At 39.6% G+C, this 288,358-nt stretch overlaps 8 protein-coding genes and 3 long non-coding RNA genes across 30 annotated transcripts in view; 5 read left to right on the forward strand and 6 right to left on the reverse strand.

The window, feature by feature from the left end:
- Window positions 1-27,062: 27,062 nt before the first annotated feature.
- LOC111945459 (methyltransferase-like protein 21E) lies at window positions 27,063-45,056 on the reverse strand. The gene is made up of 5 exons (XM_086880739.1): window positions 44,805-45,056; window positions 42,964-43,048; window positions 33,933-34,090; window positions 31,345-31,462; window positions 27,063-30,460 (listed from the first exon to the last, which is right to left on the reverse strand). Exons 2-5 carry the CDS (start codon window positions 43,031-43,033, stop codon window positions 30,036-30,038), a joined length of 771 nt encoding a protein of 256 aa, XP_086736865.1. The 5' UTR covers window positions 43,034-43,048; window positions 44,805-45,056; the 3' UTR covers window positions 27,063-30,035.
- Window positions 45,057-46,619: 1,563 nt separating this feature from the next.
- Window positions 46,620-62,313, reverse strand: ERCC5 (ERCC excision repair 5, endonuclease). Of its 5 annotated transcripts, none has more exons than XM_086880743.1 (16): window positions 62,219-62,313; window positions 61,323-61,440; window positions 60,527-60,702; window positions 59,905-60,020; window positions 59,715-59,807; window positions 58,906-58,966; window positions 57,860-58,003; window positions 56,792-56,999; window positions 55,388-56,536; window positions 54,782-55,014; window positions 54,299-54,418; window positions 52,542-52,755; window positions 50,597-50,741; window positions 49,596-49,796; window positions 48,608-48,692; window positions 46,620-47,277 (listed from the first exon to the last, which is right to left on the reverse strand). In XM_086880743.1, the coding sequence occupies exons 2-16, from the start codon at window positions 61,408-61,410 to the stop codon at window positions 46,726-46,728; spliced, it is 3,585 nt and encodes a 1,194-aa protein (XP_086736869.1). In that variant the 5' UTR covers window positions 61,411-61,440; window positions 62,219-62,313; the 3' UTR covers window positions 46,620-46,725. The 5 variants fall into 5 exon arrangements, with proteins under 5 accessions (XP_086736869.1, XP_086736870.1, XP_086736868.1 ...); XM_086880744.1 differs by having other exon boundaries at window positions 62,174-62,254; XM_086880742.1 differs by lacking the exon at window positions 62,219-62,313 and adding an exon at window positions 62,012-62,164.
- A 781-nt stretch (window positions 62,314-63,094) lies between these two features.
- Window positions 63,095-77,430, reverse strand: BIVM (basic, immunoglobulin-like variable motif containing). The gene is made up of 11 exons (XM_086880747.1): window positions 77,334-77,430; window positions 75,674-76,274; window positions 74,660-74,786; window positions 73,656-73,751; window positions 73,470-73,574; window positions 71,607-71,701; window positions 70,307-70,439; window positions 68,187-68,258; window positions 67,255-67,338; window positions 65,563-65,659; window positions 63,095-64,588 (listed from the first exon to the last, which is right to left on the reverse strand). The coding sequence occupies exons 2-11, from the start codon at window positions 76,161-76,163 to the stop codon at window positions 64,298-64,300; spliced, it is 1,590 nt and encodes a 529-aa protein (XP_086736873.1). The 5' UTR covers window positions 76,164-76,274; window positions 77,334-77,430; the 3' UTR covers window positions 63,095-64,297.
- Window positions 77,431-77,450: 20 nt separating this feature from the next.
- On the forward strand, window positions 77,451-79,578 carry LOC111922107 (uncharacterized). The gene is made up of 2 exons (XR_002860386.2): window positions 77,451-77,615; window positions 77,985-79,578. It is a non-coding gene; the product is annotated as an uncharacterized LOC111922107 (long non-coding RNA).
- A 755-nt stretch (window positions 79,579-80,333) lies between these two features.
- Window positions 80,334-89,451, forward strand: POGLUT2 (protein O-glucosyltransferase 2). Its single transcript, XM_086880745.1, has 10 exons — window positions 80,334-80,632; window positions 82,056-82,261; window positions 82,676-82,881; window positions 83,627-83,704; window positions 85,729-85,901; window positions 86,855-87,092; window positions 87,669-87,878; window positions 88,239-88,328; window positions 88,863-88,967; window positions 89,188-89,451. The coding sequence occupies exons 1-10, from the start codon at window positions 80,349-80,351 to the stop codon at window positions 89,203-89,205; spliced, it is 1,608 nt and encodes a 535-aa protein (XP_086736871.1). The 5' UTR covers window positions 80,334-80,348; the 3' UTR covers window positions 89,206-89,451.
- A 520-nt stretch (window positions 89,452-89,971) lies between these two features.
- LOC147654088 (uncharacterized) lies at window positions 89,972-90,310 on the forward strand. Its single transcript, XR_015284425.1, has 2 exons — window positions 89,972-90,035; window positions 90,129-90,310. It is a non-coding gene; the product is annotated as an uncharacterized LOC147654088 (long non-coding RNA).
- Window positions 90,311-90,488: 178 nt separating this feature from the next.
- TEX30 (testis expressed 30) lies at window positions 90,489-95,945 on the reverse strand. Of its 3 annotated transcripts, none has more exons than XM_023948056.2 (5): window positions 95,895-95,945; window positions 94,762-94,992; window positions 93,276-93,327; window positions 91,987-92,195; window positions 90,489-90,850 (listed from the first exon to the last, which is right to left on the reverse strand). In XM_023948056.2, the coding sequence occupies exons 1-5, from the start codon at window positions 95,910-95,912 to the stop codon at window positions 90,677-90,679; spliced, it is 684 nt and encodes a 227-aa protein (XP_023803824.1). In that variant the 5' UTR covers window positions 95,913-95,945; the 3' UTR covers window positions 90,489-90,676. The 3 variants fall into 3 exon arrangements, with proteins under 3 accessions (XP_023803824.1, XP_023803837.2, XP_023803831.1); XM_023948069.2 differs by having other exon boundaries at window positions 95,877-95,931; XM_023948063.2 differs by lacking the exon at window positions 95,895-95,945 and adding an exon at window positions 95,423-95,603.
- Window positions 95,946-103,671: 7,726 nt separating this feature from the next.
- Window positions 103,672-112,207, reverse strand: LOC147654089 (uncharacterized). The gene is made up of 3 exons (XR_015284432.1): window positions 112,037-112,207; window positions 106,099-108,744; window positions 103,672-103,846 (listed from the first exon to the last, which is right to left on the reverse strand). It is a non-coding gene; the product is annotated as an uncharacterized LOC147654089 (long non-coding RNA).
- METTL21C (methyltransferase 21C, AARS1 lysine) lies at window positions 108,035-135,139 on the forward strand. 5 transcript variants are annotated; one of them, XM_086880752.1, is made up of 9 exons: window positions 112,230-112,472; window positions 114,472-114,549; window positions 115,027-115,206; window positions 119,249-119,392; window positions 126,447-126,523; window positions 130,251-130,402; window positions 131,677-131,819; window positions 133,350-133,467; window positions 134,014-135,139. In XM_086880752.1, exons 6-9 carry the CDS (start codon window positions 130,261-130,263, stop codon window positions 134,406-134,408), a joined length of 798 nt encoding a protein of 265 aa, XP_086736878.1. In that variant the 5' UTR covers window positions 112,230-112,472; window positions 114,472-114,549; window positions 115,027-115,206; window positions 119,249-119,392; window positions 126,447-126,523; window positions 130,251-130,260; the 3' UTR covers window positions 134,409-135,139. The 5 variants fall into 5 exon arrangements, with proteins under 5 accessions (XP_086736877.1, XP_086736878.1, XP_086736880.1 ...); XM_086880751.1 differs by lacking the exons at window positions 112,230-112,472; window positions 114,472-114,549; window positions 115,027-115,206 and adding an exon at window positions 108,035-108,699; XM_023948076.2 differs by lacking the exons at window positions 112,230-112,472; window positions 114,472-114,549; window positions 115,027-115,206; window positions 119,249-119,392 and adding an exon at window positions 126,333-126,346.
- Window positions 134,765-185,673, reverse strand: TPP2 (tripeptidyl peptidase 2). Of its 8 annotated transcripts, none has more exons than XR_015284426.1 (31): window positions 185,367-185,669; window positions 179,362-179,490; window positions 177,549-177,644; window positions 177,152-177,256; window positions 176,381-176,505; window positions 175,486-175,649; window positions 174,053-174,207; window positions 172,974-173,050; window positions 172,304-172,431; window positions 170,370-170,469; window positions 168,225-168,373; window positions 167,988-168,103; window positions 166,224-166,392; window positions 164,192-164,349; window positions 163,602-163,678; window positions 162,662-162,768; window positions 161,666-161,820; window positions 160,363-160,479; window positions 158,678-158,778; window positions 156,721-156,817; window positions 156,311-156,448; window positions 154,217-154,461; window positions 153,934-154,012; window positions 152,014-152,052; window positions 145,335-145,486; window positions 145,150-145,246; window positions 144,207-144,337; window positions 142,667-142,874; window positions 138,176-138,266; window positions 136,307-136,426; window positions 134,765-135,677 (listed from the first exon to the last, which is right to left on the reverse strand). XR_015284426.1 is itself a non-coding variant. In XM_086880748.1 (30 exons), exons 1-30 carry the CDS (start codon window positions 185,526-185,528, stop codon window positions 135,588-135,590), a joined length of 3,786 nt encoding a protein of 1,261 aa, XP_086736874.1. In that variant the 5' UTR covers window positions 185,529-185,673; the 3' UTR covers window positions 134,765-135,587. The 8 variants fall into 8 exon arrangements, 2 of the variants coding, with proteins under 2 accessions (XP_086736874.1, XP_086736875.1); XR_015284429.1 differs by having other exon boundaries at window positions 144,196-144,337; XR_015284427.1 differs by lacking the exon at window positions 152,014-152,052 and having other exon boundaries at window positions 185,367-185,673.
- Window positions 185,674-255,318: 69,645 nt separating this feature from the next.
- FGF14 (fibroblast growth factor 14) overlaps window positions 255,319-288,358 on the forward strand; it is a 374,566-nt gene continuing 341,526 nt past the window's right edge. Inside the window, exon 1 of one of the 3 annotated variants that reach the window (XM_086880759.1) lies at window positions 255,319-255,998. In XM_086880759.1, the coding sequence (XP_086736885.1) occupies window positions 255,791-255,998 (208 nt within the window). In that variant the 5' untranslated portion in view covers window positions 255,319-255,790. The remainder of the gene's footprint in view (window positions 255,999-288,358) is intronic. The other 2 variants (XM_086880757.1, XM_086880760.1) reach the window with 2 other exon arrangements.

Consider the following 288,358-nt stretch of genomic DNA (forward strand, 5'->3'; position numbering starts at 1 on the left):
CTCTGTTTTCATTGCAGAGATCTGTGTATTGTTACAAAAATTGTCCTTGTAGCAGAAGGGTCTAAACTCCCTGATTGTATATTGCCTCCTCTAATTGTATTCTTCTAGCTTGCCAGAAACCCACATTTCACTTGACTTGAGAAACTAAGAAGCCTCAGTAATCTTCAATCCCTTTTTTTTCCCTCTAAATACGTAGAAACGTATATCCAGCTCAGCAAAGCAGTAATCAGTATAGCATTTGGGTACCTGATAAACAGTAGGTAGGTAAACTAACTTCTCTTTTTCTCCTTCAGCAGCATAATGACAGCAAACGTGGTATATGGTTTTCATTGAAATGCTAAACCATCACATATTTCATGACCCTCAACTCTGCATAAAGTATGCTCTATAAAACAAGTTTTTGCTGATACACACGTCTAGAAGTGTCATGAAATGAAAATCTACATTGTATGCTCAGTTTTCTCTTCAAGGAAAATGACAAATTTGAATGCAGTAAGGGACAGCACTGGGATGGTGCAACATTTATCTATTTAAAGTAGACTCAGAACAGCAAAGCTACATGTATGCTAACCTCAGCAGAAAATACAGGACCAGAAGCAAATAACTTTTGGGACTAATGAAAAGCACCTAGAGCAATAAATGTTGCCTTAATATACATTCTCTGAAAAATGAGGATTCAGGATTCAGAGGGATTCACCCTTACCTGATGTTTCCAATGGCTACAAACTACATCTGAGTTAGTCATCCCAAGTGCCTGGTTAGAGGGTGTATTTTCAGGTATGGTTTGTCCATTCTACACTTAATTTCACATTTAGGATGGGAGGTGATGGTTTCTCCCTTGTTTAGACTGGAGATGAATGTTCCTCCCTGTGGCCTATAAAGGAAGTTGACCTGAGGAACCCCTCCAAAGATGTCTCTTCATTACACACACACACACCTGACCCCTTACTGATGCTGAATTTAGGTTACTCTGCACATTTGTCATTCTTACCTTCCCCCAGGCAGTATTCTTGAAACTATGGAAGGCACAGAGAGAACAGGAATTTGGGAAAGATATTTCATCTCGGTTCATTGGTGACAATTTGCCAGTGACACAGGTTGTCAGTGCAGTAAACAGTAGTTTCCAGGGTCACAAAAACAGCTTTACATATACTGCCCTCCAAGGACAGGGGAAGACCTGAAGCTCAGTGATGCCTCCCACATGTTCACACAAACTGAAGTGCAGAATAACTGTAGAAGTATCCTGCCTTCTTTGGTGTTGCCACAGCGCTAAAATCAGTGCTGAGTTTCATGTTAGTATGTAAATATTTATAAACAATTCATCAGAATTTTTGTTCCATATGAAATTTTCTTTACATGGCTTTTAGGTCACTTTTAAATACAGTGTCACATTTTGAGGGCTGTCTAATATTACAAACCCATTAGCAAACTGAGTGCTGCCTCTTCCACTGCGACTAGATGGAGAATTGATCTATTAGTGCACAATGCACAAAGCCAAATTTCATTTTAATTTTAATTAATTAATTTTAACTTCTAATTTGCCTTGTTCCTTAACATGTAGGAAAAAAACACTCTAGAAGTTCCTGCAAATTGATGAAGTTTATGCTCACCAACAAAATCAAAATTGCAAAGAACAAGGGACTGGTCAGTTTCTGGAATTAGTGCCAACACTCCAGAATGCTTCCAAGCTCTAAGAGTTGTTTTGTAGACATGAATTTCATGACTTACCTCCATCCTAGGTACTTGCTACTCCTGGTCCTGCTTACTGGTACTACTGGTAGTACTACTGCCCAGGTACTACTTGCTGCAGGTAACAACTGCAGAAAACCAGGGGAGGCAACAACTGCTTTACCTGGATCAGAGAGATGGAAAATAAGAGGCATTTTGCAAGGGCAGAAATTGCTCTGAGAAGACTCTGGGAATGGTCTGATGATCGTATAATGTCATTAAGTCTGGAGAATGACAGTGGAGGAGCTTTTGTCTGGGAGTTCTGTTTCCTTTGTGCAGAAGCTCTGCTATCTATTGCCCATAGAGCTTGTCTTTGTGGTGGATAGCATCAAAGCAAAGCCTTTGATAAGAAAGTATGGCTTGCTGGGATGAAATTTCCAACACATGAAGAAGTGAAACGGAGGAAACTGTTCCTCAGCAGTCATTCTCTTCCCTTTTACATGCTCCAAGTAGCCTTTTTTGCTATTCACCTTTTTTTTTTTCATGGTTTTACTTGGCTTTTTGTTTGGAGGCATTTTCTAATTTAATGAAGGGACTATGAACTGAAGCATCTGTCTGTATTTTGCTAGTGTTACTGTGTCTCAAGTCCCAAGAGGGAAGGGAGTGCCAAAAGTTAATTTATGCAAGTTCATTAGCCCAAGGTTTCTTCCCCTCTTGTGTGCACAAGACTGACCTTTCTCAGAAGCTGCCTTGACTTGTGCCTGGCCTGTTGTCACTACCTCCTTGATTTTCTAGTTTTTCATGCTGTGGGTATGTTTTTCACTGCATTTCTGGCACCAGCAGCAGACTCACACCCTGCATTAAATTCACAAGCAGCATCTTAGCATTCAGAAAGGTAAAGCATGAGCACCAGTTTGTCAGATAAAGTCGATAAATGCTTGTGATTCGGCAACAAAGGCCAGCCATGTAAACAGAATCCCAGTAGGCAATGCCTGCTGTAACACCCTTCATCCTGGGATCATGTCAGGCCAGGAAAAAGTTCAGCCTCCAGAACACTGCTGTCACAAATATGCTGCTTGCTGGAACACAAGAAGAATTTTCCTTTTCCTGGACACCATGGTAAAGGAGCAGTAGTTTGCACATGCCCATCAATCACTGTGCAATCAGGATATAAACAGACCACACATTGGCTAATAACACCAAAAACACTAGAAACTGCCTTTAAAACTTTTAAATAAAAATATGTTTGTATCATAGGTCACCATGAAACAGCTCCCAGGCAGAGTACACCAACACCTTGTAACTCCAGCTAAAGGAGATCTTCAGAGCCCAAGTTAGTGAGTTGGCACTAGCTCAAGGTTGCCTTGAAAGTTATCTTTTCAGTGCTGCTTTAACCCAACCACAGCCTTGAAAAAAAGGGGGTTAAAGTGTCAAAGGTGGCATTCTAGACCTGCTGCAAACAAATAACTTTTTTAACAGATGCTGAAAGTTTCCACAGTGAAATGGGGAGGACAAATAGAGAGGCAGAACAGCTTCCTTAAGAAAAGTAGAGTATTTTGAAAAAGGAGGAGACTGCATGGTAGCAGTGTTTTTCTCTTCACACTCCTCCCTCTCTCTAACACCAACTTCTTACTTATGCTTGTCAATTTATGTCTGAAATTATGCATCAAATATTGTATATCTTATTTCACTCCCCTCACTTTTAAGTACCCATCCCTCTCCTAGTTGCTGAATACATGTGTTAACAGTAACAAATAATTTTGTAAATGTCATTTTAATATAGACATTGAAATATCTGACTATTCTTTAGCTATAAAAACTCCCAAATAGCTTTTTCAACTTTCCAACAAATTTTACTGTCTATAATTTTGTATATAAAAGTCTGTACATCTGTTTTCCCTTTCAGGTTATGTATATGCATTAATAATAATAAAAACATTATAAAAATAATTCAAAAAGAGCAATTCACAAGTAATAGGTGTTTCTTAGTGATTAAATATCAACTACATCAAAATTAATAATAAGGAAATTGTTAAAATACAATAACATAGAGATGTGTACATCAAAGCTAGAAGCTGACAGACTAGAAATTATTGAATATCTAAAATTAAAATGCCAAAGCTGGATCTGCTAAATAATGAGAAACCGATTGACTCAATTACCTCAGAGGAAATGAGTTCAGCAGTATAGAAATAAGCAATCAGGTCGATGGGTATCAAATAAAATATTTAATAAATTTTTTTTGGAGAGAGACAGGAGTCTTTCAGATGAGGAATATATCATGGAACAATGCATGTGCAATGAGATGAACTCTTACACCTGTGATTTGTAAGATGAGTGAGCTAGAACCTCATTCAGAGTGACAACATTTGCCCTGTTTAATTAAATAATTAATTAATTCTGCATCAAAATCCTATCAGGTATCTTAAAACGGGTCACAGATAAACTAATTCATAGAGATCAGATTGATTCACTCCATGCCCAATTTATGACTGATAATTTCTGTAAATTATCTAATTTATTACAGCATGTAAATAAATTAAGCATCTCTTCTACAGCAATCCCAGATAATACTCAGAAAACCTTTAAAAGGAAATTTACTCGAGACCTGGAATGAACTGAATTTCCAAGATCTCTTACTAATTCTTTATTACTACATTCTAATGTCATTGCAACTGTTTTTTTTCTATTCCTTGCCAATGCATGCAGTGAAGATGAAGGGAGAGCTTTGGCCCTCCCTCCTTAGACATTTGTCTTGCAGCTCAATAGGATCAGCACTCAGGGAAGCAGTTCTTCCCCCTTTGACTTGTTTATTTCTTCTTTAGCTGATGGAGAAAATTAGGTGTTTAATAAAGCCTCAGAAGTCCTGGCTGCTTAGGCTGAGTTATCTCAGGTTTCCCCTGCCTTTTCTGTGATGAGTTGGAATGCTCTGCAGTGGCTGCTGCTCATTATGTCACACAGACACATTCACAGGGATGGAACTGTGCTGTGTGCCAATCCCTGTCAAAACAAGCCAGCAAAACAATGCCCCTGAAAAATGTGCTGTTATCCTGACATTTGCTCTCTAGAGAGGAAAAAAAAATAGGGGGAAAGGGAATGGAAACAAAAGGCTAATCTCACAAGCGTGCTGAAGGAGGCAGCACAGGTCGTGGGCAGCACCCTGACACAGTTACAGCATCCACCTTAGGGATGTGTGGGACCCACCTACGGGATGTCCCTGCTCCTGGAGTGTTTCATAACAACCGAGCTGGGGGCTGTTCCTTGATGGCATTGTAATCCCTCTCCTTGGTGCTGCTCTGTTTTCTGTAATATTCTGAAATACTCCAAGCAGAATGAAAATGACTCAGTAAGAGGGGAAACTTGAGCCCCAGTCCCCTTCCTAATCCACTTTGTTCTTGGCTTATATTTACAAAGCCAAGATAAGCGTCAGCAGAAGAGACTGAGGCAATGTTGTCAGAGGACATGTGTGTCCACCCCACATCCCTGGGAAAGACCAGAAGGATCTTGAGCTGGAGAAGAAGGTGAACCCTTGTCTGCAACAGCCTGAGCAAGGCAGAGGTGTAGCCCCAGGACAGGGAGGCCAGCCCTGCCTCCAGCAAGCTGGCAGCTGCTCTGAGGCAGAGAGTGAATAAAAACAATCCAGCAGCAAAGAGAAGCAGAGGTAAGTGGCATGGTGTACCACAGCCTGTCTACCAGCCAACCCACTGTTTTTAAGGACTAACAGGCTTCCAATCAGAATTTGAAAAATAAAGAGGATAAGACAATGAATTACTATCAGCAGGCAAACCACAGTGGTCTGAGGAAGAAGAGGCAGCACGTTTCTCCTTTTCTGGCAATGTGGTATCTGTCCCCTTTTTCTCTTGTCGGTATAAGAACTTCACCCTGAAGACAAATGCGGGAACAACCATTTCAAAAAAGATCAAAGTAAACTCCTCTGACTTTTCCTTACAGCATGCTGTCATTTTTATGTAACCCAGTCTTTCAGCAAAACTGAGACAAATATCATGAATTATTATCAGCAACCTTGGAACAGTAGGGGCTTTTTTGTAAATATGTTATTCAGAGAAAAACACTTTGCCTAGGTCTAATCAGAAACTAATTAGAATCAGCATATGCTTTTCTGCACAGTTACCGTGTCATCTGGAACATGAGATGTACAAACCCAGACCTAATCAAACTGAGATGCTTAACATTGGGAGCATTATCATCTGAAGAGTCTTCTGCAGTCAACAGAAAAAGAAATAGCAGCATGATTCAACTTACCTAGTATCTTGAACAATCTTGTAGAAATTATTATTGTTCCTCCTTGACTACAGAAAGGCTCTGAGAGTGTGATTTAGTTGCATGAGCGCTGGTAGACAACAGTATTTTGGATGGCACAGAGTATCCACCCAGCCTGCAGCTGCCCCTTTGGAAGAGCACAGTCTCTCCTAAGTCTCATGGTGTATCTGCCAGGCCCAGGCAGGTGTCTCAGGTGCCCTGGAGAATCCCGAATGGCAACTATGAGCTGCGCCATAGCTACCTCTGCATGCTTCAGGTAGGGCCTGAAGTCATCGGTGGTGAGCCTGGGCTGCTGGGACACTGCTGTAGGCTCGAGCCTGAAGGAGTACAGCTTGGCTAAGAGAGGGTCAAGGGGAAAGGGAGCTGCTGTGACACTGGTGCTACAAAGCTTACGTCTCAAACTCTGCCTGAACCCACTCCCAACTTATACAGAGTCATGAAGCCATCAGGCACATATAAGGGTAAATCCCATTTTTCTGCAACATTTTTTATTCTATGCCTAATGACATGATCACAGTTATAGAAACAGCACTTAAAGAGAAACAACCAAAACAAAAAACAGAATGGGCAAAACTCTAATCTTCGGCCACCACTAAATTCTCTGTCAAATTTTCTTGCCTGATGAACATCCCATTTGTCCTTTTGGTGTTTCCTTTTGGATAAAGCAAAATATTTTCCTGTATCTAAAAAAAAAAGACCAAAACTTCAGTTGTACTATTAATCATAGAAGTAAGACATTCATATGAAGCAATTCATTTTGTGGCAACACACTAGACTTTTAAAAGGAGATATGAGAGGTTTTCCATCTTAGGAGGATCGATGTTGTTGTGCAACCAAGAGAAATTTCAGTCCATTTTTCAAACCATCTGAAGTCCCATGTGTTGAAGAAAAATCATTCAGCACATATAGTTTCAATTCAACTAAAATTTATGATTCTATATGACTACAGTGATATTTGTAATACTGGCCACCAAAGACTGTCACTGATATTTTGCCAAGCAAAATGCAACAATCTTTCAGGCTAATTGCATATTTAATTCAAACAAATGTGCAAGATATTTCACCCTCTGCACAATTGAAAACTGTTCACCATATTTACAGTCAGTAGGTAATTATGTATAGTTGAATATATTTAACCATTAGGGAATTTCAGAGCATACAAAGGCACAGTCCTGTCCTGCTACATCACTATCCAGCTCAAGGATCCTAAGGCAGGTTCCTGAGCTGGAAATCTAGGTTGTCTGCACAGAGAAGCAGCATCTGAACTCTGCCTACACTGATTTTTATACCTATAGCAGATACCTCAACTCAGGTCCTGAAATAATCCCCACTTTGCATAATTCTGAGACTGATTGAGAGGTGGATAGAATGTTAATACTGAAATACTTGTAGACTAACAAAGGCTGACACAGAAGTAGGAAGATAGACTGCAAAGATTCCCATTAATTAGTTTAAAGTAAATATGTTAGTGTGTTAGTCCTCTGTGTTCAGAAATACTGAACCACTCACATATTGTATTTAAAACAACATCTTTATTCACAAGTGCTCCAGCATGTTCAACTTGTTGAGCAAGTGATGCAGGTAAGTGTGCTCTGATGACAAAGTGTGTGGAAGATGGTTTGTCCATCACATTGAAAAGCAGAAGGAAGATTTTTCGTGTGTGACATTGACCAGGCACAATCTTCAGAACTGTCCAAAGAACAACAGCTTTGTAGAGGTCTGGCCTTTTCAGCCTTCAGCTTGGGACAGGAAAAATAGCTACATGCAGAATTGTTCTTAAATAACAGAGATGTTGCTGGTTGAACTAAGCAAGAGTGCCAGCTCTGATAAGAACGAAGGACAGAGACACTCTTGAGAAGTTGCAGGAGCACCACTGTTGGAAGCCAAAGAAACGGACATGATGAAAACCCTTGAAGATGTCACAGTGTATACTGCGAAAAAAAAGAAAAGTTTTGCAGATATTCTTTGCATGGGCACCCACAAATCATCCAAACACATTGGACACAAGCCCAGATCCATGCCCCAGGACCTTGGCTGGCCTCCAAGAAGCACCATGGGCAACTGGATCAGATGAACTGCAGAAGCTAAGAGAAAGTATAAGAGAATGTGCATCTGCTTGGGATGAAGTTTTAGCCAACAAGAACACTGATGTTCTTCCCCTTGCAGCAGCCACATCTAAGTAAGATAAATCAAGTATTAAATATTAACCTGCTGAAATGTATATACTTAAAAACTGTACATTAACTTTTAGTCGTAGCATTTGTGGCCCATGTGCACAACCTGCCTGCACTTCAAAATCATCCCAGCAGAGACAGCCTGAGTAGATTTACCTTTGTCTTTGTAAATTATTATAAAATTTCTCTAAAACTTATTCTTCAGACAAACAAAAACTTAAGGGGGACAAAACAAGGTCAATCCAAAGCTAATAAGAGCCCAACAAAAAATCCTTTGAACAGACCTTGAAGCTGAATGATACACCAGAGCTATTTACTAGTGAGATAGGCAGTGCATGTGCTTGATGACAATAATAATGCTGTTATCAACATGGAAATGCTGGGTTTAAACTTAATCTCTTCCCTGATAAACTCACCTTTCACCAGCCCAAGGATTTATAGCAAAAAGCATTTCAGACACACAGGACCAAACAGTGCATCTGTTTGTCCCATTTCTGTAAGGATTTGAAGGCAGTGCATGTGAAATGGCAAATGCTTAGACTCCAGACACCAGAAGCTGAGGAGCAGAGCTGAAGGATCTGAGCAGTTCCCTGGGGAGCCATAGAGTGAGTAAAATGCCAGTGCAGCCAACTGTGCTGAGAGCTGGCCCAGGGCTCAGCAGCACTCCGTGCTCAGGGCAGCAGCTGAGGCAGCAGAAGTGGGGGTGGCAGTATCCACCCGGCTGCAGCAAGCCAGGGGAAACAAAAGTATTAAGCAGATACTTAGTGTTCACACAAGGTCTACAGTCTTGTAAGGATAGTAAAAGCTTTGTGCTAAAAAGTTCAAAAGGGGTCTTTCCACTTTTTTTCCAGCAGTGTATGAAAAGCCTTTTTGTTCTTCCCTAAAATGCACATTTATTTTGAAAATCAGATATAACAAAATGTATTTCTACTTCCAATTTTTATGGAGTTGCAAAAAATTGTTGTTAAATTATCACTAATTATTGTAATCAGTCATAGAAGTGACATTTCATTTTTGCTGACAAAAGACATGTTCAAAACAGCTGAAATCAGAAATGTGTTTCTTGTACATACACTTTTCAGTAGCTTATCCATCATTTCAGTTTTCCCCAACTTACTGAATTGAGAGAATTCCATGACCAAATCTGAGGATTATCATGGGGTGACAAAAATCTAAATAAAAGGTGAGCCACAGCTACAGCAAGAGAAATGGAGAGGTAAAGACAGCACTGCTTCCAACAAATGGAGAGTCATCGATTCATTGATTCATTGAGGAATCAGCCAACATCATGCAATTAAGCCATAAATGCCTGAATTTGTGCTTTGCACTGAAGTGCAGAGGTACACAGAGCTTTTTCCAGTGTCCAGGAAAAGAAATGGCAGTGCTTTTCTTCTACTCTTGACCAGTCTGTAATGAGGAGAAAAATTAGTACATAATGCTTTGAGAAGAAAATTCCTTTCCTGACAGTAAGAACAGAATGTACAAATTGTCATGTGGGTTTTGTTATTGGTTTGCCAGTAGTAACATTCAAGTTGCAACATGCAGCTTTGTAATACAGTAAAGTTTGTTTTGTATTGATTTTTTTTATTAAAAATTGCCTCCCAGGTTGCTTTGCTAAATATTGGACTAGTCTCAGTTAATCAATAAATACAGCTGCAGGAGAGGAGAGCTGTCAGATCTGTACGCAAGGAAAATGGTTTCCAGGTGGTTTGAGAACCAGGAATTGCCTCCTCCTTCAAATGTCCACTAACAAGCGATTAGGATACGCTCACTGGAATAAAAAGAGTTTGCTAAAGAAAACTTTGGTCTCTGTGGCATTTAACCTGGTCTGCTTCAACCCAGAATCTGTCACCATCCACATAGTTGAGGCAAGACAGTCCTAGAGCACCCAGGAGGAATTCAGAGCGCTCAGCTGAGGAGAGAAAGCCATAGACTTCCCATGTCAGCTGTCTGGGCCCATCAGTAACAGGGCAAGGGCACAAAAAGGGGCAAAAGAGGCTGTGCCCTCATTTTGTGTCACTACCCACCTTTTTGAGCCCTTGTCTAATATGCAGGATATTTTGCCTCCAGGCCAAAGGGTTTGGAGTTGTATCTTCCCAATTCTCCTGGTTAGACATGAAAAAAGTGACCATTGTCCCACATTAGTGCTTATGGAGAGAAATTCCCCCAAAGCAGAGATAACATGAGTAACGTCACATGTCTTTAAAAAGCCCCAAAAAGTATACAGTATAAATCCTTGCAAATATAAACAAAATCTAATGGATCTAATCTGGTCAGCAGATGTAATAAGCCTCATATAAAACAAAGAGATTATCACCGTTATTCTCAAATTCTTCATGATACAATACCTGCAGATAATAGGTGTAAAATTTTCATATGCCTTTTCAAACTGAGGCAGAATTCCTGCTACATCAAGGAATCCTTCTCCATCTGCCTGGGCTTCCTTTGGCCATGTTTTGCCGTGATCCTAGCTATGCCCAGGTTGACAGAATATTTCAGAAGAGACTTGGCCTCAAGATTTACTTTTTAAAAGGTACCATTTGCAGGCAAAATATCTGCAAAGGCAGCAAGGGGGGAAAAAATTGCTTAATGTCATGTCTTTCACAGAATAATATGTTTTCAAATAGATTAGAAAAGTATCAGCAACACCTTCATTCAAGCCCATTTATTTTTAGATTATAACCATCTATGTTTTTAGGTTATTTTTGAATTTTCCAGGGGTCAGTGCACAGTCACAATTTACTAGAGCATAGTTCAGTTTTATCTCATGTACAGAGTGCTAACAGGAGCCCATAATAAGCACTGCTCATTCTAGTTCCCCTTATAGTGACACTTCCCATAGCAGTGCCCTAAAACCAAATTGGCCAGCCCTATGTCATCAACAGAGCACTGTTTCTACACTGTAAATCAAATCAAGGAATTCTTTACCACAAAGCTTAACATTTGAAACTGTTTATAAGGGCTTCTCATTTTCCTCTTTTAATTAAAAATATTATACCCTGATGCGTGCATTCAGACTACTGAGGAGAGTTAAAGTAAGCATTTGCACAGTCACAAAAGCAAGACCTCGGAGTGTAAAGTCCTTGGATGCACTGCTGGTGTCCCTGCTAAGGTTAGCCTGCATTTTCTGATGCCAACCACAGCAGAATAAGAACTTAGAGTAGGAGTAAATGGCAAACACTGGAGGATGGATTAATAGCTCTGTGGCTCTTTGAAGTCTACATCCAGGAGAGAAAATGAAGTGCAGCTAAACGCCAAGTATCATAGAAGTCACCAAACATAATTCTTTCCCAGCTCTCTTCAAAAGTGAGTTTAGAAGTTGAAGTGGGGAATTAACTTCAGACTGGAGGTCTGTATTTAGACCTAGCAAGAAATCATTGAAAAGAAAGAATGGCAACCCTGAGACGCAAATGAAATGAACTGCCAAGCAGATTTTTCACAGTCATGATAATTATTTTTGAAATCTCACAGCTTGATTTTCTCCAAGTAGAAAGCAATTCTCCTCACTATTCTCTTTCATGACAACTTGGGCATCAGCTCCCACAAAACTGATTTTCACTTGGACTGGTATTGTTAATTATTATAATGAGATATGCAAGTATCTAAGACTCAAAAAAAAATCCAGATATGGTGCCTCATTGTCTATTTAATTAGAACACAAAAAGTGTAGAATTTATCCTTTTCAATGTTTTGCAGACAATTTTCACACATGTGGTAAGTCTGTTAGAAATTTCATGCATAGCTAGATTTAAAGCTTCCCTGATGTTTGTCAGATACAGCTGAAGTAGTGATTTTGTGTTGTAGCTATAATTAGGTGGCATATTGCCATGGTTTTCCCTTTTTCTCTCTTCTTTTTTTGCAACTCAGATGTCAAAGCAAATTATCGATCAGCTGTGAGATGTAAGGTCCGCTCTAGGGAAAAAAATTAAACCTAAATTTTCATTAGTTTTTCATTTAAATTTGCAAGTTCCTGAGGCGTATTCTCATGCAAACTGTGTTCCCCACTCAACACAGCTCCTGTTCTCTCATCCTAAGGCAGCCTGTCATTGAAATGTTCTCACCTGGGAAGTAATTGCATGTTTCAGTCGGGATCTTGGTGATTGTGTGTCCTCCTCACAAGAACTATCACCCATTTCTGCCTTTTGATTCTTCTCACAAGAGAAAAGGCAAGAACTGAAAGAAAGAAGGAGAAATCGTCTGCACAGTGTTTGAGAGATGGCCAGTGCTGCCTGGGTGTAAACAATGGGCACCCCATGAGGAGAGCAGACCATGAGATCAATCCCCACCACGCCAAGGAGCTTTTTGCAAAGCCTTGGGCAGCGAGGGGCACCTCGTGCTGCCAGATGTTCTCACAGCTGCTTCTCAGAGATCACATTGAGACATGGTTAGAGAAACTGACTCTCCTTTTCTCCACTTCTGCACAGTTTTTCTAAATCAAGGGCAGGAGGTAATGATAGGGGATTCAGAAATGTCCTTCTACCATTTCCAGCTGTGTCCATTCTCCAAGTACCCAGATGAGAGATGGGGTGGGCTTATCTGAACTTTCTCTGTCAGCAGCAAGGAACACAATCCATCTCATCCTCAGGCAAACATTTAAAGCAGAAGAAGCAAACCACATTTTGGAATTTCAAAGGTACTTGGGAAGTCTTCTGCCTAGCAGAAAATGTACAAAAAGATAATGTAAGCATCTGAAATTATGCAACATAAGTCCCACTCCAGAGTCCAGAGATAATGATCTAATCCTTCCCTGCACACACTGCACAAATGTTTTGGGAAATATACTTTCATTGGTGCCCTTCATAGTGACAGACACAAAGAGGAAGTGAAAAATAATTTGCCTTTGCTTTCATTTTAAATCCCTTTTCTGTGCTGTTTAAAGCTTTGATTCTTTCTTGCAGAAGCAGAATTCTCCCAGAAGGAGGAATTACACTGCCCATTCAACAGCAGAATTTTGCAATTCTCTTAATATCTAAGTATTAAAATCTAAATGCTTCTTAATAACAAAATTGTATTTCATACTATATATGAAATATACTGTTCATACTGTTCTTTTATTAAGGTTATTGTATTGATAATGTTAAATAATAATATCCTTAGTAATATATAAATCTCTGATTTCTAGCTTAGTTTTCAATTTCTTCAACAATTCTGTTTGCATCTCAATGGCTCAGATAATTATTGTTAATTTTAAAATTTCAGGAATCCTAAACCAAATCCCAACAATCTTGAGACTTGTCTGAAACCCAGAAATAGTTGCCTTTCTTTTCTGCTTTTGAGCTGATTGACTCAGGCTCGAACTCCTTCTAAGCTGCGCTGGGTCGAATTAATGCCTTTCTGCCTCCTTTCTTTGCAGTACCCACCCCTCGGGTGTGACTGCACTGACCAAGTATCATGCTTGTTTTGCAGGGTGAAGGGCAGTGGCAAATAAATTCCAAGAAAAAAAAATCCTTCCACAAAGTTATGTGATGTTTAAGCAGTTACAGTATGACAACACCACCTCCCTGAGCCGCAGCTTTTATTTCCTACTCCAAACACGAGCAGACTAATGATTTGCCTCCTCACCTCTTTCTTCATACCTCTGCGGCTTGTCAGTGAATCCTGTACTATTTCTAACATTAGTGCTGTCTAGCTTTCAGTCTCCTGCTGAACAGCATGTCAGTAGGTGGCAGCCCATGGCTCATTAAGGCGGTTCTGCGGTGCTAAATTCATAGCACAGTCTGGATTTACAACTTTTTCAGTGGACAATTTATTATTTTAATGCCTTTTTCCACCGTCTGTTATACTGGGAATGATGGAGACTAGCAGTAATGTGTCTAAATCCAAATTTTACTGCAAATTGCCCAATTTTATGTTCTCTAAACTGTGGCCCACAGTCAGACATTATTATTCACCATGTACAATGTGTAGTGAAAGATTGGCTGGATATGTATGATCATGCATTACTGCAGTAATTCCCAGAGGGAATTGAAAAGAGCAGTTCAAGACAGACCTCTCAACAATTTTTTAGCAAACATGAAAAGATCTCAGATTGTTTTTGAGAAGGAATGAAAAATAAAAGATGAAACGCCTTTGTGATCTTTTCATCCTAAGAGGGGACCTTTCAGAAGCACATCTGAAACTGTGCATGCAGCAACCAAAATTCCCAACAGCTGGAAACAAACCCCGTTAACTGCACACCCTCAGTGACTCAGGAAAACAACATCAAGAGCAATCAGAGAAAATGCCTCCACTGTCCATGAAAAGCAAGTAAAGAAGGGATGTGAGCTGCTACTGAAGCAATAGTACAGCAAAAGCATGTGAATGATGTGTCCACCTGTATCCTCTTTCTGAGCCTTTGTCACACCCGCTGTTATATGGTCAAATCTCGTCAAAGTGGGTTGGGAGGATGATTCACCCTCACTGGAGGATAGCTCAGACCTTACAAACTGTTCATTTGAGGGTGCTTCTTTAGATTATAATGTTAAAAATAGAAACGTGCAAGTTGCCTCGTAGGATGGCCACATCTCCAAGCTCCCAGCTGAAACAAGTTCCAGCAGAGCAAGGTACAAATGCAACAGAGCATTTTCTGGCTGGGAAAAAGACCCTCAGGACAGCTACTGAAGGCAGGGGAAAGGGGGAGAATAGGAAGGCTGGTAGTCTGCCCTAGCATGTCCTGGCACAAAAGGAGCCAGGCTTAGAGAGCAGGGGCAGTTTCTTCTTCCCTTGTCTTGTGTAGAGCTGCTGTGATAGACAGTGAGAGCAACATTTTCACCTCTGTGTGAGCGTGAAGCATGGAAACAGGTTCATTTTTACCATGGAGATGTCCTGGCAAATACCATTACCTTTGCTGGCAATGTTTTGAGCCTTGCAGCAGGCAGAAGAGAAGGCTCACCTGTTCTGATAAGCAGAGGATTTCATGCCTGTATAACTGATGTGCAACCTGAAGCTGAGCAGGGCTCTGACCACAGCCTGCATGACAGTGACACCTGCACAACCTGCCTGCACTTCAAAATCATCCCAGCAGAGACAATATATCCTCAGAAAGTTCAGAGGAATAAAAGGGAGACAACAAAACAGGTTACCAGGACTGAGCTTACTGAGGGGGAAGAAAAAGCGAGAGACCAAATTGTTCTTCCAAAGGCAACCTGCCATGAAGGAGCCCAGAAAGCACTTGGTAAAACTTGTAAAACTGTTGGCACTAATTGACACATCCAGTTATCACTAACACCCCCCTCTCTTATGTTTCATGACCTGCAATAGCACAGGCTTAGCACTGAACCAGACTCAGAAGAGTACACAAAGACTTGCTTTAATCTGCTCATCCCCAACATCTAGAAGTTGGGTAGATGATACTGTCACCATTTTGTTAGGATTGATATTGATATTGATATTGATGATACTGATAGAGCAGGAAGACCATGAGCAGGCTGAAGCCTCGCAGACCCCACAGGTTTTGATTGTTTTTCTCAGATATGCCACTGGGGTGGACATAGGTCAGCATGAGATGGTGGGTGCCACACAGCCTTAATGGAGACTGACCTGTGTTTTAGGCTCCTTTAGGAGATCTAGGAGGAGAAGGCACTTATCCCATGGCTGTCTGATATCCTTGTCAAACATGGTAACAGGTCAAACAACAGTTCTGGAAAAACAGGGAGAAACTGGTAAACAGACTGGAAACATTGGAGTGCCTGAGAAAAGGCAGACTTCACAGCACTCAGCAGGAAAACCATATTTGACTGACAAGAAAACAGTGGCAGGAGTGCAGAGGCTTGCCCAAAATCACTCAGGCAGTTACAGATAATTGACGAATTTGAGCTTCAAGTACATCGCCCTGTGTTTGGTCTTGCTTCTCCCAAAGATGTTGATGTGGTATTAAGGACAGACTGATGGATAATATCTTTCAGATGCCAGGTCTCCTGTTTAAAGCATGGCTGGTTTTTGTAGAGTTGTCAGCCACAGTTTTTAATCAGGAGCTAAAGAGCTGATTTTCCAAATTAGATTGCAGGTTAGGATCAAATGTTAACTTTTCTAAAAAAATTCCTTTTGAGTTCTCCTGCAGTGAAATTCTAGTTGCAAAGCCCTTAGAAACTACCTTCTATTCCTCTGAAACACTTCTTTAGGTCTGATATTCAAATTTAATGGTAGAAAAAGGATGTAAACACAAAACATTTTGAAAGCAACAGCGTTGGTTGGTGAGATATTACATATATAATTTCTGTTTTCACTTCAAAAGAGAAAGAAGGAAGTTTCTCAATAGTGAGCAGGAGCACCAGTGGCCACCTGCACTTGGGACTCTCCCTTCTGTGCATGCCTCCAGGTCCATCCACACATATTTCCCTCTCCTCCAGGGATAACTGCTGCACCTGGAGACTTCCCCTTCCCTTCTTCTACAGGAACAGACTCAGCTCACACTCTGTGTTCAGCCCTTTTCCCTGCCAGCCTTCATCAGGCCTTTTGAGCAAAACTGGTGCTACTGCTCTCTGCTTCTCTCAGATGTGACTCAAGCACAGACTCACACAGGGAATATTGTAGACCTCAAATAAAAGGCCTTTTCCCAGACTTGGCTTTCAAAGAAATAAGCCCAGAAGGCTAGTAAATCAGATGAAAATCCAAAGTCAGCATTCTGACTGTCTCAAATTTCTGCCAGCTGGAAGCAGCAGAGCGCATACCTTCACCCTCAAATGGTGTCCTTTGTACCAGCTTCTCCCTTCTGTCTACAATTCTGTGAGACACGTTTGTGACACAAGAGGTTTTAAGTAACACCTTGGTGCGTCAGAGGGGCTGTACCTCTCATGGTACCAATGCCTAACCACAAGACCAGCCATGAACCTTTTCCCCTATTTTCCCAGAGTCTCCACATGTCCTCACTGGCATTTTTACCTTATACACCTTTTGTGTATGTGATGACCATGCAAAGAACTGTCCTGGAATAGCATTTCTCTATCACCCTTCAAATTCTAGCTCAGAACTCAATGCTAATGATGTATTGAGTGCATTTTTGCACATAGTGAAGCCAAATATGTTGGTATTAACCTCCTAGAAGCTCCATAGAGGAGTGAGAGGTTCTGTGCAAGTCCATGAAGACACCAAACAACTCTAGCTGATAGTTCCAGCCTTACCTAGCAGCAATACTCCTAAAAGAGGGGTTAATGGGCAGTAGTGAAATGATTCATAATCATTTTGAGCATTTCTAACAGGAAATAAAGAGGCTTTTTGGACTTTCTGTCACCAGATAATAAGGCAACACCGTTCTGAAATGGAAACATCAGAGTCTTAAGCCCTTTCCAAATTTGTTGCCATTTTATTGAGATACAGACATAAAGCCTGCAGCTGCAGTGCTGCATGCTCCATCCCTACCCCACACACCTTGCAGAGCTGCTGTCCTCTGCACAATTGCAGACATGACATGCAGACTGCAGTGTAAATATATATGGAGACAGATGAATCATGGGGATTCCACTCCATGATTTGGTCATCTTTCATCTTAATCCACCACACACTTTTTCAGCAAGCCTATTAGCATCATCAGTGTCCAGACGTGCTTGAAGGTTATTTTCACTAAGTATCAGATGTCAATGCACATAATAAACAACCAACACTTAAGCATGCATGAATTCTCTATTAAATTGGCTTGTTACCACCTGAAAGAAAGAGATGTGAGTGAACACAGCTTCTCTTTTGCTGTACATTTGCGACCTTTTCTGCTGTTCAGTTGCCAGCTCCCTCGCTTACAATGAACCTCTTCCCAGGGAAACAGGCAGATTGCTCCAAGCCACATCTCTCATGTTCCTGATAGCACAGCTCATCTTACCACAGGGCATGACTGTCACCTAAAGGTGGGTTGAGAGGTGCCAACCCTTATTCACTCATATGCTTTCTTCTGCACAAATGAAGGGCAGAGAGGAGGAATCCCCTCAGAGCTAAAACATAAAAGGAAACTGAGTCTTGTGCCTTGCATAGGAGGAACTTAGGCTTCAGTGATTTTAGTAGATGTCAATCTACCAGAGCAGACCCTTAGTGTCTGTGTATTTTCTCTCACATTTATTGTTCATATTAACTGTTGATTGACTGTCTTTAGCTAGAGGCTTTTTTGGTCCAAGATCCATAACTTCCAATGACAGATCGCCAAGCTGCACCTATTAAAGTACAAGTGACAGGAGACAGTTCTGGCATGAGAACTTCACAAATTCTGAGTCTCTTTAAAAGTTTTTGCATTCTTCAACCATATTCTTATGCACCATTTGAAGTCAGGGACTGACTGAGCATATGTTAAAGCGCTCTGCTGCAGGAAACCATTTTGTGTATTGCTGCCAAATTTCATTCTTCCCGAGCTGGCTTTAAACTGGATGGCTCGACAGCTGATGGCAGGACTGCTGCAGCAGCACAGAGCTCTGGGTGGGATAAAAGCCATAAAGTCTAACCACCTTTTCACATAGATTTTGCAGCCTTTTCTGGTGTCACTGCTACACATGCAGCAGGTAACAAGTTTCAGTGAAGGCAGCTCAGTGCTCGTTAGAGTGCCAGTTACAGTGCTTGCATATGCATCAGTAACCAGGAGTAATGAGAGCTGGTTTTAGGTCCTGGTGCACCAGGGCCTGCTGTGGCTGAGTATGTCATCTGCCTGCTGGGAAGCAGATGTTGCACTTTTACTGTCTGGAGGGGCAAAGAAGGACAAAGGTGAAATTCTGAGAAACCAAAAAACCCCAGTTATTATGTTTCCTGTATCCTCAGGGTTTAGATCTCCTGAAGAGGTGGGCAGCAAAGGGATGAAGATACTTCAGATAACAGTCACATGAGGCTGGAAAAAAATTCATGGTATTAAAAATCCTTCCCTATGTAAAGATGAGAGAATGAGCATTAGCCTAGTGCCTTCTCTCTTACACTGAGCACTTGAAATCATCACAGCATGTAAAGAAGCACGTGGGAAGTGGACTCCTACACTATTTTCTCAAAATATATCCTAAACATGCACAATTTGGAAAAAAAAAAATAGTGAAAAATATGTCACATTTTTCAATGGGTTTAGTTTTTATTTTATATCCCACAGTTTTCACACTGTAAACACAGTAAAGAATGTCTCAGAACACTCAGTCTTTAAACCTTTCCGTGGTCATTTGTTAATTATTGTTTTTTAAGGGTTTGGATTTTTGTTTTGGTTTTTGGTGGGGGTGTTTTTGGCTTAGTTTTTTGTTGTGGGTTTGGGGTTTTTTTTCTGTAGAGCTACAGTGACCTCCAGTGGCCAAAGGAAGCCTTTCACGCTTCCAGACTTATTTTAGGAAAGGTAAAACTATCCCTGATTATTATCTATGTGTGACAGGTGGGTCTGGAAATGGAGACGGAAACTAGATCCCTGTACTTCTGGATCAAAGCTGAAGACTAACTATCATCTTTATCTTGAATTAAGTAACAGGAGAAAAGTTTAAAGTATTCATTATCTAAACATTTCTTTAGCTGGTATGCTTTTAATTAAACAGAGTTTGTTTATCTGTCTACAAATCCTTCCAGCAGCATCTCTGCATTTAGAGTTTAGTGGGATAAATTTCATGCTTTCTCATCAAACGTGAACCCAAGCAGTAAAAAAAAACCCATAAAATATTGTAAAGTATGGAAAAGCAAATTCCAAGTTACTGGAATGAACAGCAAAGTGAAAAGTGCAGAAACACATATACTAAGCATTAACTACTTTCTGGCACTATAGTTCAAAAAATTTATCAATTTCAGCTTCAGATATGTGCAAGAGCTTTGTTCAGTCCCATGCTGGACTGATGAACATTCATGGTGTAGCCCCTTCTATAGCCCATGGTCTGGTAAATCCTATTCTGTCAGTAGCCCCTGCCACAGAGGTCCAACCAGCACATTCAACCTCCTCAGACATGGCTTTAGGTGGGAGATATCATCTTGCCCACCACTCATTTTTGTGACATTCTTCATTATGGTTTCTAGGTTACTAAAGTACTCCCACAGTTTCTGGGGATATATACTGATACAGTCAGTAGCCTCACTGACTGTTGGTGGGCATAAATGAAAAAAGCCTGGGTTTAAGACAAGCTCAAATAATGGAAAAGCAACTCTTACTGGTCCTTTTCCAAGCGGTGCTATGGAATTTGTGCACCAGTCACCATTACCATTACCATTTTTCCTGAATTTTTTCACATCCCTTCATCTTAGCATCAGATTTCCAGGAAAACCTTCTAGGCCTTGATAGGACAAGTGTTAAAGTACCTACAGAAATTACATATTTAAGAGGCATAGGTATTCCTTCTTTTTGTGTCAAGAGATTCCCTACAGGTTAATTCACTATTCAGGTGACTCACAGCAACACATCTCACTGAGAGATGAGTGGGCTCTTGATTGAAAAAAGACTGAAGGACAGTGAAACAGAGGTGTCATCAAATTAAGATGTCCCAGTAATACCATAAAACTCCAAGCAGTAACTCATAATGCCCAAAAAGGAGGCAGGAAGGTCACTTAAACAGTAACAGAATCCACTTTGAATTATCATAGTACCTTGTCCCATCTTTGTCTCAAGATGGCAAAGTCTTCTACATCTTTCAGCTGTAGACAGATGCAACCAGGATCTTCCTGAACAGTCATGTTCTCCAGCTATTTAAAACCCACTTTACACACAATTCTATTAAAATATTATCACAATCTTTCTGTTCATCATTCAGCTCAGTTACAGCTGAGCTTTGGGAAAACACACGGGCAAGAGACATGCCCATTGCTCAGTGTGTTGGTCTCCTGCATGAACAGATCCCTGGGAGGGAAGGCTTAGCCCATGGTGGTGCTGTGGATCCCTATTGGCACAAAGTGGCCCTAAACATGCAAAAAGGGTGGCGTGATTCCCGTTCTAACTTCTCAGAGCATCAGCACATTTGTGTGGGGATTGCATTTCACAGGAGAGAACAGGCTGTTAGCTTATTGGAAAGGACTTTCTGGCTGAAGGAGGAGACACCTGCCACTGTCAACCTGGATTGCAAGAAGTGGCAGAAGGGTGGCGTGAACTCCAAGTGCTGAGACAAGATCAAGTGAGACTTGCACAACAAAAGAGGTACTACCTCGAGAAGAGAAGAGAAGAGAAGAGAAGAGAAGAGAAGAGAAGAGAAGAGAAGAGAAGAGAAGAGAAGAGAAGAGAAGAGAAGAGAAGAGAAGAGAAGAGAAGAGAAGAGAAGAGAAGAGAAGAGAAGAGAAGAGAAGAGAAGAGAAGAGAAGAGAAGAGAAGAGAAGAGAAGAGAAGAGAAGAGAAGAGAAGAGAAGAGAAGAGAAGAGAAGAGAAGAGAAGAGAAGAGAAGAGAAGAGAAGAGAAGAGAAGAGAAGAGAAGAGAAGAGAAGAGAAGAGAAGAGAAGAGAAGAGAAGAGAAGAGAAGAGAAGAGAAGAGAAGAGAAGAGAAGAGAAGAGAAGAGAAGAGAAGAGAAGAGAAGAGAAGAGAAGAGAAGAGAAGAGAAGAGAAGAGAAGAGAAGAGAAGAGAAGAGAAGAGAAGAGAAGAGAAGAGAAGAAGAGAAGAGAGGAGAGGAGAAGAGAAGAGAAGAGAAATAAGAGAAGCTTCACAGCTCTTTATCAGAAACATATTGAAGTGCTTGCTTTGACCCAGATTACCTGGGCAAGAATATGAATTTGAGTCTCTGTGGGAATTTCATGGTGTCTGTATCTTTTGTAATGGACACAACATCAAGGGATGATGATATATTTCATACAAATAAAAAATCCATACCTCCTGTGCACATCTAGTATCTGATCTATGGACCACAACAGACTGATCTCTCTTTCTCTAATATATAGGCTTATCTCTGCTGTCTTAGCTGGAGAAAAAATCCTCTTGGAAGAAAATACTAATTATCTAGTGAATTGGTTGAGTAAATTCTTCTAATGACTAAGAGAAATGGAACATGCAAAAATAAATAAAAAGTAGGTTTTTTTATTTTCATGCTTGTCTTTGACATTATCTTGGTGAAATATTAGGTGCTTGTCTGAGGCTGCAATGATATATCCAGACACTTCAGTATTATTTTTAATGCTCCTTAGACAATTAGTAGATGCAATGCCTCAAGAGGTCTGCTGAATCTTCAAATTCAAACTTGCCATCAGTGTCTCCATCTCTCCATTTATATTACACAGAATTTAAACACTGTGGTAATAATCTAGTTTCCTTAAATTATGTATCTCCTTCTCCCACTAAAAGACAAAGCAGGTGTCTCTTGATTCAGACTGGGAAGTAGTGGTGCGGGATTTAATGTATTTGTCTAATAGTTATTACACTTATTAAAGAAGATAAAGACTGAATTTCAAGGGGTTTTTTCTCATCATGGACCTAGATGGGAAGAATCTCTGCTTTGGTTCTGCATCTGGGAAGATAGGAGTTACAGGACACAGACACCAGAGATCCAAGGCTAAGCTTAGCACTACATGACAAATGACAAAGCTCTTTCATGTGGGAAGACACAGCAAGCAGTTTCTCAATAAGTCTCTAAACTGGATATACATTTTATATCAAACTTCTATGAGACAGAAAAAAAACTGATGAGGCCACACACATGAAAAAGAATCCCAGATCTATTATTTCCTCTTCCTTCTATACTCTGACATCCTTTTTTTTCCTCAGCCATCGCAACCTCTGGTAGTGTTGAGATTACAAGTGGGTATCCTTATGTACTAAATAAAAGACAGATTCCTCTTCATAGGCTGTGTAAGATAATTTGTCATATAAAACTTTTTCCTGAGTCTATTATTCAGTTACTTAAGCTTGCTATATGGACTATCTGCTACGAGGTTACTGAAAAATAGGCACTAGAGACTGCAAACAAGTATTGAATAAAGCTGAGCTATTTTACATAGCTCAGCAATAATTTCCATATGATTTCTTATCTCTGCAACCTTCTGCACAGCTTGTTTAATACATTTTTTTCCCACTGCATTTTTCTGATTGGAATTTTCTGGGACTCTACTGACTAGGTTCTTTTGCAATATTGAACAGTGAGTTTAACAGCACCCATCAGTTTCAACAAACACACTTTGACTGAAGTTATTTGGTTTTTGTGCTTCTAGGAAAACCAGATTTCAAAAGTTGAAGAGACTGGGTCCAGGGTTTCATCTGAGCCAAAGACTTTCAGGCACCTGTCTTGGAGCACTGGGTTCCTTCCATTCTGGGAGACAGAGAACTAACAGAGGTCCCCTGGCATTAGGTGTGAACAAAGATGGTTTCTACCATCAAGAAATCTGTGCACTTACCCAGAGCATTCAAAAAAACTAATAAACTAATAAAATAATAAAATAATAAAATAATAAACTGCATTTACCAGTTAATACAGTGCTGCTTGACTGTTGGCAGGAACGCAGCCAAAAGGTAATGACCCTTCTACTCTGCTGCCAAGGCTGAGCCCCTTGGAGTGCAACAGTCATTGCTGCACACAGGGGTGTAATAATCATGGGCATCCCACAAGCAACAGCATTTTCTGTTTAAATGAACTGCTTTCAAACTTAAAAGAATGTGAGTAGGGTCAATAACATGGAGGACAGATGGTCTATAGCTAATTTGATAATATATCAATAATCATCTGATAATATATAATCTGTGTAATCCAATAAAGTAATCATCTCATACTAGAAGTTAATAATCTCTAAAAATGAATTAATATCTCTAGAAAATTAATCTAATTATGGACCTTCTAGGACATAAGTATTCAGGATTTCAATGCATTTGGACTTTGTGCCTGGATAGCCCCTAAGACTGCAGGATCTCTTAAGTAATCCTTAAGTAATATGTAACATAAATCAGGTGATTTGGGATACATGCATCATAAAGTCATCCCAGGACACTGATTTACTTCCCTCTTGATTTCTTTTCTTCCTCAGAGGTAGTCATAGTCACACTGGTGTATTTTAGGGTCTTGTATTTCAGGTAAATGGCACAACTCATGTGCTGTGATCCACAGGTCTTTAAGAAGGACAAGAAAAGAGGACAAAAGCGGGAGTGGATTTGCACTCTATGAGAGGAGAATCAAATAGATCTCACCCTGCTGTCAATTAGACAATGGGTGGAGCCAAAAGCTTATGGGTCAGATCAGAGAGAAGCTCAACAGAAACATCTGCTATGGACCACTCCATACAGAAAAGGTGCTAGGCAAGCCTTCTTTAAACAGTCTGAGGAAGCAGCAGGATCGTGGTCCCAGGTTCTCACAAGGACTTTAATCCTCCCTGGTGTATCTTGGAAAGGTAACTTGCAAACGCTTCAAGTAACTCAAGAGGATTCTGGAGTGTTTTGACATCAAAAATCAATTTTTTTGAAGCAGGTGCTGGAGTGGCCAGATAGGGAAAATGCTCTGCTGGAAATTCTACTCATAATGGTCTCATAAATAACTAGAGCTTGTGTCTTCATTGACTGCAGCAACTCTGAAATGGGGGTTGTAGGGTCTGAGAAGAGAAGAAGAAGGTAAGTATTAGGAAAAACCACTTAGATTCTATGGCATTAACAAATATTCTAAAGAATTAGATTTCCAGAGAGAAGGCTTCGAGAAATCCGTAGATGAGATCTCATTGCAGGCTACCCTGAAGAGTAAAAGTATCAAGAGGTTAACTAATATTCAGGAGCAACTTTCTCAATGATGTTTGGTCTATCCTATCATGTGGAAAGCCAAGAAAAATCTGCAAGAAAATAGCATGTATGAAAAGGAATATATTCTGACTGAGCTAAAATGGAAAAAAGAAGAAATATCCAAAAAGTGGAAACATGGATAGGCTACCAGGGAGGAATAAGAGCCATTGCTCAAACAGGCAGAGCAGGAGTTAGGAAAGCCAGGGTTGGATAAGAAGGTATGGATGTGAACACATGAACAACAGAAGGAAGACAACTGAAAATGTGACTTTACTGCTGAGTGAAGTAGGGTATAAAAAAGGACATGACAAAGGCTGAGCTAATCCATTCTTGGTCTTTACTGGCAAGGCCAGCTCTCAATATTCCTGTATTTTCCTGTTTAGTGACAGAATTTGGTGAAAGCAGTAGGCATAGGGACAACCAAACTGGCATCCACTTAAACCCTCTGGGCACACTGAAATCTGTGAGACAAGGCAGTGTCTTGAGGATGCCAAGGAAGCTGGCTGATGATGTCACTCTAAGAGTGCTATCAACTCTGAAACATGACATAAACTGAAATTAAATGCTACCAAGAAACCAAACAGAGGAAGGGCAGAGCTGCTGTGCAGAGGGACTTTGGCAGATGGAAGGAATAGGCCAATAAAATCTACATAAGGTCCAGCAGAGTAACAGGAGGCAAAAGCACAGGCTTTAACTCATGCCGACTAGTGAGCTGACCACCTAGGGACTGCATCTGCAGAAGAGGAACTGGGTGTCCTGATGGAACAGGAACAAAGACAGTGCTGTAGGCTTGCAATTGATGCAAGTTAACTGCACTGACAAGAGTGTGGCCAAAGTGATCATCACCCTTCTACATGGCACAGTGGTGCCCTATCTGCAGGACTGTGTCAGCTTGTGGAGCCACTGGTAACAGGAATCTCAACAAACTAAAGAGAATGCAGAGGAGGACTAAAAGGGTAAAGGGGCTGGAGGAAGCAAAAGGCTGAGAGTACTAGGTTTCTTCAGCCTGAGTGGTGGATCCCATAGCTGTCTGCTGCTATGTAACAAGAGGGTTGTAGAGAATAAGCCACAGGTGTGCTGCAAAATGACAATGGACAGATGCGCAGTTGCAGCAAGAGAAATTCCAGTTGGATATGTGAGGTGGGGGGTAAGAAATTAACAAGCTGCTCAGGTGTATTGTGGAATATTCTTTCTTCAGGATTTTCATGTACAACTGAGAAACTGAGCAACCTGTTCAAGCTTTGAATATGTGAGCAGAAGGCAGGACTAGATAACCTTCAGAGGTGCTGTCCAACCTGAATGATTCTGAAATTCCAGACTATCCAATGCAGTCTATGTATTGTATGTTTGGATGGCTGAACTATGTAAAAGGAAAAATTGTTATTTTATTCTGGCCTGTTGATTGCTGAATCCTTATACTTTTAGGGTGTTTATAATTTATCTAGAGTGGCACAGAAGTATTTGTTCTTAAGCAATAATAAAATAAATTTACTTTTTTTTCTTAATGTAAACAAGTTCAAGCAAGGTGGAGCACAGGTAATGTTATTTTTACTGTGAAAGAACTTCGGTACTGGACTTTCCCCTGTGAGTGAGGTTTAAATCCCTTGACATTTAGCTCAGTTTCCTCTTTGCTTTACACCTGTCTAACAACATTTCCCTGAAGTCACAGAGTCATTATAAGAATGAACATGTCAATTTCTTAATTACACCCATGGAGCAATGGCATCTTGACAGCTTCTTTCTTTGTCACTGAACTTATCTTGAGAGCACCTCAAGGTTACCAGTGCGGTAGCAGCGGCTGAATAGGGGAAAGTCCTGCACCATTCAGGTCTCCAGATGGTCTTCAAATGGTGTTAGCTGAATTGGTGACTTTTAAATTCGTGACTTCAAAATCCATTTAGGTTTTGAGGTCTTTGGTTGTTCGGTAAATTTACTGTTTCTTCAGATGTGATGACATACTCAATGTGACACAATAAAGATCCATTCAGGAGGACACACGTGGTATTCTTTGGTCTTTTTTGCTCTCCTAGCACTGACTAGAGCTTGTATAATGGCCAATACAAGTTGTTCATCATTCAACTGCCATTTGGGCCAGGGGCAGCTATTTGGGTATTTTTAGCAGTTGTATTTCTTAGGCTGGGACTCCATTACTGCTTCTAAATGAAAATGAGGTCTGCACAGTAGATCTGTACTGTCATTTGAATATTTTCTTTCTAAATTTTCAGCAGCTACATCTTTTTCTTACAGCTGTTACAAGAGGTAAAAGCCCAAGTGAGTGGGTGTAATAATGCAAGAAAAACCAAATTGCTCAGAGCTGCAAAACTGAAATTCAGCAAGAGAGACAAAACCACAATATGACCATATGGAAACTACTATGTTTAAAATGTTTGTTTCTTTAATTCTAAGAGGAAAAAGGCAAAGATTTGTAGAAAACTTTGATGAAAATATAAAATAAGCAGCAAAGTAAGTCACTGTAATAGTAAACCTACATATACTTTATACAAAAAGAACCCTTCCTGAAAATGTTAGCACTTGAAAAACATATTGTTTAAGGAAAATTTAGCAAATACCATCAAGTTACTTAAATATACTGCTGCTCTTAGGTTGAAATACATAAAATCCAAGGAATGGATTGAACCTATACCATACATCCAAATTTATCTCTTAAATTAGTTTGATTATCATAATACCCTATAAGAGGCTGAAGAAGCCTACCAGCATAAGCAGATTCTCTCACATTCTTTAAAAGTGGAGCTCTTTCACCCACAAATATAACTGACCTTCTTGCCCCCTGCCTTTCAGAAACTACAGCTACAAATGCCATCTCTATTAGCAATATAATGCACTGAATGACAGTTTGATCCTTTATCTGAGTTATTAGAATAAAGAATAAGTGGTTATTAAAATTATGACTGACTTTAGGGGTCAGCAATACTTGACATTTATGTGAGACTTATTCTCAAAGAGCAGAAATAAACTCCGTGGGCAAATGCCAAATACAAGCTCACCCTCCACTGGTCATGGCTAATAACCTGCCCATCACACCAGAGGACAAAAGTGGCTGCACAATGGAGCAGCCAGTCACTAGAGATTTCCCAGGAAGCTTCACACAGCGGTGCTAGGCAGACTTGTGAGAAAGAGAGCTGATGTTACATTCCAGTACATATTAACAAGCTGTTGGGCCTGAAGTGCTGAATCCTGACTCCATTTGACAAACACTTCTCCTCTTGGAATTCAGCAGAAGCTCAGCAGGGGTCAGTCTGTGGCACAAACAGGAGGGCTAGACAGCAGGACAGATATTTAAAAGCAATCACACTTAACCACTTTGCTGTAGTCTTCCTCTTTAGCCTTCATCATTTTGGAGTTCACAAGGTCATTTCACTAATTATACAGCCAATCCATTTATCCATGAAACATTTGTAGACTGAGATGTCCTTCTGGATATAAGGATTACGGTTACAATTGCAGTAGATTTGATGATTGTGAGCAAGTAAGAGGAAAGCAGCAGAGAGAGGAAATCAAGCAATGGCATAGATCTCTGTTTGTTTCTTTATTCGCCTGAATTAAACTGTTTCTATTGCACAATGTGGAAAAAAAATATTTCCAAATATTTCCATTCTGCAGTCTGTTTTTCTACAGCTGTAATTATCTAAGGACATATGCAAAGTAACATTATGCATAAGAGTAATACTCTCTGTCAGCCAGTATCGAGTCTAATTTTCTAGCTATAGTGATTGATCCAGTAAAGGATTCTATCTACAAACTTTGTCACAGGAAATTTACCGGTGAGGACTAGATTTTCCTCTAATAACCTCCAACCCAAAATCCCACATGTGATTTCTCAGCAGGAGAGGTAAAAAAATAGACTTGACTATCTTGCTTTTCATTTTGCTTCTGGGCTAAGGCATGCTACTAATTGCTTTAGTTTTATCCTAGGGTCACCCTTTGTGTTTCACCAAGGATGCCCTAGAATATCCAGTTCACACTGAAAAAATTTGGCAGATCAGCCTCTCCTCTCTGCAACACTTCACCTCTAACACCAGGCACCAGTGTTCAGCTGGGACAAAAAAGTACATTCCACGTCACATTTACCACAGTTCTGCCCCAGACTTGTGTCAGAGTAAATAAGTAACATGCATCTGCCACAACCAAAGATAGAAATAATAATATGTTCAGGGAGTCAGCAGTAAGAAATAAAAAACTCCTTGAGAGAATACAGATAGGAGCTAAAAATTAAATACTGACAGTCCCCAGAGCCTCCACATTACTAGGGCAGTTGCCTGCTAGAGCAGAGACAACAAAGCTCTTCTCTAGCCTTGAAGGCCTCAAAATCAACTACAAACAGAATCAGAAAATATGGTGTGTGGAAAGAATTATTTTATTAATCTCCCCAAAAGAAAACTCTTGGATAGGACACTGAGAATTGGAGCATGCAGTACTGAGTGTCTAGGAGGAAAATATTTTGTTTGTACCAAAAACAAACAAATATCTAAGCCTATCCGTGCCTCAGCCACACCATGAAAGGCTGGTTTAGTTTTCTGCCTCCAGCCACCAGCAGTGCAAAGCTCCTCTCTTGATGGCCACTGTCCTTTTTCCACTGTTGTTCCCTCAGGTTCAGATAACTGTCTATTTTTGGAGGAGCAGACCTCCAGACCAAGAATTAAAAGTCTTTGTAAAGGGCAGCTGGTGATACATTGTATGCTTCTAATATGAGACCTTTGTTCAAGCAACAAAACATTTAACTCCCTCTTGCCTCATGTGCATGGCTGTGTGTTGAAGAAAACCTAAATATAAATAAAAAATTACAGCATAATTATTACATTAAGAGTAGCTAATATATTCTATCCCTTTATCTCAATAGTGTGTTTTCCAGGTTGTGAGGTTTTCTCAGCTCCTATTGAGAGTATTTAAAGGAAGGATTAACATGTTAGTGAGAATGAGGAAATATCAGATTTAACACCAAAACTTTTAAATACAAAGATTTATAGTCTAAAGTTTTAAATACTTGTTGGAATTTTAAAGATTCTGTTCAAAGCTGTAATTGAAAACTTTTGGAAATATTCATTATATGACCCATAACAATAATGGTAAGATTTGTAAAAGTTATTAGAGTTGTCAGCTTTCCACAATAAAAGTCAAGGCAATGTCACAGATGTAACTCTTCTGTGTAACACTACTGGCAAATTGAATTTAGGAATTTATAGGAATGCACTAGAATTTGATTATTTATTTTACCTATCTCTAGAAATGTCATTCAAGTGTCAGCAGCTACTAAAATGGAAATTATTAAAGAGAGAAAAAGCTGCAGAAGAGCTGAAAGTGTTACCTCCCTGTATCTCTCTTTCAGACCTTCAGTTTGGAAGGTCTGGCTTTCATCCTGCCTTTCCTCATTGCTTTATACAAGGCTATGTTCAAACTGGGAAAATTTGATACCATCTCTAAATCAAACAGTGTCTGAAATCTGTCCACAAATCGGTTCTCATTCTCCAACCTAAATTTCATGGCCCACAGAATAACAGTATCATTCTTGCACAAGTGATCAAAAGTTAGGAGGAGTTCATCCAGGAATGGATGGTGGTAAACTACATCAGCAGCCATAATGTAGTCAAAGTGACAGGAAGATCTAGGAAAGTTCTTTTCCAGATCAATTCCCCAAGACAACTCCTTAACACAAGGCTGGTGCTTGCACTTCTGCTTTGTATTTTGGAGAACGTTGTACTGAAGGTTTCCCAGTAGTTCTGGCAAATCTGTGGCAGTCACAAAGGCACCTGTGACACAGAGAAAACAAATATAATATTTGAATATACATCAAGACTTGAGTAAAAGCCTATTCACAAAAACCACTGCACAAGGAACTGATTTTATCAGGTAACTGTCACTGAGGGCAGTAAAAAATGTAGATGCTGCCAATAACTCTTACACATTGTGCTTAAAATAAATGTTTGCTCCCTCACAGTTCTACTCTACAGATTGCCACCTAAATGCAGCTGGTGGGGAGATATCAGATACTTCCTGTATCTTGATGTGGCTGACTAGGGATTGATGAATACCAATTACTGGATCCCAGAAGTCAGCATGAGATTTAAGCATTACCTCAGGTTCTTCCCTTCTCACACAAGAAGAAGCTTTTTCAGACTAACAAAAGCTAAAATTCTGTTAAAATGCAGAACACACTGACCTGGATTATTCTCGAAGATGAATAGGGTGCTATAAGAGAAAACACAACAATGTAGCAGAAAGATCAAGTTGCTGAAGGAAAATACTGAAACACAAATGGATAGAAGGTGACCTGGCATCCAAGAGCTGTTTGGTCAAAGGAAGGGGATGCACTGGTCATACCTACATCTGGCTCAATCTATTTGCCATTGACATCCTGCAAAACCACTAATTTCTTATTTTGATCCCCAGGTTAACACAGTTAATGACAACATGTCTACTGGGACTTCCTTTATTGTATCAATACACTCCCAGAAAAAAAAACAACAAAAAACAACAAAGCATGTTTCCAAACAAGCCTTTTAGAATTTACTGTTTCTTGCTCCTGGAAGCTTTCAAACAACACTCTCTTAGAAGAACCAAGCCACATCCTTCATCCTTCTCTGTTCATTGGAGAGGTGTTTCCAAGAGCATGAGAGAAATACCACATACTCACCCAGCAAACTGGCTACTATGGAGACCAAGCCAGTTCCAGCTCCAATTTCAATCACATTTTTGTCAACCAAATTGCATTGTTTAGAATTAGTTTCCAAAAAATAACACAGAACAAGAGCCTGTAGGGGAGGAAATCCATAAACATACTGAAAAAATTAATTAAATAAATCCCTTTACTAAATTTGAATTGTCTTTTAAAAGCATGCAAAAAAATTGTTGTGCATTCAAATGAGCAATAGTCGTTCAAGATCTATCCCTAGAGGACCACAGCTCACGTCTTTGGGCTCTATAGGTCACAAAATAAATGCTACAACATGCCTCCATATAGGTCTATGAATTATTACAGCCAGAAGGAGCAACTGCAATTTGATAATCTGTCACAACACATGACATGAGTTGTAAAATTCCAGTCATCAGTTCCTGCTTATAACTGAACTTACTTCTGGTTGAGATAAAATCTGTCCTTCACAAAAACATCTTGATATAAAACTGCTTGTGAGAGAAAATCCACCCTTAACAACCCTTGTTAAGTTCTTCCAATAGTCAATTATTTCTGACAATAATTAATTATTGTTAGGGTTCAAAAGGGACCAATAGATTTACCCCCTTTTCTTCTGGTTCAGATTATTTGCAGTTTCTATTTTCTTACCTTGTTAACCTTAAAAAACTTTAATGGTAAATATAGCCACAAAGAGCATCTACAACAGACTCCTTACACATAAACTGATTAAGAATCAGTTAATTTGAAAATTATTAGGAATCTTCTTCAGCTTTTCTGCCCTGTCTCACACTGACTAGTGAGTTTTAGTTCACGAAATAGAAATTGGTATTTTTATTTCTCTCATAAAGATAGTTTCCATATTTTCTTCCATATTTTTCTCAGACTTTAATAGCTGTATAGTCTGCATTGACAAATAGGATGATTGCCACATTCTCTCACAATACAGATGACCATTTGGAAAGGCAATTATTAGCAGCTTGCTCAGGGACAGCAAAACTAGTTTTACTTTTAACTAAGAATGAGAAGGAAAGGAACAGAAGCACTGTTGACCCAATGTTAACATGCTAGAAATTCAAACAAAGGTTTTGTTTTCTACCTCTTAATTCAGAGCATAGAAGAGAAGGAGAACTTACTTATATCACTTAATCAACAGCACTTTGATATAGAAATCAGCCTTTGAGAACCAGGAATAATTAAAGTCAGGTTCCTAAAGACTGGGTCTGATATTTGACATTATACTGACATTATTTTGACCTTATATTTGGATTTCCTCCTAGTTACATTAATTCCCATAATTCCTTCCCTCAGGGTTTTGCCATATTCTGTTGTAGAAACTGGCTGGCATAATCAAAGTTTCTGAGAAATTTTCAGAGAAATTTTGAAATCTGCATTCCTTCCCATGAAACATGCAGAAAATTTACTTTCCTTAAAGTTTCCACACTCTCAATAAATTTGGCTGACATTTTTCAGAAGATTTCAAGTACAGCTAGATGGAAGTGGAAGGAAGAACATTAAGAGACAGAGATTGAATGGTTGTCTTCCTTCCACAACAAAATTGGCCAAGCCCTTACAGATAAAAAAATATGTTTTTCAGAGAAGTCTATGATTTTGTGCAAGTAAATGGTAGTCAGCCAAACTCTCCATGAAGACATGCACTGAGGTCACTAAAACATATAGTACAGGTGACTGGTCCAGGGTTTCTAAAACCAGGAACATCATTTGGACTTCAAAACAAAAGAGTAGGACAATTAGCCCCAGCTGAACTATGTTCATACTTCTAAAAACCAGTATGATCCCAGGAGGCTGAGGCAGTTGGGAAAGAAATGGAGCATCCTGGGTCTCTCCTATAGGGACACAAATTTCATCATGCATCGTGGCACCTCCCTGGAGATTTCTTTCAGCCTTACTATTATTCAATTCTTCAATTAATTATTTCAAAACGGTAAGATTGCTACATTGTACAGATTCAAAATTTGAAGAAGACTCCTTATACCGTGAATGTGATGATGATTCTTATATCAAGAGCCAAAGACAATGGTTCTCTCCAACTAGATTTCTAGCTGTTTAAGAAACTGAAAGCTCCAGCTGAACATTTTCCCATGTCTATGTATCAACAAGGTGTATTTGTTCCTTACATGAGTAGGTTGAGTAGCTTCTGTGAGTGCTAACACCTTGTGAGCTCGTATCACAGTTGTTTTCGCAACCTGGATCTGCCTGCTACACAGCCATCTGTATTTATAAAATGTACAGAAACGCAATCATCATAAAACTGCCATATTTCTTTCAAAATATGCTTGTAATTGGCTAATAGGATTAAAAGCTACTGGCAAGCGAGGCGGGGACACAAGTCATACACCTTTCGTGACTGGGGCATGCACAAGGAATAACAAGTAAGCTTTGAGAAACATGAATCCACACAAAACCAGGTTAAATTCAGGTTTGGGACTTGCAGAACAGAGACAGAGAAGCACAGAATTATTTACTTGGGTTTATAGCATATAAAAAAGCATATTTATTATACAAAACAAATTTTTAAATGTTAGACAGCTCCAAAAATTAAAAACAACAATACTACAAAAATATTGTACCGATGGCCAGACGACTGCCCCGTAACAATCAGTGGCTTCTGTAATTCTTATCTCATGGCCAGCAAAGTGAAAGCCTTCCCAGGTCTTATAAGCTATAACATCAGGAAAAAAACGCCTCCCCATGATTTCTGCAACTATCTGTTCATCTTCTTTTTCCCCTGCAAGCAAAAGTATAAGAGGTCAAAGAGGCTGAGTGGACTGATAATGAAACTACGAATTCATATTGAAAAGCTGATTTGGAAGCAAGAATATAAACTACATCTGTGAATAAAACACTTTTCACCATTAATAGTTAGCATGGTACACTATTAGAATTCTCCTGAATTCTAATTGAAATTTTCAGTGTGTGACTAAATAACTTCTTTCGTGTTTCGCTGAAGCAGCCAAATTCATAAAAAGTAAAGAAGGGGAATGTTAGCATACATTGTTTTCAATTTCAGCAACCCAAAGGAAATCTTTAAACTTCTTTTTCCCTCCAAGAACAGCTGCCCTAGTGTAGACACTCACAGTCTTAAGCACCTGGATTTTTCATTGTTTTGCATGTCCTTTTACTGTTCACTTTCCCCATATTATGGTTCTTTTTGACACTAAACAAAAGGAACCAGAATATCATTTATAAGTCTGTCACAAAACTTGTGAAACAGATCCTAGCAACACAAATTATGACAGACAGGAGTGAAAGCACTTGTGTTGTCAGGAAAGCTTATCCACCCACCCCAACAGAGCCCTGTCAGAGGGATTCTTTCCAGTTGGCTTGATATCCTGAATGCCATCCCTGTTGCTAAGCAAAGAATATTTATGATAGCTAACAAAATCCGGGATAACTGTTCAACAGAAGAGTATTTATTCCTTTTTAGCGGAATACCAAGCTAGTTTCAGTTTTGCCACCATCACACAAAACTGCACCACAATGTCAGGAAAAAAATATGTAAGAGAAGCTGCCTAGAACATTTGCTTAGCAAAGTCTAGATTCATTCCAAATTTTTGCTGGAATTTTTCTTTCATTGCCAGCTGTGGTCTGTTGGCAAACCAGTGAAAGAAAAAGATGTTTACAAGGTACACCTTCTAGAAAGCATGCTAGAGATTTAGGTAACTCAGTTACTGCCTTGTCCAAAGCAGAGTTTCTGTATCAAGCCTGCAGCTCCCATCAAAATCAAAGATATTAATTTTGGGATCTGCTAGCTGTTGAAAATGAAACCATTTATGCTTCCGTCAACATAGAACACTTTGTTTTACTGAAGATTCTTCACATTGTCTTCCCCCTCTAATCATTGCAGTCACAGGACATAGCAACCCAAAGTGTTGTCATTTGTTTTGCCATATGCTTCAGTATTTTTATTGTGATAACTTATGAACAAAATCTCTTTTTCTTCCTTGTGATACAAGGCCCAAAGAACAAAAGCAGGGGTGAACAAAGAAAAAGATGATACCAAACAAAAATACATTAGGAAGCTGCTCAGGCTCATTAGCCAGGGCTTTAAGCTTGTAACTCAAATTTCAGCGTCACAGGAAACTAGAGAATAGCAGCAAACAAGGAAGAAAAACCAAAAATATTTGATTTTGATATGTTGACACTAAGACACAAAAACCCAACAAAAACTGATTAACCAACCACAGTACATGTAGAATTTATTGCAGGGAGGGAAGAACCCTAATCATGGGATACAGCAAAATTAAAAATAATACCATGCATATATTACTGGAAAAATAAAGTTTTCATATATTTTAGAAATGTAACTAAAATAAAATGCTCAACATTGAAATGATGGTATTTTAAGATATTGGAAAACAAGCAGTATGTGTCAGCCTCTTCAAGCCTCTAACATTAAGCTGGGAGAAAACACATGCATCACTGTGCCTGTAATCAGGGAGCTCTTGACAAACATGAGCTAAGTGCCAGGGAAATGCCGCTTCAGGGCAAAATTAATCTTTTTCTTATGAAAGAAGTAATAAAAAGCTGTCTTATTACACATATCATAAGTGTATTTAATAGATCATCCTGTTTCCAAGCATACGAGATGTAGCCTGCTTTTAATCTTCTCCAATTGCTTAGAGCAGTTTGATCTTGTTCTGTGATCATTACTAGCTGTGGAAGTAAAAGCTATTCTTTCTATTACCTTTCAATTACAACCATTTTTCTTGATCCTTCCTCCCTTGACATCTGTTTTGGATCCAATTTTGTTGAGAAGCTGGTAACTTACTAGGTCTTAACTTATAAAGCTCCTGCAAGAAGATCTATAAAACTTTAGCAGTATTACAGCTACTCCTCTAGCACTCAGTAAACACTTCCCACCTATTCCCTACAGGCTCAGCAAACTTTCTACTTCAGGTTTGCATAGCACCTACACTAATAGAGTTTTTAACCCACTGCTCTCTTCCTGAACACTACTTGTAGCCCTGAAAGCAGAATCCAGAACCTGCTGAACAATAACAGCACTTGAATTTTTTCCCATTTTATTCTTTTGGTAATCTTCCAGGTGGCTTATCTGGAAAAGCTTACATGTTTTAGTCTTTTTTCTATTTCCCTTTACTATTTCTATTTCCTACTACTGGGAAGAACCAAAAATAGCATCTGTTTCGTCAGAGTTATCATATGTTAGACAAGGGCCAAAGGAGAAACTTTATCAGCACCAGGATGCTTATGATCCTGACAGAGTGCTGACAAAATAAGGACTGCAGAGTTTTAGTCAGATTCACTTATTTCATACACATTTCCCTTTGAACAGCAAAAAACACTCCTCTGTTTGCTGCTTTTTATCTTTCACAACAACTCCTTGTGGGAATGCACAAAAGGAAATAAATTAATTTTTCTCTAACTGCCCTCAAAGTAGTGAGAATAGAAAAATAAAGAACTAGTGGGAAATCTTTTAAGTGACACAAAAATTGTTGTAAGAGTAAGTAAAATCCAAGTGGGATGAACTCTTTTAATACCTGAAAACTTTAAGAAAATTCTACTTTCATCAAGCTAGTTCCTTGATAACAGGTGTGAAAAGCTGAAACAGGGTTATTCTCCTGGAAGTGTTTACCTCTGTGTTAGTGAATATTCTCTTGTTCACAAGAAAAAAATCCTGAAATTATGAGTCAATGAATGGACTTTAATGACATTTTAAGACAAAAAGAGATGACTCATCAATAGAATAGGGTAGGATAAGAGAAGAGGAGGCTTGACTGACCTGTCTATCAGCTCTTGTAAGAATGGAAGTGCATAGTGGGCATTTCCAGCAATATACTGGAGCACAGGTACTGAACCATTAGAACTCAAGTCTGCCAGGATTGGCTCCTCCCTTCTTCACAGAGCCAGAAGAAGACAAACACACAGGTTCTGTTTGACCAGATAGGTTTGTCCTCACCCCTCTTCTGTGACGTGGAGAAGCATGGAAGTGGTATACACACAGATTTTTTTCAGCCTATTAATCTATTTGCATGAGCAAACACAGAAACCACCAGAGTCTCTAGTGCCAGAACCTTATTTACAGTAAGATGAGGCAGTTTGATCCTGTTGAGGTAACATACAGAATTTGAGATAATTTTTTTAATGAAACAGAGCAAACTCCTTTGTCTTGAACTTGTGTACAAAAAGTTACCATCTATAGACACCCCAAATTCTTTGAGAATACCTGTAAATTTCTTAACGCTTTTTGCCTAATAAATTAATTACTTACAGTGTTCTTTGGAATATTTTAGATAAAGCATTGTTTATTATAGAAGTCTACCATCTTTGGAGCATGTTCCATGAGCTCCCTTGTTGACATATACTCACTGAATCAACTATGTCAAATTAGCATAAACATCATTCTCAAAGGCAAAGCAACTGAAATGCAGACAAAGTTCTCCAAACAGATGTACAAATCATGTGGAAGACTGGAGTTGTGAAGTCAGTGGCAGGTTAGGTAGAGAAATGTGTGTCAAGCTGCAAAATCCTGTGTAGGGAATCAGAGGATTTTGCTGACACATTCACACGTCATGTTAAGCAATGTTAAACGTTAAAACGTTATATGAGAACAAAACCTAAAGAAAATTGTGTGAGTTCTGCTAAGAGAAAGGTGGAGAAGTCCTTCAAGTAGGGAAGGGAAGGTAGAAGGAAAATAACAGAAAATAGACCAGATCAGAATGGAACAAATTTCACAACAAACTGCAGCAACTTTTTCTATAAAAATGAAGGCAATCCTTATGTGCACAATTTTCCTTAGAGTGAGTAGAAATATTGCTTGTTTAGAAACAAGCTACATGATCAGATATTTATACCACTTGTCACATAAAATCATGCCTGGAAGCATACAGCTGCATCAGAAATGGTAAACTAAAAATTCAGTTGGGTGTCTTCCATCAACTAAAAGCAGATGTTAAATCCCTCACTGCAACCCTAGTGATACTGCCTACAATATTGAATTCTCCACTGAATGAAAAGGGAATAGAGACAGGCATTTCAAAACAACATTTAGAATGCAAAAAAAGCATCAAGGACAAGGGGACAAAATCAAAATCATATTTTAAAAAAATTACCACTATCTAGATACTATAGAACTAAACCTGTTCTAGTTTAGTCTGAACTAAAACATAGCTATAAAAATAGAAGGACTCTTTCACCACGAAAGCTGTGAAGAATATACTAGCACTCCATATCTCCATTTTCAGAATCATTCACAAAAAACACATAGAGCAACAAAACATATTCCAAGTACTTTGCTAGTAGCTTAGAAGAAGCATTCATTCAGAAAAAAAAAAAAAAAAAAAACCAGCCATTGATTCATAGGAGCAGCCTACAGGGAGGAAAAAAAACCAGTCTCTTTCAAATGTTGGCCTGACTCTGCTTTATCTCAGGAGGTCAAATGGTGTCACAGCCCAATGTCATAAGGAAATAAGATCCAGTCATCTTCTGCTTCTCTCCTGCTTTGATGGATTTTCTCCAACTGGCAAAAGGAATGAAATCTAAAACTTCAGCATGAACTTGACCTGACAAAGTTCAGCCCTACAGCAACATATTCTCCCATCTTCAGAAGCAGTATACTCTCACCTGGAGGGTTTAGATTTAAAGTTTACCATTTAGACTTGTCCTTACAAATATTTTAACACCATGCATCAACAGCTGTGAAGATGGCTGCTCTATGACTTCTCAACAATTGCCTCCTCAGAGGAGGACTACCAGTGCTGATATTGCTGAGTAACACTGGAGTGTTTCCAAGAGATTCCAAGAATTCATAATATCCAGGACTCTTCAGATCACCCCCACTCTGGACACACAGGAGTGGTGTCATCCAAACAAAGTATTTAAGTTGTATTTTATTTATATAATTTAGAAATAATATATAAAATATATATTGCTTATATTAAATATATATATTATAGCTATCTATATATCCCAAAGTCAGGGGGATACCTGAAAACTGGTCAGTAAGGGAACAAACCTACAACCAGTTCTGTGACTGCAAGAGATGACTGGAGAAGAGTTACACTACTCCAGTGACAGAAATCATCCCAAGGTATCCCAATAAACCCCTACGTGTATTTCCAATGGCTCACACCAAGTTTATCCTAAACTACATACAGGTCACAATAATAGGGGGACTCCAGAGTCTCAGAATTTTTACTGAGCTACTGACATGTCAGGATCAGAGCCCTAGTCCTACAAGCACTACAGATGGCTCCGTGGAAACATACACTACCCTGAATCACAACATAGTCCCTAAATTTCAGGTAGCATCACTTTAGTACCTTTATTTCAATTCCACTTATTTCTTATTTATTTCTTATTTATTTCTTCTTATTTTATTCCATTTCAGCCTAAGGACCCTCACAAGAAGGTGTTAGGGTGAAAGCTAATCCTGTTCTTGACTTCACAAAGTCAAATGTAACCTACACCTTTCTAAGAATATAAAGCAAAGTACCATTCCAGCATGTCTAAACTGCACAGTTCATTTTTCCTTACTTCATCCCTACCTACCAAAAGAGATATCATCATGTAAGGCATTCCACTACATTCATCACAATCTCAGTCTGCTGAAGTGATGGCAATGAAGGTGTGTGCAATATTGATTAATCTGAGATATCATGTCAGGGTAACAAAATGCTTGAAACTTTATACTTTGATATGCAGAAATACAAAACTGCCTCCCACAGGCAGTGTCTTCTCAGCCAAGAGACAAGATGCACTTAACCCAGAGCATGAGGACACAAGAACAGGAGAAGGGTTTGCTCACAGTATCCAGTCTATGTATTTACCCAGGCTTGAGAGGTGTGTTTCCAGCTTCAAATTTACACCACTGATATCCCAGCCCTACAAGTCAAAGGTCATCTAAAAACCATTAAATGGATGAAAAAGAAGTACTGTAGTCATTTTATCTCATGAACACATAACGAATTCAAGTTTGCCAAGTACCTCATCATGTCTGTCTGTCATTGAAAATATCTCCAAGTCTAGGCTCAGAAGCTACTTAATTTCTAATAATAACTACATTATTTCCCTTTGACTACAAAGCAGGCTCTGTTCTTAAATTAGATGGTCTATTATACATTATAAAAAGCAGCTAACTTCCTGACAGATAGGAAGACACCCCAAAAAAATGCTGTCAGTATTCACCTACCAATAATTCTAAAATATTCCTTTGCATAAGGGACCTGAAAGTAAGCTAACAGCACCAACCCATGAAGTCATACCACTTTTCTCATGGGACAATTGAGATATATTATTTATTGTCAAAATGCAGCTACTGCAAAGGCTAAAGAAGTGAAAATAGGAAAGTTGGACACATGACTGAGAGGGAAGAATGAGTTACAGACTTCCCTAAAAAGGTAATGTATGCTTTGATTATGTGAGTGTTGCCTCCAACTTCTGTTCTATCCATACACAAGAAGTTTTCACTTGAGTTTAGCAATGTCTTAAGCAAAGACAGTGTCTACTAATTGAGGGGAAAGAGAACAGAGAAGTGTTAAATTAAGGTGGGCCATCAGGAAACCAGGATTGCAGGAATGATGCTAGAAGGATAACAAGCAAGGAAAAATCCAACTGCAAATTGGGCACTCAGTTGTGAAGAGGCAGAGTTGGGGCACATACTCAGGTCCCAGAATGTTTTCCACATTTTACAGCAAAGTCTTTGGAGTCAGTGAAAAAGTCTGTGTGGAAGAAAATGGGAGAGATAAGAAGTATCTTTAAAAGTAACCCAGGAAATATGAATGAGATGCTGCATCACTACCTCTTCCCAGTTGAATTATCTTAAATTGTAAGTTACAGGGTTAGGATGCTTTTCTCTTTGCTCAATTCCAAGTATGCCCCATTTAAGGCACCGCTCTGGACTTCACCAAGATGCTTGAAATGATGGCAGGAATTGCCATCAATTAGGACATCTGTTAGGCAAGGCAAGTAGGAGTGTGTGACTTCTAAAATGTCAGGAGTTACGAGAAGGTTACTAGGTCAGCATTTTCTCAGATATTTATGGATTAAAAACTGAGCTGTGGCCAAGTGAAATGAGACGTTGGACTGTCAAGGACAAGTGCACCTTGCAAACTTGTTCTTCTCCTTTTGTCTCAGAGATAAAAGTATTCTGGTGTGAATTTACATAATGCAGCTAGGGTAAAGTAATTTAGTATCCCAAGAAATTAAGACAGGAGTGGTAGCATCTGGTCTCAGAAACATTTAGCCAAGGAGAGTTAAAGCTAATATGAGAAGTTATGCAAAAAAAAAAGATAGAGAGACATCTAACAATGCAGGTGTGGAGAACTGATTGTTTAAAGCCACAAAAGAAATTATCAGACTGGGTGAGGACTGAGCTGTACAAAAATAAGGAGTTTTAAACTGGAGAATGTATGACAAGTAAATTAATAAGCAAAAGGGAAGGCACCAAACATAAAGAGCTCTGACTGTGAGAATGGTGCAACACTGGAAGAGGTTGCCCAGAGAAACTCCATCCCTAGGAGTGTTCAAGGCCAGGCTGGATAAGGCTTTGAGCAACCTGGTCTAGTGGAAAGTGTCCCTGCCCATGACAGGGGGTTTAGAACTAGATTGTTTTTAAGGTCCTTTCTAGCCCAAACCATTTTGTGAGTCTATGATTCTATGACTGAAACTTGCAAAGAAACCAAACTAGAATAAGAACCCTGGGAGACAGATACTGAGACTGGGTGAAATAATGGTGAAATTATGAAATAGAAATGGAGAAAGCAGTAAAGGATGAGAACAAGGAAGGCACAGTCTCTGAGTAATTGAGCAAGCAAATCTCCATGCATCAGGTTCAGCATCCTTCCACCTCCAGACCCTGGCAAAGAATTTGAAATGGCAAAGTGTGTAAAGATATCCAATTTTCCATTCATGTCTCCTCATTCTCTTAGACTAATGTTTATAGACATGGAAGAGAACTACCTGTGACTACACAGACCACAACTCAACTGAGAGTTTAAATAAAAATATTATGAAAATAATTAAGATAATTTTTTAAATCTCCTCCTTTTCCTCTCAGCTGTAGAATATAACTAGACCCCATCATAAAACATATGCACTTGTCCTAATACCTTGCCTACTCCTGGTGACCACTAAGAAGAGGATTATTTACAAAGCTTTAGAATCCTCAAAGATGTACAGCCATGAAAGTACTTAACAAGGAAACACTGCCAACAGCCGCTGAAGGTGTTTGAAAGTACGGTCTGAGGCTGTCTAGACAGAAATCAAACTTGTAATGACCAATTCTCCTCCTGTCTCAACTGACAGCCTGTAAACAAACCTCTCTGAAGAGCTTTATCATGGTCACAGCTTCATTCCTTGGAACCAGACACAGTCAAGTAACTGGAGGACAGATGCCAGGCACCAGCAGGAAACTGCCATGACAAGAGTATGCAGGTATAACTCACTAGAAATACCAGGTGCATTGCTAGCATACTACAACAGTGATCTCTGCTGCATTTTCCTTACAAATGCCATAAATATCGTTCTTCAGAAAAAAATTAATTAGAAGATAGTTCACTGGCAGCCAGACATTTTGTTCCTTATATTTTATAATATTTTTAAGTGTAACAAGGAAACAGAGTGAAATAAAAAACATTTTACCTTTTTGTCTTTCAAATTCTCTGACCCATTGATTTTGTAGATGATTATGCTGTGATGATGTCAAATCCATACTATGCCACAAACCCTAGGACAGAGAAACACAAGTCTGTCTCAATAAAATGACTACTTCTTTCACACATAAGCTTCATTTTAAAAAAAAAATTACATGTGTTACACTACAATTTACTTCTATTGATAATAAAGACATGAAGATATGTAAGTATCTATATTAAATGCATAAAAGTATAAGACACAGCAAACTAATTCAACTGTTATATTCTCACAGAGGAAAAAGAACAGATTAAAAAATTAAAAAAAAACAAGAAATCAAACAAAAGCTTTGATTAATGTTTAGAACTATTTTATGGAATTTTAAAGTTAGAATCAATTAAAATCAGATTTGGTAGTCTTATAAAGGATTGAGAGGAAAGGTAGAAACAAAGCCCTGAAAGAGAAGAAAAATTGCACAAATATGATCTAATCTTCTTTGAATTAATTGGCTTGGAAGGGAAGGAAACAATCTAATAATAAAAGCTGCACATGAGAATAAGGGAGCAGAATCTTCTAATAACATACTGCACAGAAAGCATACGTGCCTACATGAACACACAAAGAACATGCTGGACAAAAAAGTAGTAAGAAAAGTTGGACAAAGGACAATAAAATTTTCAGCTGTCTGTAGAAAAACAGGCAGACAACCAATAGTCCCCAGATCTTAATAATTTACAATCAGAAAGAACACTGAGTTCACAGGAAAAACAAAACTAAAAAAAAAAAATCAACAAAAAAAATTTAATAAACAAACAAACAAAAAAGCACCACACAGTGCTTTGGTTATTTTGGTTATTTTTGATACTTTGATATGATTTTTAACTCTCCACTCTTATGTGGAAATTTGGCTGATTTTTGCCACGATGGTTACAGGCAGTGAACCGTTGATTATCTACAGAATGTCTAAACACTTGCAATAGGGATGCAATTAAATCATGCAAAGACTATAAGAGTATCTCCCCACAGTAGGAACAAACAATAAAAAGAAAGAAAAAAAGAAAGGGCAATCAAAATAAAAATATATTCTGAATATTCTGAATATCAAATCCTCCTCACAGTGCAATGTCTTTGGCAGGTTTTTCCCTCAAGACTTCTGGATAAAGAAGACAGTAGGGAACAGGCCTCTCCTGATTGAGAGGATGCACCTTACTCTCTTGACTTCACACTACAAAAGGCACACAGGTTTAATGTTTGATTTTACTACTACAATACCAGCAGCCATTATCCTTTTTGAAGGAGAAAATAACTTAGGGGCTTTCTACATGTCACCATAGCACAAAGAACAAAAATATTGCCATTATATTTATGTCTATACATGAACTTAGCAATAGCAACATCATTAGAGAGGCAACAGAAAAGAGACTCAGTGGGAATCAAAGTCTTCATACAACTCTTCAGAATAACAAGTAGCATAAGAAACTACAGGGATATTAAGCAGAAAATGTTACACACATTCACCAGCTTGTTGTCTACATCAGAAGTATTAAAAATGACACATTTTCTTCCCATTAGAAGACAAAATAAAAGGTAAAATCACCCTACAGGACAAAGCCTTTGTATTTTGTGGTCCTCTACATTTTTTATGTCATTCTAAAAATATCCTGAGGTGCACTGGACTACACAGCAACTTAAAATAGTCCAACAGGGGCATTCAGGAGTGCTACCAGCCGCTAAACAGAGCAGAACAGCTCAGTCACACTGTTTAAAGCGAATGATACAAACTAATTTAGCACAAAAGACAGAGACAAGTGAAACACGAGTGGCATCCACCGCGCTTCGGTCAATGTTACCTGAATCTCTCACAGCTCTCCAGAGATGGTGCTCCAGCAGCCAAGTCCCTGTCCTGCCGGTGGCTTCCCCCGCAGACAAACGCGTGTCCCGCAGCCCGTGGCACACATTGCCAACATCCCCACACCGGCAGCGATCACAAATCCCGACAGCGACCACAAATCCCGACAGCGATCACAAATCCCGACAGCTGCAGCCCGAGCACAAAGAGGGCACCACACAGCCCTTACGTAAGGGAGCAATTTTGTAACAGCAGGAGGCAGCCCCTCCAGGGAGCTCCAACCACAAAGTAACCAACTTGGGGGTACTGTTTACAAAATAAATACTGGCAGGGTATCAGCAACTCCTCCCTGGGACTAAAAAGTAACCCAAGGGCACAGTCATTCTTCAGAGCCAAAAGGGACTTCCAAGAGAAAAGTTTACCACGGGTGCTTTTGCAGCTGAGGTATAGGAATGCAGAACTGCATCAAGGTATGCAACCCCCAAAATCCTGACCCCCACGACACAGCTGTCACCCTGCATAAATCTAAACATACCCAAGATGTCCATTCACTCCACCGATTGCAAACACTGTCACAGGACCAAATACAGGTATCTAAGACATCTCTTTTTTGGGCTGTAATCAATTCAGGAGAGGAGCCATCTCTCACTTCAGAAAAATCAGACTTCAGGTTTCTAGGTGTTATCAAAAAATAATAAATTATTGTACCAAAATGCTAAACAAGCCCTATGGAGAAATGAGAGTCTCTGTACCATAGTTAGCAGAAGAAATTAAGGGGAGCTCTTCTACACTTACAAACAACTCACCAGGACCTGACACACACTTTTAATGTAAAATTCAGCAATGCTAATGAGTGATTTATAAAGTAGTGTCTGGACAGACTGTGAATTTGCTTAAAATGTTACAATCTTTCAGAAAAGTAGTATCAAAAGGGATGACTTTTGCACAGTATAACTATACATGAAGCATTAGATGCCTTGCAATTGTAAGGGCCAAATCCCACCCAGTTCACCTCAGCCCCTCACCCATTTAGGGGAGGATAATGTCTCATCCAAAACTTTCAAATAATGAAACAATGAGAAATGCAGTAGAAATATCAAACTAGGGAAAAAAAAAAAAAACACAAGAAGGACAAAAATGTAAGGTAAGAACACAAGACAGAATTCTGTGCTTTTCCTCAATACACAGGAGCTGGAAATAAATTCTACATTCAGAGAAGAGAGGTGTGCCAAAAGTCCAAACTTCACATAGCCCTACACAAATTAATCCAGTGTGAGTGCTGCAACCAGTAGATACCTCTGAACATCACCTTTGCAAACAAATACTGCATTTGGACACAGCCATGTAACTCCAAATCTAGAAATATGTCTTTTACATTCAGAACATAAACAATTATTATACATCAGATTATAGAGGGACTTACTGTACTGCATGTTTTTTCCTTGAGATATTTTGAGGGTTTGGATCACCTCTCTCCAACAAACAATATTATTTTGGGCAGAAAACTTCCAAGACAGGCTTAGGGAAGGGAAGAAAAGCAAAAAAATTGAACCTATTTTATTTCTCCCAATACATAGAAACAACCCAAGCAATTTTCAGAATTTCATTTAAATCTGAAGTTAAGGAAGCAACTAATTGCAGGTGATTTTAACAATCCTATCAACTCAGTTAGAATGCAAATAAATGGACAACATGTTTTTGCTCAGTTTTAAAATCTGAAGGTTGGACACCTCTTACTCTGAGTGTGCTAAAATGAGTGTTTTGTTTAGAATCACTTCTATTTAAGTTCTGGACAGAAAATGCATGACAAAATGCATTACAAATAGGGATAATTTATTATATTTTAAAAATAATTCATTAGAATATTTACAAAGCTTAAGTCAGAAAAATCCCAGTCTCTTTTTAATTTTTTTTTTTTTAATTTAAGACATTTTCTTTCTCATTCCTCTCTTGCTCCGTGATTTCTTTTTTCTGCCTTCAAACACAGGTTTGGCAGTCACCATGACTACATTTCCCAGGTCTTCATCCTCACCACTTGAGCTACTGCACCCTTTTTTCTCTTTATGGTCTGCTGTCTCTGTTGCAGACATGTTTTTCCTCCTTTTGCTCTTGCCTAAACCTCTGCCTTTGGATTCCTCCACTGAGGAGTCACTAGAAGTTTCTGAAAGATGCAAATTTCCAACAAAACCACCTCCATATAAAAATTCTTTTCTGGAATCTGAATGTTTTCTTCTCTTTCCACTCTGTCCTTTTGTTGCTGCAGCTTGATTTGCACCACCTGTGGTACCTTCCCCTGTCTTTTTCCCAGGCTGTTTAAGTTCCAGCTCCATGACAGCTGTTGCCTCCTGAATTTCATCGTCCGCTTCCTTTTCCTTTCTCTTCAGACAAGTCACAGCTCTGCGCAGTCTCTGACTTTTAATAGCTTGTTTCTCGTGCTGTTCTAGTCTGAAGAATGAATCTATTCGAAGCTGAGTCTATCAGAAATAAAACAGAAAAGCAGTTGAGTATTTTTGTAATGGGAATTTGGTTGTTAGCTATATTATAAAACATATAAAACTAAAGCAGGACAAAGGAGTAATGAAATTAATACATATGCACATAGATGTGAACAATAAGAATCATCATTATAGTAATACCCATACTTTACAATAAATTAGGCAACAAGAACCTTTACAGAAATTAATGATTAGCAAACTCCAGGAAGATTTCATTAATTTTGTGCTGCTAGTGATTAGACATATGTTGCTGTTGTCAACCCTAATACAGAGAATCTCTGTAGTACTCTTAAGTATGCCCTTACAAACACATCCTTAGCTTCCAGCTGTTAAAGCAGAATGTTTACTGAGTAAATGCTGTAAGTGCACTTTGCATTTGTGCCTCCAAGTGCAAGAACACACAGGCTTTTGACTCCAGTTCACTGCACCACATGCTGCTAGAGTATAAAGACTGAAGGGTAGAACTAAGAGTCATCACACAATGTGGACTTGTGCTATTCAACCACAGCTAGGCTTTTTGCATAGGCTAAGCCAGTCCTCTACCTTTCCCCTAAAATTGTCTAAGAGAGACAGACACTTCCAAAGGATATTCCAGTCAACCTGAAATTATATGTATATAACTAGGGAGCTTTCACTTCACCCAGTGATACTGAGAACCTAGAACACTGGTTTAGACAAGATACCTATCTTGTGTATGTTAAAAGGAAAAATTAATCTGACATTGGGGATCAATTTTACAATCCCCTTTGACAGCTACTGCAGTGGGCATCACTATTCATTTTCAAGTGTTCATGAAGGTGACAGAACATTTACTTGGAAATTAGAGTAATATTATTAATGGACACTTGCTCAACAGTTCAGTCTGAGTTCGTCCTCAAAGGATGTGTACAGCATCCAAAAGGTAGTATCACTCCACCAGAATCTATGGGGCACTTTTAAATATATTTTATAAAGTGTTTATAAAACTGCCCTTTGTCTTCTAAAAGTACTGAAGTTGCTTCAGGTACTTGCAGCTTCACTGTGTCCAGAAACAACAGCAGGCTGGACTTGAGATAGGTGCTTGATAGGTAAGGAAACTTGAAACCAATGTCTGAAATTATGCAGAGTCCCTCACAGCACACTCAAATCATACAGAAATGAAGTCTAGAGAAGCAAGCTTAGTGACTTTAAAAGAAATAAATACAGCAAAAGATTAAAAACCAAAGCCCAGCTTCTGAGAAAGATACTCTACTGCAATGCCTTGCTGTTCTTTTTAAAATGCTGCTCTCACAATTTTCCAGTTACCCTTAAACTACAGGTAGATTTTCACCTGCTGCGAGTTCAGCTGTTTCATCACAGGCAAAAGGATTCCATCTATCTTCGTCCTAGTCCAGCCAAAGTGATCCTTGCAGAATGTGCAGAAAGTTAAGGACCTTTACAGAATGGCTACTACCGGTATTGTGTAAACACATTAAATGAAAATTCCGGAAGTAAAAAATGTCTGGAAGAAGGAAAATAGGAAAGCTGCTCAACTTCAAAGCTTTTTCTACTACAAAATCAGACAAAAGACTCTTGGTTAAAACCATATATCACAATCATCCTGCTACATCTCCATTATTTGCAGAACTTTTTCTCTAGTAACATTTCCCAAAGCATGTCTCAGTGAAGATGGAACTCATTTTGGCTAAGTGGTATTGCCATAACAAAAAATGCCTATTATAAATAGGCAAAAATAAACCTTATTTTTGCACTTCCACCTGCCAAAAGTTTCATTTACTGTTTAAAACACTATTAGCTCTGCATTTATTTCCATTTACTTTTCAATAGTTCACTGCAGCTCAGACTGCAAATGAAGCAAAAATTAGACATTATTGGAAGAAATGCAGGGAATAACTAGGGATAAAGTGCAGACTGAAACACCATTTCTGTCTAGAACTCAAGACTTATTTGTGAAAAATGGCAAACATACAGAGGGAGTGTGCGAAGAATCCCACTTCAAGAGGAGAAAGAGGCACAGGACAGTTAGAGAAATATAACAATTACAAAAATACAATATCACAACAAACTAGTCAGTTCAGCTACAAGATTCTCTTTGCATGCAAAGTGAGGCAGCCCACTCTCTCAGGAGGGCAGAGCAGCCCTGACTGGCACATATGCATGGCTGCATTCCCTTCTGTTCTAGAGCTGGTCTCATTTTAGGGGAGCACATGCAGATAGGGCTTGGGGCCCCTCACAACAAAGAGATGTTAAGAACTTGACTCTCCATTACTGACTCCTTATGAACTTTGAGTACTTTCACCTAACAAGTAAAAGGATATTCTCTGATCTGTTCTACATTGGGCTTTCCCCAGGTGAACGAACCCCTTGACTCATCCACCACAGGCTTCAGGTATGCTTCTGCCACTGCTGGATTTGGGAAACCTGAATAAAGCTGTAGCTCCCGCAGTTTCTTCTTGACTTTGGTGTCATGTGGATTAGGCCTCGCTTTCTTATTCTTCTGAGCCTCATTCCACCACTCACTGAAAAACAGAGAAAATTATTAATTTGCCTCATAAAATAAAATTTGAAATATCAAGAGCCACCATGCTAATTTCAATAGCCTTAGTCTCCCTACTTCAATTATTACAAGATATTACATAGAAAGATGGCCAAAGGGACAAAAAAACCTTAAAAGTAGAAAAGACAAAACATACACATTAAATGCAGCTATTGTAAGCCACAGTGGCAAATATCACCTATATTCCCCATAAGCTGCTAAAAACAGAAGTCCCCAACTTCAGCCTCACTTGCAGAGGATGTTCCAAGCACAATGATCATTTTTGGAGGTTTTTTGGTACACAAGGAAAAGAAATGAAAAATAAAGTCTTCTAACCATCCTTGCCATTGCCATTACAGCTGCACTGGCCCTCCTACAAATCTTGTTCTTGCCCACACCCTACTTGTCTGCCTCCAGGTTATCCATTCCTCAATCAAGTCCTCTTTCTCTAGGAGCATGATACAGCAACCTCTCACCAGCTCAGGAAGGATGAACCTCTGCTCCACTATGGATCTGTCTCTACAATAAACTCTGAGGCAGGTGAACAATTCTACAGCTGTTCTGCTGTCTTTATTTGTCTCACTGTGATTGCTCTATCAACTTGTCACTTTATCTACTCATTATTCCAAATAGTGATATACGGGAGTCATGTTTTACAGCCTACTTAGTCTCAATAATGATGGTCAGTGATGGTCTCATGTTTTGCTGCATGCTTAAGCATCAGAAAAGCTATTAATAATCACAATAAGGAGATCCAAAAAAGCAAATCACAATGAAGCATACGCAAATTTTAAGAGAGGTTCCAAGCCATGCCCAGGAAATTCATTTAAAATCTCCATCGCTGTTACAAAGCCAACATTTGGGATGCCCTCAGTGTAGTCACTTCCAAGCAAGTATGCCAAATTAATTAGCTTGCTTCTATCCAATCCTGAAAAAAAAAAAAAAGTGTATGGATTCATAACTTATTATCTTACAAAATAAAAACTATTATCAGAAAGTCAAAAATTGAAAGAAACACAAAGGCATTAACTCCATAAAATTATATTTAATTCAATATCAGAATTTGCTAAGGTATATTCTGGAGCAGTATCAATATACTCTTGCTAGCTCAAGCACCAGTAATTGTGCTAATTTGGCAAATATATCTTGCAAAAATGAAAATGTTACAACGGACATCAGGAGGAATTTTTTCACGGAAATGATTGTAAAACATTAGAATGGACTGTGCAGTGAGGTGCTGGAGTCACCCTCCCTGAAAGTGTTAAACAACTGGATGTGGCACTCAGTGCCATGGTCTAGTTAACAAGGTAGTGATCAGATAAACATTGGACTCAATTTTAGAGGTCTTTTCCAACTAAGATAATTCTGTGATTCTGTAATTTCAAAATTTGAGGTTGTTAAAAGATTTTTTTTCATTTATTACATCCAGTTACTGTCCTGTTCTTATCTAATGCTGACCTGAATTGAGTAATGCCAGAATCAGGTAACATTCTGTTTGAATTCTAGTCCACAATTCCAGTGCCTGATTCCTAGAAGGGTTCCTCAACTGGGAGCCTTTTTCTCTCTGCTGATACAGCTACTAAATAGACCAGAAGAGCCTGTGAAACAGCCAGAAAGATGGAAGAACTCAGCTGACCACTTCTATTTGATAGGCTATAAGGTCTGAGGCAACCAGACTGTTTTTAGTGACCAGCTTCAAGAGTTTAGATTTGGAAAAAAAAAGTTTTTAAAAAATTCCATGCAGAAAAGGAGGTACGTGAGTCTAAACACGCAAAGCAGAACAGACCATCATCATGCTAGTCATCATATTCATCAGCTGTCCAGATAGAGGAGTTTCTGAAATGCATGGGAAAGGAGAAGCACAAGACTACAGAGGAATGTGACAAAAAGACTGATGATGACTATTTTTTCCCAATAAATAAAAATTTGGCCTAGCACATTAAAACCAGTTAAAAATCACAGACACGCTTTTACAGCAATCCTTTCCAATTAAGCTACAGTAGCTTACTTAAGTAGGGGAAAAATATTTCATTCAGTTTGCTGGAAGAAACCAAAGCTACATTTTTCACCACATAAAAATGTTACGAAATTTTACCTGCTATTATTTCAAAGTCTATAGCCTCTCAAATTGAAAATGTCAAAACTGATTTTAAAACAGTTCTGCCCAAGAATTAAAGTAAGTTTAAATCAGCTCATATTTTGCCTAATACTCTCTGTGTGATACTGAAGCTTAGTAGTTCAACAAAACTGACCACAATTTGGTTAGACTAGCTCAAGAGCAATCAGATAGAAGAAAAAAAAATCTTTCAGTCTCAGCTATATGACAAATGTTTTACACATATTCCAGATCCTCTTTTACTATACTACATCTCAGTATATCCAAAACTAACTTCCATTTCCAGAAGAGTAAAAATCTGATGACATCAGAATATCATTTTCCCACCACATCAGAAAAGTCATGCCAACATTTACACAGAAACTGGTATAGCAGTTCATATCTCCAGCCTTGATGATCATTACACTAACTCAGGATATTAAATGCAGCTGGTCTGCAAATTCAGGAGCATCATCTAGCAGTAAAACAGCAACCTAACTGAATGGCTTTAGAGACTCTCCAAAGAACAGACACTAAATAAGAGACACAAAATTCTGTAGAAAATACAAACAGACAGATGACAGATTTCTCCTGTTAAAGACTGTGTTTAACAAATCAGTCCCTGAGGCTTACCTAGCTCGTTCTGAAAGTCAACGTACTGATAATATTCTACGTATTTGTTATGACTGAAGAAATTTTTATAAACATGTCGTGCACCAAACAACCAAACATCACTGTCATCAGTGATTGTCCCAGAGGTCTGATCAGTAAGGTCCAATATGGCACACTGTGCCTCTGCCTCCATCGGAGCTTCGATATATGGAATGCCAAACAGACGGAGGAGCTCCTGAGGGATGGAAGGAAAAGAGTTAATATTTCATCTAAAGAGTTAACTTCTAATACACTTCTGCTTGATTCAGAACCACTAGATTCACACTTGGGAGTTATTTAATATTTGACAACAAACCTTAAACTTCTGGTAAAAAGCACCTAGTTCAGTTAAGTCAAGGGGGAATCCCCACTCAACTCCTCTCAAGCAGACAGTGCCATATAAGTCAAGCACTACTTGAGCACATTTTTACCACACAGTTTGAGAACCTGCCATCTTAATTACACAAGCATACTTAAGTATTGTTTTGCACAGCAAGGAGAAAACTCCATGCATTACAAATTAAGTGGGCTTCATGAGAGCAAGATGCAGATTAAATATAAAAAGTGAAATAAAAAACAAATTGTATTTAAAGAAAAGATTAGGTCATCACTTCATCTAAGAAAGTAGTATGAAAGCAAACAAGAAACATTCATATCAAGCAGGAACCAGTGGGAAGACTGATCATTCCTTGGATAGTATTTTGATACTCTTCTATTTTGATGCACTTTTGCTTTATGGGATACACTACACAACCTCAGTTAAATATCCCAGATGCACTAGGTTTACAGGTTTACAGGCTTGTGCTAGTTACACTGGTCTGAATGACGTCCTTCACTCAGGCGGCTTTTGAGGCTTGACAGAATCACCCTCAAGATTTTAAAATTTTTACTGTAATTAAGAATAAAAGCACAAGATCAAAAGACAACTATAATGGTGTGCCTATGATTACATGGCACATGCTACAAAAGCAATCTACTGGCCTTTAAAAAAATCACCTGAAGAAACAAGTATGTGCAAATATTTAACCAAGATTAAATATGATTTTGAAAATACCTAAACTGTCACATTAAGAAAAAAAAATACAAGCATTTACATATTTCTCAGAATTAATTTGTTCATAAATTTATTTTTGTATAATTTGCATAATTTGTGCATAAATTTATTACATCGCAGACACTATCACTAGTCTACTACATTACGGGTCTGTTAACCTAAACACATTGTATTAAACATCAAAACACTGACACAGAAGTAACAGGCTTATTCAGGCATTACTGGTGAGATTCCTTCAAATTGTTTACTCAGGGCATAAACTGTACAGACTCCTTGTAATTTTTTAACTTTTTAATCCCTGGGGGAAATCACAGTTTACCTAATACACAGGCTACATCAATTCTTTGCTGCTGAATATAGCTTCCAAGTATTTTTTTGTTAATTTTGCACCTTTCACAAAAAACAGGCCAAGATAAAACTGGCCCAACTTTTAAAAGTTGGAGATTTAAAGATATACTGATTTATCCATATTATTATTTTATAATGTTATTACACTTATTTGAAATAGTTGGAATTCAAGATCACCTCAGCACTTTCAAATATTTTAAATCAAGCAAACTGAAGAAAACAAGCTCCTAGGAGGAGAAAAAAGGTGACTTATAACTAGGCAAAATTACTGTCAGCTTTTGAGTAAATGACTGGGGTGGAGGAAGGAAACAAATCAAAATGACTCAACAAATACTACCTGGCTTTCCAAGAACATCTGTCCTGTTACAGAAGCAGCAACACGTTCCTGCTGCTGTTTTTGAGACTGAAGCATATTCTGCTCAGCAGAAAGGTCCTTTTCTAATTCTTCTAGTTCTTCCTGAAAATATAAAACAAGATTTTTATTATTTCAACAATTCAGGTATACTTACTAAAGCACAAAGTTATTCTGGTATTCTATGTTCCATTAATTCACACTAGGAAGTTGTTACAGCTTCTCTAATGCAGCAAGTTGTGAGACCAAAGATGGTCTAGTCATCAATTTGCTAAAACCTTGAAGTTTTCTTTAGATTTTAGAGAGATTATAATTAACCACCTTTAAAGAAAGATCAGTTCCCATACAATTAGATACCTATGTGAGAAAGCAATGAAACAATAAGAAGCTGTTCAATAGTTTTTCCTTAATAACTATTTGGAGACAAAATGCTCCATTACAAGCTCAAAACAAAAAAGAGTAAGTTACCAAACTGATGTCTTGCCACTCATCCACTGCACTTTTATCATCAGCTTCTTTTTCAGCATTCTGAGTGTTTCCCAACTGCACTTCATCAGACTCCTTCAGCAAGTCCAGTGTGAAAACATCAGGTCTGTCTGTCTCCTCCTCTGGAAGTGTTGGTTCGTCACCCATTTTTTCATCATATTTAGTAGGAAACTCAGCCTCATTACTGACCTCAGCATCCACTTCAATAAAGCTCCCTATCAAAGAAAAATAGAGACTTGTACATATTTTTAATTTGGGCAATGTCTTTTCTTTTATATATGCAGTAGATAAATATAAGGATTGTGAAATTACATAAATCAAGTGGCTGTCTGGTTAATTAATACACCAGTTAAATTCAATGTACACAACATGCTTTCCTGACTCTCCATATTCTATACCCAGGCTTCAACGATAAAATGTGACACCAAGGGGAAAAACACAGCTCAGATTTTCATCCTGCCTCCTATATATGTGGGAGTGGATGTATTTTTAAACAGTTTTTACTAAGAGAAAAGGTTAGCTTCAACTGACTACAAATACAATATTGTCCTATTTGCTTATCCTTTTACACAATCAAAAAGCACATACCATCAGAATCACTATCTTCGGACTGTGATATGCCTTCTCTTTCCTCCTTAGGATCTCTTGCTCCTGGAAAAACTCTAGTAACCCCAGATATATTCTCCTCTGTTTGTGAAATTACTTCCTGGGTATTTTCAGAAATTTTCACATTTTCCTCATTTTTAGAAAGGTCTGTTGTTTCAGCACGACTCAAAGCATCTATACCAGTTTGCACAGGGGAACAACGTGGCTTCTGCAAACACAAATTCATATCCTTATCTCCCAGAGACTTTATGTCCATTTTGGAACCATTTTTTTCCTTGTCTAAGTCTTCTTTGTCGTTTCTAGTATTGTTATTATAAGAATAATTTTCAGCTCTGGATATACTGGTATCATTTGGTGAAATATGATTTTTGGAACCATTTTCTTCCTTGTCTACATCTTCTTTGTCTTTTATAGTACAGTCAATATAAGTTTCAGCTCTGGCTATACTGATGTCCTTGGGTGCAATATGATTTTCCGAATAATTTTCTTCCTTGTCTATATTTTCTTTGCCTTTTCTAATATTTTCAATAGCAGAGTAATTTTCATTTCTGAATACACCAGTGTCCTTGGGTGTAATGTGATTTTTTTCTAACTCCTGACCCTTTTGTTTAAATTCAGCATCTTGCATAGTCACTTGGATTGATGAATGAATTGCAGCTGTAGGAATGTTTGTTCCCTCCTTAACGTCAGGAATCTGCTCTTCCTCATCTGAGCTATTAAGCAGAAAATCCTTCCTTTCTGGTCTTTCTGACAGCACTCCATCAGATGTAGCAGTAACAACTTCCTCCCCATTATCATCTTCACTCAGAGCTTGCTGAATTGCCCGCAGTGTTCTTGGAGATACACTGCCTTCCTCTGACACAAATTGGTCCACGTTCAATTGTCCTGCATCCAGTTCTTCTTCTGAGCTGCTTTCCACCATGGCTGCCCGGATAGCAAGCAAAGTCCGAGGAGAGGGGGGTGCTGCCACCACATTGTCAACTTCCTCTGTCTGCCTTTTGTCAGATGCAGGCAGCTTTGCATTAGCAGGAGATTCACTGATTTTATTTAATTTAGTCAAATCATGCATTTTTGATGAGGGTCCTGCAGTAGCTTCCAAGTCTCTACTCATAGCTTCTTTTGCTTGAATACCTGAAAGAAAGTTTTGTATAGAAAATACTGCTTTATAATAACATTCCATTTTACATAATGAACATCATTATATAAAGATTATTAAACCACTTTTCTACAGTTTTACAGGTCATAGTTAATGACATGTAACAGTAATGCACATTTCATCCAAAGGACTGTCTACATGCACCCATAAACAATATTCAGGTTTTTCTTAAAACTGCCAGTTTTAAGTGTGACAGACAACAGGTTTTACAAAATTAAGACCCGACATACCCTTTATCAGAATATAGTGAGAAGTCTCTTCAGAGACCACCCTCCTTGATTCCACTTCTTTCACAAAACCACCTTCATTTTCATATTGTGTTTGGATTTCACCCGAGTGTTGTTGATTCATTTCTTTTTGTACATTTTCTATGCACCGATTGAGGTTGCTTTTTTTAAGCAAACCCCTAAGCTGGTACTGGGAAAAGTCATTGGAGTCCTCAAAAAAAAACAAAACAAAAAACAAAACAACACAAAAAAGTCAATTGAAATAAAACACCCCTTTTAAGAAAGTTCATTTCCCACATTCTGGAAGAGTGTGGGAATTCTTTCAAGAGCTCATTTACACAGCTATATTTGTATTTCACTGGATGCTGCACTCCCAAGCAACAGCAATACTATACTGGTAACAAACAATTCTAAAAGGTATGAGTAGTTCTGACTGCTGGCTAAACATGAGATCTCATTTTTGTGACCAGCATAACTTAGCTGGTTATCAGAGCTCACACTCACTGTAAAAAAAAATGCAATTAAAAGAGAATTCCCACGTGGATCATTTTAAAACTATGGTTCTCGGCTTACACTTGGACACAAGCCATCATTTGATCAGATGTATACTGTACTTTCAAAACCTCACTGTAGAAGTGGAACTATAGGATTCCCCATTTTTGTCTGAACAGCTTCAACACATCTGCCTAAGTTACAAAAGCCTTTTCCCAGCTGCCAGCTCCTGTAACAACATCAGGGTTTAGAATCCAAGCTGTGTTCATTCTGCCTGGTTCATCCACACCAGTAGCATGGGTCATTATGCCCTAGTCTCGGGCATTATGCTGATGAGGCATGAAACACAGCATGATTTTTAACATTTCTGCCAAACTGAATTAGCTCTGCTAACTTTAGTGGAAATCAAGAAATAAGGCTGCTAAGAGTCATTATCTCATTGGATTTTTTTTCTCCTCAATGTAACACCTGTTATTAAATAGTCCAGGGTGTAAAGATTTCCAGATGTAGTACCCTTTCTTCATTTGAATTATGGCAATAACTCCATTCCAATGCCTTGAAAGCTATTTTAAATATTACCTCTGGCATTGCTTCAAATAATGTTCTTCTTCGCTTTGTAAGTTCTTTAATATCAGTCAAGATCTCATGTTTTATTTCTGGAGGCAGCTTGTGGAAATCTTCTGATTCAATATCTACAGAATACGGATTTTCACATAACTGTTCCTATAAAAGCGGAAAACCATACATATTTTGTACTACAGCACAACAAAAATAATAAAATATTTAGAGCATCATTCCAAACAAAACAAAAGAAAACCACATGAACTTTGTTGGCACTTCCCATATAGAGAAGAAAATAAGAAAAAAAAAGTAACTACAATGTAATAAAAAAATGTTAAGTACCCCATTGATGTACACCATATAGAGAAACTTGATTTTATTCTTTTTACAAAAAGATACTTAGTATAAATCACTAAAACAGGTCATATAGGCTCAGCTACTCTGATTTTATCTTTTCAAAGGGTTCTCATTCCTTCTGAAGGAGAACTTCAAAGATAAACAGTCTTTCCAAGTTTCTTCTTTTTTTTTCCCCCATGGATGAAAGCAGAGATAATTTTATTATGTATTATGTCTTCTTCTTAGGTTATATATTTCTCTTTTTCTCTTCCTATCAGATCAGCACATCAGAAGCAAATACAGAATTTATCTGTGACAACTCAAGGACTGTAGTGCTTCAACTTCAGTTCACATTTGGAGAAGCATAGGAATTTTGTTAAATATGCTGTCTTTTACACGCATCTCCACGTGCACAAATACATGCTTTCATTTGCATTGCTACAAAAAACAATGTCTTCTCCATACGCTCAGAGGAAGTAGCAAAAAGGAAAAAAAAATGATACAGCAAGAATTTTCTCTTCTGCTGTATTCTAGTGGAGAATCACATTTATATTCCCTCATTAATACGAATTCTTAGAGTACTGAAAATTAACTTCTTTGCTTATAACCAATGCCATAGTAAGACCTATATCTCAAAATAATGGGATTTTTTAAGCTTTTTGTCTTTTAAGCATAGCACATGAATGTGAGGATTGTTCACAGTAACAAGGCAACTAGGTTGCACTTACTTGCAACATCTTTCTTTGGTTCATTCTCATTTGCCATTCTTTTTCTTCCTCCTCCTCTGAGCTAAAAATCACAAAGGAAAAACAAAAGGTGTAGATATTTACCCAGGAAAACAGAGTTTCTATTTTAAGCAAGAAGTCATTATCCATATGCCTTTGCTGGTCAAGTACAAAATTATGCAGCATCAAACACACACACACACATATTTATACACACATAAACATGCACAGGTCAAAAAAGATTTGAACAGAAAGTACAAAGGCAAACTTGTATCAGTTAAAACTAGATGAAGACAACTGCCTCTATTTGGATCATGGCACAATTCTTACTTGGTCAGCATTTGAAGTATATAAAAGTAGAGATGTGCAAAGAGAAACCTACAGAGCAGCTTCATGTTCTCACTTAGTGTTATTTAAGAAGATGCCACAAGTGTGACAAGTACAGACAAAGCCTGCTGAACATGTCAACACAAACAGAATCAAGCTGCCACACCCAAGCTAGAACAATCAGTCCCGTTTAGTCGTACGGACATGGCCTTAGAGACTGAGTTAGAACTTTCATCCTTATACATGAATCCAGTGTAGAAATTTAATCTGTGGGCTGAAAGCTTCTGTTACTTTCCCACAAATAACTAGGAGGCTTCTGTATCCAAAAAGAAACTGAAATAAAATATAAATTAAAGAAATATACTTTATATATATTACAGCGTCTTATAGATGAAAGGCCTTCCATCAGCATCAAAAAATGTAGCTTATACTTTTACCCAAGTTTATTAAAAGCCCTTTAAGCTTTTTTTCTTAATTCCACCTACCTATTCTTCTCTTCATCCTCTAAAGCAGGCAATACATACATATCATCAACTCTTTCTCTCCGAACTTGTGTAATACTGGGCAAAGCTTCATTGCTTGGGGAAAAAAAAAATAAAAACAAAACAGCAATTAACAGCTTCAAAAAGACTTACTGTCACTTATAAGCAAGGGAAAAATAATTTTTATTCTTGCCTTTTGCCTGTAAGAGCAGTTTTGATAACATGTCTCTTCAAAAGCGTTTTCAAGAGTTTCTCTGTAGTTTTCCTGGAATCATTCATAGCAATTTCCTTTCTTTGTCTTCGCTTAGCCTATGAAAATAAGAGTAACACCAACATTTGGCTGCATGATGAAGATGCACATCCAGTGAACCCCTGTTAAAATTCCGTGTGCTGAGCCTATGAGCTACTCCTAACTCATCCTACACCAAGGGAGACAGTGCCTTCAGAGCCTCTAAATCTATGTTTGTTTCCTCTGTGGGACTCAAGAACAGCTTTCAGCTTCTGGATACAAACACCTGCAGAGCTGCATTCAGGTCCATTCTGGAGCACAAGCCAGGCTTTTGCAATCATCCACTTTTCTGCAACCTGGCTCCCCTGCAAATCAAACATGCCTAGTTTAAAGAAGAGCTGCTGCATGCTCCAAGCTAACCCGGGCTGGAACTACAATGGACACCTGTACAGCAGTGGACTCCAATCCTCCATCCCCACAGCTCAGAAACATAAGCAGAGCAATAGGAAGGAAATCAAAAAGGGCTGCTTACTATGAGCAGACATACAGCCTCTTTTACATTGCAATAACTCACTAAGGTACTTACCAAGGTTTGTCTCTTCAGAAGAGGTGCCTCTCCATCAAAAACAAAGACAGGTCGAATCCGAAAAAACAGTAACTTGCAGAGTCGATGAAACAGAGTGAGCAGGTGAGCATTCCGTACAGAAATACCACCACGATCTCTGGCTCCCTTTATTGCTTGGTTCAACCAAATACTGATATCTTAGAGAATCGTTGAGAGGAAAAAAATATGCTCTTTTACACATATACCACATTAAAAGTTCCTATAAAGCGCACAGATTTGACTGAGTGGCTTTTGCCCACGACTCCAAGCTTGTCTTACCAAAATCAAGAATATCCAAATAGTTAAGAACTTGGAAGAAGAATATATTATTGCCCCTATTGCCCTGCACAAAAAGCAGAGTTGAAGCAGAAGTGCAGCAAATACCTCCCCAGTTATTTTGAAAGGTAAATGAAAGGTAACTTCCTTCCACATCTTTCCAGGATTTAACCAAGTATACAGGGCAGGAAAGCTGATGCGTAAGTATAAAACTACTTCATCTTGTAGTCCTACTGAGAGCAGCATATTTCTTTATAAAGTGCAAAATTCTATAGTCCAACACGTGTACAACGAACCTATTAAAATAAGCCTGTTTTTTTTAAAGATGAAAATAAAAAAGCTTAGTATTTCACATATTATAAAGCAAAACTTCCACTTACCAAAATGTAGGCAATTTAAATGTAATAATAATAATATTAAAATAATCACTTATAAATAAGGGAAATAGTTATAACAATCTCTCTTGCGACTTCGGTCCCCCAGCTTTACTTTTAAAGGATACCAACAGCAAGAATTTTCCCTTCCAGCGTTTCCGGGTTTATGGGTCTCCCGGTGCATTCAAGCAGCTTCCAAAGTCCTTGAACTCCCATTGTTCTTCCTTAGCTGCTTTGAGCGAAAATCTATGAGGCACAAAAGAAGGAATAACCCAAAGATTATGCGGCCCACGACTGCTTTATTAATTCACACAGAAATAAGGTGACAGCCGGTCGGGCCGGGATAGGCAGGGGCAGGAGCAGGGACAGGGACAGGGACAGGGACAGGGGCAGGGACAGGGGCAGGGGCAGGAGCAGGAGCAGGAGCAGGAGCAGGGGCAGGGGCAGGGGCAGGGGCAGGGGCAGGGACAGGGGGGTGGCGATCCCGGACCCAGGGCGGGCAGGGGATGCCGGCGCAGGGACGCGGCAGGAAGGCCCCAACACTCCCCGCGGCCTCCCCGAGCGCCGGCCCCGCCCAGCGCTGCCCCGCGGGCCGCCGGGAGCCGCAGTGCGCGGGGCGGGGCCGGCGCAGGGCCCGGCCCGGGAGCAGCCGCCCACAGCCCGCCCCGCACACCGGCGCCGGCCGGCTCCCCCCGCCCTTTCTCCGCATCCTGAGGGCGGCGGCCTTCTCGGCTGCCTGGAGGAGAGCCTAGTAGCAAACAGCAGAGAATAACAGAATGTTATGTTGGAAAAGATCTCTGAGATCATCGAGTCCAACCTGTGACCGAACGCCCCTCTGTCAACAAGACCGTGATCGAAGTGCCACGTCCATTCTAAACGCTCCAGGGACGGTAACTGCACCAGCCCCCTAGGCAGTCCCTTCTAATATCTAATCACCCTTTCTGTGAAGAAATGCCCTTATGTCCAGCCTAAATCTCACCAGGCGCAGCTTGAGGCCATTTCCTCTCATGCTGTCATTTGTTACCTGGGAGAAGAGGCCGACCCCCGCCTGGCTACAGACGCCTGGCAGGTGGCTGTAGCGGGTGATAAGGTCACTAACAGCGCCCTCAGCTGCTCCTCACAGGACTTGTGCTCCAGAACCTTTATCAGCTCCACTGCCCTTCTCTGGTTGGAGAATGGAAAAAGTCTATCCCAGAACAAAATCCCACAAGGCAGACAAAAGTAGTCCTATTTTTCCTACCCCCGAACACGATTTCCCCTGCAGTCTGTGCTCTCTGCTCTGCCCCGAGCACAGCCCCAGTGCCCCTCACTGCACGTACCCCACCACCCGGGCAGCCCTAGGCAAAGCTCCCTGCAGTGCAACCCCAAGAACATGCACCTGCCTCCTGCTAATGCTGGAAGAACCCATTTCTACATAGTCTGTGGATGAAGTGTGACAGCCTCCAACCCAAGAGCAAAATAAATGGAAAACCAGAATTTAATCCCAACCTACCTAAGCAGAACAGTGAGCTACCATCAGAGGATAGACTGTTTCTCAGTGTAACTATCATTATCAAACAAAAGCTATGAGACCCACATGTAACTCTGGCTATTAAGTCTTAAATCCCCTAAAGAATACAGCTCAACCCAAACTCAGCTTGCAAAAACAGGGTCTGAAAATAGCTCATCTGGAAAATAAAATTTCAAAGCATATGGGTTTTGTTCAGTCATGAGGCTGCAGGCTTCAAGAAATTTAGTAGAAGTCACAGTGACTGCACAGAGCACTTTTTATGACCCAAGAGATCCTACCTACTTTGCTCAGCAGTAGTTGAAACTGATCTGTCACTTACCTACTTTGCTGAAGACATTCACTAAATGCAGGGCCATCATTTTCAAGACAAATGAAAAGCAAACAACAAGATAGAAAACCAATTTTATTGAATGAACAAAAGTCTAAAAGTCTCCCATTTTTGGTTAACAAAAGCAGCAACCTACAAAACCCCTGCATTCCATGACAAATCTTTTTATGTCAAAAAATTAATCCTAGAGCAGGTATGAACATTTGTACATAGAACAATACAACTGTTGAGATGTGTTTGGGCAAACAACTGGCTTTATCAGGGAAAGAAAAAGGAAATAAAAAAAAAGGACTTCACCTGGGACACCTGAAAAAGCTTGATTTGTGTGCTGGCTGAGAGGTATATCATCGGGGCTGCCAGCAGTTTTCAGCACTTGCATCCCCTTCACACAAAATGAAAAGAGCAGCAGAAAAAGGGCAGAGATTTTAAGACTGAGCAAGGAAAATAACTGCCAACAGAACACAGTGTCCAGCTAGCTCATTTGGCTAATGGTAAATGCAGCTTTTAATACTGAATTTCATAAGCTTGTGTTAAGTGAGTCCGTGCTCTCAGGAGGCTCCAGGGTAAGAATTCAGCCACTTTACCCACAAGCAAAAGTAACAGAAGTTCCATCCTCGAACAGACAATTCCTCAGTCAAAAAAAGGCAACCAGATAAGGGAAAAGAAACTGAGACCTGCTTGACAAGATATGATTATCTGACTCACAGAAGTCTAATGGGAATTAAATGGAGAATGTGTACATTCTCTTTGTAAATCCAGTAAGGTTTTCTAACCTATGTGATCTTTTTTTTCATTTGCACTGGATATGGGCAGCCTTACTAAAATGAAGTGCTAAAAACAAAGGCAATGTTTATTTTTATCCTTACACCATTTGCAGAATAACCCTTTTTTATAAAGTCATACCATAAGTTTTCATGCTTTTGAACAATAAATATTTTCAATAAAGTCTGCTTATTACATTGAGTGATTTCAACCTGCTCTTTTGTTTCCACAGATCAGGACATAGTACAATTATTTCAAAAGAAATTATCGATTTTGCTATCATATTCACCTTTGATTGCAAAATTACAACAATCTGTGCTTATCTGTCACTTTATACATCAGACATCATCTATTGCAACCATATCAACATATTTATTTAATAATAATGAAGCTGTATCTTATACCATAATTTCTATTCTTATGTGTTCTAGGACTAATAAATCCCTAATATGTTTTGATTAAAACTAACTTTAATATATCAACTCTATCATCTAAAGTTAATTTTAATCATTTCCATCATAATCATTATAACTCTGATACCCACTGTTCCTCCTCTCCCGAAGATTAGATTTCTTCCACATAGATTCTTGATGAAAGCTAGCACTAAAAGATCGACCCAGTCGTCCATGTTGTTTTTTAGATATATTGTCTTCACTCTCAGATTTGGAAATTCCTTGTCCTTGTGTTTGGGATTGTTTATTCTGTCTAACATTTCCAAATGGAAAATTCCAAGGACCAAACCTTTGCCAGTTAAGTCTCTGAAAGGCAATGATGCAGTGAAGATTTCCTCCAACCTAAACAAAGCAAAAAAGATTCTTTGTTAAATGCACAGCACAGGCACATTTCTAACATAAATAGATATTTGACATCAACATTTTGGCAAGTAACACCATACTTTCAAAAAGAAAGCAAACAAGAAGTGCCACAACATACAAACCAGGAAAAAAAAAAAAAAAAACCAACAATGAACAAAACACCACAGAATCATATACAGAAGTATACAACTTGCATCAATCAGTTCTGATTATTTCCCAGATTCAAATAGTGCTTTCTTTTTCATCTTTTTGATCTTTTAAAGCTATCCATTTTATCCTTCACGGGCCAGTATCACTTATCTTCTGCTATTCTTTTTTTGCTTTCTAGCTACCTTCTCAGCAATTATCAGTTCTGGTCCATTCTGATCTTGCTGACACAGTCTTCCATAGAGTCTTCACATCTGAAATCATCTCTTCAATCTATTATTTCTCACAGAGTTTCAATCTACAAATCACAAATACATCCTCCCCCCAAGAGATACAACCCTATCTACAGGAAAGAAAGCCACATGCATTGACAGTAACTCCACACAAGGGAGACACACACATTCTTTTATGTCTGATCCTACTCAATTGTACTTTCTTTCCCACTTAAATGTCATTGGAGGGTCATACCCCAAAGGGTCTGTAATCTGTCTGCAGAACATTTCTATTCTTGCTGCAGCTACATTTTAAACCAACGAAGTTAAATATTCTGACCAAATACATTCTGTATACACAGATATCCTGATTAATCCTAGCATATATGAAGCTACTGATGGTTTACAACTTACCCAGCAAGTAAATCTAAATTATTTTGGCATGCAAGAACCTACATCATACTTTTGTCTTCAGCAACGCTTCCTAACAGAAAAAAATCCTTTAGTGAAGTTATCATCATACACTGCTGAAGTATGAGTAAATTTGCAAAAACCTACCATGAGTTTCCTCACATCTTAGTAAATTTATCTTACCTTCTTAGTTTTTCGATGTTGTAATCCTCTCTCTAGATGTCGAATATCTAGATATTCTGGATTTTGAGTGTTTAGGTCAGTGACAATATCTGTCCACCTACAGAATAAAATCATTACTACTCAGCTGAAATTTATGAAACCTCAGCAGCACAAAGACTCACATACACATACACACAAATACAGACCTTTGGCTTTAAACAGTCTTATCAGTGATTTAAGGATAAATGAATGTGTAAAGTTACAAAAGGTTCAGCATTAGAGACATCAAGCTAGATGTAAAAGTGTCACTTTCAATCAAAGCATTCACAGTGATTATTCCTGCTCTTGGAAACATCTTCTAAAATGAGTAAGAGCACCATGAGCCATAGTTACATTCCTTACGCTCACCAATTCATAAGTTTGAGGAAAGAAAGCAGCAAGTGTAGTTTAGGCAAGGAGATACATTAACCTTTTTTAAAAAACTTCTCCTACCCTTTTGTATTAGTTTGTTCAGTTCCTTGGTTTCTTTCACACACTAACTGTGATTTTAGACAGCTCTCATCATAACTCACTCCTCCATTTTATTTCATTCTAAACTATCAATTCAATCACTCCCCCACTCCCCATTCACTCAGATTTTCAAAGATTCTTAATTCCTTCCAGCCTAACTGAAACAGATATTTTCATATTCCAGACCTCTTTAAACCTGCACATCACCTTTTCATTTCCATCAATGTCTAACTACATGTTTCTCTTTAACACCACCCTACTAGTACAGAAAACACATTTTCACTCCAACCTTTTCCCCTTTTCCTTAAGCACAGAACTTCCTGCCAGCTCTCACTGGGAGTGCAGCAGGAGCAAGAAAGTCTCCACAATCAAAATTAGTATTATAAATGGTTTTATTATATATTCAGAAACTTTTTCCTGTGCCTATATTATAGCTAATATACCACACAACAAAGTTCTACCCTTGGGACCTACAATATGGCATTTCTCAGTAACCAGATGCATAATGTGATTTTAATTTTGTTCCACTTAATCTCACAGTCCAAAATACCCAAGTATTTGCAGTTATTGACAAGGTCACACCACTGACAAAAAAAAATATTAAATATAACTAATCCATTATATTTCTACATAGCACCCTCTGGCTCTCCTAGTTTGTATGTCTAGCTTAGACATCAATTTTGAGTCAAACCTCATAGTAAATGTACTGTTTGAATGGACAGATAAGCAAATAACACAACAGAGTATAGGCTGCACCTGCACCTGAGCTAGGAGGTCTCAGCAGCAGCAGAATATCTTGTGCACAGCCCAGACACAGCCCGTGGATGTCCTCAGCTCCAGTGTAAACTCCTCCAAGGGCCATGCAGCCTGTAAGTCACAACTGGCACGACTGTAGACAGCTGAGGTGCCTTTTCTTCCTGACTAATAAGAGCTTTGTCACACTCAAACAAAAGATATGGGCTTTTGGCTCTCAGCAGCCCACCTAAGTTCTGACAGGTGATATAAAACTGCCAGCCAGAGCCAGCCCTGAGATCAAAACACAAAGCTTCTCACTGAAGCATTATCTGTGTCTATTAGATACATATATATACACATGTATATATTCATTCGAAATAACTAAAAAGTCACTCAGTGACTCTGAGTAGAGTACTACAAACTGTTTTGAAAGAAAACATTGTTTTACATTCTTACCAAGTAACATACCTTTTACAGTGTATTGTTGGATGCTTTCTGCTGGGCTCTCCAATTAAGATCCAATACTCTACTTCCTGCTGCAAGACACGGCCTCTGTTCAATAGAAGATACAATCCTAGTAAGATTTATTGTGCATACTAAAAAGAAAAAGAGATATTAACAGTCTCTTGTTCTTTTTAGGATTTTCTAACACTTAAAATTGTTTCCTCAGCCAAACTAAAACCCAGCTCCTGCACTATAGTGCTCAAAATTGCATACAGGGAATCTTTTGTTTCACAAGGCCTGAAAGCAAACCTTGGAGATCCTGCTCCACATTATTTGGGAAGACAGATTTTCATCAAAAGAAATTTTATGTGGATGAAAGACAGTCTGGTACATGATGTAAATATAAATATATAGGAAACATCAGATATAAGAGCTGTGGAAAGCCACATAAATGTGGTACAAACAACTTCCTCCCTATCTGTGATGTCCAACAGTCATGGAAGAGTCCTTTACACTGTTTTTAAACTACACCTCAGCTGACAGTTTTAACTAAGAGCTGTAGGGTTACCTGTACAAACAAAATCAGCAACTCCAAATACTTCCTTCTAAACAGCCAATACCAGATACTAAAATCTAAACCTTTGAATTAATACTACTTTGCAGTCAACTTCCAAGAAGCTCAAAGCTTGCGGTAACCTTGTCAAGGAAGATTTTTGACAGGTATTAGGGCAGAACTGATGAGAATGCTCTGTGATTTCCTGTGTATAATTTTCTCATGGAAAACTACATCAGTTTCAACTGTGACAAAACCTGGTATTTTTCTGCTTAGGGTATCAGCATATGGTTTTATTGCTTGGAACAATTTATTTACCTACAAAAATTCCCTTTAAAATAACAATGTATTCCATCAGTGGAAAGGTGGGAAACCAAGACACAGGATAGATTAATTGACTTACCTAAAGTCACACTGGAAGTCTGTGGTTGAACTGGGAACTGAACCCAGGTCTCCCGAGTCCAAATCCAGCAACCTAAGATCATACAGGAAGTCTGTGGGTGACCTAAGAACAGTCTCTAAGCTCAGCCTAACAACCTATCCACCCACTTCTTTTGGGACCTAAAATGTTTCTTAGCTTGTTTTTTTTTAAATAAAAACTTTCCTTTTTTAAGTAGAGTGCAAAAACAGGTAACCAAGAACTGCTCCAGAATCTATTGGCAGTGCTTCTGAAAACAAAACTTTTTTTTTCCCCTCAGTAGGATCAGAAAACACAAAGAAAACAGGATGCTCATCAGGTCTGACCTCCAGCCTAAAGTAAGGCTATAAAAGCTTCTTTAATTATTTCATGTTACATTGTTAGAAGAGAACTGTTGTTAAGAAAGTTAACATTGACTTAAAAGCAACATCACGAAGTGACTAAGAATCCTTTTCAGCCATGGGTAAAGAATGGAAGTGTGGTTCTCACTCATTACTAAACAACATAAATTTAAATTAGTTAAAAGGCATGTTATGTTTCCATACACTGAACCATATTATTTCCCAGATTGTATTTTTGATCTATTTTGATCTATTGATTGTATATTTGATCTATTAAACTTTTTTTTTCACTTTGGTCTTCTAGTTAGGATTCTTCCTAACTGATTAAGTGATTAACATTTTGGTAAACTCAAATAGTCTGATGTGTTAGATTTCTACGTGGGGCCTATTTTTTACATTCTTCTTACAAACCTGGCAAGTCAGTGAACTAAGTCTCAACAAAAAACTGTATTATTCTGTACATATACTGAAAGTTTTCATTAACCCTATCATAAGCTTCACACTGGGAACCAATTAGATTCAGATGATTATGTTTTATCATCTCAAATCAATGACCATTTTGAACTCCAAAAGTAGAGCTAGCATTCTCCATTCCTTTATGTGACCATATCTCTTCAACAAAGTCAAAGTCAGATAATCAGTCAAATAGCCAAAAGTTCACCTTATCCTAGTGACCTACACTTTTCACTGTTTAACATTCACCAACACTGGTATCTGCTAATTTTCTCAGGGACTGACTTCTTATGCTCTATAATAATACTAATAAATACTGACCAATGGCTGGGCATCGAGAAAGTCCAACAGAATCCTTTAATACATACCATGTTTGCAACTACTTTGAGAGAGGAAAAACATCTTAATATGATTCAGTGAATGACGTAAAACAAACTACTCTCGTTAAGAGAGTGCATAGAGTACTCTACTATGTATAGCAATCTACCTTGAACAGCAAGGTAAATGTCTTACAAAAGCTAATATGTATCTCAAGAGTTAATATTTTCAAAGTTGAAATTTGTGGGTTTAATGCAAGACTCTCCCCAAACTCCATATGAGTATTAATGATATTAACTGTTTTTTAAAATTTGTATTTAATTGAAAACTATATCAACTATTGCATTATATTATCCTAGTAGTGTCACTATGACAAATCTGAAATTATTACACAGGGAACTGTACTTGTATTCTAAAACAACAGGATATAACCTTATACAAGTTCTATAACCTTATAGAAGTACTCCATCACTTCAAGTATTATTAAAAAAAGCCAAACATAATGTCATAGTCCAAAGATCTCTCCTAGTTTTATTCCCTCCATTCCCTCACAATTCCTGGTAACAGATCATTCACATCTCTTTACTTTTCTATGTCTTACATGTCAGAAGTTGGAGTTTACCATCACCATTATTAGTCAACATTAATGCAAAATAAGTACATAAGCATAAGATTAGTTACCTTCACTTGTTCTTCAATAAAATAACTACCTTCTCTCTATCTAGCTAAAACCATTTCCTAATAACATTTAGAGTTTTCTCTTTTAAGCTCTCTCTCAATATAGTCTGTTTAGTTACATTTCATTTTAAGTATGTAATGATTAACACTCCTTTCAAATCATACTCTAGTGTTTTTCTAACTCAGACAGATGTCTACGTGACACAAACTGAAATGTTATTTATGGAGAAAAATGGTATCAAATTGAAGTAGATTTTTCTGTATGTTTCTTCCACTAGCATAAGCATAAACACAGATAAGCATATAGTATCTTACCTATAGGCTTTACTAGCTTTTACTGGGGTTGCTTCAAAACCAATTGGGCAAAAATAATGGTTTTGGCAATGGTAGATATAGGCCATTGATTCATCTTTCAGTCCTCGTGTTAGCTTTGCAAGGGCCCCTGCAGCTACAAAGGAAGATCAGGTTACAGGCCAGGGTGCTTTGGATCCTGAATAACATATTCAGCAGAAAAGAAGATCTATTTAACAACAAAAGTAGTTATATTGCTTTTTAAGTGAAAGGACGTGACCTGACAGGCATACACAAAATACATTTTTGATATCAAACTTATTACTTTTTTGTACCAGGCAGGAAATTAAATACTGTCTGCTGCACAGTCTGTGCCAGGGAAATGCAATATAAAGTATACTTTGTGTTTAGATCAAAATCAAATTTAAAAAAGCACCATAAGCATATCTTGAACTAGGAAATACACACTGCAACAGAATGCACTCCCAGCTGCCCTAAGTCAGATGTGGCACACATTGATGTTACTACCAAAACCACTGAAAACACTCAAAAGCATTTTGGTATCATGAGCTTCTTGGACCTTCCTAGTCTCAGGTACACATATGGGCATGCAGTGGTTTATAATGTGACCACAGTGCTCAGTTTCAGGAAAAGACTAGAAGAGGTACTGAAACATGACAATTTTCAAGTGGGATACCAAGGAAAAGAAATTCCATTTTCATAATCTCTAAGAATTTTCAGCGTGATTTTGTGGGCTTTTTTTTCAGTTAGAAGGTAATTACCCAGACTATACCAAAGGCTAGTAAACTGCGCATGAAAGTAAATTTTTTTAAATTGCATACCTGAAAAATAGACAAAAATGTAGCTGCATAAGCTAATTGAGAATAATCGCCTAACTTTAGAGAGAGATGTTAGCTATCAGGCAAAACATGTAAGTTCATTACCATTCAAACTGGGCTTTTTAAAGGCATGAAACATTAAGTAAGAACTTTTTGTTCTCTCAGTGGATGACAGCAAACAAATTTTCCCACACAACGATGCAGAACTGGAAATGCAGTGTTTTCTTGGATACCTTAAAATTCCAATTCTGTGACAGCAGGATATGTAGCACAGAATGTATTTTATCGTAATAGAAGTATAAATGAAAATTTTAGCTAAATAAGAGAAAAAGTAAAAGCAGAAAAATCAGCCAACTTGGAGGTATTTGATACCTTATCTCATACTGGAAGTACTACTTACAGACTTCATCCTGTCAAATGCTACATGCTGCAGGATTTTTCAAGTTATACATTGTAAGACGAATGCTTTCAGAGTAGCTACGTACCAGTTTCTCCAGCTGTCTTGTTCTTCCCATGAGGTTTATACAGAACGTATGAGCATCCCTTGATATGGAAGTGATCATTTATTTGCCTAAACCATCTGAAACAATAAGCTTAAAGATTGTAGTAACTCAAGAGTTATTAAATACCATTTCATTTCCTCACACTTTTCCTGTGCTTTGACTGTTTAGGAAAAAAATTATTTATGTGCTACTAAGTACCTACTTCACTAATATTTAGATTGTAGACGACCACAGTACCCAATACAAAATTTGAAATATCCTAGACAGAGATTTAAATACACAAAGCCTTCTCCTTCATTTTGCTTTTCCAGACTTGACATAGAATCATAATAACTAACAATCTGGATATGAAATGTTGGTCCTGTTGTATTTAGTCCAGTCATCTCTAATGTTCAATTACAAAGCCTCTAAAAAGACGCACAAATTCTGAGGTGCCAAAGTGCAAACGTGATTTGAAAGGTACATAAATGAAATCTAAGACACCAGAAAGGACCCTTCAAGTGTGACTTTCTGGTTATCCCGCTGGATTTCTCTCACCTAAACTTCACAAAGCCTGAACATTACAGGAGCCAAATATTGCAACTCCTCACTGCAGCACTAAGTGAGGACAGGCCAGCAATTTTTCCACATTGGAAGATTCAAATTCACATGTTTGAAGATAGTACCTCAGTCATAAATCTATGTTGGGTAATGGGGCTGGCTCCCAGCCCTCCTGTTTCCAAGCCTGCTAAACACTTCAAAATTATTGGACCAGGCCAGAAAAAAAAAAAATAAAAAAAATGGGTAATTTCTCTGCTGCATAAAGGATGCTCACAGGGGAAATCAGAGAAGAATTACAAGTTTAACTTCTGTCTGTATAGACTGTTGACACAAAGAGATAGAACATTATATCAGCTTGGTCTATAGGAGTTGCTATACCCTAACATACTCCTGAAGAGATAGAAAACCTGGATCTGAATTTCCTAAAGCAGGTAAGGAAATCTTTATGACATTTTCCAAGGGTCTAGCCAGTATGCTGAATGGAGATTAGACTGCTGCCACATTTTCAAATTCAGCATCATTTACAGTGATCAGCCAAACACTATATATTGCCCTAAAAAAAATTAACTAAATCAAATGCAACTCATGAAGCAAGCAAGAATACAGCCAAAGTTTTTAATCTCACCAAAGGGTAACACACCAAAGTCCTATCAAAACGTTCAGCACTCAGTAGTACAATATGCTTCTTGGCTCTGTTTAATCCTAGAATGTCTTATTAATTTAATACAAAAAAAAAAAAGTACAAAGAATTTAGGTCCAACCTATAAATATCAGGAAACAGCAGAGCAGAAGCGGTAAAAGAATTTCAAGTGTTCTGTGACTCCAGCCCCATGTTTTTGTTCCTGAACAGCTCCATTGCAGCAAAGATTCAGCACTATCTCATTTTCTATTCTTAAATTGCATTTTACATTAAGCTAATAGTGTATCAACTGTCTTGTCAGGCCATTTCAGTGATATTAACAAGCATTTAACTTGCATTTTCAAAAATAGAAAAATAAGTGTAAAGAGTAAGTTTCCTAACCAGGAGACTAGACTCATTAGAGTATTATACAACCATTACATAAACTGAACCAAAAAATCAAATAGAATTTCACATTGACCTGACCTGTGTAATAGCATCACACCATTCAAAGCAACCACTGCAAACAACTCTTCGAGAATTTCAGAGTCAGAGTACTCAGGTATGTTTCATTATTCTAAAACTTAAGAGGATTAACATCTCAGCCACTTGGTTTTTAAATAAATAAACTACTACTGTATTTTTAAAGGTTCTATCTCTTAGCTGCATCAAAAGAACAAACATACCTCATTAGAGTTGTATTTCCAGTGAAGGGACCAAACCTAATCTCCTCAAATGGGGGCTGAAAGCCCAGTATATGCAAGGCTTCTTCTTGAGTGATGGGGGGTAAACTTAAAAAAAAAAGTGTTGTAATTAGAAACATATTTTTGACACTCCAGAGGCAAAGCAAAGCAGTCTGTGTATGACTTTACCTTCCAGCTCCCAGTGTACTATACAAGAAATTCCAACAAGACACCAAGGACGAAATTCCACAGGAAGTCTTGTATTGAGGTCGGCTAACACAATACCTTAAACAAAAACCTCAAACATATTAGTAACACAGTCTTGACTCACATATATGACAAACCTGAACTACTTTTTTTGAGCCATGTCACTGAAGTGCCACATTATATTGAATGTTTTGATGTCATTTGTATTAAAATAAATAAGCAAAAAAAAAAACCCAAAACAGCTGTATCCTTAAAAACAAAAATTAAGCAAATGTTAACTGATTTCTTTGCCTGCTGGCACTACCCTATTTCATATAAATCAGTCAAATTTCTAACAGCCCCAAGAGAGTTCTGTACAAATGAGCCTGTAGGAAAATATGATCCTGTACTAATATATCATATGGTTTTATCCAGTCTCTTCTAACACGTGCACTTGCGACAAACCACATCTCTACCTATGAACGTCATTCTGGGCCACAGATTCTTGTAGGTTAACTCTGACTTTCTGGTATTACAAAGTTAGAACCAGACAGATGCATTAAACTGATTTAATTTACTGAGCTATATTAATACAATAATGGTTGCATAGAAATTATAGACTCTGATCGAGTATTTCCCAATAAAAAGTAAAATCAGAAGTAAAACGTTATCAGCGGTACATTTAAGGTTACTTTTGGCCTGACCACGTTACTGAATTTGTATTTTGCTTTGCAGTGAATCCCCACATAGGTTTTTCCCTTTCCTGAAAGTAAAATGGATGTTTAGAAAGAAAAATGTTTTAAGAATTTCAACAGATGGGAGGGAAGCTCTAATTTTTCTTCAAGAATGCAAGAGACAGTGTGTGTATGCTTAACGTTTCTACTAAAGAAAAATTTCCAGGACATTATTGAGAAGTTTGCAATCAGGTAACTAATGTTTACTGAGAAACTACATAGTTAGTGTAGTTCATAAATTCATAACTTCATAAATTAATTCATATATACTACCATCTCCGAAGGTCCAACACTTTTCTCTCCTTCACGTCTTCAAGAGCGGAACGCTGATGACACTCCCTGTACTGTTTGCTTTTTTTGTCCACGGACTTTTTCTTTGTCCCTTGTTTCTTCATGTTGCCTGCAAATCAAATTTCCAAATCAAATGAATGTCTAGTTTGCCATTCACTGTTTTCTTCTTAAATACTTTTAGTAATAGCATCCAGCTCAATAGAGACACGGGTTATGTTAGTAAGTTAAACTAGGACTAAATGTTAATTGAAAGAAGGCTCAAATACATAATCTAAGTTGTCAACAGGTCTGTAAAGCTGCCATTAGCTCTGTAAACAACATGGTGTTTAGATCATGAACAGAATTAATGATGACCTGCCCAACTGCTAAGAGAGATAAGTCAATCTGATTATTCTAATGCATTAAATCATCCATCCCAGAAATAGACTCTCTAACCAACATGGACCTCCCAAACACTAAGTACACAAGGAACATAATAAAATGCTTGTTTCTCACTGCCAGCCTTGCAACCACCTACAGTTTCTGATGAAAAATTATATGCAAATCCATTAATAATAATATACACCAAAGACCTTTTCCTTTTCATAAGCCACTGTGACAGTGTTGGGCCACATCCTAAAGCAGAAATATTTTTGTCCCATTTTGAAGTCATACATCCAGATGCATAATATACTAGGTCATACTAAAACAAAAAAAATCACTCCAACAACATAGGGGGAAGGATGGGAGGGATATCAGAAACCACCCCAAATACTACACAATTAAGCAGAAGTCAGCCTTTCTTTGGATCCACTTCCCCTGGCAGTTACACTCGACTTTCACCCTTCTCTCTCTCTCACCCTCTTCTGTCCCGATGACAGATGCAGGTTCCTTGAAATGAAATACAGGCTCTTCTATAGCACTTCCTCACTGAGCACATGTGCTGGCCAGCCCCTTTCACAAACAAGCTGGAAACATGAAGCCTTTTCCTTTCACATCAAAACTTTACCACCTCACCTGCTTTGCTCTTCAGATTTGAGTTCACGCCATTGAACTCCGATTTGTCTATCTCCCATGCCAGTGGAAGCTTTCCAAGACTGCCAGGCAGGCTTTCCAAGTTAGCATCTTCACGGTAGATAATCTCTGAAGCACCAGTTTGAACGCTGAGTAAGTTAGGTGTGTTATTTCCAACGTTTAAGGCAGCACTGCTTGATAGGCAGGCACTAACAGAAGCACTTGGACTTTTACAAATAGATGTTACTCTGTTTAAAAAAGCATAGTCTGAGCAGATGGTATAAAACTTCTCTCTTGTATGAGTCACAGGACATCCCCAAGGATAATGCCCATCTTCCCTAGACACCAAGGATGCAGTGGAGGCGTCTGACATGCAGTATGGCTTCACAGGATCGTGAAGAGAAGCTTCCGGGGATTCTTTCCCAGGTGTGTTTTCAGTGTTTCCATTATTTCCAGAACCATTTTCTTTTTCATCTTCTGAAATAGTAGGCATTGAATGATACTAAGAGTATTGCACAACAAAGAATACTTTTTCTTTATGTTTTAATTACAACAGGGTTTTCATCATTGCCTCCATTGCCTCTGCAAGGTATCAACAAGGTACCTGAAAAAAAACCAGAAAGCTAGTACTGGTGTCTCATTCAACATAAAATATACACAAAGCTTATCTTTCAACTCACAGCCAATAAAAGCTGAAATACCTTCAAGATACCACAACACAGAGTGTCTTTCCCTAAGCATCTCTAGAGCTCTACCATCACCACCTTTTATCATTTGTGAGGTGCCAACAGCATACACTGCAGTGATATCAAGACAAGGATGTAATAAGTAATTACACTTATAAGCTGCAGATAAACAACAAAAAAAATAAATTAAAAGCTTTCTACATGTTCTTGGTTGTGGTTGCTCTCTTCTATCCCTTACAGTCACGATACACTGTAAATATGGAGTACAGAATACAAATTTATACAAATTAATAAATCATCATATATCTTAATTCTGCTGAATCCTGAAAACTTTAGCTGCAAGTGAAGTTCAAGCATACAATTACAGTAGCTATAACCTCTATCGATTGTAAATTGACAACACCACCCTCAATCTGTTCCAGTGCTTTCCTCCTATAGCTGTTAAAGGTTCCCTTTTATTTTTACGTGCCTCTTATTCTTCAAGACGTGAGAAAGAAAAGCAGGTTTTGTTTATGGCAGCTAAGAATTACCAAAAACAAATTTAGACGGCTGGCTGGCTTGCTTTAAACGATCATTTTTAAAGGGCAAGCTGACAGCGTGTGTGTTATCTGTCATCTCAGCAGCTCGCACGTCTGCAGACACGCGCCGCAGATGGGAACCTGGCGCGAGGGAGGCAGGAATTCCGCTCCACAGCTCCACAGCCTCCTCCTGCAACACCGGTTTCGGCTCGCTGCCCCGCACCTGCAGCGCCCGGGCAGCGCCTCTGGCCTCCCACGGCCGGCCGGGCTCCGCTCGGCGGAGCGCAGGGACACATCCAAGCACCCGCCCCTCCCCCCGCGCTGCCGACTGTCGGCTCCAGAGCCAAAGCCAAGGGCCTGGGGAAGGGGCCCTCCAGGACCCTGGGCTCGTTCCCCTCCTGGGCGCCTGCGAGGGGCATCGGCGGCGGGGGCGGCAGGGCTGCCCCCGGTCCGTGTTACCTGCGCGGAGCGGGGCTCGCCGGCGTCGCCTCCCCGGCCGCGGCGGAGCGGGGACGCGGGCGCGCCGGAAGCAGACACAGCCGCGCGCTCACCTGCGCGCCCCCGCCGCCCCCCGCCTCCTCCGCCGCCGGCCCGCACCAACTCCCGCCGCCGCACGGGGACGGCGGGAGGCGCGGGGCTGCCCGACGGCCCCGGTCGCGCTCCCTCTGCGGGATCTCACGGTGCTTCGGAGGAGCCAGTAGCGAGCGCCTCCCGGCTGGGCCGCGACTGCGCCTCGGGGCCGTGAGTGGCGCCTCTTTGGTCGTCTTCCCCCCCCATACGCGCCTTCATGGTCTCGCCCGCTGGTGCCCCGCGGGCGGGCGGGGGAGGGAGGAGCGGGTCGGGGATGGCCGAGGCGGGAAGCGCCTCTTGCGTGGGGGCCCAGCGCGGAGTAGTGAGAAACAGGCTGAGGGAGATGAGCCTGCTTAGCCTCGAGAAGAGACGTCTGAGAGGGGATCTCATCAGTGTCTATAAGTACTGAAGGGAGGGTGCCAAAATGATGGAGCCAGGTTCTGCTCGGCGGTGCCGAGCAATGTGACGAGAGGCAACGAGCAGAGACTGATGCACGGGAAATTCCACCTGAACGTGAGGATGAATTTCTTTATTGTGCAGGTTACCAAGCATTGGAACAGATTGCCCAGAGAGATTGTGGAGTCTCCCTCATTGGAGATACTGAAGAATCGTCTGGATGCGATCCTGTGCAGTGTGCTCAGGGCTGACCCTCCCTGGGCAGGGAGCTTGGACCAGATGAACTTTTATTTGCACCAGGGTTCTCTTGGTTCCCCTGACAGTAGTAAGAACATGTGTAACAACAGTGATTCTGTAAAACCGTATGAAGGAATAAAAGTTTGTTTCAGGTAACGCAAACTGCTGACAATATTTGTCATCTCATTCTTCACTGCAGTCAACGTGAACAAACACACACTGAAGATACAACTGGAGCTGTTCTGGTACTGCCACAAATATGTAAAATTAATTATTGCATAATTACTCAGATTGATTTTAACAAAGTCTTTATAAAAATTTAAATAAAGTATCAAAAAGTTATATGATGTCTTGCTGACAGAGGATTCACTCTTGGCAATTATGACACTGTGCCCTCAGTTTGCAGATCCTCTACGCCCAGCAATACTTTCTGGGACAGATGCTGCAATTAATGGAAAAAAACCAGAATCTAGTATCTCCTTAATTTTTAGTGCTGTGTGATAGTTCTCAGTGGCTAGGCAGAGCTGAGTTGCCAAAGTGCTTGAGCAATTGTGGGTACAGCCATGTTTGCCATCCTCTGGACATGAGAAGACCTAGATCACATTCAGTAGTTTATGTGGCTTCATCCTGAGGCAACCTGCCCCTTGTAATGAAGAGCATCCCTTATGCCTTTGCCAGCTGGAAGCCTGTTGAGCCTTAGTCGGCCAATAGCCTTTGATATAATTAAATAATTCTGCCTTCAAAGCACTTTTATCTGAGCCAAATTATAGGCATTAGGATAGCAGTGATGTTGACTTTGCCAGCCAAGACTAAAATTAGGTTGCATGATTTATCTTGTAACTTGTTTGGGTGCTGACAGTGCCAAATCTCTGCATGGATTCCCTGAGCTGCACTTATGTGGGGGGAAAAAAGCTGGAGGAAAGAACATCAGGAGGGTGGAAGTGTGTCACCTTTACTTCATTACTGCTGTGCTTTTTTTAACATGTCTGTGCCATCCTGCTGAGAGGAGGAAGGATGATCTGTGAATTCTACAGCTATCAAATTTCTTTTTAAATAAAAACATCTTTAAAGTTCTCTTCCACTAGAAGAGACTGGCTTCTCTCATACAGCAAAATATAAGCTGAGAAGGAGTGTGATTTCTGCCTATAAAACACATCAGGAGAGTAAAGATGGGGAAAGGAGAGGAGCCAAAGGATCATGGATATACAGTAGAGCCTGTGTGAATTTTTAGACTGGAAGTTGCAAGTCTTCTAACTGTTGAATGTCCTGAAAACTCATGTCAATGAGAACAGGGCGAAAACTATGTCTTTAAAAGCTGGAACTTGGTAATATTTAAGGCATTTTGTAATGAGGTTGTTGGTTAGAAAAGACTCTCTTCATCGACCCAAGTTGTTATTTTTTCAGCTTGCAATTTTCTCCAAGCAAATGATTTGTGTGTGCTTTTCTTTAAGCGTATTTGCAGTATTTCAAAATGTAAAATACAAAATCTCTTTGAAATGCATGAGTCCTTGCTGATGAGTTTCAATTTTCTGTATTGTTTGCCTTAACAAGAAAGAAGCAATAGGGAGCCAAGTTGAAAGTATTTTAGATGTCTTTTCCAACTTAAATGATTCTGTATGTAGTTAAGAACAGCATTAGCGTTTGGGACTAGCTCTCTACAGTTGGAGACTAGATTATTTGACAGACAAAGGGCCAAAGAATCACCAAGGCCTGCACTGGGTGATGGTGTCCCCTCATCTCTGCTCCAGACAATGCCAGACCTGCACTAGCAGCAGCCACACATCACAGAGTCACAAAACTGTTCGGGGAGGAAGAGACCTCGGGAGATCATCTAATCCAACCCCCCTGCCAAGGCAGGGTCACCTGGAGCAAGTGGCATGGGAACACAGTGGGTTTGGAATGTCTCCAGATGGGAGGACTCCACGGCCTCCATGGACAGCCTGTTCCAGGGCTTTGCCGCCCTCCGCGCAAAGAAGCTCTTCACCTTCAGCTGTTCCGGGGAGGATTTTGAAAATACATTTTCCTGACTGTAAACTCCATTTCCCACCCTAATGTTTGGGAACGGAGTGAAGGGAGGCGGGAGGGGAAGAACTTTAGCACACGTCACGGGTTAAACAGCGGCTCAGACATGTCCGGGTGCGTACATCAGGGCCGCGGGCAAGAGCCGGCTGTCCCCAGTGGTTTCCCTGCTCCGGGTCCCAGTACTTCCCGGGGGCTCACCCGGCGCTTCCCAGGGGCTCGGCCGGCGCCTCCCGGCAGCGCCGCCCCGCGATGCCGCCGCCCCGCCCCATGGAACCGCTCCGGGGGCGGGACTGCCCGGCGGCGGGCCGAGGGCAGGAGGCCGGTGCCGGCGGTGTTCGTCCGTCGGGGGCAGCGCTGCCGATGCGTGCGCTGTGGCCTCTGTGCCTCGCCCTGGGAGCCGCGGCGGCGGCCGCGGGCGGGGGCGAGCGGCCGAGCGCCGAGCGCAGCGCCGTGTGGGGGCCCGGGCTGCGCGCCGCGGCCGCGCTCCCCGCACGGTACTTCTATGTGCAGGCCGTGGACGCCCAAGGGCTGAGGTGAGGGCGGCGGCGGCTTTCGGGGAGATTCTGGGCAGGGTCAAACCGAGTGGCTTGCGATTTGCTGGTAGAAAGAGCAGGCTAAAAGCTCTCCACGTGATTCTATATCATTTGGCAAGAGCTAATTAATCTTTTCAAGGAGTATCAAATAACGGCGCGAGGGGATGAGATAAGAGGATGAGAACGTTCAGCAGCAAAACATACGCAGTAGTGGAAAAATTAATGATTTATTCTTCTTTGTCAAAACTTTAGCAGTGACTAATACATTTAATTTTCATAGGCTCAGGCATCCTGCTTATTTCCACTGTTGGGAACATTGGTATTTCTTCTACGTGCCGAGGCAGGAGATCAGTAGAAACGCTTAGGAGTTATTCCGCAGGCCAATAGGTAAACTTCATAAGAATGAAATAGGATGAGGAGCAATGGCCATAAACTAAAATACCAGAAATTTCACCTAAAGTGAGGGAAAGCTTTCCCCTGGGGGTGGCAGAGGACTGGAACAGGCTGCCCAGGGAGGCTGTGGAGTCTCCCTATCTGGAGACATTGCAAACCCCCCTGGACACGTTCCTGTGTCACCTGCTGCAGGGTGACCCTGCTTTGGCAAGGGCATTGGACTAGATGATCTCTGTTGGTCCTTTCCAGCCTTAACAACTCTGTGATTCTGTGATTTTCGGAAGATACTCATTGCTTTCCATTTATTTAGGAAAATTGGTCATACAGCCTAGATAGGAGCTTGGAATGCTCCATCAAGGTCATCCAAATTAGGTGGACCATGGCTTGTGTAAGTATGGAAGCTGCCAATTCAGCTTAACTTGGATAGTAAATATTTCTTGCATTTAATTGAACTGACAGCTCTCAAGTATGTGTGGACAAGTTTTAGGACAGCTGGTGGGAGTGGCTGAACTAAGGAGTTACAGCCCAAGAGCCTGATTACTGCCTGGAAGAAAGGTGGAAGGAAGTTGACAGCATTTTGACTGTACCAACCTTGTTAATATCTCAATGATATGTACTAACTTCATGATTATTCAGATTATTTTATTTGGTTTTATGGAGGTATTTCTATGTTTGATGTATGGACAATTTTACCAAAACACCTCATTTACACATTGAATTATGTGATCCCTCTATAATGTTTTCCCCGTTTTTCTCCCCATATAAGCTACCATAATGATTAAGAAGTTTAACTTTGTTCTTTGCTTCCTTTATATCTGGAAAACAAGGTAATCTAGAAACATTTTACTTCCAAATGTAAAATAATAGACTTGTTAACCTGTTAAAGTGAACGTTAGGATGTTCTTATAGAGGCCTCACATGGCTCAGAGAAGCCACTGGAAATCTGTTGACTTGCAAAGGAATAGGCCAGACTAAGAAATCTGTTGTATGTTTCCTTTTTTTATTAAGCACCCACTTATTCTCTGGGTAGGTTCACTTCATCACCAGGTGAAAACGCATTCCAGGTGAAGATCACTGCTCCTGAAGAACAGTTCACTCGTGTTGGTGTGCAAGTATTGGACAGGAAAGATGGTTCCTTCCTTGTGAGGTACAGGATGTATGCAAGCTACAAAAGCCTGAGGATCGAAGTCAAAACTGGAGATAAGCATGTTGCAAAGTCTCCATATATTTTAAAAGGTAAGACGCACCACTACACACAGGTTTCCTGTCATGGCTCACAAAGTGTGTACCGGAATATCTTTTGCTACAAGCACAGGATTCCTTGGGACCTCAGTACTTCTCTGGACTATCAAATCTCATAGGAATTATGGATTCATTATATGTGTCCTACACATGGTATTCCAAATAATAAAAGGAAGTAAATGCTGTGAAGCTGTTGCCTAATAAATACAGATAGAGGGCTTACACAGAAGCTGATGTAGGTTGATGTGACCCTATTAGAGTTAAAAAAAAAATTCAGATACATCCATTTAGAGCTGCTGAAGTTTTGGCCCTAAGCAGTGAATGTTCAGTGACTGACCCTGTTCTGTGATCTCAACAGCTCAATATTATGACTTATTAAAAATAAAATAATAATTGTGTTCCCAATAGGACCTATTTACCATGAAAACTGTGACTGCCCTCAGGAGGAAAGCAGTACATGGATGGAAGAGATGAACTGCCCTCAAACCATTCCACAGATTCAGAGAGACCTAGCAAATTTTCCCATTGTTGACCCAGATAAGATTGCAAAAGAAATTCCACAGAGGTTTGGACAAAGACAGAGTTTATGTCACTACACCATCAAAGACAATGAGGTATGGAATTTGGTTGATCTGAAGTCCATATGGGAGTTTGGTGGCAAGCCATGTTTACTGGGCAGTTTGTTCCCAGTTGTAAAAGCTTCTTGTAGTGTGTTCTTTAAGAACAAGACTTTGCTTGCTTCTCTGTCCTTGAATACTTTGCAGTTTTATATGAGCTCAGCAATGTCTGTCCTACTTTGTAAGTGCTTTTTTGTCCACGTTACAACTGAAACACAGTGAAAGCAAATTACTTTCCAGGCAATCAATATGAGTGCTGGGCACACACCCAAGTCTCCTAAATGCTAATTCAGTTTCCTGTTCTCTGAGCAATACTGCTGTGAGACATCACGATCATCTAATTTGAAGTGCATCAATAAATTACATTGTGCATAATTCTGAGGTAAAGAAATACCACTTTTAGCTGCACTGAGGATCAGAGCTACATTTCTTTATAAAAAAAGCTGTACTTAATTCAGTGGAGGTTTATATGGAAATCAGATGAATGGAACACCACAGAAATAGGCAACAGTTTCTGTTTCCATGAAACAGACCTTGAATGTCTGCAAAAGCAAGCAAAGCTTGTAGTTTTTTATTTTCCATCTCTTTCCTGTATGAGATTTCTGTTGCTTCCCAGCTGATTCATAAATCTATATAGCCATATAATCTGTCTGACTAATTGCTATGCAATTAAAAAAGCTCTGTATTGTACCAGCTATTCTCTGAAATGAAATCACCCAGTAAAACCTTCATTTATTTTCAGGTTTATATAAAGACATATGGGGAACATGTTGGCTTCAGAATTTTCATGGATGCCATACTGCTTTCTTTGACAAGAAAAGTAAGTATATCTGTACAGCCACTAACTCTGCATGTCCTAATTTATAGGAGCCTGGGCTTAAGTACACATCAGCATATTTGTTGCCATTTCTGTTGAAAAACTCTTGCTCATTTATTAATTATGGAAAGGTCATGGATTTTCCTTGTTTGAAGCTGTTGTGTTCTAGAATGCCATCTGATTGAATATCACAAAAATTAATTGAATAAGTAGGCTTTTATAGGAGAGTTTGATAGGCCACGATAGGGTGTGTTGGATTTGGGCATTTTTCTGTAGAATAAATAAATCATTGTATAGCATCTAAGAGAAAATTCTGTCTCTGCAAGTACATTTCTGCAAAAAGCTGAACACAAGTTAACATGTTACAGAACTATTAAGTAACCTTTCCACTATCCTTAGGATTAGTAATGGATCAGTTATGCTACTCTGCCTTTGGGTGTCATGCTTTAAACATTGTTCAGTTTCTAACATTGCTGAACTAACATTACACAGGAAAATGGGACAAATGACTAAATGTACAAATGAACATTAACTAGGGATTGTTTCATCTAACACTGTCCACAGGAGGACGTGATGTCTAAGGGAAGACATGAATGTAGACTCCAATAGATTGTTCTCTGGAAGATGGAAGTAAACTGTTCTTGGTGTCAGTAGTGTTGGACAAGGAATAATGGCGTTAAATTACATCTAAGGACTTTAGATTAAAAGTTGAAAAAGGATTGCTAACTCCAAAACCCGAGTTTACAGATGTAGAAAACACATTAAATACCATTAAATAAGAATTTTTGTTAGGATAGTTTCACTGAGTGACAGCAGATAGTTGGTTGGAGAAGAAGATTTAAACTGCTGAGTGATTCTGCCACTGAGGAGGTGTAGAAAACACTATTTGTAGGGTTTATGCCCATTTACAACCATTAGATGGCACCATAGTAATGAAGTTTAGTCCTGAGCATTACACTGTGTAGCAAACACCCTTAGAAAGGAAAAGAGTGTCTTCCACCATTTAGAAGAGTGTTTGATATTTGGCAAATTATTAATTTCTTTTGCTTTGAAAGAGGCAACTGAGGGGAATATATTGGAGATGTATATTTTTTAAAAACGAAATTAAGAAAGTGAACTGAGATATGACATTAGTTCTGCAGTGACCTTACATGTGCCTTTAGGGTTCTGAAAAACACAGCCATATGTCATGTTTTGCCTCTGACTCTCCAAACTGAACTGTCCCACCATTTTCAGTGTTTTCTCAGAAGGCAGCTGGTCTTTTCTTAGGAAAACTACAAAGCTGCTTTCTTTGTACCTTTTCTTACTTCACTTGAAAATACCTAAACCACACACAATGCTTAATATAGGGGTGCATCATAGTTTCATAAAGCAGCAAAACTATTCCCTCTGTCCTGCTTCCTGGACATCAACAGTATTTTTCTTGGTTTTTGGCTGTAACAGTGATTTCAGGTATGGTTCCACACTACCAAATATTTTGAATAGGTGATGTTATGCTTAATAAGTAACTGAAACACTGGCTAAATGTGGTGTTCCCATCATGGCTGTTTATTTCTGTTTCTTCTCTTCTGTTGTATTTAGGCATCCTGCAGACACAGGGTGAATCAGATCACTGATGTGACAGAAAACTGATTTACCAGCCAGCATCAATTTTCCATATAGTAACAAGGTGATCCAACTTACCTTGGAACTATACAATTGCTGACTAGGTCCCAGTGCTAGCCTGATAAAAAGATTGTGTGGCCAATCATGTAAAGTGTAACAGGAACCCATCCTCTAAAGAGTGCTCCTGTGCCTTATGTGACTTTGTACAAATATTTTTTTAAAAAATACTATTTTGTAGGCTTTACTCTGTGGTCTCAGTACCTCTAGCAGGTTTATAAATGTCAATTATTTATTACAGGTACAATAACTGTATTAGACAACCGGCTATTTTTCCTCCTAGTGAGCTTGTTTTCAAAACACAAGGTGCCAGCAGAATACTGTTTTGTGTTAAACTGCATTTGTGCCTACTTTGTTCTGTTTAGGTGAAAATGCCAGATGTAGAATTTTTTGTTAATTTGGGGGACTGGCCTCTGGAGAAAAGAAAGCCCCCACAGAACTTGCACCCGATCTTCTCGTGGTGTGGGTCCAGTGAGTCAAAAGACATTGTTATGCCAACATATGACTTAACAGACTCAGTTTTGGAGACTATGGGACGGTAAGAAATGGCTTAAACTTTTTACAAAATTCATGATGAATGATCTTCCATAGAGATCTGTGTATTAACAGTATAGTCACTGTTTTCATTTACTCATCGAGACACTGACACCCTAGGTAGGCAGTGACTGTGTAATCAATATATTAGCATTAGACTTCAGTGTTTCATTTCAAAAATCTAAATTTATCTAAACATGGTCAAATCACTGAAAATAGTACTTAAGAGTGTTTCAAGTCTAGGCATTTGATTGTTTACTTTTTTTGTCCCCCCATGAACTTGTTGACAACTGGCCAGGTGTCTTTCTTTCCTGGTTTTGTTAGAACCTGTTTTTTGTGTACCTTTCAAATCCCTACATAGTTAATGGGAATTCTCGAACTAGGAGCTACCATCTCCTACTTTGATTACTGACTATAAATAGCCTTGGCAACTGCTCTGTTCTGTCGTGAAACACTACAAAGACAGCTTGCTTCTAAGAAATCTTTGTAATCCATCTTGAACTTGTCTATCGTTTCACTGCATTTAGTTCAGGTTCCTTTTTTTTGTCAAGACTTTTTCTAAATTTGCTATCCCTTGCCTTCCCAGTTTGTGTGTTTAATTTCTTAACATTTTTAAGGATGTGCAATATGTTTTATTTAACAAGTTATACTACCTTGCATCACCTTCTCTGGCAACCATATCCACTTTTACCTATTTTTATCCATGCCAGCTGACAGGTATTGTTTCCACATGCCAGGTTGTTGAATGATGCTCTCATGCCACACCTCTGTGAACTTAACATTCATTATCTGTTTCTATTGCTGCAAATAACTGATACAGTAACAGACATCTTGGTGTGCTCATGACTTGCCTTCATCTTTGCTTTCTGCCTATGGGTACTGTGAACTCTTTTGGGTAACTGCACTTTAGAAAGTTTCCACTAGGCTTCACTATTAAATCACTTCTTCCTCCTGCAGAGTCAGCCTGGATATGATGTCAGTCCAAGCAAACACTGGCCCATCATGGGAAGACAAGAATACCACAGCCTTCTGGAGAGGACGTGACAGCCGCAAAGAGAGGCTTGAGCTTGTAAAACTCAGCAGGAAATATCCAGAGATCATAGATGCTGCTTTCACAAACTTTTTTTTCTTTAAACATGATGAAAGCCTCTATGGCCCTATTGTTAAGCACATTTCATTTTTTGATTTTTTTAAGGTGAGCCACTAATAATTTTTCATAGAACTCAGTTCTCATTGTTTCCCGTTATCAAATAACTTAGCATGTATTACTGAAAATAAAGTGATTTTTAGTTTTTTAGGACACCACCAGTAACAAGCATGACTAGACATCCCTCCAGTGGGATTAACTGCTATGTAGCTCTTACCCTCAGGATAGTAATGTTTGATTTACCTCTAAAGGTTCTGTAGAACCTTGTGTAATCGATGTAATTTCAAGTTCCTTTTTATTTCTTTTTCCTGATTCAGCGGTCAGGACTACTAACATAACTAACATAGTGGGAGAATCGGTGGATGAAGTGGCACATCTACCCTCACATCTGAGGATGAGCACCTAAGAATTCCTGGAGAACTTAATTGATGAAGCTCTGTGTACTCTGCACTGTGATGAATTCCAAACTAGATAATAAAAGCTTCTTAGACATTGATGTTTGCCTAGCCAGTCCTACCTGTCTCAATATTGGCAAGTCAGTAACACCAGTGCCCTCAGAATATAACCTAACCAAGCCACAGGGATCTTGTGGTTTTTAGTAATTTCTGATCCTTTTCTTTCCAGTATAAATATCAAATTAATATTGATGGCACAGTGGCAGCATACAGATTGCCTTATCTACTAGCAGGAAACAGTGTGGTGCTAAAGCAAGACTCCATCTACTATGAGCACTTTTATAACGAGCTGCAGCCGTGGAAACACTACATCCCATTTAAAAGTGACCTGAGTGATCTGCTAGAAAAACTACAGTGGGCAAAAGATCATGATGAAGAGGTAAAATATTCATTTAGAAGTATGCAGAAGAGAGAAGAGAACAAAAATTTGATTTCTTTAAAACAAGGCCAAAAAAAATACTAGGAGGACTTGAAATTTATTTTTACCAACTCTACAAACAAGAAAAACACTTAAAAATGCATAATATTGTCCTTAATTTGAAATCAAATTGAACTTCAGGAAAGAAAAAAAAAGAGTATTTTCCTAAGAATGCTTTAACTTTTAAAAAGAATGTTTTATTTGAGTTGTCATAAACTGTCAACATAATTTGTAGCTCCACAACCAACAGTAGCACCCTGAAATAAATACTAGTTCTGGACAATAAAAAAAAATAAACCAAACTTTCATTTTCTTTGACAGGCAAAAAATATTGCAAAGTCTGGACAAGAATTTGCAAGAAACAATCTCATGGGAGACCACATTTTTTGTTACTATTTCAAACTTTTCCAGGTCAGTATATTTTTAATGGCTACTGGCACAGAAATAGAAATCACACAGCAAGAATTTAGGGCAACAGAGCTGCTGGAAACTGGCCAGTCTGGTATTTGAAACCACAAAGCAAGCAGCAGCAATTAAAATCTTCATTTGGTTTACAAACATTGTATTCAATTATATCGTATGAAACCACTTAAGACTGCACTGGCTCTTTGAGAGGCAGTGGGATCCCATAAATCTTGATCTAATCTGCCAGAATATGTTGCCCACAATGATCAAAGAATTCCACATCAGACACACACCCTGTGAACCACAGCTGAAAATATCTGTGCATTAGCACCGAGATACCAAACTCCATGGAGGCACCCGAAGGGACTCCTGTTTGCAGCTGAGTGTTCCCTCACCCTGTCTGTGACAGTCTGCAGGAACAGACTGTGTAGCTCCAGAGGTTTTACAGAATTGCTCAGCTGATTTGGTACAGTATTGGTAACCAGATGTACAATCTAAAAAAATTATGGATTAACAATACCTTCCTTTTTTTAAAACCAGGAATATGCCAGCTTGCAAGTGAGTGAACCAAAAATCAGAGATGGGATGGAAAAGGTGCCACAGCCTGATGATGACCTTTTCCCATGCACTTGCCACCGAAAAAAGGTACGGTACATGCAGAGTTAAATGTAAAGTGCTGAGTGTCTTCAGTTCCTGTTCAGCCCTGCTGGAGCAGGGCTGCTCAGTACCTCACAGTATCAGTTATCAGGCCAGGCCATTAACACCTATCGAACTTAGAAACACTTCTTGATGTATTTGCAGGACTAGACAGTGAAAAATTAGGCTTCCAGTTAACTGAAACATGTTTCTTCTTTTTTGACTGCAGGCCAAAGATGAACTCTGACAGAAGTAAATAATTTTTTTTGATATTTATCTACATTCAGACTGTCTTCTTAAAGAAAGAAGAAAAATCTGGATTACTATGCCTTTGGATAATGTCAGTGGGTATTTTAAAGTTTACCATTTCATGATTGACATATGAAGAAAACAAAGCACCCCCGATTTCCTTTTTATCATGCAGTGGTGGCAGAGCCTTATTCAAACACATTTTTATAATTTCTTTTTTTAAATAAAAACTACGTTTGTATCAGTCATGTGTTCCTGTCCTAAGTTGCCTTGGAAATGCAGATACTTTTTACTCATGCTTGTTTATAGTGAGTCTTTTCACAAACCTGAAACTGTTCTGCAAGAAAAGGGCAGATGAGAATTGTACATCTTCCCCCCTACTGTCTGTCTATCTCTCCATCCAAAGGTATCTTTTTTCATACCATAACTTTGCTCTTTCTTAGAAAATCTCAAAGACAATGCTGTGGGATTCATAATAAATCGTGTTAACCTGAAGGAAAACTTCAATATTGCTGTAAGCTTGGTTATACCAACAGGTTACTCATAGCCCATAATGAGAAAGGCTGCCAGTACACACAAAGTGTTTCATCCACTCTGCAGTGTCAGGGCTCAGAGAGGGACCTGAGTTCCTCCTGTTAATGAGTAATGTGGTGCAGACCCTGGCCTGCCTCTTTAGACCCCTCTGGATAGAAGCCTTGTGTGACATGTCACAATGGATGCAGAACTGGTTCCTGCTCCAGGAGTTCCTCCATCACTAAACACAGTTTGTCTAACAGTTTTTATTTATCAGAGGGTCCCTGTGATCAGTCGTTTACACAAAGGACACTGGTGAAGGGGACTTCTCAAAAATGGAACAAAACCATGTTCTTTGCTCCACATGCCAAGCTGTGTCTGCATTACCTCTTCCTCCTCCCCACACAGGCAGAATCTGGCTCTCTAAGGTGGGAGACACTCTCAACAACCAAAGAGATTCCTCTCCCTGCCTAACTGTGTTGGAAGCACCTGCGAAGGCCAGGACACAGCAGCAAAGGAATACACCAGGCTCACCAGCCTCAGGGGATGTGGTAGATGAACCCCACAAATCAGTAGGTTTTAATTGCAAGTGAGTACAGCATCAGTAATGTACTCAGAAGTTGAAGACCCCTAAAGATACACTGTCCAAGTAGATTTTTTCCAGTGTATTACTTTAAATATTAGTCCACAGTATTACTTTATCCTCTGCATTCCCAAGCTGTATATGGTTATTTGCATAGAAACACAGAGAACAATGCTGCCATGATATATTTTCTGTCCTTCAGGAAGTTCTTTATTGTTTTGTGTATTTTTTCCATTCATACAAAGCTTTATTTTCATTTGCACTTAGACCTCTGAAAAGATTGGTTTTTAAAAAAATATGCCTCTAAAAAATAACAAACCACTTATTTGCCACATTTAGGAAAAACTAAATGAAGATGCTTGAACACCACAAATTATTTGTGCTGCAGTTGAACATTCTCGCCAAGCCAAGAAAAAACTTGCACATTTACTTCTTCCATGATGTCATCTGCTGTTCGTCCTTTAACCGCCATCCCATGGTTTGCTTTATCAATCCAATAGATTTTTTTAGGGGCTTTCATTTTGCTCACCACACCTTTTAGCAATTGCTATGGAGAAAAAAAATGTGCAAATATTAGAGAATCAGCTGCTACAAACTCTGGAACTCCTAGATGTCTCTTGCTTTTCCTGTGTAATGCAAAATAGGCAGCTCCTAAAAACCAAATGGATTTGTGTGCACATGAAAAACACCTTGATGGGAAAATGGGATGTATTCTCTATTCAGGAAATGAATACTGGGATCTGCTCAAAGCTTCACCCTCACTCAAACAGAGCAGAGCAGAAAATTAGAACTTCAAAACCTGGATAGGTCACAACCCTGTACAGGCACCCTCCCCATACTGACAAAGGAACCCACATTTACTGTCAGAGGGTAGTGCTGGCAATAAAACTTTAGCATTGAAGCCAGATTAGCAATGTAACTCCTTAGGGACTGGCTTTGACACTGTTGAAATTTCTCAGCAACAGATCTAAGAACAAGCTCACAAAGTCAAAGATTTCCCCATTAAGAGGGCACACCAAGGTTCTGCTGGTTGCTAGCTTCAGTACTTCAGTATTTTGGTGACAACTCCTTACAAAAGCACTATGGCTCCTTAGAAACTGTCCAAGCATGGAAAATGCCAGTTGCACATAGCTCCAAAGTTGATCTGTTCAAGAACAACAACCACCTGTTTGCAAGCAAATAAGGCAGAAGAGCAGTTTCCCTGCCTCTGCACACCTGCTCTTCATCTCTACAAAAGTATCACTTTCTACCACAGAAGCCTGACTTCAGGGTAGAACTGCTTGGCTAGAATTTGTCATGAAAATGTGACCAGTGTGAAATTGGTGGCACAGCACAGGTTTTTCAGCCTGAAATGGTTAAAACAAAATAGCAAATAACTCGCTCCTTCCATAGGCCACTTTTAATTTGTACAGTCCTACTAACACCATTTAAATCACTGGTATTTTAGTGACCCAAAGATGAGCTTGCTAAAGTGGAAGACGAAGCATGATCTACTAAGTTTTAAGCAGCAAAAGAAAGCACTGCCAGGCTTCCTTGTGTCTGATTAAGTTGCCTACCCATGGCTTCCTTCAGAAGACACCTATTTAAGGAAGGTTGTTAATCAAGTGAAATACAGACATCGCTGAGGCTCACTGCGTCTCCTCCAGACTGCCCTTTCATAGCAGGATTTACAAGGGTACTCACTTTTTCACACATCTCATCTGCTGATCCTGAGACAAACAGCACTGGACAGCTGATCAGTAATAAATCCTCATCCCGGAGCTTGGACTGCAGTTTTGGTCGATGCAATGGATAAGATAAACACACAAGTCCTTGAATGAAACCATCATCATCATCATCCTGGCTCAGCTGACGTATCACAGAGGCAGCAGCTCGTGAGCCCATGGAACGGCCTTCCTCCCAGGTAGAAATACAGGAAAAAAGTATTATCTGCTGTTACCTCATCTACATTCTAATTTAGTAAACAACTCCCAAAACTAAGCCAACTGAGTGTATTTTGGTGGTAAAAAATTCTAGGGATGTTCTACTCCATGAAAAACATGAATTCTAATTTAAAATTTTTTTTTTAAAAGATCTTTGTCTAGTTGTTACATTTACATCCCTGTTTAAAAAACAAGGGGAAAAGAAAGAAAAGGGATAGGAATCCCTTGTAATACTAGAAGGAACAACAGCCCAACCTGGGCACAAGGGAAGAGAGGGACTGGTCCTATGCTCCAGAGCCTGGAAATTCAAGATAGCCATGCTATGAACCATTATCATTATTTTCATGCAACCTCAATTTACTTAAATTCAAAACAAAATTCTGTGCTAGATTTCACCTTCCTTGCAAAACAAATCCAGCAAGTGTTTATGCACACCTTGAACTTCAGCCTAAAAATAAAAGTAGAAGGGAGGGGAAAAATTGTATGAACTAGTACCATGAAGTCAGACAGTACCAGCAAGGGAGTATCAAAGTATCTCCTCAAAGAGCAGGCAAATGAGCTGACAATACACTGTAACTAAGTCTTACAACTGGCTGATTCTTATAGCAGCACAGATTTGGTTTCACTTAAGAGAAAACATAGAATTTCCCCTATCCAGATATTCCTAATCACCCCCATCTCTTCTCCTTTTCATATAACACAGCTGATGTTTTTTATCTGCTGCTAAGTTTTAACTATCAAAATCTGTTTTGGAAAAACTGTTTTCCATTTATCAGTAAGCAGAATTCTCCAGTTATAAATTCTGCAGTTATAAAGTGCACATGGATAATCATAAAACTCATGCCCTATAATTTCTAAGTGATAAGGATGTTTTCTCTCTAAGTACCTGGAAAATACAATCTATTGCTCTTTCCTCCTCTGCAGTAAGATGTATGGTATCATAAGGAGGGTTCATTCACTTCTCACCAAAGTGGGACAGACTTGGAATAGCAGATTACTATTATTAAAAGACAGTGTAAGAGAGAAAATTATTGATTATAAAAACAATACCTGCAAGGAAAACACCAGAAAGTTTATAATCATCGGAAAGTTTTAAGTATTCCTAAAGAAATAAGAGAAGCATTTCAATTCAGAATTAAGACAGCTGGGAAGCTGGGGATCTCTTCTGTTTGTAGCTACTACACAGAAAATGGGAAGGTCTTTCAACACTGTAGATTAAACAAAGAACAGATACATATAAGGTGCTCTCTTGGGTTTTATCACACAAATGGTTTCATAAAATTCTGCAGCAGCAACATAAACATAATCTATTTTACATGAGCTCTCAGTAAGTCTAAAATATCAGATGCCTTATCAAGTTACCAAAACATAAGTGATTACTATGTATCAAGTCACTTATAGTAACAGACGCCATGCACACTCTTGGCCCTCAAAAGGCAAAGCCAGTTGGCAAAAATGCCCTTTATTGAAGTTATATATTTCCAATTAAAAGTTTGTGACTTGATCAGTTAAGCCTGACAGAAAAGATAAAATTCAGCAACGTTTTTTCAGGTTTTAGGAGATGACTAATCAAATGCTATCTTAGCAGATGCCTTAAAATTAGCTTTACATAGCAGCATATTAAAATAAACACACTAAGAACATTATACTTCTTCCAAAAAGAATGGAGATCCACATTAAAAATAGCAAAGTCTGACTTCAAATTAATTGTACATATAATCACAATGACATCATACAAAATTTCTTTAGACCTGGACTTTGCTCCCCTATAAAAGTGCCTCATGCTTAAAGCAAAGTGCTTCCTATGCCCCACTAAGAGTCCCTAGATAATCAGGAAAAAAATTCCACTCCTCCCTACATGTTCCAGATCAGGGAGATAATCTTAAGCTGATACTCTTGCAACAGAAGGCTGCTTATTTTAGCAAAACATAGGTACCTAAAGACATCTTTAATAAGGCAGCAGCAGAAAGAGATAAACACATGCAGATAACACTTTTAATTGATTTTGGAATCAAAGATTACTTTGGTTCTAAGGCTGTCATATGCTGATTCCAATCTCTCTTGCTTCAAATCCTGCTGTGACCCTGTCTCTGACTCTTTCCCAAAAGTCTATTTCTCACACCTGAGAAGTCTTTAAAATGCAGCACAATTCTCAGACCAACTTCCTCTCAAAACTGCTTCCAAAGCTGTCTCTTTTCTTCTCCCTCCACTCACCAAGCCCTCCCAGATCACCCAGCTCATTTCCATCTGAAATTCTTCCATTTTTTTCAAGCCCTAAGTTTTCCCACAAAACACCCTTGTTTTTTGTCAAGCTTTTCTTTCTCCCTGGACTCAAACCCACACACTTGCGGCAGCTGTTCCAGCTGTTGCCCACCTAAGAACTACTTCTGCTGTTTCTGTTCACACACAGTGTTCCATTTATCTAAACATTGGTTCTAATTTTCCCAGTGTTGCTTGACTGATCTCAAATCTAAGAAACCTGCAAGACAACACCCATGGATCTAAGCTTTGGTCTAAGAATTTGGTCACTCCTTACCACAACTGCTTTGAAAGCCTTAGCCCTGTAGGCAACATTAAGGCCTTTACAAGTAAACCGCAGGCACAGAACTCCATGGGATGCAAGATAGGCTGCCAAGGACACTAAGTGAGGGAAATTCATATCTCCTCCAGCTCCATGAGTAAGAACCACTCCATATGTTGGTTTCTTCTCTGGGACAGAAAAAACAGCATCAAGGTATTTGTTCCCAAAAGGTATTTTCACTTTAACCTAGAAATGAAACAAAACCCAGTATTATTTTTAAAAAAAGAAAGTGTTCCCAGTCTACACATCTACACATTAGTATGAAGAAAAATCAGACAATTAAGAAGTAAACCAAAATTGCAAGCCTGTTTGTATTTCTTCTGTTTAAGAGTACTAAATGAGAAACTGAACCTCTGGTTCAAAGGTTTTCCATACAATAATGGGTAAGTCACTTCATGACTCCACACCTTATGTTCTGCATTAGAAAACGAAGCTTGAAAGCATAAACTGAAATGATTCTGACCCTCTCTATACATCCATGTCCAGCTTTTTCAGACCTAATTAGCTGCCTAAACCATAAGAATATGACATTAAGACACAGCCTCGCAAACATTTTGAAATCACAGAGTGGTAACCACTGAGTGAAGCAGCAGCCTGCACAGAGGCAAGGAGTGACCCAGGGACAGGAGACAGCACAGGTTCTGCCAAAGCTCCAGGGGACCACAGGGCCTCCATCAGCACAGACAGCTGCAGGAACTGATCCCGACACAAGCCTGTTCGTGTTCTGCGGAATGAACGGGGACGGGGCAGCACAAGTGCCGCTGTAGCGGCTCCTGAGAGGGAAAAGGGCACCCCGGGGCTGGGATGAAGCTCATCTTTATCCACTTATGTGTTCCGCAGAGGAGCCGCACAGGCCGAGGCAGGCGCTCAGCGGCCGGGCCCAGCTGCTGCCTCCACAGCCCCTGGAGGGTACGCGGGGGCCTGCACACAAAGCTGCAGCCGCACACCAGCCCGGGATACACCACCCCTCCTGGGAAGGCGGGGGCGGCAGCGCAGCCACCCGGCCCCCTTGCCCAGCCCCAGGCCCGCTCAGAGGGGACGGACAGCTGCCGCGGGCTGCAGGAGCGTACACATGCCCGCCGCCATACCTCCGCCTGCCCGCTCATCCCGCCCTGACGTCACCTGAGTGACAGCCCCTCGCGCCCCGGCTGCCGCCGCGCTGACTGGTCGGAGCCGGCGATGCCCCGCCCCCGGGGCCGTGAGGGGCGGCCGGGAGTTGTGGATGGACCGTGTTAAATAAGTAAAACACCCATACATAAATAAAGCCCCCTAAATTGTTTTTATTCACCCGTGTGCACAAAAACTCCGTGGGCTGCTAGGTGGTAATTCAGCACCTAAGCACAATTGCTTAGGGATTGCTCGGAAAGTCAGGCTCTTACTGACTTTAAGGACTACAATGGGATACTTACGATGAGTTACAGAGTCGCAGAATCATTTAGGTTGGAAATGATCCCTGACACCAACGAGTCCGAACACAACCATGTCAACAAGACCTGAGTGGCCTGTGGCACTGAGTGCCACATCCAGTCATTTATTGAACACCTTCCAGGGGTGGTAACTCCACCACCATGAAATTTAGAAACCCTTTCCATGAAGAAATTGTCTCTGATGTCCAATCTGAACCTCCCCTGTCACTGCTTAAGGCCATTTTCTCTTGTCCTGTTGCTGGCTGCCTGGGAGAAGGGGGCACCCCTCCACCTGGTTGCATCCTCTTTCCAGGTGGTTGTAGAAAGTGATAAGGTCTCCCCTGAACCTCCTTTTCTCCCCTCCTCTCCCTCGGCTGCTCCTCACAAGGCTTGTGCTCCAGACCCTTCACCAGCTCCATTGCCCTTTTCTGGACTTGCTCATGCACCTCAATGTCTGTGCAGAAGTGAGGAGGGACACAGGATTCAGGATGTGGACTCAGCAGTGCCAAGTACAGAGGGAAAGGTTAGGTGTCCACAGCAGCAACAGGCAATTTTTTTGGCAGCTGTCAGCACACTCGATCTGTGTGACATTGACAAACAGGGGAGAGACACTCAGTGGCTGATTTTCTAGGTACTAACACACATCTGTTCCCTGGGCTGTGCTCTGTTGTACAGTAAATAACCTACTGTGTTCAAAATGCAGCCTTAAACTGGTGTAAGGCAGCACCAACAATATACAATAATGCTTGCAATATTTGTATATTGCATATTTCACAGGCAAAAAAAAAAATAATTCCAAAATCCTCCATTTCAAGGTATTTAGCAAGAGCTCATGTTTTCTTCCAGTATCATTGTATAAAACTTTCTCATATCAATTAAGGTGCCCTATTACTTAGCTGATTGACGATATCATCACCAAGCAGAACTTTGTTCTTCGTATGTTCACCTGCTGGAAAATAAGCACACTTCAGCTTGTGCTCTGAGTGTCTCACTGTCAGCCTGCCAGCTGGACATTGTCAAACACTGGGATTGAAATATTGCAGCCTCTGAGAAGTGAACCTGGCAGGTAGTTCAGGTTCTGAGCTGCTGTCTCAGTGACCATCCTGCTGCCTCATAAGGCCAATTCCCAGTCCAGACATTATGCAATAGATTTGAAAGACAGAAGTGGAGAACCTGGAAGATTTACATGGTGATTTAGTTGTCTGGATTTCTACCTTGCCTAAAAGATGTCAAGCTAAAGTGAGATGCAGAAGCGTTAAGCTGAGTGAAAGTTGCTGGCACAGCCTGCATGAGTTGTGCACCTTCCACTGGGAGCTGAACCACAGATGGTGCCCAGGCGGCTGCTCCTGGAGCCATAGCTCACATCTGGGGAGTCCAGCAGACTAGGGAAATGTTGGATTAATTTATCTTGATTGGAGATCACACTATTCTAATTAGTAGTTCCCACCAGTTAAGCCGTTGTAAATAAGATACTTGGCAAAAGAGGGCTGAGAAGATTTGTTGTCCCAAAGTAGTTACCACCCCAACCTAGAAAGCAGGCATGCAAGAAGGTTAAGAAAAGCTTTCTTCATATTGACTTCTGGGTTTTTCATTACTGCTTCCGTTTCTATACCTAAAGGATGTTTATGTGCTCTGGTATAGTTTATATTTTTGGTGCTGTTTTGTTCCCTTTTTGGTCCGCTTTTTGCATTCTCTTTCTTTTTTAATTTTTCCTCCCTCTTCAGTCCACCTGCTGTGTTTGTCTTGCTTTACTCACATACTATCTCCAGAGCAGTCCTTGAGGAACATGTGTCCCATTAAATCTACCCATGTGTAACCACTTCCCACTGGAAAACTACTCTCTTATGCTTTCTGCATACAGCAAGCTGCTACCAGTTTACTTCCTATTTTCTCTGTTCATTTTCTTGGTCTCAGTCTCCTTTCCACACTTGAAACTCTTCTGTGCATAAGCACAGCCTTTGAGGTAGGGTAGCTAATGCCCAGCAGAGTTGAGAACAATGCAAATGCCAGGTTGGATGGGGCCCTGAGCAGCCTCATCTAGTGGAAGGTGTCCCTCCTCACAGCAGAAGGGCTGGAACAAGATGACCCTTAAGGTCCCTTCCAACCCAAAGCATTCTGTGATTCTGTGATAGAATGAATGTGTGAGAAAGGAGAGACCCTGTCATTCTTTAATCCTCTGGTTTGTGCCAATAGGGTTGTACCAGTACATTTTTGCCACATTTTTCCTGCTGTAACTTTCTTTCTTGGGAGATAATGACCCCAAGCATTGCTGGTATATCAAAGGCTAGGCAGTTAAATTATAAATGCATTTATTAGATTCCAACTCATGGGTAAATTCTTTATGATGGATAAATTCTGGGTTTTATTGAGTTCTGCATATCTAATAAAATGCATTAATTAACATGAGAATGAATTTGTTTTTAATTTGGCATCATAAATCAATTCTCATATCAAACTATTCCAAATCAGGTCTTTCTGGATTTAGGGAGGCATTTAAATAGATTCTTGTTGATTTTCAAGTGTGCTGAATAACTATTCTGAAATTCAATTGTATTCCCTTCCAGGAATATTGAAAATCCTTATGATTTTTTTTTACACACTTAAATATTAATTAATATTTTAAGTTAGAGCTCCCCCAAAAAACTCAATTATGAACTTTTTCTGAACTTCTGGATCAATGTTTTTAATTTAACATCTAAGAAAACACGGTTTCTTAGGAACATGGTGTCGTTTCATAACTCTAACCTTACATCACTCCTGGAAATAGAAGTTTATTCTGGAAACAATATAGTGCATAGTAATCTGTCACCAAATATGAAAATCATTGAAGGTATGTGATTTGCCATTTCTCAATGGGAATATATGTTGAGTGTTATAATAACCTATGCACTGCTGTAAGCACCTCTGACAGATTTGATATGCCAAAGGCAGCTGGGTTTGAAGAAACAGTGGCTGTTTATCAAACAATGACATTATCCCCTGTCTAAACCTGGGACCTGATAACTTTCAGTAGCACATCAGACAATCTCTGTTCTTTTCTTTGGATTATAAATACAGCATTTCATACCAGAGACTTAGATTAACACACAATGGGAACAACAGAGATGACCTTTTGCATTAATCTTTTGTTGGAATAGATATGTTCAGAGGCATGTATAAATCATATGTAGGGGGGAGTCTGTATTTCAGTGTAAAATAAATAACAGCTTAAGGACATTAGGATCAGAAACATTTTTTTTTTCTTTTTAATACAGGACTATAAAAAAATTGTTTGTTTGTTTGTTCTAGTCTGGAGACACACTTATTTGTTCTAAAAGTTCAACTTTCCCTCTAAATTAAAAACTTGACTTTTGAGCAAGTACCTTTTTTTTGCCCTGAGGATGAGGATACACACCAGCACGTGTACATGCTGTGTTCACAGGAATCAAAAGTAACCTTTAATAATTTTCTGAAAGTCATCAGCCAGCTATTACCTGATTAGCCAGTATAGTTTCCTGTGTTTAAAAGTGGTGATATCCAAAACACTGCTTAATTTTTAGCTATTACATCATACTTTCTGAAGGTCTGAGGAAAAAAAATACAGGATTTAGCACAGCATCTCCGAATCCCCATATCTCCATGATGATCTGGAGAACTTGGTCACTGGCACTAGATGACTTTCTCCGGGAAGGGTGAAGGAGTAAACCCAGCTGTTTTTAGTCTATTCAGACTGTAATATATCAGTGACACGCTTACATAGTAAATGTGTAACTGATAAGCAATGTATAATATATAATAAATATATAATGTGTATCTGCTAGACATGCATTTTTGTGAAGCTATGCCATGGACAGAGAACTGGTGCCTTTTGTAGCATTATATAGGTCACAAACTACAGCAGCACAGACAACATCAGGTGACAAACGTGCAGTGCCTAAAAACATCTCTCCCTGTGCACGAGTCTCTTTGGGAACATTTCTGGCTTTGTAGTTGTGGTGCTAAATGGAAGCTCCTTACCATAATTAAGGAAGGTGTCATCATAGCACATGCTTCTACACGGCAAATTTGAATGCTATACATTTCTCAGAGTCTTTGTTAGGGACTTTGAATTCCCGCACTGTTCTTGATAAATGCAGCCACTTTGTTTTCCAGTGGCAGCTGTTACAGTTCTTGCGTGTGCTGGGACTGCACAGGACGCTCCTGGCAGGTTGCTCTGGTTATTCTCTCCCCTTGGCTGATGGTGAACTGACCTGGCCAGGAGCCAGTGGAACAAACCTTTCTGTTCTCACTGCTGCAAGGAAAGATTTAATAGTTTTGGCATGTTCATACAATCTTTGAATGCTAAGTTCAATTCCATGTATGTTTTTATTCTGAAGTCTCACTCTATCTGTTGCTTTTTTAAAAGGTTAGCATGGTCAGGGATGGTAAAGAATATGATTGCTGCTGCTAGTGTTACTTTTTCTGTGAAGACTGTTTGGAGCCTCTTTAACATTTCATTCTCAGTTCAAAAATCAGATACCCTCTGCAGTTGTCATCAACCATCCAAGTAAGTTACCTATCTGGAGTTTATTGATAGTTATAATTATAAACACCATGCCATAAGCCCTAAATATGGGCACTGTGTACATTTTTCATCTTGCTGCAGGATCCTAGGCTGTTTTCACTTCCATTAATATGATCATTATGAGATGCAGGAAGTGACATTGCACTTCTCTTTGCCTTTAATTCCCACATGTGTTCACAGAAAATTAAGCCCTTTGCTTATCCGTAAGTTGTCAGAATGAGTAACTGCAGAGGCTCTGCAAGTACGTGTTTTACCTTCATCAGTTATCATTCCTCCAGGTCACTTCTTTCATTTAAGCAGACAGAATCACAGAACCACAGAATCGTTTAGGCTGGAAATGATCTCTGAGACTGTTGAGTCCAACCTTTGGCTGAACACCATCATGTCAGCTAGATCATGGCACTGAGAGTCACATCCACTTGAAGAACCTCAGGGATGATGACTCCACCACCTACCTGAGCAGCCCATTCCAATGCTTAACTACCCTTTCAGTGAAGAATTCTTCCAGAGGTCGAACCTGAACCTCCTCTGGTTCAGCTTGAGGCTGTGTCCTCTCATCCTGTCACTGGTTGCCAACCAAGCCCCACCTGGTTACAGCCTCCTGTCAGGTGGTGGTAGAGAGCAAGGTCTCCTCTGAGCTTCCTTCTCTCCAGGATAAACTGCAACTCCCTCAGCTGCTCCTCATAAGACTAACTTATGATGTTTCTAAGTCTCTTTCCCAAAGCATTCCAGGAATTCCTTTTAGTCTGACATTACCTGTACAGTTAAGAAGTACCTTATCTACTCTGGAGTCCAAGATATTTCAAAGTATAGAGAGTTCAAGAAAAGAGTGCAAGAAACTCTCTCTGATTTATTCTTCTGTTCCGACAGAATATCAGCCTCAGTTGCATTATTCAGAAATGTTTTCTGGTTTCACATGTGTGTTGCTGAAAGTTAATTTATGCTATGACTCTCTAGTCTGATAGAAAGAAGCAAAGTGTAATAACGTCAATATTTATTGCTGTTCACAAAATCTACTACACAGGGGCAGAAGGAAAAATTATTTGGTTTCACACAATTTATCAAATCCATTCTGGATATTGTTCAGCTGTTGGTAGATTTTGGTGTACACAAAGAGTGTGTATTTGCTTAGTGCCTGGAACTGAAGTCAGACTGAAAGGTCTAATTATTATTTACCTATTTTCCCCTTTTATCTCACACACTGTCATATATCATGTCATGTAACACGTGTAACAGGATCTAATTTATTCTGGAAACTTTTAGTTACCAGCTATATACATATATAACAGTTTGTTACCAGCTATATACATTTGAATATAAACATTTACACTCATATACATGCACGCCAGAAGTGTCAGGAAGCAAGGAAATGAGCCTGAAGACTGATACGTGCAGCTGTGGGTGGCCCCAGCAGAATTTTTAAAGAATTGTTACTTCTCAGATCAGTTTTCTGCCTCATCATGTGTTCATAAGACAGTTCATACATCCTCTAACTGTGCTTAGTGAGTCTTAGGTGGAGTAATACTTGCAAGGCTGTCGATAACTATTTTAAATCCTTCTGGTGTCATGGAAAGCTGCACTCAGTGCTCAACCAACTAGAGAACTCATCTCAGTTCCTGTGCTCTATGCATCAATGCTTGCAGTTGCCGGCATTGTGATGCACTTGGCAATCACAGGATCATAGAATGACTTGGGTTGGAAGGGACCTTAAAGATCTTCCAGTTCCAGCCCCCTCACCTAAGGCAGGGACACTTTCCACTAAACCGGGTTGTTCAGAGCCTCATACAACCTGGCCTTGAACACTTCCAATAATGGAACATCCACAACTTCTCTGGGCAATCTGTCCCAGTGCCTCACCACTCTCACAATGAAGAATTTGTTTATAACAGCCAATCTAAACCTAGTCTCTTTCAGCTTAAAGCTGTTGCCCCATGTCCTACTACATGCCCTTGCAAATCCAGGTAAATATGCGTTCTTAAGTCTTGCATTTTATCCCATATCTAAAACCAATCTGAGCATATCTGGGGAGAGGATTTTTGACCACCTTTTTTTCTTATCTGCGATCTTCCTCCCAAGTAAACCCCAGCCAGAAACATTTTTCAGGACTTTTCAGTTCTGATCAGGTGTATTCTCACCTCAGTCCTCACAAGTGTAAGAATTTTTTCACATCTACAACTTCCTGAAAAGCAATGGTTAAGTATGGCCTGAGTGATCTCTCCCCTACCTGTTCATGCTCTGCAGTTTTGGTTGTAAAACTTTCAACAGAGATGCTTGGAAACTATAACATGAAATGGTGACAGAACTAGGAACATTCTTTGAATAAGGCTGAGAGAACTGCTCTGACTACTATACAGGGTTTTTTGTGCCCTGCAGACACTCAGCTGAAACTCAGTGGGACTTAATGGATCAGAACTGTTATAAAACTGTATGTGTATGGCTCTTGTAGCCATTGCAAAGACTTTGATAGGCTGGAAGACTCAGGAATGGTGCAGGTAGTAAATACACATATGTTGTACATGGACTCATTTAAAATCCCTAATTTAAACAAAGCTGCGCCTCATAAGTTCTTCTCTGATACACCATTAAGTGTGTCCTGACATTTTTCTCATCTGAGAATTTCTTGCTAGGTGAAGTTAACCATGTCAGTTATCTGACCTCCACTTGAAGTTGTGTTGCATGGCACAAAGTGTGCACTTCTTTTACATGGGCAAGTTGATTGCCAAGTGGAAGATCTTTCACGAGATATTGCGAGGGCAACAGATTGCTGAAGTCCCCTTGACAGCTTTTAGCCCCAGATGTGTTTGGCTCTTCTTCTCCTCAGCCCTTATAAAACGATAGATTATATGACAGGAATAAGTTCAAGAAGATGACAAGAAGAAAGATGAAGCACAGGATTTGAGTACTCCTAAGACCCTGTAGCATTACAAGACTTTTATTTATGTGGGATTGGTCATCCCAGGGTTAACCTCTGAACTTTTGGACATGCAGCCTTGTCTTGATCACCTGAACACTTCAGCACGCAAAGCCCTTTGGAGACTGGATCTGAAAACACAGTTCTCTCAAATGTCTGTTCCACAATTAATCTCATTAACTGAAAAACAAATACAAAAAAAGATCATTACACTGCAGCATTCTGGGAAGACACTAAGGATAGTAACATTACACTCACAAGTTGGAGGACTTGTTTTCATGGGGAATTTGTAGGTCTTTGCCAATTGCAGCAAATCAGACAGAGGATGTCTGAGCAATGACGTCGGGCACACTGTGGAGTCAAGAGGCAAGTTGGTGATAAAGCCAGAAGGAGGCAGGCTTGGCAAACTGCATCATTCCCATGCCAGCTTGTGCCAGGGCACACAGAGAGGTTTTGGCCTAGTGCTTGATAGTGTGATGGACAGGGACAGGGCTAATGAAAGGGGTGGTGAAAAGATGACCTAGGGAAAGGTCATTGCAGGAGGGAATTTATGGTGCTATTTATTTTGTGGTTTAATTGCTGCTTTCAGTCCGTCCAATTTTATATGCTCCCTGTGGGTTTTACTTTGATTTTGGGGTTGTGGGTTTCTGTTTGATTTTAGTGGTTTTCTTTGGGGTTTTGGTTATTTGTTTTGTTGGTTTTTGTTGTTGTTGTTTTTCACCAAAGAAAATAATTTCAGGGTTTCTGGTCAGTGAGTTTAGAATATTGACCCTTAAGAAAATGAGCCATTTCCAGGTTAGGGGAGATCTCTAAGCCCTCAGTTTGGGTCAAGACCAGATTTAGCTCAGAGTAGAACTGTATCCAAATCAGGCTTAGGACCCAATGGTGGCAAACTATGTTTATGAACTTGTCATTCTCTTAGATGCTCTTATCACTTTGAGCTCTTGACCTTGTCTAAATGCTGAGCTGAGGTTATAGGCCCTCATGTGGTCAGGAATTAATTTATATCTGCAAAAAAGAGGGTCAGATCAATTGACGAGTGAGGAAGGTCTGTTGATTTGTCAAAGAAGAGTTGGAAGAAAGTAATGGTTTTGCATTGATTTTGCATCCATCTGTTAGAATTCTTAAAATCTTCCTTTCAGTATTTACTAGTGGAAGTGAAATGCAGCAGAAACATATCTCAGTAGATGCTTTGACATCACTGTGGTTAAATATTTTTTAAGTGGCAAGTAATTTTCCTAGAACTGCAGAAATGAGAGAATACAGCTATGTCACCTAACCCTATCCCTGCCAATACAACATTATATGACTTTTGCTGTGGTGACTGTCAGGAACTTATAAGACCACATTATGGCAGCAGAGGGGCTTGCTCATTGCAAAGAGGCTGTGCCAGTACAGGCACAGTGGATAATTCCATTTAGTCCCTGCAGCTCTCTCAGTCCTGTAGGTTTATGCCTATATCAAAGAGTATCATTAACATCAGCTCCCCCTCTGCCTAGAGGAAGTGTGCAAACAACCAAATGTCATCTTTTGAAATGGATTGATTGTTTTCTCTTTGTGCAAACAGTGCAGGGTACTGCATGTTTAATGTTCATATGACAAAGTGTTCATGTACAAGGTCCCAGTCCCAGATCTCACCTACATAGTAATGAATGCTGACTCACAAGGTTTAATACAGACCTGCACTTACAGTTTCACAGTGTTTTTATTCAGCTGCCAAGAGCATTCCTCCTTTTGTTTGGTGGGGAAGGCAAATTTTCTGCAGACTGGCACACATAATGGGCACCCCAAATGGCCTGATCTGAGCAGGGTGTGCTGACTTTTGACCAGGCAGGGTCCTCAGGTAACTCCAGCAAAATCCTTCAAGGAGAGGCTGGAGGATGCAGCATGTCATTTTGGGTTCTTGTCTTTCGTGGGCTGATCTCTGTCTGTCCTCTTTCTGATTTGTTTCAGTGGAGCATTGTAGAGAGGAGTTTGGTTTCTGCCACTCTACCATTCCTTGATACTTGCAGACCCATCTCCATATTTTGGAGTAGCAGAGCGGTCAGAAATGTCATATTGTCATCTCTTAAATATGTCCCAACATTGTTTGCTACTAAAGATGTGAAACTGGATAGTTGGCAATCAAATGATTAGCTGCAAAGTGTCTCCTGCCAGCCCGCTCTACTGGATACGCTCTGTGTGAGACCAAGGGGTTTCACCTGCAGGCCTTGCCAAGAGCCTCAGATTCTGGGCAATCTGAAGGCAGAGACTTCATAGTTTCATGAAGATCTAGTCCTTTAAGTTCCTGTGCCTATGGATTCTTGTTCTGTCCTCCTTTCACAAGTCTTCTAGCTTATTGTTTGAGGTTGATAATACCTCAAATATGTCAAGTGGTGCTTTGCCTCCTCCAGTTGTTACATTCTTTCCTTTAGCTTCCCAAGGACACTCACCTCAATTATCTTTCTTTCATTTTTTTTTTTTTTTCTTTTTAAGGAGCCTTGAATTCTCCAGTGCCAGTAGCTTTTTTTTATTTATCATCTTGAGGAAGGTTTAGTCATGTGCTACTTGTGCTGACAGCTTCCTATGCTAAGTGCAGGCAACTTATCCTGCATTATTCCTCCTCATTCCATGGGTCATTGGTTCAGCAGAAGCACGGAAGCAACCCCAGTGGTAGCTGTATTGGTAATGCTAGCACATGCTGAAAGTCAGGTGTTCATCTGCACGGATAGCCTATTGCTATCCTGAAGTGCATGGTCTTCCCAGAGCCTACTGAGTTTCTCTCTTAGCCAGAACTGCAGGAGTGTAGTAAGTGTAGGATTCCTTCTTCTGCACAGATTACAGATGTTGGGAAACTGCTGAGAAAAATCAAGGGAAGAAAACGACTGAAATATTAATCAAGAAGGTCTTCTATTTCCCATTTTACTCCTTCCAGTCCCTAACCAGCTGTGAAAATAAGACTGCATCTTTGGCAGATATATGTACATTCACTACGTATCTCCTAACTCATCTGCAGGCAATTGATAAAAGGATTTTCCAAGCCAAGGACTGGTTAGATCATCTTGAGCCTCAGGGGACCACAGGGATCATCCTTAATACATTCTGTTCTGTGCAGAGGGGGCACAGATGGACACTTGCAATATGTACACTTTCTTGGGGTATGTTCACAGTCTTGGAACTTGCCATTCCTCATTTGCAGTGTTAATGTTGTGCTTATTGCAGCAAATAAAATACTGCAGGAAAAAAACCCAAACCAAACATTCCTTCCCATGTTTCTATTTATACCATTAAATCTTTGGTCAAAAACTTAATGGGTTGTTTTTTCAAATACCAGCACATGGGAATATCCACACAAATGTGCAGGTATGCTGATGCATATGCAAAACAGAACTTTTTTTTAAGCTTATACCAGAATTCTTACAAGTTCATGGCCTGCAGGATGAAGCAAACTTTCCTCTGGAAAGTCTAGCACAAATTCAGCATTTAGGTGTCATTAAAGGCCCAGTCTGAGAGGTTAAATAGCATTAAATGTTGCAGAAGCCTCATGCCACATCTCTCCAAGGGGAGTGGGTAGAGTTCATTCACTGTGAAGTAATGCTTGTGTTAATAGTTAGAGGTAGGATGACCAGGAATCCATGCCTGGAAAACCTGTGATCTTGATGATTTCAGTGCCCTCTCTGGCATCCTGTGAAAGATCTCACATGACAGCTTTGAAGGTGGCTGGATCCCTTGCCAGTCAGCTGCTCCCTTCAGAAAATTCTTCCCCAGATATTCTCTGGATGGCAGAAATCCCCATCAAAACTCCCGTCAGAAGGAAAAGAGCAGCAGCACTGTGTAAACAGCCTGGGGAGTGCCCTCATTTCAGACGAGCCTGTGAAAAACACTGCTAGGTCAGTAACAGTAACCCATTAAAATGCTGCAGCACTGGAGCTCAGCTTGAGCTGCTCAGTTCGTTTCTGGGGTAGGGTTTGAAGGCTTGACAGCACCCCAGGCTTCTGGGGGAGGCTTGTCCCCAGTGCTTAGGGAAATGAGCTGGCAGGTGCATCTACGGGGCAGAAACACCTACAGAGTGACATTGTTTGAGATCAGTAAGTCAGGAATACATTAATAAATCAGTGTTTGTGCCAGAGACACTGCCTTTATGAAAGGCATCTGATCTGCAGCTTAGGCAAAAGTGCTGTGGAGGAGAGGACGGCACCTCTCAGTGTGCCCCACAGGGCTTATGGATAACTTTGGAGAATGCCTACAGCTGGGCAAGGCCATGCCTGCCAGCAGCAGGGCCCTCCTTGCTTTAAGCATATAGATGTTGCAAGATCAATGTCCCTCAGGGAATGTGACTTTTCAGAGATGTTTCTGAGGCCATGCTTGAAATACATACTGTTGGTAAGCAGCTCGTGAGGCAGCTCAGTGAGCAAGAGGTCAGCAAGTGAGTTCTCTGTGCTGGTACAAGACTATGTCTCAGGACATATTTGAGATAGAAGTGGCCTGAGTGTAGCACAAAGCCCTTCACAGTATCCTCTTCCCTAAGGCTTGTAGTGTGTAGCTCTGGAGGAGCCTCCTACCCTACTGCCACCATGTTCCAAACAGTAGTTTCAGTCTGCCTGGCCTAGCAGGATTTGAAATGATGCCAGGATATGATTGATACATTTCCATGTGCTTGCAGGAAGGGCAAGGAAAGCAGTGCTGGGAGCAGCTGTGGGAGATTGCTGAAAGCATGAGGTGACCTCCATCACTGCTATGGCTGAGTGTCCCTCCAGGCAGCAGAGTGGAGCTTGAAAAAGTCTGACTGGATCGTACCCCACACTTCCTCTCCCTGGATGGACTCTCCTTTCCTGGGGAAGCAGGCTCTGCTGTCTTGTCCTCATCAGCTTGAGTGCCATTACCAGTCAGTCAGGAGAGGTGACAAACCTCTTGGTGGCAGGAGGCAGCCCCACTGTGCTGAGGCCTCCGTGATGGCCGTGGAAGAAGAGATTATGGCTGGTTTCACCTTTGTTTCTGTTGCTGAAGAAGGACATTCCACCTCCAGTCTCGTGAGGCCCAGCAGTTCCTCCTGGGTGAGTGAAAGCACCTCAGCTTGCTGAGGCAGGGCCATCCCAAACCTGTGGGGGGGAGTGAACAGAAAAGCACTGTCCACAGGTACACGTAGCAGATTTTTTTGTTGCTGTTCAAGTGGGAAGTCTTAACTGGGAAGTCAGGAAGTGGACTGTCCTCAGGGTATTTTTGGCCATGCAGGGCTTCTCACTTAGCAGTAATCTAATCCCCACAGAGGCAGGGGGATCCTGTATACTGAGGTGCAGGAGGTAATGCCTGCTGCCATTCTTTGTCTCAGCCTTTTTAACTCGCTCAGAAGCTTGCCACAGACTGAAAAAAAGCAAGCATAAAAAGCCATGCCAGTGGACGTGTAAAATGGAATAAAAATGGAGAAAAGTATGTGTTGCAGACAGGTAAAAGATGTTATAAAAGCAAGGCCTTATTAAGTCAGGCCTTGCTCTGCTAAATAGCCAAAGCTTGCCTGTCACTTCTTTCAAGGGCAGATTTCAAGTTCCCAGGCAAAGCAATCTTGGGAATGAGAGTTCCTTTGCACAACAATCTATTCTTGGGAAGAAAAATAAGTGCATCTGTGTAAACAGTAAGATTTTTCCCATGAGAACCCACAAAGGAAAAATGTAAGCACCTGAGCCTTAGCACATACACACAAAATCACCTTCTGACCAATGAATGAAGTAGTAAGAAAATAGCCAATTGGTGTTGCACATGAGGCCTGTGAAAATTGTATAAAATGAGTTGTGTGAATAAAGAATTGGCTTTTTCTGCATGAAGCAAATGGAGTCTCAGCTGATTTATTACAACAAGTAAATTGTGTTTCTGAAACTTAGTGAGGTTTCAGATATTAATCAAGATAACTTTAGTCTTTGACATTGCTAGACAGTTTAATTTCCCCAGTCATACATTAGCAAAAGCTTTCTGTGTGTAATGTCTCTTTTACTTCGGAAGAATGGCAATGCATTAAAAAAAACCCTGATTCTCAATTTAATGAAAACACATCTCACAGTGATTTTATATATTTCATATTTGATTAAATAAAAAAAAAACCTCTCTCTCTCAGCTTAAGGAAAGGCAACATCAGTTTTTCTTTGGTTGCAAAGCTCATTTTTTGCTATAATTGGATATTAACACCTCTGACACTGACAGATATCAAAGGCAATGCTCTGGCACTGAACTGGCAGGTTGGTAGTTGAGCTCATGACAGGGCTGCAAAGTACTTCTGACTTCAGGTTTCAGTTTCCAGGGATGGCCCATGCCATGGTATACCCTCTTTCCTCAGAGGTGTGGGGAGCAGGGTCAGGAGTGTGCCTGGCTGTGTCAGGTGTCCAGCTTCTGTGTATTTCCTGATACCACAGGGATGCAGCGTCACAGTTAAAAGATATGGATATCTGGGTGTGCTTGTAGTGAGATATCGTAGCATATCCTGATCTGGAAGGGACCCACAAGGATCATTGAATTCCTACTGTTGGTCCTGCACAGGGCAGCCCCAGGAGTCACACCACGTGCCTGAGTTCATTGTCCAAACATTCCTTGAAATTTGGCAGGTTTGTTGCCATGAAAAACCCACTCCTAATGTTCAGCCTAAATCTCTCCTGACACAGCTTCATGCTGTTCCCTCATTCATGTGTCTCAAAGATTATGTGGAATGCTCTTTTAAAGAAATGTGTGTGTGTGTGTGGAGTCCATGTACACACATATTTTACACATATGTATTTCAACCTAAACTTTGCTTCTGTTAGGTGTATGAACAGTCACTGAATGGGACAGTGAGACTGTTCCACGTGGGTTATGCATCTGAAGCACACTGAGATAAGGAAACAAGTTATTCCCAATGCTTTCAGGATCCTTCTGTACAGTAAAGTCAAAAAGATTTTGACCCTCTGCTGAGGGAGGCTGGGAAGCTCCAGGATTCAAGATTACTTGGGAAGAGTTTCACCCTTGTGACAGAAGTAAGCATTTACAGGCTCTTTTAAAATAAGAAATAACCTTAAATGTGAAGACCCCTAAATGTATATGCAGTTTATTAAACAGCTGCTTTCCAGGCTATATTTAACTGAAGAAGGAACTACTTACATCACATCCATATCAGATCCAAAGGAGTTCACATCTGGGGTCTAAGGTCAAACATAAGCTTGTAGGCACATTCATAACCTGAACATGCCAGGCATTATGTGATGATTACAGCTGCCTGTGCTTGAGCCATGGGCTACACGTGTACCACCGTGACCTTTGTCATATTAGACTTAGTGGGGTTCTGGCTTAGTGAAATAAAATAGTGTAATTAGGTAGCTTAGTTTGTACAGTGAGCTTTATTCTAACAGGACTGTGTTTCCATTCCAGCAAAGACATGTCCCACTGCCCAGGAGGCTTTGAATCAGAGGTGCTACAGCACATGTATATTAAAGTCTGTAATTGAAAAGATTCATTGCTTCCCTCCTTGTCTCTGTCTGAAGGAGGAAATCCAGATGTGACAGCTGCATGGAGTGAAAGGACACTTGGCTGTGGCAAGCTCACTGTGCTGAGTGCTTTGCAGGCAAACAGATGTGGTCACTACTGAGGAAAACTAAACACTGTTGTGATCCAGTAAGAAGTTATTTACAGTAGAAAGTGAAAATGAATTAATGCAGTTGCTGAGGTACCAATTCAACTGACTTGGGAGGGCCAGAGTCTCTGGTCCGCTGTGTCCAGGTTGCGTTGTAGGTACAATAAATAGTGCCCTTTCAGGTTTTTTAAATTACATTTTGACAAGTTTTAGTTATGGCTTTCCATCAGGAAACTATAGTTATCTTTCTATATAGAACCAGTAGTCCTGGTGCCTGGAGTCTCAAGACACCTGGGTGAGGTGGTATGACTGGTCCAGCAGCCCAGCAGAAAAGGCAGCCTGCCTTAGCCACTGTCCTCTTGCACTAGGAATGTCACACTAGACATGGCAAATTATTAGGACCTGGTTAGATGTCAAAATGCAGGCCTTTAAAGCAGGGAGAGGGTAAGATTAGAAAAGCCACTGTTCCTGTGAAAGGAGTCTTTGCTCATGTGAAACTGTGCCAGTGGACTTTTCTAGCCAAGAAATGAGGAGTGTTCTGGGAACAAAGCAGAGTGAGAGGGAGGATGGGGAAGAAATGGACAAGTGAGATGAGATGACTTCTCAACATCTCTATTGCTGTCAATGTACAATGCAAATGTGCTGTATTAGTGTACTGAATATGGCTGGCAAAGGAGCTGCAGCACTCCTGCACAGGACAAGCCACAGGCTTCATTCCTGGTGTGTGAATACCCCGTTGACTGATTTAAGTGAGGCAGCTGCAGGACTCTTAGTAGGGTGGGAACCTCTGTGTCAGCACAAACCGTTAATGGAAATGAGAATGTGGTTCATCTTCTATTCCTCTTCCCACTGCTTCCTACACAGTGCCACTGTTTTCTTGTCCTTGGGTGCTGGTCGGCCACTGGCACACACAAACACTCTCCAGGAGAAGACTCCCCTCCTGTGGGGAGAGGATTACCAAGCTCAGTGATGTCACAGCCAGAGAGTGCCAGGGCCACCTAAAACCTGGGCGGTGGGTGGAGAGGCAGGCACAGACACGGGGAGCAAAAACTTCCTGCTTGCAGTGGTAGGAGCACCCAGGGCATCCCCTTCTTGCTGTGAAGTTGGGTGAATAGATGGGTGCTACTCTGTGAAGCTCCCCAAGACCTGGATTGCTGATGGCTCCATGCTGTGGAAAGCCAGTGGGATGAATCCCAGGTGCTCATTCAGGCTGTCCCCTCCTGCCTCATGGAGAGCTGAGTAGGTCAAACCTAGGATTGAGAGACTGGAATTTTGATGCTTAAGAGGGTCTCATGGCTCATTTGAAACTAAGCCTGAGCTAATTAGCACCTGAAGACAGCAGTTCAGAAATAACCTGTCTGGCTCTGAGTGACATGGTGGGAAAGATGTCTCAAAGATCTCTCCCGGTCTTTGCTCTCGCCTGGCACACGCCATGAGGTGTGTTTTAGCTGGCTCCAGCCCAGCCCTGCCTTCTCTGCCTAGGGCTGAGGGATAAAGGGTTTCCTAAATGCTTTTTCCTGAGCTATTTTGGCTTTGCCAAAAGGCCTATTGTTTTAGGCCTGTGTTCAATCCAGGGTACTGTCATTGTACCCCTGGATAAAAACCCGAGCAGGTTCTCCCTGAACCTGCTGGGAAATGTTTGGCTTAATCCCAGGTACTCAGCCAAGCCAGGCACACAGCAAGAGCAGAGTCTGCAGGGCCACCACCTCTTCCTTCCTGTCTCTGGGGGAGACACAAAGTGAGACAACCCCTGGCCTTTGCTTCACTTCTGTCCCACCTTTCAGCAATGCTTTAGAGCTCTAAGTATAGGAAAGGGATGTTTCCAGGGACAGGGAACACCAGGCATTTCAATGTTTCTGATAAATCAGTACTCACAATGGAAAAAATTAATACCACATTTGTATCCAGAGATCAGAGCAATGCAATAAGTACAGAAGTCCCTTAATAAACAACTATCAGCCTGTTATAATGTTATAATTGGTATTATATATATTATATAAACCATTATAAATAGATATGATATGATATGATATGATATGATATGATATGTGTTATATATAATTGTTTCCTTCTAAAAAGTAACAGCTACTTTCTGATTTTTCCTCCTCTGGATGAGGCAGGCTGTTGCTCTCTTACTATCTTTATGATTTTTAACTTGGCTTCTGCAATGAAATAAAAAACCAGTCCTCACTTTAAAAATATGTGGTCATGTTTCTTAAGTGAAACAGTGTGATGCTGAGAGTAACAAGACTGTAACTCAAGTTGCTGATCACAAACTGCCAAAGTGATTTTTCTTTCAGGATATTGCCTTTCACTGAACCTGAAGATTGACTTACAATTTGTTGGACTATACATATCTGTTGGACCATGGATATCTGTTACATTTAGGAAGAATGATTTGCAAACACTGCCAAGGCATTCTCCTAAGCAATATGGCATTATTACTTACTGCTGAATTTAAATGAAAAGATAAATATTACACGCCAAAAGCCTAGATGTATGCAAGTTTTGCTTCTGTTGTTTATTACATATTTCTAAAGTAGAAGATAATAATTCTGATAGTTTTGGAGCTGTATTTAAGACCCAACAAAGCTCCTTATTAAAGGAGCTTCTTCTTCAGAGCAGCTTAGCCAGATGTTAAGCTAGAAGTGCAGGAGAAAACCTTTAATACACTGCAAGATAAGAAGTGCTTTTGTAGAAATTGTCCCCTTCAACTGACAACTGAGGCTATATTTGTTTTGTCATAAAAATTAAAAAAATTGAAAGTGCTGTTTTTTTAAAGGGATTTTATACTGCTTTGGTTATTGCTGTCCTGGTCCTAGGAAGAGTCATGCCAGCAACGTTGCTCTTAGAAAGATGCATTTTGTCACCAAGAATTAAGGCAATGTCTATCTGGTCCTGAATTCTCACATAAGTCAAGCAGCAGAGAAATGTTTTTCTAGTCAGACCACACACAAAGCAGGGACATGACTTTCTGCAGAAGAATGGCCACTCTAAGAGGATGCTCTTAGACAAGTCTTCCTGCTTGTACAGGTGCATCAGAGCTCATGAGACCCATCAGGCTGTAGCCTTTAGAAGAGAGCCCATGACAATTTGGTGTTCAAAAGAAGGGCTTAAAATTATGGAATAGCTTGAATGTGCATGGGAAAGCTGAAAAGAGTTGGAAGAGGCAACCTTATCCTCATTAACAACATCTTAAATCACTGCATGAATGTCCTTTCTCATGTTTCCTGCACAGATGCTGGAGATAATTCTGAGTCTATAAAACTTTGCTGGATATAGCTCTGTTTGCAGGCCCTCATTCCAGTTTTGAGGAGTAAGTACATTCTTGTCCGGTCTTCATAGTGATATGGTTTGGAAAAAACAACATGCCAAAGCAGTTCTCTTCCATGTGGTCCTCCTTCAGCATAGATGGCTGCAATATGTGTGTGTGCCGCCATGTGAGTCACACACTCACACCTTTCAGTTTACAAACATTTTGAAATGTCGTGGGGATGGGACTAGGGTGTCTGCCTACCTATGCTATTTTTTTCCTCATTAAATGAGCATTTGCCCTTTAATCTTGCTAAGAAGCACAGTTTAACTCAGAGGGCACTCAACAGTGGAACTTGTTGGCTCATAAAAGGTTGGAGCAACTTCTTGCCATGTAAGTCTCAGTCTAGTGAGGTACCAAGGATATGGAAAGGTGTCAAGTAATGCCACCTCATGCTCAAACACAGTTGTGGTTGTCATTCAGCAATGTGCTTGCATATATTTTTTAATTTAATCTTATTTGGTTTAATGGGATTTGGAGTATCCACAGAGTTTGTGCTACAGCTGTGCAATCATCTGACTTGGAGCTTCGACCAGAGGCTGCACAAAGGCAAACTGTGCAAACCTGCTTTCACCCTTGCACCTAGCACCTGTGACACTCTGCTCCTCACAGACCTCAGTAAAATGAAGACTGCACCTCTTGGCAGGTCTTGAAAAGCAGGTTAGTCAAATGTCTGCCAGGAATGGCTCAGATGTACTTTCTCCTGCATTGGACTGGAAGAATGGTGTTCTACAAGCATAGGAAATTATATCACCTGATGGTTGGACTATTAGATGGATGACAACTACAGTGCTAGCTACTAGCCAAATTGTCTGCCTGGGGACATGGTGGAGTCACCATCCCTGGATGTGTTTAAATAAAAATTGGATGTGGAACTTGGTGCCATGGTTTAATTGAGGGTTTAGGGCATGGGTTGGACTCAATGATCTTGAAAGTCTCTTCCAACCTAGTGATTCTGTGAAATGAAACCTCCCTGCCAAGATGATGAAAGGTTTCCATTGTCGGTTTGACACAAGCACATGAGTGATACAGAAGAGCAAAGACTGCACTCAAAAAGGTTTGGGAAAACTTGTTATTTGAGAGCACATTTCTGTGCTCACATCGTCCCCATTGCCTGTGTGACATTGAAGAATCTAGTCAGTGAGGACTGAAAAACCCCATCACAAGTGGCTTTGCAATTGATCCTTCTGTGAGTGCACAGCAGGAGGACCAACAGCTGAGAGAGAATGACATCCCTCAGCAATGGGCAGGCACCTCAGGCTGCTCACTGCCCCCTGAAACACATACAGGGGAAGCCACTTCATCAGTGGAGAGCTTTACTGTTTAACTTACATGGCACTAGCACTAACAATGTTCTTTTAGAAGAGCTGCATTGCAGAAGTGATAATTAAAACCAAAGTAAGACTTTTTTTCTTGATTAAGACTAATTATTCTTCTCATTGAATTTCATTGCTCATGTGTGGATAACTGCCTAGCAAAACATTTACTGCATAACATCCATAATAACTATTTCCATTTGAAACAAGCTGGAGAGAATTCCTTGCAATCTTAGCAGTACATTTCAGTGTTTGACCAGAAGGACAAACAACATAAAAATATCCACACAATGGCACAGTTGCTGGGGAGATAATTGAGTAATAATTTCCCCCCAGAGAGGCTTCACTCAGAGCAGGTCACGAACACTCAGACAGGTGTGAGCATCACTCCCTACCTCCCAAGGACACAGGAGCAGAAAGGCAGAGAACCTGCCAGTGAAAACAAGTATTCAGGCAGGAAGGCTGGAGCTCTGGGGTGGAAGAGAAGATGAACAAGGGACACAAAACCAGGTTTGGAACACCAGATGTAACTGTCCAGGATTGCTACTGCTGCAGCAGTGGATTAGCCTGTGCTCTGTGGCACAATATTGTTACTCATGGCATACATTTCACTTGAAGAAAATTTCCTACACTGCACAGCTCCCCCTCCTCTGAGCTTCTGTCTGTACTGCACTGCTGCAATTGCAGTCCTTAAAGAGCTTTTAAAACAATTGTGGTTTTGACCAATTGGCATGAAAATGGAGGCCTGGAACCATGTCCTGGGAGGAGAAGAGGACAACAAAGCAGTTGTGGGGCCCATCACTGGTATGAAATGCATAAAGTAACCCTTCATCTTTTGGTGGTGCTGGCAGGGAATCATTTTAACTTTGATGTAATAGCTATCCCAAAATATCTTTTCTGAATAGCCTTACAAAAGCTGCCAGGCAAATCTTTCATAGCTTTAAGCATTACTGGTACTTTCCAGATAACGTAATTCTGCTTTTTCTGGGCCATTCCTAGCATACTACAGGCACACTGCGTGACTGCAGAGGCAGGGGCACAACAAAAGGTTTGCCAGGGCTGACTTCCTCCCTGGCACCAAGCTCCTGGGCCTTCCGGACTCCCACCTTCACAAAACACACTGATAAAATAGGTGAAGCTGAGGAAATATGCTAAGATTCAGCTGTCCCTCTGATAAAATAAAAAAAAGCCAAGTATCTCCCTTCAAAGAGCCAGGCTTTGATTCATGTCTCTAATTGGTGCTTCTGCGGACTAAAACTAGGAACTAATTTTGATGTCGTAAAGAAATCATGATGCGTACATTGTCAGGAGTTCCCTCTTTTGTGAGCCAGTAAGGACTTAATGATCACTTGTGACTGAAGATGTTTGTTAAACATCCATATTACAATCCTTTTAAACTTCTACAGAGCCAAATCAGCATCCTATTCCTAACTATGAGATGGACAGCTCAGCACACCTGTGAAGCAGGTGCACAGCAAGAAACAGCAGATAAGTATACAGTGAATATACAGCCCATTTATAGCTCCAGCCAGCACTTAAAAGATGTGATGATAGACATTGGAGCTCATTTGATTTTTTAAAAATAAATATTATTAGTGGCTCAGGATTAAATTCTGCAGTTCTTACTTGGACAAACCTGCTGAGCTTTTAGATGTGACACACTGCAGCACACAGATGTTGATTAAATCTCAGTGAAACTGGAGGTCTCAAAACTATATCTTTTGTACCTAAACTCATTCTATAAATGGAAAAAAAAAGAGGCAAGAAATAAAACTTCAGTAAAAGCACAATGCCAAATATGCAAGAGCCCTCTTAAAGATAAACTTGAGAAAAAAATATGGAATATATTTTTTGCAGTCTAAGGCAAAAAAGCCCACTGTCTCCAGTGATATTGAAATTTACCTTTTGGTAACCATCTGATATTTCCACTATGGTTTTAGTAATGTCATCAAGAGTCTGAGTACTAATTCAGGCACAAAGCTGTTTTGATTTGCATTAGATTTTTTGATTTTCACACACAAGAGTTAAGGAAAAACACTTTGTATTTGTATTGTGCATCTGTATAGTGAAACTTGTACAAGTACTTGTACTTGTTAAAAATCAGCAGCTTTACCTGAATAAGAACTTGAAGAATTTATTGCTTGGCAAATGTTATTACAATAGTGGATAATTATATATCCCACAAAAGAAAAACATAACAAAAAAACCCCAAAACAACAACAACAACAAAAAAAACCTAAATGAAAAACCCTAAACAAACAACAAAAAACAAAAACAAACAAAAAAACCCCCCAAAAAACCAAACAAAAAAGCCCCCCAAACTACACAGCAGTGAAAAACCCCAAAACCCAACAAAACAAAAAATCAAACAGCCCAACAAAAATAAAAAGGAAACCAAAGCCTGTAGCCCTGCAAGTGTTCATCCTTGACACAGCCAGCTTGAGTTGGTCCCTCATTTGTGTATATAGTAACCAGCCCCAAACAGATCGAGTAAGGGCAGCCCCTGCTGTTAAACTTCCAGTTCAGCATATTAGGACCATCACAATCTTAGCTCTATAAAAAGCTCCATGGAATTAGTTCAAGATATTTCCTTGCCATTAGGAAAAAATAGCAGATGGCATTGCGTCCTTCCCTAAACAAGTGGCTGAGAAATGGTAGAGGGACCACAGGAGGTAAGACAACACCCCATGGCAAGGCAGGGGGCTCCTCGGTGAAGAGCTTTGAGAGAGTTCAGATGAAAGTTCAGCTTTAGTGACTTCTCTCTGCAGGGAGCAGCAGCACTCCAAACAGGTGGGATGAATAAGCAGATGAGAGAGAGGTGGCACCAAAGGGAAAAATCTGTCCCTATTTAAAACAGAGAAGAACTGAGATTAATGATGAAATTAAAAATAAAACAATAAGGCAAGCAGCTCCAGATTTTGAAAAATTACCTATAGAAGGATTGAATATATCCTCAAAACTCATTCCTGAGTTTCGAGGATATATTTTGAGGGAAGCTGAGGTGTGTGACTTTATAATTAAACAGGAATTAATCAAGCATTGTCAAAAAAAAAAATAAAATCCATGGATGAGTTATATTTCTTCTGCTGTGAAGATATGAAAATGAGGGCAAAGGATCTGATTTGGCCATGATTTCATGCAGTCAAATGCACTTTTCACATCCAGCAGTGCCAGAGGTTGTGCCTCCCTGCTCCTTCCCTGCCCTCTCTCTGCAGTTTACCTCTCTAGCCAATCTCTTCATGCAAGTGCATGGCATCTAAATGGACTTTACCATGATAAGAGACACAGAAGCTGGGTAAAAAACTCAGCAAGGAAAATACTAGCTAAAAAAGCTCAAATAACCTGTTAATTCTGGTATTACAATGCATGCTTAAATAATTCTCCAGGGTTCTTCATTAAAGAAAAGTGAAGGAAGGTCCTACTCAGCCCACCAAAAAATTTTGACACACCTGTCCACTTGTTTTTCTTGCAAGACAGGAAGAGCTCTTGGTTCAACAGACAGCACAGATGGAGCCAGATGGAGCCAGAAGGTACAGAACACAACTATCATCGCATGAATGAGGTTATTTAAGCTAATCCAAAGCAGCCTAAATTATAGAGGAAGGTTAGATTATAGAAATCAGCACTCAGTTTAGAGTCCCATTCCTCACCACCTTTTGTGATAAGTCCAAGTGATGCAGCACTGTTTTCCCCAAGAGCTTTGCTGGTGAGCTGCCGTGCTTGCACTGCCAGGGAAGGACAGAGCAGGCATTAAATGCACCATACACAGCTAATAGCAGCCAGGAGCTGGTGACAAGGTGGGGGCAGCCTCTACTCAGCATAAGATCTTGGAGCATTTCTTTACTCTTTCATGCTCATGAACATAAAGGTTCCCTATGTGTCAGCACAATTTAAAGTTATTACTTAGAATCACAAAATGGTTTGGATTGGGAGGGACACAAAGATCATATAGTTCCAACCCTGCTGCCATAGGCAGGGACACCTTTCACTAGACCATGTTGCTCAGACCCCCATCCAACCTGGCCTTGAATCTCCAGCAGCAGGGCATCCACAGCTTCTCTGGGCAACTTGTTCCAGGTTACCTACCTACCAACACTCAGCTTTGCTCCCTTCTTTAAGATGTGTGTCGTCTCACTATGTGCAAATAAGGTTAAGCTTGACATGAAACATTGAATCAACTAAAGAATAAAAATAAAATTTTTGTCAAGCACTGAAACAGGCTGCCCAGTGAAGTGGTTGAGTCACCATCCCTGAGCCAGACAAGCAAAAGAAGGCATCTACCAAGGAGAATGGATTTCTTACTCTAAAAATAATGGAAACAGTGTGTTTGATTTGAGGTTCATATTCAGTGTTATCCTACACCTTTCACTGCCCTTATTCAGGAAGGCCACCAGAATTAACTTTGGGTATTAGTGACCTTAAGCTGAGAATTCATTCCATGGCCATAATGAATTGGAAAAAAAAATGCCAATCACTGAAGATCATGCTTTGGGTTGGAAGAGATCTTTAAAGGTCATCTAGTGCAATCCCTCCTGCAATGATCTTGAACTAGATCAGGTTGCTCAGAGCTCTGTCCAACTTGACATTGAATGTTTCCACGGATGGGGATCTGTCCGTCCCCCAGCATGTACTGGAACTTGGGGTTGCCCTGACCCAGGTTCGGCATCTTTCACTTGGTCTTGCTAAATGAAAGGGGATTCCCATGGGCCCACTTCTCAAGCTTGTCCATGTCCCTCTGGATGGCATCACATCTTTCAGGTGTGTCAACAGCACCACTCAGCTTGGTGACATCTCCAAATGTGCTGAGGGTGCACTTAATCCCTTTGTCTATGTCATCAAGAAGATAGTAAGTAATACTGGTCCCAACATGGACCTCTGGACCATCTGGACATTGAACTATTGACCATTACCCTCTGGATGTGACCATCCAACCAATTCCTTAGCCACAGAACAGTTCACCCATCAAATCCAACTCTCTCCAATTCAGAAATGTTTGTTGTTGAGGACCCTGTCAGAGACTTAACCATAGTCCAGATAAATGACATCTGTAGCTTTTCCCTTGCCCACTGATGTAGTCACTCCATCACAGAAGGCCCCTGGGTTGGTCAGGCAGGACTTGCCCTTGATGAAGCTGTGCTGACTGTCTCAAACCACTTCCCTGTCCTCCATGTGCCTTAGCAGAGCTTCTAGGACAATCTGCTCCATGATTTTCCCAGGCACAGAGGTGAGACTGTGAGGCTGGCAGTTCCCTGGGTCCTCCTTTCTACCCTTTTTAAAGATGGGTACTATATTTCCCTTTTTCCAGTAGCCTGGAGCTTTTCAAGTATCATGGGGAGTGGCTTGGCAACTGCATCAGCCAATTCCATCAGGACTTGGATGCATCTCCTGGCATCCCAGAGACTCATGCACAACCAGATTCCTCATGTGGTCATGAAGCTGATCTTCACTAACAGTGGGAAGCATGTTGCTCCCTAGCTCCTGTCGTGTGGTCCACTCACTCGAGAGGTGTGGGAAGAGAGGCCTCAGTGAAGACTGAGGTAGAAACATTGTTGAGTACCTCAGCCTTCTCTTCAGCTGTTTTTACTAGTGTGTCAGCCTTGCTTGTCATGAGTGGTACAGTTTGTTTGACCTTCCTTTTTTGGCTGAGATATCTACAGGGGCACTTCTCGTTCTTTGCATCACTTACAAAGCTGTGCTGCAGCTTTGCCTTGGCCTTTCTCACCTCATCCCTATAGAGCCAGGCTGTATCCCTATACTCTTTCCAGGACAGTGCCCTTGCTTCCACTGCCCATGTGTTTCCTTCTTGCCCTTTAGTTTAACCAGCATGTCCCAACCCAGCCACACCAGTCTCTTGCCTGCTTTGCCTGATCCGATTTCTTGCTCCTGGGAAGCTCAATCTCTTGCACTCTGTGCAAGTTGTCCCTAAAGATCTACCAGGTCTGTACTGCTTCCTTGGCCCTGAGGGCACTTTCACAGAGGGTCCTATTTACTAACTCCTTGAAGAGCTGAAAGCTGGCCTTCCTGAAGTTTGTGTTCCTAAAGTTGAGTGGCCTAACTTTACTGCTGACCTGACCCATACCTCTCAGGACTGCAAACTCCACCAGCACAGGATCACTGCAGCTTAGGCTGCCTCCAATATTGACAAGAATAGCCTTCTTGTGTGGGTGACCACCAGGTCTCATATCACATCCCCTCTGGTAGGGCTGGCTATTACATGGGTCGGGAAGTTACCCTGCACACATTCCCAGAGTCTCCTGGAATGCCTACAGGCACCATACAACTTTCCCAGCAGATCTCAGGGTGGTCCAAGTCTCCCTGCAGGACAAGAGCCTGCAAGCACAATCCCTCCTGTAGATGGAGCAAGAAGGCTTTACCAACAGGCTCCCCTTGAGCCCCTGGGTTCTGTAAGCCCCCACAAAAGTTTCTCTTTGCTGCCTTGGACTCTGGTTCTTGTCCCAGGTTTTCAACCTGCTCGTGTCTGTTCCTGAGACAACTCTCCACACTCAATCCACCTCTTGGTGTAGAGGGCAAGCTGACCACCTCTCCTTTCTCCTCTGTCCCTTCTAAACAGCCTGTAGCCATTGACAGTCACACTCCAGTCATGGGATTCATCCTACCAAGTTCCTGTAGTGGCAGCAAGGTCATAGATTTCCAGCAGCACAGTGACTTCCAGCACCTCCTGTCTGTTTCCTATACTGCCTGCTTTGGGGTAGAGGCACCCCAGCTGAGCTGTCAGCTGTGTCATCTTTCTAGAGAAACATCCCTTAATTCGTGTGAGATGTTTCACTGGTGTTTCCCTGTCAGGGATTCAACCTGGAAGAAATTCATCTCGCAGTTGTTTATACTTCAGCAGATCATGCCAGGACCATGCTGTAGACATTTATCTGGCTGGTGACAGATGTCTCCAGCAATAAGAATTGGGAGAATCTACTCTAGAAGTGTGACTGTCATTTTTCATCAGTCATTCACCAGATCACCCAGGCCCTCCAGCAAATCCTGCAGGACCTCCAAGACGATGAATGTCTTAATCCAAGATTTGAGGCACACACTGATTTTATGCGATAATATCTGAATTAATGTAGTGGAAAAAACAGTGTTCCTTTTTCAGTTTTTGTTTGGTCAGCTTGTTGGTTGGATTTTTTTAATTTCTTTATAAAAATGCAGCAATCCATTTGTGTTTTTGATTAGTGATGTGGTTTTTCAGGTATATAGCTATGGTATATAGTTGTCTCTGGCTCAATGAAGATCTCTTTCCCAGGTGCTACTGAATTAGAGACTGCATATTATGTGGTACTTGTCAGCACTGAATTTCATTTATCACATTATCACCTCTCATAACATGCCAGAGATCATTCTGGAACCCTGCAGCTTATTTTTCTTTTTACTGTCCTGAATAATTCTTCATTATTGTCAACACATTATTTTCCACTACATTTTAGGAATACACTCAACAGCACAGGTCCTTCTGGGTCATTGAAAACCTGACCATTTATGGCCTCCTTGCTGTTAAATTATTAAAACAAAATATAAAACTCCTTATCTCAACAAAACTCAATTTCTGTGAGGATCTTTAGTGAGTGACCTATGAAAACCATGTACACTATAAACTGGAGGACCATTCATGACATGCTTGTAGACATTGCCAAAGAATACACAAAACCTTCTTTACCATACCTCTTATTTATCAGCAGCACTGCTGTTCCTTTCAGCACAGATGTCAGACTTACTTGCCCCACTGTTCCCTATATGCCTTCAAGACTCCCTTAGAAATACAACTCACATTTGTACAATTTCCTGTGCTTAGGTATCAAGGTTACTTTCAGATGCAGGCACCACATTTTGGTCTAGAGCTGGTAATACAGTAGAGTTCTGAGTAATTACCCCTCTGGTCCTGTTCATCCGTGGTTATTGATTTAATTGACAAGAAAATAATTTAACTTTTCTGATTTAACTCTACTGCCTTTTGGCACAAATCTAGCAGGCTTCTTGCTCCTGATGGGTTTAATGACCATAAGATTTTCATTCCTGTTTATCCCAACCTTTTAAAGCTTTGATAGTTTTGTATTTTTTTAATGCCGTAATTGGTACTATTAACAGCAGAGGAACTTTTAAATTTGTTTTAAAATTTAAACACTGTAATCTATAATCCAATAAATGAGTTGAGATGTTAGGGCATGGGTTGGACTCGATGATTCTGAAGGTCTCTTCCAAACTAGTAATTTCTGTGATTCTGTGAATATAATTTTACTCTGCTGTACACTGAAGAGAATGTTACTGCTGAGTTTAGTGACACAGTCAGAAAAAATACTCTTCCCAGCTTTCCTGATAGTCTAATAGCACTAAATGGGAAAAAGACCCACACAACCAATTAGGTTTCACATTACCAGACTTAACACACACCCAAACCTACACAAGTTACACAATTCACATTAAATTACATACATTCTAAAAATATTTGAAGTTTGCTTTTCTTATCACATTTGGCAGCCTGCTGCATTTTGTCTTCTACCAATGGTCTAGATGGCAAAATTTCCATGAGTGTTTAGAGAAAAGCCAACCAAAAAATTCAGAGCTTTGTGGAATTGGATGTTGAATTAACAACTGAAAAATGCCCTTTTACACATTGAACTGAGGTGCTGTATTGCTCTCAGCCTTCCCATTCACAGAAGTCTGGAGAAATTTTAATTCCCTGGGACTATCCCTCCAGACAACAGTTATTTTCAGTATTAAACAAGAAATACTTGGAGACTGTGTGTAGAATCAGAAGTATTTCTAGAAAGTATATAGTAAATAAATGTCAACAAAAGCTACTTTTCAGAGTATCAGTGTTGATTCCTCCTTGAGTTATAATCAAGAAATTAAGCCATAACTGCATGATTCATGAATAACTGGTGACGCTGTCTGTACAGTTTCCACCCTTGCTACAAGAGGCACCTTACACAGTAAGCCAATTCCTCTGATTTCCTTTAACAAATAAACTGTTTATGTCCAGCACCAGTCCCATTCCAAAGCTTAGGACAGAGCTCTGACAGCAGCACCAGTCTGAGCTGCCTTCATCCCTGGTGACAAATAGAATAAATATGACAGCAGGAACATGCCTGCTAGAAGGAACACATCTTAAAAAAAAACCATGGCAGTCATTCTAACAGCAGCCTGTCTTCATTTCCAATAACAGCTACTCCCCTGCCTCAGGACCACTCACTTGCACTACTTGTAAAGTCAGGCAGGTCTGTGGACTGCAAACTTTACAATATCAACTTAATACAGTGGATATCTTAATACTAGTTCCCAATTATTAATTAAAAAGCATATTTTAATTGTCAAATTTCAGAGGAAAGAAGCTGGTGAGCATTTGAACATGGATCCAAGTGTTTCCTATCCTTGGTGTGATTTCTCGAGACATGCAGCAGCCCAGGCATGGAACAGCTGCCATGACACAAAAGGTTCACTTTTTTAACTTTGCCACTCTTCAGGAGAGCATTACCTAAATTCAAAATTTTCACCCCAAAATGAAAATGCCTATAAATTGAACTAAAAATCTGCATTTTCTCTGCCTCCCCCATTTCTTTTGCCAGCTTTCATCCTTCCATTAATTAGCCAGGGGGTGTTTTCTAACTCAATGACTTTCAAAGCAGCTTTTAAATTGTTCTGTCCTCTAATGGGATTGAATTACTTTTGGCAAAATCTTTGCAAAGAAGGAGAAGGAAGGGCAGAAGGGCAGCAAAGGAATAAATGCCTTTGAAAAGGCATTCATTAATAAATGAATAAACCTCTCTAATTCTTGAAATGTGTAAGGAATACACATCTGGTTCATCTTCAACATCTGTGACATCCATCAATCTGTTTTAAAAGAATCAGTTGGAAGATCTTCTGATAAAAGTGGGACCTCTTTCAGTGGATACAATATTTCCTATGGTTATGACCTGCAGTGAAGATGATGAGAAAGTTGCTTTTTCCTTAGGACTGACTCTTCCCCACACTGTCTGTGACTCAGGGCAGGGAGGGTACCCACAGCTGCCCCAGCCAGACGCTCAGCAGGGCAAGGAAGACCTGACCTTTTCCTGGTAGTGGGAGCTTCATGAACTTTTCCCTGCACTTGGGCTGCTGCCAAGTTGCCACACTCATTATTTATGCGCTAGTTTGCCCACCGTGAGTTGCTTGCTAAGTTCAGCTCCGCTGACGTAAGGCGAACACAGGGAATGCGTCGTCTGCAAAAACAGAACAAGAGTCTGGAGGAGCTGAGAAAGGTTTGTATGCTTGGGACTTCAAAGTCTAAGAGAGTTTTGATTTTGTACTGCACATGTGGAAGACTTAAGTGTAACATGGTAAGTTCTTTGAGTGCTGCCTGGTAATGTTACTCTAAATAACCTGCAATCCGACTGGCTGAAGGGGAAAGTTATTCTTTTCAGGTGCACGCCTGTATAAAAAACCTCTGGAGCGTGCATCCACCCACAGGAAACTTCCCATGCCCTCTGTCACATCAGGTACCGCCACACAGCTGCCCAGCTAACCTTGTCTGATGTGCCTTTGTGTTCCCTGCTAACTAACAATAGAAGTACCTTTGTCTGAATTCTTGTATTTCAGGTCAGCTCTGTGAGCCAACAGAATCCAGCTCTCTGTTTCGTGCGGAGTGACGGTCACTGCTGGCTTGTGGTATTTGGGTGTGTTTACCTTGTAGATTCAAACACCACATAGATTTACTATGGTGATGTTCCTAACATTGACATTTCCTTTATTTCCTAGCGTTTGTATTGTTGGTGGAGGTTTTTTAAACTTAGCGCATGGTAACATGAGGAAATTGCAGGAGCTCTAAGAAACAGATGTTAATGTATGGTTCAAGTATCACTGAGCCCAGTCTTGCAAAGAAAAGACTGCAACTGCATTTTCCGTGTGAGAAAATGAAATTGGCTTTTGCCCAAGTATTTCAACTAACACAGACTACACTGAGCAGCTCTGTGCTGAGGTGAAACACATTTCAGCAGAGTTGTGTTTGCAGCTGAAGACCCAGTGACACAGCACTGCTCACTAACCTACTTTTTTTTTGGCAATGTAACTGGATATCAAAAGCTCTTTCAGAGTAATTGATTTCGGCAGTTTAAGAGGCACAAAGTTTATTCATATAGGGGATAAATTGCTATCTTAAGGTTTATAATCATCTTACAATTTGCCCCTTTAGAGTTACCTTATTAATTTCATGTAATGTTGTCAAATAGATATAGTTTTGAGAATTATTCTTTCTTCCTTAGGTTCTGAAGAAATTAAATGTGATTTTCTAAGTTTTGTTCACAACAGCTTAAGACTATTAATGAAGTTGATACTAGTTTGAAAACTCTGAACGAATTTAGATAATTATTTCCCAGCAAGACTAATTTGGAAAAAAACCCTAGCTGCTAACATTCAGAAAGAGCCAGCATTTTTTAAGGAAACAGATTTTGCTTGCAACATTATCAAACTAAAATTCTTTCAGAGATACATAATTTTTAGCAAAATATGGATCAGAAAAATGTCAAAACATTTTGTAATTCCAGGAGAGCAGCAGCAACTTGAACATATTACACATAGAGAAAGCAATAATGCAAACACCACCTATTTGCAAGCATTTTCCTGTTGTTTGCATCTAAAAAAATATGTACTTTTAACTCCTACGAAATACGTCATTGAATAATTATGGCAGTAGAATGAACATGCATATATATACATGTATACACACTTATAAACCCCTTTCTGTTTAGCAAAAGCTACACCTTCACAAGATATTATTATAGTATCCAGAAGGTCCAGCCAAAAACCAGAGCCCAATGTGTCAGGTGACATACAAACACAGAGTGCATAGTGTTTATCCCCCCAAATCACCACCTAGGAGCTCAGGCAACTTATGTCTTAAGGACCACAGCAGCAGCTGGGTAACCACTGGTGTGGATTTCAGGCCTCCTGATCATTTTAATGGATTTAGCAAAACCAGCAACGTTCCTTTATAAATATTTAAGCAGACTCCCATTTTAGGGGAAGTCAAAGGACAAAGTGAGGGAAAGCATAACGATTTTTAATTTGAAAATGTAACTTTACATGTCTAATCAAATCTGAATGAGTGATAATAGGGTATATATATAAAGAGTATGCATATATATCAGGATCAGAGATATAATTTTATTTGCTGCAGGTACTTAATAGTTGATCAACAAATTTGTATTTATTAAGCATGTTTCCAAGCTGTTTTCTGGAATTCACTGCCACCCACAGCCAACTGAGATTGTGACCTGTTGTAGTAAGAACTTGTTTAAGCAAGGAAAAAAATATGGGGGGATCACTTTCCACCTAAACTGACAAATTAACAGTTTACTCATTAAACAAGCCTTCTGGTTTTATACATAGTAGAGTACTGGACAAGGTAACATTTTCTCCTGCTTTTCTGTTTCAGAATTGGCTTTTTCACTTAAATAGCACAAATCATGCTACAAGAGCCTTACAAAAAATCCCACCAAAACAAATACCTCAAACCCCCAAAAATGAGAATGTAGTGCTCTGTCAGTCTCAACATAAAATGTGCAGACTATTGTGTCTTCAACCAAATGTTTTCTGGCTGTATCCATCACCAGTTCTGACAGATTCTTCTCTTTTCATTATGTACCTTCCCAATTGTACAAGTCTGAAAATATTTTTATAGAGATTTTCTAAAACATTAAAACATGGGCAGATTTTATTCTAGCTTAAGGCATGAAAAGGAGACATTGTTCAAATCCAGAAGCCTACTTTTAATTAAATGAAAAAAAAGTATTTTTGGTGGAAGGAGTCCCACTGTGACACGTGGAATGTGAACATGGATGCACTCACTCATGTCAGGGAATTCAGTGACTGCACCATTAACTTGTCTCCTACCTACCATTGTCATACTTCAAATCACACACAATGGGGGAAAATCAGATCTTGTTACTAGCCAGATGGAGGCCCTCTGAAGGAAAAGAAAAAAAAAGAAAAAAAGAAAAGAAAAAAAAAAAAGGTGCAGAAATTGATTTAAAGCACTCTTTTCTGTGCCAGTCCAAAATCACTGCCAAGATGGAGCAAATGCAGTGTCAGAGTAATTAGAACAGAAATCCTGTCCTTGTGAATAAAAAGAACAGCAATAAGGAATATATCAGGTATCAGTAGAATTGCAATGGTGTCAATATCATGTGCAAATTAAATCACTCACATAAGTCAGCAGTCACACTGCTCCTTGAAAAACTACCTGCAGGCATTGCTAAACATCTTGGCCACTGCCAAAGATTCACCCCTTCCAGTCAGGATATCTAAAACAGCCTCCTGCAGAATGATGCAACCCAAATGATACAACACTTTGTCTGCAGTGCCTGTGGCGGGAGAGAGCAAATATGCAGTCTCAAAAATGAGCAGAATGGATAAATGTTTTCATCATGGATAAAAACACAGCTCACTCCAGCCATCATGCTAGGTGGGAAAGGTGAACTCGTACAGCCTCTGGCCAGAGCAAGTTATGAACCTTTTGCTCTTTACATACAGATGTGTCTGTGTATATATCTATGTCTATACATATATATTTCCACATACTCAAAGACATATGCATATACATAGGTGCTTCACTGAAGAAAACTCTAGTCAAGCAAAGAATTTCACTGACCGATGTCTCTCCAAGCAAATCTATATAAAGTCTATCAAGTCCTGTTCCTGCTTTTATTGATGTCAGCGGGTATCAATCAGTTCCTTCTTAGACTGGGTGCTGCCCTGTACACTGGGGATGCACAGAGAGAGTTATCCAAGAAGCCCTATGGATTCAGCCTTCTCACTGCGATGATTTCCCGACTGCCATCTGCATACTCTGCAGTTCACTGCATTTCAGTGCAATAGAGTTAGCAGTTCTGTGAGAATAGACAGGGAAGAGAAGGCAACTCTATGCAAGGAGAAAAATCAAAAGCATTGACTGCAGCAAATGAAACAGTTTTGTCTCTGGAATCATAAGTCCCAAGATTTTTTAAAATAGTAAATTACACATAAAAAGTCACAGATATTAAGACAGTTATCTTTCTCAGCTATTACTTCAACTTGTAAGAGCAGTTCAATTTTCAGGCTGACTAGTGGTATCAATTCAGTGAATAATGCTAAGCTTCTGCATAAATGATAAAATAAACACAACAATAAAAATGATAAAGGAGAGAGAATAAAAATTCTGACAGCATGATTACATTCCCAGAAACAGCTTGTACCACCCAGTGGAGTGGGCATGTCACATCTCATCCCATTTCTTCAATCCATCACTGAAAAAAGCCCCAAAAGGCCACCAAAGGCCACCTAAATTACTGTCTTTTTCCAGTCATATTTCATATGAACAGAGTGCCTGCAAGATTTTAAAACATTATTTTTCCCCTTCTGTTTCAGCTCTTTTTCGATGATCTCTGCACAGCAGCCACCATTCCCCAACAAAATTCAAAGAACAATGGACTGCAAATCCAAGGAAGAAGAAACCTGTGAAGAGCAGTATGACTCTGAAAACTGTACTTGCAGCTCTGAGCATGCGGAATCTGATGCAGGTTTAATCCAATTTAGATACTGCAATTGCTATGGCATGCTAGCATATCATACTTTGATTTTTTTCAATTTTTAAATAGTAGATGTCATCATGTAACTTTTCTTTGATATCAAAATTTCCCCATTATTTCCCCTTACATTTGCATATATTATCAGTTCAAATCTACAAAAAATACTTACCTCCATGATTAAGAAATATATTTTAAAAGGTCTCTAGATTTTACTTAGACATCTAAGAATTATTTCTCAATTACAATCTCTTAAAAAAGAGATATGGTTATAAGCATTGATCGGGCTGGCACTATTGAAGCCACGGCATTACAGATTTCAACAGGCTAAACTGCTCCAGCTAGCAGCTAGTAAGGATTCCAGGCAGGCATCAGTTAAAATCCCTGCAAGCCAGAGCAAAGCTTTCCCTTACACTTAATTCTACACCTATCCTTGCAACAAAAGTTCAGTCATTCAGAATAGTGTCCTTGATTTCAGTAAGATCAGATGGAACAGCCTCAGCACAAACCAGAAAAACCTCACCCACGAGCCTCCTTGCTATGCTGAGACACCCTAGGACAACTGTAGCACTGACCTGCTGAACTACGTTGTGTATGCCAACATAAAACGTGTCTTACAACTCTCCTTCTGTGGAAGGATGCTTAAAAAAAAACCACTAAGAAAGAGTTAGGCTTCCTTCAATGTAGGATGTAAATCCTAAGTCCTTAGGTAAAAAGCTTGCTGTTCTAGAGCCGCTGGCCTCACAAATGAAACCAACAGCACAAACACCAAAATACAAGCTAACTTGATCCTTAAAGTCTTCCAGCTGTTATTAGCAGTTTTATATTTGAATTAGTAGCTTTTCCTAAAAGGTTCATTCCTATCTCTAAATTGGCCATGTGAATACCTAGAATGGCAGGAAATGACCATTGTTCCTTTCACTCCCTGGCTACCCAGACTCTCTGGTTTTGGACAGCAACTGGTCTTCACTGAAAGCGTGGTCAGGCATTGGAACAGGCTGCTCAGGAAAGTGGGAGAATCTCCACCCACAAAAGTGTTCTGAAGATGTGCAGATGTGGCATTTGGGGACATGTTTTAGCAATTAACATAGTGCTGGGTTGGTTAATGGTTGGATTTAATGATCTTCCAGATCTTTCCCAACCTTAACAATTCTGTGATTCCTGAGAGCTTTTCTACTCCATGTGCCTACATACTGTTTATGTCAAATACATTTTGCCCTTTAACAAGTTGCATATAAACTCATGAAATTCCAACTTTTCTCTCACAGGCTCACCGGTAACTCTGAAAATACTGCAGAACTGGGTTCCTAGAGTTTCACACTACTTTGATAAGGAGCACTATACATACGTTGGCCATCAGATTGTCATTCAGGAGTCCATAGAACACTTTGGAGCTGTGGTATGGCCAGGGGTAAGTACACAGGACCACACACAGAAAGCTCACGTGACACAAGAGCAAACCAGGACAGCAGCACACAAATATCAAGGAAGCTTTCTTACACAACACTTCTGACAATGGAAGCTTCCCTCTGCAGAATGAAGTCCTTCAGCAGAAAGCTCTGCCTTAGGGCAGTTTGCCAGTTCATGCCAAAAGGACTATGGCACCAAAGTATTTGTACATTGGATGTAGGGATTGAAAAAAAATTCAGTAAGGGAACTCAGGAAGAAACATTCAGCTTCCTCCATGCTTCCAATCAGTCACTGCCGGCAAGAAAATAACCAGCAGTACAAAAAGGAGGCTGAAAAATAAAACTGTGAGAGATTAAATAAATAAATGACATTGTAATGATTAAATATGCTTCCTTTAAAGAAAAGGCTGGAACAGTTTCATTACAGTATGGAAAATCATACATGTAAGCAGTTCTTCAGTCTCTGCTTCTCCTATGCTTAAACCAGAATTTTACGCTAAGAAAAGTGCCTTTGAGGGAAGAGAGGGTCAACTGATAAACACAAGAAAATTAGGATTTCAGAATTTTTCAGATCCACATTTATTTAAAAAGCTCACAAGAAAATGGCAGACAATTTCAAAACAATAGAGAGAGAGCATATGGATGTGTGAAACAGTATCTTATTTCGAAATGTCAGATCATCAATTTGCACATTAATCAAGTGTCAGAATGCAGATGGTAAAACTCTCCAAGAAAATTGAGAGGTTGCACAAACTGGACCAGTGATTTATTAGCTGTCAGCTTTCCCAGAGCAGGTAGACAGTGTTGCATTATGAAAAGCACAAGAGTTAAAACAGTAACACAATTCTAAAGAAGAGAAGCAAAATGGGGAAGACAGTTTCTTTGGCATCAGTTTATGTTGTTAATAAACAGCCCACTTATATTCTACTATCTGACAAAATCTTTACAAAGGCCTGATAATATTTTCATACAGTGCTGCACTGTTTCTTTTCAAAGTTTATACTATTATTAATAAACAAGTGTCGAGTTTGTAAATAACCAATTTTTAATATTTTCTTTGCTAAAAAAATTGAAACAAAAAAAGCTTTTTCAAAAATCTCTGCCGAAGCCTAAATTTACTTTATGATAGTGGTAGCATAACACTTAGGATAATAAATCAGAACATTGCTTCCTGCATATGGTTAAACTTTGCTGTTCTGACTGCATGGTTCACATTTTAACACTGCCTGTCCTTGTGGGTCCATTCCAACTCAGCTTATTCTGTGATTCTGTCTTGAGCTGTCAGAGGACTCATGCAGAAGTGTGTAGTAAATCCGTATCACATAAACTTAAAAGTAAAAATAAACTGCTTTAATTTTTTAATATATAAAAAAACCAGGATACATCACAATTCTTCCCATCTTACATTTTTGTTACACCCTTCGGTGTTTCTCATTACACTAAAAAAACCAACACCCTTGTATAAAAACTTCTAATGAATTTTTGTGCAACTTAGCTGTTACCCTCTTATGGATATGTGTTAACCATTTTAGGCACTGGCTTTATCTCAATATCTGGAATCAAATCAAGAACAATTCAACCTCAAAGACAAAAAAGTTTTGGAAATTGGTGCTGGAACAGGCTTGCTTTCCATTGTGGCCTGTATCTTAGGTTGGTAAATTTGTATTTCCTTTTGGATTTTAGTGAATGATGATCTAGCTCTGCCATTGTCACTTTAAGGCAATGAAACAACAGTTGAAGTAAACTTTGTCACTTTTTTTTGTGTTGTTGTTTTTTTGGGTTTTGTTAAATGAAAACTATTGTAAAATACCGTTTTGTTAACTAAACTACCCTAGTTATTGGGGAAGGGGAGGTTGGACCAGTTATATAGATAAAGCTTCATACATGTTCAACTACATACCTATGAATTTTGCCCTGTCTCAAGTGAAAGGATGAGAGGAAAAAGCCCTAAATTGTGCCAGGGGTGTTCAGATTTGATATTAGAAAAAAATTTTATTTTACAGAAAGGGTGGATTGGCACCCTTGCAGTAAGTTGACCAGGGAGGTGGTGGAGTCACTGTCTCTGGAAGCATCCAAGAGGCATCGGGATGTGGGACATGGGGATCTGGTTTAGGAGTGATTATGGGTTCATGGCTGGACAGGTCTCTTCCAACCTTAGTGATTCTGTGAATTGAAACAAACTCCCATTTTCTTCAGGAGCTCATGTTACAGCTACTGATTTGCCTGAAGTTCTTGAAAATCTTTCATATAATATTTCAAGAAATACACAGAACCTGAATATGCACAAACCTGAAGTGAGAAAACTGATATGGGGAGAAGGCCTCAATGAAGACTTTCCTGTATCAACTTACCATTATGATTTCATACTGGCAACTGATGTTGTGTACCATCATGGAGCTCTGGACCCCCTGCTAGCAACAATGGTGTACTTTTGTAAGCCAGGAACAGTATTACTATGGGCAAATAAATTCAGATTCAGTACAGACTACGAGTTTTTGGAAAAAGTTTGCAATATATTTAATACAACCATTCTAGCAGAATTTCCAGAATCAAATGTCAAGCTGCTTAAAGCCACAGTTAGAAAGAATTAAAGCAAAAACCATTCCTGATCTTGATTTAGTGGCAGCACCTCACAGATTGGAATGCTTTCCAAGATTATGTTGCACCTTCTGTGGATTTATGGTTGTAAAGATGCAGTTGCATCTAAGTTTTGCATTGCAAGTACAAAAAAAAAAAATCCAGCAAGGCAAAAGATACAGCAGTTTGTCTCTGGCTGACACGTATGACCTGTTCAAACTGACCAACTCCCCTCCACTGAAGGAACAATGTTAGTAAGAAGGCTTTAACAAAAAGCATTGATCTTCTGGGCTGCACTGACCCTCTGCTGTTTGTAAGCTTCTTTCTTTCAGCAAGTTTTATTTAGGTACTCATCCAGAAACCAGTACAATTTTTTAGCTTCAGTATTTTTATTCATTATAAAAATCTTTTAAAGTATCAGAGTGAACATGGTGGTTTTTTGATCTTCAACTTTGCACATTTATTCTGCTGTGTTTTATATTTTTAACATTAATAAACATCTATGTATAGCTTTACAATATTTGATCGATCAAGATGTAACTGTCTGGCACTTTTATACATGTATCAGCCTGTCATCATAGTCAGCTTCACCAGGATTTCTGAGTTTGCCTGAAATCACTCCAAAATAAAGAGTTCTGAAAATTTACAAGAGTACTTATGCATCAGCAATTCTGAGAAACATTGCAACAGTTTGAGAGGTTGAATTTTTCTTAAAAACATTAAATGTAAACTCTTGCAAACAATACAGGTGTCCATTATTTTCATCTAATAAGTAAGATTTTAGCTACTCTTGAAGTAGCTTTAAGGCCTTCATACAATTGAAATTAAGATCAAACATGTTAAAATTCAGTGTACCATAAAAAATACAGAACTTTTACCAGTTTGCAGTTAAAAGTAACAATTCAGAACATAACATGCATGCAGCAATTCTTTCCAAACTAATTCCAAATCCTTGATGTTGGCAGTTCTGGCACATCCATTGCCAGCAATGGGATGCACAATAAGGAAACTCCCTGATGACAGGAGTTAGGTTAACAGGTATTAAGCCATACCCAGGTGCCTTTACTGATAAATACACACAATTTAATAATCAGCATTCAGTAATGAAAACATGCGTTCGAATAAAAAGTCAAACTTCTCTTTTCCTATCCTGTCCCATATAAAATCATTGTAATTTTACAGTTGTTGATTCTCTAGAATACACAATAATCAGGTGGATACATCACAGGAAGCCAATTTGCAGTGAAAGTTGCACAATGAGTCCATCCAAGCAACTTCATTAGCTGAAGAAAAAAAAACATGCATTAAAAAAAATTAGTCTTAATCTTTTTAATATCTGAATCTAAACAAACACTGCACAGATATCGACATTTTACTAAAAATTTCTATTACCAGAAAGACAACAGATTGAAGATGTGGTAAGCTTTGAATTCCTCAGTCCTGAAAGGGGGGACCCCTCCTCCCCATTCTATACAATCCACATTCTTTCAATGTAATGTACAAGAGTTAAATCTTAGGAATTCCCATTAATTCTTTGTTAAATTCTATGAGCAGAAATTATGATTAATAATAGTAAAAAATAACAGTAACTGCAACATAAGGGGATTTTTATGCAGATGTCTTTGACTAAGTTGTTTCTACTTCCTTTATGCCCCGAAGTAAGTTCCAAAAAGTAAATCTGCTGAAAACAACACTTACTCACAAGTAAGTTATTCTAGAAAAACGAAGGAAAAAAAAAAAATCACTGTTTAAAGCGAAGGCTGAACTACAAACTCTGGATAAAGTTAAAACATTACATTTAATGCTTTCTAAAATGAGAAGAGTACAAAAAATTCCAGAGGACTTAATATTTTACTTCTGAAAGCTTACGCAGCATGAACGCAGCCCCATTACTTGACCAAACGCTCCTTACCTGAATGCAGTTTTTTAAGTTGTCCTTTGTTGGCTTTTCTTCTGCAAGTTTTGTGGCAAACTTGAGACCTCTTCCATACATTTTATTTACCAATGCATGCTTATAGGCAAATGTCAAAACCTACAATGCAAATTAAAAACACCAAAGTAAATTAGGTATTGTAGTATCTTACAAGGCTTCAAGTAATATCAAACTCTGTTCAGGTAGCAGGTAAAACACTTACATGAGATATTTTCAGTATAACATAATTCACAGTAGTAGTTATAAACATGAACTTCCTAGAGACTATTTCTGACTTCACAAACATATTTGACTTCAGAACTTATGTAACACAGATGTCACTATTTTAATTTTTTGTCACATTTCTAGCTTCTTTGTATTTTCATTCTTTACAGGCAACTATACAGCACATTAAAAAAGTAACTAAAGAATCACCAACCAAGCAGGTGTATTTTTGACCCAGAGAAGCAAAAAGCAAATTGAGAATTTTAATTCCTAGGTAGTCACAAACTTACTGCAGAAACAAGTATGAATGTACACAGTGAATGATATATACAGACAAAGACAGAGAAATGTACATAATTATAAACAAGCAATGAAGACAGGTAAGCATGAAGACAAGCCTCAGGTTTTAGGTCAGCTCCTCACTACTGGTAATTTTTTAAGAAGAGATTATAAAAAACCTCCTTCTTGATAATATCATTTCTAAAAAGCCACCTTACAGTCCTTACCAATGCAGTAGTTCATGTGAGAAAATGCATGTGTCTACCTAAGGCCTAACGTAAAACAGATCAGGTTCTTAATACCTAAACACTGACAGCGTTCAGGGTGTTGCCAGAGGGTTCAAACCATTTCACCAGCTGCAGCACTAAGAATTAGAGCAATCAAGACACTTTCATATATTCCCTTTGGAACACTCATAGTGAAACAAGGTATTTTTTATTTTTTACTGAAGAGCGACATAGTAGTAAAGTTGGTGAATATGGCAGTGTGTCTGTTGTTGGCAGTGTTTATGAAATCTTTTTTTAGAGCTTGCTATTCATTTTCCCTCGTTCTTTACATTTTTCCTTTGCTCTGACTCCACAATAAAAGTTGAAGATTTCCCACTTAAAATATCCCATTAAAAAAAGCTAATAAAAACCTTTCAAGGATGTTCAGAAATATGTTTTGCATTACAGGAAAAAAAAATAAAAAATTTCTCAAGAATATAAACATTACGGAACCAGAGATCTCAATCTTGTAAGGAGTGAAGGACCTGTCTAGTTTTAGCAGCCTGAACACTTCCACTTAATGTTCATCACATGCACAAGATTTTGCAGGATCAAGGAATAGTTAAAATATAAAAAAGAAATAAACTTAATTATCAAGCAAGTCAAGGATTAATTTTGAAGCTTCAAGATACTATGCCAAAGTACTCAAGAGTTGCTCATTCTTCTTCTGTCTTCAAATACTTCTTTTACTGTGTTGAAATATTCACTTAAGCTGTTGTAGCTTACAACACACACATATATGCAACAATGAGCATACAGCACCATTCACATATACAATTTTCCAAATATTGCTATTGGAAAAATACTCTGCATGCTGCATTCTCAATCCAATTATTTTGGATATTTTCCTAAAGCAAAACAAATTAGCAAACATTTCTAAATAACTGTTCAGTGGATCCATTAGCAGACTTAGTTTGCTAAACTAAACGTAAAAAAAAAAATTGTCTTCTGTAAAAGATGATAGAACCACAAAACAAAACAAAACAAAAAAACCAAACAAAAAAAAGTCAAATGAAAAATGCATTGGAGCTCTCAGCAAATATAACATTTTGGAGGCTAACCAGAAATAATGTCACTGCTCTATGAAGAAAGCTCTTACCTGACCCTGTAAGTTTTGAATGGTTATTGAACATCAGTGATAAAGGCAGGAGGAAAGCCACTTGACAGCATTTCTTTCGTAACAGGGCTTCCTAGAGTTTTTGTGGCAAGAAAACAAAGCATTTTACGAAATACCCTTGCTCCAGCCAAATAAAAGGTTGGGTATTTCTAAATGAGAAAAAGGTTCTCTGCTGAACCAAAAGGTTGAAAGCAATGCTCCAAGAGCTCTTGACTTAAGACAATAATTTGTGTCTTAGTGTTCGTAAAAAAACCCCCAATCAACTGTATACAAGTTCAGCAAAACTACTAAAAATTCATTAGCACTTAAGAAGCTATGAACAATGCACGACTTGCTTTAAAATCAGAATTTGTTTACGAACAAAAGATGTTAGGTAAGAAATAGTACTTTACAGCTTGTACGCATATTGGCCAAATTAAGCCTTATAGATAAAATATTGCAAGCTTTATAAGATCACAGAAATAAAGGTTATGATTCTTCGATATGTGTAAGGAAATGTAAGGAGGACTACTAAGATATAACAGAGAAAACAGCTGCTATCTGAATATATAAAAGCACCAACTAAACCTATTTGTAGTATCCAAAACCAAATTGTTAGATGAAAGAATAGTAATGACTTCAAATTATTTGATATTATTTCATAACTATGTAATGAAGAAGTCCAGCTTTTGTGTAACAAGCAATACGGGTCAGAAATTGTAGCGAGAGCAACAGAAGTATATTGACAAAAGGCAATGCATGCTTCTAGGGTACTGGTGAGGGGGGGGAAAAAAATCATTGTTAGATACTTTATCCCCCAAACTAATGGTCTGGAATACTACAATGTGCTAGGAGCCAGACCCATGAAAGTGTTTGGATGTCCACCTCCTAACTAGCTGCCTAACTTGCCATTGGCTATAAAGATTTATATTTAGGACAGTAAAATGCTGGAATAATCTCTCTGAAGACATTTGTGTGGCTGAAGTATTTAAAAGCTAGAAAATACTCTTTAAAAAATCATGTTTAAATCCAGAAATACTAAAACACCTAATGAAACTTTTCTAGTGTCCTAATGTTGTTACCTATGGAAACAGACTTGTATAATCAATTAATAATTTAAAGAGCTGGTTAAAATATACCTACATTTACATATAGTTAAATTATTAGGTTAAACAATACAATTTCTAGTAACATGCTCCAGCTATTTGTGAGAATACTGAAGTTGTAATGTTGACAATTTCCAACAAATGAGTTTTTCAGGTTCATATACATCTATAGTAATAAACTAGGCTTTCTTAGCCAAGTTTGATTTTTCTCTGCTCTATTAACTGCCCTATAACAAATAAAAATTACATTAATAATAATATAAAAAAAAGAACCCATATTTTTGAGCAAAGGGAGTTAAGGGAATCAAATATCCAGCAACACATTTTTGGCAGTGACTGAATATAATCAGCTGGAAAAGAAAGCTGCATCTGACAATGCAAACAGTATTAGGAAAACCAGTCCAGGCTAAAGATATTTAAAAGGTAAGATGGAAAGGCGTGGGCCTTTTACTTATTTTTAAGTGTGACTTTTTCCTTTTCCTCCACGGCTAACAAAGGCTGAGGGGCATTACATTCCACAGAGCGGTCATGCTCAATAACAAACAGACAGCATCCTACTACTCTCCTGTAGCAGTTGTGTTTAAAACTGAGGATTCTGGTCTACAAAATTTAAAGCCATGTTCTAGGAAAAAGGACTAAAGTACTATCATAAACATGTTAGCATAATCAATCAAATACTTGCTGCATAAAGCTGTCTTAACTGGAGTTCATTTGAAAACTTGTGTACACAGGGGACAAATATTTTCTTTCAAGTTTAGTTGAAAATGAATCTTCAGACAATAGCTGAAAGTATGAACAAGGGCACTTATTATCAAAATTAAAGTTACTTCCCCAAATACTTGCTACAATATGGCAACAAGCAGGTTACTTCAATGACAAACAGACAATTCAAAGGAACTACCAAATGCCCTGTGGTGTCCAGACACTACATCTGCAGAGGAGAGATGAAACAAGGGACAGTACTTTATTTACGAGAATATGAGAAGAAACACACAGAAAACTGATGCTGCTCCTGATTCCTCTTTAGAAACAATCAAGAACATGATCTCTCTTGGTTTTCAAAAATTTATTTAGCCTTTTAATTACTGACAGCTGCATCAACTTTATAGGAAGCTTAGAACTAAGCACACTTAGAGAAATGCTTCTATCTAAAGTCATATATATACATATAATTGAATGATCAGTGCAGTATTTAAATGCCTGATTTCCATCCTTATTCACCCAGATGTTCCATCTTTTGAATGGCAATATTATCCAGCCATGTCTACATAAAACAAGAGCTCCACACTTTCAACTCCAACTTCAGAAACTGTCTCTTGACACCTCTTCTTTGAAGGACATCCATGCAAGTTCTATCCCCTATCTGACTTGACTGCTCCACTTTGAACCTGTGCTGGTTTAAGATGGGCCAATTAATTTTCTTCACAGTAGCTGAGATGCGGCTGTGTTTTTGATTTGTGCTGCAAAGAGTATTGATAACTCGGAAATGTTTTAGCTGTTGCTGAGCAGTGCTTGCAGAGTCCAGACCTTTTCTGCATCTCATTCCACTCCACCAGTGAGAAGACTGGTGGTGCACAAGGAGTTGGGAATGGATACAGCCAGGACAGCTGACCCCAACTGACCACAGGGACATCCCACACCATATGACACCATACTCAGCACATAAAGCTGAGTAATGAGAAAGGGAGAAGGTTTGGAGTGATGGTGTTTGTCTTCCCAAATCATGGCTGCATATGATGGAGCCTGGCTTTCCTGGAAATGGCTGAGTACCTGCCAGCCCATGGGAAGTGGTGAATTAATTCCTTGTTTTGTTTTGCTTCTGTGCAATGCTTTTGTTTTACGTATGGAAATGTCGTTTTTTGCACTCTGTGAGTAGCTCTGTAGGTCTCATGACAGTCAATCAGTTTGGATTTCAATTTGAGTAATAAAACTCAAAAAAGTAGGAAAAAGAAGACAAACGTACTACATAAACAGGATGGAAACACTACAAAAATCTAGAGAAGTTTTGATCTTCAATACAGAAGAATCAATTTTCAGAGCAAAACCTGAATATACACCTTAACAACTCCATGGTTAAGACAGTCAAAGAGAGAGGTTCAACTCCTAATCCGTAGAACTCAAATCAGAGTTAATTATGCCAGGCCCAGAGCATGCAGCTCAACAATGCTATCTTGTCTTGAAATAAAAGCCAAAGAGTGAAAATCTCAACAAAATGTCTATACTGCCATTCTTCCACTAAAATTATTCCCATCAGCTTTAAAAAACGAAACAGGAGACAGAAGTAAACCAGGGGTTACTATGCTGGAACAAAGTATTGCATTTACAGACAGACAGCAAGAAAATCATGTGCCAAACAATATGACTGAAGCACAAAATCCGCTACATGATATTACCATCAGTTAACAATTAGAAGAGATATGCTGAAAAGATGTATGTGTACAAGGACATAAACATTAAAGCAAGGAGGGTAAGCATCATCAACCTTCTTGACCAGGCCTCCACCTAAACCATGAGTTCTTACAGAAAGTTTATCTACTATCAAGGAAATTAAAGGTTTTATTTTGTTTTTTCCTCTACCCTTAAAAGGTCTTCTTTTGTAACTATCTGAAGTGCTTTGGTAATTTTACATTACCATCAACAAACACCCTGGTCACTCCATCTTCCACTAAAACACAGCTGTATGTGACAGTTAAGCTCAGAAGCTAATTAACATCCATAGCTCAAAAGTTAAAAATAAAAAGTCATAAGCTCTCTAAATTAAAAGCTACACAATTAATCTCCAACATTGGATTATTTTTTCCCTTCTGTAATTGCCATCTTGAATGAAGGAGAAAAAAAATTCAGCTCTCAGGATCAGGAAATCTGAAATGTCAGGGAAGTCTGTGCTAATAAATATGTAAGTGTAATTATTCCAAGGGTTTCTTCCTTTACCTCTACAGACATTATTGACAGCAAAACACAAAACTTCTCTTGCTCATAGTGTGGAAGAGGCTACAGCATGCAGGACTGAACAGGGTAGGGATGCTGCACACTTCTGTGTGTACAGCTTCACACAGCACAGAGGTAAATCAAGAAATATTCCCTGGAAAGTACAGAAAGCAGCAATTCAATAAAGGAAGCAGTTTTTTTGTGGAAATCTAGTACTGTCTTACACCCTTCCCTTAACCTCTACATTCACTTGAACAGAGATGGGCTTACCATGGATTTGACAGGCCTGCAAAACCTCTGTGGAAAAAGGTCATAAAGGAAGCACAACATATGGGGACATCATGGAAAAATAGGACGCAGGAATGTACAAGGTTGTGCACATAAAGGCAGTGCATAATTCCAGAAGAAACCATTAGAAAACCCAACATGCAAATAAAAAAAAACTGCTCTGGTCTCTTACCTTGCTGTCAAAAAGATCAGTCCATTTTGTTGTTTCCCAGAATGTTTCTGTCAATGCTTCTGAGCAGCTCTCATGATCCTCATCTTTGCCTTCTGCATCACTGGAAGCAGCCCCTTCTTGGGCCTGCAGATGAAGAAGCTGGTCAGCCAGCGCACTTCCCTTTCGACAAAGTGCATCCACTAAAGTACTCTTCTGTTTTTCCATTTCACTAGGGAGAAAAAAATCCAGTATGAAAAATGTTTAGAATCTTCTGCAGATACCTCCTTAAGAACAGAAACAGTGCTAACTCAGTTTAAGCTAAAAAAGTTTATGGCTGTACACACAAGACTATTTACTGTAAATTGAACTACTCATACAAGATTACATAAAGACACTATGCATTAAAGACACTCAATCATTCTTGAAGTATTAAATGCCTTAGATGACTTAAGGTAAGGGCAACTCAGGATTCTAAAAGAAAGTCAGCACCTAGAAATACAGCTTTATAGTTCCTGGCATTATAAACAGAAAGTCGAATCCACCCCTAAGATAAGCAGATATAGTTCTGCTGACTTCAAAGGAATTGCATCCATTTAAAGCACCATTGAATTTGGTGTTCAATTTCAGATGTTATATTCAAAACACATGACCTAATGGATCACTTTACCAAGAAATGTTTAGAATTAAATTTATTATGTCAAGGCTTTGCTTTTATATCAGTAATTCTAGAATTACACACAAATCTGGATTCAGGATAGCTAGAACACACGGACTAGCTTTATAATTGAAATCTGATATTTTATAAATAATCAACAAAGATTCATCTCCCATTTTAAGGGCCTGATATTCAGATCTGCTGTTCTGTTACTAAAACAGCACCATGCTACACACAGCAAAACCCATCACTTAATTCTCCAGACTAAGGTGTCACATTCAAAATACTATCTTCCTAAGAATATATATACTGATAGAACAGAGGAACAATCTAAAACTAAAGAACAAGAGGTCTCAAAAATACTCTGAGGCATGATCATCACGCTTTTCACAAATGAAAGCTCTTGGAAGCAGTTACTTCTTAGGCTGATGTCAATTTTGTCTTAAAATATAAATGGGAAAGGTTGCAAAATATAAAGAAAAGTCAAGTAGCATTCAAAACAGATACTTCTACTAATACTTCAGTGGTCTCTCTGTGCTTAGATTAAGCTTGATACAACAACTTAATATCCCATTTTTCTGATACATTTAACTCCTGAAAGAACTCTTGTTTATTTTATTGAATTAAAAAAACCCCAAAAAATTCAAAAAAAAAACCAAACCAAAACAAACAAAAACCACAAAAAACCCCCCCCCAAAACAAAAAAAAAGTTTCTATGTCCCTGCATTTCTGGAGATATAATAAGAGAACACAACAACTGTGTAGTCTTATTTTAAATTGCTCATGCCACAAAAAAACCCCCACAAATTATCAAAAAAGTTGCAGTCATTCCATTTCTTACATGCAGAGACAAATTACACAGACTACAGAAATAGGATGCAGGAAAATTATTTACTGGGTAGGTACTTTTTTATAGTAGTTGCATCAGGCCTGGGATCAGTCTTCATGGCAAAATATACTGCTAATGCTGTTTGATCAATATGAGAGATTACTGTATTTGCAGCTTCAACAATTTCATCAAGTCTTTTCATTCGTTCCTAAAAGAAGAACATAAAGATGCTCAGCACCATGAAATCACAATACTTCATTGTTGATTCTACTAACATTAAGGTGACTGTAAAGCTATGCAGAAATAACATTTGGTAATTCAGCATGTTCTTTTCTCCACTTCATTCAAATTTTGCTTAAAACACCCCAGAAAGTCTTCAAGATTTCCTTCATACTTAGTCCATTTCACTGAAAACAAACTGTGAAATATGAGGTTGGACTATGCAAAATGCAGCGTTTACAGAAAGAAAATCACCTTTCAGTACAAATCAGTACTCTTATACAATGTAGCAGTTATTAAATTCAGAAATAAATATAAAATAAGAACCAGAATCATAAAGAAAAGAAAAATCAAGCTAGTGGCATATGCACAAAGGTGTTTGTCTTCAAGATAAAATAAACACATGCAAACTCTTCTGTTGACAGTTCCCATTTTTGAGGACAAGAATTGAAGCTGGATTTAGCTGTGACACTTTAGAGGGTTAATGTCCTCAGCTGTCTGAGTCATGCTGTTAGGAGAAACTCCCAGTCCAGAAGAGGAACAGAATAGGATGTGTGTTTGTCTTAGTAGCCACCATTCAGAATAAAACTGTTGTAGACTAAATAAGTAATTTATTATTTTGTAGGGTTAAGTAAATCACAGTCGACAGGCACCTGTCACTCCAATTGGAAATTTCTGCTTTTTAATACTGAGTACAGTCACTTCAAATTCAAATGTGCACAAAGAAAGACTTAGTTCATTAGGCTATATGAGCCTAATGTGTTGAGACAAATCAAGTTTAAGAAGTGTTAAATAAATAACCTTTTCAGAATCCAGCTGATGAAGTCTTGCAACATACAGAGGAAGATGATTAGGAAATGCTTCTTTCAACTCACTATACATGTCAGTGGTATCCAGCCTAGAAGAGAGGAGGATATAGCATGAAAGTACAGATTCTGAGTATTTTTGTGAACTTCAAACTTGTGCAATAATGACAGCAGACATACTTGGTCATCCACTGTATTTTTAGGTCTCTTAAAGCTTCAGCAAATTCTTCTTTTGCATCTTTTTCTTTTTCCTGTTCTTTTTCTTTCTCTTTGCTGCCATTTTTACTCTTTGATGGTGATGGTATCAGATGATAATGAACAGTAAGGACATCCTGGAGGTGGGAAAAGAGACACATACTCAGAGGGATACAGTACACTTTTTTTTGATGTCATATGAAAGCTAAATCATAGCCAGCACTTACTCTGAGTTTACACATACAGTGGGTAAGGGTTCTGAGAGTAAAGATATTAGACAGTAAAAATTCAGGAACTGCTTTAAGTTTTTATGCTAAGCAATGCAAGGATGTAAATATTAAAGCAGCACATTAGGTATAAGAATAGAAAACCTAAAATTTAGCCACTGTGACATTTTTGCATTCACATAATTTTACATAATATTAGTTAGGGAATAAGGAAGGTGCTTTTCTGTTTGTTTGTTGATAAAAAAGCAAGTAACTCGGTTAAAAGGATAACAGAAAAAAAAGATAGAGATCCTATCCTACAAATGTGGCAATAAATGAATAAAGATGGCAGAATTCTAAAAAATAGTACCACAGTAGGATAAACATGAAACATGTCACAGGATATGTTTGTTCCTCCCAAGATACTATTTCTTCCATATGTATATTGAATTAGCTGATGCATCCACAGTCAACTGATTTCCAGTTTGCTGTCACAGTTTCCAGTTTCACCTGTATCTCAGTTCTAATTAAGTAGACACAACAGTAAGATTTTTTTTAAACCTTAAATGGTAGCATAGAAATATCATTATAGTTTGAGTTCATGCTATGCTAATCAATAACCACCATGAGAAAACCAGTTACAGTTATTTAAAAGGAAAATCCTAACTCAGACCATGTTCTTGATGTCCATTTCCTGAAAATTTACATATAAGTTTGCAAATAAGGTAGCATTAGGTTCCATCCAGGCCTTCTGAAACATCAAACTGCTGGGTGAGGCCATTTGATCGTTTTGGTTTTAATGTTGCAATCTCTAAACAAGCCTCTCCCTAAACAGCGAGGGCATGTGTCCCATTACTTCACATACCAGATACCTCACAGCGAAGACCACATAAGATTAAATTGTCTAGATACCACTACTCTGTTGCAAAACATTAAGCTGCATGCTCAATTACTGTGGCAATTTAATTATTCTCACTAATTATTCCAGAATACATTTGTGGGAATACTTCCCATAAACAAGATCAGCATTGTGTTGCAAAATAAACACCTTGTATACAGGATGGAGTTAAAGTTATTTAAATAGTAAGTAAAATGGTGACAGAAACTGCAATAATGGACTTCAACACTACACTTCTGAAACATTCAAAAGCCATGCTGCAAAAAAATTTTATTTGAACTTTTAGCTCAAACAAACCAGCATCTTGCTGTGGGTTACTCAACAATACTGGTAAAAATTACTTCAATATTCCCTTAAAACAATTTTTACAGCTACTTAATATGTAATCACAGAATCACAATATGGACATTTAAATACTTTTTTTTGAAAACTAGTTTAGATAACTAATCTGCATTAAAGTTTAGCTTTCACAAGCTAAACTATCTGCATACATGCATTGCAAGTATGAAGTACTGACAACCAGTCAATACACCTCAAAGAACCTCTAACAAGACCTAGGCCAAAGCATGACAAAACAGGTCATGGAAATAAGTGCACACAGGAAGATACAGAGGTCAGGAACATGGTGTGGGGATGACTAAGGGAATTAGAATAGTAGAAAGCAACAATATAGTTCACTAAAGCAAACCAAATATTAAAAAGTCTAAGAACCTAGTTCAGCACAAAAACCTTAATTTACAGTATTTTCTAAAAGACATCTTCTACTGAGACTAGTATTTTCCTAAGAAAGAAACTTGGCTTTCTAAGAAATATTCATCCAATAGTTGAGGATTTCCTTTTTGAAAGTTCATTTTCATTTCACCTGCAGCATATTTTTGGAGTTATATATCTAGATGACCTCTGCATTCTCAAGCCTTGTCTATATGAGAAGGCTCTACAACTCTTGTTTAAGTGTCAAACCAAACATAATTGGATTAACAAAATCTCACTTATGTGATTGAACACTTGCATTTTGAGAGATTAACCCTATGTCGCCAAATCATCAACAGTAAAATGTCATCTCCCTGTTCTCTCACATAGGTACTTTTGGTCTCATGAGCCCTACAAGCTATGACCACAGAAAGGAAAACAATGACCTTCAGACCCAGGCACCCTCCTCTCAAAAGAGCTGACAGAGCAGACTTCTCCACAGACCTCAAACTTATTTCATGGAATAAATAAAGTTTGGGTTATTATCACATTGACCTAACTATTACAGGGCATTAAGATGAACTGAAGGCTTCTTTATTTATCTGCAAACACTAGGGTCCTTTATAACACTTGGCAACTCCCTAGGTACCAGAAGATCTCAGAATGGCACTGTCATTGCCATTACAGAAATATTCATCATTAGAGATTAAGGAGAAGAAAGGCAGCTCTTTCCAACCTGTTTTCTTATTCAAACTTCTCTCTGACAGGAACAGAATTCCAAGAGTAGTGTACTGGATTTCAATTTTACATATAACTTTAAGAAGATAGAGAGTTATAGACAGAGAGCAAGTGAGCATATTATCCACTGAAAATATTACTTTAAGGAAACTTTCAATTTTATCCACTAAAAAGAAATGCAGTATTGGGAAATTGTGAGGCATAGAGGATACGCACTGTACTCTGTGGCGTCACATAAGCTTCACTGGGTTTACTTTTACCTGAACTACAAACTACACACATAAACAAGCATAGTGGCATCAAAACACCCACCTCTTCAAAGACCTTAATTAACAGTGAACTTGGCTTCAAGATTTCAATTTAGATTTCTGTCTGGTGTTTTAACATCTAGTACTTTATATGTAAAACACATATAAAACGATTGTTATTTGTACTTCAAAGCATTCACAGCAAAACTAACCACAGGAAAAAAAGTTCCCTCCAGGAACAGATTCCAGGTCTCATTTTCCATTTAATAAGTATCTTCATATTAATGCCTACCTGCACATACAGGTGCATATACATATGAATATACATATGCAATTTGAATCTGCTTTAAGACACATACAATTTGTGCAGTGTTGCTTATTTTTATAGCAATTTATCTCATTTAATGGGAAATTCATTAAGCTTCTTGAAGTCACCAGGCACGCTTACACAAAATTGTATCAGACACATACCTCATCCTATTTTTGAATGCCTCATGATGAAACAGGGATAGTGTCTTAATGCTCAAAGGCAGTCACCCCTTTACACATGACTTCACAATGGTATTTATTAGTCTTCCATTAGTACTTATCAATATCTGAGTAATACATTTCTTAAATTGGAATTCCAATTTAAATTGGAAGAAAGGATAGCAGAATAGGGAAAAAGGTGTAGAAACTTTCCATCCCTTGGCTAATTGTTACACACTGCTGTTCAAAAGCTGAATTATGTAAACCAACAAAAAATTATTCTTACAGACCCAAAAAAGTCAATTGTATGTTTTTCATTCTAACTATGTTCTGGACAAAGCTTGGACACAAGGGAAAAAAGTTATCAGATTGTAACTGCATTAGAAATTAAAACAAATACACTATTTTGTGGAGAGAACCCCTTGACATTTTTGTACAGTTGTAAAATTATTAATTATCTTTGGAAAACTAGGCTGTTACTTCCTGGCATAAGCACAAACTGTTTTTATGCAAAACAGAGATGCAGTCAGGTGGATTGAAACCTGCTGAATATCTGGGCCCAGAAGGTGGTCAGTGACACGCAGTTGGAGGCCACTAACTGTGTGCCCCAGGGGTCAATTCTGGATTGAACCCTGTCTGATGTCTTCACTGATTACCTGGACAATGGGGCAGAAGGCACTCTCAGCACGTTTGCTAGTGGCACCAAACTGGGAGGAGTGGCCGATATGCCAGGGAGTCTGCTGCCATCCAGAGGGACCTCAAAAGGCTGCAGAAATGGGCTCAACAGGAGCCTCATGAAGTTCAACAAAGAGAAGTGCAAGATCTGGAAAAGACTAAATCCAGGCACGGTATATGCTGGGGGATATCCAGTAGGAAAGCAGCTTGGCATCCTGGTGGACATCAGGCTGAATATGAGCCAGCAGTGTGCCCTTGTGAGGAGTTACTAATCTTACAAGAAGGTCTAGACGCATCTTTGACAAATATGAAAAATCTACACATACTTTTTTGACTGACTGCATCACTGAAGAAATATATAAATAACTTTTCTGTGCTGGAAAACATCTTAACTGCATGTAAACTTAGGACAGGGCAGGGTAAATACAAAATTTTTTAAACTAGGAAGGCCTCTGAGTAGCATTCTCAGCAAAATGCATTAATTATTGGAGCTCTTACAGAGCAATGCTCTGAAATACACTATGTTTTATTTCACAGAATATGCCAAGTTGGAAGGGACTGAAGGATCATCAAGTCCAGCTTCCAGCTCTCACTGTCCCCAAGTCACACCATATGGCCAAGAGTATTGTCCAAATGCTTCTTGAACTCTGTCAGGCTGGTGCTGTGACCACTTCCTTGGAGAGCCTGTTCCAGTGCCCAGCCACCCTGTGGGTGAAGAATTTTCTGCTAATATTCAACCTAAACCTCCCCTGACACAACTTCAGGCCACTTCAGGTCCTATCACTGGTCACCAAAGAAATCAGTGCCTGTGGCTCCATTTTCCTTCATAAGGAAGTTGCAGACTGCAATGAGGTCTCTCCTCAGTCTCCTCCAGGCTGAACTCACCAAGTGATCTCAGCCGCTCCTCATACGGCTTCCCCTCAAAGCCCTTCACCATCTTTGTGCCCTCCTCTGGACACTGTCTAAAAGTTGAATGTCTTTCTGATATTGTGGCACCCAAAACTGCACACAATATTCCAGGTGAGGCCACCCCAGAGCAGAGCAGGACAATCCTACTGGAGCTGCTGTACCTGATGTCCCCTAGGACATGGGTGGCCCTCCTGGCTGCCAGGGCACTGCTGACTCATGTTCAGCTTGCCATTGACCAGGATCCCCAGGTCCCTTTCCATGGCACTGCTTTCCAGCATCTCATTCCCCAGTCTGTACTGAACATCCAGGGTTGGCCCATCCCAGGTGCAGAATCCAGCATTTTCCCTTGCTGAAATTCATATGGGTTGTGATTGTCCAGCCCCTGAGGCCTCCCTGTAGGGCCCCCCTGCACTCAAGGGAGAAACAGTTCCTCCCAGTTTTGCAGTGACTGGGAACTTGCTCAGTATCCTTCCAGTCCTGTGTCCAAGCCATTAATGAAGATGCTGAAGAGCTCTTTGATGGAGCTCCGCAGAAATCCAGTAGTTTATGTGCTGCTAGTATACTGGGTGAGTAACAGATGGAAGAAACAAGGATAGTTTTTATTTTGGCTTGGGTGGTTTTAGTGCTCAGATCTCAATACAAATGTCTGTTCAAAAACCAAAGGAAAAAAAAATAACCCACCAAAAAAAACCCCTCAAAACCACAACCTCTGGAATCTGCTTAGGTTTTGTTATTCAAATTGTATTATTATTATTAGAGTTTAAATCCCTTGTTAGATTCACTTAGTGAAGATCTTATACCCTATTTACCAGGAAGCCATGCATTCACACGGGATTTTAAATTATCTTTCTGAAACTGATCTGCATGATTATCAGGTATGAAAATAAAATTCAGCAACATACACTAAAATGCTTCTTGGAAAGCCTAATCTCATTCCCACATGGTTATTACACCACAACCAGAGTAAGTCAGCAGGTTCAGCTTCCAGCTTACTATTCGCAAAATAACGGAGTATGACAATAAACTACGTTACTCGTTTCTCAGGTCTTACTTCTAACAAGAATCCTGCATGTCACTCCAGAACAAAGTACCTTGAAATCAACAGAAAGTAAATACAACCTAATAAGAAAAAAACCAGCAACCTTATGTAGGTAGTCTAGTGAAGCATATTTTTGCATTTTTTTAAACAAACTGTTTCACACTGACTGCTGGCAAAATATTTTATTAACCTGATGTGAAAATACAAGAAAGCACAGTATTAAACACTGTTATACTGAAAGTCACCCCTTTCCAAACTATCTTATAAATGCTCTAAAATTCATTCTGTGAATATTACTACCTGCTATATGACTGTACATACTCTAGCTTCCTAGTGTAGATTTTTTATGACTGGAAAGAAGACAACTCTCAATTTAGTAGACTGGGAATACAGTTAAATATTCAATTATTCAATTCAAAGTGTTAGGTTCACATTTGAGTCTCAATCTGCAGACAGAATAGGCAGAAACATTTGCCACAAAAAGTCTTGACCACAAACACTGAACATTCCTGAGTATTTAATAACAAGAAAAATTGCAGACCACTAAGACCACATGCATTTTTACAGCACTTATTGCAGAAGTATACAGATGCTCACGTGCCTCTCAGCTACACATTACAGCAGTTGTTTTATCATTCTACCCGTAAACATACTTAAGATGCTGAAGTAAATAAATCAGGTCTAAGCAGGTAGATAAAGGAGACAAATTAAAAACCAAGACTGGTAGACAAATTCTTTAAGTCATATGCAAGAAGACTTCAGTATATCTTTTTCAAAAACTAGCATTCAGTACCTTTTTAAATTTTCCTTGTCGCTTTGCTGCAGACTGCCCCTGGGAGTTAGAATAACACACTGTAAGAAAACATGCACACACCACACAGGATGGAGACACCTTCTCTGTACAATTATAGTTATACTTCCAACCTACAGATCTCCAGCTTTAAGAGAGTCACATCTATGATCAAACATGCTCTTAAAGCACGCTCTTTCAGGTTTTTAAAATTAATAAAACAATGCATCACTGTATATACAATCCATTACTCTTACAATATAAGCAAGTGTTGTTAACCACTTAGCTTCAATTTAAAAATTACAGGAATTCAGTCTCAGAATTTTAGACTTTTGACTGTTTAGTGGCATTGTTCTATTTCATAATAAATATAGATAAATTAGATACATTTCCCCCTACCTTGCATCCATCCACTGACTTAAGAGACAACTTTGCTGCCTAGTACTCCTTTCTTGTCTCCTGGTACATATTGAGGCACTAAAGGCAGCAGAAAGTATCAGGTACTATTTCATGCCATCCTTTTTCCATAGAAATATGACCACAGCAGTAAAGCCTTAGGCTATGACATGAGAAATACCTCAGCAAGAATTTCTTTCTGAGCAAGGCATTAAGTATTCTGCCTCACATGAAATTTGACAGGCTGTATCTACCTATCTCCTGCTTCCTATCTCAGAAACCACAGTAGATATCCACTTAGTCTGTTTTTAATATAAAACATGCAAGATTGCAATCAAGAGTTCAAGGAAGTGCACAATTCTAGCTAGTTAAACTAAATTACACTAGTGTAATGGATTTATCATGGATTTCATAAAAGCACACTTGCAACCTCGCACAAATCACAAAGAAATATTTAGATATTTTAGAGCTTCTAGTTACTGGGTTTTTCCTCACTGATACACATATCCTCCTACTACATTCTCACCTGCAGTTATATGCAATCTGCCCTAAAAGTACAACCACTTCAGACTGAATTAACTAAATGTTTATGCTCAACAAGATCTAAAGGTATATGCCAACCTACTCACAGAAACTTATTTTCTATGAAGACATACTCTAGTTTTACACAGGTTGTTCAGCCACATCTAGTAATACAAGGACATAGATCAACTACCTCTGAGTACTAACAGTCACCAGGATTGACTAAAATTTAGTCTCAGGTTTTCCATCTGTTTAAAAACAGCTAAGGAAATCTTCTGAACACTAGAGCACCAGATACACAGAAAAGTGACAGTTACTATAATCACTGCTGCATTATAGAGTCATGCAAGTTAAAAAACGTTCTTCATGGGATGCTGTCTTATGAGCAAAAAAAGATCCTTCATCTTTTTTTTCCTAGCCTCACACACAGATCTTATGCCATTCTGTTGAAGCATACAATCATACTAGTGGTTGACAACATCAGTGTGTAACAGATAAGAAAATCTGTTTATGTATTTGAGTCAGCAAAATTCCTACTACTTGGTAATAGTAACACATATGTGTTTAGAAAGCACTTTTTTTTTGCTGAATATTGCATGCATGCAACAAAGTGTATTACAAAACCAACATGCACTTCACACTATGCACATATTTTTCATTCAAAAATTACATTAAGCTAGGGTTTTACATAAGGTCAATTTTAAAGGCTCCACACCAACAAAAAAGCAGTTGCTTCTAGAAATAAAAGACTTCAGAGCAACAGAATTAAAATTCAAAATATAGAAAATGAAATTGTATTCGAAATTAGAAGATGAAAATAATAACAGAACTACTTAGAAGTTATGCTGACTTCATAACGAAACGACTGCTTCTAAAATGTATTATGTTAACAAACCTAATGCTCTTTAAAGTATTAATCCCATACAATACAGCACCTCCTGGCATGCCACTTGCTCACTAGAAAAAATTTCAGAAAAATCCCCGTCATCCATTCCATATACTCACAGCTTTCTTTCCAAGTTCTGTTTTAGACAGAGTAAGACTTCCTGCAAGATAACATCCGGGTCCTGCTCCTTTAGGTATTCTGTTCAAAAAAAGTAAGTTCAGTGTTAAAAACAGGTTGAGTAAGATTTCATGGAAAACTACAACAAAGAAGCCAAACAGGGAAAGAGCAACATGAGTACTAACCAAGCTTGGACAGGCAGACTTTATATTAAAGTATCATTTTAGTGAGATGCAGAGGCAGCTGCCTAGATGCAGGTGAGAAAAACAGCACTTCGTAACTTACTTGTCATCAGGCAGAGATGTAACAAAGAATGGCTGACTGTGTTTTGGTGGTAATGTCAAACTGTTGGATTTCTTCTTCCCCAAGAGAGCAAGGCTATGGTTTTCATAAATATCTAAGCTCAAGGTACTAGACAACCTATGAGAAACAATAAATGGCAGGTCTTTGATGCGATCCAGCTCACTGTTCTGCTCGTGACGAATTTGTAACCGAATAGTGTAATCTCCTTTTTCCAGTTTCACAGAATACTGAAAGAAAGAAAGAAGTTCTCATAAATGTGATGATTAAATATTTCACCATTCATAAAAAAACCTCCATACTCCAGAGACTGTCATATTCTTAATCCATAGTCTATACAGTCATATATTAATACGGTTCTAGCTATTTAAACTATACTAGATTGCATGGTTTTGGAATCTCCTGAAAACAAGAGTGCTTTCAAGACATGATAGCAGCCAAAACACATTTTGTACTGACTGAAAAAAATTAAGATTTCAGACCACAAAACAGATTGACATAATTTGTTCCTATTTTAGTACTGTTTTAACTGTTAAAATAATAATAATCAGAACTGTTAAATTTTCATTTGAAAACCTCTGCAGGTTTGCCTTGATACACTTTCAATTTACTATGTTGGGGTGCTTTGCAGTTTAGATCACAGAACATCTGCTGCTGTCTCAAGCACTGTACCAATATTCACACCAAGGAACCCAGTAATCCTGTGAGATGCAGTTTAAAGAGCTGACAGACTCTTTGTCCTGAGCTTGTTACTGAGGAATATGCAGATAACATCATCTCCATTACTTAAGAAAAACTCAAAAAAAAAACAAACAAAAAAACCCAACAAAACTAAGAATCCCTCTCCAGCCAAACTACACAAGGAAAAAATCTCCAGACTCTCAAATTTTTAGTTTTGAAAACATTTCAGTTTTATCAACCAACAGAGCAAGATGTGGCTGTTTTGAGCAGTAGAGTATGCTAAGCCTTCTTTCTGATACTGCTGCAGTAATACAGAAGGCAAGTAGAAAAGAACAATAACTCAGAACTACCCTGCTCCCAGAATCTCCTTCTCCTGAGCTAGAGTCATGCTTCCTTGTTGGTATTTCTTCCCACATGAAATAATTTTGAACTGCTTTAGAATTGTCATATGATGCACAACACCAAAGATTTACAGTATGATAGTCCACCAGGCCTAAGTAACAAAGCACTGCGGTGATGTCTGGATTTTAGAGCATCTTAAAAATGCAGAAGCTTACACAATGCAATTTCTGAAAATAATTTATAAACTTTTAAGCATGTCTCTTGAAACTATCTTTTGTACACTTCCAGAATGATCAACCTATCAAAATTAACTCTACGTTGCTGATGTCCAACTGTGATTTTAGATTGGTAAAAAATAGTTTCAAAACAAAAAAATATGTAAAATGTGTCTTTTATGGCTTTTTTTCTTTTTAAATTTTTTAAAATTTCTCTCTACTTCCCCCATTATTCAGACACACAGTCTGTTGCAGCAGAAAGAGTCCCATAGAGTATCTACAAGCATTGGGCAAAAAACTCCCTTTCAAAGATGGCAACAGGAAGCAAATGAAGCTGAAGCATGAAAAAGGCTGTTTGAAGATATCAAAAGCACACAGGACAGCATTCATGAATGCAGAAGCCTCTACTCTATCAGCACACCAGTCAGACTACAGGAAAAATAATGGATCCTTTCCACCTTGCACAGAGAAGTTTAAGGCATTGTCCTTGTAGGAAAAAAAAACCAAAGAACAACATGATTTTGAATTAATTTCTTGAAAAGCACCAGGTAAGGTCACAAGAAATCAGAAGTTAACAGCTTTTCCTCTTTCTCCTTCCTCAGGAGAGAAAAAAAACAAACAAACATGTTCTATTTCATGGACACATATCTATCTTTTTTTGATACAAATACATCACCATTGAACCTTGTATGTCTTCTTGTGAATATATAAAAACATTAAAACTATACATCAGAAAATGTGAAGCGCTAACAGGAGGCCTGGGAGGTGCAAAGGAATAAACACTTTTTTTCTTTCACAGTTTGCAGCAAACAGAAGGTAAAATAAATACATTACTCTGTACCTGGTGTGGATAGGCATCTCCTGAACCCATCTGTCTTTTGTTCTGGTCAAAAATAATCCAGAGTTGACTATCAAATTCAGATTCGTACAACAATTCACAAAGAAGTGGACAGCTTGGAGTTACTTCTCCACTCTTAGGCTATTAAAATAAAGGTAAAGGTATTTAATCTACTATAGAATAAAACAATCCTTACATGCATATTCAAAAAGATAGCTGAACTGTAGCCGGTTTCAAACAACAAAAGCTTTTAAAGTGGACCAAATCAGAATTTGACTGCTGATAGTCTAGAGTGGGACTCTAGACTTCCTTTCTGAGAGAAATCTAGTTAAAATTAAGAGCTGGTTTTAAAAAACATGCTCTATTTATTAATAACTTCAAAAAAAAAACCAACCAACTAGCATAACCCTTACCTGATGGAAGTTATAGGTCAAAATCATCTCATACAGTTGACGATTATTTGGTAAAATATCTCTGGAGCCCAAAGGTTTTATTTTCGCACTCACTGGTCTGCAGTTAAACAACAAAAGGTTCTCTTGAGAAATACGTATCCTCTATCAAAATTTGTCTTGCTTAAGTAGAAACATGTTCTGAGGTACAAATGAATTCAGTACATGCCATAACATCTCATATATTGTAACTATCCAAGCAGCATAAATTCCTCAGTTAAAATTAATGTCAGTCCAAAAACAAGGTTTAATGACACTACAGACACTGCCAAAAAAAAAGGAGAAGCCAATGTAGTAAACATGTCTCAATTCTTGAAATTAAAGGCCATTAAAAGTTTAAATAAAAAAAAAATCAAGTTGCATTTCTAATATCCATGCTAAAATCAACACTTGCATTTGTAACTGTAAGAAGCCTTACAGAAATCTCAGTAGTAACACAGAAGAACGTACACTACAGAGTATATATGTTAACTGAGATACAGTTGGGAAAAGCAGCGAAAGTTCAGGGCAGCCAAACATTTTAGACCTCAAACATCAAAGAATAAAAACAAAATAATAAATGATATAGAAAAAATCAAAGCTTCAGAATTAAAGAATAGCAGAATCAGGGTGGTCTGGCATCATTTAAGTTTACATTTCATTCATTAAAGCAGATAACCTTTAACTACATAATCAGAATTTGTCTCTAAGGTTCTGCCAGGTCTTTCATTGCCAAGGACACAGACTAGTCACCCAGTTAGATCTGGGTACTGGGTCAGCCCACAAGTCCATTTAACCCAGGTTTCCTAGTCTGGCAGACACTGGATAGACTGCTGACAGAAGCCTTAAGAACTGAGTAATACCACAAGACACGATATGCCTCCCCTAACATTCACCCGGCCTCCAAGCATTTGAAACGAGACAGAATGAAAAGCCATTCATTCATTTTCCCTGTGTTATGACTCATTAGTTCACTCAAGAGATCCTACTCCTGCCTTAATTTAAATACATAAATATTTCTCTATAGCTTACTTAACTGCAGTTCATTTATGGTCAGATGAGTGCCTTACAAGGAGTAGAGAACACTTCCATTTTTCCAACCAAGAATGAGGTAAAGCTGTGTTGAGGGACTGCTTTATTTCCTCATTTAGGGCACACCAAATGGATTATTTCTGAATCTAACATTAGGTAATATGTTCATTAAACCCCTGGCAACCTCAATTTCAGTTACAAGTACCCAAAAGCTCCAGACAGAGCCCCAACTCCCCACTGACAGGCCCAAATAATGGAAAACTTTGGATTACTGACTACTGTGAAATTGTCCCACATCTCAAAAGTACCACTTAAACCACATGGGATTTCTTTATCCTTCTGAAGTGACCAACTTTAATCACAGATGCACCTTTTTGAAATTTTCCAGCAGAGGTCTTTCTCCAAATCAGCATGTGTCTAACTAACAAGGTAAACACAGCTTTCCCCCAAAAAATCTGCACCAGATTTTACAAAAACACTTTTAGTCAAGCAAGAGAGAGAGGACAGTCCTCCCAGGCCAAAATTTGGCAGAATCCCAAGCAGCTGTTTAGGAAAAAAAACCAAACCAAACCAAAACAAACAAGACAACAAACAGTAGCACATAATAACTCAAATAACTCTACAAATTTTTTCTTTAGATATTAAACTACCTCTTATCTGTAAGTGTCTGGAAGCAATGGAATATTTTTGCAAAGTTTTCATCTTTCAAATTAGCTTAAAGAAAAGTAATTTGTCTTGAAAAAGTCACCACAAAGAAGAGAATGCTGACAAAATTTATGCATCCAAAGCTACTTTGAATTTGACAGGAATATTTTTGTAATCCTGAATTTCACTGCTAATGTATTACTGTTTTAACTCTACATATGAGGAGTTGTCCCAGTCTCCCAAAACAGTTCCCCAGACACTCTACCTGAGCGTTTGAACCCAGCTTTTCAGATTTATACATGGAGCAATATCTTCGTATTTCAACAGGGACTGAACATCAAACCGTACGATGCCTTCTGAAGCGTGCTAGAAGAGGAGTATAGAACAATTATGCTTCTGTGCACTTACAACATTAGATGGGGACTACCTGTTATGACCCTCAAAATACAACATAAGCTGTAATTATTTATACTTCAAGTATAATTTGTCATTTGTGTAATTTGGAAAGTGTCACAAGTGCATCTCTATTTTACAAAAGCAGGTAACACTGGGACTTGCAAAACTTATACAAATAAAACTTAAGCTCCAGTTGTGGATTTTTTTCCCTTCCTAATTTAAATACTTTGTACAGAACTGGTAAGTCATACTTCAGGCAGGACTGAATTTGTGCATTTAGGGTGATTTACTTTCAATATGTAATTCAATATATACAATATAGAACATTAAAACAAGTATTTTATGGTGCTTCCTAGGATTATTATTACAGAATAGATTAACTCTGCAAAAGAGAAACAATACTGCATACATAGACTTGGTGATGGGCAAAATAATTTGAAAAGTTTATTTCTAGCAGTATCCCATGACAAAGACACTACTATATGAGCACTATTGAAAATTATTTTATGAAAGTTACTGATGCTCAAAAAGGAAGGGCAAGACTATTTGTATTCTTCTATTTTTCATTGTCCATTATTCATTTGGTATAATCCTGCTGGACTGGGGGCAGCTTCTGCGCACACCATCACGAACAGCTCTTTTTCTGTTCTACCATTCAAAACTTGGTACCCTAACACACTGCACCCACTATTTCTTCCTCGGTTTATTTAACTCTTAGAGCCTGAATACATCCAAATTCACCCATGGGACAGCTAGAATTTGCTGTGGCCTTTAGCTGAAAAAAAAAGGCAAGAGCCAAGACAGATCAGCATGGCGCTGCTTCATGTAGGTACCAGCTTTCAAAGAGCTCTCTCCTGAGGGAAGCAGGATCAAGCCAAGCCAGGTTGCATAGGACAGCAAAGAACACAGGACCAAGACAAAGTACAGTAGTTATCTCACTAACATTTTTAAGCAACTTTTTCAATCCTTTAGTATCAAGGACCATTAGGAATCATGACACTGCCCTACCCACTGTACCTTCAACTGCTCTAAATGATGAATCTCAAGCCAACCATGACATCTCAACAGAACACTGAATAGAAAATAAATTTTAACTAAATTTTACTCTCAATATAGTATTGAGAATGCTGTTTATTTTACTATTTACTACTATTTAGCAATGGTAGTCTAGATATTCAAGTTGAAGAACTGTGGTCCCAGCAAAGTTTATTTACATAAAACACTTGGTACTGTAAGCGTATTTTCAGCCATTTAGTATGTTTTTTCTACTGGTGTTAGAGTTTAGGTTGCTTGTTTGCAGGATTTTTCCCTTCCTTTTTTCACTACTGGTTAATAATGAAAAGGCATAGAAGAAAAATCATAAATAATGGTAACTGGGATTTCTCTGGGACTGAACTCCTATTTAACAATTTTTAAGGGAGAGCATTAAAGTCCAACATACAAAAACACTTCTACTGTTTCTAAATACAGACAAGAAGGAAGAAAAGCTGGGGTTTTTTTCTGAAATCCTGTGGATTTCACAATAATTCAACATAAGCATTCTGGAAAACTTACCATGTTTAGCTGAGGAGCACCACAAAGTACACCATGGAAAGAAATTGTGTAATTAATGCTAACATCACTAAGGCTTGCCCACCACCGAGCAACACAAAATTCAATGGTTTTTCCAGCCTGGATAACAAAAGCACAAAGTTAGAGTCCAGGTACCATCTTCCTCTTCTATTGACCCCAGCCTCCCTAAACCCAAGCCAAAAAAAAAAAAAAATTAGAATACAACTCAAAAAAGACTTCTTATGCCCAGTTTACTCCAGTTGTACAGATTGGTACAGTATTGAGTAAGACATTATACTTGGTTCAAAAAACACAAGACAATTCCAACAAAACAGCGTGACTGACAAAGGCTTCAAAACAAAGAATGCCAGGGTATACCCTACACAGAAAGGTAATATTTTTAAATGTTCTGTCTTACATTCTTATCCCTCAAGCTAGGCAGGCAGGTTGGCTCATAGATGAGTTAAATCTAGTTATATCTAAATTTAGTGTGTCCCTTAAAAAACATGTATTAGGAAAAGAGATCTCACTCTCTGACTAAGTAAGATGACACAAAACTTGAGAGGTTTGGGTTAGCTTTGCTTTTGTCTGTTTGGTGAGTTTTCTGGGTTTTTTTTTTTTGTTTCAGTTTTTAACTCACATGATGAAATTCATAATGTGTCAATGGGACCAACATAGCTTATGGTCCCCCACTGAATCCCACAGAAATTATAACTACTCTTTGGCATTAGAGCTATACAACTAAACTAAGCAAAATGGGACAAACTTGAGAAGGAGGCTCTGTTATCCACACCCCTGAACTGTTAGTTCATTCCCTGACTGTTTTGGACTCCTGAGCTAGCATTCTCCAAGCAAAGACTCCTGTACCTAGGATGTATGAATGTGAGCCAGTCAGTTACTCGTGGCTTCAAAATGAAGGTGTCCGAGTACTGCATTAACCACTAAAGGCAAAATATACTGAACTATTCACCAAGTCATAGCCTCTATTTGAAAGGGAAACAAACTGCTTTGTATAAACAAGTACAAACAAATTCAAGAGATTAATGTGTATTACATCATAAAATAGCTCAGAAATATTAGCAAGCTCTTAAAGATCTTTTCAAAACTGAAAATCAAATGTGTTGACTACTGTAACAAGCACACAATGTTTTGGGTTTCAGGCTTTTCTCAGGAAAACAAAATCCCAAATAAGTTAGGTTATTAAACTGTTATATGCTATAACAGTACATAACTATACATATACAATATATTACTGTATATTATATGTTATACATTACTTTATTTAGCCCACCCTAAGCTAACTTACTAAGACAGGAAATGCTTCAGTAATTGAGCCTTTTTCTGGTAAGGATGAAAATTTGTAGAACTCATGACTCCTGTATGCTTTTTGTTTCACGAGCTGAACAGCATGAAGCACAAACTTGGCAGTCACATCAGCTGAACACGAACACACTGTCACTTCTAGATCAAAAAAAAAGAAAATTTAGTCTGAAGACACAACAATTTTAGAAGAAAAGCAGAGATTCACCAGACAAACAGTACTTTCACAAGTAATTTGTAATTTAAGAAGTTATGCAGTACCCCAAGTTGCTCCACATGTATGGATGCTTATTTATCAATTTCAAAAGCCCTTTCAGGTAAAAGGAAAACCAGCTAAATTCAGAGGATGGTTAAAGAGAAATAGGTCTCAATTAAATGGTCAAAGTTAATCAGATAGTACATATGTATCATCTGTATAGGACAGACTCCTGAATTCCAAATTAAGAGTCTTATCACTAACTTCAGTCTAAATGAAAATTTTTGAAAGGGCTATCGTTTAGTAATCTCACAAAGAAAGACAAGGGAAAAAACCCTTTTTTTCCCTTCTTGCGAAATTATGAGTTTTTTACCCATTGCGAAAAATCACATATTCTTCAGTTACGACTTCTTCCAATACTACATCTATACCCCCTAAAAACTAGGTAAGCCTCAGACACTGATACTTTTACCTAAACATGGGGCATTCCTCCAGGTATATGCAACCACTTCAGATTGTTATTGGCTGGTTTCTTTAAGATTTAGAATCAAGATCCCACTATACCAATAACTGTGAAATAACTCAAAATCACTCATCTAAGAGATTAAAAATCAAACAATTATTTATATATTCATGGGCCAAAACCTTCAGTATTTATTCAGGCAGAACTCAAAATTATTTAAAACTATCTTTGTCAAGTCTGGCAGATGCAACCTTTAATTTAGTTAATGTGTTTAGTTTATAATGTGTTTATTAAACTAAATAAAGTTTAGTTATTTTCCTCACCAGCCCACGTAGCTCCCTGTGGAACATCAATGAAGTGCCTTCGGATCTGACCAGGTTTAAAATGAACATCTGTGTATGTTAGGTCATAGCTTGATGATTCATCTACTCTGTATGTCAAAAGGAAAACACAAACAGTACTCAAACAAGCTGTGAAGCCAATTTTTAAAGCATTTTAAAATGCAAAAATACTCTAAAAATGTGTACAATAAGGATATTTAATCTTTAACACCAATTATCTTAATTCTACTTATACAGAATCTGACAGCACAACATATCCAAAAGATTTAAAACATCAGCTTCACCACACTGCGTAAACACCTTCCCCACCTCCCTGAAATTATATTGCTTAAACAGAAACATCACAAAATCCTCATTTTCAGTGGATCTGCTTTTCCTGACTGAGTGAATTGCCACTGAAGTGAGCTAAGGTATGGAAGTAGCAATATTTCCTTGAATGAGTTAGAGAACATTTACTTTGTCTTTACCCCTCAGGGCATATTATCCAGCAAACAAGTTTAATAAAATACTCTCCTTCCTTATCAACATCACTTAAGTCTTACGTTTAAACCAAGGATGGGCGCAATACCAATTCTAAACTCATTGTATTGAAGTCATGATCAAAGCTTATCCCAATGTATACAGTGGCCAAATAATGCCCTCTGACTCTATGTTCTAGGTCACCAGGCAGAAATGAAAAACCAAACTCCAGTTGACCTACACATATGAGCAGTACATTGATTGATACTTTGGTCAACAAGCCAGAAGGCATCTGTATGCTGATGGACCAGGAAGCTGCTTCCACTGTGGCTAAGCCCACCAGGACACACTGCTGTCACGACTAAAACTATAAAAAACGTCACAGCTGCGTAAGTCTGCTGTAAGAATCTTTTCAGGTGTTTGTAGAAAGTTCAGGAACTCTCAGAGTTCTGAATCTACTCACCTTGTTGGTATAACAACAGTGATTGGAACTCTGAACAGAGGGCCTGCATTAGGCATTGCTGTATCATATCCACACACCTAACAAAACAAAATAGAACAACTCAAAATCTTAGGTCAAAATCCAACTGTAGAAGACAACATTCAACTTAAATTAATTGCAGAGTATTTTGAATCTTCGTAGTTGTCACTGGGTTTGACCACTGTCACCCTAGAAACTGTAGAACATCAACAATCACTGAAGAAAAAAGATGTATTTCCCATATTGACTCATTTCACCAGAGGAAAAAAAACTTAATGGTTATTTATTTGGCTTATATTTTCTCTATGCTTTTATTTTGCAAACTCAGATACTCAAAGTTCTACAGGTATGTATATACAAAATCGTATATACATATATATATTTTTTATATATATATTTTGCTGATCCCTGGCTTCCCTCTGTATAGTGAAATACAGTGTGGCATTACCTTCTGGTCTGTAAAGCTCAGAGATTTTATTTCCTTAAAAATTATTTCTATAAAAAGTTGATAGAGACACCATAAGGGCATACAAGGGCACAAAATCCTGCTCAGAACACCAGTACTTCCATACCTCTGTATAATGTACTCCTCCTCTCAGGCCACGTGGATCTACACGAATATTTATATGCCGACACTGGTTCATGAGCTCTAAATGACTAGGACACTGGACCCATGGTGCATTTGAAGTTAAAGCTAAATGAAGCTGGAGAGATATTCTTTCAGTGTTTTCTGTCAGGAAACAAATTATAAAAACAATTCAATAACACAAATATGTGCACATAGTCCACTGTAACAGTATTTGCCATTAAAATATAAACATTGGTAAAATACAATAGGAATCAATTCCTTAGGGCCCCTGGATCTCAGATTCTGCATTCTATGACTTCTTTTAACTTGACAAAAACAGAACAGCAGCAGTAGGCAGTAAAATAAAGGTGGTACCCAGGAGGTATTTGAAATTCCTCTCCCCTAGAACAGTTAAACCTGACAAAGTCAAAGGTAGGCTGATAAGCAAGGCTTCAGTTATCCACAACGTAGTGTGGAAGCAGATAGAAACTTCCTTCTATAGATAAAGTGTTGCCTAATGAAGAGAAATACCATAAAAAGCAATCACATTGGTTGTGAATGCTATGCTAAAACTACCAAACTACATTATAAAGCATACTAAGCAAGAGGTAAAGTCTATTAAAATTACTATGATTATCTAGACAGATTTTGCCAACAGTCAATCTGGCAGATTCTTTAAATTGGCTTCCATGCCAAAAATGCTATGCATTAAAGCACAGCTTCCAGAAAATCATCCAGGGCAGTTGAAATGTTTTAGTTATTAGCAGCTTATTCCTGCTCTAAAGATTAATGTCACTTTGAAAACTTTTTCCTGTTTCTTAGTCCTAATTAAGCTCATCTTAATTTTCAGACAATTCATCACATCTAGATTAAGCAGAGAAAAGAACACTCTATTGTAACTATGGGAGAAGCAATAAAAGCTTGAAGAGAGCTTCAAACTGAGCAATCACCCTCCCTTATTTACAGTTTCTCAAACTCAGTCTTGTTGAAGACACAGCACAAAAATAACGAAGGAAAATAGGTACTAGGGAAAACTAGGGAAACAACATCTACAACTACTATGTGCCAGTCATCCATTGTCGATGCCTAATTGTTTTTAGCTTGCTTATTTCCTGCAGAAGTCTAGCAAACAATTATTTTGTGTCACATGTTAAATTTAAAATGCACTGATTGCAATGTAAGATATCAGGAAATTAAGTTATTCAGTATCAGTAATGTGCCCTAATTCATGCCCTTTCTGCCCCTAAATAAACTCATCCCTTCATCACATGCCAGCCTTCTTACTGATCACTGGTTTTAGGAAAGGAATAAACTCAGTAACAAGTTCCCACATGGCTGACTTTTTGAATCCAACATAATTCAGCCTCTCAGTGAGTTCCAATTATTATTAAATAAAGCAAGGCAAAAAGGGTTTATGGAAAAAAAAAAGTCAAACCTTATTTTAATCTGCACAAGTTCTTTTTACTCTTTTAGTAATAAAATCCATATAAATTCCTGTACTGCCCTTAGATATCTTTATTAATTATTGAATACTGAATGGAAGTCTAATTTGTTAAACAAGATTTTTCTCAGGTTGCAGAAAACTTAGATGAATTCCAAATGTAGAATTTATAGTCTTTAAATAACTGAGAAACTAATTTCTGGGTAAGTGCTTTCATCTTTAGAGCAAAAGTTATCTACAACAAAAACCCTGAAAATTCTGTAATTTCATGAAACATCAGGGATCTATGATTATTCTTCTCTGTTTCTCCCTAGCCCCCTAACTTGACTTTAAATTTCTACAGAACAGAGAGATCTTTTTTTTCAGTGAGAAGAAGCATGAAGCAACAGTCTCCTCAAACAACATGAAAGCCCTGCAGATGTAAGTCTGAGGTTGGACTGGAAAAGTTGTTTATTTGCACGTTTTCCTTTACCATGAAACTTACACTGACTCTTTTTACAGTACAGATTCCTATCACTCCTCATTATGACGCCTTTTTGTTTCAAGTTGACATTTGTATTTCTCCACATCTCCACCTACAAAAGCTCTTTCCTACCTGTATTCTCAGGAAAGACAGGTTCTATGCCAACCCCATGATCAGATGGTGCCACTATCTGGGCTGGATCCCTGAGGTAGATTCCACGGTTGCTGCCGACAGTGACTGTGAAGCCGATGTTACTTGTGAATGATGAATTCTGAACGAGGTAGTCATAGGCTTTATCAACCTGTTAGAAAGAGCAAATTCTAAATTAACAAATTTCAACTTAATAGCACTTTATGCATATTCTCTTGATTATGAAGTGTTGAGCAAGCACAGCAACAAACAGTAAAGTACCTCACATGCTACCTGACATGCAATTGCACGATACTCAACACAGAAAATGAGGCAATTTTTGCAGTCTGCAATAGCTACAGAGAGCCCAAAAAGCCAAGAATATTTAAAAAAAAACCAAAAGCAAACAAGGCCAAGTCTCCTCTGCTATAAATCCATCAAAAGATTCCTATTCAGAGATGACTGAAGAAGAGGACTTCAAGGCCCAAACCTGCTATTCTAATTAAGGTGATTTTTTCATAGGTGAGGCAACAGTAGTTAAAACATTTAAAACTTTTATATAATAAGAAGCTGAGCTATTCAAAAGAGACAAGCAATGGAATACCCATACAAGTTTTATATATTGATATGAAATAGAACGATCAGGTCATGAAATCCAGCCCTGGGTCTAAGTATATGAGCTGTCACAACAAACTCACATAACAAATTCACCTTCTTGTTTTAAAAAGATACCCTTCTACCTCACTTGCTATTTTACTGACTACAAAAATCTTGTCTTCTACATGCCATCAAGGTACTTTCATCAGTGAAGACTAGGGCGCCCTCCTTTGAGACAAGTGGACATACAACACCTTGTCTCCCCGATCAAATTCTAATCACATTTTAACACGTGATTTAATCACAGGCTACTAAAACATCAAGTATGACTGATGCATTTTATTTTTTATTTGATATGGCTACCACCACTGCTGCCTTCTGTACCAACCTCAGCATTACAGATGTGCCTAACAGGCATTACCTACTAGGTTTTAGCATCTTCAGAATGTGAGTTTTGGGTAAGCATTTAATATCTGGCATCTTGAAGCACAAGAGAAAAATCTTAGTACTTTGATTAGACTAGGACAGGAGTGACCGTAGACAAAAACCAGTCCTAGGTCTGTAAGAACATAAGCTTATGCATAGGGAGACACTCAGTACGCCTTCATCATACAGAGGATCGCATCACAGATTTTCAAGCTACTCTGAAGCTCACAGGAAATGATGAGCATTCAGACTGCTTAGTGAAGACCTGCAGCAAAGCCACTGTACAACTGCAGCTGTACTTCTTTGTGACCCAGCGTGGGTATCTGCTTTCACTGCCCAGAACTTACAGTCTCAGCTTTTGTCTGGACAGAACAAGTTTAGCTCTCCCTGATGATACATCAAAACATTTTTGGACGTTAATACAGAATTTAGGCACCCCAACCCACATGTGGGTGATGAAAACACCTACTACATCCCACTTTTATGTCCATGTATCTTTTTGATCAGTCTAAGAATGTGTCCAGTTATCACATTTATTTTACAGCAACTGCATGCTGAAACTGGAAGAACCTTCTCATTCCTCCTCCCTTCTTGCTACATTCCCTTCCTCTCCTGCCATGGAGAGGCATGGAACAAAGTGGCATGGAACAAACTGAGTGAGATCACTTCCAAAGCCGCTTTTTTTATGGGTTAGTTTTTCACCAGCAGTTATTTATATTATACTATTTTTTTGGTTGCAAGTACCTGAATAATACCATGTCCTTGTGCAAATACTTCTATGTTTTCAGCTTTCACTGCAGTATTTTCTAATGCTCTTCTGACAGAATGAACAGTGTAATGAACATTATTAGCTTTGAGTCCTGGAATTAAAAATAAGGTGTTACTGGATACAGCAAAAAATATGAAAGCGACAGCTTTTTTAAAGAGGAAAAAGTATCTCTTTTAGATGATGTCTTTGTGTTTAATATTGTAGCACTTTACCTGACAGTACTAACGCAATGCCTCCACATGCATTGGGAGAAGACATGGATGTGCCATTCATGAGTTGTGTTCCTCGCAGAGTCCAGTTTGGAACAGAAGCAATAGCACCTCCTGGAGCACTGATACTTACTCCAAGGGCTCCATCAGTGCTAGTGTTAAAAAGCAATGGTTAAAACACCAATTTGGTTTTTTTTTTGCATGTTTTAAGATAAAGTTTTCAGTTCATTTTAAAGAAGAAAGGCTCACCTTAGAGAATATTCGCTACACTTGACTTCACTAAACCCATTAAACCCCTTAAACCCAAGAAAAAGCATGCCACCAAGTAACAATTTAAAATGTCATGTTAATCATCAGCTGTGCCTGTTTTATGGTGAGAGGTTTCTAAATTCACACTCCTTCAATATTCTCCACCAGGCTTCAGTTTAGCCAGCAGAATACTTTCTGCGATTTGAATTACAAAATGCACACAAACCAACCTATTAAACACTTCAATAAATAAACTAGTATCCCATGTAGCTTATTCAATGGTTATTACTTCTACAGAAAAACAGGGGAAGGAAGGCTACGAAAGATCCAAGACCTAGACTTCTAATTCAGCATGTTGACAGTTCATTACCAGGTCAAGTTTTGAATTACAAGCCTGAGACAAGAGGGCAAGGGGAGAACACATAAAAAGCAATGTCAAGAGGTAGGTCAGGATCAGCTAGGCCTGATGCCTAAACCCCACTTTTTCTTTCACAAGCATACTGAAGAACAGAACAACTGTGTGCCCATGACACACTTAGCGCAGCATCTAGTTTTCAACTCAGTAAGCCAGATATGCTCCATCTTTCTTGCTCTGGATAGACAAAAATTGCACTGCTTGAATAAGGACAGCCCTGTGCCTAAGTTATTAAGTTCTATAGAGAGGCAGGATATTTTAGGATACTTATATCCCACACTAATAGCTTCATATGTCTAAAATCTATCTGAAATCAGAATATTCTAAGTATTATAGTGCAATGTGATATTTGGACATATTTTATGACAGCTGTATATAAACCCATAAAAAGGTTCTGCATCCCAACACCTCTGGACAAGCAGTGCACAGCACATTGGCCTGAAAGCCTCTGCTGCTTACTGAGATCCTACTACTAATCCCTACATCAAGACTGCTCTAGTAAACTTCAGGAACTCCTCAGCTCCGTGCATATTGCACCGTAAACAAGGAGAATCCTCCTTTGGCCAGACTTGGCCTTTCAGCTGATTATTTTACAGGGCACAGTGACTAAGCACTCAAAAAGTGATCTATATCACTTTTTTATATATGTGTGTGTATGTCTATCAAAATTAATTACAAATTGATCTCCCTTTCTCAGCTGAAGGCAGAGAGCACTTTTCTCTTTTCCATACATAAAACATGACAATTCTTCATAGTAAGATTCTTGAAACAATATACTTGCCTGTAAACATACAAACACCATAACAGCTAGAGAACTGGAATTAAGTCTAAACACAGCAAGAACTCAAGAAGATATGTTACTATTTTTTTCTCTGTTTGTCTATCACATTACTATCAGATGCTTCTGAGACATGAAACAAAAATTGGAGTTTACTTTGCCCTTGAAATTTCTTTTACAGATATATAAAAAAATTTTCTGTAATGTAAGGTAGAAACAAATTTTTCTGCCTACTCACACCTCTACTGAACTCAAACAAAACCCTTGAGTAAGTAATGCCATCCCAGTAATGTAACTGAAGCCAGAAGTAACACCACTGCAGTAACAGTATTTATTTTAATCTTCATAAATTATAGCACATTTTTCACCACACTAACCTAATGTAATAAATGGTATAAAAAATATAAATGAAAAAAAAACCAAAACACCCAAACAACCTTTCAGTAACTTCTATCATATTTGAATAGATCTGCACCCAAATACTTTCCCAGATAATACAGGCTATGCTGAGGCAGTTCCATGCTATTCCCTTTCCTCCAGGAGTTCTAGAGCCCAACATACAAAGGTGTTACCAGAAAAGCAGGCTAGTTATGCTCTTTCCACAGGAAAGACATACTTTTATTTTGGTATTAGTGACCAATTTTAGATTTTGAGTTATGTCATCTGAACCCCAAAGTAATAAATTTGTTCTTGGAATATAACCTACCTAGGCCCTCTGGATGACCAAGTGTATTGATTTGCTGGCAGTTTTTCCCTCAGAGAGTATTCAGCAACCATCATGTCAGGTGACACATAGGCACCAACACCTGTAAAAAATATTCAAGTGTTTTAGATGTAATATGAATTTTTGTTAAAAACAAAAGTAAAATACTTCTGTAGCTTAAATTCTTTATGAGAAGAATTCTTGCTTGACATTTAAAATGGAAACACATTTTCCATCTCATTAAATCTGGATATTTTTGCAAGGCAAGTGTAACGCACCATGCTATGCAGTACCAATGCTGATGGGCGCACTGTATAATAGTAAAAGATCATGCAAACTTTAAAGTTTCACTTTTATTCAGCTGGAATATAACCTTCTGCACTTCTTTCACAACAGGTAACTTGTACGTGCCTTCTTTCTCTCCTGCACCCCTCTCCTCTGCTTACACTGCTCTGCCACAAACTACAACAAATGCACCTCAGCCAAATACATGTGAATTGGTTCCTGCTCATGTTCAGCTACACCCCCTGGAGCAAATGGCCACATCCACACATCTCAAGCAGTCAGGGGACAGTCATTCCTGGGTATCGGTTCCAAGTGCACAGAGTATGTAAATGACTACATCCAAGCCTGATAAAGTAGCATTGGTACAAGAGAACGCCAAGTATACACATTGCATCTATGTCATCTACCTATTCAAGATGGTAACACTCCACTTTGTTTACAGCACAAGCACTACCAGGGTGGTACAAAACTACCATACCAAGCTGACAAATTTGGCAAAGCCCATGTCTGTGTGAACTAAGCCAACCTGTCAGCTGTATTTTGCTTTACCCTGAAAAAATGAAAACTCTATCTGGTTCACTCCAGATGGAGGACAGGAGCAAGCTACTTGGCATGTGGAGTGAATAATCACACAGTCTCTAGAGTGATACAACTAAGCTGAATTGACAGAGTAGATGCACTGTAAAAGCAAAGCCAGTGCAGACCTGAAAAGAGCTTGTTCCAGTTACAACCCCCAGTGTCAGTAGTGAATTAATAGCAGAATAACTTTCAGAAAATAATAGCATTAATTCTACTAGATGCCCTAGAATAGCAGCTCTCCAGCTTTCAAGGCTTCATGCTAGTCTCCTTACACACTAGCCTCCTTGCATAGGAATTCTGAGACTTAAAAAGCATCTTGTGTAATGCACTAGTGAGACAATATTTATATAAAAATTAAGACTAAGGAAATTATCCCTGAATGCTAGACATTTTGCTAAATCCTGTAGCTCAACCTTTCACTAAAATATCAAAACCGTGTATTAGCCCATCAGAAAAAGAATTTTAATGACAGTAATAGACTTGCACAGCAGTGGTGCTGCAGCTGAAAAAATTCCTCCCCTACAAGGACTTGTCTAGATTCTGACATGGAATTATTTTCTATCCAAATTAAAAACATCTGTTTCACTAAAAATAAAAATTAGAGTATCTGATGAAGACAGATGATCCAAAACTGTAGTTCTGACAATTCAGAATGCACTGCAAGACTTTCCAGAAGACTAATTAAAATCCAATTTAGAATCATATTTTTATAAGCTGCATTTATCAGCAGGTATTGGTTGGAGCAAAGTGGTGTGCTTAGACAATTACAGTTGAAAAACTAATCCTGAAATATTCAAATAAGTCAGACCAAAGATTTATTTTGCAAATTTTATACAAAGCCACATCAGATCAAGACCATTTGCCTCCCACATCTTTTCTACATAAGCAAGGTCTTGAATTGTAAGAAGATAACAATCTAAATTTGTATATGTAAGTGTAGAGCAAATTAACCTTGTAGCCCAGCAGGCAATTTTGTAGATTTAGTTCAGTAATTACACTTGTAACACAAGTACAAAGTTTGAAAAGACAGAAGTTGAATACTGTCAAAATTTTTTTCTAAATGAATTATTTACCTATTACACTAGATGTAGTTCCACCAGGACATCCAACTGTAGAAAGGCAAGGACCATTATTTCCTGCACTTGAAACATAGATTACATTGTGTTTCCACACTGCTTCATTAATCACTTCACAAATTCTCCTGGAGTAAGAGAAAGAAATTAATCATTTACTCAACAATATTGCTTTCTTTCACAGGACAAAGCTCCCATTCTGTGTACAACCTCTGACCGTTCAACAAACAAGGAATATTATGCAGCCTGCTTCCCACACCTAGTAGAGGCAGTTCCAGGACAGAAGCTGACCACAAAAATATCTTCTGGTTTCAAAAAGAAGTGATAACTATGTAGTGATCCTAGGTCTTCAAAAAATACCCCACAGCTCATGTGGTGTTTCAATTATGGAAGTTCTTTATTATGCTGAAATACTATTTGTGTATGTATAATATGTATAATATTATAAATCTCTGTACTATGTATTTGTGTACATACTATAAATTAAAAGCATTTTTAATGGGTTTACTTCTTCTAAAGCAAATTTAAAATTTATACTGCACATATTCTAACATATGAATCATACGAGCCCGGATGATTCACTCCTAGCCACTAGTTAACTTAAAGAAAGCCCAACAAATACAATTCCACCTCTGTGAAATTAAAATACTTTAACCACAGTACTACTCACCCAGAATTTGGCCAGTGTGTCGCTTCCCCATAGCTGTAGTTGACAAGATCACATTTGTACTTTATTGTTTCTATCATCTGGTAAAGTAAAAATGGAAGTTATAGTATGTGCTAGTCAAAGAATGTTAGTGACTTCAGGAATGACAACGGACATCTACTTAAATTGATTTACTACATTTAAGAAATACAGATAAATCTCTTGAATCTAGAAAATAATTTACTGCAGCCAGTTAAGTGCTGTTTTGCCAAAGAACAAAGAAAATTTAAAAAAACTATTCCCTGAAAGGCCTTATTCTTGCTGTGTTCCCAGCTATAAATTAAGACATTACCCTATGAGAAAACTGCAGACAGCAAACATCATCAGTATTGTCTCAGGAACATAAAATTCTCTTTTCAGATGCAGTTTGGTTTAACTACAAAAAGTTGCAAAAAAATTATTGTTCATGTTGCTACATCAAAATATCCTATGGACCACAAATATAGTCTTCTATTTTCAGATCCTTTTCTTGTGTAAAATTTTTCTTTATAAACTCAATATACAGAAAAGCTCTTGGGTCTTTCATCATTAAAAGGAATGATATTTTTCCTCACTCTGAAGAAAGAGTTAACACAAATACAGCAACATAGGTAGATACTTGTCTCTATTCTAGATTTTTATGTCTTCTATAGTTATCTAAGTAACTATAAAAGATACAATGACAACACAAAGAACTTTAAGCAAGTAGGCAAGTAACTTCTCTCATGCATCAAGCTAGAGAGACATTGCAAGTCTGTTAGCCCAGAGAAACTCTAAGTGCTCTGTGCAACAGAAGTCTTGTTTTATACTAAAACACTAATCTTACAATATGCTTTAAAATACATTCTAGTTGTTTTTATGGGTTTTGGCTGTGTTATTTTTGCTTGAGGGTGTTTTTTTATTTTTTGGGTGGCTTGGTTGACTTTTTAATTTTTGGTATTTTGTTGGAAATACTGTAGAACAATAAAAACAAAGCCTATAAACAAAAAGGGCATGAAGTTTCACAATATTCTATACTTAAATCAAACTGCTGAGATTAATCATTTATTCAGTGAAATACCCACAGCTCTTATTAGACCAGTGCCAGTTTCCATTGTACTTAGTCTCGTATCACCAATCTTAATTGAAAGAATCTGAGCTCCAGGAGCCACGCCATTTCGTTCTGGTTCTTCTGGAAAGTATCCAGCTGCAATACTAGCCACATGTGTTCCATGTGCTCCTGTGCAAATGAAAAGTATGCATTTTTAGTGGAATTCATTTATAAGAACTCAGTATGCTACAGCTCAATTAATTTTCTCTTTTTGAGTTGCAAGCACATAAATCCAGTCAGTGGCCAGTCACCAGTGCTGCTGCTACCAAAAGGGTGATAGTGTTCACCAGGACTCAGCAGTGCAGCCAGCTCTGTTTAATATTTTTTTTGATGATCCGGACAAGGGGATTGAGAGCATCCTCAGTCACCGCTGTGCAGACAACAACAGATTGGGCAAGAATGGTGATCATCTGGAGGATAGGAAGGCTTTACAAAGGGATCTGGACAGGCTGGATCAATAGGCTGAGGCCAATTGTGAGGTTCAACAAAGCAAACAGCTTTTTAAGGAGAGAAAGGAGGCAGCAGAAAGAGAGGAACAAAGTATTAACTTAATTCCATTAACAAAAGTTACTTTGAAAGCTCAACACTTCCTACTCAAAGTTATGAATATTACACCTGAGCCAGCTCAGGTAGCAGGGATTAAGAATAGAAAACAGAACCGCACAGAAACAGAAAGGAACATCTCAAAAAAGTTACCATCTACTTAGAAACCTGAATTGCTTATGTAGCTCTACTGATATGGGATAGTGTCATCAGGAGTTAAGAGCATTTTCAAAGCAAATGCATCCATACCATCCTAACCACTCCATTTGCTTCCAAAATAAATCATGATTATTTAAAGAATACTCTAAAACAGGTTTAGAAGTTGGACCTACAGCTATATTGACACTTGACATAATAAAAAAAGTTTGTACAAACCCAAATTAAGATCATTACCCATTTTGTTCATGGATATTATATTTAAGTATAAATTTATTATCTTTCAATTTTTTTGTATTTTAAGTGCAGAAGTACAAAGGAGAGCAACTAAAAATCAATCAATCAATCATCACTCTATATTTAACAAACAAAACAAAAAGATTTTAAAAAAAACTAAAGAAGATTCTCTTTAGTTTAGGCTTTAAGATGCAGGAACTTCTTAAAGAGTACCTAAGTATGCACATTCTATGTATATATAAAGTTGACAATATTTCATACAAAAATGGAAGCAAGTTTGGTAATGAGCTATCATTATAGATATAGTTCAGGAAATATGAGTATTGATCTTAAAAGCCATAATAACACATGCTTGTACTATGACAGCTGCTTTGAGCCATCCCAAGTATCAGAAACAGGACCCAATACAAATTACTGCTTCTCATGATACCAACTTAGCAGCAAAATGTTCTTATGATTACTTCCATTTACCTCCACTTGTCACAATGGAAAGGAGGTTTCCATCATCATATATATTCACAGAATAATTCAACATCTCAGATGTTCCAAAAGATCCATATTCCTGAGCCTCTCTGTAGGTTCTCAGCACTGTACAGTTAGTTAAGTCACCATTCTCACTTGTATCTATGCAGGCTCTGTTGACAAAAACAAACAAACAAAAACAAAACAAAAAAAAAAGGTAATGTCCCAACTGCTGCAAATCTTTGGTTACTTAACTTGTCCAGCTGAGCACAGCACAAAGACTTCAAGAAGTCTTTGGTTCTGTATTTATGGTATCTTTAAAATTTCTTTAAGCAACTACTTTAAAACTTGGTTGTTTCTACTGAAGATTCAGAAACTATGAAGTTATCTAAATAAACTGATTTGCAAACACTACTAAATTCAAATAAATCTGTATTTGAAAAGCAAGAGTACGAAAATTCATGCAAATTCAAGGAAGAAATTTTACAAAAGGTAGATGTTCAGTGCTGGTACACAAATATTTGAAGTTTTACTGTTTTGTATGATGCACATTATCAGTTAAGAAATGTGCCATGTTACATTCTCAAGTCTGTGCAAAGACACGTGTTTTGTTTTGGTTTTTTATCATATCACCAATGGATAGTCAGAACAGATTTATTCTGCTTCAGAAGAAAAATCCCATAAGCTTACACTCATATCACACTGTCTTCAATAAGACTTTATGCCATCTTCATTTGGGACCAGAATTTTGTCAAGAAACTCAACTGAAACAGCAGGATAATTTTAAAGTGAAAAATACTTAAAACCTCTATAAAGAGGGCAAATACAAAAGGTAGCAGGCCTTTGATGCAAGCGATTGTTTTATGTAAAGAACAAGACATTTTAGACAAGTTTAGTCATTTACCTCCAGGTCTCACCATCATGCCACACTACACAATCATATACTGGACCAGGATCACTGTATTTTTTCTCAAAAGAATTCAACAATTCCACTTGATTTTGAAGTTCTTCCTTTATTAGCTTATTTACCTAATAAGGTGAACAAAATTCATTAGAGTATTTAAAAAATTATTACAAGATAGGTAATCCTACATTCTTTTCTAGTGCTATACATTTTTTCCACTACTTTCTCAGGAATGTTAGACTATCCTAGAAGCCACAGATATCTAGAAGTTAAATGGCTTTCAACAGTGCACTATTTATTTTTCACTTATGTACAACTATTTCTGATTTCTGTTAATATAACATTTAAAGCCATTATTTTCTTGAAGACTGTTAAATGATAAAGATTGAGGCATTTCTGGTATTTCACTGAAATAGTAAACACTTCATGAAAGAAAGAATATGTTTAGAAAATTCCAACTTTGAACACAGCAAGGATGGTGGCCTCAAAAAATAGCACATTAAATTAAAAAGAAAATTTACTGAAAATATCCAGCAATTTTTTTATATAATACCATTTTCATATCTGACACCAACTCTCAAAAGCGAAGAGCAAACAAAACAACTACAATACAAAGATTTATAAAATTCATCAGAATATACACTGCTAAGTTATCTGCTAAAATACTCAAAAGCACCCTTTCTTCACTCATCTAATGAAACATTTTAATCCTGTCAACCAGTAGCAAATTGCTGCAAAGAACAAGTTTATAAATGTAGACTTAATGCAAACCTGTGAGGGAGAGCTATGAGCAGCATCAAATTCTTCCTGTTTCCTACAGGCTTCTGCTAGAGCCAGCCTGTGAACAGGATCCCAGAGCTTTTCCTTGCGCTCTTTCTGTAAAATAGAACAGAGGTTCCTCAATATACTAAGAAATATATGTCAAAGTATGAAGGCAAGTACTTTTCACCTCAATGGACCACTGTGAGGAAGAGCACTAGGCCACCTCCTGTTGCTCTGAAAAAATCACAGAAGAAATGGATCATGTAAATAATAAAAATCAGAGAGAATAGTGCTCAACTGCAGGTTAGCAGACTAAGCATGTTAGCAAATCATATGCTGTGGTGTTCTACAGAACTGTAAAGTATGACTATATACCAGAAAGAAAAGATAATTAATTCCTCCTTACCTGAATCCTCTCCTTAAGAGCTTTAGGATAGATATCATAGCCATTTTTTATGCCAATGTGATATTTGCCTGAAGGATTTACCCAGTTTGCTGGAATCTACAGAAAAGTATATATAGAAATAGGTTAACTAATGGCACTAAAAAAATTCCACAAACAAACAAGTCCAGCACTGTGTAAGACAGCTTACAGAACACACTTGCAAATACTGCCAATTTAATTCCGTCTCTCCATAACAGTAACTACTGCACTGTTCCAACAACATGACATGGCACTTTCAATCCAGTTCCCAAAAAACCATTATCAGTTCATGTGACACTGCCATTAAACATCTTTACGTATTAATTCTTCTGACAGTCTACTTTTAAAACACAAAGTCCCAGCTTTACTGAATTTACTGGGTAGAGACCTGGAGAAATAATAGTACCATAAATGAAACCTAACATGAGCCAGAATGGTAGGAAGTCATGACAAACATCTGAATATCTCATTTCACATCTTGATGCAATTTAGACTCAGTATATCAGGATCCACTCATCCTAGTAACAAGAGTAAAACAGCAACAGATTCAACCTTACAATCATCCTCCATGCAAAATTAGTAAGAAAGCTGACACCATGGAGAGATCCAAAGATGTGATGCCCCCACATGACATCATTAATTCAATGAGGAAATCAGGAACACGTTAGCAACATCGGTTGTGTACCCAAGACCACTACTATATTTTGTGTCCTTTCTGAAAACCCTACATAATTTCTGTTCTATGCATAGTGGGAATTCAGTGAGTCTACCACTAGGTCCTCAGAGATTTTTCAGACTCTAAATCTATTCACCACAAGCTTAACACAATCCCTCTTGTAGCTTATGCAAATGTGGAAAATACTAGCACTTTTAAAGACACAACTGTGTCTGATATTTTTAAAGCATATTAGCATGTTTTCTTCAGACAGTTTCCAAAGCTGTATCAGATACTGTTTTGAACAAGTAATTAATCATTTGTCAAATCATCAAGCCACCCAAAAAGCCCTGTACACACTCCTATTCAACTTCAGAAAATACTAGAAATAAAGACGTATGAAAAGTGTAGGAAACACTAAGCAAACTGCATGAAGATGAGCAAATGCAACATTAGGTTTGGGTAAGATCTGGTTTGCTGGTTTCAGCTAGGCTAGGGTTGATTTTCTTCACAGTAGCTGGTATGGGGCTGTTTTGGATTTGTGCTGAACGCTTTTGGTAACTCAGGGATGTTCTAGCTGTTGCTGGGCAGTGCTTGCACAGAGTCAAGGCATTTCTCTCTTCCAGGCTCCTTCTCTCATCCATGCCAAACAGTGGTCCAGCTGGAGATGCACAAGGATTTGGGAGTGGACATAGGTGGGACAACTGACCCCAACTGACCACAGCCACATTCCATACCATGTGGCATCATGGTCAGCATATAAAGCTGGGGAAAGAAGAAAGAAGGGGGGAGCCATTCAGAGTGATGGCATTTATATTCAATTCATTTCCTGGAGATGTCTGAATACCTGCTTGCCCATGGGAAGTGGTGAATGGATCCCTTGTTTTCCTTTGCTTGAATGCAAGGCTTTTGTTTTACCTATTAAACTGTCTATCTCAATGTATAAGTTTTCTCAGTTTCACCCTTCTGATTCTCTTCTCCCCATGTTGCCAGGGGAAGGCTGAGTGAGAAGCTCTATGGTGCTTGGGTTTAAACCGCAGCATCTGGTTAAAAGGAAGTAAGTTCTGAAACAGGTGCTAAATTTGCTGTTAAGCAGAGAAGATGATGTCCAGTGGTGTCTCTGTACCACCAAATACTCACCTTTAAAATTCTTCCAGAAAGACCAGTAATTTCTCCATCTTTAGGTTCTGCAATGGTACATGTAGTTACATCACCACTGCCTGTGGTGTCAATTATATCAATTATCTTCGGTTTCCCATCAGTTGTAATCTGAAAACATGAGCACAGAAAAATTGAAAATGTACTTAATTACCCTTTAGCACACAAACCAGGAAAGTGTTGTTAAAAATATCAAATAGCTTCCTCAGACACCCAATCTTTACCTGAAGGGCATAATACCACCTTGAGCTCAAGATGAATTTTCAAAGAACTAAGACAAACATGTCCATCTTTCTGGTTCATACAAATCCACTTATTTCAACTAAAGATTTAGAAGATACAGTAAAAACACTATCAACGAAGCACAGGCAGCATCAAATTAAAAGGAAGCCTAAATATGCAAAAAAACAAATTTGCAAGAACTACTGTTTGTTTTTGTATTATTTCCTGTGTTGCTTCTAACCCCTCATTCTGGACAAATTTTATAGTAATGAGTAATGAGCACAAGTAAGAAGATGAAAGGTGCTGAAGTACAAACTCTCAGAAGCTAGAGTCTCTTAAATGAGTTTAAAGGAACCTAAAAGGAACACAAGTTACTATTACCTTATTTTTCCTGTTTCAAAGATTCTGCTTTGTGTTTTAATCCATTTGCACCATTAGAAGCTATGGCTATATGCACCTATAGATGCACCTTATGCATCTATAAGAAGTCTGGAAAGACAATACAGCAGCCTCCCAGGACCTAAAGATGGCCCGTAAGAAACCTGAAAACAACTTTTTACAAGGCACAGGCAGTGACAGGACAAAGAAGAATGGCTTTAAACTAAAGCAGACTATCAGACTAGTTATAAGGAAGAAATTTTTCACTGTGAGAACAGTGAAACACTGGAACAGGTTGCCCAGAGAGCTGGTGGAAGCCCCATCCCTGGAAACATTCGAATTCAGGCTGGACGGGGATCCAAGCAATCTGATCTAGTTGAAGATGTCCCTGCTCCTTGCAGGGAGGTTGGACTAGATAGCCTCTTAAGGTCCCTTCCAACCCAAACCATTCTACGATTCTATAAATTTATCATATGTACATATTTTTACAGTTCTATATCAAACACTGATTAAAAAAAAGAGAAATCAATCATCTTCCTAGTATGTCCTACACATTAACTACACTGAAAGTGAAAAAAGCTTAATATTCAGAAAAGCAGCAACATTTGTTGTTTCCTACCATTTAAACATATGGTTTTATTGCTTTTATTCTCTATCAATAATTTTGATATTAGACATAATATATGGAAGGTTGTTTTGTTCCAATAATACTCTGAATTGCGAATTCAGCTACTGGAAGCTACTGAAACATTCAAACGGTTTCATAAAAGTCACTCTGATGCTGCCAAAAGGACAAGAGCCAGGTTCTTATCTCATCTCAGCAAACAAAGATAGATACTTCCATGTATCAAATTCTCATGGCTTAAAAAAAAAATCAAACAAAAACCCAACCAAAACACATACAACCCAGGAAAAAACTCCCAAAAACCCAACACCAAAAAGCCAACCCAGACAAGTAACAAGCAACACCTCGCACGAAAACAGGCTTAAACAGCTTAAAAAAATAAAAAGAACAAATCCCAAATATTCCAAACCCATAGCAACCATAAAAACAGCACCAATTTAATTTCCCAGAAGTAACAAATACTCCTTTTGAATAGGCTTGCTAGGGAAGAACTTTCATGACAAGAAACCAACACTCTACTCCGTTCATAGAACTTCAAGTTCACTGAAGAAAATCTTTAGAGCATCTTAACCTTGTACAACATTGACTGAACTACAGTTACACAGTAGTGAAAATTTACTTGGGAAACTGTGTGTAGGCATAAACTATACACTTTACAAACATTTGTAATTAATGTCTTCAATGTTGGCTGCAATTCACACAAAAGTCAGGAGTTGCTCCAATACTAAAGCAACTGCAAGCCAAACCTGAGATTAGCAGCACCGGATATTTTTCAATATGCCTCTGCTCAAAGTCAACTATTCAGTGATCAAAGTACAAGAAAACAAGAATGAAAATGTAATCCAAGGTGACTTGTTTAAAGGAGGCAAGTTATACAGCAACAGGTGGCCAGAACACAGATTTATGCTGCAGCAAGCTTGGGTAGTTTTAGAAGTTGTTTCCTAGACCAAAAGACAAGGTGGAACTCCTACACATTATGGCTCCTTGCCTCCTAGGTGAAACCTAGCAGGTCCACACATGCCACTCATACACGTGAGTTTGTACTGTCAGAAGCAACAAATCAGAGTCTTTCAGTCAGACACAAGAAACTCAGAGTTTCAGCTGGTCTAAGGTTCAATTCCTAACAGCAGCAATCCAGACAGGTTCACGGTAATTTAGGGCAAGTAACCGATACGGCATCTCCTGCTACCATGAACTGCTCTTCGGCACACTGCCCACCAGCAGCAACACCAGAGTGAAACTCAAGAGTTCAGCTCAATTTTCTTTTGCAAATCTTGTAATTCTGAGTTCAAAATTATAATAAAAAAAATAATCAAGTGACCTTGATCAGCTCCCTTACGTGAAGAGTCCTGAATTGATTATAGATAGAAGGTATATTTTAGTACCTTTTGCATTAAAAAATAAAAGAATTTTTATACAATTAAAAATATTTTATATTGGATTTAGAAAAATAAAAAAATCCTCATTTTTGCCTTAATTATAATGGCTTGCCTATAGCCATTTGAGAAACAAATTAGTAGTTTAAAACTGAAAACTACTTTGCTGTTTATACATTTCTGAAGTTTGAAAATCCTACTTACATGTTAGTTCTGACTTTGTAAAGCAGATAAATTAGTAAACTGAGAACACCAAAATTAATCTATGGTGCTTAATCCTAGCAATGGATCAGTTCTAATGGAAGTAAAGGAGCACCAGTATCTATGACAATTACAACAGAAAAGGGAAAGCCAGGTGAATTTGAGCATGTTTTTGCCAGCCCATACAATCATTCACTCCAACTGACAGCTACTGCAGCCACAAGAGATGAACAAGTTCTTCAGCACTTTGGAGACAGGACAGCTGATCATCATAATCACAAATAAAATAATTTCCAAGTAATTTGTTTTTAGCTCAGTGCTGAAATGCAAATAAAAGCAAACTAACTGCTACTGCTAAAAAGTTGTCACATGAAAGTACAAGTTAATATTAGTAAATAATAATTCCAAATGCCACTTCACAAAATTAATAAATTTGTAAGAAGAGAAATGAACTGGCTCATCTATCATGAAACATAAGAAGCCATAGCAGGAACAGGGAAAGGACAGGGTGGGGACTGAGCAAAGACTGCACATGTACAACCACAACACTTCACTAATTGCACCTAAAATTTGATCAGTCACTGTGCCTTAATAAGGAATTACAAACCATGACTTGGCAGACAGTAGGAAATGCATTTTACCAAGAGGATTGAAAAGGGAAAAAAATTCACATGAAAGAAGCAGACAAACTAAACTTTATAGATGCTGTCAACTGGTGGAAAAGCAATGAAAGAGGAGGTGAAAGGAATTCCCTAGAGGGCACTGGTTAGATCCATAAAAGAAAAGGAAAGTAAGTAAGTACAAGATAGATTAACGTTTTATTCATCAAAGAAAGCCAACCAACAGGCAACAGATCTAAGAAGTTTGTTAAGCTTAACAACTATTCTCTCCATAGCAGCAAACATCCAGGGAAGAATAGGAACATAATGGTATTTCCCTGTTAAATTCTGTCCCCAAATCTTTCTGTCCCTCGAAAAGGGAACAAACAGTGCTTATCAATGTTTACAAACCAAGTCAGATTCAACAAGCAAAGGAACCCTACCCAGGAATGACACAGTAGGGAGCAGCAAAAAAAAACAAACAACTGTTTTGTTTGACTAAGAACTCCACTATATTAACATGGTAGTTAATTTTAGCCTGTAATAATTATTGTCATTAACCAGAACTCAAAGTTGTAATACCTATTAACCTTGCTATAGATAATGTCTCCTCCACCCTCTAAGCAATAGATTCAGCTCTTATAGATCTAACTCTATACCAGGCTAGGAACTGACAGTAAGAAAAAGCAGCAGCAGCAAAGACAGTGGTTTTAAAAAAAAAAAATTCCAAAAATCGTCCCAAAGTTAGAAACTACTTCTTGCAGTACAGCTATGCTGCGTCACTGCCTGTGCCCAGGACACTGACTCATTGCATCAAGGCAAAATGTGAACTGGCAAATACTCCAGAGAGTGAGGACATTCTCTTGCTGAAGAAACACCTACAAAGCTATTCTAGACTGGGTGCTACCTATGCCTCCTTTGTAACTCCCTGTGCAGTAAGTCTCACCAGGCTGCAGTTCAGCAAGCCCCTAAAGACAGGTCTATTAAGCGTGCAGAAAGATCACACAACTTCTTTACATGTTTTTCTAACAATCCTGAAAACTTGCTCTCTTTCACCCACTGCAACATGAACTCCACATCCTGCCCTCCAAATCCTTTACTTCTTTCACAAATCTTTTACTACCTTGAACTACCTGAAATTTTATCCTGTGCATAAAGAAGTTGGAGAAAACTGATATGGTCAACACGGAGATCATGATGCTTCATAAATACCCCTTATAAGACTTGGGTTACCTAGATCAGAACAAAGTTTCCCATTACTGCCAATAAATTCATATTGGGGTTTTGCTGTTGTTGACCACTACTCATTCATAATCTCTAGAAACTTAGGGGGTTTTGCTTTTATATGTGAAACTTCAGAACTATGCACAACATTCAATTTATATTCACACCTTCCTAATTGTCTTCCATTATTTTCTACTCTGCCCATTTGGCTAGCTTTCATTAAGCTTTCCAATTACTCTTCCACTTACCCACAACTTCTTGCCAAAAGCACCAGCTTCATTTCAGCTTAAATCAATTAAAGTTACAGCTGTTCAATCATTCCTTCCACCCAACCTGTCCTCTTAACTCATTCTCTAGTTTAAATGAATCCCATAAGGAACTACAGATCTACCAGGGTCAGATCCCTGAATGAGGTCATTAGGAGTTAATTCTACACCAAAGAAAGGGTAGAAATCAACACAAGCTCTGCTTAGTCAAAACAAAACAAAACAAAGGATTCCGCGTCCAAATGAGCTGCATACAGCTCCGAATCATTCTTCCATGGACTCTTCTGCTATAACTCAGAGAAAACATGTTGATAAGAAATCAAAAACAGCAGTGACACAAAAGGCAATATGCAAACCTAACGAGATAAAGAAATGCTAAAAGACAAGAGTTAAAAGAAGTAAGTACTGAGAAATGCCCAAACTGACATCACACACAGAAATTTACAAAACAGACATGGAGACACAAAGTTGGCAGACCAAAAAGAGAAAGCTGTCAGTATCGAACTTGATGCAGACTGTTATTGCAATAAAACGCACGAGAAATAAAGAGATAAAGACGGGTATGCAAATTGTGCCAGAAATACACTTCTCATGTAAAAGACCTAGGCGGCTGTGTGTAGCCTCGAGCTACCTTACTGACGAAGTAACGCTAAGGTTTAACAAAAACACAAAGCGTTCTTTTATAATGAGCTCTGCGTGACAGAAGGCAGCCCAAGAGATTTAAGTGCCATAACACGCCTGTGGACGGCTTAGGAGGAGGATCCTCACAGCAGCACCCGGAGTGACCGGCGCGGAGCCCCTGGCTACGGCATCTCCCCGCCCTCCCGCACCCGAGCCCCCGCTCACGCGTGCTGGGCGGGAACCGCGAGCGAACACACGGCCACGAGTCTCCGGGACAGGGACAGTCCCCGCCAAAGGGCAGTCCCCGGGACAGCCCTCCGGGGCCTCCCCTGCTCCCGCCGCCGCTGCCTCGGGCCGCCAGAGTGCCATGGCCGCCCCCCGACTCGTCCCCGTCCTCTCGGGCTGGGTCCGGCGGGACCTGAGAGCTCCTCTCGGGCCGCGGCCGTGACCCAGGGCCGCCGCCGCCCCGCTCTACCTGCATGCCCGGCGCCCCGGGGTCCACGCCTGTGTCCAGCACGGCCAGCAGCACCCCTCGCCCGTCAAAGTCGGGGAAGCGGGCGAGGAAGGCGGCGGCGCCGGTCTCCTTCTTGGGCAGGAGCCCGTGGAACGGGAACGGCTCCTCGGCGGCGGCCGCCATGGCGCGAGACCAGGGCGCGGGGCCGGAGGGGCGGGGGGGACAGGCTGCGAGCGAGAGGCCAGGGGCGGGCGGCGCATGCGCGGTGCCGCCCCGCGGGGACGCGCACCCCCTCGCGGCCCGCGGCGCGAGCAGCACCGGAGCTAAACTGACCAATAGGGCGCCGAGGAGGGCGGGGCCTGATGTGGAGGCAGCCAATCACAGGAGGGACGTGTTCCACGCGCCGGGGCTGTGGCGGCCACGTACGGCGGCGGCGGGAGCCGAGGGCACCTTCCAGCGCCGTTCGCCGCGGGCGGGGCTGCCGCGGTCTCCGCGGGGCCGGACCTACCCCGCCCCGCTCCAGGGCTCCCGGCCGGTCCCGGACTGCGGCCTCGGGGCCTGCCCGCGGCTGTGCGGGGGTGCGCGGCGTCCTCCGAATCGAAAACGGAATCACGGAACCACTTAGGTTGCAGAAGACCGCTGAGATCATCAAGTCCGAGCTTTGACAGATCGCCTCCAATATCAATCAGACTATGGCACAAGTGTGCCAAGTCCAGCCCTTAAACACCTCCAGGGACGGTGACTCCCTGGGCAGCCCATTCCAATATCTAATCACGCTTTCTGTGACGAATTTCTTCCCGGTGTCCGGGCTGAACCTCTTCACACGTCTTGAGGCCATTTCCTCTCGCCTGTCGCTGGCTGCCTGGGAGAAGAGGCCCACCCCCACCTGGCTGCACCTCCTGCCAAGTGGTTGTAGCGAGCCGTAAGGTCACCCCTGAGCCTCCTTGACTCAAATAACCCATGTGCAAACATTTACCTAGTGACTTTTTTTGGTCTTCTTCTGCTGATTCATCGATGAAGATAAATAGGTCCCGCGGTGGCAGTACCAGTGCAACTGTTTCGCAAAAAGCAGAAAAGAAAACCCCAAAACCAAAAACTAGCCAATCAAAAACCCCAACCAACCAACCAACCAAACCCCCAACCACACAACAACAAACAAACAAACAAAATCCTAAGGAAACCCACAAAAACCTCAACAAAACAAACAAAAATCCCCAACAACAACACAGTAAACCTACGAACCCAAAATACCTAAAGGGGGAAAAAAGCAACCTAAAGGCCATAGGGAGCTCAAAATAAAAATTTTGGTGAACTTAAGGGAAAATCTCGACTTTGAACAGAGGTCAGAGGTTTCAAAGGCATTTTTCTAGCTTCCATGCTCACATACAAACTTGGAAAAGAACTTAAGCTGTGGAGTACCACAAAACATACACACAGAATGTCTTTTGGAAAGATGCCCTGTTTATAGTGTCTGACACGTGCCTCTTCAGCTGTTTTAGCTGGTAATTTAGCTGGTTGATTTCTGGGGGATCACTTTGCTCTCTTCAGGCAAGTTTATGTTAAGAGTCACCTTGGCAGACACAGGTGTTTGTGAATTAATATGTTCACTGTAGAGCAGTGGAGATTTTGACCCCTGGGAGTTTTTCTGTGTGTGTAGTTTTTGTTTTACAAGTCTGATGAGATTATTATGGAATGTTCATCAGTTATTAATCTTCAATGAAATGGAGCTGGCATTTGTTCTTTCTCTAGAAGTGAGAGAGGGTTGCTACCAAATAGGGGTACTTCATTTATTTTTCCCATTTTGTCAGCTACCATCAGCATTGTCATCCAGCTCACTAATGGCTGGATTTTAAAATGGCTAATGGCTTTTTTTTTTAAAAAAAAAAAAAAAAGTGAAAGCTGTACCACATGAATGTAGTGTTTAACTCAGTCTGCTCCCCACTTTGGTTTTTAACCATAAATCAAAATTTTACATTTTGATGTCTAGATACTATGTGCTTAACTTTCTTAGAATACTGATGGTGCCTGGCTGCATAATCAGATTTATTTTTTTTAATTACATAAAACTTTGACTGATCTTACCACAGTGGAAAGAATTATTCTGTCAGGATGGTTGTTCACTTGCTTAATACCTAATTCACTGCCCATTTGAGTTTAGATTTCCTTCTGTTTATCATTGTTAGTGCATCTCAATGGGAAAAGCTTGTATTTCTGGCAGCATGTTGACATGAACATAAGTCTCATATGTCCTATTCGTAGTACACTTTGAGACATTAAACTACAACAAACTCTCAAAATATTTCATATCCCATTCAATGAAAAAGCTGTGTGTTATAATCTGGAAACATTCATTACTAGACCTGAGAATTTCTTCCCTGTTCCGTTGCCTTGGTCTCAAAGTTATACCACAAACAACTCATCTAATTAGCAGGTTCATATTGTTCAGGTATGTATAAATTATGTGTACTGCCAAGTAGTAGGGCAGGTTCTGCAGGAAAACCCAGGATTTGAGGAAGGTGTGCCAATCAACTTTTAACAGACTTGAAAGTGATACCGTGTAAAGAAAGAGCTTTGTTTCAGTGACAGTCTTCAAAATGTAGCTGTTTTGTTAATTGGATGATTACAACTGTAGATTACAATGTACAACATTAGGACATGAGCTTAAGGATAAAGTTGTGCATCTTACTGAGACTCTGCAGATCCTGAGCATACTGAGAATTTTGGAATTTTAAAGTTAATCCTGCGATTCTCAGGTTTCTTATGATTAGTGTAACACTCCCAAGTCCTCCACTAAATCATGTCTTTAAGCACCACATCTACATCTATTCAAATACTTCTGAGGATGGTGACTCAACCACTTTCCTCATGGACAGCCTGTTCTAGATGGGGAAAAACTTTTTATCAGGACCTGTAGCAATAGGGCAACTAAAAGAGGGTAGTATAAAGAAAAGTTTTACAATGGGAGTGGGGGAACACCGTAACAGCTTGCCCACAAGAGGTGGTGGATACCCCATCCCTGGAAGCATTGAAGGTTAGGTTGGACAGGGCCCTGAGCAATCTGATCGAGTTGAAGATGTCCCTGCTCATTGCAGGGAGATTGGACTAGATGGCCTTTTAAGGTCCCTTCCAATCCAAACCACTCTATGATTCTGTGAACATCTGACCAGTTAGCTAGATTTGCAGAGGCATGTTACACTCCACACAAATTCTGCTCTGAATACTCCCAATATGGATGTGCATCTAGGTCTGCACCTCAGACCTGGCAAAGGTGTTCTGGTCTTAACAGCTGTGAGTTATTCCTCATAGTGCTCATGTGTCAGGCCTATCAGGATGTGGAGCTGGCCAGCAATCACTTTTGATTTCATGTGCAGCCTAATGCACTGTGGATGAGGAGGCTGATGCCACTTGCTGCATCTTCTGCCTGATGTTACACCCAGAAGTCCCATTCTGGGCTTCAAATCTCTTTTCTGTCTGAGCATGCATCTGTCTGCAAGCAAAATGCTCTAGCTGCTGCAGGGCTCTCTCTGAGTCAGACAGCTCTGTTTTGCATGGAAATATCCCAAAGTGAACTCAAAAAACATGACCTAATATCTTTCTAGTACAGGCATTGACATGAACGTAGAAGTACTGGGCGGTATGTTCTTCCTATAATTAATGTTAAATTATTCTATTCAAAGTATCAATTGGAGTTGCGCATGAACTCTTTCAATTTCAGTTGCAGCAATTACCTTAGTCACTATGTTTCAGATTTCACCCACTCCTTCTTTCAACCCTGCCTTAGTTACAACATGTGGAGAGGAGGAATCATCCTACCAGTTAGAGCATGAGAGGATATGTTTGATCAAATTGTGTTAGGCAAGGCAGGCACTTCAGTGTTCTGAGTGAGGTCATTAATTAATTACCAAGGTGCTCAGAGAGACCCTTCCTTATTCCCCTTTAAGAGAGAGGAGTGGTTTCACGGAATAGTGGCGATAGAGGATCTTTGAATGAAGTGGATGTCAAGATTTGACTTAATTCCTGCCATTGCCTTCTGTCTCCCTTCCTTTCCTATTCACTCTTCTTATTGATGTGTAAGCATAAAAACCCACAAATGCTCCAGAAGAAGCAGTTTCCCATTCCTTCCCAGCCTGATCCTTGGCCCTTCACTCTCATTCTTCTGCTTCCCTAGTCACTTGTGCTGTTGTGGCTTCATGATGGAACTGATAAAGGAAAAAATGTGGCTGAAAACTATCCCACATAAGCAGTTGGGAGCTGGTACCTGAAACAGGCTACCAAAACACCTCTTTCATGTTTATGGTGGTGCAGAGTGGAGATGATCCAGCACAGTACTCCTCAGTAAAACACACCATGGAACTAAGGCACTACATGATGGAACTTGGCCACTGCATGTGGCCCACAACACACTTGGTCAGGGAAAATGGGTTTACAGGATTTGGGTTTTTTTTCACCAGGTCCTGTACTGAGACATCTATAAAATACATGGAGAGCTATGAGCCTGTGTAAATTTTTTTGTGTGTATCTATTTAATAAAGATTTTCAGAGAAGACCCCATCTGAATTATTTTTCTTTGTTTATTGCTGAACAGTTCAGCATGGACAAGTATCAAATCTGCAGAGTGAACTGTTTGATGCTCTTTCTTCACAGAGAGGAAAACATTTACTAGTCTTTTAGTTTTGATAAGTATTCTTCGTTAATGCACAATGTATCTTCAGCTTTGTCTTCAGGAAGTTATTTACTTGGTTAGGTCAATTTGCCATGTCTTTCCCTTGATAAATATAAAAAGAAAAGATCATTGCATACATATAAGATTATGAGATCATTAGTGGACAACAGCTGGCATTACTCTCCCACATAATCATATCTCAAATATGTCTCTTAGAGTTACCAGAATGAATTCTTATTGTTCTCTGTCACAGACTCTTGAGGCCTAGCTAATGTCTTTATGGTGTGTTTTCATTTACAGACTTGTTAAAAATTGTCTGAAATTATATACATATGGAGAGGATATAATAAGAGGGTATAAAAATAGGGATAAGTTCATATATTGCTTTAAACCCTTTCTCAATAATGCTGCCCAAAGAAATTATTAGTCCTGAAAATTCAAGAAGGTAGGGTTCATTTAGCACTGGCCTCAGCGAAAAGCTGCAGCTGCAGTTCAGTACCAGTTGAGCCTCAAACCTTTAGTGGTTTTCTGTGGCAAAATTGTTAGTAGGGTTGCATTTTAAAAAATATATTTCTGTGAGAACAGAGTCACTCTTTAACTATGCAGAAATGAGCAAAGAAATTACTGACTATAAATGCATACTTGTTATTTCTAGAGCTGAGCATGCATATTCATTTTTCATATTTCTCTGTAGCTTTAAACAGAGTTCAGTCTTTTTCCCAGACTTGGCCTTGTATAACTTGCAGAGATTTGTGATAAAACTACAAAAATTAGTAGAATGAATTACGGATGGAATTGTTTGTACATAAAAGCACCAAAAGAAACAATATCAAACAAAGGTTAAAAAATGTCATGTGCTGATAACCAAGGACACCGTTAACATCAGTGAAAGGGGTGAACAACAAGGAATCCATTGTTTGCAGCCAGACCAGAAGGCCTGAGTTCTCAATGGCCCACAGCATGACAACACTTAAGTAGGAGACTTGAACTCTACTCACGGGAGGATGACAGCAAGGTTGCAGCCACAAAGATGCTCAGATGAGGATCCATGGGTATCAATCTTTCAAAAAGTATATTGAGGAATCTTTAAACAAGATTCTGGAGCCTAAGTGTATGCCATAGTGACTGACTCACAGAGTGAATAAACTTAAAACTAAGTTTAAACCTCATTGTCAGCAATAGGACTCCAAGTGGTTTAATTTAAAGTCGATAGCTGATGTCCCTTGTCCCTCTGTCAAGTATAAGTGAAATTGTCCAGACTACTGGGACACACACATCTTGGTGCAAAGGAACATGAGAATGCAGGAGAACAATTTATGAGATAATGATCAAAATTGGTTTTGTTTAATAGAGGTAGCATCTGCTTTCTCCAGGTGGTTTCACACTAATTTTTCTTGTTTTTAATTTTTGAGGTGTACTAATAGGGTGACTGCCAAAGCAGTTGGTGTTTCAAGTGCTATTCTGTCACATGAAAGTCACTTTGGAGTTTTTAGGTTTTTAATTAGTTGGATTTTGTAAGACATTACAACTGTGTTTCTTTTTAAATTTATAAAATACTAATACATTTATGCAGAAAATATTATGTCATAGTTTGACCCCAGCTGACTGCTAAACTATATGAAAACTCTCGCTCACTCCTCACTGCTGGGGTAGGGGAAAGAATCAGAAAGGTAAAATTGAGGAAACTTGTGTGTTGAGATAAGGACAGTTTAATAGGTAAAGCAAAAGCCATGCACACAGGCAAAGCAGAAAGATGCGCTCATTCACCACTTCCCAGGCAGGTGAAAGCCAAGCATCACACACAGCAAGGACTTGGGAAAACAAACACCATCACATCAAATGTTCCCCCCACTTTCTCCTTCCCAGGCTTTGTATGCTAAGCAAGACACCAGACAGTGTGGGATATCCCTGTGGTCAGTTGGGATCAGCTGTCCTGGCAGTGTCCCCTCCCAGCTTCTTGTGCACCCCCGGCCTGCTTGCTGGTGAGAGGCAGAAAAGGCCTTACAGAATCTCCTGAGTTAGCTGGAATCCACAAGAATCATCAAGTCCAGCTTCTGACCCTGCACAGGACAACCCCCCAAAAAAAGGTTTGACTGTGTGTAACCACTGCTCAGCAGGAGCTGGTATATCCTTGTGTTGTCAGCACTGTGTTCAGCACCAATCTAAAATACAGCACCATAGCAGCTACTAGAAAGAAAATTGATTCTACCCCAGCCAAAACCAACAGACTTTTACAAATGTAAGTACAATTAATGCTTATTTATGATGGAATGTAAGACCTTACAAGGTCTTTCTGAAGATTTCCTGTGTTTGTTTAATTCCAAAATCCCACCTTAGAGAGGCTGAAAAATGCATCATATATCTGCATACATATATGAATTATGTACATATTCCCTATAACGGAACTCAGGAGCTTTTGTCTGAGAAATGCTTTATGTATTTGGAAGTAAATATAGGAGGCATTTGAAGTTATGTTTTCATAGTCAGATACTATACAATATGGCAACTAGGAATATTTCCAGATTTTTCTGTAAGCACTTTTACAATATTTTCTGGCATATTTTTTCTTTTTCGGTTGGTGAGCCCACACTAAAATGGAAACATCATCTGAGATCTAAAGTTCCAGTCAGTATCTCCAAAGGATAAATTTGAATATCAAATATCTTTCTTTGGCTTACTCAAATAGGAAATGGGTAGCAGCTGTTGGATTTTGGTAGTCAAGATTAAGGAATGTATTTCAAGGACCAACATACCCTGAAATAAAAGAAAAAGAAATCTGCATCATGGTAAGAGAAGTTACTGTGAATTCCCTATAATATAAGAGTTGCCTTTTGTGAGAAATCTCTCCAAATGGCAGCAGCTTGTTCTTTGACTATAGGGGTATCCCTATGTCCCTCTTATATCTTTCTTAGTTGTTGCACCCCATGCAGTAGTACAAATACTCAGTGACAGTTTATCTCTCTTTTAAAGCAGAGGCAGCTACTGACTGTATACAAACTATTTACAACATGTAGCAACACTTTACAACATTGGCAAGTAATATTCCTTATTTTTTTTAGTGACTACTTGGACACATTACTGAGATAAGAAACATATATGGCTATGGAAATTCAAAATTATAGAAGTCTATAATGTGCTTAAACAAGCAGAGAAAAAATAAAACAACGTAGCAGAAACAGTTTGTAACATATCATGTAAGAATTTAGTTGCCAGGTAAAACCATTAAAATAAGATATATTGCAAAAACTCAGCAAAGCAAGACCTAGTATTATAAAAACCTGACAAAAAAACCTGTAGCTCCAAAAATCAGCCAAGATCTGACTTGTAGTTTTACTCCAGGCAAGCTGATCTCAGAGAAAGCCAAACCCTCACTGCATCTGTCCAGAGACAGGAGTCAATCAGCGAACACTGAAGAAGACATCTTTACTTCGTCAAGAAAACCACCGATTGCGACTGCCAAAAGGCATAGCAGCCAATTATAATACAAAGCAAAAGAACCCCAAAATAAATGATCAAAAAAGTTTGAGTCTGTGAGATCAATGTGTATTTATACCTAGAACCTGTCTTAACTCAGTGCGCATAACTTAAAAAAAAAAAAAGCTATCTCTTCATGCATCCCTAATGCTATCAGCTAATAAAATAAAATAAAACATATCTCTCTACAATTTCAGTTGTCAAGTCCTAATTCCCAAAATCATTACTAGTCCTCAGTGGGGATACTGCTGTCTCTATTCAGAGTCATATGCAGTCAAGTCCGTTACTTGACTACGAAATGCTATGTTGACAGTGGTGACGTGACAGCTATCTAGTGCCTGTTTTTCATTTGTATCTGATTTAAAAATATGAATAACTGTAAAGCTAAGTATTTCAGACTGCATTCTCTTCAACAACATAGTCATCTGGAGGTTTAATGGCTGGGATGTGTTTCTGTTTTGCAAAATATGAAAAATACACTCCCTCAGTAACTGTTTCCGAGTAATGTCATAAATTAGATATTTGTTAAAGTTCTCCTCTTGAGGGCAGCAAACATTCAGAACTAAAAGTCGTTCATGTTTCTTAGTGGTGTGATAAAGAATGTTCTGGATTTGAAATAGACCAGAGTTAGCTTATCCCTTGGCTGTCATGGTTTAGAGAAAGATTCACTTACAGCTCTACAATTCTTGTACAAAGCCTGAAAGTTTAAGTGAAAAATGCAGCATATGAAATCAAGGCTTTACCTTATAAATCAGCTGAGAAAAGAGTAACCAAGTAGAAACATATAGAACCATAGAATCATCAAGGGAAGAGACTCTTAGGATCATCAAGTCCAACTGTCAACCCATCCCTACCACCCATAAGTTCCAGTCTAAGTTCTCTGTTAAACTAGATCAGCCTTATCCTCCAATGACTTATGTTTCACAGAATTCACAGAATTCATAGAATGACTAGGTTAGAAGAGACCTTCAGGATCATCGAGTCCAACCCATGCCCTAACACCTCAACTAGATCATGGCACGGAGTGCCATATCCAGTCTTTTCTAAACACATCCAGGTATGTTGACTCCACCACGTCCCTAGGCAGACCATTCCAGTATTTTATCACTCTTTCCATAAAAAAATTTTCCTAATATCCAACCTATATTTCCCTTGGTGCAGCTAGAGACTGTGTCCTCTCATTCTGTCAGTTGCTGCCTGGCAGAAGAGACCAACCTCCAACTGTCTACATCCACCTTTCAGGAAGTTGTGGAGAGTGATAAGGTCACATCTGAGTCTCCTCCAGGCTAAACAACTCCAACTCCCTGGAGAAAACAGGGATCCCTGCACATGGGATGAATATTAAACAATTCTTCTTAAAAATATACCAGCTGTCCTGAACTCCTCTGCCCTTCAAGACTGACTCCCAAAGGGCTCTGTCAATCAATGTCCTAACCAGGCCACAGTCTGCCTCTGAGGTCCAAACTGGAAGTTCTGCTGGTGCTTCTCCCTGTTTCACCCCTTATAGAAAACACTAACATTTCATGGTCATTATGCCCAAGATGCCCACTGCCCACTGCACCACCTACTAGTCCTCCTTTGTTCACAAGCAAAGGTCTAGCAGGGTACCTCTGCTGATAGGCTTGTTCACTAACTGTGGTAGGAAATTGTCTTCCACACACCCCAGGAACTTCTTAGACTACTTCCTCTCTGCTGTGTTGTATTCTCAGTAGACATCTGGCAAATGTGTTTCAATGAGTACCAGGGCCAGCAACCATTAAACTTCAGCCAGCCACTTGTAGAATGCCTCATCAGCCTGTTCATCCTGGTTGGGTGGTCTATCACAGACTTCCAGCATGACATATGCCCTGCTGAACTTCTCCCATGATCTTTACCCATAGGCACTCAACTTGTCATCTTCATCATCATCCACTCCAATACAATCAAATCACTGTAATTTACAGTAATATATGGTGAAATACTCTGTAATGTACTCCTGTCTTGCTTCACATGTCTCTTCTATAAAACTTATAGCCATGCAACAGCACCCATCGTCATAAAGTTTAAAAGGAGCTTTTAAACATGATTTCATAATAATGGAGCTCAACTGAAGTCGGTGTGAAAAGCTCGGGTGCCTTGGACATCTCTGATGATTCCTGAGCATATTCACACATGCCCAGCCAAGAATGGCACGTGTGCCTATGTTCTGTCTACTGTGTCTTTATCATGGGCACAGTGCAGTATCTCCAAACAGAGAAAAGGAAACAACTACCAACCAGAAAGAAAAAACTACTAATGTGTTGTGAGTTTGCCTATTTATTGCTTGCATGTCTCCAATGTGGCTTCACTCTTCAGAGAGGTCTCATTCTGCAAAACAAGTAAATAAAAATGATTGCAGTGGTCAGTAAGACTGTGACAGGTTTCAGGACGTATTTCTGCACCTCAACACAGCGCCTGTTCTTGTGCTGTTCAATGTGTTGCACCAACATCATTGTGCAAACTCAACTGTCATTAGCAAATTCAATGCAAATGTAAAGAAATAGTTTATTTCCTTATTCATTAATTAATAAAAGAAGAATTTGAACAAATGCACTGAAAACAACTGTGACTTCTGTGTAGTCTTTGAATGAAGCTAGATAAAAGATTAAATTAGACAAGTTAAGTGTAATCATTGCTACTGGCAGTGCTACAAATACACATTGGTATGTCTCATTTTACTGCTGCCTAGATTTTATTAATAGAAACTTTATGTTTCAGAACTTTTCTCTTTGCTTTTGACCCAGAATGTATGCCTGAGCCAGGAATGACCTGCTTCCCTTGAATTTACTTCAGGTACTAGAAAACATAATGCCTTCAAACTTGGAGAGTGATGCAGAGATTCTGGGAATTATGGAAGGAATTTGATTCTCCTCTGCTTGTTCTTTGGTTTACTTCCAGCTCCCAGGAAAGCTGGATATTATTTTCAGTGTGGTATTTCTGGTTTGCACCAAATCACATTCTCAAGGAGTACTTACTTGCAGTCTTGTAGCAAGAATGTATACTCCTGGATGAGTTATCCAAATCCCATACCTCAAATTCCCAAGTAGGTTACATGTATTTGAATTCTTCACTCATTGTGATATTGAAGAGTTCATGATAACACAGAGAAAATCAGGGGAAGTTATCTGAAAGGAATGTCATCCAAAGGAATAAAATTCCTTGTGAATGAAGTGAAAGGCAGTGGGTGTTGCATGTCCGTGCAGGCTTGCAAAAGAGACCTGACCTTGCAGGTTATTCTGTATGGTGTGCAGTCTGCACTGCATCTAGGCTGGTGAGAATGTCTAGCCTCCATCATACAGAGCCCCCTCCTGCCTGTGCCTTGAAGAGAGGCCAGAGGGCAGGATCAGGATTGGGTGGATCATCACTTCATCCTGCATAGGGCTGGACTGGGGAGCCACACTATTCCTTGTCCATACAGAGTTTCATACACTCTCTTCTGCTGAGGAACTCGAGGACTGGATGCTGCTGGTCATTCTTCATTGGAAATTAAGACACTGATGGCCCTGGAAAAGTCAGAAGGCCAGGTACTGGTGACTATGCTGGGGAAGCTGGGGAAGTCAATATTGCCTCCGTGAAATCCTTCAGAATGCTGGCCATGAGGCCCCTGTGTGATCCCCAGAAAGGGTTCTTTTTCCCTTTCTTTGTCTACGTAGATCCTTCTTTTTCCAGAAGAAAAACTAATCAAGATTTTTTGTCCCTATGCTCTAACATGCCCTGAAGACTTAGTTTAAGGAAATGTTGTATGTGCCTGCTTTCAAGGATATAAAAACTTCAAATCTTTGGTTGTTCTGGCAATATTACCATTTTACATGTAACAGTTGACTAGTTTAATAAATGGCATTATACAATGCCAAAATGAAAATGTTTCTGTACTCATATGGATATTTGAAATGCTTTATGACTTTTTTCTTACCTCCACTAGTGTTGAAGAATTTTTTGCTCTAACATAACTCAGAACTATAAAATATTGATTTTTTTCCCAGATATATGTGTGTCTTTCTTATATAGGTATTTCAAATTTTTTTAATGTGCATACAATGTAAATAGAAAATAATAGCATTTGATAGGCAATATAAAAAATGTCTCTCAGATTAGCCATACGACATATAAAGCAATAATTAACCTTAAGGCCACTAGATGTCAGTGTTTCTCTGTGTATACATGACTGAAGCATCACTCCCTGCTCTAAATCGTAGTCCCCTAAAAAAATTCTGTGGTATAACTCTACAGCGTTCTAGTGCTCTGTCCTTAATACTATACATTGAGTATTCACCATTCCTCTTAGCAATTATACCTTAGAATTTTTAAAGCAATGAAAATACATTATTTCATTACTTTGATCTTTATATTGGAAAAAAAAATATTATTTCTAGAAAAATAAATTGGTTAATCAATTAGTAGATTTTTGCATGGAAGATCTGCTAGATGGTTTTTCATTCTTTGGTTTGATTAGATGCTCAAAATATTTTATAGTTTAGATATAACTGAAAAGTGAAAAGCATGTCTCTTCATATGCCAATTTATTTCCTCTGACTCCAAAATAACCCTAAAGGGCTAATTAAAAATAAATTCAATAATTTTTAGTGGTTTTTTTTTCTCATCTGGCCAATGAGATGCCTATTTGTCCTTCCTAGATAACTCACCCAAAATATCTGCTGGAGTCAGTCTTCTATTTATTCCTGCTCATGAATAAGTCAGGAATACATATATGGTCAGCAAAGTGGAATCACAAGGGGAAATTGCAAATCATTGTGAGGTAAATCCAGTTCAGAATGGGACTCAAAAACTTTAGAATCCTCAAAAATTAAGGAGCTGCTGGACATGAGCTTTAAGAGATTGTGAGGCATAGGCATTACATGTTGCTTTTAAGTCAGTGCAGACAGTCCACAGATTTTAAAGTATTTTTTGTTAACAGCAAAGGTGAAACTTCAGAGAAGATTAAATTCATGCCTATTGTCTCTTATCTTCCCACTGCACATCACATTGGATAGTCTGACTCCCACCTCCTCAAGCTTCCTATAGATAATTTGGTAGCTGTGCAGTGTTCCTAAAGCCATCTCTGACCCAGGCTGGACAAGCCCCCTGCCATAGGGACACTGCTCCAGCCTCGACCATCACTGAATTGCTGCAGTTTATCGATGTCTTTCCTGTGTTGGAGAGCAGTATCTAGATGTAGCTAGTGAGTGCTGAGCAGAAGAGGACAGCCCTGATCTCCTGAGTGTGCTCCAGGGATGCAGTCCCATATGCCTTTGGCAATCTCTGCTGCCAGGGGATGCTGGTGCTTCCTGTTTAAGTAATTGGTTGGAATAAGAAACACAGCATAGGAATAAGTTCTCAGCTCTTTCGATTTTAGGAATTTATAAGTGAGTTCTGCATTGATCTGTGTGAAACATGTACATGCACCTGGAGAAGTAGCAAATTAAGAGTTTTCAAATAATATTTGGTCCTTGAGGGAAATGAAGGAAGAGTGTATCATACATAAACCCTTCAGAGAAATGAGGGCAAAGAAAGAGTATTATATATAAAACACAGCATTATACATAGATGTATGTATATCTACTCAGAAGTGCCATTTTGAAAAGTTCTGGTTGCATTGATGAACATCCTAAATCAATGCTGGACAGAGGTCAAAAACCTAAATATTAAATTGCTAGCGTAAGGTACAGAGAGTGAGGCAGAATGCCATTATACCATAGCTGTATGGTTCATTACATACATTTCTGCTTGCTTCATCTCAAAAAGGGAAGAATAAAATAAAGTGTCCAGAGAGGAGAAATAAGAAGGCAGAAGTGGAAGAAGCTTCAGAGAAGAGCTACAAAGGTGATCAAGTTCATGGATTTTTCAGTAAACTGAGATGCTGGAAGTAGTCTAGAAAAGAGAGAAATGAGGGGCATAAAGCAGAAGCCTAAACAGATGAGTAGTGTGCTGAAAGTGAATAGGAGTAAGTTCTGCTCTGGATCCCCCAGTGCAAAACCTGACATGCAGCAAATAAAACTGGATGTATATCTTTGTACACAGAATCCATTTTCATGGCATGTTGTGGCTATTAAAATTTTAAGGGATCAGAGACCTCATGGTTTTTAGTCAAGTAGCAGTTATTAATGCTTACAAACCTTAAAAACTGAGTGTACACAGGTCACAAAAATTTGGAGTTTATTGTACAGACAAAACATTCTATATGTTTATCCCATTCTTTCATATTTCATTGAGCATCCCCCCTTGTTCAGTGCCAAGGTCAAGGTACTGGGCTAAAGGGACTTCTAGTGAGAGCCATTGTGGTTACTGTTATTTCATAATTAAAAAAAAAAAGAAAAAGATGAAGGAATGAAGAAGGATTTCTGTGAAGACTGCTTTTGAATGCAAATTCAAAAGTTTATTTCTTACCTGACTATTGAAGTCCCTATAAAATGGCATTATAGGGAAAAAAATAACCGTAACAAAATTGTACAATATAAATCCATACTAAAAAAAGTATCTAATATAGTGTAATAAAAACAAGTAATTACTAAATTAATGAAAATTATATTCATTAATAATTTTAAAAATCCTAAGTGTGGATCAACTACTGGCTGCCTTACAATTAAGATTATGAATACAGACTACGTACACAGCCTCCAAGATGGTTTGCAAAACCCCTTATGTAATTCCACAGGTTATCCACCAAAAAAAAAAGGGTTTGGTCTATCAGTTGGAAATTACTCTTTCATCCAGTTCTTCTCTTTTAGTGTTCTTACTGCAGGCAAAGAATTTATATATTTTTCTTGGAAGGTTCAATTTGTCCTTAAAAAGAAACATATTCCACATGTTCACACTATTTTTATTTCTTTGTCTTGAATATTTTTGCAGTATTTTCTAATCTTTACCTTTGCATACCCTCACATTTCAGAATTCTTATTTTCTGCTGTCCCAATGGAGTCACTCCTTTTCAGATTTTTGTGAGATGTTATTGGGTTTTTTGTCTCAAAATTGTCTTGTATTTCAGTTTTTCCAGATTAAAATATAAACCAAATATCAAATCCTGTTATTTTATCAACAAAGAACAATTTTTTGACTCCATCACTTTCCTGGACAGTCCATTTTAATGCATGACAAATCTTCAGTGAAGAAATTCTTCCTGAAGTCCAAACGGATTTTTTTTTTTTTTTTTTTTTTGTGATTCATATAATTTGGTATGAAATGAGGTACAACTGGAGTTTTGTCACATTGGTAATGCAAGTATGAATTACTGTAACAGATTGTGACAGGCTAGTGTTATTGACAGGTTAGTAATTGTTAGTGTAACAGGTTAGTTAATGAAAACAGGGAAAAAAACAAATGTAGATCTCATTTTTCTCACCACTACGGGAGATGAACATTCTCAGTGCCAGCTCCAGTACAGCTTTAATACAATTTTCAAACTTTATTGGCAGTCCCTGGGCTTCAAACAGCAAAATACTGGGTTCGTTTCTGGCATGTTTGTAAGTCTGTAGTCTGACACCTTGCAGGGAAGGTTACCTTTAATCCCCCTTTGGGCAGCATAAAGCCCCAAGTGTCCCACTGAGGATCTCCCAGCCTTTGTGTGCTGTGAAGTCTGCTCAGTTGCCAGTTTGGGATATTTTTTTCCTTCCCTGCCATCAAGAGCAATGGATAAAATCTCAGCACTCCCCATAGTTTTTTCTTAGTCCTGTGACTAAACTCTTTGAAGTCTTACTGTAAATGACCAACCTTCCCATCTGTGAACAGTATTAAAAGGCCCAAATGAATTATTTAGATATAGAAAAATGCTCTACCAAAATTTTCAAAATATTCAGAGTAATCAATCACTTCCTTTGGAGATAATGGAAAAATTATCACCATCACCTATTAGCAACTCTACTCCGTACCACCACTCTCCAAAAATCTCACAGGATTTCACAAGATGTCAACTAATTAGATATTGCCATGTGTCTGAACCAGCCTCTAATCCCTCTCCTTCCTTCGAGCTGATGGCATGTCATCTGTGCTCTAATTTGACTAACTGATAGTGTTCTGCCTGATTATATGGCATTAAGGAAAAGGATTAGGGGAAAGAGGACAGTGAGAGAATCAAAGCTGAGACATCTCTTCAAATATGCCTGGAGGTGTTGTGGAAACAATGAAAATCCATTGAGTGAAATTATATCTTCCAGGTGTAACCAGGAGTGATAAAGACATTTTTCAAAGACAAAAATGAGAGTTAAAATCATCCATTTGGAGTGTTCCTTATGTGGCCTGGGTGAGGCTCTGTCAAAGCAATCCTACAACATAGATGCACTTTGCCTTGAGCAATCTCAAGAAGCATCACTCTGCAATTAGTTTTATAAATGAATGCACTGAATTGTTGTGGTTAAATTGCCTTGGATTTCTGTTAGGTATTAAAGCCACTGGGCTAGAAGCCAATCACTATCCACACTCAACTTAGTTTTCACAGGATGGAGTGAACAGATTCAAAGCCACCAGTGCTGACTGAGAGGTCTTGCTTCCTTTTCAGTCTGCCTTGTTGCCTTCTCCAGCATGTGTGCTACTCCTGCTGAGCTTTTGGAAAACAATTCGTTTTGCTACAGCAGCACAAAGCAAACAGGATTTTTCTTCTGTTTGTTTGTTTGCTTGTTGTTTGTTTGGGCTTTGTTCTGTTTTATTATGGGAAGGGAGCAGGACAGAACAGCAAATCCACCAGCCTTTTTGGTGGTGGAAACCATTAATGAGGGCAGCTGTCTGTGAGGGGGGATGAACCCTTGAAGTCCAGAGAGACATAGTTGTTGCTGAGGGTGTTTAAATGGCAGGTGCTGAGTGGGAGCATTGAGAGTACAACTCCCAACCCCTCATGAAGAGAGAAAAGTCATGTGGGTACACTGATGGCATTTCCCAGGCTTACGTCAGAAAAACTTGCCTCTGTGGTTGGGTCTCGTGCCAAACTTCATTAAAAACCTTGTTTAAACTTGTTGAGTGGAATAAGACCTGAAGTTACACCGGTCAAAAAAATTAAGTTGGTACTTAAGGCCCTCATCCTTTTGGACCCAAGCCTGTCTGGCATCTGCAACAACCCAACATGACTTGAAGGCTTAGGGTTTTAAGTAGCTTTGGGGATTGTTAAAGGGGAAAGCCCAGGCTCTTGCAGCCCCTCAGCATGGCCTTTGCCTTTCCTGCAGCATTAGAAGTATGGGCTTGGGGGCTCAGTGGGTTTGCTGGTCATCTCACCCACACTAAAGGAAGAGTCACATGGATACAGAGCAAACCGGTCCACCCAGGCCTTCTTGCGGGGTAGTCCAATGCAACCTCCATCTTGTGACACTGTGTGCTGGTTTGGGCTGGGATACAGACAGTGTTCTTCACTGTGTCTGGTATGGGATTTTGGTCTGTCCTGGAAACAGTATTGACAACTCAGGGATGTTCAGCTGTTGCTGAGCAGCACTTGCACAGAGTCAAGGCCTTTTCTGCCTCTCACCCCACCAGGGAATAGGCTGGGGGTGCACAGGGAGTTGTGAGGGGACACAGCCAGGACAGCTGACCCCAACTGACCACAGGGATGTCCCATACCATAGGGCATTGTGCCCAGGATATAAAACTGGGGCAAGAAAATTTGGATTGATGGTGTTTGTCTTTCCAAGACACATAGCACATGATGGAGCTCACCTTTCCTGGGTATGGCTGAACATCATTGCCCATGCAATGGAAAATGAATGGATTTCTTGTTTTGTTTTGCTTGTGTGGGTATCTTTTCTTTTACCCATTAAACTATTTCTCACTTGTACTCTTCTGATTGTCTCCCCCTTCCCTCTGTGGGAGAGTGAGCAGCAGTTGCATGGGGCTGAGCTGCTGACTGAGGTTAAATGATGACAACAGACTAGAATGAAATGTGGTCAAGGTTCACTGTAGACAGCTTGGACTAAATCAAAGAGGAGACAGCAAACCAACGATCTGGTTTTCCCAGTGATCTGCTTTGCCAGCCATGGGAGTGACTGCTTGTCACAGCTTTATGTTCAAAAGGAAATGATGAAGGCCAGCTGTTTATTACCCTAAGCCTTTGCCTGGACATTTACAGACCTTTAGCTAAACATGCCCTGCAAGCACCAACAGCACTTGCTCAATCTCTTCCTCTCCTGCTCTCATCAGCCACATCATAGCAGTGACCCTTGTGTCCCAGCAAGGTCTGCCTCATCTTCTGGTTCAGGCACCTGCAGATCAGTGTTGTCCCTGTCTTTCTGGACCTTGCTAAATTGCTACTATCTAACTCAGAGCTGACCTGGGCTCCAGGTCTGTGACAGATGAGAAAAGCCAAGTTTTATGTTTTGTAAGAGCCAAGTATGGAACAGCTTTAAATTATTAAACTGTTACATGCTATTAATGGGTTAATCTAAGACACACAGCAAAGAAAGATGAATAAAACTAAAGTTTTAGCTGCAGTTTTCAGTACCTTCTTAGAGAGGGATGTTCTTGTTTAACCAAGTAGGGCTGCATAGCTAAACTTAAATCTATCCACTATGGATGCTGAATTCATTGCAGATCCCTGCTCTTCAGAAGGTGTGAATCTGAGCTGCAGGTAATGTAGCGTACGTCATCTCTGAAATGCAATTAGAGGAATTTGTATTTTTTGTGATGTGCTTCTGCTGAAGCCACGAGCAAAATAAATGACTGAATGAATGAAGTCTCTTTATGTCAGTGGAGACCAAATTATCTAACAAATTAACAATAAATACCTTGCTAAATTAAATCTTATTTTCTTTGAATAGCCATAAGGAGTGTGAACATTCAGCAGCAAGTTGATTGTATAAAAACAAAGACATCTTAGACAAATGCCAAAAATTACAAACAAGGTATCATTTAACATCCTGATACTCAGATAAGAGTATATGAATGTGATTCAGACTTTACATAAGCACTCTCTTTCTCTTTGAAGGAAATCAAAGGGACATCTCAAAGCAAAGTGATGCTTCAAGTCAAAATTATTGTACTAATAAAATAGGATTTTATAATGAAAGATGTTTGTATCTTTCTATATAATACCTGCTTCCTCCCAATGAGATACAACCCACTGCTCACAATATTACATTGCCCATAGCTATTTTCTCTTCTCCCCTATGGATGTACACAAACATGTATGCATGCTTTCCTACCTAATATGGAGATACTCATCCTGTGCTTTCACACATCCTCAAGGGCTTTTCCAACTAATGGAACATGCTGCATCCTTAGGCTGACATGAAATATTGAACACCTTACAGAGGTTATGCAATCCTTTTTTTATATGTAATTAAACTACTCTGGTTTACATGGATTAAAAAATTCATAAACACTTCACTCAGTTAAATTTACTAGTACAATGGAATCACTCCCTGAAAACACTGTATAACTTTCTCATGGTGGCAGGGAGCCTTCTATTTTCCTTTCTTCCAGAATAACATAAGAGACTGATGTGAAAGTTGTCATCCTTTTGTGCTTTTTTTTTCTTATTACGGAAGCAACAATGTCTGGAGCATGTTGTCTCTAAACAGTAATCCAACTGATTTACTGGATTCCTTGTCCCCTCATCTGCTTTCTCCTCATATGTCCTAGCTCTCATTCCCCAGCCCTCAATACTCACTTGCCAGAGGCAACACTACTGCAGCTCTCTATCTGAAGGCTGGCTCCCAAGCTAGCACCAAACCAGGTGTATCGCAGATCAATTTTCCCAGAGGTTTTTTGAGTGGGAACAATAATATAAGCTCCTTTCCAGAATCACCAGTTTTCATATGGTTTATCAGACTTCTCTTATTTTTTCATGTTTTGCTAAAAATGCCCAGTGGGCTGAATGGCTTTTGGTGGCTGTGTGACACACCTCAAGCAGGTAGGCAGAAAAACCATAATTTTGTTTTTTTTCCTTCAGCAAGCCAACCTAGGAAAGAGAAGACATGTAAAATCCTGTTCAGGCCAAATTGCAGCTAGTAACTAAGAGGGAATGGGAATAGAGATCCCACTGTGGAGGACCACTCTATTGTGGACAGGTAATTCTGTATTTAAACAAATGCTTTTCTTGTTCCAGTTATAAACTGATAGAAATTCTTATGCTAGAAATAGGATACAGGCTAACTGATTCTATGGACTGATCAAAAAGAACAGAAATATTTCCATCTCTTATACATCAAGTTTAAAAAAAAAAAAAAAGGAAGAGGAAATAGCAAATAGTTCTCCAAGCAGCAGTACTGTTGGGTTCTGATTTGCCTGGTGTCTGATATATTTAAGACTTCACTTAGTCTGTCATAATGAATTAAGATTGACTGGTAGCTTCAAAAATTATTACAGTGAACAAATGGAGAGGTGAACACAGAGGTGAACAGGCAGGACAAAAATACCTCTCCTCTCCAATCTATACCTAATCAAACTTTAATTAAAGTTTCTCATGAAAGTCACCTGGATGAGAATCCTGATTTATGCTCCCATGATTTAATCATATCATCATCTGACTTTCTGACTGAGAAATTTAACTATTATTCTAAGTGTAGAGCGATCCTACTAAGTTTCTTGCTTAAGCATCAGAAGTCCTTAGGTGCTGGTTTTCCAAGCTGAGAGTAATATTTTAGAAATAAATATGCCATGGATTTTATTTCCTTCACTATGATGATTTGTCCCCAGTTACCAAGTTACATGAATGAATATGTTCTGTTCATAAAGAGTGACCATACAAAACTATTCATAAGTCAGAGACAAATCCTGAATTCAATTACCAGAAGCTGCCTCACTTTCCTTTTCTTTCAGTTTTCCCTCTTTAGCTGTATTTTAAAATCAGAATCATGTGTATGTAAGGTCCTTAGTGACTTTGTACTGAGTAAGAGTGATGGAGAGGTTGTTCTCGGGGAGGGCGAGAGAGGGAACAAACCCATGCAGGGCTGTTCCTGGACCTCAATAGAAAGAGCCTGACAACAAAAGTATAAATAATACAATTGCTTTAATAAGACAGATTAGAAAGAAATATATGTAGTGAGTAGACGTTATGTTCCTTCAGATGGACGGCACAGGTGTTCATACAGCAGAGCTAAGACTGAATGGAATTTCCCTATCATGCTATGCAGAGCTGATCATGTCTGTGGAGGGAAGGTCTCCCTTTCTGGCCATTTGAGCAATTGTGTAATACAGTAATTGTTCTGCATACAAGAAAACTATTGTATTCCTACAGGATGCTCACACATTAACTTCTTTCTCTTTTTAGATGAAGTCAGGGCCATGCTGTGATCAGCAGAGTCAGGTGGGAGCTGCCTGCAGGCTCCCCTGGTACCATGAGCTAGTGGAGCTCATCCTGCAGTCAGTGGATGTAGATGGCACAACAGGGCCTGGAGGCCATGCTGCACATTCAGCCCATACTGGCCTGTGCCTGCTCACGTGTGGTGTGGCTCACTCCCTCCTCAATAAGAGTGCTCACCTGGTCAGGTTCAATGCACACCACCCCTTCATCCATGTAGAATTTACCTTTCCCAAAGCTCTAAGTTGCATAATATATTAATAACATGGGGGCTTCTCAAGCCCTAAGTATGAGCCCTAACAAAGCAGATGAGACCTATTCAAGATCACTGACTCCTTGAAAGCAAAGTCTTCAGCAAAGCTCCCTGAACAGATGTGTGTCTTTTAAGGTTTTCCTCTGCACCTTCCATTTAAAAATAAATTGGTACATATGAAGTGTGCATGAATCATTTAAAAATGTCACCAGGGAGTTACATTAAAGGGTAATGTAATACTCTGTAGAAATTAGAAATAAATCCCCTAGCACAGAAAAATGCTGTACTGCAGAACAGCAATTACAAGCAAACAAAGGGAAACAATAAGATTCTTGAATATTCTGGCTGTATCTCCAAACCTAATTAGTTCAGCCTCGAACAACATCAAAGAGTGCTTCATTAATGAACCTCTGAATCATCTGTACTCATCTGTGACTGATAACCATGACTCAGTTCTACCAGTGACGAGGGTGAGGTGGTTTGGTAATAAAGACATAAAATTTCCCACTATCTCCAAGTTCTGCCATGAACTTGCACAGGCAGGCTGTCATCTCTGCATCTCTGTTCCTCAGTGAAAGGCAGTGCTCCTCAGTACCGTGACATTTATATTTCTCATAGAATGGATCAGGCATTGCAACGAGCCTTGAGCCCAGCAGAGTCCCCTAGGTAGTCCTGGAGCACTTCAGAATGCAGAGAAAGCATCCACAGATGGGGGTCCTCAAGTACAGAATGACCTAATGTTCCAGGAGTTTCACAAGGAAGAGATTTTGGAAACTTCTAAGTTGTAGTAGTTGCAAAAACAGGAGTATGGTTTTAAGGAAATTATATTTAGGAGTTCATAGGAGAAGAATGAATAAAGGGGAAGGAATAAGGAGCAGACCTAAGTTTAAGTGAAGAGAAAATAGACTAGAGTAACTTGGGGAAAGAAAATAAAGTTGCTATCAGATTATATGGAGGGAGATTAATGAGAAAACTGAACAGAGTTATTCTGATAGGGAAATCAGAGAAAGCTGTTTAATGAACAGAGGAAAAAGCGACCTCAGATAGTTAATTAAAACACTACTGCTCCTGTAAGATACTAGGTAAAACAAATAACCACAGAGATGCCATTGTATTCAGAATTCTACTGATGACAACAGTACATTTTAGCTGCTTCTTTTCTTGCAGAGACACATCAATAATGAATACTTTAATTACATTCAACTACAGAACCTATGTATTAGAGTGGTGACACTTTGGTGATGGTTAGAGATGTCCAACAATTTGTCATTTTGCCAAGTACAGTACAGGGACAAGCCTAACTTACCTGTGTAGATCTAAAGTGCCATTCTCTAAAGAAAAACTTGAATTTATGCATTAAAAAGTGCATTCCATTGAATATTAGGAAATTCCTAACATAAACACTGGGATAAATTCTGGCCTCCTCATTGTAACTAAGATAAATTGTTAAATGCATCTGAAGTACAAAAAGTCCAAAGAATGACAACAAAACAGAAAAAAGATGATACTTCTAGGACAAAAAATGCTGCAAAATCAAAGATTTTCTAACCTGAAAATTAGCAAAAATAACAAAAATATAGCACTTCAGGAAAAAGTTACTACAGCTTAGGGAATTTAGATACTCTAAGCAGGTTTATCCGATTTTTCTAATGCTCTTGTAAGTGAATGAAATTAAAATGATGAAAAACAAAGCTGAAACTGTCTTTACATCACATATTTTCAAGTGGCATCAAAAATTCTGCACAGGTTTTGTTGCATATTGGCATGTACCCCTTACAGTGCTTTACTGCTAACATACTTTTCACAATACAAGAATGGTAAGATTGCCTGCCTAAGAAACTGTCAGGCAAAATCCTGTTTACTCTAGCATGTCATAAAATCCAAGAATAACAAACTTTTCTGTCAGTTTTAGATTTTAAATATAGTTGGATCTGACATCAGTTCCCTATATAACAAATTTTGACTGTCAGTTTAGATATTTAAAAATTTATTTGCTGTGAAACTAAATTGAGATAGCAATGCTGGCTTTTCATTTCTTTTAAGTATGAAGTCTAAGGTTAAAATTTCTTCAACCACAAATACTCTAACTGGAGAGCAGTAACTGCTGTTTGACACCTGAAACAATCCTGCGTGGCAGGAATAGAAGTTATTTATTGCTTTCCTTTTCCTTTTTATATTTTTAATGTTTTTCTTTTTGATTGACTGTAGACAAAGACATGCTTTTCAGATTTTGCTTCTGGTGAGAAAGACATTTATTTAAATGTGAAATACTGGAGGTGGACTGTATGGGCTATGTCTGTGACATCTGGTAGGAGAATTTCCAAGATCTTCTTCAAGACATGATGGCATGGAGCTTGTGTTGGCCTAGAGACCTGTCTCGTGTGGAGGTAGCAGTGCTGAAGAGTGGCTGCTTTTGTACACTTGGGCATCTGGTCTTTGGCCCTCCCTCCAGTCCTCACAACAACTTCATATCATGGAGCTTCCCACAACCACAGGTTGTCCTCATGGACTTCTGGGGTCTGATGTAGCTCAGGGCCCACTACAGCCTCATGCACAGAATCCCTTTAAAACAGCCAAAGGGCAAGATGCAGCATTTACTTTTCTGGGTACTAGTGATGTTAATTCTAGGGCAAACTGCCAGGAGAGACTCCTTCCCTTCCCTGCTGCACAGGATAGCCCAGACCTCTACAGTGGCCAGAGCCTCACTCTTGATGGACATTGTCAAATGTGTTAAAAACATTGTTCAGAGAGTGTATGTCACTGCATGACATACAGTGGCCCCAACAGGGGCTGTTAGCATGTGATACTTTCAGACCTCCTATTTCTGCCAATCACTAACCCCCTTAGCAACCCCTCAGATTTCTGCCAGATTTCTCTAGTCCTACAGCCGAGCTTCCATCTTCAGTCCCTGCAAAGTCCAAGTCATAGAAGGCAAGGCTTCTCTTCATATGGGGAAAGTCCCTCATATGGGGTCAGAAAGACCCCATGACAAAATGCTAGTATGAACAGTGTCCCTAATTACTGATCACTCAAGGTTTTCCTACTCCCCTTCTGGGATCTCTTCAAAGCTCTGCTCACCTCCTATATCACAGCTGAGTGAAATCTTTGCAGGCATTGTGGAGTCACACATGGCCCTGACGGAGCCTGTGGTGCCATTTGTGCAAGGAAACTCTCCTACCAGTGGAGTATTCAGACACTTCTGTGTCTGTAAGTGTTCACAGCCTGTGCCAAATTCAAGCTCCTTTTAGACACATGTAAGGTGCTAAATCTAGGAAATTTCTGTGCACAAAATGATGTTTGGAGAAGAAACTACCTCCGAATGTTAGCTTTCAGACAGCTTTTTGGGGTACGTGGTTTCCTGACTCCTGCAACCTACTTCCCACCTTTGTTTCTGCTACCACCCAGTCAGTATGGAAATACTGCAGAAAACAGAGCCAGATTTATTGGTTACTCCCCTTCTACCATTGAGGTGTCCCAGACCAGTCAGCAAAGTAGAAGGGACCACAGGAGACATTGTAAATCCTAGGCTCAGTTATTTGTTTGTAAGGCCAAGACTTTTGGCACTAGTGGAGCAAGGATGAAAAGTCCCTGTTGGAAGCTATCCATGTAAAGGAAACTTTCAGTGCTGAAGAGATCTTAAGGAAGTTGGTTTATGTCAGTCCTGTTAGTCTCTGCCAGGGACCTGGATATCTAGTATTTAGTTTTACTTCACTCCTCAAATAAAATTGTCCTATAGTCGTTTCTTCTCCTTTCATTCCCAGACTGCAAGAACCACAAATCTGACACAAATGTGGCTTTGTCCCCTCTATCAGAGCATTGTAACATCTTATTTTGTACTTCCACTCTCATCTTTCCTTCATGTTGGCCCATTCATGTTGGCTTTTGTTTTTGTTGAAAATCCTCAATTTCTCCCTTCTACAGGTCTGAGCTCAGAGAACTTGAAGCATTTATCATCATGTGAGATAGCACTGGAGTGATGTGAGGTGTTACCGCTGAATAATTTTTCATTCTCAGTAATCCATCATATGAAGTCAGACAGTGCAAGCACCACAAGTTTTGTATGGCAGAAATAAAGTTCTGCAGTGGCAGAAAAATAATATTGAAAAATCATATAGGAAATATTATAATTCTTTATTCATCCTTAACTGTGAATATAAATACTAGATGGACCCCTCTCTTCATATTGAGCTAGTGAAGAAACAGAGGTGACTTTTTGTGAATGAAAAGGAAGATGCAGATGACTAAAATCTTCTATTGCTTTTTCCTGTCAATAATATTCCAGACAGAATGCAGATTCAGCAAGGCCAGAATTTTTGGTCAGTGATACAAGATAGCAGATGCATGGAAGTGCAGTGAATTTGTGGGGGAAAACAACTGATCAGTTCAAGCTATTTTATGTGGAGTGGAAGTCCACCAGAACAGACAAATGCTAAAATGGATGGGTGTCTTCAGTCCTGTATGATTCTCTCCTGGGAACTAAAAGTACAATTAGGACAAAAAGTGCTGTTCCCAGGAAAGTAGAATAGTCATTCAGTGTTCAAGTGAGCAAGAAAAAAATCCGTTTTGTAAAGATTGTTTCATTCTCTGCAGCTCTCGTGGTGCAGAATCACTCACTAACACTTGCTCTGTCATTTAAGTCTAAGACAAATACTTTAATCAAAATATTCTCATTGAAGTTTAAACATAGAACCAAGGAAGGTTAAGAACCATCTCATGACATGAATGCTTTGATATTAAAAATAAATCTTACTTGTAGAAATAAAAGCTACATGAAAAATACAATTTGAAGCAAACAAATTTGAAGCAAACACATAAACCATCTTGTAAAAGTGCCAGAATTACCAATATCCTTCAGATTTAAAAGGATAAATTTCTCTCCACAGCAATACAACCTGAAAATGCCATAGCTCCTATCCACTAGGCAATAACCTAGGGAATCAGTATTGGACTGCAAGGCTGGAGTTACAGGGAGACATATTCCTTAATGCACCCTAAGAAGACCACTAAGCAGAGGGAAGAGCATAGAAGGAAACCCCCTAGGTGGCTGGCCCAACAGTGGCTGCTGTCTTTGCTTCCTTCCATAGTCAGTGGAGAGAGGAGCAGGGTCCTGCCAGGCCAACTGAGAACAGGAACCTGCCATCACACATTCTGCATTGTCCACACCTCCACTGCCTTAAGCTAAGAGCTACATGAAAAACTTCCAAAAGGGGGACAAAGGCAAAGAAATGAACAAAGGAAATGGGTGGAGAGCAACAGAGAGGGAGTACGAGCCAGCAGGGCACTTGAATGAGTAGAAGACCCACAGTTACATGGCAACTTGGTTTTGCTTCTCTCAACAGGAGAGAGCAGAGTTAATGCTTTATCGTGCAAGAGATAAGGACCCAGTCAAGGATTTCGGATCTCATGTTAACTGTAGCTTGGAGCAGAACTGAATGAGTGTTTCAAGCTGAACAATTATAAGAACAAAATGTTCATTGAGAGAAAACAGAGACAGTAAACTTGGAAAAAACCAAAAGAAGGAAAAACAACATGAAGTTTTGCTGGTGGAGATGTAAAGAAAAGGACGGATTTTGACAGATATTGAAAAAGTAAAGTTGACCATGAGAAGCCTAAGACAAGTCAGAGAACCGCACAGCTAGAAATCTGAATTAATGGAAATGCATCTGAAATGCCAGTGACAATTACCTAAAAGAGGGACAGGAAGAAAGAAAATTCAATTTTAGTTGTCTTAAGCTAAGGAAGTACAGGCCTAAACAATATTCCCATGTCTCCATTGAAAGGGTCACAGAGTATGACAAACTGTGTACCTAATGCACGCTTTTATCTTGCACTTAAAATTTAGGCAGATAGGGCCTCCTCCTGTAGGCTTTTAAAAGCACACTCCTCACTCCACTAGATATACATGAGGCATACAATTTACGAGAACTGATGAACTAGGAGCAAAAAACTGAGGCAAAAATCTGACTTCTGAGTTATTCAGTCTAGATCTGTGCACATTGCCCCGCTCCCCTTCCCCCCAGTATTTGGGCAGAGGATTAGACATAGGTCTATAAAGCAAGATTCCACAAAAGAAGGAGAATTAAAAATATATGCCAGGATATGAGGAATAGAAAGACTGCAGAGCAGACAGGATATGACATTAAGGAGTGGTGAAACAGGGAAAAGCTGATGAAAAGAGTCAGTGACAAGAGCAAAAGAGAGACTTCTGTACCTCAGTTACGCAGAAGGATGACAATGCCTTCAAAAACAAGTCAGAATTGGACTACAGTAGAGTTTAGCAGAAGATCCCAAGTTTTTTGTGCCCTGGACATGTCAGTTAAGCAAGGAATGGTTGTAACTTTGTAATTCAACTGTCAAAGACTGGTTTGAGTCACATAAACTCAGATCCAGCTCTAAATTTCCCTTGCCTGCTTTGAAGGGTATTTTCATTTGGATTTGATTCAGTACCATTATTACTTTTAGTGGAACTCCAGTGCATATTGAGATCTGAAGATATTCTTAATTTTTAATGGCATTTTGATTCACATTTTATGCTTATTAAAGAAGGAGATGTATAGGATTTATTTGAATTGGAACTTATTTTGTCAATGTAACTTTTAGCACAGTAAAATTAGATCAGCTTATGAATACATTTGTCAATACTATGAAGATAAAATGAAAGCTGATCTTATAGATTAGAGAATAAAAATTTGGTAGCAGTTCTGCAGATAAAGCTATCCTCTGCAGAACATCAAAGATGACTTCTCTAAGAACTGTTCTCCAAATAAAGCAAATTTTTTTATTCCACAAAAAAACCTGTTAGAAGTCTAATGCATCAGAGATGGTTCCTGTGGAAGTGCAGTTTGGTTAAAATCTGTTGAGAAAGTCAGCCAACCATGTTTTCACAGCAGTTTTCACTATTCACTACTGTTATGGTGAACTGCAAAGTAGCAGTGTATAATCACATCCTGCTCTGACGTAAAAATGGGATTTTTAAATTTAAAATAGCAGTTCTCACATTGCCTTCTCACCAGCAGAATATTTTTAGCAGTACTGCATACCATGGTGCTCCATGCTATGATCTGTAATACTAAAATTCAAAGAGTAAGGAAAGGAGATGCCTTAACTATGAAATACAAATGTTATTGATTATTTTACTCTGAAGTCTTGACCTCTATAGGAACACTGTCATAAGAAATTAGGTGTGATAGCTTTGAAATAGTATTTTATCAGTGGAAGGCTTCTTAGATTCAAACTGAAGAAAATACATGAGATCAGCACACCTTTCAAAAGACATTGTCTATCCCATTTGTGTTCACTTAAAATCAGTGGGAAGTAACTAAATGACACATCAATTTTTAATCAAAAATACTTTAGCTAAATATATTTCTTTGGGAAGCTACAACAAAATGAATTATACAGTTCTTTCACTGTACAACTCAAAAGAGAATACTTAATAACACCATGCAGCACGAATTATGCTTGCATAGCTATTTTCACAGGATGTCTTAAGGAAAATTACACATCAAGAGTAAAAAACCACAAATTTAGATCATTGAGTGGAAGCCAAGGAGAACAAATAAAATTTAGGGGTGGATTTATAATCAGAAATTGAATCAATAGAACAAACCTCAGTAGGCAATATGCTCCAGATGTGAGAAATAGTACCCCAGCAAATCTCTAGTTTCAAACAAAGGTTATCATACCATTAAAACAGCTGAAAAAATAGCTCATTTATTACCATAGTGACATTCTGCCACATATGTGAACAAAAGGCAGTGGGTTATGCTAGGTTAAAATAGCACAAAAGATGAAAAGTAATATAGCCATTTTCATAACAGATGTACTGGCTGAAAAAATGGATTGATGAGCAAGAAGATACTGAGCTGTGGTAATCTGTGTTGGTTAACATATGTTTTGAGGTCCTTGAAGCAGACCATAAATTAACTGGTAACTAATCCTGAAGAGAGTAAAGTTTATGCACTTGTTGGTGTTTATGGATGAGATGATAATGCAAAGTTGAGTTTTAATCTCAGCAAGCCTCTGAGATAGTGACTTCCCAAATGGATCCACGATTTTCTAGCTAATTTATACACTGTTGTCATATAAGTTTAATATTTTCACTAACCAATAGCTAAGAAATCTGTCATAAGTAATAGAGTTGTCACCCAGAAAACTTTGAACTCTCCCAAAGCTCAGAAATCTAAATAAAAGTCTTTAATCAAGACTTTTAAGCCTTTGAACACAATTGGGAAGGTATGCATCAGAAGCCAAATGTGGTACGACAAACACCTCTAACGATACTTCGATCACATTGTGACTATGACAAAATATTGTCCCTTCCTTTGCCAGCAACCTGTAGCTGAGCTTTTCTAGGCTGGCACTTTCTTCACTGCCTCCTGCATGAGGCTCAGATACATGACCAGATTGCTGAGGGTACAATGGTAGTACATGTCTGCTGAGAAGCAAGAGACACTGGTGCCCACATTCCTAGACCACGGCAGTGTGCAGGAAGCCACTTGCTGCTATCCCTCCTCCCAGTGGGCTGTCACAGTGGCTGTGTCTGAGCTGGGCACTGACACTTCCACACTTGCTTCTAGTCTGAGCTGATGTTTGTGTCAGCTTCCCAGCTAACGTCACAAAACACTCAGCACATCAGACATTGTATCCAGTCAGAAAAATCACAGATGTTATAGTTGAAAAAATTTTCCAGTAAACTAGTTCCTTACTCTCCAAATCCCAGGAGTTGCTATTAGGGGGAAAATACCCCCACCAAACCCACAAAACTCTAGAAATATCTATGGATGGAAAAAGAAAAGAGCAAAAAACTCCTTTTTCTTTGAGGCTGAATGAGTCTGGAAAGCTGAAGGGACAGGAGTGTTGGAGTGTTTGATCATTAATTTGGAGGACTGTGGTTCTGCCTTCTTACAGCCTGGCAGGTGATATTAAATGGTTAAGGTAGGATGGTATGACATGAAAAATGGGTAAATCTATTTGCCTCTCTAGGTCTGATATATTTTCCTTTGGAAGAGTGGCTTGCACAAAATCATGTACTATCAATGCTTAAAGGAGAACAACTGATGTTCAACTGAATGTGTGGTTACTTTTTGTCATGGTTAAACAGAATGTCAAAATATAGGGGCAGTTGATTTACTAAAAGGGGAAAGAACATATAAGATAGCATATTAAAATTTACATCAAAATGTCAATAAATCAGAAAAGGAAAGGGAGACTTTGTGGCTTTATAAGAAAAACAAAAGCAATCTATTGATTTTGCATGCAGTAATACACGAGCATATATTAATTTAAACACAAAATGCTGCTATCTTGGGAGATGCAGTTTGTTTCAGATAAAACCAATCTGCCTTTCAGTCTCTAAGGTGTGGTAATACACAGGTAATCAGCTGGGAATACAGAATATGAATTCATCCATCTCCCCAGGGCTGACACTTTAGCAGATGATGAAATGTACATTACTTAATCAACAAGGCTTTTGCGGTCTCTAAATGGGTGAACATTGGAAGGCTTACCATGGCTAGGCCCTCACCTTTCATAACCATCAATGAATCAAGCAACAGTAAGTCAATAAAAGCAGCTACAGAGGTTTGTTTTTTCTGTTGTGTTTTTTTGTTGAGGGTTTTTTTGGTTTTTTTTTTTTTTTTAAATTTTATTTCCAACATGGTTTTTTTTGGGACAAATTAGGAAGAACTGCTGGTTTCCTCATTGACGTGTTATATTACTTTGACAATTTACATTCAGCTATATGCACAAACATAATATTAAGAAATGTTGCTGACTAGTAACAGACAATTTACTGCAGAGTGAACCTGTCAAAGTCATTATTTTACCATGGTATTTTATTAAATAATTATAAAATTGATCACAAAAAGAATAATAATACATCATAGTACTGATAATAAGTACTTTGTGAAAAAAAACGAAGTGTTTAAGATTTTTTTTCTTGTGAAGCATTTTTTCTGATTTACTTGTGGAGCTATAAAGCACTGTAATGATGCTTCAGAAATCTGTTTCATTCTTTCATTGAAGGATGAGGATTTAATTTTTAGAGGAGAGTACTGAGAGATGAAAGGCCTGGATATTTGGGGAAATTTCTTCATATCTCAAAATCTTGATGCCTCCCATTTCCTTAGTAATCTTTGGAAAGTGCCAACTACATGAAATTAGGCACTGACAAAAATACTGTTCTTAAAAAAAATTCCTTATGTCTGATACTTACATAGTTGATTCACCATTAGCTGGGGATTAAAAAAAACTGAATGGCTTTCTGCTGCATGAATTTTCTTCCAGACTTCCTCTTTTTCCTCACACATTTAACAAATGTTACAGTAGTAGGATTTATAAGTTCATTAACAGAAGGCTTAATTGTGCCTACATTATAACTAGCAAGAGAAACTTCTGGAAAAGTTGGTCCAGCCGTGGCTTAGTATAACTTTGCAGTTTCTGTATTAAGGCACATAAGTTACATGAGCTTAAACACTCAATTAAATGTTATCAGTATTATTAATGTTAAAACTGAAACCTGAGTCGATATCATCTCCATTTCATTCCAGATGGGACCTTTAATCCTGAACTCCCTCCCAGAAGAAGAAGAATGTCAGGTCTTAATTAACTCACAGGAATGTTACAAATCTCCAGTATTTTGTCAAATGCTTTGAAAATATCAGAAGTTTAATGCTAAATTAATGCTAACAGTCCTTATTACAATAATTATTAACTGTTTACAGTTGTAATCAGGTTGCTAAATGCCCTGCTCATTGCAAAGAGGCCGGAAAAAGTTCAATTTGTTGCATAATCAGCTATCTGCTCTTCAGTACACAAGCTAAATATAGTAGAAGATGTCAGCTACTAAATATGTAAGACTTGACGAAACAGCTCCTCTCTAACCTCAATTCTTCCAAACAAGTGCTATCAAATTCTGCAGAATTTTACCTTTACTTAAATATCAGTATGGAAATAAACAGGCTCAAGCCTGTGTAATTTACTTGGAAACCCTCTTTACATGAGGCAGGAATGACAAGAACAATGCTGTCTTCCTTGAGGTTACAGGCACACAGCTGTCTGTGCTCCTGTTGCAGCTTCCAGCTTTCCCAAGTGTTATGGCTGGATGAGGTCCTTGACCATATATCTGCCCTAGATGTCTATTTTAGAGTAGATGAATTGGTGCTGCTGGGATTGCTATGGACAGTGGCAATGCTGGGATCCCTGAGGACAACTGAGCAACTGAGAAAACCTGGGTCAGAATCATCCCCCATAAGCTTGGAGGAGCTTTGAAGAAGAGTCACAGTCTGGAACTATTTACAGCAGCAGGAGATACAAAATAGGATGAGAAGAGAAAGACAAGCTGTGGCTTCCTGCTGAACAATAAATAGTTCTGCATTTCCAAAACCAAAGGTGGGAGAAGCAGAAAGAGAACACTCCATCTGGCTTGAAGCAGTTGGGAGAGCTGACGGGAAAGAAGGACTTCCTGTTATTTATCAGACTCTTACTGAAAAATGCAAATGAAGGGTTTCTCCAGCAGTGACAAAAGCCAACAGCTTCTTAAGAATCCATGTGCTACATGTTAAAGAGGGGAGACCTGATATTCCCTCAGACCAATAAGAGCTTTTGTTTTGAATCAGTTTTGTACAAAGTGAGAAAGATGAGAACATTTTAGCCTAGTCCACAGAGTTGGCAGATGTGAATGGAGTACTAACGTTTTGTTTATTTGTTTGCACAGGTTTGGATTTGCCTACTATGAATTCAGATTCAGCATAGTATCCTCATTATTCTTTGAAAATGACAAAGTGTCAGATGACACCTGCAAATGAAGGTATTTTTGGAATTGCTCATGTTTCTTTGCCCTTCATCTGATAGTGAGGAGGGTAATAGTGAATAACTCTAGTTGGGATGTGATTAATTTTGCCTAAATTCAGACACTCAAAATCTAGACATGTGCAGAAGGGTCACTCAGGTAGTGGTAAAAGGTCTCAATTGCATTTCCTCCTGGATTTAGTTCAAGACATATATATTATCTGCACGTAGCCAGATGCAAGAAACAAAGAGTAGGCTGTTTCCAGACCTTAAAGATGATAGTAAAAAGAGCTGTAACTTGAGGTAAAACTTAACTCCAAAGAAAGCAAACCTTGCCAAGAAATGCAGGTATGATTAGCTGCAGTCACAGTGATCTAAAGGACAATTATCGGAGTCAAATAAGGAAAATTATTAGGAAAGTGCAGTGCTCATACTAACTGTTTAAAGATTTTTATGTAGGGTTATCACCAATAGGAGATGTATATAAGAAATTTTAGGCATAGCTGACAGTCCCTCCTACAGTTCAATTTTCCTGACACATTCCTTTAGAAGACTCTGTTTTCAGTTACTTAAAATGTTACCCAAGATTAACCAAAGTTCTGGACTAATTTTTTTCTCTAGGCTGTGAATTTGTAGTTTTTTACAAGATTTTATGTAAGAATGACCCAAGGGACAACCTCTTTGTCTTTCTGCTATTAAAATTATATTTGTGAAGAGTTCATTAATGCTCCTATGCTATAAAGAAGAACCTTCAAGTTTGTTGGCAGAGTGTTTCTTCTCTCCCATAAGGATCTATACAAATTTAAACATTTAGGTAATTCCCAAACATGCTTAGTTTGGTAGTAAGGCAATCGAATTTTATCATTGCAGTGGCTGAAGATGTTACCTGTACAATGTACTGGATAGAGGGATCTACAGGGTTCTCTGCATCCCACAAAATTAGTGTTGTGGCTTCACTTCAGAAACAGATGTGTGATTGAGAACTCAAAACAAGCACTGTGATACTTTTTATAGAAAGTACTCTCTGGCTAGCACTCCAGACTTGTTTCAATAGTGTCTGACATTAACTTCTATGAAGCTGACCCCAAACAAAACTGCAAAACTGTAACAACTTTGAAATACCATCATCTGATTTTGTTAGACTGAGCACCAAAATCAGTGGTGCTGATACCACTTTACCCCTGGATATCTATGCCTAAACAATAAAGGCCAGATTTCCCTCCAGCTTCAGGTGGCAGATTGACATTCAGCTGTGTCTGGATTACATTAAGATAAGATCTCTGTCTGTGTTTCCTCCGTTCCCTGCCCACAGGGTCATTTTCTGTAGAAGCAAAGGCAGGGTAGGAACCATAGAATACTCAGTAGTTTGGTGTGATGATCGGGAAGCAGAACTGGGAACTTCTCTGAATCATTATCTGCTCCATGTCCCTGCATACACGAATAGACTCTGAAAATTCTTCCACTTTCCCTTCTCACCTCCTTGAATTTGGCTCTGCATGCTCAAACCAGTTGTGGTGTTGCTCAGCTCTGTCATCTGGGTCAGATGGCTGGGAAAGGAGGTGGGCCATAGAGAGTGATCCTACCCATCCCTTAACTTGGTATCTGCTTTTAAGCCAGGGTTAACTGAACCTTATGCTGAACTGAACCGCCTGCTCCTAACTGAGCTACACAATGGGGAAGGCAGTGCTCACTCTGGTACCACATAAAGCCTGGCCTTGTTGTGCTGACATATCTTCTTAGATTGACTTTGGCCCTGCCTTGTTGCAGTGAACTGTCCTGGCCATCTGAACTCTTGTCTGACCTGGGTGGCTATTCCTGGACTTGCTCTGCTCCTCTATAAGCACTGTGGGTCTCTATCAGGTGGGTCACAGTCCTGCCTCACTTCCATATTTTTTCCCCCATCCCCCTGCCTGCAAGGGCAGCACCTGTCTGGCTTGTTCCCTGGCACAGATCATGGTCTGATGTAAATGGCAGCACACACCATGAGCACATAAACTCTCCCACCCACATGGAGATGGTTGGTTGGCAGCCGTAATGATCTTTAAAGAAAACCTAGATTTAGAAAAAAAAAAACAAAACCCAAAAACATTCACCCAAGAGAAGGTAGTACTGAGCATACCACAAGTCCTAATATCCACACCACAAGTATCCAGTGAAACTCAGCATTGTTAGATAGTCCTGCACTTCACTGCTGTTTCTCCCAGCAGTGTGGAGTTTGGGAGAGTCAAGAGGGATTGAGGCTCTTTCCACACAAGAGCTGAATAATGAAAGTGCTCTGATGAAACTGGGCACTTTGTGGGGGATCTTCAGACATCTGAAACTAAAGTTAGAGATCACTTAAACCTTATGGACACAGAGAGAGCATTCACTTTACAAGTGAAGCAAGCCAAAAGAAAAAATATAGGGACACAGAAACAGTTTTGTCAACGAGCATGTGTTTTTAAAGTTAAATATGCAAAAGCATTAATTGTAAGGACTTAAAAAGCACAGTTGCCTGTCTCAAACACTGCTAAGGCCACAAAAGGAGAAGAATCCATCACTGATAAGGGACACAAAGAATCCAGAATTTATGGGCCACAGGGAAAGCCAATTCTGTAACTGTGTTAAAATCAGTTCTTATAGGTAAAAGGTAATTCTGTGGGAGACTGTGACCAGTGACTCACAGCCTATCAACCCAAGAAATGACCCAAAAGAAGAGAAAGACTGAGTGTGTGGACTAATTAGCATTAGAATGTGAGAATTAGCATTAGAAGTGAGGGAATAATTTAATAAGTAGAATAAAAGAATTATGCACCCAATGAGCATTAGTTCCTCTGTTTGCTAAATCATATAAATAGTGAAAAATTTTGAATGACATTGGGTGGCCCAGCACCAAGAAACCAATGGGATACTGCTGGATCCATGGGTGGTGACATTTTTCCTTCTCCTTCTCCTTCTCCTTCTCCTTCTCCTTCTCCTTCTCCTTCTCCTTCTCCTTCTCCTCCTTCTCCTTCTCCTTCTCCTTCTCCTTCTCCTTCTCCTTCTCCTTCTCCTTCTCCTTCTCACCCCCCTCCCTCCCTTCTCTTTTCTATTTCCCTCTATATCTCTACCTCACATTTACTGTTAAATAAGATCTGGACTACTGATTTCAGCATATGGTCTCATTTTCACCTTAATTTGGGCAGAGGCATCTTTCACTATTCATATCTTACCAATAATGTCTGCCTTGTCTGCATGTAGATATTACCAGGACACCCTGTGGGATCAGTGCAAAGCGGTAGCAGGGAATGATAATCATTCTGTTAATGTAGTTACCCTCACACAGCTTTGCAAATACAGCATAGCATACAGGAGTGAAAAAAGATCGTGCAAATTTCCAAAATTCAGCTGACCAGACGTGCAGCTGTACTCACTACTCAGTGGAGACACATCAGCCATTTGCCAGGAGGTGTTGGCAGCAGGTATTGTTCATGCTAGCTCTAGATAGCCCTAGATGCTAGCCCTAGTCTACTGAAATGCAAGTGTAAATAGTGAAGAAGAGAAAAAAGAAGAAAAATTTGAGCATTTGACTAACAGCTTCAATGTCTAAATAAAATGGTTAGGAGATTGATTTTTTTTCCCAGACAAATGAATGTTATAAAACCAAAAAGTTAGCAAACACCATTAAGTTTGTCACAGGTTTCAGCTCTTCATTGTGAGACGCTTCTTGGAAAGTCCAAGTTCTGTGTGCTTTCATCAGAGGGACCATTCACATGCTGAAATCAGACTGTGCCACTCTGCAATAAATTCTTCTGGCACCTGTGTATTCCTGAGCCAAGAACTGCACTTGAGACTGACTGAACTTTGGCTGCCTGATAACCTCCACACAATATAAAAAATGAGAAAAGTAGAAATTTTATGGAGCTACTTATAAGCTTATCTTCTCCAGAAAGCCTCACTTTTTAAGTCAGTCAGTGGCAGAAGTCAGTCCAAACCTGACAACAACACTATTCTTGTAGAATAGTGTGTGCTAATGCATCTGAAGGCAAAGAAAAAGTAATGTCAAACTCCAGTATGTGCTAGCAAAAAGAAATCCAAGCAAGAAAATAAGCTCTTTTCACTCAAAGTTCTACTTATTTTGCTAAATCATTGAGTTACAACTAGAAAATCAGAGTAAGCTTGTGTTCTCTCTCCTCCAAGGCTAAGGGTAATCCTGAACATGCCTCAAAAGCTGACAGTTTGAAGAAAAGCCAACCCACATCTTATGGAGCACAGTGTTTAAAACCCACAGATCTATCGATGTAGCAAAGTGCTTTGTCCCCTTCCTTACCTTAGCTGACACCTGACCGCTGTTTTGGTACCCCAGTACTCCACACTTCAGGCCAACAGAGAGTTGTACGTTACTCTTCCATGCCAACTATGTCTTTCTTTCTTTCTCATTAGACTGGTCTAATAAATTCTTCTCTCTCTTTCCTTCTCTATACTGCTGAGACTTGGCACTGTGTCCGCAATTCTCACTTCTTCCAGTCCTTTGACTCTCCTCCCTTGCTGCACTGCTTCTGTTTTTTCTGCTGGGTGTCAGTCCCAGCCCTAGTTCAGCTGCATCTCTCACCTACCTATCAAGTTTTTTTCTAAACCTTATCTCTATTTCCTGCACAGTACATTTTTCCTAATCACAGTATTTTCTTCTCTAGCATTTTCTCTACCCAAGCTCTTCTTTTGCAGCCATTTTTTTTAAATTTGAGACAAAAAACAATACCCCTAATGCTCTTTCTCCCATTTGTTTCTTTCACCTAATCTAAATTGAGGTAACTGTTCAAAATTTTGAAGATAGCAGGTTCCTACAAGGGTTGCCTGTGAGGGAAACAACCAATCCATGTGCAGAAAAGAGAGTTTGTTTCTTCAGTATCCAAGTGCCAGATTAGCTATGTTCTCATACAGGAGATCCACTGGCCATTTTTAAGGAAATTTTGACTCCTGCTACTGTATTTGAAAGCCAAACAAGCCTGAGAAACCAAAAAGGCTTCAGTAGAAATGTAGAAGAAAATGTAAATGTCTGAGAAGACTTCTGTTGTTTCACTCTGCTGAAGTTTTAGGAAGAAGGAAGACATGAATTCAATAGACATCATAAACTGATAAAAAAATAAGCACATATAAATACATAATTAGCTATACATTAGTTATATAACTAAGCATACAAAATCTCAAATATTTTAGTTATAACCATGCAGTCCTATCCCTTAAATCTCCCAATTCAAGACAGGAGAAGATTTTTTTTTAACTTTCATGGCTGTTTTACACTGAAGTAACTTGTCCCACTTTATGCTTGCACAGTGCCTCATGCAAAAGAATTCTGCTCTGCCTGGACACTAAAATAAGAAATATAATTATTTTGCATCCATAATTCCACAAAGAATAAAAATGGAGATTGGTAATTTACAGTACTGCATTTATAATTTCCTCCTGTTTTATATCACCACTGGAAGTGAAAAAGGTGAAGTTGAAACAGGAACTCTGATCCTTAAAGACCAGCACTGCCATTCTTCATTCAAAAGCTTTATCAGAGACAGAAAGGGAGCAATTGAGTAAGACAGTTTCCATCACATGCTGCTTCACCAAACAGGCTTTTGACATAGTCATATTTTGTGTTCCCCAAAATAGCACTTCAGCATGCTTCAGTTTATGAACTTGTTTTTTTAAACTCCTTTGAATTTAATTAGGCTATTCATCAGTTTGGTAAATGCAAAGAACCTTTTAAATGGAGAACAGTGATTGATTTTTAAAGTGCTATAATCACTCCAGCTAGCTATAAAAAAAATATTTTCTAATATATTTTGAAGTATATTAATCTTTCATCCTTATTTTAATATATAACCAAGAAGCTACCATAATATCACTAGGTAAAGTTCTTTACCCAGCACAGCTCCTGTATAAAGCTCCCATTAACATCTGTCCTTCATGTGAACCTTCATGACACAGGAGGAAATTTTGAGAGTCAAATAAAGTTTGTCTTACACACAGTCTGGATCTGGGTCTGAATGGACTCACATGCAAACTAAAGATACATGGCTACAGCAGCACATATCCCACTAGTATAAACTACCACTATCTGCACCCAAATAACAGTTTGAGAGGGGTGTCAAGCATTTGCATGAATTACTGCACTGAGCAATGTTGAAAAACTGCAGAAAGAGGGAAGCCCAGAACTGGCTAACTTGCCTAAGCAAACCTAAGGACCCATGAAGCCCTAAGGAACCCCAAGGAACCCTATGCAAATCAAGTCTCTTGTTTTGCAGAGTCTTGCACCAAATTGCATCAGAAAAATACTTCATATACTGCAGCATATTTAACTCAGTTGGTCAGTCCCAGGGAGGGAATTCACCCTTGAAATTTGTGTATTCTAAATGTTTTCAGCCATAGATGGTGTCACGGACATGTCCCTGCTGCAGAAACAGAGGTTATTGCCTCAAAGAGAAAGAGTTACTATTCAGACAATTAGTGTGATGGTTTGCAACTTTTACATTCTTGCTAAGGCCCAAACCCAGCAGCTCAGTCATCAGGAGCACTGCCTGTGTGACAAGGCCAGTGTGACAAGGCTGACTGCTCCAGGTGTACACCACAAATCTGACTGCTGAGACCTCTGATGAATGCAATGAGTAGAGTGCTGTGTGAAATGCCTGTAACTCTGCCTGGGGCTGGCCATCTCTGGAGAGAGAACTAATACTTGTACTCTCTGTGTGGCTGCCCCTCTGCAACCAGCAAATACTGTCATGTAATGAAAGGAAAGGCAATGAGACACCTTTGGTCTCTCCTTTCCATACAGGAAATGCTTGCCAACACTCCTGCATCCCTTCTCTGTACCACCCTGAGTCCTTTACTTCACTGTCTCTCACTTCAGCTGTCTGTCCTCCTCATTTATCCCCCTGAACAGGATCAGCTCTTTTCCATCTATCAATAGTGTCATCCTTTGTTTTCCCCTAAGTATTTTTCTCTTGCTTTGTCATGAATAGGAATAGCATTTCTTCTCCATATCCCTTCATTTCACCTAGTTGATGTTTCTTACCTTGCCTTGCCTTGCCTTGCCTTGCCTTGCCTTGCCTTGCCTTGCCTTGCCTTGCCTTGCCTTACCTTACCTTACCTTACCTTACCCTACCCTTGTTTTATCTTCCCTTTGTTCCATCTTGGCTTCAGCAACATACAGGCAGACTTGATCCCATTCCAGCCACAGCCCACAGCCAACTGAAATCCTGCATGAGGAGACTGTAGTGATGTGGTGCACACCTGCAGTCTGCCATACCTTTAGCTAACAAGAATATATTCTACTCAGCCCATGGATATTAAAAATTACAAAATGTGTGTGGGACTGTAATTGCCATTCCTCTCATTTTGCCATTGGGTTTAAAGCATGTTAAATTGACCACCATAAAAGTATTTCAATTATGCCATTAACAGCAGAAAGAAAGCCAGTCATGAGTCACACCAGTAAATTTTAGGGAAGACAAACAGACTCATACTGTGTGCACACAGACCTCTTCTATTGATATAATACTCGATAATCCTGAAGTGCCTGACTCAGTGTTGCAAGTAGAGAGAGCTCAGGAGCCTTCTAGTGCTCAGGGATGCTCTCACAGCAACTCTGACCATAGATCAGCCCCCAGGAAGGAGCCTGGGAGGAGTGAAGCACCAGACAGACGCCCTTCTTGCGTGCAGAGCAGGAGGAGATGGTGGCACCAGCCTATGCAGGGTGTTTGCAAGAGCATCGGTGGATTATTCGGGCCTTGAGAAATGAAGCAGGTTTATAAAGCTGAGAACTGTAGCCCAAATATTTTTCTTTCAGGAGAAAACTGTGCAAATGGGCATGTAACTGCATCTTTTACTGAGCTTTACAATCTTCTGTCACACATCTGCAAAAGAACGGCACTTTTGTTTTGGGAGGGAGTTTCAACTCCTTTCAATGAAGAGCACTGAACAGGAAGTAAACTCTCTTCACTCTACTACATTTTATCTGATAGATTTAAATAATTCATATAACAGCTACAAAAAATCCCAGAAAGCAAAAGTGTTTTAAAATTTGCTTCCATTTGTGTACTTCAGGCTTCAGTGAAACAGCTTAAAAATACAGGCCCATTCAAGCTGAAAGAGGACAATTTTGGGGGTTTTGCACAAAATACTTTTACTCTCAGAGTAGACTGCTCGGAGTGATCCTTTTCTTCCTCAATTTTGTTGCTACAAATAGCAAACTCTCCTGCCTCAAAGCTGCATCACCTTGAGAAAAAAAATGCTGCTTACAGGATTCAGAACACTACACAAGCCATCAAAACACTACAATGCATTTTAAGTATGGAGACAACACCATGGAAATATGCCCCAAGAATGCCAGAGGTAATGAAAAGCTGATGAATAGAACATGAGATGGACGAGCTCTGCTCTGTCAATTTCTTCCTTTTTTTTTTTTTCTTCCTGGGAAAGCTGGTATATTTTCTTTTTTTTTTTTTTTTTCCCAAGAATAAGCTATTTTCATTTATTATACTTCAATCCTTCTGTTATGCATACCATACCCATACTGGTTGCAGGATATGTAGTTCTTAAAATGGATTCTGGCTGCAAAATTAATTCCTGCTTTCATTCAGAGTACAGGAAGTTTTAGCTACATTTTTTATAAATGATTGACGCAGATACCTTGATTAGTCTGTAAAATCTCTGGATTTTGTTCTTACATAATAAAAATAATTTTTACAGGTTGTAATTATTTTTTTAACTGTAAACTATTTCCATACATTTAAAAAATTAGCCATAAATGAGACCAATATACTTCCAACATAAGAAACAAAAGGGAGGATTGCATCAAGTCAGCGTAATTTAGCAATTTGCTTGTACATACATCTTAGGTTTCTAACAAAGACAATTCTTCTCAAGCAGGTGCTAAATTTTCCTGTATAGATAATTAAGGTGCGTCATTGACTTTTATGATTTCCAGCGGGAGAGAGATGCTGTCTCTCAGAGCTGAATGGCCTGGGTCTTGAGTGATGAAAAGCAGGAAGAGACTCCTGTTGTATGAGATCCTATTATATTGAAACATTTTTGCTTGCAACTTTAACTAGATAATCACCTCTACTTAGAAGATTTTAAAAAGGAGCATTTTAGCAAGCTCTGGAGCTCTTTATGCTCTTGTACACACTTTCAGTTTGTTGCCTTTAGCTGCTGGAGAGTTAAGAGAAGGCACTCTTTCATCATGCTACATTTTGCAGAGAAGAGCTGCATGTCAAGGACTCATCCCTGACATCCTACACTGTGCTTCATGACATCCATTTATACCAGGCTTGTTGTATTCCATCCCATGACCTGGGATAATGAGGTGTATGGCTGGTGTACCAGGACTTGATGTGTTGCAGCATGACATTATCAGGCTTGGGAAATGTGAAATGAAGGCAGTATGCAAAAATATAATTAAGGAAAAGGTTTCTTAGCCCTTAATAGCAGAGCATGAACACTATGAAAGCTGCTGCTGGTTTTGAAAAGAAATAGGATAACTAATGCAAAATAGAAATGGTTTTATTCTTCTTTGGTTGGAGGGAGCATTTTGGAAAATACAGAGCCTCAAGAAATATAGAATGAACTGAAGGAACTGAAATCAAGGTGATATAGTTCTCTTGAAAATCTAACTTAGGCTGTGTGTTGTAATAATGTATTATTATATTTTCACATCACCTGCAACCCAGTAAAAGGAGTTATTCTCTGAAAATAAGTATTCAGAGAATTCATATCCTCACAAAGGAATCATATCACGAGAATCAAAAGCAAAAAGTTGGCTGGATGATCAGAATTTGGAGACAAATTTTTCTTGTACTGCCTGCTTAAGAAATCAGCCTACATTGCTGCTGAAATCACAAGGGTTTTTTCATAAAAAAAAACATAGTCATGTAGTTCATGGTTATACACACGAAAATGCAGCACTAATCATATGTTCTTATGACTAATGGGAATGTTGTTATTGTCTGTAAGGCAGTGGCACATAGGAGCAGACCTAATATGGATTTGGCATCCATTACCTTTAGCATTCTGGAATCAGGTGTTATACGAACACAAAGGGTGGAACATGCTTGGGAGAGCTTACATCCTAACTGGACATAACCAATCAATGAACCTCACTGGTAAAAAAAAGGGGTGAACACGGAGAGAAAGAACAAGTGGGGAGAATAAAAACCATATTATATAGGTGAAAAGGAAGGCTCATTACTTTTCTTTCTCCAGGACCTTTTAGGAAGATAAAGCTAGATGTCTGTCGAGGCTTGTTGTATGGGGGGATGTGAGAGATGGGCAACACCAAAACTAAGGTCCTGGCAGGGATGCTGCACTTTCCATAAGAGATCAATGTTTGACAAAACCCCAAGAAGATGGTTTAAGTAAAGGAGGAATACAAGGGGAAAAATAAAGTAAAATGTCCCAAAGGAGAAAATGTCTGCAGGATCAGAACCTTGGTTTTTATCCTCTACAGAGTCTCCTTTATATTGAGTTCAGTGAAATATAAAACCATTCTTTCCCTTTAGTCAAAGGATGAAGCTGTATAGAGATGATGAGGCTAGTTGTGCAAGTGAGGTGAACACTATTTTCCCACATTGGCCCATCAGGGCAAGAATCTGTAAATTCCATTTTCAGAGTATGACAGAATACAAATAAGTGTGGCTGTACCTTCACCAGGTTTTGAAGTCCCTGTAATAACAGCTAGGTCGTATGAGTGTGTGCTGTTTAAAATGAGAATTAGACTGTGAGCATTTGCATTCTTCTGCAGTCCTTTCCTCAAAGGAGCGAAGCCCACACACCTCTGCCAGGATGGCTTTAGGCCCCACATTTCAAAAAGACTAGATGTCCCACTGCTGCTTGTTATGGTTGGAAATAGCTTCTTGAAGTTGCACATATAAGTGGAGTTAATGTGCTCTAATTAGGGTAACATCATCAGTCAGGAGTGCATTGATAACATCTTTGCAGATTCCTCATGTTAGTTCTATACCTCAGCTCTCCTTCAGGTTTTAAATGTTCAGTTCTGGCTTTATGAAGGCATTGAAATAAAAGAACCATGCAAACCACAATGTCCCACTGCCAGAAGTCCTAAATATTAATGACAGCACAATGGAAAGAAGGGCAGCAGTTCTAATTTGGTTCTGTCTCTATCCTGTATGTGTTGGACATCCTGTAATTGTCAAAGCAGTCTGATGACAGATTCCAGTAAAGCGAAATTGCTGTTTCAACTGTTACAAAATGACAATCAGCAGGCTTTGGAGAAAATAGCTGAAAATGGTGACATGAATATTGCACTCTCAATCACATGATCCAAAACAGTCACTGATATAAAAAAATTGAAAACTCAAGGTGGCATACTTTGTTACCCACTAACACACACAAAAGATGTCTGCTCTCCAATACAGCAAATATTGAATAAATTGACTTTGCTGCAGAATATAATTATTTTGTTAGTAACAGTCATTAAAGACATTCCAGCCTCTGAGTTTTTTACATCTGTTAAACTTTCTTTTTTTGTTTTTATAATATATGGAAATTTAACCAATAATATTAAATTCACACTAAACCCTTTCACAGATAAGGTCTTTTACATGGAGAAGAGATGAAAATTTAGAAATAAGTTTTCAAGGTTTCATGACACACTGTTATGTTACTGTATAATTATTTTGTAAGCAGAAATTGAGCAAATTCACACCTGGGTAGTGAAGTCTGCATTTAAGCTTTAAGCAAAGCTTCAGTTCACACTTTGATAGTGTTGAAGTCCTCAGAGGTGACCACTCAAGAATGAGGGTGTGCCCAGATGGAAGGATTCAGTTGTACCCCTCAGCTCAGGGGTCCTGGCCTGTCCTGGCCCTGGCGGCATTTCATCATCTGCTCATATGCCCCAGATGAGCTCTGCCCATCCCAGGGATGCTCCCTTTCTTCATACTGCACAAATCATGTAACTTCATGCTTTGAACCATCTGTCATTTAGAAAAATGTTCAAGTGAAATGGGCATTTATTTACCTCACTGAGAATGTCACCTACCAATTGTTGGTACTAGTCTATTGTTAGAAATGCCACATTGGTTCTGGTACTTTCTGATATATATCTTTTCACACCAGCCTGTAGAGGTGAGCTGCAGGTCCTGCATCTATTTACATTACAAAATACTGGATTTATCCAGAGGAAACTATGAGAACAAAGAGCTACATTTATCTTTCACCTTGGCATGTGCACATATATTTCATGCTAGATGCTGATTTTTTTAGGGGGCAATCAGAAATGGATTGAAGGAAAATGACTGAAAAGGTACCTCCCATAGTTTTCACAGGAAGTCACAGAATATGTGTAAGATATTTTTAAAAGCCTTTTTACTACTTCCATTCTTTTTCTAGTGGTTCACTTTTCAGCTGACAAAGTGATTTATGAACTATCTTTAAAAAAGTTCCATTTCATTGAACAAATGATAAATATCAAAACCTTAAGTCTGACCCAACATCAATATCAAACATTTTCAGACTTAGTTTATTTTTAAAAGAATATAAAAATGGAGAATGAATGAACACTCAATATAAGAAAAAATTAGAAAAGAACTATTGCTAGCCACAGTGACTGGAAGACACAACTCATTGTCTTAATTCCACTAGAGACAGACGATAATCACATTTGAAAATTGTAAATTTCCACTCCCCCACTGGATAAAGGGCATCCATGAAGAAGGAAATGTAGTTTTAATTAGCAAAATAAAGCAAAACACTATCCTGTGTCCTGCTACTTCACCTTCTCCTACCCACCATCCACCTTGGGAATGCCATGTGACAACTGGCGTTGTCACTTCTGTTAAAATCATGGAGAGGTGTGCCTTGGTGCTCCAGAAAGTAACTACAGCAGGGGAGATGGTGTCATTCCCAAATGCACACATGCACACACATTGAGTGCAAAGGCAAAAACTGGGAAGCAGTCAGAATTCATTCATTTGTAGTAAATGTGGTTTCCTACACTTCATGAATGCCATTAGTTTCATTTAAGCCATTTATAGCTCCTTCATTGTACTTTTTTTAAGCACCAGCCTTCCTAAATTGATCTTCATTTCAAATACTGCTAAAAACAGAAATACGTAAATATGCAAATAGCAAAATATTCACAATTTTGATTCTACTCATTTTACATCTTGCTAATGCTCGTTGAACTGGCTGTCAGCACAGTTAAGAATGGAAAGGATCAAATAGTACCCAGCTGCAGTGACACCTGGCAATTCACTACACCTACATGTGTCAGTCAGTTCAAGCCAAGGGTCTGCAAGAAGAATGGAAAATCCACATGATCAAGTCAGACTTCTTGCAACAACACCATTTCCACATTTTACCAACATCAATCTTCATTCACTCCTTGGAAGGTATGGAGGGCTGAAGAGGTTCAAAACCCTTCAGTACAGATTCAGAATTTCTGTGACCTGTAGTTTCTTAAACTGCACTTCAGCACCAGTAGCAGAGGAACAAATGAGCTCATCTGTGGAACTGTACATATCGTTTTCCCCAATCAAATCCTAGACACTACCAGCAGATGATTTAACAGCATAAGCCAGAATACCTTTAGGCTCTTAGAAACACAGCTACTCTGAACATTTCCTGGTGTCCATATGGCACAGCAGCATGTAACAGAAACAAACTCGGTTTTCAGAAAGAATCTGGAAAACCGTTCAAGGAGAAAGGTTTTTTTGAGTAGAAGAAATGGACCAGGAGTGGAAATCCTGTAGTGAAAGAAGCAAGAAGCTGGAGGCAGTCAGGGCAGATTCTTCCACTGAAATACACACTTCCTCAGTGGAAAGATGACCAGAGGAAAGGCAGGTTTGAACCCAAACTAAGTATTAAGGGTTTTCTGGCTTTATCTCTGAGCTCAGCTTCTAAAGGAACCATTGCACAACAGTGTACATTTTAGTAATTTAAAAATTAAAATTTGATTCTACTTCTTAGGCTTTACAGAAAGATGAACTAGAGGAAAAAATTTGCAGCTCAAGGAATACAGAAGATACATATTTTTAGTTACTCTTGTATAGGTCCCTACTGTATCAGAACTGGCTGAGACAGAGAAGCCCCTGCACAAAAGCAAGGAGAGGATAAGGAAGATGAGAATGGCATTCTTCAGAGAGATAAAAATAGAGCATAGACAGAAAAAAAAATGAGTTTCTGACCTATTTTTTCTCCTGTAAGATACCAGATTGGTAAACAGTAAGTGTAGCTTGTCTCCCTGGCACTAGCTGAAGGCCAAAGATAGCATATCGACCTTCTCCAGGGTCTGCTGGGACTGGGGTAACCTTCAGGGTCAGGCTTGTCAGATTTTCTGATATCACAGGAGATTGTCTCCATGGCTAAAACACAGGCTGCTGTCATATATCTTTTTGTTGCTTACCCAAGTGACCATGAAGAAAAAAAATCAGTTTAGGTTCTCTGAAGTAGAGCCGCACAAAATTCATGTGGTGGGAAAAAATGTGTGGCTAAATGGTGTTAGGATTTGTCATAAGAATTAATGTGTTTAATTATGCAGTCTAGTTTCCACCAACTTTTAGATTCCTACATAATAACAAGAAACTCTGTATATGAATGGCTACAGTGTCAGGACATTGACAGAGACTGCAACAGGTGCTTCTGGAGAGGGCAAAACAGAAAGAATCAAAAGTAATAGTGCTATACAAAAGTATATACAGATTGGAAAATTTCAAAGGCAAACCCTCTACTTTAAATGAAAGGGGTCCCTGCCCATGGCAATGAGGTTGGACTCAAAGATATTTAAAAGTTCCTTCCAACCCAAACCATTCTGTCAGATTCTGCAATTCTATGACTTCTGCTTTAACCTACTCAAAGTCAGAATACAATTATAATACTTCAGCTTCAAATTTGAATGGTAGAGGCAACTCTATCATTTTGGTTTGTCTTGCTTCTATTTGGTTTCAGAGATCAGGTCCTTTCAAGATGTTAAGTTTTCATTCTGAGAGTTTCTGGTAGGGTCCCATTCTTTAGAACTGAAAAAATCATCAGAAATGCAAAATCCCGTGAAGCTACACTCCCTACTGATAACTTGGTAGAAAAAATATATATTCTTCTAACCTTTTAAGACCATACGATTGCAGGAAAGATTTTTAAGTGTGCAAAAATCAGTTAAGGACCTATTTTCTTAGAAATATGGTGGAAATCATGTGTGTAACTAGCATTTGTATCTTCTGAAATTTTCCTCTTCAGTGAATATTCAGTTATTCCATTTGCCAGCATAAATGAACAATTTTCATGATCTACTTAGGCAAACATATTGTACTGAAACCTGAAATGGTTTTAAATTATATATGGCTATTTCATCTTATAAATCTGGAAGTAGTCCTTTCATGTAGTTGCCGCTGATTATTAAAGAAGAGAAACATGTTATTTACATATCATATAGGTGTTCATGAAGTAATGATAAATATGTTCTGCAATATCTATCATAAGTGGCTGTCTTTGAGTTTTAATTTTTATTCTTTTCTGGAGAAGCAGCATCCAATTATTTCCTGTGTTTTTCCTGATGGTAAAATACATCCATTTTATTACATAGCTCAAACAAACTTACTTTGTCAACTGCATGCACTTTGAAATATTTTACTCTATTCTGATGTAACTGCTTATTATAAAACTGTAATTTTATAAATTATATTGAGAGATATGTCTAGCAACATAAATCTGTTTTTCTTCAAACCATTTTGAAGTGACATGTTTTGGACACACTGCAACTTGCATCTAAGTTGTAAGTCACCTACTTTGTCAGGGAGTAAAACACATTTCCCTGTAAGTAGTACACTTTACAGGTTTCAAATGTGTTTTCAAAACTATCTCTGGCAAAATCTTTGCTATCAAACATGGCATGTATTCAGCTTTTTTCTTCCTTTTTGTTCTGAGCCTCACTCTAAGAAGAAGAGTGAGGCCGCCAATATTTCTTTTCTGTTTGATTTTTTCCTTGACCTGTCCTTGAATCTTAAAATGTTATAATTTCTTTTTGGAGAAGTTGTAATAGGTTCACAATGACATGTAGCAGTTGAGTAGTTCATTCTGGTTTCATTTTAAAATCTAGTATAAAAACACCCTAACTCTCCACTTTCACAATGACTACAAATAGAATTTCTTCCCCCCTCCCGTTATATTTTCAAGAAATCTTTTCCCAGAACTCAAAACCCATTTTTTTTTTTTTTCTTACTCGATGGCCATCTTCCTTTCAGCTTTCAGTGTCACACTGCCCTTAGAGATATCAGCATCATCCTTGATCAAGGTGATGCTCCTCTTTGACTGAGGAAAAAAAGAGAGACCATCAAAGTGCAGGGGAAAGATTCAATATTGCCTTTGCACAAAGGAGCAACACGCCACAGTAATAGTTCTACAATAGCTGTACTTCTGTCTGCAGTAATGTGTTGAGCTACTGTAATGTGCTGGACTACCATAGCAGCTCTGCTATCCTCACTTCCAGAGGAAGAGTCATAGAATGAAATTGCTAAAAATAACTCTTCAGATGCGAAGCTGTTCCTGTTCAGCTTATAAAAAGGAAGCTGAGATAAGATCTTGCGTAGCTACTCATACATGTAGGGGGAAAAAAAATCTTACAAGTGTGTAGTTCTGGCTTTTAGGAAAGAAAGTAAAACTGGAAGTCTATTCAGTATTATATAACATGCGACAACCAGATCCAATGAGCAGAAGTCAGGAAAATTCACCTTGACATATGATGCAGTTTTCTAACAGGGAAGATGATAAATTAACACTGATTTTGGAGGGTGGTGCAGTCACTATAATTGGAAGGTGACGTTAGTTGCTGTCCTAAAGATAGGATTTGATCCAGCTTCTGAGAGTGTGAAGATAGCACAGGCAGGTACCAGAGTAAGCCTAAGAGGTTGTGGTCCTTCTTGCTTTGGATCTTGTGGCTTTAAATACCGCTCTGCTATCCACTTTCAGCCACATGTTCCTAGGGCAATGAAGGTACAACAGTCTTGCCTGTGCAGTGCCACAGAAGTAGAAGGTCTGCAATAAATGACTGTAATCTGTTCCCAAGGCTCCTCATTTCAATAAGAACAGCTGGCCAAATTTAGTTTTCTCCATTTTTCTCCCTTATTCTAAGACATCAGACTTTGACTGGAACAGGACAAGAGATGAACTGGTATTCTGAAATGCACCTGTCAAAAGATGGATGATTGACATTTACTTAAAGTCAAACTGAACATGAGATATGGCATTATAAGGAAATGCTTCTGGGAAGAAAAATATATTCATACTGGAAAGACTCATGGCACTTTTTGCAATTTAAGTAAAAGAGGTCCTTTCACTTGTAGTTGATTCCCTTTGCTGTAGACTGATGCCTCAATCTTGTCTATTTCTACTCTTTGGTACAAAAGGGTTTAGTTGCTTGAGGATTGAAATATTTAAGTCTAATTAAAGTCATTGTGTTCAGAATGGAATGTGTGGGTGACATTTACAAGCCTTTAATACATGAGAAGTCAGTTTAAGTAATTTAACAGTCATCTCTGGCCTCTGAAGATGACATATTCCATGAAATGGTGAAATCACTACTCTTAATTGATCTCCTTCATAAATACAGCATCAAATCCAGCCATCTGGTGTCATTTGTTACCCTAAATGCTTTTTCTTACTGAGAGCCTTTTGGGCCCTTCTTAATCCCATCTCCTTTCAGTTTCTGCTACAATGTGTGCACCTTTCCAGTGTGGATGAGCAGCCTGCCTCTGCCCTTCCAAGGGCCCAAGGGTTCCTCTTGCTTCTTCATAGGGGAATCTGTGGGCCTCTCATCCAGGAGCAGGGAACTGGTGCACTAAGTTACGTGTGACTTCTACAACATCTGGAGATGGCATAAAAGGTCCCAGAATCATCGCAAAACTGGTGTCTCCACCAGAACCCAAAGGGTTTAAACTTAGCTATAACCAGGAAAAAGGTGTCACATCTCATAGGACTTACTAAGTTTGTCTACGATACTAAATTGGGAGGAGCTGCAGACTCCTTCAAAGGCAGAGGGGCTCTGCAGAGAGACCTGGAAATAGTCGAGGGTTGGGCAATCACCAACACCCTGGATGTTCAGTACAGACTGGGGAATGAGATGCTGGAAAGCAGTGCCATGGAAAGGGACCTGGGGATCCTGGTCAATGGAAAGCTGAACATGAGTCAGCAGTGCCCTGGCAGCCAGGAGGGCCACCCATGTCCTAGGGGACATCAGGTACAGCAGCTCCAGTGGGATTGTCCTGCTCTGCTCTGGGGTGGCCTCACCTTGAATATTGTGTGCAGTTTTGGGTGCCACAATATCAGAAAGACATTCAACTTTTAGACAGTGTCCAGAGGAGGGAAACAAATTTGGTGAAGGGCCTTGAAGGAAAACCTTATGAAGAGTGGCTAAGGTCACTTGGACTGCTCAGCCTGGAGAAGAGGAGACTGAGGGGAGACCTCACTGCAGTCTGCAACTTCCTTGTGAGGGAGGGGCAGACATTGATCTCTTTGCTGTAGTGACAGGACCTAAAGGACTGACAGGAAGCTGTGCCAGGGGAGGTTTAGGCTGGATATTAGGAGAAGATTTTTCACTCAGATAGTGGTTGGGCATTGGAATGGTCTCCCCAAGCCTCACAGAGTTCAAGAAGTGTTTGGACAATGCTCTCAGGCACATGGTGTGGATCTTGGGACTGTCCTGTGCAAGGCCAGGGGGTTGGACTCAATGAGCCTTGAGGGTCCCTTTTAACTCAGCTTATTCTATGATTCTACAAAAAACAGCAAGAACCCAGTAGCTAAGAGGCTCTGAGTGACTGTCCTCACGGTTCCAAGAAAAGGAGCTTTCAGAAGCTATAAATACATTCATAAAACAAAGATAAATGGAGAAGATATATGCAATCACAAGAACAATCCTTCTTACACAGGGAAGAGGTTTCCAGTACCTTTAGAGTGCCTGTATCAGAAAACTAAACAGTTGGTAGTGAGATCTGCTTTATCTCTTCTCCCCAGAACTAGTGCAGTTCATCTCTATCAGGACCTGCTTTAACTGGATGATCCAACCCTCACCTTGGGGCATTCCTTGCTTTCCATCCCTTTTCCCAGAAGACCAAAATCCTACTCCTAGTTTTTGGTCATGCCTTCAAAACTTGAAATCCTCTTGGAATAGACTTTTCAGGCAGGGTGAAAAAAAAATAAATAAAAAAAGACATCTTGAGATTAAAAAACAGCCCTTCATATACAATCCCATTACTCATAGCATCCCAGAACTCCACTCCCTGCTCAAGTCTTTGAGTTAGAGCAGCTAGAACACTGAATAAAATACTGTCATGTCACAGACACTTATAATTATTTGAGCATTAGCATTAAAAAGCCAGGGAGTCTGGTAGATAGTGTTTTATATTTACTTTGTGCTGTACAAACAGGCCAAAGAAAGTACAGGGAGTGGACAGTCAGGTTAGTTCCTTGATTCCTTGGAAGTCAATGAACCATTTCACTGTATCCTGAAAGCACATGTACACATATATAAAACATATATACCACCTGATGTGACACAGAATGGTTCTACAGTGGGAGTTTTAAAGTATTTATTGTAATAAGGTCTGTGGAAAGGGAGTCTGTGCAAACAAAACACAATGTGTCTAACTAGTCTATGAAAATCTGCAGAAATTTGAGGTATTTGGCCTGGCAGGAGAAAAGAGAGTGCCTATATTTCCTTTAGAGTTAGTGGGACAAGGGTAGGTATCTCCAAAGACAGTGGAAGAGAGATGCAGCCTCACTAAGTCAGATCTTTATCTCCCTTCATTAGTTACACAGAGACTAAAATGTTAGATGACTTTGCCTATTAAAATCCAGTCCACATAGCCCTCTTTGAAGATACCAACCTAATAAAGCATGACCAGCTCTTTTTAAAAAATAAAATGATAACCATTTTGTCCCAGTTTTCTATCACATAGATAGTAACAGAGCAAATGTTTGCTCTGGAGTGGGACAGCCTTGGCTGTGCACCCTCACAGACCCAGAGAAGTTCGTCTTCATCTTTCCTAGGAGGATCTGCTAACAGGTTCTGGTGCAATAAATACATAGAGAATTTCTCCTCTCTTTGTTCTAATGTGGAAAGGTACCCGGTGAAAAAGGACAGTCATGGAGTTAGTTTCCTCAGAAATACTTTGGACGCTGTTATCCAGGGATTTCTGTGTGCCAGTTCAATCATTTTTGATATGCTTTCCTACCTCTTTTCCAGGAAATAACACATATGTGCCAGGTGATTGAGACTTCTCCCTTTCCAAGTTGCAAGAAATAGCTTAACAGCTATTTGTGCAGTCAGCCACATCTGTAAGTTGCTAATATGTATGAATGGGCTATGGCCTCGGGGTGCAGGAGGGAATAATGCATGTAATATATGGAGTAAAAGCTGTAACATAAGCCCTGAGCTTTAGCTACTAACAGAGGTAGCTAACTTACCCCCAGGGACCGCTGTTCCTCCCTTTGTAGTGATGTGCTATCTGCAAGTTTATCGGCTGGCTTTCCTCAAGCCTTTCCAACTATTTATTAGGAAAAAAAGCATGTATCTATCATAATATCTGAGGTGTTCATAAAACAACATTTTCCACAGCAAATCAGTGGTGAACAAGATCAAGCCGAGAACCAGAGGTGTTTTTGTAAAGGAGAAAAAATACAGCTATCATTTCAAGATTGTAGGTTAGGAGGGTCATTCCTCCCTTCCTCCTCCTGCTGTCAAAAATAAAATCCAGTGTATCATAAAGGTCTCCTGCGTGTAGGTTTTCATGAATGGGTTCTACAGGGACACATGGACATGGATGGAGGAAGAGTTTCTGGAAACAGCCATTCAAAAGCAGGCGACAGAACTGAAAGGGAGCATGTGAGGGTCTCCCAAGAGCTGAGGAAATCCCAATCCTCCTCCAAGCCCATGAGAACGAACAAACCCACAACACACCAAGTCAGTGGAATTTGAAAGTGGGCACCATCCTCAGGGGTGGGTGGGGTGTCCCAAAGGACGTGGCTGCCTCCCTGCAAAGGCTGTGACCAAGCACACAGCTGCCCCCCGGGGCTGGGAGCCTCGGAGGGTGCCAAGACAGGCTGACCCCGCAGCCCTCAGAGCAAGCGTGTGGCTGGGGCGCTCCATGGATAATTGCTGTAGTCTGCCTCTATTAAGAGTTACAGCTTCAGCTATACTGAATATCAGATACTAGCAGGGGTCTGTGTCTCCCCTAATTTGGCATCAGGGAAAAGGGAATGTTCAAAACCTCCAGCCTATTTTAGATGAGAAAGCATCCTGTTTTTTTTCCCACAAAATTACTTTTTTTTTCCCTCAGCTTTTCACTTTTATGGCTGTCTTGACTACCATTTGGGGTTTTCAGTCATTTATAATTATTGTTATCCTTTTTGTATTTACTTCACTGAAAAATTGTAAATGTGGGGAAGAAAAGGCATCTTGTCAAAGCATTAAATGTTCTTGTTTTGTTTTTCAGGGATAAATAAAAAAATTACTACTTCAATTTAAACAGAGAGCATATCTGGAAAGAACCAACACTTGTCAGTTAGCTCTGTTAGGAAATAACTGAGAGGCTTCCATGAGCATACCATGCTAGGAACAAATCAATACAGCTGTGCAGCTGCCCACATGTTCTGGGTGGAAGAGGGCAGCAGATGGATTGTAAAAGCTACCTATTTCCACAAGAATCACAGGCACTTTCTGCCTGGAAATATGCTCAGGTTAGTCTATTAGGAAATGAATAAATAGTGACATCACTTCAGAGGCTTTTTGTAAAATTGAATCTTCAGCAATCCTAAATATAAATCCACATTCCTTAGTACCAATCTTGTCCTGCTCTATCTATGGTTAGAGTTTGTCTGTATATGGGAATTTAGCTACAAGATAAAATAGTCCTTTATATAAATATCTTATGAGTCAGTCCCAGCTGTAACTCCGAAGTGGTGAAGTCGTTAAGTAAACGCTGTTAAGAGAAATGTTAAATGAGCTATGATTTCTTCACAAGAAAATGCTTTTATGGCATTTAATAAAAGAAAAAAGGTTTTAGAAAAGCAGCATTGAACTCCATGTCATGCTGTACAAATGACTATTTGAAAAGTAACAGGGTTAAAATAAGATAAGAATCAACATGTCTGGCATAGCTCCCCTGATAGGTTTGCATCAGTCACACTGGGGTATCCTATGATGCTTCAGTAGATCAAATCTTACAATATTTTCATTGTAAGGCAAATGGATCTTCTATGAATATGAGAAATGATGTACCCTGTGCATAATGTGTTTCTGTCTGTAGATAAATCTTTGTATTATTAGCTCATCAAACCTATTCTGTTATTCTATTATTAAAACTGGTTAAATTATTAATACAATTTTTAATCAGTTGAATTAATGCCTATAATGGAGGCTTGTGGTAACTTTGATTTCTACTTCTTTTCACTGTGAATATTAAGAAAATTGTAATTAAAAGATGTACCATATTTGTAGGTTTCTTTTTTCATCTGTGGTATTTCCTGGAAATATAAGTTATGCATTTTTTATTTTTTTGTCACAAAACAGTTAATTCCTTTGTAGCTGCATCAAAACTGGACTGCCTGGGGAGCAAGCCAATTTCATCAGCAATTAAAAAGGTCATTCTTTTAGGTTTTAAAATATACTGAGTAACATTTTTTACAGGCCATATGTTAAAATAGAACCATGTTCTGATAAGTGATCACCATGTACACTGGTTTAATGGGATTCCAATTTTTATTGTTCTTTAATGGTTTTATTCTACATGTGCTGCTTTATAACCAAAATGTGCTTGCCAGCTATGCTATGTTTCTTAGATATATAGACAACTTGGGAAACAGCTTCCATCAGCAACAAATTCTGTTTCAGTTTCATTGCCTTGTTTAGATGTTCCTGGATGCCATTGAATTGTCTTCTAAACTGCCACTAGCTTAAAATCAGTAAAAAAGCCTTGCTCCTTTGTGTGTGGCCTGCATTGCTAACACCACCAGAGAGTTTACAAGCCCTCCCTTTTGGTCTGACTGCTTCATGTAAGGTCCATTACAGGATGAGGATGGTTGCCTCACAAACAGGGACATGGACAAGGCAGAGGTGTTTGACACGTTGTTTCTCTCTGCCTTCAACACATGACTGACCAAGGGTGTCTCCAGCCCTGAGCTGGAGGACCATTACTGTGGGAATGATCTACTCCCAGGTGACCCTGAACTTGTGAGGGATCTGCTGCTCCAAGTCTATGGAACCTGATGGGATACATCCAAGAATCCTCAAAGAGCTGCTGGTGTCACCAGAAAATCTCTTGCGATGATTTTTGAGCTGTCTTGGGAATCTGGAGATGTCCCAGCTGACTGGAAGCTGGTGAATGTTGTCCTGATTTTCAGTAAGGGCAAGAAGTAAAACTCTGGAAATTACATGCCTATCAGCCTCACTTCAGTGCCTGGTAAAGTTACGGAGAAGATTGTTCTGGGAGATCTCATGGTAGATTACAACTTCCTAGAGAGGGGAAGAGGAGGAGAAAGTACTGATCTCTTCTCTGTGATCAGTCACTGTGACCAGTGACAGGGCCTGAGAAAATGTCCTGAACTTTTGTCAGGGAAATTTTAGGTTGGATACTAGAAAAAGGTTCTTTATCCAGAGGGTGGTTTGGCACTGGAACAGGCTCCCCAGGGAAGTGGTTACAGCACCAGCCCGACAGAGTACAAGAAGCTTTTGGACAATACCCTTGGGCACATGGTGTGTCTCTTGGGGATGGTGCTGTGCAGGGCCAGGAGTTGAACTTGATGATCCTTGTGGGTGCCATCCAACTCAGCTTTTTCTGTGATTCTGTGAACTGTCTTGGTTTTGGTGGTTAAAGCACAGCTAAATTAGCATTGAGAACAGATGTGTGGCCGATGGCACTCCTGGTGTTGCTATGCTGGAAGCAGATTAAGTTCACACTTTCAAGTCAGAAGGCACTGTATAAAAAAAAGGTGTGTCCATTTTCCAGGATACAAAATGAGGAACAGATCAATTACAAAACAATGTCCCCTTCTTTAGAAATGAAAACTGGACAGAAAGGCAGGAAAGAGAAATGGCTGCAAAACCCAGGACTCCAGACCAGAGGGGAAGGCAACAGAAACAAAAAGAAGAGGTGTGAGCATTAAGCAAAGCCCATGAAAACTGGCCTCTTTCCTAGAAGGGTAAGTGGGAAGCTGAGTGTTGTGTGAGGGTCAGCACTCTGAGTTACTCTGACCTGCTCAGTGGCTTAATTGCCACTGTACGTGCAAATGACATCAGCTCTCTCAGGAGAGAGGTGAGGGTGGGTGGTGTAGCCTCCTTGGGACAGCTGGCCACCATCAGGCAGCAAGGAGCAGAGAAACACTGCAAAGCCGTGGGAATTAGGAAATGTGGCTATCTGAATCATGTTTTGTACCACTGCAGGGCCATTTTCCAAAGCCTTTACTTTTTACAGCTATGACAGAAAACCCTTTGCACGGAATAGGCTATAATACTAGGAAATTTTGCCAAAATTGTATTTAGGTTTTTTGATGAGGTTTAGATCTGGAGGCAAGCACTGCTGCCACAAGCAGCACTGTCCAGCTTTCTGCAGGGCACTGCCTATGCTCTTTGAAACATCACTTTCAGAAAATGCAGCCTGTGCTACCAGAACTGTTCAGTTGGAGAGAGATTATTTCCAATTCGTTTCTTTGCATATGAAGTGAGTGCCAGTTTGGTCAGTCCTGCCCCAGTTTAATGGAACAGAAATGAGGACTCAATACTCATGTTTCCTCTAGGGTGAAAAGCTAGATCTTCTAAACATGGCTATTTAAATTTAAAGCATCTGAGCTTTTAAGTTGCAGAGCTTAGCAAGATGACAGTAGGAAAATATTATTCACTAAAATTAGTTAATCTGTAAATGTTTCCTGGGTGTTCAGAAAATGTGTAGGTCCACGTAGCAGCTGGTGAGTAGTACTATTTCTCTCATCTGAATCCCTGCAGATGCTAGGGTAAGGAATGTTTATCTAAGAAGCTGCTCCCTGTCTCAGAAGCGCATGGTCAGACTCTGTGAGGCCCTGAGAAAGAAGCAGGAACAGACACTATCACACTGGAGACATCACTATTCTAACAGATGTGAGGAGGGGCTTTCCTTTTCTACCTAGCTAAAGCACCAAAGTGGAACACGCAAAATAATTGCCAAGCTGCCATGGAAAATTAAATACTTGATCTGGTGTGCTAGGTTCTGAATGATGTAGGTCTGGGAATAAGATGTTTAGTGCTTTCTTGGGATAGCTCTGATTAAAAAATTAAACACCTCTAAAAATTAAATTAGACTTTGTAAAGAACAAGGTAATTGAAACAGATCTTTGTGTGGGATCCAAATAATTATCACGTTGAGCAAAACCATGCCTGAGGTTGAGCCACTGAGTGCAGAGCTGTGAGGTGAGAGTCAAGATGGGAATGCTGTATGCCCAAGTGCATTTTTGGGCATGTGTTTTTTCCTATATTGCCTTATTCAGACATTCAGTTTGAAGTTAAGGAGAGGAGAAAGAATGAAAAGGTGGATGCTTATAAAGGAGCCCTGAAATTGCTACTTGCAGGCATCCTGAGACAAATCTTTGCAAGCTGCTTGCATCTATGTACGGGGGAGAAATGGTCTCACAGCAGCAGACAATGGAGAAGTAATAAAAAAATTAAATTAGATAAAATTAGTTTAAATAATGAGAAAGAATATAGAGGAAATGATCTCAGACGCATGTGCCCTTTTGAGAAAGTAGCTTTATTAGATTTTGATTTAATTTATTAAAGCTAGGCTGATGGTGTCCTTTTTTAATGCTGTGTAGAACGTTATCTTTTACTCCTGTTGATGGACAACGACAAAAAGCAGTGCATTTAGAATTGAGTGTGGCTAGAGGGAGGAACCGAAAGTTTTGTTCTGTTTTTCATCTTCTCTCTATATTTTAGCCCTATTTGCCAGTTGATGCCTGATAAATAGGCTTACCACAAAAAAAGCAATGAAGACTTGGAATTTTGTGATACCTTGTGGCAACTAACTTGGAAATAAACTCAATAACACTATCAGACTTAGATTTACTGCTTAAATAGTGGAAAAAAAGTATAATTTTAGTAGTTATTTTAGTTAAAGATTTTCAGGTCTAATATGTTTTCAGTCGTCTAATAAGTTTTTACTTCCTGTCTCTTTCAAATGAAATCCATAGAGATATTATGGGTTCTTTCTATGCTTGGATTGAGGATGACCTAAAAATTCTTTTTATCAAACCATATTTCCTCTTCTTGTTTCCTTACATTCCTTAAAAGCATGTTTTAAGAAGGAAGAAATGGGGCCCTCATTCCTAAACTAAACTCCCTCCATTTTTAAAATGGCAATACGCCTATACCAGCTTCGGGCACACTGCAGCAGGGCTCTGCCTGGCTTTTTGTCCTTTGTTTCTCATCAGTCCTAATGTATTTTTATTTCTTTCTAATAAAGTATTTTTATCTTTTTTATAAAGTTTTTTTAAACTTGGAAATGAAGCAAACTCAAATTTTCCCATATATGGAGTGCTTTCTACATTGTTTTGTGACTCCATTAGAGTTTATGAATGGTGTAAAGAGGGATGAGTATAAACCAGAGTAGGAAACTATTAAATCAACCTGTGCTGACTATTTACTTTCCTCTGTGTCATTCCAATACATTCCAGGGATAGTCAGATCCTAGATGTCTAGATATCTAGGCAAGACTGTTACTTCCTATAGTCTTGCTCTCAGAAGATGCTTCCCCAGCCTCCACCCCTGCTGACTGGAAAGTTTCAAAAATGTTCTTTCTTGCCCATATTCAGACAGTCCTGAGATGGGATTCAGAATGCACAAGGAATATATATTAAAAAAAAAAAAGAAAAGAAAAGAAAAAAAAAAAAGAAAAAGAAAAAGAAAAAGAAAAAAGAACCCTAGGTGATTTATTAAAGAGCATAAATGTTTTCTGCTATGCCTGGTTTTCCACAGCAGTACTTTCATCCTTGCCATCTGTCACTTAAATTGGATTCTTTCTAGAACTCCATTGAAACCTAATACATGTTGGAGGTGGGACTAATAAATATAATCAGTAATCTATTCACTCTTAAATGACTTCTACTAGCCTTATCTTGCCACCATTCAATGTGAAAATGAGCCTTACTTGAAGAACTAATAGCAAAATTTTTTCAGCTGCTGCAACATCCGAACATACACTAATATTGGTTAAGCTGATTTCTGGGTTTCTTGATTTTGCTGATCTAGATGTGACTTCAGATGCATAAATGGGGTTAAGCAAATTTGCTTTAATTCTGTTTTTTAATGCTTTGTTGCTTTATCTTTTAAATGAAAGTGAGTGAACTGCTGCCCCTGAGCAGTACATTTTTTCCTTTAAAAAATGGTGGCAGAATGGCTCAGATGTCTCTACAGAGGATGATAAGACCATTATTCTAAGCCATCTTCTGCTCTTAACTTGTATCCTTAATAAGGAATAACAACTCCAGTGATTCAACAGTGATTCCAGGTTATTAAGGATGCATATGGGAAACAATCTTGGGCTTTCTTTACCAACAATGCTCACATTTTATCACTCCTCATTTCTTTTTTCTATGGTTCTGCGACACAAGGCACAGCACAGCCATTTAGTGTAACATAAATGCAATATCTAAGAGGTGTGGTAGATACATTGTCAGTCTCTCTTGTAATTTATTATTTACAATATGTTCTCATTCATTTGCAGTACAAAAGTACATCACTATGTGTTTTAATTTATTAAAGAGTAGATTGTTACCTCTAAGGCCCATGCTTCAAGTACAAAGTAAAGCTTTTAAGTGAAAAATTTTTGGTGATTTCTGTGCAAACTCTGCAGTATGAGTGACTACTCAAAAAAAAAAAAAAAAAGTTAATGTAGCTGAAAAGCTGATGAGTTGCCCAGATCCAACCTGAAACTAATATTTTGGTTAGGAAAAAAATATGAAAAAGATGTGAAAAATTCAAAGTGAATATTTTTCCTTTGGGGAAAAAAAAATTAAAAAGTTCTTTAGAAAGATGTTCTCAATAAATACTGATATGAAGAGAAAGACATGAAGAAAGAAGTTATGTGTATTTCATTTGGCACCTTCCATTCTAATGTAAGATTGGTTTTATTTTGCCTTCATCATTTTAATTGGAGTTGCTTGGTTTTTTTTTTTGTTTGTTTTTAATAGCAAAATTAAATTAATTCTAGACCCTTTGCTTTTTCCATAAAATATATATTGCTGAAAAAGAGGACTCAAGACATAATTCTCATTTATAGATAGGCCTAGCTATTTTATTCTTGCAGAATAGAAAATGTTAGAGAGAACTCCTTCCAGATTAAAGCTTCATACACTAAAGATACAAGTGAGAATGACTGACTGCAAATCAGGATAGCAAATGGTATGCTTTTTTTTTGAAAAACCTTGTTTTCTGTTGCTCTGTGGTCACCAATTTGCACCCCTTATACCTATAAGAATAGATTATATATAGCCACTTATAACTAAGCAGTACAAATTAACATAATGACGAATCTGAGGTCTGGATTTACCCAATCATTTACAACTCTCACTGGATTTGATAGCACAGGGAGAAAAGCAAAGGGGGAGTTGACTTCTGTGTGGTACAACTCTCTACCTTCAACAGTAACAGCATTGAGAAAAGATCTGGAAATTACAAGTGTCAAAGAGGGACCATCACTGACATCAATCAGCAGACTGTAATGCCAGAATCTGTAGGAGAAAAAAAACCAGCAAAAAGCAAAAATACTAACTGGAAGAACAAGGAATAATAATCACAGGACCTGCTTTCTTTTCTCACTGAAGAAGCTGTGCTAACATTTTCAAGCTGGATATTTACATCAACATTGCCACACAGCAATCTAAATAAATGTCCCAATTTTCAGATTGATGTACTGTTGCAGCTTTTCTTGGCTCCAGAAAGTATGAATTCTCAGCACCTCAGAAGATCAAGCTGTTTATGTGGGAAGTGATCATAGTAGAAAGTGAAACTGATGTGGCTTAATTTGCACGTGCAGAAACTAGCATGTCCACACAGAGGGTACTTTTCAGGAGTCAATGTCTGTCTGCCTATTATTTCATTAATTTGTTTGCCAGTATGGTATTTCTTGAAATTAGCCCAACATGTTTTCATTCTCTGTTCATTGGCATATCACCTATATGTAATAAAGGACTGGACTCAACCTGCAGATTAAGGCTTTTAAACATAATCTCTGTCATAGAAAGCAAGTCAGTAGGGTCAGTGAAATCAATAGTGGTTTTCAGCTGATGCAGTACAAAGCAGGTCTGGTGTCTGTTTTGATGGGAGCAGAAAAACACTAAACTACAGACTACTCTAAATTCTTTGCACTCCATTCACTGTTCTGAGGAAATCTCACTGACTACCTTGGGAACAGCTACCTCAAATACAGACATATATAGATTATGTAGACCTCTTACATTTAGGTATTTTAAGATGGAAGCTGAAATACACTCACTATCACTGTCATCAGACATAAAAGTTTTATTTCTGTCTTGAATAGTCTTTTTATACAGCCATTGTAGAATAGCTGCATTCCTAGATGTAAAAAAAAAAAAAACAAAAAAAGAAAAAGAAAAAAAAAAGGCCTATTACAGCTGTCCCCAGCAATGATCACATGTTAATGTGCTCTCAAAACTAGAGCATATAGGAAAAAATTACAGAGCAGAAAGCACAGTTTTGGATCCGAAGAATGGATGGTTTTCCTGTTGTAGTCTTTACCAATAACGGAGTTTTCTTTATTTATGCAGGAAGAAAATGCAAAAATGGGTCAGCTGTGGGGGACAGATTTCCAAATCTCAGTTGTGTCTCAGTGGTACAGCAAAATTGCCTGTCAAGGTACCCAAGCTAAATCTGAATTAGCTCTGCCTTGGGTAAGCCATGGATCCTTTTATGGTCAAGGGGGAAAAAAAAAAAAGAGAGGGAGAATAAATATCTTTATTCCTCTTGATTGTTTCAGCTCTGGAAATGATTAGTGATAATAAAATCTGGCATGTAGAGAGTTCTCACTGAAAAAAATCCAAATGACAGCTCTTGACACTGTCTCTGTTTACTAAGCTCTTTAATTCTTTTATCTGCTTTGCGGGTTTTTTGGGCAATTCACAAATTTTTGTGTCATTTCATCAGACATATACATAACACAGAAGAAAGAAAAGGCTTCAGTCAGTGCCTGTCCCATGTGTGTTTTGCTGTACTGGACTGTTGTTACACATAATAGTAATGTCAGGTCATAGGGATTAGATTATCACTCTCTTTATCCCGAAGAGAGCCCCTTGCTTCCAGCTCTACAACTTTGGCCAGGTGGACTGGATTCAGTTCCCTGCATAATCAATAGAAGATAAAGATACTCAGGCAGGATTTCCCCTCTTGTCTCTCATGGCCAAGTCTCTTGGCAGGCAACTATATAGGTGAGTTGACTTCTCTCTCCAGCTATTTCTTACTTATCTATTTGAAGGGTGCTGTTTATCTTATGACAGTTTGATTTTTCTGGCTGAGTTTGATGCACTACATAATCAAGTCAAGCCTGGAAAATAATTTGTTCTAAAGAAAGACACATGTACTTGATTAAGGTTTTGAATGGTTTGGATTTCATTCCTTTAGGGGACTCTGATTTCCTCTTGTGGATGATTCCAAATTTCTGTTTTTTTGGAGAACATGTCTTGATAAGAAAAAGGAAAAAAAAAAAGTCTTCTGTGTCCAGGAGGTAGATGTTGGCAATTCTCCCCAGTCTGCTTTGATGGCAAGCAGATTTTTTCTGTTCTTTTGAGACCCATTCCCACAGCCAGAGTGCTGCACTGTCTTCACACTTGGCCATGATTTGTTTAAATGGCCTGGCAGCCCACCACACCACCTTTCATGCCCACCACTTTAATTGGTACAGCTGCTGCCTTAGGGTGCTCTGCCAAATGGTGCCAAGGCAAAGACAAACAACCTGCAAACGTGTACAAGTTTGTCACCACTGCACCTCTCTCTGTCTCTGCAGAAACCAAGTCTCTGCTTTCTGTATCAATAACACTCACACGCAGATTGACATCCACTTTGTGCTTCCTTGTTGGACCATGAAGGTCAAGGCATCACACTATCCTTATGTTTTCATGAAGGTCAAAGGTATCATACTATCCTTACGTTTTCATCAGTATTTGCTATGGATCTTTCAGAGACTTTGTTGCTTCTACTGCTCAAGTCAGTGAAAAAATTACTGTAGTATCTTCTCCTTTCCCAAACAGTTTGATTTCTTCACATCTTTCAACTACAATAAACGGAGACACAAAAACTCTGCTGAAGCAGAATTATTTTCTTCCACTTAACCACTTAAAGAATTTTTCTGTCCTTCACTGACACCATTTTTAATTTGGCCACAGAGATGTAACACAAATGCTTTGCCCTTAGGAACTATAAAAGTTTCACTTGTCAGTCTTCATAGCAATTACACATATCTGAAATTAAATCAAGCAACTACAGATACCAGGCCATTGTATCACCTAAACAACTTAGACTAAGCTATTTTAAGTCTTTCCTCTGTCCTAAAACCTGCAATATTTGCTAAGTTTCACAGTTACCTGCTGCTCCAATGCCATTGTCCTTAGGTCCGTGAGACATTTCTCTCAGTATATTTATCTTAACTGTACCTTCTTCCTCAATGTTTTTATATTTCTAAATTACTATCCTCTGCCCTGTACTACATGCTGCTGCACTTTATGAAATGCCTGTTATTGAAGGAAAAGAGGTTCAATCTGCCTTTGAAAGTAGTGCCTTGACCAGGTTTGTTTAAAAATTAATTCCTCCGGCTCTATTACCCATAGCTGTATTTTGTTTGAATGACCACAACGATCTCCTGTTTCCTGCGGTTTATGGTCTCTGATTTGTGTTTCCACAGAGCAAAACACTGAAGAATTAGCCTTGCAATTTAAACAGGGATACTGCCTAGCTTCCTGCCATAACCAGAGGGCTTTACAGCTGCCTGAACACCACCGAGTAGCCAGGGCTCTGCTCTCAAAGTTTTGGTCTGTTGGGGAGGCTCTGTGCTAAAGCTGTCTGGAGCTGGTACCAGGGCAGCCCCCAGCAGCACAGCCAGCACAGCCAAGACACATCTTCAGGCTGAAAAGCTCAGTCAGGAATTCCCTCACCACTTTCTAGCCCCTGCCCCGTGCCCTAAAGGCAGTCACTGCCATGTGGGTGCCACAGGTCAGGCAGAGGCAAGTATGGCTACCACTACCTGTTTGAGCAAGTCTGCTCCATGTCTGATGGGAAGAATTTTAATGGGCTTCCTGAAGACAAATCCTACATGCAAACCTACATGGCATCATACTCTACTCTGTTTGTTGACTCTGAACTCTGCCTGCATTCAGCCTTTCCCTTGTGGAACACACCCATGATACATGGGCTGATACATGGTTATGGCCACAGGACCTTAGATTTGCTAGGGAATATGTCCATGCAGTTAAGGCATGCAGGAGCATTTGCGTTCCTTTGAACATTGCTCAAATGTTTTACAGACTAATGAATGGATTACATTTTGTCTAATGTGGGACAATATCTGAGCTGCTACTTCCAATTTAGGTCTTTTATTCTCCTCTGCAAAAACAGATTTAGTCCAGGCACAGTCTTTATGTTTTACCAGACCCAGCAGGCCAGAGTCCTGGCCCTTGAATAAAGCTCCTTTTTCACATTGCTACATAAAAATCAACAAATTTCTCAGTAAAGCAAACTTGGCACCTCCTTGTTAATCCTCTCATGGAGCTTCCAGCCCAAAGCAGAGTAACAGGCCAGGGCTTCTGATCCTGATTTCTGACTGTTTCATGTATCACTGAATTCACATGACAGTCATATCCCATCCACCACCCAGTTAGTGTCTCGTAAAATCTTACTATTCTCTATGGAAACAGTAGGATTCCTTCCACAATTGCTCCTGCTGAACACTGGGACCTTAGGCCTCTGCAGAGCAGGCAGCCCCAGGCTTTTTCTCCCATTCACTTAGCTCATTCTTTCCTGCTGCAATGCTTTCCTGACAAGCAATGCTGTCAGGAGATACCAGGTTGGTAGGACAGAGTCAGGCAATTTAGGACAGCACTCATGCTCATGAAAATACCCACTTGCTTTAGTAAACTGAAATAATCCCAGGCCCTCTGTGTATGTTCACCTTGACCCAGGCTAGTCAACCAGGCATCACCTCTACAGGGCACCAGTGCATCACCAGTTTAGGGCACTGTTCACTGCCACAAGAACTCCCTGCAGCTCTTTCACCACTGTGGAGCAACAAGAAAATTCTGATATTTGGTAACTTCTTTTTGTATACATGGAACAATGGATTTGGCCAACATCTGAATGTAAGAATATGGTCCATTCCCCATTTTCTAGTCCTGCAGAAATTGGTACTGGGCTGGAGCTGATGGATCAGCATGTTCAAATTTGTTTATACTCTTCATTCACTCAGGGCAGGTGCACCTGTATACTGAATCAAGGGAGGTTGATAATCCCTCCTTCTTCCCTTTACCACTAGAAACAAGGCAACATTTCCGAAAAGGCTCAGTGCCTTTATCTCTCTTGCTCTTGGTACTTGGGATCTTCTTTCTGATGTTCTCTCTGTGGAACAGTAAAGAAACCAATCCATTATGAAATATAATGGTTTCATCTCCCCTTTCTCCTCCAGACACTGCCTGTGGCATAGAAGAAGAAGAGATGAAGGTGTTCAGAACTAGCTGTCTCCAAGGACAGTGGGAGTCTACAGGTATAAACATTTAGTTTGGAGTACTGTTTGTAGGCAAGATGTCTGAACTGAACTCTGTGTGTGCGTCTGTGTATGAGCTGAGTATCTAAGCTCCCGTGCAATCAATAAGGATTTAAAGGCTTCATAAAATAGCTTACCCATGGGTAGCAATCACTGTCCTTTTGAGATTCTCTAGGATGCACTGTGTGGACTCCACCTGCAGCTCTGTAAGGGCCTTGATCTCCCATAGATCCAGAATCAGATCTTCCATGCCTTAATTTGCAGAATATCCTAGGACCTCCCAGATAGCTCTGGATGTCTGTTGGTTTGTGGCTTTTTGTGGCTTTTTGTTTTGGGTTTGTTTTGTTTTTCGCTTTTTTTTCCACATTAGGTCAACTCTTCTTTCAAAAGGCTGATCTTTCTGTGACTTTGTCTTCACATGAAGAGGAATGCTGAATAAATTCTTGCTCTCGCTCAGGTGTTTCTTTGCAGGCCTGCCATGCTTTGGGGACCTTTTCAAGGGCATTAAGTTATCAGACAGGCAAGGTGTGTATTGTCTCAATTGAGATACAAAATTTATGCTTCTCTTATAATTCTTATAAACCTTAAATCATGTTACTACCATCGGAACCAGCCCCCTTGGGTTCTGTAGCTATAATTCCTGACAACTGAACGACGATGAGATGTTACAGAGAAGTTTTACTCTCATTTAGAAAGTTACATGCTAGCCTGAGGGACTAGCCTGTATATACCAATCAATTAATAATTATATTAGTATATAGCAATTACTTGGGTGGGAAGCTGGTAAATGACTTTTTGTTTTCTACAGAACACAGACTGTGCCCAGCTACATATTGTTGGCTCCTGCGGTCAAGATAGACACAGACCTCAGATATTTTGGGAATACTCTAGATCAGTTTTATGTTTGTGGAGAGTTGTGACATATGAGCTACCATGAATAGCACTAGGGCTGTTGTGAACTCCCAGCCAGCTGGCTGCAAGGTGGCCGAGCCAGCTTGTCTTCCCGGCAGCCTGTGGAACACCCGCACGCCAGGCAGGACAGCTCAACAGGCAGCACAGCCAAGGTGATGGAACGAGACTGTGTCACCTCTGTGACCTTTGCCTCACTCTTTTTCTTACATTTTTTACACAATTTTTCTTACATTTAATCTATCCAGTTTTGTTCTATTTTTACAACTTGGGTGCTTGAAAGTAGGAACTCTCCAAAGTTCTGCAAACTCCATAGGCTGTTTCTCACAATTTAGCACTTCATTCCTGTGTGTAATTCTATGTCTTTGTAAAACAGGGTAATGATACTTAAATATAATGTAGCTGAAGATCTGGTAACCAAGCTCATCTATATGAATACATCTAGAATGAAATTAAAACTACTGGAAAATTTCTGTTTCCTGGTGGGGTTTTTTTTGGTGTGCTGACCAAATGTTTAGTAGAAGCATTTTTCAGTGTCGATAAGCAACAGATCCTGGCAAGGCAGAAAAAGCCCACACACAAACCTCTGTATTTTTCTTATTTTAGTCTTACACTTCCTTGAGCAATGACAGCTTCCATAGGTTCGGGAAAAAACACCAACATCTGACCACGGCTAAGGGAATGTGAATTCCCTAGAGATTCCATACATGAAAACAGTCTCCTGGTACTTCCAGTTTGTACTCTGATACTGGAAAAAGTGGAGGGTCAAAGAGCAAACCTTTCTTCAAAGAGGTAAACATGATCACGAAGATATAGATTACTTTGGCAGTGGAGGAGTGAGAGGGAGAGGGAGGAGAGGGAGAGGAAGGAGGAGAGGAAGACAGAGCTGTTCACTGTCCTCTGATCTCCCACCTGCTTTCTCCTTCCACTCTCTTCTCAGCAGCTCCTTTTTTCAGTACTGCCTCATAGTATTTCCCCTCATTTATTCATGTTCTCTGTCCTATTTCCCAATATCTTCCAGTATCCAAACAGTCCACAGAGCTTCTAAAGGGGAGAGGGAGAACATGGGCATCAACTTTCAGCTCTTCCAGCGCCACTAGCGCCACGCGTGTGTGCAGGCGCTCTGGGCTCGGCTGTCGCAGCCCTGGGGCAGAGGCCAGGGAGGGCTGGTGAGAGGGCAGCGCTCCCTGGGTGGGCCTGTGGAAGAGCATCGACCGGCGCCGCTCAGCAGCCGGTCCGTCTGCCCACGGCCGTGTTGTCAGCTCGGCTGTGCAGCAGGTGCTTGGTGGAGCCGTGTTAGCCCTGACTCTCAGGGGATTTCTGGTACTCGGGAACCCCAGTGCCGGCCCACGGCTACGGTGGTTCTTGGCATCATCACCCCATGAGACATACGGTGATTGCCTCTGGTGGGGCAACCCCAAAATCTCACCAGAACCGTCTCTAGGTCTGATGCCAGCGGGTTGCCGAAAGAAACACCCCTCTCGGGCTGATTTATTCAGTTCGCGACTGCGTTGGCCATTCGTGGCCGTTGAGACCACGGCACGGCCGAGACGGGCAAGAGCCACACTCGGGGGAGGGACAGATTCCAGGGGCGCTGCGGGTGAGGGGGACAGGGGTGCGCGCTCGGACGCCAGCCCCGGGGCAGCCCGCCCGTCCTGCCCGCGGGCGGTGCCGGGCCGGGCCGGGCCGGGCCGCACGTGGCTACGTGACGGCGATCGGGGCCGGCGGGGCTCGGCGGCTCCTCCTCCCCCGGCGCCCGCCGGCGACTGGGCGCCGAGGCTGCGGCGGGCGGCGCGGGGCGGGGGTGCTGCCTCCTGCGCGGCGGAGCGGGCGCAGCGGCAGCCGGGGCCGGAGGCGAGCGGCCCGCGCGGGCGAGGGCGGGCGGCGTCGCGGGGCGGCGGCGGGGGCTGCGGGGCATCGGCGGGGGCTGCGGGCGGGGTCCGCGCCCGCGGCCGGCAGCGGTCTCTGCGCCTCAGCCGGGCTTCGCCGGGTGCTGGCGGTGCGCTCTCCCGCCGCGGGGCTGCACAATGGCAGTCGTTCAGTAGGATGGATCCTGCCGTGGCTTTTGTTCTGCAGATCCACCCATCCTCCTAGCAGTCAAGTACCAGGCTATGGTTTTCTCTCTGGGGATCTTTCTTCCGCGTTTTGCCGGTGTCTCCGATGAGGTTTTGGCCTCGGCTGGGATTTCACTACCTTACTTTTCGTTTGGCTTCACGCTGAAAAAAGGGATTTCTTACATTCGCTCTCCACGCTTTTGGTTATAATCCAGTGTTGGTCTAGGGGGAACAACCGTTCAGCCTGGCTGAAAAAAAAGCATCCGTTGAAAAGTCTCAAAGAAATATACCACGTGAGGAAAAAAAACTGGGAGAAGATCGGAATATAATCGTTTTTTCTATGATAAAACTGGTGCCCCTCTTCAGGAGAACTGATCTCAATTTATTATTATGCAACCACAAGGATCTCTTCTTTCTCAGGGTGTATAAGCTGCTGGATTGCTTTTCGCCCAAATCAATGTGGTTTCTTTGGAACATTTTCAGCAAAGGATCGCATATGCTGCAGTGTCTTTGTGGCAAGAGTCTTAAGAAAAACAAGAACCCAACTGGTAAGCAATCCATTGCAATGCGTTGTTTTTCTTTAATGCTACCCTGTCTGTTGCTCGCCGAGGTAGATCTGCAATCCTGGCGAGGGGAGAAGGGGGGATGTATCGAGGCCAGCACGGACATGCATGTGCATACGTGTATGAATAAGCAAGGAGCGGTTTGTATTAGCTTCAGCCCCTGTCACCACCGAAAAGGGGTAAAAAAATAAAATCAAAGGCGACCCTCGCCCAGCCGCCACCTCTTAGTTCCTATGTGCTATTTCCAAGGAGGAAACTTTTGTATCGCTACCCTTCTTGAGGGGAAGGCGGTGGAGCCCCCCGCTCCCGACCCCGATGCGAACCCCCCCCGGTCGGTTTTGGGAAGAGGAGACTGCCTCTCCAGTGCTGGTGCTCGCCGGCCCTGCCTGCGGTGGGTGAGCGTGCCGGGGCTCGGGTCCTGCACAGCACTTTCTGAATAGCTTGCAGTATGTCACCCCACACGCACACACACCCACCCACCGCCTCGCTCGCCTTTCCAAAGTCAAGCCAGACACCCCCCTCCCCCGGCTTGGGGGCTCCCCGTTATCACTCACCCCCGGCACTCTAGGCCGGGAGGATGGAGGGTGGTGCGGGAAGGGGACGGACACGCTCCTGGGGCTTGTGCCCAGACGGCAACTCAGCCAGCTATGCCGGGTGGCAGCAGCAGCACCGCCGGCTTGGCTGTGCCGCTCCTCCGCCTCTCGCTGCCGGGATGACCCCTCTGTGCCACACACCGGTGTCTCTGCGTCCGTCTCTCTGTCTGCCTGGCAGCCGGGATCATGCGCTTCGGTTCAGCCCGGCTCCGAGGGGGAAACTTGCAGTACATTACATAAGAAATGGAAATGCAGGTGCTCTGGGCCGCCTGGTCCCTGGGGGTCACGCTGCTGCTGTTGCATCCCTCTTGCTCGGGGCGTCCGTGCGGCCAAGCCCGTGGCTTGGCGAGCAAGGTGGGCGAGAAGGGATGCTCGGCGGGCGGGGGAGACGGGAGCTTTTCTGAGAAAATACCGGCCCTTCCCGCCGGCCTCTGGTCCCCAACGCCGCCTTGCTCGCTCACCCCGGCCGGCAGGTTGTCTGCAAGCACTTGCGTGCCTGGGGAGGCGAGAGCCCGGACCGCGAGGGGAGGGATGCCGTGTGTGAGCGCCGGTGTGTGTGTGTGTGCCGGCTGCCCTGCAGTGGCAGCTCCCGAGCAGGAGGCTCCTGACGCTGGCACTGCAGTGTAGTAGATCATAGGCTCTCGTTGCCTGACACCCCAACATCAACAAGCAGCAGCCCTGGCAGCCCGCACCCGTCTCCTTAAAGGCAGCCGGGGTGCCGGCTGCTCCTCTGCCCAGCCCAGGTCCGGTGCAGAGTCGAGGTGGGCACCTCGGCGGATTTACCCTTCTCCGCCCCCGGCTTCCGTTTGCCAGCTCGTCTCGCCCCTTTCTCCCCCGCCGCTGCCGCAGCAGTGAAAAGCAGCCACTTAGCATACCAAAGAGGCTGAAATGCCCCGCCGGAGGCTGCGCTCAGCCTCCCGCAAAGTGCCCTTCGCTTCACTCGTCCCTTAGCACTGCAGCCAGCCGGGGGCCACTTCCCAGCCATGTACCTCCCCCGGGCGGGATGGGGCAGACGCGGTCAGGACGGCCGGCCACCTTCTCGCAGCCCTTGGGGGATGCCCCTCTCCGCCTGCCCGGGCCGCGACCGCGGGGCGAGCGCAGAGCGGCGGCGTGGCCCTGCCTGCCCTGCCCGCTGCCGCCGCTCCCCAGCCCCCGGCGGGGCCGGCTCCGGCGCCGTGGTGCTCGGGGCAAGAGGCGATGCTCCTGAGGAAGGGATCTGGGGGGGGTGCGGCAGGAGGAGGAAGAGGTGCTGGTGGTTTCTAGGCCTTTCAGTTTTCATACCGGGGGGTGAGCCGTATAGCCCTCCACGCACACACACCCTGGTCCACCTCTAAGGATTCGTGTCCTTTCCTTGCTGAGGGCAGGCTGTCAAGACATCGGCTCTGAAGCCGAGTTGTGTACCTCGGAGTGCCAGGAGCCGCAGCATATCTTTCCACCTCCCCGGGGACTTTGCCGCACTTACCTACTCCCTCTGCATGGGACGAGTGGTTTTGGGTGGCAGGAGCAAGCTACACCCCCGCCTCCACCCTGCCGGTAAAGGGCTGGAGTGGCCCGAGGAGGGCTGACCCCCTTTCCTGAAGGAGTGGGGGGAGCACGTCTAAGCAAGGGAGGTGGGCAGGGGTCGGGGGGGGCCCTGGCTAGCCCTCCGGCCAGCTCCGCGGTGTCGCTGCCCGCCCGCACACAGCGCTGCTCCGCTCCGCTCCGACTCCATCCCGTCAGAGCGGCCGGGACGCCGAGCCCAGCCGAGCCGCACGCCCCGTCCTGGCACTCCGTTCCGGGAGAGCCGAACTGCGGCTATCTGTCTGAGGAGGCTAATAATCCGCTTGGCCGGATTAGCTGGTAGCTCGGTCACAGGCGCTGTTGCTCTGACGGCAGATCATCTCCATCCGGGCTGGGGTCTCCGGCTGGAGCGCAGGGAGCCGGTGCCGCGATGCCCGTCCTCGGCTGGTGCCCCCGGGCCGTGGGGCTCCCCCTCTGCGGCAGCCCGCAGACCCCATCCCCGCTACCGCCCCCGGCCCCCTTCGCCCGCCAAACTTTTCGGGAGCCGCTGGGCTTTGCAGTCTCAAAAGGCATCAAATGAGCGAGCATCTGCCGCTGATCCAACCGTGCAGAAAATCCAGCAGGTTAGGCAGCTAACGCTGGCTGTAATTGCAGTTTATTTAGCTATTTTCGGCCTGCTGCACTTTTTTTTTTTTTTTTTTTTTTTTTGTCCCTTCCGAGAGCTGGTCTATTTCCAGAAGCGGGACTAGGTGGCTGCTTTCCGAATGTTCTCTGCTTTGCGTTTCCTCCTCACCGCTGGCTGCAGCCCCCCTCCATGTGCGGACCCCCTCCCGGGCTGCCCTGCCCTCCCCGGGGGCCTCGCCTCTCGGGCACCGGTCACCTGCACCGGTCGGAGCTCCAGAGACGTGGGACGAGTGCGGCAGGCAGGGATGGGGAGTCCGAAAGGCTGTGTGTAAGTCTCTGGCAGGGCTGCATCAGGAGGTTTTGGTTTTATGGTCGGCTGAAACCCCTTGGTTTCAAATTTGATATCCTCGATAGAGGAGCTGCGTTTGATCACTGCAATTATTTACCTCTTACTTTTCTTTGTGAGGAAAAAAACTTTGGGAATCAATAGGTGTGGCTGTGTTTCCAGCTACTGAATTTTTTTTGAGTGCTCCTGAGTTTAATGACACTAAAATCAATAAAGCCCCACATATCTGCAGTGTCTTGTCTGTCGTGAAAATGTTTGCCAAGTGTCAGGTTCCCTGGACTTCACTTGCTTTTGTAATTATTTCTAATTCTGCCCTTCCTGCTTGTCATACACACAGAAAGGACTTTAAAAAGTGCAAGACCAAAGGAACTTTCTCTCACAAATAGTTAAAACCTGCTCCAAACCACAAGTCCCAAACCAGGGCTTGTTATAATTAGATATGGTCCTCCGGCTTTCCCACCACCATCCCCAGCCTCCAAACTGGGTATCTCAGCCTAGGGAATGGCAAAGTCATGGGGAGAATTTGGGGCCTGAGGGGAAGTGGGGAAGGAGATTATCTCTGGTTGCGTTTTGAAGCAAGTCCAGCAAGTGAACAGATTTTTTTTTACCAAATGACAACTGTTTGGGTGCCCACGGGAGGTGTGTTGGCTGGAGTACTAGATGCCCCCACGGCGGGAATTGCTATCGCATTTCACTCCTGGTGGCAACCCAGCAGACAGAAGATGGATCAGGTTTCCTCTCCATTCACTTCCAAGGAGAAGCATCTCTCCAACACAGCCAGGGATGTGGACAGGAGAGTAGGTGGCAATTGGCATTACTGTAAATATATTACTGATGGAGGATTTAGTTTAGGAAATTAGTATCAATCTCACATCAATTTCAAATGCAAAACCTGTTTATAAAGCAATACATCCAAAATCCAGGCTGCGGCTGAACTGGAATCTCTGCATAGTCCCATGTTAATTTCCTAATCCATAAAATAACTTGGCTGGTATTTTGTGGTTGCTAATAATTTTGAAAAAGTTTCTTAGCACAGTCATGTGAGGATCTGTTTGAAATGGAAGCTTGTGTTCTGCCCATAAAATATATAGTAAGTATGTGTCTTTATCTAATTTCTGAAAAAATTTGGCCTCCCCACTGCTTTCCTTATTCATAGAAAACAAACCTCCCACCAAAAGACAAAGGCAGTAAGAGCTGTGGGATCAGGTCCTTGAAATTTCTTTCATGTAGGTCCGAAAAGAAGCTCTGACTGCTTAAATACCATAATTCCTGTAATGGGAGTTGAGGCATGGTCTGTTTCTCTTGATCAGATGTAAAACTGCCTATTTACATGTATTTCACCTATTGAAGTTTTGTCCTCTATGGAATACATTTCCTGAATTTATACAAATTTAATTATTCTTGATCAAATTAAATTGCATATTCTACTTATTAAGGGGTGAAATTTATGCCTGCTCATGCATCTCCCTGCTGTAATAAAATGTTTGCACCTAGTTCAATGTCTGCTAATGACAGGCCATTTATAAATGAATTCAAATATAAAAAGGATGACTTAGGCTTAAGGAAAATATAAAAAATGTATTTACGGATATCGTTGGTTTAAATATTTATGTGTATGCATTTTTCGTTTGAGCTTGATGTTTATTCTACTTAACCTCCTCGGCTTATATTAAGTATATTAATTTTAAGTTAGAGTTCCTATTGACTTCAAATATAAAAAATGAGTAATTTAGACATTCAGAATTTGTCCCTTTGTAAAGATTTTCTGTCCAGTAAATGCCTGTAAAAATATAATCTGGAGATGAGAGAGTTGCTTGTTATTGGAAACCAGTATTTCAAGAGGACTTCATGAATCTAGAGAAATGAGAATTGGGCCCTTACACTGACTCTGAGTCATTTTCTGGTGATGCAGCTCCTGGTGGGGTCACTACTGAGGTTTTCATAGGAACAGTTAACATGTAGGGTAAAATACTCTGAATCTAGATTGCAGCTGGATAAATGAAGTAGTTGTGTGCAAATAAAACGGAATATTTACAGATGCTTGCCAAGCATGCCTCTAAACAGTGAGTCCTGCTGGAACATGTTTCACTCAGTCAAGGAGGATCTTGTTGCTTGGGGAGCAGTGATTTGTTTCTATACCTAGTTCTGGTTTAGATGGCTTTTGTGATTTTGGACACTCTATTACTTACCTATTCCTTCCCTTCCTGCTTGTTAGAAATTGCAGGCAATGTCTGAACATTGCACAAGTGTGCTGTTGGCCCTTTTGTTTGCTTTGCACATTTCAGTGAATGATAGCTTTTCAAAGACAAATTACCAGTTTACTGAGCAACTCACTGAGTAACAAAACATTGAACAATCATAAAACTTTACAATCTCTGTTGTGAAAAAGAAATTGCTGAGATATGTAGCATGAGGCTTGATGTACAATTAATGTATCCAAGAGCTACTTGCCACTGTACAGAAGAAGTGTATATGTGTATACAGTAGAAGAACAGTTTACCTGGTAATAAACTTCTTAGGACTGCATCCAAGTTTCTTTCAGAAAGAGTCCCTTTCTCACACAAAGTGTGCTTCTATTGTCACAGCAAATTCAGCTGGTAAGAAAACCTTTTTATTGGAGACCATATAATAAAGTGCTTGAAAGAGTATATTCATCTTCAGACTGGCTATTGAAAAAATAAGTTTATTGTGTTCTTGAAGTGGATCCATGCAGTAGATCCACCCAGAAGAACTGAAAATAGTAATTGCAAAGGGAACTGATGGTGTTTGGCACTGTGATGGACTAAACACACAGCAAGAAAAATGTAAGCCATGAATTCTTCTTAATATATACTGCAGCAAAGATAAATAGCATGTGAATAATTAACAAAGTTGTTATCCAAAACAGGGCCACACTGACTGAAGAATAACTTTCTTGAGGCCAAAACCTCAAAAATCATTAAGTGAAAGGCATTTACTGGATACATGGAATACAGGTTTGGTGTATTTGTAGCATATGCTATTAGAGGCATTCACATTAAATAGCAAGGAAAGAAAACAGTTGCTGGTGAAACTGCATCGAGAAGCCAGAATAATAATATCTGTAGTAATATTCAATGCACAAGCCAGATTAATAACACCTTCTGCAGTAAAATTCAATGACTAGTTTAGGTACCATATGTGGTGAACATAATCAACATTTTAATAGTTTTTGACTTAATATTGAATGGTTGTGTGGGTCAAATGACAATAGGTAGCACACAGTTGCTGGCAGAAATTGATAGTCTAATTTTAATGTCTGTATTTGGTCTTTTCACTGTGACACGTGCTTATTTGACTTTTAACTGGAAACAGCATGAGGAATTGCTCTGAACAAGTTTAGCTCCTGCATACAGTAGGCACTCTCTTGGAAATTACTTGGCTTAATCTTCTTGTGTCACTAAAATGAACCTGGTCCTGTCAGACAGTAGAATCAAGCCAAGGTTAAACCTTTTAATTCCATTGGAATTCTTTGGCTTTTTCTCGAGGACAGTGATACAAATAAACTGTAATTCTCTATGAAAAACCTTGTTCTAAGGAGATTCTTGAAAGGCCTATATTTTACTGAGCTGAAAGAGGGATAGATTTTGCTTTTCACTGAAATTCATTGTGTCATCCATGTTTTTTTTTTTTGTGTATGGCTTTGTCATCTGGAAGGATAAGAACCAAGTGAAGATACAGAATGTGCAAGATTTCTGCCTTAGCTGTTGAGCATGTCTTGTTTCCATCTCTGGGTGGTGATCATGTGAAGGGCGGTGTAAGAAAAAATGCAAGACTTGGGCAAATCTTTGTGTTTGATCCTTCCCCAAATCTGTCCTCTCCGTTTTCAGCTGTCACTGGACTGTGAAGTTGGAGCTTGTATTCAGGTCAGTGTGTGTAGCAGCTTCTGAAAGAGCTACGCAACTTCAGTTATCAAACAGCATTTCTATTTTGGGCATCAAAAAACTTTGCATGGCAGCGAGCTCTACATAACCATGTGCTGTGTGGAAAGGATGTGGAGGGGTTTGCACTTCCTGTGGGTACTCCTTGGTTCTTCTGTTGAGAAACAGAGGCTAACACTGCTGTTCCTGCCTCCGTGTTTGTGATTACTGATTATGATGAGCTTTTCAGGTGAAAAGCTCTTCTTTTGTGGTGCCTTCTCCTTCCTTGAACTGTCCTGAAATCCTGGACATTTATATCATCTTGGTTCCTGTGCAGTATAAGCTGCCTTTGCTGAGGGTACAGGATATCTTTGACTTAGAAGGACAAAAATGAGGCAGCAGCTGACACATCCCTTTGCATGTGCTGCTTTTGTCCAGCTAAAAGAAGTTAATTTCTATTGGATTTTGTAGGCCTATGGGACAAGGAAGTATCTCCTGAAAAGGGCATGTTTTCACAATGTCCTTTCTCTTGAGGGAAGAAGTGGAATATTACTCCCTTGAAGAAGCTTTTAAAGAATTAAGCTCTAGTGTGACTGAAAACTAGAATTTTGTACCGTTGCTGAACAGTTTGAATAGGAGAGACAGCCTGTGTATAAAAGCAGACTTCTGTTTACATATAAATCTCTTGCTTCTTACCAATGCTAGCAAAGGAAATGTACAGGAATTTCATTGCCCTTTAATGAAGTTTGAGATGAAAATGCTAATTTAAAGAAGGCAAGTTTTCCACTCTTTCAGTAAATGTATTTCTAAGCATGTCCTGCTACAATCAAACAAAGTCGCCCAATTAAACAGTTCCCAGTTCATGCTTCTCATTAAAGAAATGTACTGTGGAGCACTGCCATTGCTCAGTAGTTTCTACACATATCACTCTTTGCTGTATAGGTACATTTATTGACACTGAATGAGATGAAGAGGAACTAGCAGTGCAAAGCATAGTGGAAAATACATGAAAAAAAGAAAAGATGTGGAAAAATTATAGATCAGGGTAATGATTAAAAAAAATCAGTTAAATCATTAACACAATAGTATCTTACAGAGTAACCTATCAGGAATGTCTTAACAAGGATTAAATTACTAGTGGTCCCTATTAATTTGTAGTACTAATGACACAAAGAGCCCACTTTACAGTTCTGATTTTCTTGGGACTGGAAATTCCAAGTCAAACTCAGACAGCCAATGGTTCCTGAGAAACTGAACCTAAATGTCATCTAGGTAGATTATCCCACTAGGAGATCAACCCAAGATCTCAGATGTGAACTACTGTTAGGATGTCTAAAACCCAGGTGCAGTTTTGTGGCTTGGACTCTTTTAATAAAACCCATATTTTAAAGTAACATTAACAAGTGGATTAAAATTTGTAAAGCTTTGCACCCCTGAGAGAGTTCTTCCTAGTCACTTGCTGCTTTAAATCCTTTTTATTTTTGTGTTTGTCCCCATGTGAAGGAGACTTTCTGCCTCAAAAAATCTGGTTACACAGAGTTTCATAACCAACATTTGCTAGTTTCCCACCTTTACTCAGATGTTTATTATCTCTGTGAATATGACCTTGATCCATGCCAAACTCTGTCATCTCCATTACAGCCTCTCACATCTCTTTGAGTTTTTTCACCTTTTCCTTGTGCAAGCATCTCACCTTTTTATTTTGGATAAGGTCTTTGAGGAAAATTAGCCCTTAATTGTATTTCTTTCAGATATTTTTAAGTCCTCTCCACCACTTTGAATAATTAGCTAGTAACCATGAGCAGAGCAACTGCACAGGCTTTTTTTATTAATGATATCATAAGTATTTAGGATGGATGAAGGGTAGGTTAAGGGACTAGCCTTTTTTTTATTGGGCATGAGCTGTATACATTGTTGTTTTCCCACTTGCTTCTAATTTACAGTAGCAGAACAATAGCAGAAGTAAAGAAATGCAGAGGCTGTAAAGCAACTGTAATTGATTAGGAAAAGACAGAAAAATCAGCAAGAGGATTTAGAAGACCTAGGAACAAATGTTATCCTTTTCATTTGTTTAGAGGATCATTTGAGGATAATACTTGCTTGAGGATAAAATGGTTTGTGTGAGATTCTGCTGTTAAAGCAGGACTCCTTAGCATCCAGGGAAATTTTCTGGATATTATTGCTGAGCATTTATTATTTGTGTTGGTAGGCAGCTGGTTCCAGGTCCTGGCTTTTCCTGTTCACTTAGGTGCTATGTATTGCCTTGAAGCTTGTGGCCATGGCACCCTGCAGGAGAGATCCCAGAGAACTGTGTGGATGCAAGACATTCCCCATATGTCCATATCCTCAGCAGGGTACAGACAGAGTAAACCTGTGGTTTGGATCCTGCCCTCTTTTGATTCACTTTGTTCACCTTTGAGCTCACTTTTGATAGCTGAGTTTAGAGACATTACTGTATGAGAGGATTGTAACATGCCACTTCAGTGCAACGTGCTCCAGGGCTTCTGCTGACCAGAGACCTGAGTAGCAGAGCCAGTGACTATGTGTTACTGAACCCTGTGTTCTGAACTGTTGAGCTCTGGCTCTATGCACAAAGTTTTGAAACATGGCAGAGATGAGTTCTCTTACCTTTGAAACTTGTAGGATGGTATTTTCCATGAAACAGGGTATCTGAAAGCAGTGTAGGATTATTTTACAGCAAGTAAGTAATTATGTAGTATTTGTATGGAAGAACCACATTTTTTGAAGTTGATCTTACTTTGTTTTCAAACTGGACTTTGAACTCAGATAATATTTGTGGAATAGTGAAAATACAAGAGAAAAAAACCTGTTGTAGTTTCCTATGTAATGCATATCTGGATAAAATAAATGTTTTATCATGGTAAGAGAAATTTGCACCAAAGAAGTGAGATTAGAGGAATTGTGATTTTCTGTTCTAGTGTCTCTTCTCATTTTGATTTGTCTTTGCAGTTTATATGAAATTATGTATCTGAAGAATTACTGACATGAAGTGGAGATGAATGCAGTGATTCTTATGCCACAGGAAGATATTCTTTCCTGACTGAAAGTTTTCTGTGAAAGCATGACTTTGAAGGCACTGGCTTTCTTAGCACTTCAACATCATGGATGTTGATATATTTCCATACACCACTGATGAAAACAATCTCTAAGGGGTTCCTCAAGGTAGTTACATAAATACAGTGCTCTCATCAAAAAAAAAAAAAAAAAAGTCTGTAAGGAAAATGAGAAAAAAAATAATTGAACATAAGTATATAGAGGTGAATATCATGGTAATTTTAATTGTAGGGCTACTAAGTTTCTCTTAGATGCTGGATGAGAATGATTTTATTGCAGTCATGCCAGCTGCCATTGAATGAAAATGGAGGTTGAAGTTTTGGCCCTTATAACTAAAGCAAAAACGAACTGTACATTGTGTGCAGTCTGGGTTAAAATACTTAAAAAAAAGTATTGGGAGTAACAGCAAAACAAGGGTTTGTTATGTTTTCTGGAGTTCTTTTTCCTTGGGTTTCAGTGGCTGTCTGGAGTAACTGTGGTCTCGGTTGGCTGCCAAAAAAGAACACCTGCTAACAGATTTAAGACAGAAGATGAGGAGAAGATAAATACTAAGCCCTTGTAGTCATATATGTAGGTTAAGAATTTGGGGGTGGAACTTGCTGAAGTTAGAACAAAAGTAAGTCAGAATGTGATGTTAGTACATTAGGTGAGTTTTTATCGGGGGCTATGTGGATGATACATGAATAGTGTGGGATGCTCTCTCTCCCACTTATTCTCAGAGGGAGATGGAAAAACCAGAATGACAAAAGAAATTATAAAGTAAATAATAAAGGGATTAAAGGAGTCTGTAGTCATTTAGACAGGTTAGTGATAGAGAGTCCTACAGGCAAGCAGAATTTAGAAATTATTGAAGGTATTTATCAGTTGAAGAGCAAATAGATCTGAAATTTGAGGACATTTTCATGGAAAACATCTATTTCTAGAAGTGTTTCTTTCCAAGGACATATAAGATGATTACATTTGAGAGTCTAGCTTCTCTCAATTTAGTCCATTTATAGCTATCTTTCTAAAGGTGAGATATCCTTGTAAACATTGCTTTGCTATTAGAAATGAAGGTGCTGCCATGCTCCCCTGAGTCTACCAGCTGTCACTGCACAGCTCTGAAAAAGTAGCCTCCAGTGTGACCTCAGGCCAAGTGTCCAGGGCCTCCTGCCTTTCTGCTGTCACGTGGATGCCCTGAGAGCCTCCTGTCTGGCAGCCCTCCGTGCTCTGGACCTGCATGGGTGTGTGGAGTCCTGTGTGTGCTGCAGCTGCCTGGGCTAACACCTGCTGGCTCACCTGCAGCAGTGGTTGCAGCCAACAGGAGTTGGCTCCTGAGGGTGGCCTTCAAGCTAAGCTGAAACAGCCTGTGTAGTTGCCACAGCAACTGCTGGGGAGAGGAAATCTATCATCCCCCTCCAAACTGTTTTACAGCACAACTTTCAAAATGTGGAATACGTACTTCCATGGATCTTTGTGCAAGACACCATATCCTGGGCAGTACAAGCTATAGAAGAAGGTGCTATAGGTTCAGTATTAATTTGCATTTTTCTTCCAATAGCTTATTAAGTTCACAGTCAAACAGGTCAGGAGTGTTGGGTGCCATTCAGCCCTTGTAGATGACCACAAATCTGCATCGGGAAGCCTACACCAGATATTTTCAAGTAACTTCAAAGGGAAAGCCAGTCTCTTCTTCTCATCAACAGATGGCAAATCAGAATTGTGAGTAAGAACTGTCCACCTTCAGTACGGCATTGATATTGTTCTCCCACCTTAAACTCCTCCTAGTTGTTCAGGAACATAAGACTGAATTTATATTGCTTAATTAGAAAGGGCCAGGGATTGATCCAAGTCCAAATGGCTCTGGCTGGCTCATGTCCACACCACTTACAGTTATCACCCTCCCTGGCAGAAGAGCTTGGAGAGAGCTCGCTGAGGTGGTGCCTGTGTCTTAGGGAGCAGTGCGGATGACTAGGGCTCTAGCACTTCCTTAGTTTAACGATCTGAACACAGCCAAAGAGGATTAGAAAAAGCCTTTCACTCCCAGTAAAGAAAGTTAAGGCAAGCTCTGCCTGTAGGGTGGTTCACTTGTGCCCCCAGCTTCAGAGAGGAACTATAGCTGGACTAATAACAGCATAACACCATCCTGGGTTGGCTAGGGGGTTATTAGAGCTTCAGTAAAGTGGATGAATCCCAGCTTCATCCTTTCAGGAAGGAGCACCTAGAAAGGGGCTTCCTATGGGCCCTTGGTTAACCTTGTGCAAAGCTGGTGGAGGAAGGAGAGCAGGAGAGGATACCTGCTTCTGAGCAAGTCTGGCAGCTGAGCAGCAGGGACCTGAGTCTGCAGGGAATGAATCATAACGAGTTTCTGAGGAGGATGAACCAGACAGGAGGAAAGCTCAGTCTTGCTGGGGAAAGGAACATATCTCCTCTTTTTTCTCTCTTTCACAAGAAGAAGGAGTTCCAGGGTATGGAAGAGCTGAAGGACAAGAGATTTCCTCTGTCCCCAAATAAAATCTTCTTCTGCTTCACTGTCTTGTACTTCCTTTCCTTCTCACTGACCTTTTTTGGGATCATACCTTCATTTGTGTGAGCATGTGCATCAACCCTTGTCAGCACTATCAGTCATCTCAGTAACCTGTTGCTTTTACTGCATATCTACTTTTTATTTTCTGAGCTACATGGGCATCAGCCTGAATTGTTGCTGCATGTACTTCTTGATCTTCCTTTAATTAAAGGATATGTATTTCTCCCTAAATGGCCAGCGGTTGCTCTCTTCCCTTATATGGTTGTGAGGAGATGAGTAAAGAAATAGTTTTTTTCCTGAATATTGATGCTTTAAATATGTTGGCAGACTAAGTCTGGTCACAGTCTGTGAATTTAAAGGATCTGGTTTCTAATCTGACAGTATGGTCCAGAATATATGTGTGTTTTTCTTAAAGTAGTGAAAATGAAACAGCATAAAACATTTTGCATTTGGTTTTTGGTTTGGTGGGGTTTTTTTAATAGTTTTAGGGAAAATCAGTTTGTGGCACTTGGAATTCTTTGATTCTTCTCTGTGAGGATGCACTTACTCTTGCATTTAATGCTAAATGTGAAAAGATTGAATGTAAGCAGTAAATTCTTTTTTTCATTAATCTCTTGAAGACCCCTTAAGGTGACTGTTTCTTTACAAGTTGAATATCTGAAAAAACCCAAGTATCACTGTTTTATCTGGGGCAAAGAAGGGTGTTGCATTTAACAGAGATTTTTATGTTTTCATTGCTTACAATAAAAGCAGTTATGAAGAGCTCTTATGATAGGACACAGTTATGTTTTGCATTAAAATGAGGCACAGTGGGGGGCTGTATTCAGCCTGTTAGCTTGTTAGAAAAAGCTGGGATTTTGGAAACTATTCTAAACATCCCGAATTTGGAAGTCAAGTAAACTCTTCTAAACCAGTAAAGTCTTCTTAGCAATAGAGGAATAAAAGACTTTCAGTATAAATACTTCTCAGTGTATTAGGTATCTTGGAAACTGTTTTTTCTGCTAGCGTAACATTAATGTAGCATGTCTAAGACTTTTCTTATGGCTTGGCAATTAAGACAACATGGGCCAAACTAACTTCATTGAGATTCTTTTCAAGGATGAAATCACCTTATTTTCAGTCCTACTTCTAGGTTTGAGAAATTTTTTTGGTGTCTCTGAATTTATAGCGCTTTCCCCTTTTGTCATGCTAATTATAAGCACCATCTTTAATCCTTCTTCTAGGAAGTTTCTTGCTATTTGCTTTTCGTGGCAGTGCTCCACTCTCATATTCAGGTCATCAAAGACCTCTGAAGATGTGTTTTACAGGAGGATAAAGGAAGCATTCTCTCCATGGCCAGAACATGGGACTGTTCTTGTGGTAAATTATCTTTGCTGTATGGAAAAAAAAAAAGGGAAATTTTTTTTTGGCACATTGCTTTGGGTTTTTAAAAATCTAGCTGCATTTAAATACTCAAACCTTTTCTTGCTAATCCCACTCCATGGCTTTTCAAAGGAAAGGTCCCTGTTTCTGTGGAAGACAAAAATTTTCTTGTACAGATTAAATAGTTCTGTCCTTAATCTACTATTACTTGAATAATTCTTATAACATCATATTCAGTCTGCTTCATCTTCTTGTCATTTTATCTTGCAGTGACTAATTTGCAAAACATGCATACCTTCCCCTGTTTGCACTCAAGGGCATTAACTAATTTAGTTAACAAACTAGTCTAGGTCTAGAGAAAACAAATTGAACAAGCAGCAAATGAACAACTGAGAGTGAACAATAATATCCTTCCATGTGGACATGGCTGTCTCGGGTTTTCCTCTAGAGAGACCTGAGCTTTTTTCTCAGAATCCTAAAGTTTCTGGTTTTGTCGTTGCTCAGTTAGGTACAGGCAACAGTGAAAACCAGAGCAAACTGGAGGTTGCACAAATAGATTTCAGAAGTCTCAGTGTGTCTTCAGTGAAGGACCTCGAAGCCAATTTATTAAATGAAAGGCTGACTTGGCAGGAAGTTCTAATCCTTTTGAAAAAATACTTCTAAAAAAAGGAATATCAGAGAATGAAAGTTCAAACTGCCTACACTGCAGTATACAAATTAGTAATCGAGTCACCTGGTACTCTCCTTGTCCCTGGTACATGGCATTAATGTTTTCTCTCTCAGGTGTATGTACCCTAAGTCCCTGACAGAGTGCTACCATTTTTTAAAAGTGGGTTTATTTTTTTTGGTTGTTGTTGTTACTGCTATTGGTGTGCTTTTGTTTTGGTTTGTTTAATCCAGTACAGAAAGATCTAGCTAATACAGAAATATGTGACATCAGTAGATCTTAGCAGTACTTTTTGAATAATAGTTCTACAAATATTCATTCTTTTGTGGTCAGATAATAGTGGTGAGCATACAGAGCTTCTGAAAGAGCGTTGTTGGAAAGGCTAGTATGTAAAATGCTGCCCAGTAGACTGCAATACTCAATAATTATGAAATAAAGGTCCACCACTGAAACAAAATATAGCAATTCTTGCTTTAAATTCACAGATATTTACCTAGGAGGGCAGTTAAAGAAAAAGATCCTCCATTATCTTAATGTGGTACCTTCTGCAAGTCTGTGCTAAGACTTTTGAACTGAGAAGACACTGAAACAGGCAGCTGGAGTAGTAGGACTGTTTTCTGGAGTGTTTATAGGAACCAATTATATGCAATTTGTTTAGATTAGTGGTGAGCAGTTCTACATTAACAATTGTCTTAGTGCTAGCAAGTAGGAGTGTCTAGAATGTGGCACTTTGCATACTCAACTTGTATCTGCACTTTCAACACACTCAGTGCTTTCGTTGCAAGAGGATGGAGCTAAATCTTTTTTGCTCAGATATTTTTACAAGCTCCTCTTTTTTTTCTGTTTTGTTCTGAGCAAATTGTTACTGCTCTTTGTACAAGATAATTAATTAGCTGTTGCTCCTATATTTCCTGCAATAACCCTATTAAAAGGCACCATTTCTATCAGAATATCCCATGGCTAATGACTGGGCTGGTTGTTCTTGCCCCTAGATGCAGATACCTAATTAGAGATTGTCCTGTTACACAGCGCTTTAAGCTGTATTTCCTTTTCTTAGCCCACAGAGAATGTAGAATCACAGAACAGTTGGGGTGGGAAGGGACCTCTGGAAATCATCTAAGTCCCCTGCTAAAAAAAGGTTTTTTAGAATGGATTCCACAAGACCATGTCCAGTCAGATTTTGGATACCTTCAGAGATGGAGACATGAACATGGGAAAATTATTTTTGCCAGTGCTGTGACCTCTACTGCTGTCTATCTACTTATTCTCCTCCTCCTGCTTTAGTCTCTCTCCCCATCTTCCTTTCAAACAAATGCATTAGAGAAAGAGTGAAAATCCTGCTTTACGGCACTGAGAGGGGATATCTTCCCACCTGGGGATGGGATTTGGAGCTAAGTTTCCTCACCACTCTCCCTGCTTCTGTGGGAGCAGTACAAAGCCCCTGTCAGTTCACATCCTTTGCTGTAGTGCAGAGCCTCAGCAGCCCTGTGTGTTTCCCTGTATTTCAAGCTCTAATGGATTTAAAGAAGCCTGAGAGCTAGGACCCTTCTGCTGTGCTCCATAAGAGAACTCATGGTCTTGTTCCTGTTTTCCTTTAGTGCTGAGAGGAAGTAACCTGTGACAGCTTTCAACACCTTAGTAGCAGTGACCATCTTTTGAGCATAGTGTGTGGCCCCATCACTTGATGAGTTTCAGCATGGAGATGTTTCCTATCAGAAGCCTTTTCCTTAGGAGTGAAGAGGTTTTGAGCCTTGAGTTTGTGGTACTCTGGGGCAAATACTGCCCTTCTGAGAACAAGATCCACTCAGAACAAATTAGGGTGTATTTGAATAACAGATGGGGAGGGAAAAGGCTTCTGAAGTTTCTCTAGAGAGAGCACAAGATCTGCTCAGTGTACCATCCTGCCTGTGTGCAGAAGGATTTGTGTGAGTGGAGTAGAGGGAGGAAAGAACAAAGCCAGTAAATCCGCTGGTAGGCAGACGTTCAACAAAGGAGCTTCACATTTTGTGGCTGAGAATAAACATTTTTGGGTCTTATTACTGGAAGTTCTCTTCTTCAAAATGTGTTAAAAAAGAATTAGTTTTTGTTTTGTTACAAAGAGCCCTTCTGCTCTTCCTTATACTATACTGACAGTATTCACTGCATATTCCTCTTGTTTCCTGCTCTTCCCAGCTCATGGCTACCATGAGACTGTTAATACTTACTAAAGGGCATTTTTTTGGTTCTTTTTCATCATGCAGCAGCCATTTCAGTTTGGTCCACTCAACTTTGCTCCATTTTTGGCAATACTGTAATGAGGGTTTAAGAAGACAATGTCTAAACAGAAGCCAATTAGTCATATTTATGATGGATGTACAAACAGCTCTTAGAGAACAACTTTGGTATTACTTCCCTCTTATTTCATATTTTTGCATGTACAAAAAAGCATGGATTTTTCAGTGGATGCTGGTTCAGTTAGATTTTGGGCTTTTTGCAGGCAATTTTTAGCTCAAAAATTCTAGTGATATTCTGAGAAATAAATAGGTTAATACATTATACAAATTCTCATTCTGCTGTTAACAGATCTCAAAATGTTCCTAAAGGCAAAGTATAATGCTAATGGTGGGATAAAGCTCAGGGCCTAGTTGTCATATCTTGGAATATCAGCTGTGTTAAAAAAAAATACCATTTGTTTGGGAGCATTCAGCTTCAGACCAAAGGTCTTTCAGTAAGTGTGAACATTGCCCTTGGCTTGGATGAATCTTGGGGAGAAAATTTCTCCCTGATTATTTAATGAATGTGAACTATTCAGTCAGCAACAATATGCAATAGAAGGTGCCACTTGTCTATTTGGTTTTTATGATTAGTATTACCATTCAGTTTCTTAACCAGCCTTTCCCAACTGTGTAGTATTAGGGTTGCATTTCAGTATGTTGAGAGGTTTAATGATGAGCTCAGTCACTCAAAAATCAAATTAAGTCAATAATAGCAGGTTCAAGCCCTTTCTGTGTCTCAGACTTTAGCAAATGAAGATGTTAACTACAAATTCACTGTTTTTGAGATTAATTGTTCCTTCAAATAATCTAGTTATTTGATTTATCTGTGAAAAACTAAGAAATTATTATTTCTGAGTGAATTCTATTCTATTCTATTCTATTCTATTCTATTCTATTCTATTCTATTCTATTCTATTCTATTCTATTCTATTCTATTCTATTCTATTCTATTCTATTCTATTTCTTTCATTTATTACTATTTTAACATGTGATTTTTTACCTACATAAATGGAAAGATACTTCAGTAGGAGATAAGGAAAGTATTTCATCTTAACAATGTCCTTCAAAAGCTAGAAATTACTCACTGTTTTCTCTAGCTAACCTTGATCGATCCTAAGTAAATTTCTATGTTATTTTTCATCAGTCTTTGTAAATGTTCCAGAGGTAACAGGAAGGTAATGCTTAGTTTGTCTTACCAAGACAAAGAAATGTTCTCTCTTATAAACAAAATAGGTGGCAGTACCTATAGGAGTGGAGGGACTAGAGTCATGGTCATGTACATCTTCACTTTTAGTACCAAGACTGGAAACCTGGCTTGCTCGGAATACTTTTTCAGGGACAGAAATTATTTAGAAAAATATCACCAAACAGTTAAAACAGAGATTTAGCTGGTCACTGTTCTTCATCCCAGCACCCCACAGTACTTACTGCTTTCTGTCCAAATTCAGGTTCTCCCATATGCGGTGACAAAGGGTAGGATTTTATTATTGAGTCTTCTGCTTTGGCATAGTGTTGCCATGGCCATGAAAAAAAAGCACAAAAAATACATGCTGACTGTGCCAGATACATCTGAAGAAAATCCCTGTACAATAATGTGCACTCATTCAAGTTGTGCTATTCATATGGTAAGGGTGAGATTATGCTTTATTTCTGCACTTGGCATGCCAAGGACAAAGTAGTGCTTAGCTCATTCTCTCCCTCATCTTCCTGCAGAGTGGCTGGCACAAACTTATTTCTTCTATTCTGGGCACAGAGAGAGATGTCCAGGAGGTTGATTCTTGACAAGGTGGGAAAAGCCATGTCTCTGCTGTTTCTGCAGCAGCCAGAAGGCTAGAGGCAGAGCCATGGGCTGCAGGATGTAGAGTAATAGTACTGCATTTCTTGCAGTTTCAACAAATCCATCTCTGGTGTCACATGGAGTGCTGCAATTCTGTTGATTAAAAGGTACCTAATTCGCAGATTCCTAATGGTGTGGGGGATACAACTGCAAAGCCAGTACTCTGCTTTACTATGGACAGCAATTAAAGTTAACAACTCAACATAATTTTTTTTTGTAATATTTTTTGAAGTGTTATTAGACACTTTCTATTCCTTATTCATTTGTCCCTGTGCTGTAATGGCGAGTTTTACTTAGGACAGCAATTAAAGTTTCCTGTTTTTCTCATTTCCTTTGCTCAGTTGACAATGTACACTACTGTCAAGTGTTGCAGAAGTTAAAATAACAAGTTACAGGATGTTGTTTAAAATATCTGACAAATATCTGAGTTCTAATAGCCCCTGCTTGTGGGTTTAAGAAGGTAAATGAATTTTAGGGATTTTAGTGACTTTCAGAATTTGGGTTGTAATTCACATAGAGTTGCTAACATACAGTATTTACACAAATGGAAGCAATATTACCTGTTCTACTGCACTCTGAGCACCTGTTCAAATATGGATGTAGTTGATATCCAAATGACTTAAACACAGCACGTGCAATGTGGGCAGAAAGACCTGTGTATATTTTCAGCTATTTATGCTTGAGTGAAGGCAACTTTGGAAATCAACAAAGTGGGGGAACAAAGAACCACCTCCTGCCTGTTGCAGAATTGGGATCACTCCTTTTCCTAGTGTTTCTGGTGATTTTTTTTTTCAGATCAGTTCCTTGACTATGGTTGTGGCACAAAGCTAATGCATGGGCATATGATGTAAATAAACATCTTCACTGCTGACTTGCATTCCTTGTCTGGACGGCTGAGATGGTGGTGGGAGAACAAAGAAAAGAAGTCATGCCCCAGTTCCTTTGGCTGCAACCTTCCCTCTATGAGCATGTGAAAGAAAATTGCCCAGGAGTCATAAGCATGTCTCTGTCTGATGTGGGCACAGTGTTGACAATTCTCCTGTTTAAGCTACTGGATCTGCAGCAAGATTTTAACAGCCTCAGGAGAAAAATTAGCCACACCCTCACCATAGAAAGTGTCTCAGCTGATGGAAACTGAAAGGGTTTCTTTCACATCAATGATGTTGTGGAGATTTCCTTCTGTCACAACAGCACTTACTTCCTAGAAGGACTGCCACACAATGTAATATCTGAAACAAGTGCATTACCTTTTCTTTCTGTATGAATAGAAGTAATCAAAAGAGCTCAAGAATATTTTGCAACTGTAGTGATTTTAAGAAGAAAAGGGTAGAGGTTTTTGGCAGGTTTCATTGATAATTCCAAACATTTTGATATTTTTGGGAGGTGAAAAAGTGTAAAGGTAATTAGTGCTATGGAAACTATAAGATGTGTAGTAGTTTCACTTACTTTTTTCTCTTTAAAATTAGGTCCATTTAAATGCATTCTTTAAATGGAGTGCTGAAGGCTCTGAGAGAATGGGGCATGCACTAGGAGCTTTGTATTCTTTTGGTTACTACGTGGTATATAGAAATTCCAGTTTGCAATGTCCAGGTTTTTTTTCAGGCGCACTATAGAAAATACAGACAATAAAAATTAATTGCTTTAATTTATTGCATCCATCCCTGATCATAAATTATTATGCAGGTGCTATTTATTACATCCAAAATTTCTGTGGGCTAAAGTAGTCTTACTAACCTCTTATCTATTTAGAAATAAAAAAAAGAAGGACTAGAAAAGCATAGTGATTTAACATTTTTGCACAATACTCTTTCTAAGAACACAAACTTATTTTTCAATGGCTTAACCTTAAAACCATTCTTTGCTCACTAGCTTTAATACTGTGGCATCCAGATATCTGAAAAAAAATAAATAGCTCCCAGGGATGTGAGGCAAGTTAAACCTGGTGCGTGTAAGCACAGTGCTTGTTTTCAGCTTGTTTTTGTTGCTGCTAGATGATATTTGTCAATACATCATTAAAACAAACAAATAAATTAGAATTCATTAAAAGGAGCTGCAAAATCAAGCATTCAAATGTTAGGTTTAATTGACTTTAGAAGTTAATGCTTCAACTACCTCAGCAGGATTAAATCCTGTAGTTTCGCAGGGTGTTGTACCAGGGAGGAGTAAGAAGCCTGGGTGTAAAGCAGCCTCGGGTGTGTAGAGTTGTTAACTTTCTTCTTAACTGATGTCCATTATATGTAATAATTTTGTTCGAATAGGGCTTTAATTACTTGACTGCCTATTGGTTGTTTTCTTTGTCTTCACTACGTGAGCACCGAGCTTTGCCTGAGCACTGGAGCCACACTGTAGGAGTACCTCAAAGGCAGCTTGGGAAAGGGGTTAGGAGCAACCAGAGAGAAAATCCTCCTTACTCACCAATCACAATCCTGGGCTGGAGCATGCACAGCACAGCCAGAGATTTTAGCTCCTAAATTCTAGTAAGTCTATTAGAAAAACCCAATCTGAGGATTTCTGTGGTGCTTTTACAGGCATCTGGATGCACCAGACCTTTTCAGAGGATTGACTGAGAGTTTTTTTAAATATGGGCAAGATGTTTCCAGACAGCTCAAGCTGACAATAATAAGTCTCAGGAGGTCTTATTAGCTCAGGTGTGATTAGAAATCAAGCTGTCTCTGTGTACTTGTGCTGCACCGTGGCCAAGTGAATAATGTTTCCTATTACGTGGTGTACTGAAGAGTGCAATACATAAACATCCAAGTGGCTACCACCAGAGCTGTCTAAACCCTTCTGAAACTGGTGCTCATCTGGAGCTAAAAAACCCCTGATGAATGCAAACTGATGCCAAGTACCTCATGCCATCTTTTCACTGGTGTAACTTTCTATATGCAGAAAGTAGGTAAAGCAGGTGCCAGTTCCTTTCCAGGAGTTAGTTCAGTGTCCAGACTCTTTCCAGGGTTGAGGACTGCTGTCTGCTTAAGAACAGAGGCTCTGAGGACTTTGATAAGAGAAATGGTTGCAGCTGTAGTTTGAATTTACAGCCACTGTTTTAAAGTGACAAATGTATGCAGGATTCATAGTTCATTTCTTCCTTTTCTATTGTTTCCTTCTTTATCACTTGTATGTCAACTTTACCAGGCACAGTATTTTCTTAGTGGCAAAACTTTATGCTCTGTTTTTATGAACTAAAGCATAAAGTTTCTCCACAAAGAAAGTGAACTATGGTGACCACATTATTTAAAGCTGTAAGAGGATAATAAAAAATGAAAGGTGATGTTTCACTGCAGAAGCAAATGGATTTTGTTTATGACACTGGGAATGGCTTATTAGGTTGTGCTTTCTACCCCCTAATAGGAAGTCTTTATGGAAGGCTTATTTTTATCACAGAATCATAGAATATGCTCAGTTGGAAGAGACCCTTCAGGATTGAGTCCAACTCCTGGCCCTGCACAGCACCATCCCCAAGGGACACACCATGTGCCTGAGAGCATTGTCCAAACACCTTTTGAGTGCTGATGCTGTGACCACTGCTCTGGGGAGCTTGTTACAGTGCCCCACCACTCTCTGGTGGAAAAGCTCTCTCTGATATCCAGCCGAAACTTTCTCTGACTCAGCTTCAAGCCATTTCCTTGAGTCCTGTCACTGGCCATGCGAATAGAGAGATCTCTACCTACCTCTCTGCTTCCTTTCTTGAGGAAGTTGTGGACTGCAGTGAGGTTTCCAGTCTCCTCCAGGCTGAACAGACAAAGAGACCTCAGCTGCTTCTTTTAAGGCTTCTTCTCCAGACCCTTCACCATACTTGTGGCCCTGCTTTGGACACTCTCTAATAGCTTAGTATCTAACTGCTTAGTGCTTGTCAGCTGTACATAAGCACCTATTTATGAAAGTACTGGGAAAAAACCCACAGCAATGTTTCCCTTTGTGCACTTTCTGAAATGAAGCCTGGTTTTTCCTTGCTTGTTCTTTTCAGAAGTGTTACACAAACACACACAGGACATTGTATGGAAGTCCTGAAATGGAATCTGATTTTAAATACTGCTTTTAAAAAATGGCTTCAGTCCTCACTTTGAGCAGCATTCAAAATTCTGCCTGAATTATTGTAGAGCAAATGTAACCAATTTGATACAGCTTTTTTCATGGCAGTATTCTGTAGTTTGTACAATGCACATTTATGGAATAAAGAATACATGCCTCTGGAACCACAGGAGAAGGGGAAGGAGAGCTTTTAGTTTTGCCTCACACATGGATGTGTATTGTTTTGTGTTTCTTCCCTATTGTTTTTTATTCTTTGTCTTTGCTGTCTGAGCACTGAGCTTTGTCTGAGCACCGGAGCTGTGCAGTAGGGACATGTGCTGGATAGTCTGCTCGTTGAGCCATGGATGCCAGGAAGGCACTGAGGAAGGTGGAGTGAAGGTAAGATGAAAGCAGGAGGTTTGATCTTGGAAACCAGGTGTTTTTTTCTTTTGCTGGAAGCATCTGATTGTTGCAGGGCTCAGTGACTGGGAAGAAAGCTCTGATGCAGATTTGAGAAGAGGGTAGGTTGGAAAGGCATTGTCATATGTAGTAGCTTGGCAGGTAAAGATGCAGACTGGGTCCTTCTTCTCATGTTGAAAGTGTTTGTTCTTTCTAACTTTGCCTTCACTGGGGCAAAGGGATGGGTTGGAGTGGAACTCTGTGGCTGCTGTGTGAAAGGGGACAAGATAAGAGCTGAGACTGTGGAATGGATGTTCGGCAGCCCCAGTCACAGTGTGAAATACAGCATTTGTCATTCAGGCTTCCACAGGTAATGGTGAAACAACAGCATGTCAGAACCAAATTCTTCTGCAGGGTCAGAAAATGTGACCTCAACTCTCCTACCTCAGTCTTCCTGCAATGCCCAGTTTCCGGTGTCAGAAAATATGTCCCAGTCAATCCGGCAACTGTGAAAATCTTGTCTGGGTTCACTATAGCTCTTACACTCTAGCTTGGATGGCAGTTACGTTTTTGGCCTTCTGACACCAGCTGTGTAGGGGAGCCAGAGCAGGTCTCCCATCTGTGCCTAGATCTGTAAAATCCTGGCCCTTTTCCTTCATCGTGATCTCAGTAGTTTGAACTCAGGCTAAGGGCATGTAGGGGATATATAAAACTGCCCCCGAGAATGACTTCCATAAGTTTTGATTAACCAGTTTGGAGCCTTATCTTCTAGATATTTTCTGGGGAAGTGGGTGGAAGAAGAGGACTAACTGTAGGGAAGTGTTCTATTTCATTCTCTGGCTGCTTAAATAAAGATGAAGCTGTCAAATTCCTTTTTCACTCCTATTACTGTTTTTCTCTTTTTGCTTATAACTCCCAAGCAATGTGAAATAAAATGTTACAGTTTCAAAGGAAAATTGGATTATACTCACTTGGAGGGAGGGAAGGAAGAAGAAAACAGGCTTTATATTTTGACAGAATTCAATCCAGACTTTGAAAAAATAAAATGAATAATTTTGCAATATTTTGTAAGACTGTGTTTTCTAAAGACTCAGCTAATCAGATATGCATGCAAATTTAACATGGGTTGCCAACTCTCATGAGCTTTTTTATTATTTTTTTTTTAAAATTTTTGCTACGATTATGCGGCGTAAAAATTGGCCTCTTGTGAGAAGTTGCTGACAGCTCAGCAGTTCTGCTTCAGTGCTGGCTGCAGAGGGTGGGATGGCTGCCAGTGCAGGAAAGTGGAAGATGGCTTTGGACTGGCATGCAGGATGCTTCCAGTGAAGGCAGGTGTTGCATAGCCTGCACCAATTTCTGCTGTCCCAGGAGTGACAACCTGTGTGGCAAACCAAGAAGCATCTCCTCACCTGTCCTTTCCCATTACATGGGATGAAGTGAGGGAAGGAGAAGCAAAGAAGAAAGTGTAGCAGGTGCCCAGAATCTCTGTATTTCCCCATTTTACCCTCTGTTTTCATGTAATCAGATCCCAGAGGGAAAAAGATGAGGAAAAGGGTAAGAACAGTTTGGAAATAATATTCATAATAATATTTATTTTGCTTGTGGGTTATAATCTTATGAGGTTGGCAATGCTATGTGTATGTATAGATACACACAAACCTGTATAATTTGATAAAATTTGCAACTTGAAAGAAAATGAGATGCAATAAAGCATTTTAGAGAAGTTCTCAATTACTGTGATATTTAAGCCCTGAAGAGGTAGCTATACTTTTATTAATTTGGTCTCCTATTTATTTGAATTTTGTACAAAATACCCACTTACCATTTCTAGGTATCAGTCTATTGATATTAAAAATCCTATGCACAAGTTTATTTGATTTAGAAGAGAGATATAGTGTAGTTCATTTTTCTGTTATATTCTCACATATGCTGCTGTTTACTTTGCGACAAGAACAAATCTTAGTTATGCAGTATTATTACCTGTAGTGAGTTCTGATGAATGGCTGTGTAAGCCTACACAGTCTTTACAGACTTGGTCAGTACAGTGATCTGGTTTGTGCCAGGCTGTGGCTGGAAGACAGACCTTCAGGGCCTCACCTGTCTCATTACAGGGCTCCTCTTGGCTCCACAGTCAGACTGGGAAATTCAGACCATGTTAGACAGCCAGTTGAAATGGAGAAAACTTGTTCATTTTTACCAGTCTGCAGATAAGTGAGAGAGTGAGAGCTAGGTGCTAAACAACCTGGAGTAATGAATGCTAGGCTGCCTCCTTTGCTGCTGTGCGCAGGGTGAGGCCTCTTGTGCAAAGCAGATACCAAATCTGATCTGTCTGCCTACTGCTCTCTCGTTTTGCACAGCTGAGAATTGCACGAGTCATGGGATGGGGGCAACTGGAACAACTTATGGGATGGATATGTGCCACAAGGACTTGAAGCAGATTGACTTGATTGCCGTGTGGCTCTTCAACATGACACTGCTCCCCAAGTCCCTGGGATGGAGGCTGGCTGTGTAGTACGGCGTCTGTGGCACCGTGCTCCAGCTCCAGGCTCCGAGCCCACGTTACGCCCAACCTGGAGCTGCTACGCCTCCTGAGTCTCTGCCTAATAGGGAACATCCCATTATGTGAGGCTTTTTGGGTGTTGCAGGGGAGCGTTGTCACATGTTGTAACTGAAATGGTGAGATTTGTTGCTCAAGCTATAATTCCCAAAGTGTGAATGTTTTGAAGCACTAATTTTAACTTAAAAGACCAAAGACTTGAAGAGTATTTTTAACTTGAAGACTTGATTCTCTGTGCTAGGAAACTAAAGATGGATACAGTCAAAGGATGTTATAAATACAGTGTGCCTATTCTAACTCCTCGCTTTCTATTTTGATCACGTAATGAGTATTCAACCTGAGTGATTTGTATTGTAAGGGAATGTTGACTTCTTTAGCAAGTTATAATTGAAATTAAAAAGGGAGAGATGTAAAACCTCAACTTTGTAGTAGATGAGTGGTTATATTATGGCTTGAAAAAGATAATGGTCCAGAAAAGCATGTCTGGTATTGCAGCCTTTGTACATATTTTAGAGGGGTCTTTGAGGCCAGACAGCATATCAAAGCTGATGAATACAAAATGGATCACTTACGTATTTGCTATGAAATCATTAATGTTTCACACTAAACGTGTGTCACATCAAGACAGTAGCTCGTATTTTTCATTTACACATACAGAAGAGAAGAATCATTTTAATTTCGTGTCAAACATACCATATTTTTCATCTTGAGAACTTTATAGTCAGATTTCAATTGTATATAGCCACTTGAATTTGTGCTCCAAGACAGAACAGAGCTCAGTGAAGCTGTTTTATCTCCTGCTGTAGGTAGCTTGAATCTTTTCAGAACATGGTTACTCATAGAAGTAGTAAAAAAAAAGTTATTGTTTATAACAATCATTAGGGAATATTAATGAAAAGTAAATACGGAATTCAGACTCATGAATGGACATACTGCAGATCAGATGAGCTATGCTTGTGTAATCAGCAAAAGACACATTCAGTTTAAGCTCTGTCAAATTAACTTTAATTTTGAATTGTGAGTATTCAACTTCTGATACATTCTTGCAAAGAGCAGCTTATTAAATATCTGTAGGAGAGGATGCAAATGCATAAAACATGCTCAAAAGAATTTTGAACAATGAATGCATTTATGGAAAACATGTTCTGTTCCTAGGCAATTCTTGTTGAGTAATAAGTGCTAAATTTGACTTAATTGCTGGCTATTATTATTCCTTACTGTTTCATGTGGTAAAACCATTGAAAATGACCCAATTTTGTGAATTGAGGATTAAATGAAAAGCAAGTGAAATAGCAAGGATGATTTATTTCATTTTGTTCTGAGAAAGGCTTTCTAATCCACTGTGTAAAAATGAGGTGAATTCAAAATGTCTTGGTAAACCTCCTCAGAAAAACAGAAACTAATATATTGTAATGGCATGAGATTAGCTGGAGCAGTGCAGTCAGTATGTGCAACCAGCAGTGAGAAAGTGACTTGAGCTCTGAGTTTTTACCCAGGACACCTTGTTTGATCCAGTTCTAGCTGGGCAGTGATCAATAGATCTAACTAAGATTAGTCCTGTTGGACAGGCACGGTAAAAAAACTAGGCTGTATTTATGTAGTGAGTACATCTCTCACTTCTTCTCTAGTTGTTTGTTCCATGGACATGTGCAGGTGTGGGTGGGCATATACAAGACACAGAAAATCTGTAGTTGCATGCAATACCTGTGGCTGATTAACCGTGTTCCTCCCACAGGAAAATGACACTTACCAGTTATTGTACCTAAGCAAAGCACTGCATTTGTGGACTAAGGAACAGTGACTGACCACAATCTTATCTTTCATTGTTGCTCCTTTCAATATGGAATGCATTAAAGATTATTAATGTTTCGTATGACATTTTAATAAAAATATATTAATAATATAATTACAGCATTATAACATATATATGTAACATTATATACTCTAGATTATAATATTAGCCATGTCAACTTTTTTTCTAAAATAAAAATTTTATATTGCCAGACTAATTGTTATGATTTCTCAGAAAGAGGCCTATGGGTTGCTAGAGATGATTGAAAGAAATGTGAGTTGCTTTGAAAATGGAAGGTGAACCCCACCTCTGGTGTTGATGCAATTCACTAAGAAAAACTTTACTATAGAAGGTTCCATTCTTCCAGAAGGATCAAATTATTTACCAGATCCTCACAGTATTTGGACTATGAGATATCTTGATGCTCAGTCATTGACATCTTCAAAAATAGGGATTAAGGCCTTGAACTGAATATTGCATGGAAAATGCATGTAATCCAAAACCAAATCTGATAATCAAGATGGGTATGGAGATGAGCTCCAATTAAGGTGTCTCACCTGCTATTCACTCTTCTGTAGAGATTAAGTTGCTGATCTGCAGCTGAGTGGTGATGAAAGTGCCAATATCCTAGGGAAATGCAGGCCCCACCAGCTGAGAGGTAGATGAATCAGTTTCATTGTAGTAAGGAAAATCAGGTGAAGTCTGCTGTCATCCTTTCTCCAGGATGGAGATATCCATCAGATGGCTATCCAGTCCTTTGTGCTGCTGGTCTCTGTGTGTGTATGCTCACACACACGTAAACACATATATGTATTTATATGTGCATCATCTTTTCACAGCCAGTCTGGAAGGCAATATGAAAAATTTAATGAGATTCACGCATCACCTGTGCATATGTAGAGCTTTATGGCAGAAGGTAATTTTTATGGTGCTCTACAGCTTGATTATGCACTGGTGCTTTTGAGCACAATACCTGTACATGGTTTGACATGTCAAGAGGTGCAATTAAAAGGTGAGCTCTCAGATTAGCTGTTCATAAGAATTGAAAAAGGAGGGTGAGCCTTACTGAATTTACATTTATAAGTGTGTACAACTGCAGATTTGTTAGAAATGAATGTCGTTATAATTAAAACGGTCTTTCTATAACGTTTTCTGTTCATGCAATTAGAAAAAGAAGGCTAACCTTTTGTGAGTCTTTCTTGAAGAATGGCTTCCTTAGGGAGAAACTGAAATCCCTATTTTAACTCCCAGACTTAATTACAGTTGCATGTAACCTACATGGCAAACCTCTCCTTTTTGTCTGCCTTTGTTTTTGCATTAATTGTTGGAAAAGATATCTTCTTTATATGGCTAAGTGAAAAATCATAGAACAGAGTAGCATCCCTCCATAGCTGAGAAAGTTCTGGAAAACAAATGAATAGGATTACAATAAGTAGTTATCAAAAAGGCTGAAGCTCTGATTTTGAGTTTTAAAAGCCTGCATTTTTCTTAAATGCAGGGATCTTGATGGGCAGTGTGCCAGGATTTTGATTTACTATAATCTGGAATAAGTAGTCTAAATCAGAGAGGAGTCATGACTATTAGAGTAACATGCAGCTGACATAAGCAAAGAGACCTTTCAGACTGTGGGTTGGAACCCTTAACCACAGATGAAATAATTTCTCTGTTAATGCCTTAACCTTATGTCACTTACATGACTCATATAAAAACTTGTAGCATACTAATATTTTAGATGCATTATGAAAGTATTATTGTGTATTTCTTTTACTTTTTTCATTAGAAAACATTGTTATGTAGCCAAGTTAACTTCACAACAAGTCCTGTTTACTTTAATATTAACAGAAGCTTTTATGGATTATTTTGTAAATAAGGACCTGATTCTCTTTGCTGTTGTCTCTTGCTGATTTAATTCTCTAAGAGACAGTGAAAATAATCAGTTCCTAAGAGAGTGAAACCAAAAGAGTCACACCTGCGCACATGATATCATCCATGGAAGCTGCTTTAAAAATTGCTCACAAGAGGACGGGCTCAAAAGCATGATTAATAGTGATTTTGGGTTTTTTTAGTACATGAATGTCTAACTCAGGTTTGTTCAAGATTTCCCTTTCTCCTGAAGTTACGGTTAATAAGGTACTTGTGTCAGAAGGCAGCTCTGGTGCTGCAGAAGAGCTGCATTTACTACATCTGAGGGGGAGGTGAGATTCGTATGCTGTGATTCATGGTGTGACTCTTGGGGATGGTGCTGTGCAGGGCTAGGAGCTGGACTCGATGATCCTTGTGGGTGCCTTCCAACTCAGCTTATTCTGTGATCCTGTGATTCCTGACTGGCACAGAGTGGAGGGGGACACACTCCACAGAACAAGGCAAATCCATTTTTTTTTCCCCTGAGGGCTCAAAGTGCATGTGCTGTGTATGTGGGGAATGAAGTTCAGGCCAGTGGCTGAGTGTAGGCACTCGCTGTGTGCTGAACTCACAGGCTGCCCCTGGAGGTTATGCAGGCTCCATCCTTGGAGGAATTCTGAAGATAAGTGGGCAATACCCTGAGAAACCTGGCATGATCTTGGAGCTGACCCTGCTCTGTGGGGGAGACCTTCTGAGCTGGCTTCCAGTCCAGATTGTGCTCTGGTCCTGTTTAGTGACCGGCAGCCGATTGCTGCTCAGCCATCCTGCGGCACTAGCACAGTTCCTACCTGAGGGCAGGACCCTGTGCTCACACAGACAGAGGGGTTCTCCTGCCAAATCCTGGCACACAGCTTCAGCCATGGCACCACTGGGAGTGTGGAGCACACCGGCTGTCCAATGTGAATTTCAACTTAAATACAGCCTCTTACTAATGGTTGGTAAGTAAAGTAAATGGTTTACATTAAAGTAAATGGTTGGTGTTGGCACAGTGCTGCTGAGAAATGAACTGGATCTTAGCATGACTTGGAAAAATCTCAGGATTTTCCAAGATGCTGACAGACTGTCATAGATCTGACAGGTCATTTTTCCCAACAGTGCTGGAAAATTATTTTTGACTTTATTTTCTTTTAATCCCATTCTTAGTAATTGAAAGCAGTAGGACACAATTAGTTCTATATTTCATCTAGCAAACTCTCACACATTGGTTATCAGTGCATTGGGTTACTCAAATCTAACTGGTTGCACTTAGAACTTTTTTTTTTTTAATAAATTGTCAGACATAAATATGATTCCCCATCGAGTTCATTTAAATTGTATTTTGTTTGAAATAAATATTCAGAAGTGGTTTTTCCACTTGGCTCTCAGATGAATATAAATATGGTTCTGTTGCAAAGTGTACTTTGCCTCAGGCCTGTTTTTTATAATATTACACTTACAATATAAATAATTCAACAGGTAGACATATCAATAGATGCTGTCAGTTTTGACCATCAGTCACAAAGAAAAGTAAATAAATTCTTTATTTAAATAAGGCATTTTAAAACATGGGACTTTTATTTATGTTTAGGGATCAGGTGGCATTCAGGTGATAAGGTTCTCTCCTTTTATGAATTCCACTGAAATTTCCCTTTTTTACCTTGCAGAGAGTTCCTAAGTTAAGTTAAATTGCGCAAGAAGTGTTTTGCATTAATTTGCTTTAAAACATCATCTGTATATCAGATTCTATGAAGTAGCTACATCTCCATCATAGCTTATTTTTTTTAATAACATGATGATATAGAATGAATGCATTACTTAAATGTTCTTGAATTGTTACATTACATTACCTACATTGTTCTTGAATGACAAAAATTTTGTGTGAAAGCCTTTCTTTTTTTACTTTTTTTTTTTTTTTAAGTTTTTGTAAATATGAATTTCCTTTTTATTTCTTGGCATTTTTCTTGTTTGTCTTGAATAAGTAAATATCCAGCCTCATACAGACAGGTTCAATGCATATCTGTAAGCAGAAATTTTCCAAGATGCAGATAAGCAACAGTTTAAGTCACTCTGTGTACTGATGGTGTGTTCACTGGAAAATCACATATATTTGAAAATATAACATTAAATGGTTTAAAAGTATTGGGAAGTGTAGGTAACAGTACCTTTGCATCTATTTTGACTTCAGTATAGCTGAAGTATAAGGGGAGAGATCCTAAAGAACAAAGGGTATTGCAAACTTGATGTTTTCTTCACATCAAAAGTGGTCTGAAGAAGCTACATTCTGTGCAGCACCTCATACGAAGTCTGCTGGAGTTCATAACAGATCCTTAAAATTTCTGTGGATTTCACTTTAGGCTTGTGAACCATAAGGAGTACACTAGATCTGGGGATTTGCATGTTGAGTTGCGGGTCTGTAATCTACAAATAGCTTTCACTTTATGGTTGGCAAAATGTTTACAGAAATTGCCAATGTCTGCAAGCACACTTTGATGCTTTGCCACGGAAATATACTTAATGCCACATGTTAGATTTTTTTGTTTGTTTTCATGGATTATTTGTTCACAGAAGATAGGGCATATCATCCCATTTTTGTAAGAAACTGAACCCTTACTGACATTCATAGGAGTAAAAGTCACTCAGTACTTTATGACACTCAGTATCTTGCAATATCACAGTTTATGTTGTTGGAATAAAATATGACAGGATGAATTGAAGGGGATTTAAACAGTGTATGCCATTACCAGTTCTTGTGTTGGAAAGAGGAGTGGTGAGCAAAGCTTAATGCAAGGAAGCCAAAGCTTGGTATCAAGCACAGCTGTTAGTAGTTCTGATGATAAAGCTGTCCAAAGAATGGCAATTCTCACTGGCAAATACTTGCCTGCTTGTCAGAGACTTGCTGCTTGACTAAGTCATCTAGCAGTGTTCGTGGCCAGAGTGAAAAATGTTAGACTCAGGATCATCACTGCATATGTTTCTTTCAGAGATTTAAGGATTGGAATTTAAAGGACTAGTGTGGTGTTGTCATAGAAGTTAATCAGGAAGAGAAAGTCAGGGTTGGGAAT

This window comes from Cyanistes caeruleus, chromosome 3, assembly GCF_971803275.1.
Source record: "Cyanistes caeruleus chromosome 3, bCyaCae1.hap1.1, whole genome shotgun sequence".
Classification (NCBI taxonomy): domain Eukaryota; kingdom Metazoa; phylum Chordata; class Aves; order Passeriformes; family Paridae; genus Cyanistes; species Cyanistes caeruleus.

Bases quoted from the DNA above. Each gene is read 5' to 3' on its own strand.
- TPP2 (XM_086880748.1), bottom strand. From the start codon at position 185,528: ATGGCGGCCGCCGCCGAGGAGCCGTTCCCGTTCCACGGGCTCCTGCCC. The intron at 166,393-167,987 runs GTACTTGCAACC...TCTTTCTAACAG, and splicing joins AAGGACATGGTATTATTCAG to GTTGATAAAGCCTATGACTA. The intron at 136,427-142,666 runs GTAAGAGACCAG...TTTGCATTGTAG, and splicing joins CTGATCTTTTTGACAGCAAG to GTTTTGACATTTGCCTATAA.
- METTL21C (XM_086880751.1), top strand. From the start codon at position 108,463: ATGGACTCTCCTTTCCTGGGGAAGCAGGCTCTGCTGTCTTGTCCTCAT. The intron at 108,700-119,248 runs GTGAGTGAAAGC...ATAATTCTCCAG, and splicing joins GGCCCAGCAGTTCCTCCTGG to GGTTCTTCATTAAAGAAAAG. The intron at 126,524-130,250 runs GTGTGTTTACCT...CTTCTGTTTCAG, and splicing joins TGCTGGCTTGTGGTATTTGG to CTCTTTTTCGATGATCTCTG.
- ERCC5 (XM_086880743.1), bottom strand. From the start codon at position 61,410: ATGGGAGTTCAAGGACTTTGGAAGCTGCTTGAATGCACCGGGAGACCC. The intron at 60,021-60,526 runs GTAAGTACCTTA...TTATTTTCATAG, and splicing joins TTCTGAAGAGACAAACCTTG to GCTAAGCGAAGACAAAGAAA. The intron at 55,015-55,387 runs GTATGTGCTTTT...TTTCTTTGATAG, and splicing joins CGAAGATAGTGATTCTGATG to GGAGCTTTATTGAAGTGGAT.
- POGLUT2 (XM_086880745.1), top strand. From the start codon at position 80,349: ATGCCGCCGCCCCGCCCCATGGAACCGCTCCGGGGGCGGGACTGCCCG. The intron at 83,705-85,728 runs GTAAGTATATCT...TGTTCTGTTTAG, and splicing joins TGCTTTCTTTGACAAGAAAA to GTGAAAATGCCAGATGTAGA. The intron at 87,093-87,668 runs GTGAGCCACTAA...TTTTCTTTCCAG, and splicing joins CATTTTTTGATTTTTTTAAG to TATAAATATCAAATTAATAT.
- BIVM (XM_086880747.1), bottom strand. From the start codon at position 76,163: ATGCCTACTATTTCAGAAGATGAAAAAGAAAATGGTTCTGGAAATAAT. The intron at 74,787-75,673 runs GTGAGGTGGTAA...TTTGATTTGCAG, and splicing joins AAATCTGAAGAGCAAAGCAG to GCAACATGAAGAAACAAGGG. The intron at 70,440-71,606 runs GTACGTAGCTAC...CTTCCTTTGTAG, and splicing joins CAAGACAGCTGGAGAAACTG to CTGCAGGGGCCCTTGCAAAG.
- LOC111945459 (XM_086880739.1), bottom strand. From the start codon at position 43,033: ATGGATTTGACATCATCACAGCATAATCATCTACAAAATCAATGGGTC. The intron at 34,091-42,963 runs GTAAAATGTTTT...TTTTGCTTGCAG, and splicing joins AGAATTTGAAAGACAAAAAG to GGGAAAAAGAAGATGAACAG. The intron at 30,461-31,344 runs GTGAGTATGTGG...TCTGTGTCACAG, and splicing joins CATAGTAGCCAGTTTGCTGG to GTGCCTTTGTGACTGCCACA.
- TEX30 (XM_023948069.2), bottom strand. From the start codon at position 95,912: ATGAGCGGGCAGGCGGAGGTATGGCGGCGGGCATGT. The intron at 93,328-94,761 runs GTAAGGAGTGAC...TTATTTCTTTAG, and splicing joins AGGCTTTCAAAGCAGTTGTG to GAATACTTAAAACTTTCCGA. The intron at 92,196-93,275 runs GTATTGTTTTTA...CCTGGGAGGAAG, and splicing joins TTCTGGTGTTTTCCTTGCAG to GCCGTTCCATGGGCTCACGA.